The sequence below is a fragment of the Pithys albifrons genome, chromosome 1 (assembly GCF_047495875.1).
Source record: "Pithys albifrons albifrons isolate INPA30051 chromosome 1, PitAlb_v1, whole genome shotgun sequence".
Lineage (NCBI taxonomy): Eukaryota > Metazoa > Chordata > Aves > Passeriformes > Thamnophilidae > Pithys > Pithys albifrons.
In genome coordinates, this window is record NC_092458.1 from 58,205,883 (window position 1) to 58,494,240 (window position 288,358).

The 288,358-nt window shown below is 39.1% G+C and overlaps 3 protein-coding genes and 1 long non-coding RNA gene across 14 annotated transcripts; 2 read left to right on the forward strand and 2 right to left on the reverse strand.

Moving 5' to 3' along the window:
• The first annotated feature begins 3,206 nt into the window (after positions 1-3,206).
• On the forward strand, positions 3,207-24,662 carry LOC139679243 (uncharacterized). 2 transcript variants are annotated; one of them, XR_011699165.1, is made up of 4 exons: positions 3,249-3,293; positions 12,075-12,126; positions 13,406-13,483; positions 24,293-24,662. It is a non-coding gene; the product is annotated as an uncharacterized lncRNA (long non-coding RNA). The 2 variants fall into 2 exon arrangements; XR_011699164.1 differs by lacking the exon at positions 12,075-12,126 and having other exon boundaries at positions 3,207-3,293.
• A 34,395-nt stretch (positions 24,663-59,057) lies between these two features.
• On the forward strand, positions 59,058-178,180 carry LRCH1 (leucine rich repeats and calponin homology domain containing 1). Of its 5 annotated transcripts, XR_011697374.1 has the most exons (21): positions 59,058-59,424; positions 114,341-114,485; positions 117,761-117,887; positions 123,319-123,424; positions 123,918-124,054; positions 125,201-125,328; positions 127,260-127,344; positions 131,723-131,828; positions 132,981-133,093; positions 134,603-134,670; positions 135,647-135,733; positions 137,746-137,835; positions 137,947-137,983; positions 138,663-138,776; positions 140,846-140,893; positions 142,070-142,142; positions 152,202-152,311; positions 156,112-156,249; positions 158,110-158,187; positions 165,593-165,850; positions 175,548-175,634. XR_011697374.1 is itself a non-coding variant. In XM_071551068.1 (20 exons), exons 1-20 carry the CDS (start codon positions 59,187-59,189, stop codon positions 175,659-175,661), a joined length of 2,142 nt encoding a protein of 713 aa, XP_071407169.1. In that variant the 5' UTR covers positions 59,062-59,186; the 3' UTR covers positions 175,662-178,180. The 5 variants fall into 5 exon arrangements, 2 of the variants coding, with proteins under 2 accessions (XP_071407169.1, XP_071407182.1); XR_011697375.1 differs by lacking the exon at positions 137,746-137,835 and having other exon boundaries at positions 59,059-59,424; XM_071551068.1 differs by lacking the exon at positions 165,593-165,850 and having other exon boundaries at positions 59,062-59,424; positions 175,548-178,180.
• A 1,795-nt stretch (positions 178,181-179,975) lies between these two features.
• On the reverse strand, positions 179,976-191,624 carry ESD (esterase D). 6 transcript variants are annotated; one of them, XM_071551092.1, is made up of 10 exons: positions 191,521-191,606; positions 190,414-190,506; positions 189,952-190,027; positions 189,069-189,157; positions 187,098-187,196; positions 184,363-184,487; positions 183,261-183,380; positions 182,984-183,082; positions 181,263-181,430; positions 179,976-180,198 (listed from the first exon to the last, which is right to left on the reverse strand). In XM_071551092.1, exons 2-10 carry the CDS (start codon positions 190,418-190,420, stop codon positions 180,118-180,120), a joined length of 864 nt encoding a protein of 287 aa, XP_071407193.1. In that variant the 5' UTR covers positions 190,421-190,506; positions 191,521-191,606; the 3' UTR covers positions 179,976-180,117. The 6 variants fall into 6 exon arrangements, with proteins under 6 accessions (XP_071407193.1, XP_071407203.1, XP_071407209.1 ...); XM_071551102.1 differs by lacking the exon at positions 191,521-191,606 and adding an exon at positions 191,475-191,504; XM_071551108.1 differs by lacking the exon at positions 191,521-191,606 and adding an exon at positions 191,460-191,481.
• Positions 191,625-201,557: 9,933 nt separating this feature from the next.
• HTR2A (5-hydroxytryptamine receptor 2A) lies at positions 201,558-232,669 on the reverse strand. Its single transcript, XM_071551149.1, has 5 exons — positions 232,146-232,669; positions 231,008-231,681; positions 226,783-226,983; positions 205,810-206,594; positions 201,558-204,400 (listed from the first exon to the last, which is right to left on the reverse strand). The coding sequence occupies exons 2-5, from the start codon at positions 231,420-231,422 to the stop codon at positions 204,368-204,370; spliced, it is 1,434 nt and encodes a 477-aa protein (XP_071407250.1). The 5' UTR covers positions 231,423-231,681; positions 232,146-232,669; the 3' UTR covers positions 201,558-204,367.
• Positions 232,670-288,358: the final 55,689 nt, after the last annotated feature.

Below are 288,358 nucleotides of genomic sequence, written 5' to 3' on the forward strand. Positions count from 1 at the left end.
GCTGCTGAGAGAGGTCCATTTGTCAGACAGACCCTCAAAAGTTTTCGTATTGTACTGCTAAAGAGCATTCTGTAGTGTCTTCTTATGCCATTTCCTTAGCCTGCAGGGCTGTTGCTTCAAAGATGCTTTTCTAAGATAAGTCTTGGTCACGTCTGCTGTTTGTTGTGAAAATGAAATAAGATGTATGAAAGTATCATGGAAAAAAAATTATGGCTGAGTGATTGAGCAGTAGCAATAAGACAAGTGACATCAGATGACAAAATATTTTCAGTTACTTCAAGGTACTTGCTCTTGCCTCTTTCATCATGCTTTTTGAGGTCATTATCATGGAAAAGTACACAAAATGTGTACTAGTTCAACAAAAAAGTTCTTTTCTTCCCCAGAGCATTTTGTGTTCACAGATGAAAAAAGTACTTACAGATGGTACATTTCATCACTGTTAACACTGTAGATGGAAATGCAGATGCTTGTAGTTCAGCATCTTTGTAACAGATGACTAGTCATTCACTTACTTCTGCCTTCCATTTTTAAACACAGTTCTGCTATTGTCCTTTCAAATGTAACATGAACCAGTCCATGTCCCAAGTTTGTTTCATTAACTTCTGCTTTTCAGTGTTGGCAACACTAAAATGATTTAACTAAACAAATCTTGCCAAAGCAGTTCAACTTTCTATTCAGGACAGTCACGCATTTGTTTAATTAGATTGATTTACAAACCGATGTGGTGTTTGTATTGCAGACAGAGACAGAAGCCTCATTTTTGGAACAGTGTTCATGCTCAGAATTCCCTGGAAATCATGAGTGTATGGATGCACAGCTGTCCACCCAGGCAAACACAGTGGAAGTAATCCAGTTGAAGGCTCCTTCATGGAGTTTTCTTGCTGTAGTAGTCTTATTTATATAATGGACATTTTCTGCTCACGCACTATTCTGGTGATAGAATATAAAAATGTCAGGATGCTCTTTCAGGATGGGAAATATTGAACTGTCAAGTGCTTAAAATATAGGCAATGCCTACAGTGAGAGGTAATATCTTTTATTAGACCAGATGATGCAGTAGTGAAGAACAGGCTGGCTTTCATGAACACAAGAAGCCCTTCATCTTATTGAGGGTGGGAGCCCAGTTCATGGAGCCTGAATACCAGGATCAAAACCGCTGCAGTTACTTGACACAAAGTGGTGCAAACTCATAATCCCAGCTGAAGTGTAATAGATATTTTGCAGAGGTAATTCAGTCCAAGCATATTTTATGGTGGATCAAGATTTGATCATCAGGGGATCATCAGGGAACACAACACTGGCGTAAACACCATCTCCTATGCTTTTACATGACAGAAGTGGTATTATGTGCTGGCACTTCATATGGATGAAATTTATGCTCTTAGGTGATGCTGTAGCACAGATCTGGTATCAATGAGTGAAAAAAAACCAAACCAGTCTAAACCAAATGTGCTTGTTTTAAAATACCTGGTATTTATGAAAGTTTTCCCACTGTAAACACAAATGAAACATGCACACCCATACACTGAAATCCTGTGATACTTCTTAGTGAAGTGCTGGTTTGAAAAAAAAATCAGTAAAATGCTGAAACTTTGCAGTTCTAACTAGGTATGGAAAAACAGCCTTCTGACCATCATCAAATTTAGTAATGATGGAGAAAACTAGGTTTGGTGTGAGACAAAAAAGTACATTTAGTGAAGTTCACATCTCTGTATCATACTGATACTTTCCTACATGGGGAAATTCATCAGAACGTACAAACAGGCCTACCCATATTTCTACAAATGTGAAGGCTTGGTGTGCAGCAGAAAAGTGTTGTTATGGAGTTAAATTCTTCCCACACAGAAACTTTTATATGGTCTAGTGTAATGAATGTGTGCCTGTCTGCCTTAAATGACAAGGAAATGCTACTGCAGGAAGAGAAGGAAAAAAATCCAGAATTATCAAGGAATTTGGAATTCCAAAAGGGTTGTCTCAGGGAGGAACTATATGAATGCACCTGCATTAAAGATTTTCAGCCTTATCTCCACTCCAGTCTGCATTTTTGCCAGTGGGAGAAGGGTAGAATTTGCTAGTTCTCATAACACGGAAAAACTGCTCCACCCAAATGGTTATAATCACAGGGATTCATTAATAATTGGTCATTTGTTTATTAATGCAATATAATCACATATGGAATCAGTACCAGCATTACAACAGATAAACCAGAGTGATAACAAACCCCTACAAATGCATGAACAGCCTTTTATGAGTAATCCCCAAAATTTCAACTCCCTTGCAGGTGCACAAAGCTACAGACACCCATAACTCAAATGCTCCATGCTAATGGGGTGATGCCTTTCGTTCAGGTCAGGTTTCTCTTCCTTCATCATGAAGCTGAATGCTTTGTTTAGAGTTCTCCCCCTTTTTTTTTCTTCAGAAGTCTCTTGGTAATTTCCTGGTTACTGTTTAATCCAGCTGATGGCCATCTCTTAAGCAAACTTATTATTGTTATTTTCCTTTTTTGCATGACCTGCTTTGGGGTAAATGCCTTTGCAGGTGTTTTTGGGCAGCCTGTTCATTCACCCTTTTCCCACATGTATCATGTCATGTCAGCAGCTGTTTCCCACCCCACAGTACTGAGATGGGGGCCATGCACATGGATCCCATCTCAGAAGAGAAACCACATGTTTCACCCAACACCTCCATCCCACTTCTGAGCCAGTCAGCCTCAGCCAGGCTGGCACTCATGGACATTTAGGATGTGATTCAGTTCCTCCTAAGAGGAAACAGCCAGAAGAGATCAGAAGCCTGCACTATAGGCATCTAAATAAGGGTCTCAGCGCCAACCTTTAAAGAATGTATACTTTGTTTAAAACATTACTAATTACGAAACTAGAGATGAGTCTGACATGGCTTGTCCTGCACAGATGAAGCTAATTGCAAGACACATGTGAGGTAGAAATATCATGAGAACTTCCCTTCCTGGAATCACTTATATGGTGTTCTAACTTCACTGAGTTTAGTTACAGCTCTGATTTCCTCCCACTTTTCTTTGTGTGGCTCAAAGACTTCTGTAACAGCTAGCTAAAGGATTTGAGGTTTGGCCCTAAAGTGTCCTGCACATAAAACCATGCCAAGAGTTTGTAAGCCAGTGCTTGTTTGCATGCTTCCTTCCTTTCCTTGCAAAACATACAGTGTCACACCCTAGTTTCACACTTGGTAGTAGCGCTGTCTGAGCAGCTTTACTAGCTTGGTTCATAGCCCTCTTTTCCCACTGCCACCCCAAACCACCCTTGGAGCAGCTTGCACAGGTAGGTCGTGAACCAAGTGGTGGAACTGGGACAGTTTGGGATGAATCATAAAAAAATATATTGTTTTGCAGCCATATCAGTTTACCGTGCAGCTGCACACACACCTGATTTGGCATGGAAAAGGGATGACACAGGTGTGAGAATTCGCGAGCAGAATGGGAGCTCCATAAGGCACTATTCCTATTGAAAACAATGTCTGTGTAACTGTGTCCTCTGAAGACATAAATTAACTTAAAAGAATAAGAAAATCTTGCTAGGGATATCTCTCTAGAGCTGCGTACCTGTTATTGAAGCTCTAGCCATGCCTGCAGGATGACCTGCACAATATTTTTCAAGTCCCCAGCATTTGGAAGGGACACTGGAGACATCTGACCCTGCATATATCTTGAGCTTCTTAGTCTCACTGTTCTCAGGAGGAGCTGAGATTTTGCAGTTCTTCACAGGTGTGACTATCTTCTCGGAGCTCAGATACCAAAGTAAATCCTGGGAGTCCACTGCCATTAAGTAGCAAACCTGGCTCGTGTACTCTGGGAAAAAAAAGATGTAGTGGTATGTAGCAAACAGCTTTTGCAGCAGCCATACTTGCATTAGTATGCAAGTATACTTGCCTGCACCTTTATTGTTCAACTGGTTTTTCCAATACATAGTTTATAACTGTTGCCTCAGTATTTACTCCTGTTTAACCCCATTAATTCATTATTTAGCAGCAGGAGCCCTCGGCTTTCCTTCTCTAACTATGCATATAATCCACTCTGAAATATTGATATAATTTTTTTTCTAATTTGAGGTCAGAGGGATTTTTCATATGTATTATTTTCTCTCTAAAGAGTCCTCTGTTGAAACAAAAACATTTCCCTGAAACCATAGCACTTTTGCTAACAAATCAGTTGCTTTTTGTTAAAGGAAAAAAAATGATAAGGAATGACAAAATTTTAATTTAATAGTATTGAGAGAGCATGTTAGATACTACTGTACATAGTACCACATCACATTATTTTATTTTTCCTTTACTGCATAAATGAGAATGTCAGCTGTTTCTAATATCATTGCATGATGCTACATTTTTTCCAAGATATTAAAACCAGCTGGTTTTCAGGTCAGGTTTGTAGCTGAAAAATTTTGCTGAATTGTTACTGAAAAAATTTCCTACAGTGCGTGCAGCTTATACCAGCAAAACAAAATCCTAGCACACACCATCTATTTCAGACCCTAAAAATTACAGACCTGTTTAACTACTGATCTGGAAGAAACTCAAATTAAGAATTTAGGAAATAAGGTTTCAGACTAGCCCGCCCCGGGCTTGCAATATCTCCGACCGTTCTCCCTGACTTCTTCAAGGTACCTTTCTGGGCAGCTTTTCAAAATTACCAGCAGAAACCTGTGCTAGCAGGACTTCAGCTGGCAAAGTCCTTTAGTCCAGATAAAATCTAAAGTGGCTGTAACATGTAGGACAGCCAGTTATGAGAAAGGCAGTTTCGTTCATAAAACAGAAAAGAGAATCCAGGTGTCTACTTAGTTATTTGTGAATTAGACAGCAATTTGTAAATCCACAGTGGGCGGTGTGTGGCAAAAGTTGGAAGAATAAAATCCTGGGTGTGTCCAGGTTTCCAGATGAGATTGGGTTTGAAGTTGTTTTCAAGCACAGACTTGTCACATTGAGCTTTACTGTAGGCACAAAATTACAGAGTTTATCGTGGCTCTGGAATCTGCTGGAAACAGAATTTAAGTAGATCCAAACTCTCATTAATAATATCTATGCAAATGGCCAAAAGCCAAACCAAATCAGCTTTGCATTTCACAGCATCAACCAGCAGTCAGACTTGCATTGAGTTTCATCTCACGGGGGCTGGGGAAATAGTGCAAATAAAAATGGTTAAGAAGCAGCTGATACTTATTTAAAATATGTGTCTTACAGGCTGGCTATCTTCTTAGTTATACTAGTTTGACACATATACGGGTTCACTGAAAAAGGCAGACTTGCAGAGGGTGTAGTACTACAAAGCAACACCAGTATATAGGGAAGAAACCTTTGTGAAGGAGGGCTTCAAGTTGTGTTATTTTCAGAACATTTAACATGTAGAGCATGTGAATTGTGTTGGAGCTTTGGCTATTGGTAGCATTTCATAGTATCACAGAATGACAGCATGGTTGAGGTCAGAAGTGACCTTTAAAGACCATGTAGTCCAACCCCCTTGCCATGGGCAGGGACATTTTTCAACAGATCAGGTTGCTCAGAGCTCCATCCAACCTGGCCTTGAACATAGGATTGGGGCAACCTAGGCCAGTGCCTCACCACCCTCATATTAAAAAATTTCTTCCTAATATCTAGTCTAAACCTGTCATCTTTCAGTTTAAAGCCATTAGCCCTGTTCAGTCACTGCATGCCCCTGGTAAAAAGTCCCTCTCTAGCTCTCTTGTAGCCCCCTTTAGGTATTGGAAGGCTACTGTAAAGTCTCCCTAGAGCCTACTCTTCTGCAGGCTGAACAGCCTCAATTCTCTCAGCCTGTCTTCGTATGTTAGGTGCTCTGACCATTTTTGTGTTCCTCTTCTGGACACACTCGAACAGATCCACATCTTTCCTGTTTTGAGGACCCCAGAGCTGGATGCAGTACTCCAGGTGGGGTCTCATGATGAGAGCACAAGCAGAGGGGCAGAATCTCCTCCCTCACCCTGCTGGCCACGCTGATTTTGATGCAGCCCAGGATATAGTTGGCTTTCTCGGCTGTGAGTGTACATTGCCAATTTTTCATCCAGCAGCTGCTCCAACCCTTTCCCAAAGCTGCTCTCAATCTGTCCATCCCCCAGACTGTATTGGTACTAAGGATTGCCCCGACTGAGATGCAGGACCTTGCACTTGGCCTTGTTGAACCATATAAGTTTAATAAGGGACCACTCCTTGCCCCAGCCTTTATCTTCCACCTAGTTTACTGAAGTTTTTATGTATTTCTTGAAAATCATTTCATAATGAAGGCAAATTACTGCAGTAGATAATGGGAGCTATTTACTGGGGAGGGAGAGGACAGGGCAGCACCCCACTGTACAGGGTGTGGTTATTTCTGAAACTTAACCATGTGTGATAATAATAAAATTTAACTGTTACCATCTACTGAGAAACTCCAAATTTGAAAGAGGCAAGGGGGGGGGGGGGAGGGGGGCAGAGTTTCCTGGACCGTCAGGAGAATTGGCATTAGCTGGATGAAAACAGGCAACCTTTTCCATTTGCAGTCTTTTGTCAGTTATTAAAAACATACTGCCACACAACTTACTGAATACATTGCCCACAAGTGGTTTTGTGTTAGGACCTGAAACCTTTGAATAGATTGACAGTTAATTGACACCTCAGTACAAGTGTTTGAAAAACTGGTAGTTTCACTTGTCTGCCCATCTAGACAGATGAAAACCCAAGAGCAACAGTTGTATCCTTCTTGTCAAAAGCATAAATGTTAATAATTCAGTTTCGCTTAGTTTGTTGTGTTTTTTTTTTCTTCCCCTCCCTTCTGGAATTTGAAGAAATTTCAGTTTCAGAAAAGCAAAGAGCTAGGCTCTCTGAAAGAGGGTAAGGTTCTGACTGAAAAGGCTGCAAGGTTTTGTGGATGCAATGTGTTCCTCATTGTAAGCAGTCCCACACACTGTTAGTGTCTTCAACATTAGGATCTGGGTTGCTCTGACCTGCATGTGCTCAGTCTCCTCCTGAACAGAGATTTTATGTGAAACAAGAATTCACTGAAAACCACAAAACCCAACAAGCTGAGTGTGTAGCTTTGCTCTCAGGGCATTCACACAAGGGAGGGGATATTGGGAGGCAGCCCTAGCTTTGAACCATACATAGTGTAAAGTACTTTTGCCAAGAAATCCTCTGTCAGCGATGCGCTGGCCTCAGCTTTGTAAATGACTGAACAGAGAACAGACAAGAGATTTCCTCTATTACCTTAGGGGGTATTAATCTGACAATGAAGGATCTTATATTTAGCAATTAATCTGGTGAAATCCAGTGGTAGAACTTGTTTGGGTATATCCTACTACTCTCTTCTTTATAAAACTGACCTGTTCAGACAGATACCTTTCCTCATTACATCTTTCCCTCTCTGTCTTGTTCCAGTTTTGTTTTGTTTTCTTTCCCTGATTATGTCTGCAGTGCTTTTGTACTGTTTTGATGTGCTGGCATCCTACACTATTTTCAAAGGAGGAGTAAATTTCTATGGTGAATGGAAGCATGATGTCCATACCCTTTCTCTTCTTAATTACCTTTCAAGGTTAAAATAGTTTACAGACTCCTCAAAGAACATTAATTACCTACTTTGAAAGCAGAGATCTTAATATTCAGAAATAAGACTGAAGAGTTAGAGAAGTAAAGAGAGAAGTTACTGCATTTCATTATGACCATTGAAGTCCTTGCAGCTGGGTGAAACCCTGGCAGATGAGTAGTAGTGAATTTCCAGTATGAAAGGTGGGTTTGTTTTGGTTTGTTTTGGCTGGTTTTTTTTTTTGTTTTGGTGTTGGTTTTTTTTCACTCTCCCAGGCATCAAGCTGAGGTAGGATTCTGCTCTCACTGAAATCAGTGAAGCTTTTTTTTTCTCTATTTGAATACCAGAAGTAAATCTCATGCTTCAGGCATACAGTGTTTGTTACATACTCTTTTGCCTATTTTTTCTGTTGACTTTCTGTTTTCTATTTGAATGATTTATATTTGGATTTTTCCTTTTCTTGACATTTTGATTCCTTTTTATAAAAGTTAATGACACATGGAAGCATACAAAAGAGTTGCCCTGACTTCAAGGCATTTAAGCCCTGGGTTTCAAATCTTGCTGTGCTGAATGAAATTGTACTCTGTAGAGCACTACCAAGGCTGGCATTGTAAGGCAGTTTGGTGGTTCTGCTCTTGGCTAGGGTTTTCTGCTATTTTGGTACTTCTGCAGTGGTGATCCAGCCACAGCAGACCAATATTCAGGGAATGAAGCTGATGTATATTGAGATAACAGAAACCAACTTTGTGGTTGCCCTGCTTGTGCAAATGTCACGTCTTGCTCCTACCTCATCCCCAGTGGAAAAACCTTACTTTTGTGGCTTCATGGCAGGTACCTCAGGGCACATGGAGACCTGCTGGTGTCTCTGATCCCCTCTGCACCCGATCAGCTGATGGTCAGAGATGAAAAGGCTCATAGGCTCCATGGGAACCAAAGCCATCCTGCAATACTGAATGGTTCACATTGTCAGCTGAGATCCTAAACAAAGCAAAACAACAGGAATAATTAGTAACAGAGGTACTGGCAGCAATGTGGGCTTCTTGTGGAGGTAAATGAATGCAGGGTCCCCCTATCAATTCTCAGCATTGCTTAGCAGCAATGAGATACATGTTAATATCTGAGAAAGAATGTGCTAGATTTAAGGAGTTGATAATTAAGATGTTTTAGGCATTTATAGCAGAGAAAGGAGGAATTAATCTTTGAATATGAAATTGAACTAGATATCTATTTAAAATAGGAATTCCACTTACTGCTTTCCCAGAAAAAGGGTAAGGAGTTCTCCAAAAGGCTTTCTGTTCCATTTTTGACAAGACACACTTTGTACAGGTCAATTAACTCAATTAACTTAGGTGATCTAATGGATCTGTACAATAAAATGCACTGGGACCATGAGAGCAGAAAGTATGCCAGTGTTTCTGATCTTATTTATGGTAAGCACTAACTTAATCAGAAAACTCATAAAGGGGGCATTGTGCAAGGCTTTGCAATCTGTAGTTGCAGATAAGGTATTTCTAGCTGCAGAATGTCCAATGTTCATGGAATTAGTGTTAGATCATTAGACAGTCCACATAAAGCTACAGCATAAAAACAAATTGCACAAAAACATTATCAAAGTATCACAGAGATTCTTCGTAAAGTTTTTGTGTGGTCTTGAAGAGGGGATGGTGTTCAGTTTTGACAAGCTACTGGGTACCTCCCAGTGCGATCTAATTAGCAAGAAAACCAGTTTATAGCTCCTGGAAAACAAACAAACTAACGCACAACAGGTAATTAATGCTAAAAGTACAATGGCTGTGTGTCATACAGTGCTGCTGCTTTTGCTACAGTTCCCCGATTTAATAGGCTGGCTGAAATAACTTCAGTCTGTTTTTGGAAGGCAGGAGATGAGGAAGTAGTATAATATTCAGTATGCTCAAAAGCTGTTCCAGGGCCAACTCTAAATTGGACTGAAATCAGATTCCTTAGTCAGCTGGGGGACAGATGACAGTTTCTGGGAGAGGAGGGAAGGAAAGAGGGAGATGACCATGGTAGCCTCAGATGAGATAGATTTAAATCATCACAGAACAGTCACTTTTTATTTCACACTTTGTCCATTTTCTTTGGTGAGTGTGTGGTTGGGAGTGCATGGCTATGGGATTTGGTTCCATGTCATGTCTGTACACAGACTTCTCAAAATTGGAGTTTTGAGGTTAAGAAAGTGGAAACATCTATGGAGGAATCCTCATACAGACATTCTTGGTCATTAAACAGCAGCCAACACTTTCAGTTCCAGCAGCACACACATTCTGCAAATACTGCTTGTTCTATGGTACTTCACAGTGTTTTTTCAGTTGTACTACATTTCATGCCTTCCATTTTAGGAGGACAGCTTTTGTTTTGATAAAAAGTATTGGCCTCTGCTTTTACAAGAATGGATATTGGACAGTCATTTCCCCAGAGCAGCTAGGTTTATGCCACAGTTAGTCACAGAAGAATCAGAGGCTGTCCAGTGACCTGTGCCATTGAAAAAACCAGCTTGTAATTGCTCTCAGGTGCTTATGGCATTGGTGCATATGGCAGAAATGAGCAGATTTGGGGCAGTAATTGTCCCACTGTACTGGGTGGTGGTGATGCTGCACCTTGAATCCTGTTTTTAGTTCTGGGCCCCTCACCATAAGAAAGACATGGAGGTGCTGGGGTGTGTTCAGAGCAGGGCAATGATGCTGGGGAAGGGTCTGGATCATGTCCTGTGAGGAGCAACTGAGGGAGCTGGGGGTGTTCAGCCTGGAGAAGAGGAGCCTCGGTGGGCCCTATCACTCTCTGCGGCTGCCTGGAGTGAGGGCATAGTGAGGTGGGGATTGGCCTCTTCTCCCAATTAACAAGTAATAGGATGAGAAGAAACAGCTTCAAGTTGCACCAGGGAGGTTAGATCAGGTGTTAGGAAAAATTATTTTATAGAAAGAGTGGTCAGGCACTGAAACAGGCTGCCCAGGGAAGGTATCAAGTCCCCATGCCTGGTGTTTAACATAGTTGTGGATGTGGCTCTGAGGGACGCGGTTCAGTGGTGCACTTGGCAGCGCTGGACTCAGTGATTGTGGCGGTCTCTCCCAGCATATACGATTCCATGTTTCTGTGAGGTGTGCGCTGCATTTCCCACACTGGGTGGGTGAAGGAGGAACCTCAAAATGTGGGGCAAGCCCTTGCAGCGCTAACTGCTCAGGGTGCCACAGGCGGGCGGGCAGAGTTCGTCAGAGCCCGGCAAGGGGCGGCAGTGACCAGCAGGGGCGGCAGTGGCCGGCAGTGTCCGGCAGGGGGCGGCAGTGCCCAGCAGGAGGCGGTAGAGCCCAGCAGGGGACGGCAGAGCCCAGCGGTGGGGGCAGTGCCCGGCAGTGCCCGGCAGGGGGCGGCAGTGCCCAGCAGGAGCCGGCAGTGCCCGGCAGGAGCCGGCAGTGCCCGGCAGGGGGCGGCAGTGCCCGACAGGGGCGGCAGAGCCTGGCAGGGGGTGGCAGTGCCCGAAGGGAGGGGCAGAGCCCGGCAGGGGCTGCAGAGCCTGGCAGGAGCCGGCAGTGCCCGGCAGGGGGCGGCAGTGCCCGACAGGGGCGACAGAGCCTGGCAGGGGGTGGCAGTGCCCGAAGGGAGGGGCAGAGCCCGGCAGGGGCTGCAGAGCCTGGCAGGAGGCGGCAGAGCCTGGCAGGGGGAGGCAGAGCCTGGCGGGGGGAGGCAGAGCCTGGCAGAGCCCGGCAGGGGCGGCAATGCCAGCCCGCAGCGCCCTCAGCGCGGCCTCATCCTGCACGGTGCCCCGGCGCGCCTCCTGCCCGGTATTCTGCCTTCCCACGGCTCCGCCCCGCTCACACCTGCCTGAGGGAAGCCTGCCGGGGCGCCCGGGGTCGCTGACGCTCCGTCACAGTGTCCTGCACTCCAGCCTGGCCGCAAAGTGTAGGGCTGCAGCTCCCGCCGAGACCCGAAACCCTCCGGTCTGCTTAAACCATCATGGAGACGTTTCCTGAGCAGTGAGGAAGGGGCCCATGTTTGCCTAACCTCATGTTGCCATACTTAGATCACATTGTCTTATTCCAGTTTAGGTGATTTTATACACAAAGATCTGCACAGGGCAACTCTTTGAATCTCAGCGTTGCTGTCTACAAGTTAAGAAGAGGCAGATTCATAATGCCCATGCTTTTTAAAGGCCAACTAATAGCCTTTTTCCACTAGAAAAGAGGAGAAGGTACAAATAGAGATTCAGCACTAATGTGGTCGGATACTGGAAGGGTGGATATACAAAAGCCCATAAATAAGCAGAGGAATAATAACCCATTGTGCTGATACTCCTGGCAGGTGGGATAGAAATGAGGTCACCTGTTTCTTACTTCACCTGGCACAGCTTGTTGACCTGTTCTCAGTTAAAGCTGCTGTTCACATACAAAACAGGGATGTTTGAGGGAAATGTTATTACCTCCAATTTTTAGACTGTTTATCTGACCAAAATGTGTGGGAAATTTTGTTTCAGTCACAAGGGTGTTTAACTACCTCATGATGTCCTATCAATATTGATTTTCAGAGGAAAAAAAGTTCAAGCAGAATTCAGATGGAGAGAAGGGGAACATCCATAGGTAAATAGCATATAAATGCTTTTCTGAGCTGACAACAGTGTAATTAGAAAAGAAAACTTGTAAAATAAGGATAGTATGTCTTATGGGGAATTATAAGGACAAAAACAAGCAGCATTCAGATCTTCCAAATCTGTTGCCTGCAGTAAGGTCAAGGCTTAAAAATAATGTAGCTGGCCCCAGCAGGGAGAAGCAGAATTCCTTATTTACACTTACAGGCTTCCTTTCACTGTTAAAGCAGTTACCTCTGAAGCAGTATCTAGAATGCTTGTATGCAGAGAAGACCCAAGGAAAAGAAAGAACAGCTGGTAGGAAGTACTCATCACATCTTGTTTCTGCAATGTGATAATCTAAGCTCTCGGCATCCCTTTGAGGAAGCGTCCCAATTTAAAAAAAAAAAAAAAAGAGTCAGATAAACAGAGAGATGCAGGTGGTGGCTGAGGATGTTGTCTGACTAGTCAAAATGTAAACACCCATTTTAACAAGTTCCCTTCCTGTTTTAATGCAGCACCCAGGAATACCAGTTAATATTCATGCTGTCCCACTCAACTGGGTAAATCAACCAAGTTCAGGTCCCTCCTCTGAAAAAAAGGTGTAGAGAATTTGGCTTCAGGTCAGTAAAGATTTAAGTACTGCTTAGATAAAATATCTCAGCCCCTTGCTTGGGTTGGATGTCACTGTGGCTAATACAGCCCACTCTCTTTAAGGTAGCCACAGGTTCCAACAGAAATGCAGTTTAAGCATCTGCCCCATGGCAGTGTCATTTAACTTCCTCAGGGTAAGCCATATCTTGAGTCAAAATAGTTTAAATCAGTATAAAAACTGTGCGGAGCAGATTGTGCTGTAGATCCAGCTTGTAAATTTGCCTTTGCTCAGGCAGGCATTGCAAAGGCAGTGGCTACAGAGAAATTTTCAGGCCAATCAGAAAATGGCCATCCAGTGGTTAATCTCTGTTCCCTTAATCATATGAAGTGGCTAACAGAGTTCAATAAAGTATTTAATAAGCTCAGTTATGTTGTGGCTGTCAAAAAAAGGCACTTCTTAATGTATTCTGTGGGAAATAAATCCATTAATCATTCTCTGATTCATCAAAAGTAGACAAAGACCATTAAGTTTATCTCTGTGCTTGTCTCATCTATAAAAAATTACTCCCTATGCTGCAGTTTGATTGTTTAATCCAATCTTTCTAGAATGTAAGAAATGCAGGTTGTTTCTCATGCAAGATAGTGCATAATCCAGCACTTTTTTTGTTCTTATTTATTGTAAATTTTTCATTCTTTAGTTTCATTTTAGTGCCTTGACTTACACCTGTTTCCACCCCGGAGAAATCCAAACCCATCCTGTGCTTCCATGAAAAGAGGTATGTGTGCATATAGTACATTTATTTACAAGTTCATACATACTTGTAGTGACTAACTTTTGAATGATGCAGCTGATGTCTCTGGGAACACCAAGCTGTATGAGAAATCTAAACTGAAGTGTATTTGGCCTGTTTTTCACAGCTGAAATGTCTCTGATCCTATAGAAGCTGGGGAGAGCAGGACCGACAGGTCCATGCAACGCACTGGGACTTAGGAACATGCCTGAGCATGCTCTCAACAGTGTTGCACCAAGATGCCCAAGCTCACACAGTTAGCCTCAGTGCAACACAGTTTAACAGCTCAGCTCTACAGTAACACAGCTGTATGTCTGCCAGATTATAGAAGGACTACATTTACAGCTGGTGTTGTATATCTAAACTAGTAAAACTGACTGTACCTCAGCTGTCTTCATATGCAATCCAGTGCAGCTGCTCCTTGAATCAGATAAATCACCCAGGAGTGTACAACAGCTGAGTACTTCTACCATTAAGACTAATGGCTAAATGTGCACTTCTTTGGTTCAAGCTTTTGGTCATACACAAGTTTCTTGTCCATCAGTGCCTTGTGTACGATGTGCTTTCCAACCAATGCATTCAGTGGCCCCTGACCATTTCCTTCCTGTTGTGACCTAAATGAACTGTTCTTTCAATGATCAAGGAGGCCTTGCCTCTCTCTACTCTTTCCATCTGTGTCCCAACAACTGAGATCAGTGCTGGTTTAGTATTTCTGTGCCTTGTATTACATAGAGGAGGTCTGAGTGAGAGCCAGTCCTCGTTGTCGTTGTCGTTGTCGTTGTCATTCTCCTTCTCCTTCTCCTTCCTCAGATACAGCCAAAAGCCTTACTAGCACCTCTGGACTAGACACTCATTCACTTGAGCCAAAGACCAACATAATGCAGCATCGGGTCCTCCCCCCATATAGATGCAGCAAAATAGAAGTCACCAGTGCTGAGTAGCCATGGGTGTTCCAATAGGGTCTCCTTTAAAAATGCTAGAAATCTTTTTCAAAGTATGTGCTTTAGGTGCCTAATTCTACTTATTGAACTTAATTCCAGGTGGGTGGGAGCGTGGACAAGTTAATCTTGTCTTTGCAGTCTTTGCTTCCCATAAGGTCAGCATAGTATTTAAAGATGAAATAGTCCATGGTGCATTATCTCCTAAGTTCAGCAGATGTGCAGTGATGTGTCCATGTTTCACTGGGCATAAATTTATACTGCTGCCTGACCAAGCAATGTACAGCTCAGTATTAATGACCAAGGAGCTCCATACATGTTGGAACATTGAGGTCACACTATAGGAACCTGATGGTAGAACAGGACTGTACTACTATGAAACACTTTCCCAGCCACGATTTCACTTCCCAGCACTGTGTCTCTGCGCCCTCAGTTGAGCAACACATCAGCTTGTGTGGCTGGACTGCAGAGTGGATTATGGACATGATTTAAGCTAAATAATAATAATAAAAAGGTTTATTTTAAAATCGAGATAATTGAATCAATCCTGTTTGAAGAAGTCCCCAAAGAAGCTACCTCAGCACAGCTGAGGGGGCCTGAGCTGCAGAGTGTGAGTGGGAAGGAAGGAACTAAAATGGAGAGAGGAGCAATTTTTCTAACCACTTTCCCACTGGCAGAGATGGCTTTCCAGATCAAGACCATCAACTTCTAAGGTGTCAACTGTTTGCTCTGCAGGGGCACCTCTAAACTCTCCCCCACAACCTTGGTTATTGTGAATTTGAGGACACTGAATGGTGCAGCACTACCATAACAAGCCATGGCTTTCCTTTCTAGAAGAGAAGTGTTTTGAAGAAGGGGTGAGAGAGGTGACTTGAGCTGCTTCATTCCTTTTGTTATCAGCTGTTGCAGGGCCTTTGAGAGGGCTGCAGGAGGTGGGGATGCAGCAGCTCTCTGCAGGTTAACAGAAGTCATTGGAGAGCGGAGATTGTAGCTTGTGCACTGGGGACACTGGAGGCATCACAACGGAGGAGAAAAAGGCCAAAGCACTGTCTGTTCCTTGCCTTCTGTTCCGTACTTGATACAATCGATTTTTAAAATTGGACAGGCCCAGGAAGCCTTTTGTTCATACTCCTTAACTTCAGGAAAAGCAACTCTGCTGGGATTGCACCACATATTATTCCTCAGCCCAGCCTTTTCAGAGCACAAGATGGTCTCACAGTACAGAAGGGAAATGCCTGAATAGGGAATTACAAATAAAGACAATCAAGCTATGTGCATTAAATCCCGAATGCTGACACTAAACACATTTTTCCTTAAAGGGATCTCATTTGACTGCTGCCTGCAGGCACACACAGCTCTGAGGGTGAAATGAAGATGTTAGGCAAAGTTGGATGCAACAATAAACTTTTCATTCACGTTAGTGGGAATCATGTGGTTAAGCCACTCTCCAAAGTCACCCTCAGTAATTAAGGAACCTACTTAGCCCATAATGGAGAGTTAATGGATTAAAGTGATGCCTTATTGCACAGTGGCTTGACTCTATATGGCTGCTTTCATCCTAAAACATTTGAAAATCCCTGGGCTCAGGCTTGTTGTTATTGCAATCAGTACTGAAATTATGACTGCCTGTCCATCAGCCTTGCAGAGAGACCTAATGATGCCCAGCACCCTTGAGGGAACCTCCCTTCAGGGATCCTCACTCCCCGAGCTCCATCATTGCTCATGCCTGAATGAAGAGGGATACTTTCATGTCAGTCCTTGTTCCACAGGCAGCTTCCCTGTTTTGCATTCATCTGTATAAAACAGCCCCTGAAGAAGAGATTAAACCAGTTTTCTTCCCTCCTGGTTAAATCCCTTAATCCTTGCACTACAGCTACATTCTGTTGCTGTCCCCTTCCATTTTTTGCTACAAAGTAGGACAACTTCACAGGGCAAAGCAGAGTCTTGCCACCAGGTGGGAGAAGTGATATGGGTTTGAACCCTCTGGCTCTTACGAAAATCAGAGTGACTGAGGGCCATTGTTTTCCCGGTTATGGGGGCTTTGGCATCCTCATCTTCTGTCTTCTCTGACTGAATCCCCAAAGCACACAGTGGCACAGCAGTCCTTTTCATCCAATAAAGAATTAAGCTGATTTCTGCTTGAAGCTACAGTCTAAAACAAATCTGCATAATAACTGAGACTTTTTGCAAATTAAAAAAGAAAGACAAAGCACAAAGGAACTGGTATTTTTAGGCTAATAAATCTAGGTGTTCCAACCTCACCTGCAGCTGAGCAAGCCTATAAGATGAAGATCTCATGTGCCAGTGTCTTAGAACAGGCAAGCACTGTTGTTTCTATATTTGACATTCATCTATACATTAGTTTTATAAAGAACTTGGGTTAATAAGAAGTTTTAAATTCTGAAATAGTCACAGAAGCCCTGAACCCCCTCTGAAAATGAAAATAAATTAAACTTGATGGCTCACTTACACTCACTGTTATCTCTCCATTTTGAATTAGACTTAATGTAGAGACAATGGAACTATACATTAGGTGGTTACAGAGGATGCTCCATAAGCTTTCTTTCCTTTTCTAAGATAGGTCCCAGGCCCATGTGCCTCCATCCATGCTTCTGAAACAGACTAAAAGCGCTTGGAAACCCCAGCCTAGGAGTAGGGTCTGTATCTGTTGAGGAAGATTTATCAGTGATTAGAAAAAATTGTGTAATTTATTTATGCTCAAGCACAGGCTATACTTTCAAATGCAGTTTACTATCTAATCTGAAAGACTTATATGCAAGAATTTATCAACTTTAATTAAACTTAAAAAGCTCTGGTAGTAAGCAAGCCCCTGCACAGTGATACAGTGACCATAGTAATCACAAGAACTTATTAATAATGGAGTTTAGTGAAGCTGAAATGGAATAGCTAGGTCCCATTCTGATTAACTAGTTTTCCAGTAAAGTTTTTAATCAGTTCATTTATGCATTATCAGTTGAATCCTTTGAAGTCTCCCTAATCACAAATGTACGTACTCTATGTCCTCATCTACCAGTTTAAGGAAATGGCATTCCTAAATCCTTGTTTTAAAGTGTCTCATACTTCCCTTGTAGAAGAAATAGGATTCTCAGAAAGGATTTGCAAGCAGCTGTACAGATTTCTCCTTCACCTTATCTTTCACAATGAATTCAAGAAGTATCACACATCCAGGGAACAGAATAATTCTAATCTTGAACAGATTGCTGCTGCTGTCATTTATGAAAAATTATACTTGGGTGCATGGATAGTGCCACTGAATTCAATGGAGTTAATGATTGTGAGCAACAAGATACTCCAGGGGAGTGTGGCAAACTTTACTGAGGGATTGTTGACGCTTCAGGACAGAGACAATGTCTAACTAGATAGAATATACAGTCTCCATCTCAACAGGCAACTCTGGGCACTTCTGTAATACATATTAATAACAGTCTTGTTGAAAGGCCTTATTGTAATATTTTATTTGCTTTGGCCCAGCCACGTGAAAGGACATCCAACTAAGAACAAAGAGCACACACCATGGCCAGGGACAGTCAGCTAGTTAGGAGCATCTCGGGCCAAGAGCTGAGAGCCCCAGTAAACCAGTCTGGCATCTGATCTACATGGCTCATTTGAAGCAGACTGTTAAAAACTACAGATAGAAGGGCCAAAGAAATTTTAAGGAATTAAAAAAAATTTCTGAAATAAGGAAAACAGAAGACTTCTCTTTGTTTAGCATTAAAAGAAGAAAATTAAGACACCAGAGCTCTGACTGCTTAAATACCTTGATTGAGAGAAAATGAAAGACGCTTTAGGGGGACAAGGCTCAACAGAAACAAATGGCTGTATATTGACCAACAAGTTTAGAAATGAGGCAGGAATTTTTACCTGAGGATCTCTTGCTATTGCATAAGGCACATAAGGAAAAGATAGATGCCTCTTCAATGAGGTCTTGAAGTGAAGTCTAAAGAGTAGATAATTTTTATTTTATGACAACTAAAAGTTTTTTCCACTATGGTAAACTTATATTTGTGTACTAAATGCCACCTTGATGTATCACTGTTTTGGTTTAGCATTATATTCAAGAGTTTGACTTTTCTAACTTGCTTGATTTAAGATTGAACTTCCTGCTGATTTTCCAGAGTGCAGTTGTAGAACATCAGCTCAAGCCGTCTGCTCTTCTTCACGCAGAATTTGAATCAGGGAGAATATGCAGTATTTTGATTACCTTTCTAAAAGACAGTGTGGAAGGAGGGTGCTAAGAGGAAGAAGAGTGATGAATTTTACTGGAAGAGGTTTTGAGCAATGTCTGTAAGAGGAACGTTGTTTTTCAGTAGCTGCAATGACAAGGCTACACAAACTGTACTGTTGGGAGATGACTCAAATTGCAGTAATCCATCAGCTCGTTGTGGTTTCACAGATGGGCTATTTCCCACAGGACCCAACTAATCTGCCCTGCTCTATAGCTTGCCTTCAGAGATGTAAAAGGATTCCCACCAGCCTCTGACCTCTACAGTCATGCAGGAGCCAAGATCCAGCAATCACAGAGCAAGGAGTTTGTAACTAAATGCAACTGAACTGAAGAGTGATGATGTGAATAAAAGGCCTGGTGTATGTATGTAGTAGATATGCTTAGGGCAACATTATGTAGGAGTAGGCAGGTTGCTTTCCTGTGAACTGATTCTGATATGATCCTTACTGTGTATTTTGATCCAAGAAAGTCTGGAGCAGGTCAGCTCCAGATGCACAGTCATAGGTCTGGGGATATGAAACATGAACCAGTCCAGGAAACATCACATCATTCAAAAGACACAGTCACGGTGGTCTTAAATGTCATTACTGCTGGGTGTTGGCAACCTGTGTTGTCTGTGTGTGTGGCTGTACTGCTTCTTTCTACACATCTGTGGTGGCTTTTGGGTAGAGGTGGTGCTGCAAAAGGACCTTACTCTTTGCAGGCATCTTCCAAAGCCAGGGTCCTGCTCTCAGCACTGTAGTGGGGCCATCTAAGACAGCACATCAAAGAAAAGGCCAAAGCACATTGTCATGAACACAGTACTGTGAAGCATAAAAACAGGTTGCAAGTTATGAGGGCTATTAAAAAAATAAAATTAAATCATGCCAGTTCTACTTAATTCAAATAATTTTAGCAAGTGGAGAAACATGATGAGGATGATGTCAGAAATGTGTTATATTTGCCCTCCCTGGCTGAGGGGAGGCAAAATACATAAAATGTGTAATAGGTGTCTTGTCAAATATAAATCTTAGATAGTAATCATGTTTGAGTTCCTCAGTGCAGAGCAACCTTTCTGACTAACACATTGATAGACTTAATCTATAATCATGAGGATTTATCCCTAGGCAACCTCTTAACTGCTCTGTACATTTTCTCACTGTATTTCACAATAGCAGCTTCAATCTCTTCAGTGCACCCAATGCAGTATTTCTCTATTTATAGTTTTGTAATCACTGTCTATTCAAATAGCTTTCATTGAAGCTTCTCCAGCCCTTTCACTGGACTGAAATATAAAACTGAGTGGCATGGCTGATTGTAAAATTTTATCATCTAGAGGTGTTTATAATTTACAAAAGCTATTTATTTTTCAACTTGTGTATGTTTTGTGCCAGGGCTATACATATCGCTAATTATAGTAGCATTAGTGCACAGTCACAAATAAGCAAGATAGTAAGTGTTCTAGGTCACATCACTATCCACAACCACAGAAAAGGCTGTGAAAGGTGTCAACAGCATCTATTTTGATTTAAGATTCTCATAGAAACTGAATTTCCTGCTGACTTTAATTCTCCATTTTTCTCACGTATTTTACTGCTAGCTTGTGATACTAAAGCAGGCATGCCAGCATTGGAAGGACTTACATCTCTGATCTTCATAACATGCTGGTAATGTAGACATCATGTTGTATGAGCAATACTGAGAAAAATTACAAGGAAGTCCACATCCTGATGTAACAGAGTTATAGCAAGAAATACCATGATTATGAATGAAATGAGATGGGAGGTGGTGGGTATAGTACCAGTGAAATGTGGGTTTCTATTAGATGTGGACTCTGAGCATTTAACCTATCCAAGCCAAAGGGCAGTTATATAGGTATGCATTAGCCATGAGGTGGAGGGATGCTTTTCTTCTAAAGCACCAGCATAAACATCAGATTGACAGATCTATTTAACATCATGCCCAAAGGGGAAACTGGTTTCTTCTGCTTTGACTCACTTCAGATGGGCTGATTTGAGCCCTCAGTTTATATAGTCACAACTTTGGTGAAAGAAACGTGAATGCATAAATGTACCTTGAGGACAGACCATGGATCATCATAAAAATGACCTGGTGAGATCACCTGGTCTGCAGAGCCAGTCAGAACAGCTGAATGCACACACAGATTCCTCTTTACCCACAGCCTTTGAGACAGGACCATCACTCTAATGAGAGAGTCCTTGCAACAAGAAATTGCTTTCCATTCTTATTGCCACTTTCTTTTCCTTTCCTGTATAGCAGGTTTGTGGCTCCTCTGCTATGTTCTGGTTATGTGTAATCCAACATTTTTGTGCTATTGCTGCTTTGGCTCTGAGCACAACCAATCTAGCTCAAAGCCAGGGCTGGACCTGGCCCCTTCATGGGACTGATCTGTCAGCCATGGTCTTGGCAAGGCAGTGCAGTGCTTGGACAGCAAGCCTTGTATGCAAGTCTGTGTAACTGGTGAACCAAAAATGTCCCTGCTGATTTTTGGGGGCTGGGGAGATCCAAGTCATTGGCAGATAGCCAAGTCATGTTGCACCTCTGAGAACACTTTGCTCTAATTTGTCTGTCCCAGGCAGGTTCCTGAATTGCTTGCAGAATGGACCCAGTGCTCCTGTCCCTTTCAGTTGTAACACCTGTGATTGTGAAGGGTCTCACATCTCCACCCAGGGGCTCTGCCAAGACCCCTCTCCAGAGACAGCACACATCTGGCTGCAGGTGCACATCTGCGTGGAGCCCACGCATCTGACCAGTGGCATTTCTTTGTGGTTGTGCTTGTAGCCATCAGAACACAACCTGGCAGTTTTGAGGGTGGCTGAATAGCTGTGGAATCCCAGATGAGCATCCATCTTGCAGAAGACCACACTAGATTCTATTCACATGCTTCTCCCATGAGCACAGTGTGCAGGGTTGGGCTTTAAACCGTGGTGTCAAGATACTTTTTTTCTAACATGGCCTGGAGATGTCAAAGTTGGGGTCTCAGCAGGGGTCCTGGTAAATGATCATTCAGCTTCAGCAAGTAGAGAATTGAGTGCACTTTGCCAAGGGCTTTGTAATATTAAGGTGGTCAGTGGAAGAACAAAGCATTCCCTTCTGAGTTTAGGTCGGGACTTGGGTAAGGATTTTACAGGGGAACTGAGGTGGAAAAACCCTTCCAAAAAGCTGAAATGGGATGCCTGTAGTCCCTATTGTTTGCAGAAGAAAAAGCATGGCCTTAATAGGTAACCTCCTGGGAAAAATGAACAGGAACTGAGCATACTCTCTCCTCCAGGATGACTTCTAAGTGAATGGCCTTGAGTTATCTATGATGGAGGGCATTTTATCTCCCCCAAACTCTCTTTTAGTTCTGTGCTTTTCTACTCAAACTTATGTTCGTGTTTAAGCATTGCCTATAAAACCAAAGGGTCCTGTTACTTTCCAGTCTTCACATAAAAACAATTCTAAGCACTGTACAAATGTAAAAAGATCAGTGTAAATAGATTTTGAGCAATGACAGAATGAATCATAGAATCATTAAAGTTGGAATAAAACTCTAACATCATTGAATCCAGCTGAAGCTTTGCCTTACTTGAAAGAACAGCTAAGATTATTCTCTATACCCTGCCTTTTATTATCTAAAGATATTTTATCCTGTGCAGTTATTAGGGGATAAATAATGAGCTGTGTAAGGCATAGTAGATGGTATTGCTCCAATATGCATAGTGTATAGAGCAGATCAAATGGTTTTAACCAGAAGGAGGACTGAGAGCAAGGAGAGCTGATTATAAGTGGAATTATGAATGGACATAATTCTTGAATGACTGTTTTTTCTTGCTATCAGTGAGGTATCTGCCACTACTACAGCAGCATTAGCCGTAGTTAACCAAGCAGATCACTCTGTAATGACTGTAACTTAAATAGTATTGGTCCCAAGGTTAGCCAGGAGCTCATATGTTACATTTTGATGGGATGAAAGTTTTTTGTGTCGTCCTCAAGTTTGAGCTTCTTTTCCAATTGAGGAAATGTTTGAGTTATGGTTGAATACAACTTATTTTTTTAATCTATGCTTTCAGCTAAAAATGTCAAATAGTCTTCCATAGGAATTCATTATTGTACAGATATGAAGGGAGAGTAAACCATCATGGGTTTTTTAATTATTTTCAAAGTGATGTTAAAACTACATGAAGAATATATGGAAGTGTAAGAATTTAATTCAGTTCAAGTGGTTTGAACTTTCACAGTGTCATCAATAGCTTCCGATAATGCAGATGTTAACTTTGGAAGATGCCTCTTTAGCAGAAAAAAAAGATTATTTTTAACAGATCAAACCTCTCATATAGTGTTATATAGCAAAGTAATTTGATTTTAAAAGGAGTTTAACAACTTTTTCAGACATTTTCATAATTCCAAGGGTTTTAGAATTGCATGAGAGATTTCATTTTTGCTAACTTTAGACACATGGAAATATCAAGGTATATCTCCAGATGATGGTTATCACACAGAGTTGTGTTAAAAGGAAATAAAAATATCTTTTCTAGCTCTTTCAGCAAATAACAAAATTCTTTCTTTATCTCTGAATATTAGATAAGGATTTCCCAGTGGCCCTTTTGGATTCTTAAATGATCACTTAAATGCAGTTGACAGAAGGTTATTATCAAAAGTTTAACAATTCTTTCACAATGTGTCACAGGATTTTTTTAATATGATAACCTTAAAACTGAATGACCTGATGACTCATGTGCTGAAGTTAATTATCTCATGCATTCATTGAGAGTCACAAGGCAGAATTGCTAGTTCCTCAGTCATAGCTTTTACCTAAAACATTTCTTAGTGAAAGAAGAAGAAAAAAAAGGCTTTATCACATACCCAGATACTTCACATCTTAGTCTTACTCCTTGCTCTGACTAAGATGATTTCTCTGAAAAAAACAGTGACTTTCAGAATGCTGCAAGTTCTCCTGAGTGACTTCAATCTGATAGAAAGCTGGAGATATGGCATATTTGCTTAAGTCTTCTTATATACTGAGAGTCTCAGCACAGCTGCTTGAACAAGTTTCAGGAGTCTTATATTAAGAAATAGGTTAAATCCTACTCCTTTCGTGATCTTAAACCCCTCAAAACTCATGATGCCATTCCTACTTCAGATGCAGAGAAACACTTATTATTTTTCACAAGTGAACCTGCTAGAAACTGTATTAATGTAAGGCTTCAAACTAAAGTAATTTCAGTTTTTCTAGGAATAATTGCATTAACTGACTTCAAGACATGAAGGATACATTGAAATGTCTCTAAACATGTTGTTGCCAATAACAGCAAATTAAATGGTGCCCTGAGTCTTGGTAAATCGATTGGATACCGGAGGGTATTTGAAATGAATGCTTGAAAGACACATTCACAATTAAAAGGAAAATCTCATCTCCCCAAAGTATCCCTTATCAGTCATGGTTTACTCACAAGAGGTGACCACCTGTGCACTGGTCTCACAGTGAATCACCCTTACAGTGAATCCTGCCCCAAATGGGACCCCAAATGTCTTGCCCCACCTTGGCCCCATTCCTCTTACCTGACTCCCTCTAAGCCCATCTGATCCTGAAACCTCCTAATTCCTGCCCTCTGATCCCTTTCTCATCAGAAAACATTAAAGGAGTTTGCAGCAGCAGTTCGGTGAACCTCTCTGGCAGGATGCAGGTGACCTGAAGCCACCGGATGCTGATGTGGGACCTTCAAGTGTCTGGCAGGAGTTCCAGCTCGCTTCCTGTGCCATGCTACTCCCTGAGCTGCAGCGGTTCCAGCCTCGCTGCTGGAGCAGGCCCTAAAATAAAAAGAGAAATGAGCCTTTTTTAGTGTGCTTAAGGTGGCACTTGGTGTGCAGCTGGGTGCTCCACTGCATCCTGTCAGCTTCTTCCCTGGGTGAGCAGGTTTTCTCATAGGGGAAAAAAAAAGTTATTAGTAAAATGCTGTTTCTAAACAAAGCTTGGCTGGAGACACAGGATAAGGTACAGTGCCACACTTAATCTTTTTTCCAAAAGAACAGATTTGAAGTTAATGACCTCTGAAGCACATTTATTGGCTCCATAGTAAACAACTAAAACTTCCTTCTTTTTTTTTTTTTTTCTTTATTTGGGGACACGAAGGGAGGCTTTCAGCACTGATTGCAATTCTGTGTTTCATGGTAGAGTATTTACAAGATGTTCCTAACTTAGGAAATATACTTGGGGCTGCAAGGGCAAGAAGCAACTACTGCAATTATTGTAATAGAGTCTGTGGGTTGCTGGCATTGCCACAAGCACAGGTCTGTCTACAGGCAAGGGCTGTGCTGTTTTCAGTATGACTTTGTCTTGATGTTGACATGTGACCTGCCAGACCAAGGCAAAGCATGATAAGACTTGCAACGTGATTTAGCAGTGCAGGAAGAGGGAAAACAATGATTGTTTTTGAGAGTGTCAGGAAAAGAAATCCCATTCCACTCAACTTTTTTTTAAAATTGTTTTCCAGAGTAACTCAAGCTTTAAAAAAAAGAACTTGTTCTCAGTGTGAATTTTTCCTGTGGGTAATTATCTGGACATATATAGAACTGGGTCAGTGGTTCTGACCCTTTCCAAGCCATGTTTGCAATTGCTGGATTTCTGCCAAACTTTTCAATCTCCCTCATTGCTTTCAAGTGGAAGAACTGTGACAGATCAGACCTCTATAGCCCTGTCACTCCCAGCAGCAGTCAGGCTGCAAGCACAACTGTCGTGGCAACTACTCAGACAGTTTTTACTGATCTACAGTTGCTGAGACATGGCTGAAAGCTGGGCCTCCAGTCTTTGCATCTGTCAGGGTGATTTAAAAACATACAGTCAAAACTGTGAATGATGAATGATAGGTACCTACAGAACCCAGTGAATGGTCAGAACAAAACTTTTATGTCTCTGTATGCTGACCTTGGAGTGCACTGATTAAGCATTTTGAGGCTTCTGTACTAATACACTCCACTACAGGGAAATTTTGCTAGTATGTCTTCTCTACCCAACACTTTTTGTCAACATACACCCAACTTACTTGTCAGATGAGCTGTTAAAACTCTTTGGGGTCATGACACCCGAAGAGAGATGGGCAAGATTTGCAAGAAAAAGCACTTGCAAAGTCAGCTCAGCAACAGTGTTATTGCAATAACAAGTCATAAGGGGGTGTGTCTACGTGAATGTATATGTCTGTCTAATGTGAGATACCTGTAACTGCTAACATCATTGGAGGATAACAGCAGGTAAATCACAGCCTATACAGCTGAACTTTGTAAACATTTCCTCTGACAAAACCAGTATCATTTGAGGGCTAAAAGAAAGCAATTTGGAAAAAAGGTTATGTTCCATACCAGCACTTGGATCAGTACTTCCATCAGTGTTAAGTCATTCCTCCATGTGCCTTCTGTTCTGCTCATTCAATGAGATTACTCAAAAAGATGGTGCATGTATATTTTATCTTCTGAAATGTAAAACAGCCTTCTAAAGACAAAGAAAACCTGCCCTTTTACAACCTCCCCCATGGCCTTTTCCCAACTCTGGTTTGTCTCCACAAACTCCATTGCAGAGGACTGGTTCTTTATCTCGTGTGTGTCATTGACTTCATATACAGGGGAAAGCTGGGTTCCCATTGCTCTCCAACACAAAACATTGCTCTTGTTCCAGTACTGGGTTCATAGCTCTTCAAACAGACACAGAACTTCCTATAAACCATTGAAGTCATGATTTGAAACACAATGCTGGCAGCAAAAGCCAGGATGTGGGAAGCAGAACCAAGGGACACGGGCACCCTGCTCCCTCTTTAACCAACAGGTCACTTCCTATTAGCAGTAGTTACCTCCTGCAGGCAAAACCTGAAATCATGCTGCCCAGCAGCCACCAAGGTGAGAAAGCCACCTCTGAATACAGAAGTTGAGTCTCAGGTTATGCCACCTAATGCTCCATGAACTATTCATTATGTTGAATCTGTGGAATTTGTGGGGTTTTAGCCCAGCTCATAAAAATAATGTCCTGGATGATCAAAGCTCTACTTTGATCTGCAGACCTCTTCCTTTGTCTTGAGGCATCAGTTTCAAACACCTCAAGGACATCTGCTAATGAAACTGAAATGAGTCTGCTCTTCACTGTGCTGAGCAGAACTAGATGGATAAGAATATGCAACCCTCAAGCCAGTTTATGCAGTAACATGTTGGACAGTTTTCCATTTGTCTTTACCACAGTGAGGGCTCTCAGGTGTTGCAAGACATCTTGTCTCCACCTGGTCTATTTGAAAGAGAGCTATTTGTTCCAGGATTTCATAAGCTGTCTTCTGTTCAGTCCTGACTCAAAACTCCAGTCACTGTGATAGGAAATAGCTCTCTGTCCATCAAATCTTGGAAAACCATCTTCACTAGGGCCAGACTCACCTCAGACTATTCTCTTTCCCAAGGAAGATCTTAGCAGCACTTAGGCACAGATTTCTGCTAATTTCAGCTTGGCCTGATGGGGAAAGGTTGAACTTTCACAAAACATTAATATCAACCAAGGTGTACCCCTGCATGTATGGATGCTCTGGGAATGCTCTGTATTAGCTGCTCCTGGTGCTGTCTTGGTAGCCTGTAACATGGTGATGGGAATGACACCGTCTTTCTAGGAAGCATCCTGACATTGCCTGCCAGGGACAATTAGGATTTGTAGATACCTTGATCTGAGCCCTCCTTTGCATGTGAGTGCTTGCTTCTAAGCCTGATGCACACAGAGAGTGTGCATGGACTAGATGTGAGAAGGCACACCAGGTTTTACTGGCTTGGCCAGCTCGACTAGAGTTAAGGTTTGCCAAAAAACTACTGGCTTTGCTGCAACATGTCACAACCCCAATATCTCCCTCCCTGTGATGGCCTGAAGAGTACATGGTCCTTAGGAAGAGCTGAACTGGGGATTTGTTAAAGAGAGGGGAGTTGAAATGACTAAGTGAAGGAAAGAACCCAAACTGTGTCAGATTCTCACAGTATTTAAGCATAAATGCAAATATTAAAAAGAATGCTGGTGTAGCTGTGTAGGGTGCGAGCAGAGCGGTGGAGAGTTGCATGACCAGTAAGTTACCAAACTTGCAACATTAATGAGTTTGAGAACCTGAATTAGGAGGAAATAAGGCCAAAGCTTAGAAGTTAGAAAGAAGTAGAATTCATTGTCTATAATTTGGTTTGGGTTTGTTTTTTGTCTGAGGGTTTTTTGTTCTTGTGCTGTCTTTTTGCTGTTGTTGTTTTGTTTGTTTTTTTGTGGATTTGGTTTAGTTTTGGTTTTGGTTTTGTGGTTTTTTTGTGCACAGACTAAAAAAATAGTGTCATCTGGGATTTAAGAGGCAGAAGTATCCTGAACATTCATAGGAAATGAATGCATGGTATTATGGACTAGTGCGCATGCACAAGCATGTGGCCATCAGTGTGGCAGCAAATTAGTAGGGCATATATGTTACATAAAGAGGTGAATATCAGGGAAATTCCATGATATCTGGAGTTCCCAAACAGGCCACAGTGAAGACAGCAAATGGAAAAGAAAATATTGAGGTCAAAGTCTAGGTAAAAGGTCAAAATCAAACAGCACATCATTTTGATGCAGAGAGATACAGATACTGAAGTGCACAGTAGAGAAACAACTAGAGATTAGTACTAACCAACTGAGTTAGTACTCAGTCACCAAATCTAATGAGTTTCCAGTTCTTTGCTCCCTGTGTCTAAGGTTTGCTCAGGTCCAGTAAGTGGTGTTTTAGACACAAGGATGTGCAGTATTTAGACACAACTACCTGCATCATATTATCAGGTCTCTGTCACCCTGTTAGATCATTTTCTGACTTTGCCCCCAAATGTTAGGGGTGCCACAGAGGGGAGAGTTTTGCTGTGGAAGAAAACTTGGAGTTAAGCCCAGGCTAAACACATGACTTGGATATGCATAGTATTCATGTTAGGTTTACAAGCAATTTACTTGACTTTTTCATGTTTTAAGGATGATGGTTTTGGCCAGTCTGTGTGTCAATGCATTAATTTAATCCTATTCATTTTGGTATGAACATGTCTGTATTCAGGCATTTACACTGCACTGAGCAGTGACCTTGCTGTGGTTTAACCCCAGCAGCAACCAAGCCCCATGCAGCACTTGCTCACTCCCCCACTAGTGGGATCAGGGAGAGAATCAGAAGAGTAAAAGCTAGAAACCTGTGGGTTGAGATAAAGACAGTTTAATAGGGAAAAGAAAAGCTGCACACACAAGTAAAGCAAACCAAGGAACTAATTCTCTGCTTCCCATGGGTCTGCAGGTGTTCTGACATCTCCAGGAGAGCAGGGTCTCATCATGCATAATGGTTATTCAGGAAGACAAAGATCCCATCCTTCCTCCTTCTTTCTCCCATTTTATATATTGAGCATGATGTCATATGCTATGGATTATCCCTTTCGTCAGTTTGGGTCACCTGTCCTGGTTATGTCTCTTCCCAGCTTTGCACGCACCCTCAGCCTCCTTGCCAGTGTGGCAGTACGAAGAGCAGGAAAGGCCTTGGCTCTGTGCAAGCACTGCTCAGCAAGAACAAAAATGTCTCTATATTATCATTGCTGTGTTCAGCACAGATCTGAAATATAGTCCCATACCAGCCCCCATGAAGAAAATTAACTCTAGCCCAGCCAAAACTAGCCCAGATTTGAACTCCTGCTGGACCTGGGTTACTGGAGACACATTGGTCCCTATGCAGATGCCAACTCCAAGACTGGCTGCTGCAATTGAGCAATTTTGTGTTTGAGCAGCTAGGTGGTATTAGGAAAGAGGTAAAAAGCCCAATGGAAATAAGCAGGCTTCTTCTAATCACATATTTAATACTTAGAGGGGAAATTAGCATAAAATTGGAGATACCTGAATCTAATGAATAAAACAATATAGGAGCAATTTATACACATAGTGCATATATATACATATATACATAGGGGTCCTGTATTGTTCAGGGTACATATGTATATGTCTGTATGTGTGTATGTATATATATGTATGAGGGAGTGTCTATGTATTTGCTCTTCTGATGTTTTTAGGTGGTGAGCAAGTGCAGCTACAGCATTTTCCCACCCTGCAGGATTGAGAAGGGTTGACAGAGTGCTCCACTACAGAAGCTGGACCTCTCTGGCATGGTACTCTGACAGCACAATTTCTGACCTACCTTAGTGTGAAATGACTTAAGTCTCTAAAAGCATGTGGTACTCGACACTGAATAAACGGGAAGTAAGGTTGCCTAGCTCAAGCAGTGAGTACTTATATTTACTTTGGATTTGTCTATGGTTAATCAGATGACAAAAAAGTTTGTGGTGTTCCTTAAACAACCACTGCCTTTCTGCAGAGATGTCTTGAGGGAAAGCTGGAACAGAGTATTGTCATTTATGGGTGCACAACAGATAAAACCAGCCTGACCCTTTCATCTCTGCATGTGCACAATTTCATAATTTTAACCAGAAATGAAGTATTTTATGTTTCATTTTATTCTTCATTCATATACATAATCCACTGGTAGACAGGCTCTTCTAAATCCTCTTGTCAGTGAGGATTTTGTGGGATTTATGTTCCCCAAGGTGATATATCCTAGCAACATCAGAATTAACCTAGCTGCAGTTAAACAGGGAAACTGCAGGAATGTCCAATTAATAATTTAATTAATACATCTGCTTGCAGTGATGTTTCAAACAGCTCAGTGGCCCAAAGAGGCATCCTAGCAGTTGCATGATCAAACGAGGTATAGGCCAATTCTTACAGTCATGTTTTCAGAGCCTTAAAATCCTCTTTGATGCTATGCTAATTGGTAGAGACACTGTAACATGGTTACACAGGTAGCTTTCAAAGTTGGAGGAAGGGCATGCAAGTAGCTAACAGGGAGAGATGGCACCACTTCTATTTCTCTGAAAGTGAGGAGATTCTTCACTCTCCCATGCTGAGTGCTGGATGCCTCTTGGCATGTGAGCTCAAAGAGGAAGTTTTTATTTTAATAACAGGATCTACCTCCATTTTTTTGTTTTTCTTGATCTGTTTTTTATTGATGGAGAATTATCTAAAAAGGGAAAACCAAATGCAGTCCTGCTACAAGAGCCATATCTGATATGATGCAGCAGCTGGGGTACCACTCTGATCAAAAATACCCTGGATTAGATTCTGCATATGTTCCTGTGTGATACTGAAAGATGTCAGTGAAGAACAAAGTCCATAAAAATCTCCCTCTTTTTACACAAACAAACAAACACCAACAAGAAAACCCAGCAGAGAAATGTTCTTCCCACTGATGTTGAAGACTCTCTGTTGGGCTGCAGCTTGGATGGACCGTGCCTTTCACACTGTCTCTTAACATTAGACTATGTTTTGCCTTTATGTCCTAAACTTCTGTGAGAAAAAGCTTTCATCCTACCACAAAGTGATTTAAATCTTCTTTCCCTCTCCAGTCCAAGATTATTAATCTCATTCATTTTGCAAACAGACTATGTGATTCAGCTGCCTCCTTTAATGCCAGCCCAGTTTTAAAAAAGAGCAGGCAGAATGTCACACTGCATAGTGTGACATTCAGTCCTGTTCAGTGCTAACTCCCTGGCATCCCTCTAAAAACATGTGTCACATTCCCAGGCTCCTGATGTGTCCTTTCTTTTACGTGTTACTAGTCCTCCCTCAACTCCAGGCAAGTGTAGGGAGGGATTTCAGTGTGCTCTGGTTTGTCCTCCAGTTACGGCCATCCTTCTACCAGTGCAGGTGCCTCAACTGGCCTTTCCCCCACTGTCTTTACTTCCCTACTCCCTGGCATTATTTTTTCATTCACTTGCAGTCTGTAAAAATGATGCTGATATATCATAATCTGGGGCTAAGGCCAGAGCGAGATGAGGCAGAAGTATATTCCTGCTGGGAGACAATTGCTCCACTACCCATGAGCAGCTTTGAAGTTGAAAGTTTGGGTCAGTGGCTATCATGTGACACAGCATTAGTCCCCTACTCCTTTCTAGCTCTCTGATTCCTCCCTAAATCAATGAGCTGTGACCATGATTGCCTTTAAGACATCACATAATTCTGGAATAGGCTGACTTCTTCAGCATCCTCAAATGGCTGCATTTGGGCAGAGACTTGTCCTGCAGTTGAATACAGAGATTTCCTTTGCTTTGGAGAAAAAAGTTTCAGCTGAAAAACTAAAAAAAAAATCTCAAACCATTGAAGAATGGTTACTTGCTTATTAAATTATATTTCCCAGAGGTCTGCAAATCATGCAGGCTGAGTTCACACAACATTCCCTCCATAAGTGCTCCAATGCCTGCCCAATACCTTCTTATGGGGATTCTCAAGAACAAATAAATTAATTTACCAAAAAAGACCACATGAGAAGTTCACCAAATCAGTGTAACTGTACTTCAGCATATGATGAACTCCCAAATTTCAGAATGCTAGGGATCTATGCATACATTAATAGAGTAAGACCACACTTAGGGCACATATCCAGAACATACAATGGCATCCTGATCAACAGCATATAAAAATGGCTGATGTAATCACTCTGTTAATTACTTACTCTTTATGAGAAAATTCTTATTCAATTTATCTTGCTAATTTATCATTACCATCACAATATTTGGCATTTTGCCACTACTTTGTATGATTTGATTCTGAGAAATTCAGGACTTTTGTTTGAAAAGATAATTTTAAAAGGCTTGAACAGTTACATAAGATGACATGAAAATACAAATTAAATATGCCCTAAAGGATCAGAAACCAGAAGACAAATTGAAAAAATCTACCATTTATTAAAAATAATAATAATAATTAAAAAAAACCAAACAAAGAAAAAGCTTCCATGATTTTCAAGGCAATTTTTTCCTGCTCAAGGATCTGATTCATGGATTTGGGTTTGGGTTTGGTTTTTGTTTAAAATTCTCTTCCTGACAATGTTGCTAAACTCAAAAAATTTCTCAGAAGTACAAACCTTCCAATATACTCCTTCATTGAACCCCTGCTTGCTCCATGCTGGGAAACCTGTTTTTTTCAGAAGTGTCCCAACTCCCTGTGACATCATTATGATTTTTTCAATTCCTCTCCTCTTGCTCCCTTTTTGTTTCTGGTGGTGTGAGATGCTGAGCACTTGAACTGCTCTAAGTCCTTGCCATTTGCTTTGTACTTGTTCTTTTGTTTTTGCTGTGTGCTTGGACTTCTCCCTAGACTATAGCTGCAAAAAACCAGCCAGTTGCAGAATTATGCCAAGGCAGCCAAAAAGGGGAAGGTATGTCACCAGCCCAAAGATCCCAGGAAGCGATCCCCAATGCCTTTCCCAGCTTCTCTGCCTCTGCCACAGCAGATGACTACTCCACTTCTACAGCTCCTTGCACTATTACCTGTCCTGCTGGGCCTCAGGGACAAGGTGGGCAGCACCTTTCTGGCCCCATTAGGCTGCTGGAGGGGTTGCTGTGTCAGGCAGGAGGGTTAAGCTATTGAAGACCCCTTGGAGGCAGCACTAGGGCAGCTATCCTTCTCACATTGCCATTTCTGCATCCACATTTGTTACAGTGTGCATCATGTCTCCATCAGCATGGCCACAGTTGCTTTCCCATGACCACCCCCTTGCCCCTCCAGCAGGCAGTGCCATCTTCCTGGCTGCCAAGCTTTCATGTCATATTCATGTTTGATGAGGGTACTAAAAACAAATGCTTAGATGGGCAGAATGACATTTGAGGGCAACTACTGCAACATATTTGTAAATACTAGTCTTAATTTTCTAAGGATGTGGCTTTGGACATATCAAGGTCCCTTTCTATAACCAGTCAAACTGCACCAGCAAAGAAATGTTCAGAGAGATGGGAAGAGGTGCTGGCTCTGTGTGACAAGTTCTCTTATCCTCAGTACTGCTGGAATTAAAATTTGGTATTCTCTGTGAATCTAATTGCTATGGCACTAGCTTCTTAAAGTCTTTGTTGCAAGTTTTATAGCAGTGTTCCTGCCAGAATATGCTTATCACCAAAATGTTACTTTCCTCTGATTTTCTGCCTCTCAAAGGAGGTTAAGAATGTCCTGCTCTGAGTGGGAGCAGGCATGAAAAGCTTTAGATTATTTCCTGAAATGTGGTTTGAGGACAAAACCAGATACAACTATTCATTATGGTGGAGATTGCCACAACTAAGCATACAAAGTGTGCTTTGTAAGGCCAAGATGAAGGTAGTCTTTAGGCGATACTGCTTAAAAACACATCCCCACTGCTCCAGACCAAATCCAATTTAAATAAATTTCACGTCAGTCAGCAGTGAGGGAGGTTGGAAATGCATGTTCATCATTCTAGTCAAATAGAAGCCAGCTGCTGTTCCCATTTCGGCACTTGAAAAACATCTGAATTACTCTCTGGTATATTCAGTGTGGGACGCAGGACATCTGAAAAAAAGACATTTGATAATGTTGTTACCTATAATGGCAAAAAATGTTTGACCATCCCTACAAACCTCTACTTGAGATGGGCTGTTGTACTCTCCTCCTGTTCCCTTAGCTCATCCCCCCAGTTTCACTCTGCTGGGGCTGCCAGCTCCAAGCAACCTTGCCTGTTTGTTCTAGACATGGAAGACCTTCTATATTTCTATTCTAGTTCATATGTATTGTGCTAATTTTTTTTTTTGCCAAAAGGCAGTCTGCAATTTAGCCACTGATCTCCCCACCAGGAGGAGCCTCCCTTCAGTGGTAGGAAGTTTTCTGTCTGGGTATTGAGCTGGAGTTTAAGGCACCAACCAACAACAGTGTTATTTTCTAACTGAAATGCATGAAAGGAACTAAAATATCATCTCTCTCTGCACTGCAGATCTTTTTAATATTCCTCTCTTATCTGCAGCAGAATTTTACTGACATTAACTGGAGCTTTATATTCAAAATACAGTAAATAAGAGTCCTCAATGCAAGCAGAATAGGGAAACAAAGATATATCAAACACAAGAGGAAAAACTTGCCTGGTGGGCACCCAGCATCAGGGGTCACCACTGAAAACTTTGGATGGATCTTTTTATGCATTGTTTTCTTCCTGTGACTAGGGTTTGCAGTACCATATGGATAAATTCATTTAAATTAATTTGAATGCCTGGCTCATCCAGATATAATAGAGCATCACATAATGGCCTGTGAATACACACATGAGCTTATCCTAATAGAAGGCCCCCACAGATGAGAGTTTTGAATACATGCCTGACACTCAAAAGAGCAGCACATGTAATTTTGCTTGCGTTGACTCAAGGTCTAGTGAAGTATGCACATATATGGGGAAGAATGTCAGGTCAAGGCGGTGTGCATCATGCACCCCAGTGTACAACCAGGATGACTGTGATGGGTAAAAATAGCAGGAAAACATGAATCTGCTTGTGAGCAAGTGAATCAGGGGCTGTGGGGGGGGGCAGGGAAGCAGGATTGTCAGCATGTCATGTAGGGACTGCTTTGGAGGAGGACCCTCTGGAGGAGGGTCTTTGAGGCACTGCTGAGTTCCTGGAGGCTGTCCAACACCTCTGATATGTTGAAACAAACTCCTCTGCTGGAAATGCAGATGGGCTCTGTGTCAGTCTTAGCAAAAACCGATAAGAGGTGTTCTGGTAGATGCAATAGCAGGAACACCAATAACCCTCCCTTAAATGGCAATCCTGACCTCCTTGCTCACCCTGAGCTGGAAGGACCAAGGCTGTTATTCCTGAGCCCTTGGCAACATGTGTGCTGGGTAGGCTGAGGAAGACTTATGTTTATTCTGGTAACAGATTGCCACAGGGTCGTTTGCTCTTTCTGTTCATCACCAACTCTGACTTTACCCCTGAAATCTTGTTAGGCTACATCACGGTACCATGGTACAGATGCAACCTGGACATACCAGAATTATTTATTAGATGTCATGTCTTTCCCTGGGATAGAGAACTTGTGTAATACATCTACAGCCATTTGGAATGCATGTTTCACTCTGTTTGATTAAGGCAATTTTTACTTTCATGCCTTTGGTGGAGGACCTACACCATGACCCCTGTAGAATGACACCTGCAGAGCTGATTGTTTCTGACAAATGAGCAGTGCTGCAATCATGTTGGATCTGTCTCCAAGAAAATTGCCTGGAAACCTTCCAGTATCTCCTAATCTTGCCTTCCATCCCAGCAGCCAGAACAGCCCTAATCTGATCAAGGAAGCAGGTTCTGCGACTATGAGGCAGTGATGACATCCTTGGGATGCTCGTCCAGGAAACCCCATGATTGCTAACAAGTCCATCCTTCTTTATTTGGAGAAAAAAAAAAAAAGAGAGAGAGAGAGAGAGAGAGAAAGACAGCTTCTTATTTTTTTCCCATGTTAGTTTCATAAGATTGCTTCCATGTCCCCAGGAATGAAGGAAGAACCTTGTTTTCTGAGATAAGAAGGTATGCAAGAATGCTCTTTAGATGGACAGGAAGAGTCAGAATTTCCCTAACCAGACCAGTCTGGTTCAGCCTGGACTAGATAAATATTTGCTTTGAAATGGGTTGGAAAGCTATGGAAAAATCTGACTTCCTACAAGGAAAACTTTCATCAGGTTCAGACAGAGATTTGCTTAAATAATGTAGTCACCAGGATATGGTTGAAAGAAGATGAAAGCTGCATGCATAGCAGTCGTGAGACCCAGAGTGGCTTTCTCTACCCTGCAACAGTACAGTAGCTGCTCGGCATGATGGAAAGACCCACAGTTTGCTGACCTAGTGATAGATCATGCTAAAACACCTGCTGCGATTATTGTGCTTCTGAGGGGAATGTAACAAAACTGGAAGAGCCAGATCAAAATCTGCAAGCACCAGGGGCCTGTAAGCCTCTGGGAGCAAAGTGCACAGGGAGAAGCAACTCAGGAAGGAGTGTACAGTCAATGGAGGATAAGGGCAGGGGGAGCAGGCAAGAGCCATTGTTTCATTGAATACTCCAAGAGCAAACTTTGATGTGATGGTTGATGAGTGAGCTCTGAGCTGTGTGAGCTCAGGACAACTGCACAGAGGTATTCGCTATGACAGTGGACTGATGAGGTGCTCTAGGCCCTGGCATCATCCCACTGAGTCAGTGCCCTGCCATTATGGGATGGGGCACAGCTGGAAGGTTGGCTCTGAAATGTTAATGGGAAGGACCACATCCCCCACTCCTTGCCATGGGAAATCTCTGCTGAGTACAGACTTTTCCAGCCCCACACCATTGCCTCAGTGAGGACCACAGCTCTTCCCACCACTTCACAGTTATTGCTGTAAAATGCACCTTTTCTGTCTGCAGAAGTATGCAGTCCAAGTGCTCACCAGAGAAGAAGAGAAAATATTCAAATAACTCTGAGTGTCACATAGTGCCAAATAATTTTTTGGCCCTCTCAGAGGAAAGGCCCTTCCTACAGCTTTCCACTACCTTGCTCTCCTCCCTGGCTGGCTTCTCTCATCCTCTGGCAGAGTGAGTGCTGCTCCCCAAGCATTGCTTGAGGGAGGAGAACAGAGACCCACTGGAAGCCCAAAGCAGTCTTCCTCCCTTTCCTGTCATAGGTGGCCTTCACTACTCCCCTTCCCTTTCATCACTTCATTTGGTAAGAAGGAAAGGAGCTGAAAATACCTCTTAGATGTGTTCCCCAGCCTGGAAGGGGGAACAGTTGTCTGTGGTACTGTGGCTGCCCTCTTCTCCCCTCACCAGCCCTGGGGCTGAGAGTGCAGATCCCCAAGAGCTTGGGGATGCAGGCTTGATAGAATGTAGAGTTATTGTTGAGGTAAAAACTTAGTACAACTGCTGAGGGTGTGGGTGCCCCCACTGGGCTGGGGCTTGGGAGAGGGTTTGGAGAACAGAGCAGACATGTATTAGGTGATAGGAAAAGCAGGCTCTTTTGGGGCTCTGTGTCAGTTCCCCAATGGGCTCTTAAATTATTAGGTGGAAGAGTGAGCCAGCACAGGGACAACAGTATGGCAAACCCTTCATACATGTGCACATATACATTTTTCCAGACCATTGTAGAAACAGAAGGGACAGAATACAACAAGATAAAAAACTGCAAAGGGTGGAGGGGTGACTACAAGAATGAGGGGGTGGGATAGGTGGCACTGGAAGCTAGCAGTAAATACTTGGACCCTTCTAATGGGCAGCAGGTACAAGGAGGTTGTTTCAGGATGTATTTCATGTTCTTACCATTATTAATATTGGGCCCTATATGCAAGCAGGGAAACATTGAAGCTCTGGCTACCCTCCTAGGCAGAGCTAAAGGAATGAAGAGAAAACAGAGAGATAGAGAATTGGGATGAAGCAGATGGCAGCATATAAAATTACATAATCCATGTCTTAGAAATGTCTTATTTTCTCCTTCACTTAAAGCAATGCCACTTCAGATACAGACATCTCTTCGTAAAGATGTCAAATCAGATGACACTGATTTGTCCCCAGACTCTTGCACAGTCCTAGGAAGAGGGGTAGGTGTGGCCCTAGTCTTGCAACAACGACCCATCAGAAGCTTCTGTCTTGCTTTCGTTGTAGACAGGGACTTCTGTCTGCTTTTGCATCCATGCCATTTCACTGCCATCTCTAGACAGATGGTTTATTTGTTCATACATTTGTTCATACATTCACTCCCTCTTTCAGATGAAAGGTGTCATGCTTTAATAGAAAAGGCCTATTTATGATATTTTTAAAGTAACACAGCTAGTTTTGTCTGAATTATGTTAGGGAACAATCTCGTGGGCAGTTCTTCCATCTTGCATATGCACCAGGCAGAGGAAGTGGGGAACAAGTGGAATGAGGAGAGTGGTCACTCAGAATTCAGTTCAATAAAGGACCTGAAGTACCTGGCCAGGTTTTAAAGAAAGCAGCATCTCCATTACCTTCAGTGTGGAAGGCCACCCTGCAAGCTCATGCCAGCAACAGTGCAAGGAGGACTTTCCAACCCAGCTGCTCACAAGGCATGGAGGGGGTCCCTGCCCCAGGATGATGGGTGTTGTACAGCACATGTTGAGCATAGCCAAAATGCATTGCTGCTGCTCATGCACAGATGCAGCACTTCAGTCAGACAAGGAAGTTTTGACATTGCAGACAGCCTCTCTATAGGCTGGGATCCTCCCAGCATGAGTTGGAATTGACCAGTTGTTTCCAGCGTTGCCACTCTGGGTTTGGGTGACAAAGGTCAGTTTTAGACATCTGTGACTCTTCTGCATCTGTCACTTAGATACATAATGATGAGGGAGCCCAGTCTTTTTGTGCTACTCCTATTCTCCATCAATGGCTCAATTTTCACTTTCTGTGGGTTTGCTAAGAAGACAAGAATGTTTGTGCAGTAGCTTGCAAAATTTAGGGGTTTTCAACAAGCAAATCTTAATTTGTACTAAGCTAAGATTAGATAATATTAGATCTGTGTTGTTTTGCCACTTAGCAAATATAAACAAAGACCCAAATTCTTGAGCTTTAGCCCATATGTCGCTAACAGTAGGGAAAAAAAGAGAGCTCTTTAGGAGTGACTTTCAGGAGCATTTTATTACAAAATAAACCAATCTCTAAGTAAAATGGCCCAAAGCACTTGGATTTAAAAGAAAGAGTCGGACTTCATTAATCATTTGACATTTCTTTATATAATTTTTCACTGTATCTCATGGGCTGGAGTATGTTTTCAGCGGCCTCCAATCTTGCACACTTCAATGGTGGAACTTTTGAGGTTGAAGAAGTAATAATGAGCAATGCAGGCTGTCAGAAAGGCAGCTTTCAGTGGAAGACCTCGGGCATGACCTATTGTAGCTGATAGACCCTCTGTCTGCAATGATTATACATTGTATTACATCTGTGGTAATGTCAGTCCATGGAGATCAGTGGAGTTCAATTAGTGAAAGTGCAGGGAGAACTGAGTCCTCTAAGTATCCTACATGTAGATAGTCCATTTCATAGAGGAATAATAATATCAAAGTACATTCTCACTTTGTGTTTGTTGAGCAGATGATAATATGTTCCCATAGCAGCCTGCAAAATTTAGGTATGAACCCCCGATTCAGCCTCAGCTGTGACTGAAATTTTTCAACATGGGCATGTAATGATTTAATAAGCAGATCAATACATCTCAGCTTGGGTTTAGAGAGGCAGGGCAAAGGGCAAGGAACAGGCAATGTTCTGTCATACCACATCATTCTTCACTGAATCATGGCTTTGAACCAGTATCTAGATATTGGGTTTCAGTCCTGTTTTCAGTTCTGGTTCAAAAAAGACTTGATTTAAAAAAAAACAACAAACCATTTCAAAATGCGTCTTAAGGAAAAAAAATCAAGTTTGTTTTTTGAGTTTTTGGGGTTTTTTTTTGAATAATAGAATTGTTTGGGTTGTACAAGACTTCTAGGACCATTGAGTCCAACTGTTTTGATCAAGTTTCTCAGTTTTTATTGCTATGCAATATATAAATTATATAAACAAAATATTATAATATATAAATTTATATTTATGTATGGAAAACATAAAGTGCAAGATGTATCCTCTTTTGGGCAGTGCCAACACATTACACAGAGTCCCTTTGATTTCTCAGCTAATGCATTGCCTACAAGGGACAACTTGCTGCTGGAAGTGATCTCGGTGCTTGGAGCTGGAGCTTGGCAACAAATCTGGTGGGAGATGCCTGAGGCTGAAGTACAGCCCTGCTTCCATGCATCATTGCTCACCCCCTCCAGCCTCAGTGTGTGCTGTGGGAGCTGTTGCAGGGTTGCTCCTGCTGCAGGCCTGAGGCCCTGGGGAAAAGGTAGAGTTGCTGGCTGGCAGTAGCTCCCACGGGTAATTGTAATCCTCCTAGAGTACAGAAAGGTTTCAATAAAACAAAGCAACTGGTGCTCTTTTGTTACTTACTACATTAAAAAAAAAAAACAACAAAACAAAAAACCAAGAAAAAAACCCAACAACCCAAACACCAAAACCAAAAGGTGAAGAAGACTCAGAAAGCCTTTCACAGTCTGGGCATCCTTGTTGCAGAGAAGGCGATGCTTCCTCCTGTCTGCTAGGAAATGTTTGCAGGGCAGCACTCAGCCAGAGGCAGTCCTCAGCCAACGTTCAGGTGGCTGAAGCTATTCTAGGCTGGGTCGTTTCTGTTTGAAAATAAAAGTTGGAAATTGCTTGGAAAATTGAAGCCAAATGGAAAACTAAGGATACATTTGAGGTGATGGTTGAAAATACAAATAGCTTACAAAGGGTTAAATTAAACACAGAAGTAATTTCCTTATGGCACAAGTATACAGAGCAAACCAAGAAAGTCCAGAGTAAAGAATCAACTTACCAGAAAATGATATAAACAACACATGGTACCATATGGAAATTTACAGCAAAGGCACTTAATTAATCTCACCTCTATCCTCATAGTGGGAGTTGGCACTCCCTGTGCTCATGCATTATAAATGCAGCAATGTTTGCTACAGATCAATGCCTTTGGTCCAAGAAATTTTAAATTAGTTGTTAATCAAAACAGATTTTGTGTCCTGTATATATAAAGCTAAGCTAAGGCAGGTTTAAATACCCATTTAGAAATTTTAATGTACTACAAAAATATAGATTAAAAAAAAAATCTGAAACTCTTCTGACAATCTGAGTCTTACCAGGGAGTCTACATGGTATTTCAGCCTGCAGTGTTGGTCTCCCATGTGTCACTGATGCATATGGAAGTGTTAAGCCAGCAGCATCTGATGCAGCCTACTAGCTCTTTGTTCTTCCCTAAATTATTTTTTCTATCTTCTCCTACAGTGGAAACAACTAGACTAACTTCCACCACTCTAAACCAAAAAAGATTAAAAAAAATTACTGTAAACTTCAATTTATTTCCTTGTGTGGCTGACTGCATGGCTGCACAGATAACTCTGGGGGGAAGGCAAAATAAATAGGACTGAGTAAGTTGTTATTGACACTGGAAGGAGCTGCTCCTCAAGTCACCCTGTCACTGTAATGGCTCTTTTCAGCACTTCAACTGAAAGCAAGCATTACAGGCTTTTAAGGCTGGAAAGTTACCAGAATTCCCCTGTGCCTTGGTGATGCTTGCCGTGCCTTGTATTAAGTATAGGAGGAGGTCACATTGTGTGGCTGCAGCCCTGCTGTATGTCTGCCTGGGCGTTGAACTTTGCTGCTCTTCCTCCTCATAAGCTATCAAGTGAGCCTTGAGAAGCTGTAGATGAGGAATACCTGGGGGAATGATTTGAGAAAAAATAATAAGTAAACTCCAGTCACCCCTAGTATTGCTAGAGACCTACAATAGCTGCTGTAAAGCTGAAGGTAGACAGGACCCTTCCTTCCAAGAATATCTTATTTGCTCCTCAGTCCTGAGCACCTTAATCCCTAAAGGATAAGACATGCCCTTGTGGCTCAGGCTCAGCTCTGGAGAGGGCAATGTCCTTCTTCCCTTACAGCTGACCTGCATTATGGCACTCAAAAGATAATAAAACACCAATCTATTGCCACATATTGGAGATATGCAAGGTTGGCATAGGAACTAGTGTAAGAAAGGAAAAACTGGAAGAGCTGTATGCAACTGAGGGTGTAGGGAGGCAGAAGGACTTGAAGCTGCTCTGCTCCTTTCTGGCGGTCCTTCATTCATGTGGTGTGTGGCAAATTTTTCCATAGATGCATTATATTGTAGTGGAATCTCACCAAAATTTCTACTTCATGACTAAGCGCTTCAGTTCTCTTTAGATTTATAATTTCCTTCCTTAAAGCTCTTTGCTGCTTGTATCTGATACTAGTAGGGAGGTATTTTATGTGCCTTGAATATTTACTACACTTAAGATTTCAATGATCCGTGAACTACAGAGACTATTTCTTCTGTAATGCTTTAGCTGAAGTTTCAAGCTAATGTTTTGGTGCAATATGGAGATCATCAGAGAAACCAAGTTTATGGCTGTCTTGGACCTTGAAAAATGTTCAAGGCAATAATAAAAAAACCCCTTTTATGGCCTTTCCCCATGCTAGAGGCTGTTGTACAATAAATAAAGGAATTACATTCTTTATTAGTGAGAGTTTTTGAACCACAGTTGTCATTTTTATAGAAAGGAATATGGAAATGACATTCTAGGTCTCAGAGCTGGAAACAATACTGTTGACTCTGGCCAACAGCAGCACTGACATTATTTGCTCTATTTCTTGCTAATACTTACCCACATTTCCACTGGATGCGAACAAAAATTCCCTGCTTTTCTCAAAGCACCTGACACCAAGTACTTTAAGAACAATTTCATCAGTAGTAATGTGTAAATAAGAACCTGATCAGTCACATCTCATAATTTTGCAGTAACAGTGCTAATTAAACTACACAAATAAACAAGCATCCAAAGGATGATAGAAGACTACTTCTAAATTGTCAAATTTCTGCCATAATTTTCAAATTCATTCAGCTATAATGAAGCATGCACTTAATCCAGCTTTTGCAAAGTACTGAATGTTGGAATATCTTTTTCTGTTGCATCTTTTAAGCTGCCTCATTGGACACAAATGTGTTCTGAGTCCTTTTCATCGAGGAATTAAATGCCATGTTGCTGTGTCTGTTAAAAACTAACAAGAGATTGTCAACACCCAGGCTCAAATTTCTATTGTTCTGAATCTATCTGTATTGATAATCTTCATTACTGATAAAAGGCCCAGACAGTAGAATTAAATGTTATGGAAATAAAAATGGGAAACATTTTTTCCATGTGTTTTGGTGGTAATGACTCAGAGCTAAACTGGTGTCTCTAGATGTCTCCCTGCTTGTATGTTATAAACTGTGCCTGCAGTTCTGTTGTGCTAAAAGCCTGCTCTCTGGCCTCTCTCTTTTGCAGAAGGTGTTCAGCTCACAGATGTCCATGCTGTTGGGACAGGTGGGATGTCATCTGCCTTGGGAGTTCTGATGGTGGAAATGCAGTGAGAAAGGAGCTGCTGTTGCAGGGAGTGATGTTGTGAACTATCACATCTTTGTGTCGCTGGGATAGCTCAATAGTGGATGAGCAGCACTTGATACCAGAGTTTGTCTTGCAATCCTGGTAAGCAGCAGCTCTGCGCAAGGTCTGATCTGTAAAGACATGTTCAGCAAAAATAGGTATCACCACAGACTTGTCTCCAATTTTTTTTCCAAACTAAACACTTGACCTTTGCTAATAACTGTAGACTGAAGGGTTTCCAAAAGTTTTACCTAAAAATAATTACACTGGGACTAGGTGCAGCACAAATCTCTTTGAACCAGTATTGGGCTGTCTTTGCAATTACACTTAAATACCTCCTATTTGTACTTAAGGATCCTCATTTTAAGAGTCAAAGTGCACTGAGAGTCTTAGTGCAATGGATTAGATCCTAAGCATAATTGCTGTACAATTTAGCTTTCATCATCTTGCTATGACCCACTTTTGGAGCATATGCCTACGCTGCATTCAGAGCCATAAGTGCAAATGCAGATTGACCTTGCATAGAAGTGCTGAAGTGCTGAGAATAGCTTAGGTGCCTGCAATCACCCAGCTACAGCAGCAGCCAGCCCAAGCCAAATGACTTCGATCCTTGAGTGGGATTTGCAGACCCTACTGACGGGCCACAGTAGAGTTTGCCAAGGAAGAGCTTTCTCCATCCATGAAGCAGAGAATCCACTTTCTAACATACCTCCATCACTAAGATGCCCATCAACCAAAGGCATCTTCTCACCTGTGGTGTGGGAGAGAGGGCTCAGTCTCTTGCCTCTAACAGTAGAGTTCCAACTGTTGTTCCAAGCTGAGCTATTGAACCACTTTGGTGCAGCTGTCCTGAAGCAGTCTGAACTGCAGATTTTCTTGTCACACTCCTTTTTTTCTCTCACAAGGAAAAGATTTTGGTTTTGGCAAATCAGCACTGTCAAAAGAGGTTCTCCCCAAACATTCCTGAAGCTGAAAACTCTCCAACACTGTCATTCTGTATGGAAATGCAGTGTCAGGATGTCACCAACTATATAAGCTTTAAGGGAAGATGAACATCAGAGTAGGACATCCTGTACTTGGGTTCTGCCACTTATTCTGTATCTTTGGGCAAGTAATTTCAGGACAGAGGGAAAAAATACAGAAATGATTGCCTAATTCCTGCTTAAGCCCTCCTACTACAATATCTTGGTCTTGCACTTTCAGATTCTTGTCTATGAAATAAGACTTCCCAAACCTCAATGTATTGTTGTTATCAAGAACTCAAATATTATTATGTGAGGGAAATGGCAAAAGGTAAAAGGAATTCCTAAGGTAGATAAATATAGTAAGTAAAATCAGGACAAGAGTAACCTGCTAAGTCTGCCCAGGATGGGATGAGGACTGAACTTGGCCATGACTGGTGCAGTTCTCAGCTGGCTGAAGAATCCCAGCTTGGATAAACTTGAGCACTTAAAAGATCTGCATAGTGCCCATCTGCTGCATCTTAATGGTATTATTATTTAGTGATTACTGGAAAACAGACAGTGAACTTTCCATGCCTTCTCTTTTCACTGCTGCCTGCCTACCTATGTAATTACATTAATATAAACCTTAGGGTACAATGCTTTGTCTGAAGTTGATAGTTTCTACAAGTTTCTCTTATTTTCTATTCCATTTTTATGTCTTTGCTCATAACCTTATGGTATTTTCATTGTTATTAATTTTCTTATATGCATTAAAAATAACTTCTTGGCTATTATAGTGGGAAGGGATATACAAACTCAACTAAAAGGTATTGAGGCTTTACTTCCCTTAGTTTTCTGGTGCATTTTATCTTTTCTTCTTTTCCAGTATTTTTTAACCTGTAAGTCCCATTTGATAAGATACTATTTCTTATTATAAAGCTGCCTCCAATATTTCCTCAGTTTGTATGTATCTCAGCAGTTGGTTTGCACTTTATTAGTACTATTAACTCTCATTGATTCCCCAAAGCATTCAGTCCAATGTTCATGTAATTTCAGTGAAGAATATAAGTATACCAAATTCTTTGCACACTCAATGAAGATTTTATAGGAAATCCAAAAATAAAAATATTTGTATTAATAATAGCACTGTCTATTGTTGTTTGTCCAATGCTTTCCATGATGAGCTCCTCTTCTCTATGCTTATAACTTTGCCAAATGGCAACAATTGAGAATTAAAGTTTCCCTGCTGGGCATCTGCTCATTTAGCTAAAATTTAAGTGTATAAATAAAACAGTTCAGTCCCTTACAAGAATGTGGCCAGAAAATATCTATTGTTTTATGATGCCAATTTTTGTCTTTCCTTTGGAAACTCCAGTTGGGCCCCATGCTTCTAGGGGGGGCATGAAACTAACTGTAGATGAGTTTTGTATACTTTGTATCTCCAAAAAAATGAGCCTAAATATGGCCAAGTTGTAGACCTTTTAGGGGAAAAAATACAGTTAGCACATGTTTTGTAGATCTTTGCTGCAGCTGTGTGCTAAATACCTTGAAAAGTCTGTCTGAGCTGGACACTATTCCTTCTGGACTGTGTAATTGCAGCTCCGGGCTATCATGACCTTGGGTTCTGTTTTTCCTGGCCTCTTAATGTCCCTCTTTGTCTGGCTGGTGGTAGCGAGGAGGAAGAATTTTGGTTTAAATAAAGATAAAATCAGAGCTAAAGCTTGGACACATGAGAGCAATTTTGGACAAGGATCAAGGAAGGGGAGAATGGGATAATGAGGGGAGATTTGGGCTGGGTGAGAAAATGTAGGAGACTGGGACTGGGACTGAGAAGCCAAGAATGGGAAGAGATGAGGCTGGGAGGGCTGGGAGCAGAAGAGGTCAAATTTGAGAAGGGCCGAGGAGGCAAACATGTGGCTGCTTATGCATGATCCCTGCAAAGCCTAGAGAAAATCCATGAGGGGGCCACAGACTTTGATTAGTCTACAGACAGGCTGGACTCTTGTCTGTCTTCTCTAGGACAGGGCTACTCAGAGAAGGCAATCACCTGCCAAACACTCTGCAATGTCCTGCAGACCTTTGGCACTTAGTGAGCCAGCCAGCTCCTGCCCTGGTGCTGACCATTCTGCTGAAAGCAAAATAAGGGGGCAGGGAATCAGTATTTTAAGGGTTTTTAATAAAGGAAGAATAGGGGAACAATTTCTCTGCATTTCTACCTTTCCCCTGTTGCATTATTTTAGAAGAATATGGGAGTTTGTTGTAACAACCAGATATTCAAAAGGTAGGAACTCCTGGAGTTCACAGAATCTCTATGACTTTAATTTAATTGTTGGCTCAAGATTTATGTTACAGTCTCTGTTTATAAAAAAAGAATTAATGGCTACACTCTAAAGCTTCAGTTACCTCCGGGCCAATGGTCATGATCTGACTGTGTTCAGTATGGACAAACACTGCAGACCAGCCACCGGTAGTGTATGTATATTGGTTATCCTCTTGTCTAAAATCAACAAAAAACTTCCAAGGCAATATTAGTAGAGGTAAAGTAGAGAGCAAATCTTTAATGGAAGCTTTCAGGTGCACGAAGTATATAGGTGCACACACAGTATAGGGTTCTTACAAATTAATAACACTACTTAATTATCATATCTAGTGGATTCATTCAACCCAAGAAACTTTTGCCCCTGGTACCACCCTGGTATCACCCTAAGAACTGCATTGTTGGAGTGCCTCCAAGGGTTCTGGGCCTTCTGTCTTGTTTTGCCTTGTTATTCTGGTCCAGGTGCATGTGTTCCAAACACAGTGTTGCTGTTGTCTTGTCTGATGAAAAGACATTTAAACAAAATTCACGAATGTGGCACAAACCATAAGTAACTGTTAGAAACTGTTAGCTGCTACCACAAGTGTGAGAAACTACACAGATATATAAAAATCCTAAGGCATCAATTCTGAAAATTAAATTCCTGAAGCAGGGGTAAATTTAAAGAAAAGTGTATGAGAGGTAAAATAGAGGTAGAAAGATGAAAATAAGTATGGAAATTTATTTCAGAGAAGTTTATTCAGATGGAAGAGTGTCACATTTTCCCCTTTCTCAAGGAGGGACTAAACATTAGTCATGATTCAGTGGCAGAAGGAAATCAGTTGTTGAAAAGGCATAATTTCTATAGTGAAAATTAAAGCAATTCATATAAGTAAGAAATCACCAAGTGCTGAAAACAAGTAAGAAAATATTTCAGAAAAGAAAATCTACAAATAACAGCAAAGGATAATATGAAAACATTCAATGACTATAAACAATGATGATGGTTTAAGCCCATCACTTGAACAGCAGAAAAATTGTTATCAGTGATGCAGAACAGGAAGGAAAAATAAAAGTATTTTTTATTCAGAACACAGTAAGATTTATGATTGCATCCTAGCAGAGTCATACACAACTGTCAACACATCAGCAATTAAAGATGTTCAAAAAACACCTTGGAATCAGAAATAAATTCCAGATGACTGGGAAAATGCTGAATCTGTGCCAGAATTCAGAGGGTGTGATGAGCCACTAATCGTAGGCTTGTTAGCTTAACATTGGTTGTAGGCAAAATGACAGAAAAATGACATGGGTCTTCAAGGGAACCAACATATAAAAATATAATTAATGCCATCAATATAGCTTAATGAAACTGAGTTACTGTAAAGCAAACCTGGTTTCACGCTTGAGGAATTTATGTAGTTAGCTGATAAAAGCAGCGTAATATATTTAGATTTATTAAGGCTTTTGACTTAATACTGGGTGGTGTTCTGTAAAAACATGAGTGCTAGCCAATTTTAAGAGTTTTTATTGCAGATATGTTGCAAATATGAGGCACACCTGGTAATTAGACTTTAAATATATGTTTGTCTTGAAGTCAGTCTTCTTCACCTCTCTGGTTAAATTTCCATGGCCTGACAAATTTGGAGACACTGTCTGTGAATAAAAGATGGAGTCTTGCTATGAATAAGTGCCTAGAGCGTGTACCTCCAACACAGCTCAGGAAAGATATGTTTTCTGTGAATGTAGGTATCCTGAATCCCAGTTTTGACAAACTGCTGTGTCCAAAATCAGGCATGTTTGGCATAATTGTCCACACAAAGGCAGTCTGAGAAGGTCCTACAGGCATCTAGAAGTTTGCCCTGTACAAGTCAGACTCAGTCAGGGCCTGGACCAAAAGCTCATGTTCCAGCACTGGTGGGCAATGCTTGCTGAGAGAGATGTGACCCCAGGTGACCCGTCACATAAGAGATGCTGCTGCAGAAGGACTTGCTGGCCTGAAGGGCAAGTAAGTGGCTGTAGATGAAAGGCGTGAGGAGCTTGCTGCTGGTTTGTGTGCACTTGAGGTGTGTTGTATGTACAACAAGAAAGGTGATTTATAACCTCAGATGAAACTTCTGAAATGGTTTGTGAAACATGCCTCATTTTTGTGGACTGTAATTACAGAGAGTGGTATCGCATCAGAGCACAAGATAGTAAAGTAGCATTGCAAAAGCTTCTGAAATAGAGAAGCATTATAGTAGCAATCATCCTAACAATTTCCCAGCTTAATATCTTGGAAAAATCAATTGTTTCTTTGCAAGCATGAAGAATTCAGAATAGTTTTTGTGGAAAAACAAACAGACAAACAAAAAAATCTCCCAAACCCAACAAAAGAGTAAAGCACTGGTTTCAAACTCTAATTTTCTATTTCCATTTTTTCTGCAAAAATAATCTCTGTTGCTTTGTGTCATGGAAGCCTTGAACGCTTTCTCTGCTTCTTACCTTTCCTTTACTCTGACATTTCTTTCACTTCGTCTGCTGGCTGTTTCATCCTTTCTAAACAGCTTTCTGGGCCCCTATGAAACACATAAAGGATGTACCTTTGCCATCTATATGCCCAAACAAGTTCAGGAAAAGGTAGCAAGATGCCTGAAAAGTTTTTTTCAGGAACTGTTGCTGTTTCTCTTTCATTTATTAGAACCACTGAGGGCATGTAATCTGCAGTACTGCTTGGGTACTGTTTTACTAGTAACAGTGTTTTCAGTGCCATAGGGAACACATCAAAAAACACATCCCTACTCCAACTGCTACATGTAATGTAGGCTGTACAGGCTGCTCTGTGTTTTACATATTAACAGAGATGTATGGATCACACATGGGGGGATGGGTGGAGAATTGTTTTTCCTTCCCCTTCTCTCCACATACACTTCACTTATAGCTCTGCCATTTCAATGTTCAGCTCCTATTGTTAAAAATAGAGCATTAGACATGGATTCTAAGAAAGTACTTGGAGGCACAAGGTAAGGAAGATGGCTCAAACATAACCGGGAGAGAAAAGGACATTTAGATAGTTGTCCTTAAATGATGCACAAACAGACATTCTACATAAAGGGGAGCACTCTTCCCTCCCATCCGCAGCATGGGAGGATCTCCTGGCATCTCCCAGGAGCCAAACTGTTGTAAGAAATCAGCCATCCCTGGTCACCTTTCTGGCCTCCACTATATGTAGGATATGAAAGTCTGCACTTAACAGGATCACCTTTCTTTTGCCATGCCCAAAATCAAGCTGTAACTCTACCTGCCGGTGAGAAGGAAAGGTATTCTTCTGGGTGTACATTGTCCAGTGTGACAGTGTGTATCTGGGGAAAGAGGAGGTAAAGGGAAGAGTGTTGTCTGCCCAGCACTGCAAGAACCTACACTTATCCCATATGAACAATTTCTAAGCTGTCTTTTGCAGTCAGTCTTACTAAGAACACTGCATACTATTTCTTCCCAAGAGGAATCTATTATTTCCATCATGCTCCTTGATATTATGCCTCTTACTTCACCATATACACTCAGTCACAAACATGCAGTCCTGTGTGCATGAAACATGATTTAATACTTATAATGCAAGATATTCTGTTCATTATCTGTCTTCTTGTACAGTATAGAGCAATAAGGTCTTCTTTTATGGGAATCTCAAGCATTTCCTACTTTAATAAAAATAAGAGGAACTTGCTCTAAACAAAATTCAGTTACTTTGGTTCTTACAAGTGTCATCTTTGGCAAAGACTGAGGTGCTGTTGTACGATGGCATGATTTGAAAAGGGACAGGGAGAAGGGACAAGTTACACAATGGAGTTTGGAGGGAGGCTGCAATGAAGAGTGCTACCTCTCTAGCAGGGTAGCAGAGCACAGGTCCTGTCTCTGGCTCCCACCCAGCTCAAGTTGTGTCTGGTCACTTGTACCTAGAACACAAGATTTTGGAGTGGTGGAAAGTTCACATCCTCATACTGTGCAAGATTCAGTCTTCATTTGGAAGCAGCAAGAGTCTGCTTTGTGAGAATTCTGCTTACCTCCCAGATGCTGCAAGCTTGTTGTGTTGCCCTGCTGGGAAGCGCTTCCTGCTGCAGGGGTACTACTAGCAAAGCCACACCTAGAAGAGCAGTTCTCACCTTTTTTTTTCTCAGGGTGCCCCTTCAGCATATCAGCTGCATCCCAGCCCAGCCCATCCTGGGCTCCTGTGATACAGCTCACAAGCTGGCAGCTAATGTCAAGTGACTACAGAATGGAGGCTTTGTTATGAGCTGGACAAAGACTGCTCTAAACAAAGTGTTGTATTGTGTAACTGGGAGTAAAATGCCTCTTAAATGTTGCTTATAAAGTTACTTAGTATAGAGTTATTATAGTAATTGTAGATATGTTAGTGACTTATGATGAAACAAGCTGACTTGTTTTTCTCTGAAACAAACAAGCAAATGCTGTATTTCTTGGTAGTCATGTCAGAATTCTTGTTGTTAGGAAGTTTGATATGAATTGTTGAATGCCTTGATCTTTATGAAGGTATGAGGACATTAATTACAGTTAATTGGTAAACTTTGATCTTGATTCTTTACCACTGTTTCTCAAGAGCTGTCCTATAGTACTTGCAGCAGAGCAGACTAAGTGCAAATGTGGACTTAAGTTATTTGATCATCTCAGTATCTGCAAGACACTATCAGCTGCTCTAGCATCATACATGAAATATAAAAGAATCAAATGCTGCTCTAAGACATGCATTTTCTCTGTAGTCATACAGACCACAATTCTTGAAATATGAAGTACACTGAGTGTGCCTTCCCAGTCCAGCAATTTCCTTGGCCATATACCAGGACAACATTTCCATATGGGCCAAAGTCTGTCTACCTATAACACATAAAGCTTCACTTCCATGACAAGTGATTTAAACCAAGTGATTATACCTGTGAGTCCACATGACTTGCTCTTCATAAAATATTGCATATTGTCATCTCTGCTGATGTCTGGGGCATTTAAGGACATTCAAGGAGGAGCTTACTCTTTGCTAGCCTTATTCTGATAGTGCTGTTATTGCAAATAACTCTTGCTTCAGTGGCCCTGGACAAATATTTGTAAAACAAAGGTACCCCTTGGGGTGAAACACCTTTTGGGTTGAGAGGTGCTGGTGGTTTGCATGGATACATATTTGTGCACCCTCTCAAAGCATATCTGGCTACTAACATGTTCTTGGGTACTATCCCCTGTTAACGAACTGCATGCATGGGGTATTATTTTTTCCCAATGACAGGTATGCCAAGACCCTCTTCGCAATTTTACCTTCACATTTATTGCTGCCAGTCGACTGGTATCAGCACCACGGTTGATCTGAGTGAGGACAAGGCATAAACATAGCACTGGTCAATTAGAATTACTCACCTGACTCAAGTCAAGTGAGTGGTTTGTAACCACCAGGCTAGTGCTGGTTCACAGCTCTTACTGAGCTCCCCGTGGGTCTCAAGAACTTGTTTATACCAGAGAGGTGGTTTGTGTGGTTTATAGGGAAAATATTTGGGCTTGCATTTAGGTAGAGCTGTTCTATCATTTCCTCTGCTGCTTTTGGCCTGTAGGCCATCACTTTCTCCTTCTATATCACAACTGCTTACCAGATAGTAGTTCTTTTTCGTCCCAGTGTTTATGCTGTTTTCAACAGGGATAGGGTGCATTTTATTTGCTGTCTTTCCCATAATCATTAACAGGGGTCTTACAAAATCTTTGCCTTGTGTTCTCCACCTAGAAACCCAAATTCAACTGTTTGGCTGATGTCTTCTATCTCTTTGCATTTTCTGGATTTTGCAATAGACTGAGTACTCTATTTCTGTTTCCATTTCATGTGTCTGTGCTAATAGTCTGATGCAGGTAGGAAATCAGGTTTGCATAGTTTTTTTGCAACAAACATATAAACTGTAGTATTTCAACAGCATACTCTGGAGGCATTGTGAGGCTGCCAATATCCATAGATGGTTGACAATAACCAATTGTCTTTTCTATTTTTATTAGAAGACTGGTTATATATTAGTTTGATGGCTTCTTCCCCTACCAGATTCTGTTCCAAATTTTCACAAAGGGAAACTCCTGGAAGACATTCCTTTCCTACATTAGGTATGTCTTTGTTCTACTGACCATAGCTCAAACACCTAACTGCTCTTTCTGTTTCAAGAGCAAGGCTCCCACCACAGTCACAATCCCCTGAACCTCTGCTACAGCTGAGTCAAGGTAAGTGTGGCTGTAGCTACCAGTTTATCACATTTCATATTTCAAGATCGTCTCAGAAAATTTGAAGAAATTCTGCTAGTTTACAACTACTAATGTGAACTAAATTAATATTTCAGCTATGAGCATGTAACAGCATTGCCTTTAACCCTTTAGTCTGCTCAGGTGTTTCAGTGATCCTAAGTTTCATGTCAGTTTTAGTTTACCCTTGGGTCTATTTCCATGACCTGTTAGCTAAGAGCTGAGCTTGTGGTCATGATCTCTTGCAGCTTCTGTCTTATTGCGTGCATGTCTGTACAGCAGTATTGCTACCTACCCTGGCAGTGACAGTGAACCTTCCCAACATGTCTAGTTGTCCTAGTTCAGCAGGAGGGACCAGCTAACCCTGTGTGGGGGTGATCAAAGCTGTGTACTCTACCCCCTCTATTCATTCCCCAAGCTCAATGGGCCATTAGCAGCAGCTGCCCAGGGAGCCATTATCACCTTCACACCCAGCCTGAGGGGGGGCGGAGCTGCTAATGGGCCATCAACAGTTCAACACCCCCTGGCTCCCAGAGTGAATCACCCATTGTGTGAGTCCCCGCCCAGGGGGAGGGACTGGGTGCTCCCTGAGGGTAAGTGGTGGGTAAGAAGACCTCAGGAACTTCTCGTCGGATCCAGAGCAGCAGTAGGACCTTGACAGGAGGAGATCACCGCTCTCGCCCAGACCACAGCCCTCGCCTGCACCAACAGGTTTTTCTTTTCCTTTTGCTCTGGACTTGGGGGAACCACAGGGGTCTCAGCACAAGGGCAAACAAACCCCCTTGGGTTTGTGCCCCAGGACACTGGGTTATACTGCTGGGGTTTTGTGAGTTGAAAGCAATTTCCCTTGTGTGTCACTGTTGTTATTGTAATATTATTATTAAATTTTAGGTCTGACTTATAATCTCTCTCGTGGTGAGTTCATTTCCCCTGCTGGTTCACCTTTAAACCAGCACACTAGTGTATGTGGTGTCATTTGGGATCATCCTGCAGCAGTTGACCCCCACCAACTATCACTCAATATGTTTTGAGCCTGCCCACCTGCTACATCTCAGGCCACAGCAAGAGAGATGCTTTCCTGAGCTTCCAGTGCCTGTCACAATCAGTCGCCGAGACCAAGAAGTGCTTCTTTTTCTGTAGCAATTAAATAATTCTGTCCTCTATATAGTGAGCTTGCTTGAATATATGTAAGGATGAACCTTGCGTGTCTTCTGAGCAGTGACTGTGCTGCTTACCAACCTTCTGAGCTCCTGCTTCATTTATAAGCTTCCCCTGATCTGTTGTTTCCTATCAATTAATTGTTCTCTTCTTTGCCCCCTTTTTTTTTTTTTTCTTTCCTAAGTATTCTGTAAGGCAGGTGCTATATAGATGGATTTTTCAAAGCTATTTCCTGATATAGCTTCCCTTCCTTTCAAACTGCCTTCACCAGCTTTGCTGGAAAGAAGCTGCAGCGCGTTGTCTTTTCTGCGTGGGCCAGTGTGTCTGCTATGAACCACTTGCTCTAGGAATGCTGTGAGTAGGGTCAGGAGTCTGTGCTTTGATTGAAAGGAGCATCTTTTATTCTGTGCCCCCCGAGGCTTCAGTTTGCATACTTTTTCTCTTGAGATTCATCTAATAATTTTCCTTGTCCTGGTGATGTTATGGTCATGCTACCAAGAGTGCGTAATGTGGCCTGAGTTGTGTGGCACCAAGCAGAGGTAGCCTTGCAAGCTGAGTGAAATGCACTTTTTGTCTGACATTTGACTTGGTGTGTGTGTTATTTCTGTCTCCATACCAGACAGCTTGTTCCCCTGAGACATTCACATCAAGAAAGCCTTGGTGTACCCTGACTGTGTATGAGCTACTTCATGCTCTTTCTCCTTCAGCATTACCTTAGAGCACATGGAATATGAGGTGAACATCTGTATGTTGAAGTAAAGTGAGGTTCTCCTGCTCCCTGCTGTGAGAATCCCATGTCTAGTACAGGACAGGTACCCACGCTGAGGCCATGTGTTACCTCCTGAGGAATTAGCTCCCTGCACATAAACCCTCACCCAACTCAGATCTTCAGAAGCCACGTGGACCTTGTTATTTGCCTCTTTTCTGCCAGTTTAGAGTGACAGAAATTTACTCTGAGACTCTACAGCTCATGTTTCCCTCAGCTATGATGCTTTCTCTATATTTTTGTTAGAATTTTTCTTGTCAGAGATATTACATGTGACCCAATGCAGAACAGTCACCTCTGAAACTTTTCCTTCTGATACCATCCATAAGTCTTCCTTCCATGGTTTTCCTTCTAAAGTTAACTTTTAAGAGGTTCAAGGTCTCACTGAAGAGTTAGACAAATGCAAATACTGTCATGTAAGAACTGGGGAGATCATGTAGGTGGAGGCAAGGAATGGAAGGGCTGCTTGCAGCTACAGCTTGCCACTAGCTCAGCTTAGTGGTTGTGCCAGTATGTGCCCACTTAGTGATCCAAACAAGGTCAATATATGGAGCATGACCTTTTATATACATTTGCATAAATTGGAAACCAGCACTGGTGTGATTGATCTTTTCTTTTTCTTTAGTGCTTCCAGTTTCTAATCCTTTGTATCTATAGGAACGGAGCTGGATCTGGCACAGTGCTCAAGCAGAGAAGAGAGAAAGAGAAGGCAATATACAGTTTCAGTGTGTTACGCACCAGATCAGTCATTATTAGGTCAGAATCACCTTGTGGGAGGGGTGTGTGTGTGTATGGAGGAGGCAAGGATGGGTTGAACCTCACAGAGCTGGGATGGCATCGTATTCCTCATGGCAGGCCCTGGAGCCCACACGGGGAAGAGCTGGAGCAGCTGTCAGTCACAAACAGCCCAGGGAAACTATAACCCCACACAGCTCCTGGAGCCCCGACCTTGGATGGGCAGGGACAGTGAGAACATGGCCCCTCACCCTGGGCTGGGACCCCAGAGTGGTTGGGGGGTCAGAGGCCCCACCTGGGGGTTTTGGCTGTAGAGACTAGAGCAGGTAAAACCCAGAGGTTTTGGGGTGTTGAGTCATGGCTCTGCCATCTGGACATGGGAGAGCTGGCCTGCCACAATGTTTTGGTGATGGCTCTCTCTCCCTCTTTCTCCTTCTCTCTCATCTTGCTCTCTCTGCTTCTTTTTTTCTTACTCCGTTCTTGACGCTGGAGGGATTGGATTTGATTTACATATGGTGAATTGGTTAAGTATTGCCTTGGGTGTTGTTGATTAATATGTGCTAGGTTAGTATTGTGGTGGAACATTTTGTCTAGTTTTTGTAGTGCTCTTTTTCAACCTTTGTCAAGTTCCCTTATTTTTTCCCCTAAATTAATTCCTTGGGAACAAGTCCATAGCTTATTCTCTTGACATTTCCATGAGGTATTAAAGAACCATATAGATATACATATTAAATATTAATCCTATATCTATATAAAACATATAAAATATTATATATAAATATTAAATATATAACACTCCAGGGCTGGAGTGTAGCACAGTGCTATGTAGTTTGTTGTTTTTTTCTCTATACAATCTTGATAGCATTAACAGTCTTCATAATGTTACTTCCAGAAGTTTCAACACAGTATCTGATAAGCACAGGTCATGCCTGCATTGCACCTCAGCGGCTCAGATCAAAAAAGTAGTTTAAAATAGACTTCATCCCTGATAATTCTTGTGTGTCCTTGCATTCCTGTAAGGGGAACCTACATCTTTAACCCCTGCTAGACCACATGCCAGGGTAGCCCCAGCCTCTCTGTAATCCTGGCTGTCCTTATGTTGGGCAGCTTAAGAGGGAAGGCTCTGCTGACTTGTCTGCCTCTGCCAGTCATGGTCCCTTCATGTGAGCCCAACAGGGCAGCCAAGGTGGGCACCCTGTGGATAACCTGATGGCTCCTCTGTCCTTTGGGTACCTCCTGCAAGGCAGGACAAGCTGTCCTTCAAATGAGGCTAAGAAATGTATTGCTGCTGCATTATGCAAGATGCTGTGCATCAAATCCCAGGATTAGCATTATGGTGTGAAGACAATGAAAAGAAAAAACTGCACCTTTTTGGTTTTTTATCAAAATCAGCATCAGAAATAATTTTGTCTAACCAGAGCTGGGGAAGGAAGGGACATGATGCTGCACTGGCAAGAAAACTTCCCAAACGTCGCCAAAAGACAGTCCTGGTACCTGACTGGAAAGAGCTGATGCTGGAAGATGAATTTTAAATCTATTCTGCCTGAATGTTTAGTTCTGTATTAAAAGTTTCAAAATAAAGTTCCACAATGCTGGGTAATTTAATACACAGGAAATCCAACAAAGTCATTTACTGAGCTATATAACCGACAATATTTCAGACTTCTCTAAGTGTATAAGAATAGAGTACTCAGCTTATTAAACTTGCATTTAAGTAATTGCATTTATAAAACACAGGGAAAATATAGCCTAGCAGTTGTTCTTATTCACAGTTTATTCAATAAATAATGTTATTACTTATTGTTCATCAACATTTTTCTTTAAATTGCTGAGATGTAGCTATCTGTTTCTTTATGCTTTCCAGCATAAATTGCATGCAAGCTGGAATTAAGCATTTTAAAGAAAACAAAGCATGTTGTGACTGGTGGAAATTTGTGGGAAATACTGTCTTAATAAGACAGAAAGAGGCTTTGGGAAAAATAATGTGATATCTGGGCACAACTGTGGTTACTGTTGCTTTCCTCTTAGGCTAGGGGCTGTTTCAAGGAATGGTTTCAAGAATTGCTCTCTGGTGCATCCAGAATTTCCTTGAACAGGAATTAGTCATGCCAAACCCCAAGGTCTCTGCATAAAGCATAAAGAACTGGCAACTTTAGGTATGAGGGTAATTTGTGCTGGAGTTTAGGCTCAGGACTCATATTTTAGGTGTAGTAAAAATGTACTTACAGTAAAATAATCCCCTTCTACCCATCTGCCCTACAGTTCTTTCCTTAATGTAAGGCATCTCTTTAAAAACACTGCTATGCTGCCTGAAACACTTCTGCAGTGATGCAATGCATATAAAACTTAAATGAAAAATGCCGATACTGAGAGCATATCTAAATTATAAAGGACAAGATTTTAATGGATGTTATGATATTTTTATGTGAAAAGGTCCACCTCTAACATCCTTTCTCCCTTTTCCTTAACACCTTTTTCTTCCAGTGCTATTTCTGGTTGTGACTGTTGAACTCAATGTCTCATTCTTCAGAAACTTAGGCTTATTTCCTCAAGGCAATTCGATCTTCCTTGTCCCTGTAGCACTCAGCGCTTGAGCTTCCTGGAGCTGGGATGGCTTTGGTTTAATGTCATCCATTGATCACAACTCGGGGTAACTGAGTGAAATGTAGCGGTCTGTAAGACACAGGTCATGGGTGGTGACTTACAAGTGCTTTTTTAGCTTTGAACTCTGTGAACCCTGTGGGAACACGCGGCCTCGCTCCTCTCCCACTCCTGGGCTCAGCTTTGCCAAGCGGCAGAGAGAGAGTGGGAAATAAACCAAACCCAGCACCCTCAGAATGTTTATCCCATTGAAAACTGGACGGATTGCGGTTCCTGTTCCTGGTTTGCCACCACGGATCCCACCCTCTCGGGTCCCTCGCGGGCGGGGTGTCCCCAGGAGCCCCGCACAGGTGTGAACCAGTCCCGGCGGGAGGTGCAAGGCATTGAAACAAAGCCCTTCTTGAGGGCAGCTGCTCCCCAGGGTCTCGCTCGGTGGCCACAGCCCCCGTAGCTTGGAACTTCCCGAGCAGGAATGCCGCCTCCCAGCACGTGCCCGCGGTTTCACGCCGCCCAATAGCCGCTGAGGCCCGCTGCGGGACAGCAACGCTGGGTACCGGGACAAAGAGCTCGCGTAGGCGGTGGGCAAGCCTCCTGGGCTGGCTTTACAAGGGAACGTGGCTACAAACCCCCACAGGAGAGCCCCCATCCCGCCGCCCTTCCATCAGCACTTCCCAAGGCCCAGGCAGCGCGCCGCCGCTAGGGGGCGCCGCCCCGCCCCGCCCGCCGCTCCGGGAGGGGCGGAGCATGCGCAGTGGGCGCGCCTCTCCCGGGCCGCGCGCCCCAGCCCCTACCGCTCGCCGCCGCCACCGCGAGCGGGAGGCGGAGGAGGAGGAGGAGGAAGCAGAAAGGGAGACGGGGAGGGAGACAGGTCCGGCGGCCCTCTCGGGTACCCCCAGCGGCGAGGGGAAGATGGCGACGCTGGGAGGCGAGTCGCAGCCCTTCCCCACCGCTGCTTTGGCGGCGGCGGCCGGGGTGGGCGGCGGCGGCGGGGCGCTGGGTCTGCAGGCGCCGCTGAACCGCGGGCTGGAGCGGGCGCTGGAGGAGGCGGCGCACTCCGGGGGGCTCAACCTGAGCGGCAGGAAGCTGAAGGAGTTTCCGCGCAGCGCCGCCGGCCTCAGCCACGACCTCTCCGACACGGTGCGGGCAGGTGAGCCCGGGCAGGGGCCGGGGACAGGGAGGGGACAGGCGGGGACAAGGCGTCAGTCGGCGGGGATCCCTCTCCCCTCGGGCACTGGAGCCCCCCAGCCTCCCTGTGAGCCGAACGCCCACTCCCCACCCTTTCGTTCGCTCTCCCCCGCGCCCGTCCCCACGCGGAAACAGAGCCCACCCCCTCCCTCCGCGGACCCCGTGCTTTCTTTATTCCCCCCGCCTTGGTGTATGAGGTAGGTGTTTGCTCCCATATGGCTGGATCTCCTCTCCATCCCCCCAGCTCTGCATTTGGTGAGGCAGAGCTGGCTCTCTTGTGGCACACCGGAGGAATGTGCATGTATGTGTGTGCGGAGTTCATGCTCGCACCTGTCCTCTGCTCCCGCTGGAGAGGGCATCTCGGTGCCAGCGTTCCCTCACTGCTGAGGTTTGCGGTGGCGGCCAGCCCACCTTTGGTTCAGCTGCGGGAGGAACGAATACACGTGCCAGGGTGGATACCAGCTGCTTCTGCCCTGCTGCTCGTGGGTGGGCCCCCTCGGCACGGAGTGGGTGCAAGCCGGTGTGTAACCACATTGAGATACCCATGTACCTCATGTCATCTGCTTGCACGCCATGGGTGGAGGTGTGTCCGTAGGAGCATATTTGCTCTGCAGCTACCCCGGGGAGCATGCTGCCTTTCACAATGACACTTGTTCAGCACTGGGACTGACATCCACCCTTGTGTCCTTACTGTTATGTAGCCACAAGTACCAGCTCTGTGCAATGCCATCTTCCAAAGCAAATGTGAAATTTCTGTCTTCACAGGCACTGTACATATTCTTAGTGGGGGACACTATCATTACATAAATCTGCAGAGGGGACAGGCCTGACAACTCTGCAGGCAGGAGTAGTGAGGGGAGCTGTATCCAGTCTGTGTTTACCTTCCCTAATACCTTCCTTCGAACATGAAAGAAAGCATGCCTAGTTCTCACCTAAGGAGAGAGACCCCTCTCAAAGGGTCATACCTGTTTTCCTGCCTCTATTTACACCAGGAGTTGGAACCGAATCCATTCTTTACATGGTGTCAGGAGGCAGAACAGTACAAACCCGCATTGGAAGAATATATTAGTGTATTCTTAAGATCTTTGGTGCACCTCCTCCGCATGCCCTTTTGTGTCCCCATTTGCTTGCTGAAGATAATTGTGTTGTAACAGCAAAGGAGGAGACTTGTAGTCACTTGTTCCTGTCCCACAAAACAGCAGGTGCTATACCTGCGCGGAAACATGTGATAGCATGAAGCGAAATGCTCGACTGCTCCTGCACATGAGGGTATTTCTGCCTTCCTGTGTGTGGATACGTATGTGCTGACTGCATATGTGTATCTATCCCAGGTATAAGGAACAGAGTTCATGTCTCAGGTGTGTGGTAGATGTCATATGTAGTTGTTATTTAGCTTTGACACTTGATTGCTGATGCTGAGTGGATTTCACTTTGGTCTGTGTGAACATCTGTATCATCATACTAATAAAAGAGTATATGAAGGAGTCCTGATGAATGAAACTACCTTGAATTGGTAGCATGAGTTGCCGTGCTAACAGAGAGCTGACTCAGTAGCAGATGTAAAAGGGTTAGGCATGGTGGTGGCACTGTGTGTGGTTAGAAGAATGACTTTCAGTTGTTTCCTCAAGCAAGACGTTTTATCTCATTCCTTTCCTAAAGTTGTAGTCTAACAAAGACATCCCATGATATGAGAGAAATAGTTTGGAAATCCAGAAATTTAACTTGTTTGGTTTGACCTTACATTGATCCAAACAGTTGGAAAGCAAAATTATGAATGGGGGAAGAAAATGGTTTAATTGGCAGTGATTGCATGTTAGTATTTATGTATTGTGTAAGTATGTGCTGTACAAGCATGAGCTGTGTGTGGTATGCGTAGGTAGTACCTGCTTGTTACATGCTTGCTATTCTACTAATTTTTCTAGGAAAAAAGTAGTCTTTGCCTTCAAGCATTGATGTGCTTTTTTCAGCGTTTAGCTGGAAGACATTTAATATGAAATTAAATGTAAAATTGTGTGTTCATTCTTGTTTTGTTTGGTATAAACAGCAGTGTAGAGCAGCCCGTGTCTCAGTCTTGTGATAACAGTAGCCTTTTTTTTTTCATTGTCCCTCATGTGTTAATCTGTAGTTACTTTGTTTCTGTTTGTAACAGTATGTTAAAACTGTTTAATGGGAATTGCTTGCCTTGGGAATTAGTCGTGTGTTGGTATATTTCTAAAAAATCTATGGTTCTTTTCACATTTTACATTACATAACTAAAATATATAAACAGAACGGATGCTTGGCTTAAGCCCAGATTTCTGATGCTCTTGAGGCAAGCTCTTCATGGGAATTTTTTGTCTTGCTTCCTCTCCATAAATGTACTTTCTTGTACTATGTGGAATGTATCTGTGCAATGAGTGACTTACCGTTTTGGATCTGATGTGCTCACATGTCTCTGAAACCCAGAAACTTTGGGGTTTGGGGCAGGGCTAGCCTTTCTCTGTTAAAGCTTTTTTATTTTTTGGTGAAGAGGGTCAATCTCAGTGAAAAATGAAGACAATCCTTGATGGCTAGTCTGAGGATTGAGTTTGAAGTCTGAGGAGCAGGGAATTTCCAGAAAACTGAAACCATTTCTGCATCTTGACAGTGTTTTAGTATTAGAGACTGAAAATATTTTTTTGGATTCAGAAAGTGATAGTCTATAACTACTCTCAAATGAAATATTATCTTGTTTTCTAGAAAGGTTCTGGGTATTTTATGTAGCTCTGAGGAAGAAACAAGTGTTAAACTTTAAATTCTCTGTTTGTGCTTTTATTGTTTTTCCTGAAGTTAGCAGTCAGATTTTATATAGTGATTGAAGTAATTATGAAGGGAACATGGTTTGTTTGCCTTTTACAGCTGAGACTGGATAATTTGACTTTTCTAGCTCTTATGGCAGTTACATTCTCTAGTAACTACAGAGGCTTAACTGTACTTGTCACTTTCTATTTGTGCAGCTTCTTGTTAGGCTTTCCTCCTGTGGCTTTCCTTTGCATTAAATACATCTTGCTTATAGAGACATGATAGAACCTTTCTATCACAGTCTTTGAAAGTGCTGCTTAAGAGCTGAGTGACCCAGTCAGATGGAACTTTTGGGCAGGATCTCTGCACACAGAAGGGAGTTTTCATCTTGTTCAGTACTGTTAGAAGAAAATAAAACCTCTATGTAAAGTGTCTTGAGTTTAGTCAGACATTTTAAACTACGTCAGTATGAATGCATTGCAAAAACCATTTCAAAAATAATAAATGCTATTTTTATCACTTGTATTACAGGCTGGGTTATGCAGAAGGCAGTGACACAGTAATCACATAGTTCTTAAGTAATAGCATGCAATTATATTCCTCCAAACTGCTGGGAATGCTGGAAGCATCTTACTTTATAAAAGAGGAAGAAAAGGCCCAAAAAATGTTACTTAAATGTGTAACCATGGCTGCTTCTTTCACTTCAACCTCTTTCTGTAGGCTTTGGTTGTATTTCTGAAAGCAGATCCTGTGAGGCTTTTCTGGTGAATACCCTCTTCATCCATGTCTGTTGGGTGAGTTAGGCACACAGGGAAGGATTCCTTGCTGCTGCTGCTGCTGACATGGGAGAGAAGCAAATAAAATTTTGTATTACATGCTGGATTGTTAGAAAATAGTAACAAATTGAAGTATTTGTTTCCTAATTTGGACAGTATGAAATTTTGGAAGGAATATGTATTTATTTTTTGTGCTTTAGAGTGCTTACTCAACTAAAGAGCTCCCACCTGCTCTTTTTAAAAATGTTTCGAAGTGGATGTGCTTGCCAGACAATGCAGTGTTGAAGACACCTTAGCTTGGCAGCATCTTTGAAATAGTTTTTTACATTGTATAACTATGGATTTGTTTTCAAGATGGCTGAAAAATGACAGTATAACTATGGGGATTGATACTTGTTCAGGTGAAATATGGTCCTTTCATTCCTCTTCGATAATAATAATAACAATAAAAACAACAATCGTAATATTTCTTATTTCCTGTTTAAAAAAATTAAATAGCATGTGAATGAGGCTCTGAACAACCAGATCTGGTCAAAGATATCTCTGCTTCTTGGAGTGGGATTGAACTAGATGACATTTAAAGGTTTCCACCAAGACCGTTCTATAATTCTGTGTATATTAGAGTGCCATAATTTATTCTCACTTATTTTCTCCAGCTCCTTTATTAATGTAATTCTTCCTTCATTTCTGGCAATTCTCTGAATTGTAGCAGTAGATATACCATTGGTTCCACTTATTCTAAATGCAAGTTGTACTGGGAAGGATGTCAGACATACAGACTAATTTGTTTGTGCTATTGTGTGCTTTCATTTATCAAATATGACCACCAAATGGACTGTTGTTTAGAATTTGGTTGTTATTTGGTCACTAGGGAAAAAAAGAGATTTGATAAGCCTCTCTTCTTTTAAGAATTCTCTCTAGTAATTACTGCTTTGAATAATTCATCATCTTAAATTCATGTTTTGATTAAATTGTGGCGGTTTTCCGATGAGGCTTCTGGAGAACCTTTCATTTTGCTCGCTTTAGCTAAACTCGTATCAATAAAAATGTCTTTTAAAGCAAAACAAAAGAACTGTGTTTCTTCTTCATGTTCAAAAGCCAGTCTCTTCCTACAGCCTTCCTGTGTTTATTTGAAGATTTCTAACTTCACTTATTTTGTTTCTTACACAAATATTTTCACTGTATTAGAACAGGGAGAAAGAGTAAATATGCTTATTTATTATCACTAATGAATTGACTATTACCCTGCAGCCAAAACTTAGGAGATATAACTCTGAAGGCTTAAAAATTAAGATAAATCAAATTTGTGTTCATTATTATAAATGCAGCAGTATATGTAATATTATTATGTATTTAACAGTTTCCAACACCACCTGATCATGGGCTCGCTCTGGACATCTCTGTGTCAACATATTCTAGTTTCTGCTTTTCACTCAAGCAATGCTTTGTAAAAGAGCTTTATAAAACCAAAGTAGTCTTTTTAGGAGCATGGATGTGTATACAGGTTACAACTGCAGAATACCATTCAAACCATTGGTCCTTTCTTCCCCAAGCCTGAATGTATCCTTGCTTGTGGATCTCAAGGCTATCGACTCCTTTTGAAAGGAGTCTATTAGTTCTTTTGCTGTAAGGTCTAGTCAGTTGGGCTTTTGAGAGTTACCTCTTTTGTCTGGAGATTTATGCCCCCATAGCTGAAATGTAGACAGTGACTTCCCAGGTGCTGTTTGACTCCTCTCACCACAAAACACAGTGAATTAGCTGGAATTGCCTTTTGTTTCATGAAACAAATTAGCAGTGCTCAATTGCCTGGTTACTGTTTCAGAATGTGGCTTGAACAGTTTAAGGGCTTTCTACCACTGACTGCGAGTGTGTCTCTTTTCCTTGTATTTTTGTTTGTTTTCTCTTTTGTATAAAAGCTTCAAAACTTGTGCAAGGACTAAGAGGTAGGAGAGATGACAGTCTAAAAATCACATGATAGAGAAAGGGTAAAACCCTTCAATTGCAGCGGGAGTAGGCTGTGTATTTACCCTTACCTTTATACTTAAAGGTAACTTCCAGTTCAGGGTGGCTCTTTTTTAAACAGCTCTGCCTAGAATTGCCAAAGCAATGTTTAGACGTGCTGTGAATGTAAATGAATAAAACCTGATTGCTTTTGTAGAAATAGTGTCACTTTGGGCATCCTTGGCCACTCTGCTTGGAAAAGACTGATTGGAAGCTCCAGAAGTGCTGGTATGGTAGCTGAGGTACCACAGGTTCCTTTTCAAGTGATTCTAGACAAATGGTTTGGGAGATCCACTGGCATGTGATCACAGGCCTTGTGCGAGGTACAAGCCAAATTATTCCTGTATAGTTTGTGAGCCTCCTTTTATTCCTTCCCTGACCTGTTTCTGTTGTGTCATCACCACAAGACATCTTGATTTAGTCTCAATACTATACATAGAGTTTTGAAAACACTAAGAATTTTGCGAAGGAAAGAGCTGGGGCAGAATCAGCTATGACAAAATAGAATGAATTATTAGCCCAATTGAACTGTGGCTTGGAAGAGGAAGGGGATGAATGGTAATCTCCCAGGCACTCAGCAATAGGACAAGGGGCCACAGGCTCAAGCTCTGCCAGGGGAAATTTAACTTGGAGATCAGAAAAAAATTCTTTACAGAATGAGGCATTGGAATGGGCTGCCCAGAGAGGTGGTGGATTCCCCATCCCTGGAGGTTTTTAAACTGAGATTGGTCGTGGCACTGAGTGCCATGATCTGGTAAATGGACTGGAGTTGGACCAAGGGTTGGATTTGATGATCTCGGAGGTCTTTTCCAACCCAATCGATTCTATGGTTCTATGATTCTAATGTAATATTAGTTTGAACAAGAAAATTGGAATAAAGATACTATTAAAGAAGACACTAAAGGCAGAAGTGTTATACAGAGTGAAAATTTCTGAGCTACTAAGTGAAAACATATGAAGTAGTGGAATTCAAAGAAGGGAAAGGGTTGTAAGCAGGGAGATGAGCTGTATGTTCTTGGTTGAATGTAATAAAAGTCTTGGGATACTTTCTGATATCCGTAAAACTGAGGAGAAATGCCTGTTATGTTAATCACGATGACTAGAGTTTTGTGAATAGAGAATTAGATAAGTACAAATAAAATTGTTTGACTCTAGTCTACATGAGATTTATAGACTTTATGCTTTTGAATAGTTTCAAATTCATACTTTAAAATATTTACTGTTGAATTTGAGTTTGGAAAGCCTAGCATCCATTTGCCTGCAGAAGGAAAAGCCAGTGAAATTGTTGCTGCTTACAAGGTTACAAGAGCAACCAAGATGGAGCAATTGATGTTTTGCATATCAGAATGACCATTCTGGGAAGGATGAGTAATTTCTCCAGACCAGAGGCAGACTGTTCATCCTTCTGCCTGCTGGGTTCTTGGTGTTAGTAAGCATCTGCTAGATTTGTGAATATTCCTGAACTCGTTAGGTTGCTAATTCACAGTTAAAATCAATATGATTTAAATAATTTAAATGACACTTCTTGAGCCAGATGTGTCCTTAACTACTTCTATTGAGACCAGAATGATGAAAATAGTGTACCCATTTATTGTTCTCCTGAGTGTAAAACTGAAAGACCAGAAATGTTATCCCTGTATTCAGCATGCAGTTTGCTGTCCAAAGTGGAAATGGGTGTTACATCTCCTGATTTCTGCTGGCAATATTGTGCAAGGGATCATACAAACATCAGAGTAGTTCTTTGAGAAGGTACTGAGGAGTTGAGCTTCTGGAGGAATAATTACTTTCTGCTGAATTTGTGCATAGATGTGTCCTTATGGGAGGAGTTAATATATGAAATTCTAATGCTTTCTCTCCAGCGTCTTTTCACTAAGGGTGTCTTGCTGGCCAGTTTTTATCCCTTTTTTCCTTGTTTGGTGCAAAACACCATAATGTCTATAAACCTCCTAACTATTTAAAAGTAGAAATAACAATAACAGTCTTGTGTCCTTCATCCCTGTCTGTAGGAGATTTTATTCCTTGTGCCAAGTGCAGTAATTGTAATACTTTTATTTCCTTTCCAGACTGTGGTGCTTTAAAATGTAAGATTGGTAACAGATTTAATTCCTAAGTTTTTGACTAGTTAGGTGTTTTCTGCTATTGCAGCCTGATAAATACTTCTTTCTGCTAGAAGGAGACATTGCTGGAGCAGCTGGCATTAATATGTGTTAAGAGTATTTAAGACAAATAATTTTTTGAACTAAAGAAACATAATTCATCAAACTACATCTTGGAAGTGTATTTAACTATAGCATGTGACCTGATTTCTTTAAACTGTAACAAATACTAGAACACTACTAGAATATTAGTTTATATTATAAAGTAGTATGTTTCAAAAGTAGCAAAGTAACTGCAAATGACATTTTCACTTTGGTTTATTGTCTGTATACAGACAGGAGGGTTTTTTAATATCTAAAGTTTGCATCTTTGTGTTATTTAAAGTGACATCACTCCTTTCTAGCGTCACATTAGACAGATAAAAAAGAAAAATGGAAAATTAATTAGATGAGAAATAAAAACCCCTCCACATTTGAATGTGAAGGGAACAGCATGAATAACAAGTTGGGTTTGTTTTTTGCTGAACAGAAAGAAACAGGTTCATAAAATGTGTATGCAAAGATAAATCACTGAAACTGATGGAGAAGTTTTGTAAAATGGGCAAGAAGTGGGGTAGGAAGAGAAAACTGTATCAGAGGTTAATCCAAGGAAAGAAGTGGAGCAGAATACACCCTTGGTTTACAGAAGCAAGGCAAGATACCAAACATGCAAGTGCAATAGTTCAGTTACAATGAGAACCTTGTGTCACATTTTAAAGATAGTGAAATTGCTAAGTGGAATTTTTATTATTAAATGCCTTTTTTTTTAACTGTTTGATTTTCTTTTTAAAAGTTTAATGGTAGGAAAATTAGGGATTATTGAGCTATTGACAGGTTGTAGCAATGCTGCTGTTATGTTACTGTATTTGGAGAATAGTGAGGCCTAGCTGATTTCCGTCTTTTTAAGGGAGGGCAAGTGTACTAACAGCAAAATGGTCTGTCTATTTGGTGGGAAATGAGAAAGAACATAGTGTCATTCATATGTTATATAATTAAAAATGCAGACAGTTATGAAGATTTTTGGAATGGGTTGTCTGGTCAAAGCTGAAAGGAGCCTTCTCAGCAGTTGGGGCAGGGCGATGTTGCCCTGGTTATTAAACACAGCTGTCATTGATTAAGGGGAGAAACTTAAACCTGGGTTTCCCATGCTCATTCTGTGTTGTGTTGCTAAGGTTGTTTGTTCATTTTGTTGTTGTTGGTTGAGTTCATCCCAGTTCAAGAAAACTGTCCTTTTGCCTTCTACTTCATACAGTGTTGTTTCCCTACTCGGTAAGTTTTGCCTGTGATTCCCATTCCAAGATTTGAATTCCAGCCTGGCTGAGTGCCTACTCTTCCTTTGTGTTCCATTTGCCAGCCAGTTCAGATTGCTTTGTGTTAGTGACTTGTGTTTGCCCTCACTCACACACGTCCTGCCACTTGCAAAGTTTACTAGACATGGTGTTTTCGCCTGCTTGGGAAGATGTATCACCAAAATCCTTGAGCCATCCATCTGAAATGTTTTAAGCGGCCATGCTTTGTCTTATTTCGAGACCTATCAGCACAATTCCTCCTAGTTTGTATACAACATCAACATGTTTTCTCACTGCATGTAGTTCTTCATTAGTTTTTTCATCTCTTATGAGCAGATGATGTAGTTTCTTAGTCAAAATGTGCAGAAACTAAGACTGCTTTACAGATTGTTGCTGTGTTATAATCGATATTTCCATTCACTATCAGAACTTTCAAATTTGATGGAAAACTATTATGCTATTTTGGCAATGTGTAGTTTCATATGTTATTTTTCTGAGGTTTTATTTGGGAGGGATGAAAGAGGCTGCTGAGACTAAAATTGCTTGTTTTTCTTTAATAGAGTGGACAAATTTCTTCCCCATCTTTGGAACTGCTCTCTTTTTTCCCCATATGCTTACTGAAATTCAACATGAAAAGTGAATATAATGTGCCAGACTCTTCAAAGAAAATCTTTTGTGCAAGTGGTGTAGATCTTATGTTTTGAATAAAAGTACAAACTAATTCAAAATAACCAGTAACTTCAAATTTGCTAAAATTTTTGTAAATTTAGAGATAAGACAGGCACTATCATGGTATAGACCATGGGACACTCTTTTCTATCAGGGTATTGCAACGACTACTGGTATGTTGAAGTGTGCTCTGTGTAACCCTGGTGTTCAGCCAACCAGTCAGGAACTTCTAAGCATAGAGAAAGTAGTCTTTTGAATTTCTTGTGCTTGGAAAGCCTTTTATGTAATTATATTAATTGTTAATGTAATGACTTTAAGAGCTTAAGTCATTAATATAATGACTTTAAGATTTCTGCTTTTAGTTGTTGCTAACATAGACCTTGTTCTAGGTTTCTGTTAAAAATTACCTTGCAAACTTTGCTTAGTGAGTTATTTCATTGTTCTATAATGATGCAGGTTATCCCTGGTTGTACAGATTGGAAAAACTGAGAATCAAGAATTTTGAGTGGCTTAATCCAGATCTTGGAACAGATCAAAGACAAAACTGTGTAAGGAATCCAGACTTGGTTCTCTGGCTTTTTTTTCTTTTAAAGTCTCAATCAAGACAGTGTGGAATACCTTGAAGAATGGACGTTGAGGCATTTGAATTCAAGTTTTGCTCTGGAAGATGTGGGGATAGTAGAAAAGACTTAAACCCTGAAGCTTTCATTATGGTCTTAAGCTCTGGGAGTGGTTTTAAACTTATTAACACAATGCAGAAACCCACTTTATAGCAGCATGTGGCACAGACACAGATACAACTCAAATAGTCTCTAAAAGAAGATCAGTATGGATTGGCAAGCAATTAAGAATCAGGTAATATGGAAGAGTATTAACTTTCATGACAACAAGAAAAAAAAAGTCAGTTTTTTGGCAACAAGTGCTGTACTCCTTCTGCCAGTTTTCATATCTGCATACATTTGGCTTCCTAGAGAACTGAAAAGGTTATTTTTGGCCTAGTGCCGTAGGCTAAAAATGGCTTCTGGAATCTCATAGCTCAGTTTGGTGCTGAGCAGTTCTGTGCGGTAGTAACATAACTGCAGTAATTGGTAGTCTCACTGAGGCATTTCAGTTATGCACTTAAATGTTAAGCTGTGGCAATGTGGCTGTGTGATCCCCTCAACATCCCGTTTATCAGAAAAATGTAAGCCTTGTTTATCTATGACACAATGGTAGCCTGAAGGAAAAGAGGCTTTTCTGTAAGTACTTGTTCAAGGGAAGTAAGTCAGTGTAAGGCTTAGCCTCTACAGGGAAAGATTCTAAAATGAGGAAATAAATCATGGTATTGCTGTGGGAACAGTGAGGCACGAGCATAGCAGCTGAGACTGTACTTGTGGGCCACAGAATGAGTCTGTGAAGTTTCCTTGCGTTTCTATCCAGTGTGGTGTGTGTGTATGGCCAGGCTTCGCAAACGCAGATTTGGGCAGGGCTCTCCCCACGTGGGTGTGCCCTTCCAGCCTGCGCAGTGGATTTTTTAGGTGAGGCTCAGCGTGCGCAGAACTGGCCCCACCGTTTAAGTCCTGAGGTCCATCTGCCACGGCCGAGCGAGCTTGGACAGTGACAGTGAAGTCCTTGGGACTGTCACAGCACCCGGTACTAACCGGGACTGACCCTGCTGAGCATCCGAGATGTGACGGGATGGGATGGCAGGGAGGCATTGAACTGCCAGGGGATGGTCCCACTGAGACTCGAATGCAGATCCTTGGGATTCAGAGTCCGGAGTGCCCTCCTTTACACCACGAGACCACCCCCCACTCTAGTAAGGTTTACCTTTAAAAATGAGAAAAAACCCCACCCCAATCCTCACACTGCCCTTCCCCAAGAAAGAAGCACGTCAGTTACTAGATGTGAATGTGTGCTTGTAACAAATGTAGGTTTCTGAATGATTTCTGAATAGTTTGGGTGGAGTTTCAAATGAGGAGTTTGAAATAGTCACGAGGATAATGAATGTCTGTCTAAATCTAAAAAATCATAGACCAATGACAGGTCCAAAAACATGAAAAGGCTTGATGTTACTTTCTTTTATGTGCTTCACAAATCTGCTAGCATTTTCCCCATATTCTTATTGAAATAAACAGGAATAATATGTGGTGCTGCAGGAAAGTGAAGTTTTTCTGTCTAGATTTCATATAAAAACACAATTATATCCATTTTTTTTGTGGGTGAAGTCAGCATGGACTCAGTCTGCATGAGAATCTGTGTTACTCTAGACATAGGTCATAAATATCAATAGAACACTCATTTTAAAATCATCCCAGAAATCATTATTGTTTTTTTGTGTTCTGACTTTGCAGTGTGAGGCTTTGTTAACACAGTCTGAAAATATGGCTGAAATAAAATGAGTTCTGATCAAATTTGCAATCACACAAATTTGAGATGACCAGACTAGTGAATGGCTCTTCATAGACTGTTACCAGACTTCTTTATCAGTGCTAAGGCTCAGAAATGAAGAAATAAATCATGGTGTTGCTGTGGGAGAAGTGGAGCACAGGCATCGTGGAGAGCTGTCTACCTCAAAAAAATCACTGTTTCTGTAATGCAAATGCTGTTGTTCTGAACAATTTATGTAAAAGAATCATTCCAGATCAACTTCTGTGTAATACTTGTTCTCAGTCTTCAGAAAGTTTGAATTTTACTTACCTGGAATAAGCAGAAACCTTGGCAGTTGTCCTAAAAACAGCTGACCCTGTAAAATAGAGTCATTTGGTTTGTGTTTTGATGGCTAAGCAGTTTACATTTCTGGCTTGCAACCTGTAGCCAAATAGTTTTATAGAATGTGTGCTGTTTTAAAAATTATTTCTGATGAGGTACTTATTGAAGATAAATCACATTCTTGGTTAACAGTATTTGAAGGAATTAGTAGGTGTCTGAAAATTTTTCTTCCTTGTCTCTAACAAAACCATCTTATTTTTCCATGTTTTCATCATAGAAAAAATAAAAATATTTGCAGTTAGGAGGGATTCTTCTGCTTGTAATTGATTCAGGTTGGAAAAAAAGCAAGTATTGTTTGTGCCCTGTGTATTTACATTATGTCATTGTGTGTGTGTGTTAAATAGGGTGAGTGCATTATGTATATAAAATATACAAAAACGTATTTCACCTGCTCCACTTTATGCATGATACAGTTCTAAGTTTTCATATGTTTCTAAACCCTTCCTTGCAGCCTGGGGATAACCCAGTTACTATCTCTGAAAAGACAGGAGATAGGGAGAAATATTTATTGGCAATTATTGTGATTAAGTTATTAAATTAAGGTTATTTGAGCATAGCTACTTTTGTTATTCCTGTGAAACAGTATAACTAAATTCATGGAAAGCAGTATTATAAGAAAGAAAATGGTAGAGGGCAGTAAGCTGCTAAGGTTTTTTACTTTATTGACAGAAGCAGCTTTTTTTAAAGGAATTTGCGTAATAATTTAAGAATATTTACTCAGTTCTGTTGTTCTTTACCAGATATGTCTCACCTTATTTTGTGCACCTCTTTTCATTATGGTACTAGTGGATTATACTTGTTAAAGCATGTTGAAGCAATTGATTTGTCTTAATAATAGGAGTCTTTTATGTTGATAGTTTGTTCCTCTGCCTAATATTGACCATCAGTTTCCCTGACTGAGTCTGTGTATCTAGATTACAAATTTATGGCTCATATATACTGTCTCAATTTTAAAGTATGCCAGTGATAATAGTATGATTTATTATATATTTCATTTGCAAATAAAGAGATTACACACTCTATTTTTTTTCAGCTTCTGGTCATTTATTCTTTATTCCTCACTAGATCAGATAATCCACTGTAACAGACATTTACTCTTCTGCAGTTTTTATACATTATTTTTACCTCTATATTTAATAAGCTGGGGCGGTCCTGTGGTGTCAAGGAGAGCACTCCGGACTCTGAATCCCAAGGACCTGAGTTCGAGTCTCAGTGGGGACCGTCCCCTGGCAGTTCAATGCCTCCCTGCCATCCCATCCCGTCACATCTCGAATGCTCAGTAAGGTCAGTCCCAGTTAGTACCGGGTGCTGTGACAGTCCCAAGGACTTCACTGTCACTGTCCAAGCTCGCTCGGCCGTGGCAGATGGACCTCAGGACTTAAACGGTGGGGCCAGTTCTGCGCACGCTGTGCCTCACCTAAAAAATCCCCTGTGCAGGCTGGAAGGGCACACCCACGTGGGGAGAGCCCTGCCAAATCTGCATTGGTGAAGCCTGGCCATACACATACACATAATAAGCTAAGAGATTTGATTAATGAGAATTAGTTCCTATGACTGTAATTTAGGATGCCACTGCAGTTGTCTATCTAGCTTCCTGCTCAAAGCTTCCTGCCCGTGTAACTAGGGTGACAAGCCTGAATTGTGATGGTGGTAGATTTAAATTAATGGGACAGGCTTGGAATTGTGGTGTCAAGGAGCTGGCCTGTGATTTCACCTGCTGTGCCTGTTCCTGGGAAGCTGCCCACCAACAGAGCAGTGGGGGAAGAGTTGAGGCTGCACTCAATGTTTCAGGGACTTGAGAGTCAGTCCTAAACAGATGAACCCTTGGTACTCTGCTGTGAAATACGATTTCAGATCCCAAGTCTTGCAATTTTATGAAACCTTGTAGGTTTTTATGTGCTTTTTCCTTTTGATTGTCTTTTACTTAGTTATTAACAGCTAGACATAGCAATTTGTGAGGTGGTTTGCAAATACTTCAGTGAGGTAATGTGTTTTCAGCTTATTTATCAATAATTGCTGTTAATGCACCCAACTTTCATTATAGTAATTTGCACATTAGAAGAGTTGGTGAGAGCTCATGATTGTAGTCACTCCAGTCTTACACTATCACTTCTCAAGACTGTGATTCTATGATTGCATTTTTCCATGTTGTATTTTAAGTTTTCATATGACAGAGTTAAACATGACTTTAATTGTGTCTGACCTTCTATGTGCTCCAGGTGCCCATGTATCTGTAACTTGGCCTTGCTTGCTACTATAGCACCATTAGCATCAATCACTTGCAGAATTTATCAGCAATGGCTCTGTATTATAGGGGGGAAAGTCTTGCAAATCTTGACTGATGTTGAGTTGTAAAGAAATAAAACTAATTTCTCATACGAGACACTTAATGACTTCCTTGAGGGTTCAGTTTCTCTGAGTAAATGTCAGATTAACACTCTACAACCAAATCAAAATGACTGATGTTCTGGAGTAAGCAAAAAAGAAAGGCTTTTCTAGTAGACAGTGTATTCATATGAGATTGTAGAATATGATTTGTTTCTGTAGTGTACTTATAACCAACCACGTGTTTAAAAGTATTTTTTTCCTTGTGATAATTTTTCACTTTTGCCTTCTTTGGTGTTTTACTGTATGAATTAGGCATATAAAATTGGAGGTTTTGTAGAATGTTGAAGAAGGTTTTAAATCAAATACAGATAAAGTGGCTTTTTAATTAAGAATTCTTCCCTGAATATCTGTTCCAGGATGGATTGCCTGACAATTCCATTTATAGAAACAGGATGTTTTGGTTTTATGAAATGTGGATTTCTCAGGAACTCATTTTGAGAAAGTTTCTGCCTCCACCCTTAGTGGAATGCAGATGACATCAGATTTTTTTATGCACTGGTGCTACAGGCCATAGGTAAAGACCAGCTTTAGAGGTGCCAGTGACATAAAAGGGATTGCATTCTAAGCAGTCTTACTATTTAAGGTCAATTGGTGGTATTGATGTCCAGGTGATCATATCTGAGGCAATAAAATTAGAGTAGTAGGTAGTTTGGATTTTTACCAATACCATTTTAAATATTGTAAATAATTGCAGTGTAGGTTCCACTTTTGGTCATTTTGTGATCTAAAATATAACCCTTGAACTGCCTTTCTCAGATGGCAAAGCTGTGTTGTGTTGTTCACTTCTTTTGGATCTCATATGTGTTTCTCTCTCGTGATAATTTTGATTCAATTGGCATTTGAGTTTAGTGTTAATTTGCCTCTTTGGAAACTTTTGGTTAAGATCCAATTACAACTTCACAAAACCCGCTTTCTAAAGAGAATATTTCTTTGTAAATAAAAAGTTAAGTATGAGTTAAAATATGCAGTTAATTTAATAGAAGCTTTATTCTAACTTTATATCTAAATTTTATGGGATCATAGGATAACTATGAATGCACCTAGAATGAAGGGATCCCTCTCGGTCATCTAGTCCAACCACCTGTGCAAAGCTGGGTCAAGTCTAAACCTGTTCAATCTGTTCTTGTCAGCTGAAGCATTTTTCTTTTAGTTGAGTCATTCCCAAGTATCTTGAAGTCCGAGGTGTTACTTCAGTTAATGAATTCCCAACCTTTTTGTGGCGAAAGAATACCCAAGGTGATTAGCTTGGTTTATAACCTTGCTTTGCATCTATGCAATATGTACTGCTCAGACACCTTTTTGCTGTCGCACTTACCCATAGACCTACTTGTGGAGCTTTGCTCCAGTTGTGTATTGACATAAACTCTTGATGTATTTTGCATCTATTACCAAATACAGACTCTCATTGTTAATCTGTTTAGGAAATACCAAAGAAAGGACCCAGGTTAACACATTTTGGAAGTGCTTTTACTATGCTTTAAAAGAGAATATGGTATAGCCCTAGTTTTAAATCCTGTTCTGGATACCTTGGGGTTTCTCCATTAGAATGAGGTTCATGAGGAGCTTGTAGCACTCCAGACTGGATGCTCAGTGCGAATACTCAGAGACACAGATTTGAGATAGTTGAGATAGTATGAGGTGTTTTTTTTTCTTTAAGTTTTGTTTCTTTAAGTTCTGATGGCAATTGTGGAATGCCTGTGTTTAAAACTACTGAACTGTATGTCAGTAAATTTTACTTACTGATACTGCCCACCCCTGTAGGCAGCTAAGCCCCACACAGCTGCTCCTTGCAGTGGATTGGAGAAAAGAATCAGAAAGGTTATAAGTGTGAAAACATGTGGGTTGAGATAAAGTCAATTTAACAAGTAAAGAAAAAGCTGCACATGCAAGCAAAGCAAAGTAAGTTGTGGGTGGGTTTGTTTGTTTTGGCAATTTGATATGCAAATGCAAGTAGAGTGAAAGGTAGGCATAAGTGAAGTTAGTGGCAAAATCTTTCCTGACTGATGTCTGTGGGATTTTCCCTGTTCCAATTTTCTAAAACAAATAATGCCTAGGACTGGGTTAGAGCAGTGTAAGGTAGCTTGCCAGTCTTCTTTTAGCTACATAAACTCAGCACAGGTTTATTCAGCATAATTTCTTGCCAAGGTCTCCTGTCACACTGCTGTGCTTTGCTTGCTGTCAGCATCTGAGTTTAGTTAGTTCAGAAGGAGTTTTTGGTGTGTCTGTGTCGCTGTGACTGCAGTGGTGTATATGTCTGTAAATAATGTGACTATAGTGCTGTTACAGCTATTGAAAGAGAGTTATTCTTGCTTCCCGGGTAGTGTGTGGTACTATGTATGGTCTTGGGTGTTGTGCCTTGGTTTTAATTCTTACTTTCAGACTGTCTTGGGGAATATTTAGTGCCGTATCAGCAGTAATGTAAACAATAGAATATTAGGAGAGTTTCTTCTTATATTTCAGTATCTGAATGTTAGAATATTATCTCTGATATTTATATTAACTGCAATACATTTTTATTGTATACAGTGTCTCAACTATATGACTTCATTAAATATGGACTTAATATGTGAAAGATCTCCTCCCGCCCAGTTAGAGGAACAGTTTGATAGGTGATAAATACCTGTTTTCTCCAGGTCTCTCTCTTTGATTTCTTGTCTTTGGTTTCTTTAACAGATCACAAGAGACTGCAGCTGTTAAAAGGAAGGCAGTTAGAACCTGTTTTCTGAATTTAGTCAGATTAAAATCTGCAGGAGGACTAATCTGTGGCGAGATGATACCAGACTACTTTCATGATTCAGCCATATATTAGTGTAAAATGGCTTAGGTAGTGAAAAACATGGAGGGCTGGGCTATTCAATGTCACTGTTATGTGGGATTTTGGTTTTTTTTTTGGTACACTATTATTATCTTGAAGAGCAGTAACATAATAAATCAAATGCTGTTTTAGAATGTAATTCTCACAAAACTCTCCTTCATTAATTAAATTTTCTCTTTTGAAATGTGGTTACCAGTATGTTTTCTCCCTTGTAAAATATTAGTGCAGCATTGGACAGTACTTACTATTTTTTTGTTTATTTCCATAAGAACCATCTCAGGTTATAAACTTTCAGAACGGTAGATTTCAACTAGTGAGAATTTTCATGTTATAACTGGAGAAGTTGATGAGGAGCAGAGCAGGCAGCAGGTGTATTTGCAGCTGACAGATTTCTAAATAATGTTTAAATAATAATATCTCTCTGAATGCCGTGTGTGTGTGTGTGTGTACCTTCTGGTAGCCTTTATAGCTGAAGGTATAGAAACAAGGAGTAGTAACTGTGGTACAGGAGGGGCAGGCACTGGTCTCTTCCGTGTGGTGGGCAGTGACAGGACCCAAGGGAGTGGCCTGAAGTTGTGTTGGGAGGTTTGGGTTGGATATTAGAAACAGGTTCTTCACCAGAGGGTGGCTGAGCACTGGAACAGGCTCCCCAGGGCAGTGGTCACAGCACCCAGCCTGACAGAGCTCAAGATCCTGCCAGTCATATGGTGGGACTCCTGGGGATGGTCCTACACAGGGCTAAGGATTGGACTCAATGATCCTTGTGGGTCCCTTCCAAGTCAGCATGTTTTATTAGGCCATTGGCAAAATAGTAGCAAATGGTTATGATTTTACTATCTTAGGTGCATTGAATGGTTTTGAACTTGAATATGTTTAAATCTCATTTAACTGTCTCTTATATTGTCCTCATAAATGTAGTAAGCTGTAAATTTTAAGAAAAAAGGAAGTACAGTGAGTTAAGTAATTGAACTTTCTCCTACTATACTCCATTTATACTGTTTGGTAGCATGTAAGGATTTTCTTTGAGTGATTGCTTTGTGTTCCTCAATTTTAATTTAAAATGTTTGTCAGGCAGTGTACCTGGCAGCAAATTAACTAGAGGAAGTCCGTGTTCAAATATAATCTCATTTGCCTATTTAATCTATAATGTTTTTAGGGATTTTCCACTGCATCTTCACGGCAGTCAAAGGTAATTTTTTAGATGGGATTTTTTTTTTTTTACTTGTTGAAGGAGCTTTTAGTCTTGGTCTCATAAAACTACTATGTAAACACTGAACTACTGATACACCTTTAGCTGTTTTCCTGCAGTTTACTAATTTGGAACAAAATTGGTAAGTTATGTAGCCTGAATCTGTTGTTTTGCACAGGCTTTAGTAGCAACCTTGGAACAGCTGAACGCACAGAGCTGTACTGTGTATGAGTGTAAGGTGGTAATACTGAATCTTAGGATACCTCTTGGAAATTTTCTTTCTTCCCTCTTTTGCTTTGACCTTATTTTACAGTAATGAAAGTAATTAATTCACAAAAGAGTTAAATCTTGATGCAAATACTGACTGCCCTCCCTCCGACATGGATGAAAAATGAGAGGAACGGAAGATTGAGCCCACCTTCTCTTTCTGTAGAAAAAGTAAATTCTGAGATGTAACTGCTTGAAAAGGGCATCTTCTAAGAACTTTCTTTTTTGGCAGTGCAAGAAACTGGATCTGTAATTCAGTATTTTTTTTTAATAAAGGAAAGTTTATGAATATTTTTATCAGTTTTGTTTTCAGTGGCCAGTGTTACTTGGAAGGGAAGCTTGGAGAAAAAGCAGTTTTAAGTATCAGCTCCTAACAGAAGGACATTGCATTGCACACTTAAACTTCTTAATTGTGATTGAATCTATTAATTTATGACTCTATGGAAAAATATTTTGCTATTTTTATCTACCTTTTTTGTGTGCATAGTGATCTGTCATTTCCTAGCTGATATCTTGCTTCAAGTGAACGAGGTAAATATGAAAATCAAATATGAACTATTTCAAGTTAACAAGATAAATATAAATAGGCTTATGTGGGATACCACAGTCCCAATATCTCTGACCAATGATTTACAATATTACATATTTTTAGCACATGGAAAGGGTCATTGTGTAATCCTAATTACCAGAATACTGTTTTTAATTTCAGAATAAATTAATTGGCTGGTTTGTGCTTGTTGTTTTATTGTAGTGAAAACTTACTTTGCAAGGGCAAGTTGAGTCAGAATTTCTGAAGGTTACCAGATCACTATTTGTTGTCTTGGTGAGACTGTCTGACCAATGTGTGTGCTTTGTATTTGGTTGTAAGATTTTTAGGAGCATTTAATTTATAGACAACTGATACTTTTTATCCTTCTTTGATTTCTGTGGTTGTGAATATTTATCTTAAGGCTTAGAGAGGCCTACACTTGTTAGGGTAGGTAAGGTTCTTATTTACCAGATAAAGCCACAGTTAAGCCAGGAGAATGTATTAACAGACTATTCCCTAGGGTATCTATTCACATAAAAACATCTCTTTTTGGTTTCATAATTATATGCACGCAAAGTATTTTAAATCATACTGTCTACTGAAATTGCTGCTAACCAGAGTTTTGTGTAATGCAGTTTGCCAAACAAGGATGTATTTGAATAAAGAACTGCCTCAATCATTGTGTGTTGTATTCTCTCATTTGCAGGGATGTGCAAGCACATGTCCATAGACATGTGAGACATGATGTACATGGATATACACACTTCAGGCATATAGATTCAAAATTTGAATTTTCATTTTCTTTTATCTGGGAGAAAGAAAGGCACTTTTTTATGTCCATAATTTGAAAATAAGTGTCCTTGTGCAATTGTTTTTCTGACTACAGTTTAGCAAGAAGAAAAATATTTTGCCTTTCTCTTCATTCATTTTATGATTTCTGCAGATATGTCCATGTAAGGTTTAATCATTATTTCCAAGATTGCTTAGGGTCTGAGGGTAGTTACATGTCTTCAACATTTTTGCTGAGATATTTGACTGTCTTGTTACCTGTTTTCTGACTGCTTCTTGATATTGTCATTATGCTTTGCCTTTGTTAAGCAATGGAAAGGTCTTTGTATTTCAGATACTTGATTGCGTTCTGTTCCTCTGTGTGATGAGGAGTACTAAAAGGCTATTTTAAGTGCATTTAAATGGATGTGGTTGAGAATTTTTAATGCATATAAATATTAATAAAAAGATTTTGTGCCTTTTCTAGGCTGTTTTTATATCATAATTGCATTCTTTAAGAATTAGTCTCCAGCCACTGATGCTTCCTCTTATATATCACTAGATTAGTGCCACTATGTTACTTGAAGCAAGATGCATTAATCTCCTATTTAAGGTTTAAATCTATGAATCAGAAAGAAAATTTCAGGTCTAACAGAGACAGGTTTTTTTGTTGTGGATTGTCTTTTTTTAAGCATTAAAGCCTGAGGCAGGTGTAACTGCTTTTTAAGTATCATTTAACTTAACAGTGTGTGGCAAGAGTTACTGAAATTCAGAACAATATAATGCTCATGCGGGTGTGTCCTTAACTATGGTGTCAGTATATGCTTTTTATATACATATAAAACCACTGTAATAGCCAGGGTATTCCTGTGGCTTTGTAAAATCAACATATATATAGACTACACAACAAAGAGTAGATTAAGGTAGGCCAAGCATGTAACAATCCTATCAGATATGTAATTGAAGTGTGTGTAAAAGTTCACTCAGGTATTACTTATAAATTCTTTCTGAAACAAAGGTATGGAAAATCTCTCCCTCTGAACTTGTGTTGCTGAACATTCCATATTTTTGTAAGTGATTTGGGTCTGTTGGAGTGGGAGGCAGAAGACATCTTGCACTGATCTTTCACTTTTTTCTCTGGAACAGTAGTTTCCAAGGTGAAAACCATTAATAAAGGCTTAAAAGTGGTATTTCACTAAAACTGTTTACAGATCCTTGACATGAAACCCGAGGACTTCTGAAAGAATGTCCTCTTTCCATTATGACTTCTAAAAATAAAAGCAATAACCAGAAGCTGAACCAAACTCCGTATGTTAAGCAGTTTTCCAAAGGAGAGCTAGACAACATAATACAGAGACTCTATAAAGAAAATTCTACTGATGTAACAGCTTCATCTGTCTGGGTAATAGTTTTGCTCTTATATGAATATGCTGAACTCTCAGAAAAGATCCTTTATTGTAATACCCAGTTTATATTCAAGTTCATAATTACCCTGTGTTAATTCAGAAGTACAGTGAATTTTTACAACATATTTTGAAATATTTTGGATTAACTTTTTGTTTGAGAACTGGAAACATTTAAAATCCTTTTCTTGCTTGATTTTTTGCAAGGCTTTGAACAAAAGGAAGGCAGGAAAGAAGGTAAGTTCTTCAGGGTTTATGCTGAGGTTCCTGACACTGGCAGTGCTTGTGGGTTCCTTGTAGAATTGTGTAAAATGAATGTGAACCAAGTTGGGACTGTTGGGCAAAGGGAGAAAAGCAAATAAAGGCATACAATAAAAAATACAACAAAACCTACAAATAATTTAGCAAATTAGTAGCCTGTGGTTGGCCATCATGAATAGACTAACCACAGTACAGAAACAGTTTCTGGATGATGTTTATAGCCAAGGCTAACATATACCCATATGCTGACATGCACTTATTTTGTGATATCTAAATTCTCAGTAGAACTGAGCCTTTTTATTATTGCATATAGTTGCTATATAGGAGCACACCAGAAAAGCAGGGAATAAAGCATTTGGAGTAATGAAATGAATGCCCAGCCTTTCATTGTATATAAAGCATTGAAATATCTTTTTAATTCTGAAAGAATTGGCTAATAAAACCGAATTACCTTAAAACTTTTTAACCTTATTTAAAAATGGTGGGAAAATACTCTGTTGGAACTAATATTAAAATCGTAGTATCATTTAGGTTGGAAAAGTCCTGTAAAATCCTATGTCATTAGACATGGCAGAAATATCTGTATTGGCACTAGTTCATGGTATACACTCCTACTGTTGTTAATGCACTGGCACCAGTACAAATGAGGAGTCTGAACTTTGCCAATGTAGGCACATTTTCTGAATCTTAACATTTACATTTAGTAAATGCTGGGCAGTGGAACTCTTCAGTCTTCAGCAAAACCAAAAATAAACAGAAAGTGTCTTGGATTCTTCAGACAAAAGTTGGCTTCCTGTCCTGGTTTTTAGAACTGTGTTTGTGTGCGGTAAAGATGGAGAGTCTCTCTCTTTTTCCCTCCTTCCCTGCTGCTTTCAGCAGTATTCATGTGCAGTATTTTTCTCCTGAATCCTTTTATAGCCTCTGCTTGATTATTTCCCCACAGGAAAATAAGATGTCATCTTACAACATATATCTAGAGTAAGACAGAAAAATCTGGCTTTCCTCTATTAGTCAGGCTTTACTGGCTTGTGTTACTTATTAAATATGGATCATACAACTCCCACTGCACTTGAAGTAAATGATGTGTGGTGCCTTAAAAAACTTAATACATCCAATCCCTTGTAAAATAGATGTAGCAGTAATTTTTACCTACTCGACATATGATGAGAGCAAGTGTAATAAAGAGGGATAAACCAGTGTCTCAGTACTCATTAAAATGTGTCAGCAAGATAGAAGAGCAAGTGCTGGAAGGAAAAGGCAAAGATGCATGAACATTTGGAACTAGGAGCAGGAGAAAGATGGGTTGTATTGTAGTAGGAAAAGGTAGCCTTGCCCCTCACCACCAACTGTTTTAACAGTTTGGTGTAATTTACAATTACATTCAGCTGTCATTGTGTTTTTATTCTCATCTCTTATTTTTTAATGACTACAAAATAATCCCTAAAATGTAATTGTTCAATCGTGCTTATTTGTTTAATCATGTTTACATGCTTTTAAATAAAAATAGAGGTTTATAATACAATAAAATGTCTAAAATGTCAGTGAAATACTAAGTTGCGCTACAAATTTGTTGCTTTTTGAGATGATATGTAACAGTATCTGGTTCCTGGCTACTCAGATAGGCAGATAATGACCAGAGAAAGAGTGATAAGGTGGAGAACTTAGCCAATCTGTTCAGCTGCTCCTAAAACCAGCAAAGGTGACCAATGAAGCCATTATCCCTGTTGCAAAACCTGCTGAGGTGATTCACTGGAAGAAACTCTCTGGAATGCCAGGCAAACTGGGGAGAGGTAGCTGTTGAATATGAATAAGGGTGTGTAAGATGTTATAAGAGTACTGAAGGGTGGCATTGGGAACCGAACAAAAGAATTTTGAGGTTGTACAGATCTGTTACGACATATTTAAAGCAATGATCAGAGGTGGAATAGGATCACAGCAAAGTGGGGAGGAAGGAATATAGGAAAAGGAGAGAAGGAAGAGAGAAAAGGGGACAGTTGCATTTTAATGCAAGCTTGTGCATTTGCCTGGTGAGACCCAGTTCCCTGATCACCCTGGCTTATCCTGTCAAACTCTTTTTTGAATTCCTTTTCTCAACACCCATCCTCCCACCCCTCCCCACCCTTTGACTGTCTTTTATAGGTTGTGTGCTCAATCTTCTACCAGATTTCAGGCTGGACTAGCCAGTAAGCAGTATGAGTGAGAGACACAGTAGAGGAGCAGAGCCTATCAGAGACACTAGTGAAGGTATTTTTTATCTCTGAGCCCTGATCCTTAGGAACAAGATGGACATATCTGTGTTATCTGTGTTTGTGTGGGTGTTCAATACAGTACCACAGTGCCACCTTCCATTCATTTCTGTGTTTGTGGTGAGTGATATTATCTACAGTGTGTATCTGTCCTTTTGGAATTACTACTTCACCTTCCTGCTTGGAAAGGTGCTAAGGAGCAACAGCTCTTATTGACCAGGCCAGGAGAGGAGGGGTTCTGTGAGTCTCTCAGTATACCACATTTGCCTCCCCCTAAGAAATAAGCTTCTTGAGTCGGTAGTTAGTTTTCTGTGAGGGATCCTTTGCAGTGCTTGATGCTGCCCTCAAGGCAAGATTTCTGTGTCAGGATTGCACCCAACAGCACAGAAGAAAATTTTCTGTCTTAGAGGCCTGATATGCAGAAAATGGTTAACACCTTGAACTCTGCTGAAATTTGATATGCCCTTTGGATGATTATCACCTCTGAAACTTGGGTACTTTCACTTTTGAATTTTAATGCCTGCAGAGTTCTAACAACTTTCCTTCCATAACAGTGAATAAACCCTCTTATTAATTTAAGTGTACAGTGTGTCTTTTAGTATAGCAGCTAAGTATTCTGGTTTGGTGGGGTTTTGGGTTGTTTGGTTTGGTTTGGTGTTGGTTGGTTGTTTTTGTTTTGTATTTGTTTGTTTTGTTTGGTTTTGTTTTGGTTTTTTAGTAGTCCTTTGTTAATGCCATAAAATTACTTAATAGAAACAAATAGGAAGTAATAGTGAAGGAGGGAGAGAGACCGAGTGATTGTTTTAGGCCAAGAGCATATGAGAAACTGTGCAAAATTGTTTTGACACAAACACTAGTAAATGTGTAGAACTGAGCAGTTATGTGTGTTTTAGGATTATGCCCCTTCCTAACCCTTATTTTTCAACTGTTTCCTGAAGTGCTGTTAGTATAAATCTTGGTTTCTGATGAAAACTTCAGGAAATAAATTTCCTGTTGGGTATACATGTCTTCCTGGCAATCCCAGTTCAGTTTTCTCTTCACCACAAGGAAGCCAGGTGATTAACTCAGCTGTCCAAAGTGATTGACCTGCTATACAACTGATTTATGAAGCATCATGTATATCAGGGGAAAGAAAATCTGCAAGATGTATTTGAAGGTGAGTTTTGTTAATAGTTTTCATGATTTTTATAGTTGGATTTTTTTTTGGAGGCTACTGTGAAAATCAATTTGAAGAGTAACTAGCAGCAATCATTTCATTTTCTTACATTCATTTTGTTGTCCAACATTTCTGAAAACATGGCACATTCCTTGTGTGAGAAAAGCTTGCCTCTACACTACAGGATGTGGTTAGAAGTAGAGTAGTGTGAACTTCAGAAGACATTGTGGCTTATAATGTTCTGATTTTATTTTAACAAAAGTTACCTGGTAGATTTGTGCTCAAATTTGTTAATAAGCACAGTGGCTGAAGGAGAGTGTCTATAACATGGTTTTTATCTCAGAAGCCTGGACTGTTTTATGCCAACTTTGTGCAAACCAGTATTCTTAGAGAGCCAGTTCAGAATAATTAGTCATTTGCTCCTTCTCTAGATGAACATGTAAGGCTCTCATGCTCCATTTTACTGTTTACTTTCCCACTGTTGACTGAGTGTTGGGTTCTCAAGCCACAGTGATGAGATTAAGTCATTTGTCATCTCCAGATTCATTAAGTAACATTTTTGCTGTATCCTGTGACAGGATCATATGCGTGGCACTGGGTTGCTTCCTGTAGTTTTAGACACTCAGTAATAAACAGTGACACAACTTTGCCAGCTACTATTGCAGTGCTTATAATTTTTACCAGCTCTAGTTAAGACAGAAAATATTGTTATGGATTTGACAGAGAGTAATTGTGATCCATAAACATTGTAGAAGTATCTGACTGCCAAGATAAGTAACCTCTTCCTTGCACCTCACTAATTTAAGGCAACTTCTAGCACTGATGGCATATTTTACAATAATTTGCCACTTGCAGTTTGAAGCAAAGAAATTTAAGTGATGAGTGTTCCTGTAGTTCTGTATGGGGTGTAACTTCATTTTTTGGGGATATTTTGCCAGCAATAAGCACGATCATTTACCTGGCCTTGTACTGCATACTGTCCTCTGATTCATATGTGAAAAGGATATACTACCCAGTGCTAGTAATGACTTTGAAAGACTATGTGTGACTGCAGGTAAAAAACAAAAAAAAGCTTTGGGATTTGTGTAACCTATCGCTTCTGCAGTTAAAATATTTCTGTTGTGTGACGGCTGGGCCATTTGAAGTTATTAGGTGGAGAATTTCAATTAGTTTCTCCTAACTTGCTTTATAAAGAGTGTGAAAATTTAGTGGTAGTAAAAGATACAAAATTCTTATGAGGTAGAGACCAATGTATAAGCCACAGGATCAGCAATACTATTCCTAATTGGCAGGAAGCTCAACATGAGCCAACAGTGTGCCCAGGTGGCCAAGAAGGCCAATGAGATCCTGACCTGTATCAAAAATAGCGTGGCCAGCAGGACCAGGGCAGTGATCCTTCCCCTGTACTCTGCATTGGTGAGGCCACATCTTGAGTACTGTGTTCAGTTCTGGGCCCCTCAGTTCAGGAAGGATATTGAGGTGCTGGAGCGAGTCCAGAGAAGAGCAACAAGGCTGGTGAAGGGACTGGAGCATAAGTCCTATGGGGAGAGGCTAAGGGAGATGGGGTTGTTTAGCCTGGAGGTTCAGGGGTGACCTCATCACTGTCTATAACTACCTGAAGGGAAGTTCTAGCCAGGTGGGGGCTGGTCTCTTCTCCCAGGCACTCAGCAATAGGACAAGGGGGCGCGGACTCAAGCTCTGCCAGGGGAAATTTAACTTGGAGATCAGAAAAAAATTCTTTACAGAGAGAGTGATCAGGCATTGGAATGGTTTGCCCAGAGAGGTGGTGGATTCACCATCCCTGGAGGTTTTTAAACTGAGATTGGACGTGGCACTGAGTGCCATGATCTGGTAAATGGGCTGGAGTTGGACCAAGGGTTGGACTTGATGATCTCAGAGGTTTTTTCCAACCCAATCGATTCTGTGATTCTGTGATTCTATGATTCTCTAATGCAGTAGATGCAGCGATTGTTGTAGGCACCAAAGACATAATTCGTATTTTAGGAAATGGATGATGGAAGATGAACTGTGGTGTTACCCTGGAAGTGACTGCTATCCGGCCAGCTGGCTGCAAAAAAAGACAGCCTAAAAAGACAATGAGGAAATGAAAATTAAAGTCGAGCTGGTTGTTGCCATATTTAGGAAAAGACCTCTTTAGAAAATGAACTTGACTTTTGACCAGGTTCTCACACAGCTGTGTTAGTTGTTGCCACTGACAGCAATGGACAACCAGAGCACTTTTACCTGAGATTGCAAGTTATACTTCCTGTAGTTCATGCAATTACAATGTGCTTTGTGAGCTCTGCTTCATGAGTGTGTAGTTCATGAGTTTCAGCCTCTCCTTAAGTTTGGTTTTTCCTTCTGGAATGTCTCATCTTGTAGCAGGCATGTAAGCCCAAAGCGTGATCTCATTTCTGACTAGTACTGACAACCCTTTTTTTCCAGAACAATAGATATGTAAGACTAAGGTGTTATAACTGGTCATTGTTTTCCAGATATTCGATAGTCTTCTGGTAATGTGCTGTCAGTTATTTGCTTTTTTTTTTTGTTTTGGAAGTCCACAGCATTGCAATACTAACATTACCTTAAAGCCCTGTCAAGGTTTCAGTAACTGTGAAACACAAGTTTAAGGAAAGTGTAAAGTGTGATATTTTAGCAAATGGAAGAAAATTTAGGACTCCATGGAAAGTGAACATGGAGCACAAAATCTGTGTATCATCTGAGTTAAGTACATTGCCTGTATTATGACGTTACTGAATAGCATAATGCAGCTAAATCAGGAGGCAGTGAGTGTGAACTCGTGCAAAGTGTAACCAGGGGAGTGTGATTGATGGATTTCCTTATCAAATCTATCTTAGTGACTTAATATTATGATTGCAGAGATAGTTGCAAAATTCCAAGAATTGGGCAATTTTTTTCCCATTGTCATTTTCTGTAGGTATGTTCTATATATTGCATTTTATTGTATACATTATACTTTTAATCCCTTCAACATGGTTTTTTTATTGAATACTTAGTGAAGACAGTAATAGAACGAACAACTCCATTGGCTTCTTGGAAATAAATTATGTGGTTTGTACTCTGAAAATACTTAAAATTCTGATGAATGGGTGACTCCGGTTTTCCTGTCTCAGTGATCCTTTGTGTAACATTCCCCATGTTTTTGGAACAGTCATATTGTTGTCACAATATCTTTTTTTACTCAGCAAAACAGAAGTCTGTTGGGACTTCAGAACCAGAATTTACTGGCACAAAAATCCAAGTTTTATTTTGCCATACACTTTGTTCTACTTCTATATGCACTAGAATTTTAAAAGGATAATTGAATTTGAGAAAATGCCACATTTTTTTAGAAGGAAAGGAAGAAAAAAGCATCCACAGCCCTTAGGGCACCCTAGGAACTTAATGACTTGATAATTTTGGGCTATGTAAGCAGTACATATCTGTGGCATACCACAGATTCTTTGTGACTTGTCTCTCTAATGGGGCAATAAAACAGGGAATTTTTAAGGAATTGCAAAAAAATATTTTTTGAACAGCTATATGTAATTTCATTTTTTTAAGAAATTAATTTTAAAGAAGTTTGTTCCTAACACTAATGAAAGTCTCTGTTTTGCAATGTATGATGGTTAAGAGCCCCCCATACAGTGAATCTTATGGTTTTGTTTCTGCTTTTCAATGTTTTATTTTTTCCCTATGGAAACTCCAGGACACTGTGTCATTTACAACTGGCAAGAGCTGTTTGTCTCTAAGTTCCAGGGCTGAAAATGGAAATCACTACTGACTTTGATTCTTGTTTAATATTTAGCATGCTTCTATTTTTAACATAGTTTCTAAAATTCGGGGGAATCTTTATGGTGCTGTATTTACTTTAAAAAAATCATTTATTCAGTTTTGTTTATAATTCTCTCAACTGAAGTAATTCTGCTGTGGTACAAGAATTCCACAACTTAATTACATTCCTCGGGAAATAAGAATCTTATACTTGGAGTAATGTCAAATACAAAAGAACTAAATCATGACTTTCATCAACTTCTTTTACCTCACACAAATTCTAGAATTCTAAAGCCTTAAGTATTTTGTACTTTTATTGTACAACTGTATTTGAGCATGAAGGAATGGGTTTTGTTTGGCTGTTTTTCTTAACTGTCACTGGCATTGAGACTGTTTAGTTTAAGTTCATACAAAGTTTGCCAGGAGACAGTTGCACTAGTTGGAAAGAGCTGAAGGACAACAATTTGTAGGTGTGCAAGTCATATCTCTACTGTAAAACATAACATACTACACATATGTTTAATGGATTATGTGCCTACATTTTATGTACTTTTATGGATTTGCAAAGTGGTTACATGTTGCCAAATACTGCGCTTTTTGTGCAGTATAAATGACTTTCTGTGGGGTTTTTCCAATTGTTTACTCCAGTAATTATTTCAAAAGACAAATGTGTAAACTGTTAATACCTTATAGTGGCTGCTGACTTCGTTTTTGATTGTTTAGTTTAACCAACCTCATGTAAAACTTGAAAGTAGCTTCTGATGTCTGCCTTGAATGGTTTAGCCCCTTGACCCTTTGGTCTTAGTTAGAAATTCAGGTGCAGCCTTTTCTGGATGGATTTTGAAACAGCTGAGTTTGTAGGATTGCAATGTTAGAAGTACAAAGAGGGAATTCAAAAGGGAGTAGCTTTTTTTTTTCAAGACTCATCTGTTTAAATGTTTTTGCATCAGAGATGCTATTAGAGAGCTTCTTGTTAAAAATTGTGCGCATCAAAGAAACTGCCTTGGTGGAATATGAGGTGGGGTTGAACATTGTGCTTTAACCAGAGGATACAAAGCCACTTGTGTCTGGGCTTATTTACTCTTATTTATTCTTCTGCTGCTTTTCTTATGTTTGGAAGATGGACCACACAGTACAGATTGCTGAGAATATTGATGTGTTCTGTAGCCACATGGTCACCTACTGTCTCTTTCTTTAGATCAGGATTTGTTCCTGTGAGTGAGGATTTTTTTTGCATGTAGTTTTAGAGTCATTCTGTTCCTGCCAGACACTTCTGAGGTAGATGGCTGTGAGAAACAAAGCCTTGAGTGATGTGAGAGGTGTGGATTGTGCAACAGTCTGCCTTGCTTACATTGCCTAGTTTCCATTTATGAAGGCGGTATTAAATATCATAAGTCATTCTACAGAACAGAAATATTTTCATTCTTCATTCTCTTCTGATATTATGTGTATAATATAGTAGTTCTTCAGAGGAGAGAGGTTTTGACTCAGGAGACCTGAAGGCATCTGGCCAGACTGCGCCTTTGTTTTCACAATTATAAGAGAAAATAGTAGTGGGAGTGGCATGGGCTTGCTTTTTTTTTTTTAAACCGTGGTAACTGTGCGTGGGCAGTGCTGGCAAAACAGTGCGGACAAAGTATTTCTGTTTTGCTGTGGTAAACTTGCTGAGGCAAGACCTGGATCTCCGAGACTGACCTTGTGTTTAGCTCCCTAGAGGTAGAATTTTTTTGGCACTTAGAATTTTTTGGCACTTATTCAGCAGTGCCAAACAAACCTGAAAACTTGAGACTGTAAAACCAGTTTGGGATTGACTTGCAAGCATTGAACTGTGCTTGTTTGTTTGTTTCTGTATGAGCTGTTACTCTGCAGTGTGAAGCAAAGTTATATGGCTGGTGTCTAGTCATTTTCAAAATATTTTTCCCTTTCTTTTAGATCTGTTTTTAATTAACGTGCATATATGTGAGATTTCTGGTTACCCTGGATGTAATGTCATACTTTGAAAGCAGACTAGCTAGTGTAAGATTTTAAAGGATTTAACTAATGGAGAGGTCTACTTTGAATTTCATCAGAGTTAAAGGAATTTGGAGAGTTCATAAAGGTACTGAATGCCTCTTTAGGGTTGTATTCCTCAGTCTTAGTCTAGTTGAAAGAAGTGTATTTTAACTTAAATGGGTGCTGCTGAATAATGAATGATCTCCAAGGAAATGTTTGGGGGGGTTTTCCAACAAGAAAGCATGTTTGTTCTGCAGTGTCTACACACAGCTGCTAAGGAACATTAGAAATTAATGTAAAGGTTGATGTAGTCAAAGACCCATTGCTGACTGTTGTAGGGGAAAAGTGCTCAAAATCATGTAGTTTGACCACAAGAAGCCATTTATTGATTGATTTATTATTGTGATGTAAAGAACAATCAGGGAAACTGCATACTTGGGATTAACAACAGGACTAGAGCAGATAAACCAGAGTGTCAGACCATTAGAAAATTTAATAAACATCTACGAATATCTAAACACTTTGTAGCTATTCCTGAAAAGTTCTAATCCCCTCCTTCCCCCACATGGTTATTGGCTTACAAGCTCCAAGAGCAGTGTGGGTTCCAAGCAACGCTTGCTCTTCCAGGAATGTGAGTTCACCCAATTGCATGCCCCTCTGCCTGGTGGTACGGATGTTCCAGCTTTATACCAGGGCCCCTCTCTACAATGTGCTAACCTGCAAACCAGTGGTGAAGTGTGTTCCCCATCCCAAGTCATATAACCCACCCGAGCCATGGATCCCCCATTTCCTACACTCTGAACTGCTGCTGGGCCCAGTGGAGTCCTTTTCAGGGTTGTCTTGTTAATGTTACCAGTTTTTCCAGAGGAGAGTCTGTGAAACAGTATGGCGTGTTACAATCACACGCCTTTTTCACTTCTGTTCCTGGTTTTCCAGTTGTCATCCAGGCCATGTGGGTCCTCTCTTAATGGTACTAATCTAGCGTAATTTTGTCTGCATGGAACACTAAATTGTTACATTATCAACTTACCAGAGTATCAGTACTGTCTTTTCTTGTTTAGCTTTCTGTGCTTAATTGATGATTTTATTTTAAATATACTAAATTGTAAATTTGTGGTATATCCTTAATACTTTGTTGTGTATATTTTACCATTTGACTGTCTAAAGCATTGTATATGGGGGAGAAGGTTATTTTGTAATTTTACCTCTCTGAGGCCACTTATAACTGTGGCACTTGAACCATACTCGTGGTTTTCCAGCTGCAGTTTGGGGGAACATCTTCATTTGCAGTTCTGTCGTGAGACCTGATTTGTTAACATGCTAAGCTTGTTGGCTTCTAAGGCACTGTATTCCAAGTTGTTAGTGGCCAGTGTAGAGCTCTCATCCTGTGAGTATTTTATATCCCAAGTTTTTCAGTGATGTAAAATCTGGGGCATGGTTGTGGCTCTGTTAAAATGGTTTAGTCCCCTGTGCTCCTCTAGAAATACTTTTACAGCAAACTGATTAGAGAACGTCTTAATCAAGCACACTGCTTTTGTGTCCCTCTTTCAATGTTGTAGCTTGGTAATGAATTACTGAACTAATCTAACCGGGGTTTGTCTTCCTCTGTGTCTTAATACGCAATAAAATTCAGAAATGCTGAGCTAAATAAAGATTGCTCTGATTTGAAAGCCTTTGGGACTGTTATATGGGAATTGCTTATATGTGTAAGTTGACTTTTTTGAAGCACCATGTATCTTTTCTCAGTAATTTTAGACTTTGAAATCACTGAAGGTGGGACTTGGTCTCCTAAAGTACCGTAGGCCCATGTATTCAAATGTTTTGACATTTAATGAAGTCAGTCTTTAATGTGACAAACATTGTTTCTGCATCTCTTAGGCAACATCATGTGTTTTGTGACTAAAAAGACAGTTGACATCTATTGTGGACTTGGTTTTTTCCAGATTGATCAACTTGCAGTCCAGGTAGACTTACATTTACTCTGTTAAGCGTTTTCTTCTGTCAGTCTGGAATAGATTAATTTTGTATAAAAATGAACATTATAGATAGGCAACATCTTACATAAAAATTGACTTGACAGCAATGAAATTTAAATTATTTCATACCTTGTCAGTAGGTGACCTGGCTGAAAACTGTTCCTGATTTTAATAACTTAAATTTTTATGAATCCTGTTCTCTTGAAAAGTCTTGCAAAAATCTATCAGCCTCTGTGGGTCTGTTGTGAGGTTTACATTTTCTTAACCCATTGCTGAAAAAAATTGTTGCAGGGGATTGATTGGTTTTGACCAAAATTACCAAGCAAGTTAAGAAAGTATACAACAAACAATTGGTTTGTTCTGTCAAACTAATTTATTTTATTTAGGTTATGATTCCCGCAAACAGAAGAACATCATGTGACTAAATTGTCATCACGTTTGAGCCAAAGGACGAAGCAAATAAGAATAGTTGCCCTTGAGCTGTCTCATGTTTGCAGAATAGTGAATGAATGTATTAATGTGGTTGCAGTGAAATACAATCATTGAGAGTCAAGCCTTGAATGTAATGAAATCAGTGCATTTTCCTTCTTGACAGGAACTCAATTTCCCACATTAAACTCACTGTCAGCATTGTGCTTCTGAACCAGTGCCCCCTTAAGTGTTTGGTGCAGGTTCATCATCTTCACAGGTGTAATTGCTGGATTAATTGAAAGAGCCATGTTTTGCTTTATCATATATAAGTTAAGGAGAATTTTAGAGAAATCACCTCAACTGTTCAGCTAGAGATTTAACCAATGTAAATGATTTTTTTTTGTCTTGACTTCAGTCCTATTCTGGAATCCCACAAAGCTGGGAATTTCAGCATATGACTTCACATGTTGTCAGACTTGAAGTCCTATCAGAAAACTGTTTTATTTAGCACTTTTTGTTGCTTAACTTTCTCTTGTCTGCCTGTTTTGCGAAGAAAGGCAGGTGGGTTACATTTTCTTTCCTTGGTGTGGTTCTAGTTGTCTACTCATAAATCCAATATTATGTAATTTAGTTTCTGCATGGAGTACTGGATGATGAGAGTGATTATTTATTATTGGAAAGCATAGTTCATGTAGAACTTAGTAACGTTTACTGACAGCTGTGCCTCTGAACTTCTGCATGTTACACATCTTCTGTGGGCAGTTGTCTACCTCTAGATTTATTTTTTTTTCTTCAGAAAAGAGATGATTTTGTTCTTTTGGTAAAGAAGTTGCTAGAGCCATGTGCAGTCTTGAAAATAGATCCATAGCTCTATAGATTTACATGGGGACACTTATTTTCATTTAGTCTGTTCATGCATCGTTCCTTGCTTGCTTTTCTGAATGCTTCAGTTAGTTTTACAATTTCGAGCACTGTGGTGCTCTTTGATAAACCTATTGTAAGTCAAAGCCTCTATCCTCTAAGTAACATAAATGAAAGAAAGGTGGGAAAAGTGTCATCCAACTTTTCTTACTGAATGTCTCTTTTTAGGATATGCAGAAGTAGTAAGCATACCCCAAACAGTGTGTATGTTCTATCAATACTTTCCATTGTTTCGTCAACTTTATATTTCACTATTATATCCTGCATTCTTGGATGAAGTTTTTATATTCCTGTGCCTTAAGACCCATTATTTGGTATGTTAAATTAGATTTCCAGCCATCATATACATTATTTTTGTGCTTCTTTCATCTTCCTGTGTAACACTGGTTGCACAGTGTCAGTGTCGTTTGACCCTTGTCTTCACAGGCGCAAGAAGTGTAGTATTATCAGCTGGGGAGTTGTACTGCTTAACTAGGTCATGATCTAGCAGTTTGGCTAAGAGAATGCAAACAGCGTTATTGACTCTCCAAGAACACAGAGAGATGTATGTATGTACAGTTGAACAACTGCTCTCAAGTTCCTCCTTAGGTCAGTGTAGACTGACTTTACAGCTTACAAAATAAATGTTAAAAACTGAGCTCATTTAGAAAGATAAAAGCTTATAAAACCTCTTCAGTCATAGCTTCTTCATGTTCACCTAATTCCTTTTTTTGTCTTGAACTCCTAGAGGTAGAAAGCCAAAGGCCTGGTGGTCTGCTCTTTTACTGACTTGCATTCATGCACACACAAAATCCTCTAACCAATTTGTACGCCTTCAGATAAGGGGAGTGTTGAGGCAGTCCTGCCATTTATAAGTTCTGGAACTAAACTCATGGTAGCTGAACAAACTGTCTTTAATATAGTGGTAAAAGACATTGCTGGAATTGATGTCGCTGGGAACTTTTCAAGTGTAAGACCTGACTGAGCAGGAATGATGTGGAGTTTCTGCTCATAACATTTTAAAAGTTTGTTTTATTTCTTAATTTAAATTCTTAAACCTCTGCAGAGCAATTTGCATTAGATTTCTGTGATGTTAATGTAAATTTAAGTACTTTGAGTAAACTTCAGTTTTGCATAGACCGTACAGTAACTGAAACATCCTTTCTGGGGCTCCCAGTTAGAGCAGTTCAGATGATTGGGCACATTTAATGGCAGTGTTGTTTAAATTCGCTTGACTGGGCTCAGCTGTAGTAACTACCATGTCTAAACAATTTCACACCTTCCAGCAAGGGTAGAGATACTGAAGTTTGTTTTCTGTAGGAAATAAGTAGTACATTAGAGTTTTTATTTAAGAAAATTCTCATTCACTGTAGAGTAAAATGCAGTATATTTTGGATGTATACAGTGCACTTTACTAAATGAATTGTAGGACTGTGAAAACAACAGTATAAAAATAAAGCTGAACTTCTCTTGCATATTATTAAGTTCCACATGTGGGGTTTTTTTTTGTAACTACTGTATCTCTAGTGAATTTAAGCAGTGTGAGGAGCTTCTGCTTCTTTACTTGTCTTGAGTTGTGGATTTGCCATGAATGCTGTAGATTATATGCTTAAGCATTCAAAGCAACATCTGAGACTCCTCAGTTGTCTGTGTATAAATGCATTTACAGTATTGGTAATAATAGCACAGTTAACATTTTTCCCTCATAAACTCACCACGTTGAACAGAGTGGGACAATAACTTCAGAAGTTCGAGTTGAACACCATGTATCATAACAGTCTTTTCATTCTTGCAGATCAGCTGCTGATTGTGATCGACAGTGAAGGCGTTTAAACCCCTTCCGAACTTTGTACATTGTGTTCAAATGGACAGTCACTTTCATCTGCATGAGCTTTAGCTGTTCCTGGAGCCATAAAAATAGCCCATTTGTAAAGATTATCTTTTACTGGTAAAAGATGGAGGAAAGCGTTTGGGTGAAATTTTTTTTTTTACATTTTTTATTTTGTGTGACCTTTCTGGTCTTCAAACTTATATTAGTTTTCAGTGTTCTAGGAAAATATTAATGGACTATGTTGCTCTATTGAAAATATTTGAGTAATCGCTGGTGAGTTAGGAAACTGTCCTGAAAAGGAATCAGAGCAGTGCTGGTGTGAAATAGAAAATGGAGTGCTGTAATCTGCTGTCATACATATATCAAAATGCAGATTTTGCTTAGACCAAGAGCGCAGTGAAGTCCTGTGACCTCCTGCCCTGGCATGTGTGTCCTCCCTGAATGGTAGGAGCGTATCAGAGTTCCAGACCAAATGACAAAGTAAGTATGAAAAATAGAACCTCTGAGCCCTACACATTTGGTTTGAAGAGGATACATTAATCTTTACATTCCTTGGCCTCTCCAAACTACTTCAGTAATTTTGTGGTTTTTTAGATAGTGCACATGTCTAACTCTTGTTAAGAAAAGAAATAATAATTCTAATAATTTAATAAAGCAGAACTTTGAAACACTATTTTTCTTGCTGATAGGATGCGTAATTCTCTCTCAGTAGAAAATAGGCCAAAAGTTGTGTGAGAATTAAAATAGAATTAATTCATTTTATTAACAGTGATTTGGGTAACTGGTAGGAAAATCCTATGGAATGAAAATCTTTGGCTTGGTATATTTGGGAAGTTGCCTTGGCAGGGATAGTACCAGGGGTCACATAAGCTCGGTCAAGAGGGTTCAGCCAAGGAGTCCAGCCAAAGCAAACTGGAGAGGGTTTGTGTAGAAATTTGAATGAGCAATACTGTGAACAGTGTAACTGAATTTAAGACATTTTTTTAAATTCTAAAATACAATGCGAAGTCACAACACTTTCTGACTTGTGTTCTGGATTGCTGACTAGAATTTTTTTTACTTCATCCATTTCTCACAAGGAGAGTAACCACCAATTAATCCTTATCGTGCGAAAAGGATAATCATTTAGAGCAAAGTCCAAAATCAGGGTTATTTCCCCACTTGTTTCATGAGTTTTTTATTGAATTCCTAATCTGAGTCCTGTCAATCTGTGTGGTCCTTCTCATGTTTACAGTACCCAGGCAGTGATTTGGTTAACTTCTTAGTGCACTTTACAGTTCATTGACCATTACAGTGGAGTTAGGGAACTCATTTATAGTTCAGTGTACTCAGGACACTGAGAATTATGATTTATAATCAGTTTATAGGTTATTTGAACAGTATTTTCATAATTCAGTGCAAGATTAGTCATGTTTCAAAGTCAACACTGGAAACCCACGTGAAGGCAAAGAGTATAGTTTCTTGTTCAGCTGGATTTTCTTGAAAGTACTTAAGACAGAAAAGCTTCTAGGAACACCTGAAAAGTTTGTATTAAAGTCTGGAAATAAATTTTGAAGAAATCAGGTAAACTTTTCACCAGCTGCTTTTGTAGTGCTGAATCTTATGTTGAGAAGCTGGAGTTCATTTATTCGTTACAAGGTTTTGGTTATAATACTTTTAAAAATCAGTATGTAACTTGCTGAAAATAGTGAAGGACTCATGGAAGTCTGAAAAGGCACTTTACAGTACTGCTTAATTAGTTTTAAGCAAACTTCAAGGCTGAAAAGACAATTTTAGCCTGTCAAAATTGGGCAGTGAAAGCTGCTAAAGCACAGTGAATGAAAGCTACTGAGTTGTTTGCTTTGGCTGTCAACGAAAGGCTGCATTTCTTGGTTAATGACTGAGAGAGACGTTTTGTGTGTTTGGTTGTGGGTTTTGGAAAATACTGTTGCTCGGTGGCCAAGTTTCAGTAAGTTGTACTGAAAGTTGTCATGTGTTAGGGCAAAATAATAAGGACCAAAGAACAGCTGGAAAGGACATGAGTCTACCACATGCAAATAATTTGACAATCTGTATACAGAAAATGCAGAAACAATTTAAAAAATGCAGACTGCTCCTGCTGGCAATAAATTCCCTTGTCTACAACTAGAGCAGCTTGAGGCAACTCAGTGATACGCTTTTTATCAGTTGCTTTATGTTCATGTGCCAAAAGAAAAGAAATTAAATATATATTAAGAGGCTTTTAAGTAGTTACCTCTATGTGTAAGGAAATTTTTGCATGTGATCACTTACATACTTATAATATTATTACATGTGAAATAATACTTAGACTGTTATAGTCTAAAGAGTTAGTAGGTGCTTTTCAGAGGGTTTTTTACCATGTTTTTTTATAAATGTAGTAGATGCAAGGACAAAAATCCTGCCCCCACCCCATTTTCTTGTTGCAGTCATTGAAGAACTGTTCTAATAGTCATATAATATCTGAATTGAAATTTACTCTCTTTTCAAGAAAACCAAAGCCACTTGGCTGCATTTAGACTATGGTAATGTCTACTGTAGAGCAAGTATTATAATTAAAATGATTAAACAAACCTATCACCTTAGACCAACCTTTTTGTAAGCTATTTAAAATAATGCAGTCGTATTTGTAGAAGGAGTTTTGTTTTCTTGAAAACATATTTGTATGCTGTAATCTTAACTTGTTCAGGTTTCACCTAAACCAGATGCAGTTTACACTGTGATCCTAGACTATCCTATTACTAATTATCCTATTACTAATTAATTAATTATCCTATTACTAATCCATGAGAAAAAAATACTGCTTTCTGCTTTAAGACATTGTCTTCCAGCATTCAAAAACTGATAAATGAATGGTGGTGACTTTGTGGTTTTTTTTTCTCTTCACTATAAGTAGCACAAAATAATATAGGACGATAAACTCTTAAAAAAACTACTGAAATAGAAGAAAGTAGTCTGGATGCATCACCTCTCTGAAGTACAACTGAATTTAGTGGAGAAAATGCTCCTTCTCTGTTATTATCTCTGTTTTTTTCCATTTTTTTTCAAATGTAAAAATTAAACTATGTTTTTATGTCCTTGGAAAAATAAAGACAAGTGAGTTGTTGAGTGCAGTCTTTGTTGACCATTCAGAACCCTGGCTCTGCCTCCTCTTCTTTTCTGTCAAAGGCAATGATGTCCTGGATCTGACAGTAACTCTGGTTGAGTCATTCTTTGATCCATGGCCCTGAAATGTTTTTAAGTGTCATGTCCTACACGCTGCTGAAGATCACTTGTTCACTGAAGCAAGCAGCAGTTTTCCACCTTGAATGCCGTTATTCCTTCTTCCTACTTGGTCTCTGTGTATGCAAACGCACTACAGCAGGACTAGGATGGTCCCGAGGTGTAAAGGAGAGCACTCCGGACTCTGAATCCCAAGGACCTGAGTTCGAGTATCAGTGGGACCGTCCCCTGGCAGTTCAATGCCTCCCTGCTATCCCATCCCGTCATGTCTCGGATGCTCAGCAGGGTCAGCCCCGGTTAGTACCGGGTGCTGTGACAGTCCCGAGGACTTCCCTGTCACTGTCCAAGCTCACTCGGCCGTGGCAGATGGACCTCAGGACTTAAACGGTGTGGCCAGTTCTGCACACGCTGTGCCTCACCTAAAACATCCACTGTGCAGGCTGGAAGGGCACACCCACGTGAGGAGAGTCCTGCCCGAATCTTCATTCACGAAGTCTGGCCATACAGCAGGACTGCTACACTGTATTCTTAGTTACAGTGTTGTGTGATGAAGGGAATGCTGGTCCAGATCTGTGTCAACCTCTTTCTCCTCCTGCCAATGTCCTCTTCAATATAAGTCAGTATGTTCAGTGAATAGCTGCTGTGCACACATTGTCCAGTTTCTGTGACACAGTCTGTAAAGAGGCTACACTCATGATGCCTGAAGGAAAGGCTGACTTCCCTCCTTTGTGCATAGTATTTGTTTCCCTCTTTGAAAATATTTATGTGTAAGTCTAGTCTGTGTATAGTTAATCAATAGTGTTCTTGGAGTCTGGCTACAGTGTCCAGACGCATAACTTACCTTGCTTCCTTGCAGAAATTTTCTTGTTTCTCAGTAAAAAACAAATGGTGGGATAACAAATGAGTCTGCTCTGATGGAAGTTATTGAGGTTGCTTGTGTGGATTCCCTTGCACTGGAAAAGAAGCACCATGAAGTTGACAGGGAGTTGTTCTCAAATGTCTGATGTCATTTCACATGAGCAAACTGACCTGTGAGTGTAGAGCCAACATACTTTATCAAAGTAAGTTTAATCTGTTCATACTTGGTGTAAGAGTTTATGTTGTGAGAGTGATTTGTTTAAATCAACATCTTTTTAGAGCTTTATTAACTGGTAAAATAAACCTTAAAGTAAGCCTAAATAAACACCTCTTTTTTAGAGGTTTATTTAACCTCTAAAATGGGCTTTGCTAGTGGAAAATGTCAAGAACTGTTTTTTGTGTTCATGATTAAGATATGGCTCATTTATTAGTGGGAAGGAAGGGTGTGGGCAAGATTCTCTTCAGATGTTTGACCGAAGCAGACCTAGGAAAACTTTGTAACAAATGGCAATCATATATTTTTAAATAATCCACTGATAAAGGTGATTTGCTTATTGGCTTTATTTACTAAAGCATTGTAACTTTTATCTTTGGAATTACAGTTGAGAGTTATAACACAAGATATGCTTGCAGATACTTGCCTAACACTTTATTGTTATGAAGTTGTAGTAAAAATTGCTATTGTTTACATTTTTCTAGTGAGTGAACAAAGTTGGTGGTATTTTCCCCCCCTTTTTTTTGGATGGTGGTGGTTGTTTCTCTGCTTAATTTCAACTGCAGTAGGTGACTCAGTTCTGCAGCAGGAAACTTCATTTAGAAACAAAGTCTTTTCTAGTGTCAGGGTTTATTTTTCACCCAATGTTGTGTTTCTTAAGAACTTTTGCTTCTTTCTGATGAGAACATAGATTTATGACAACACTCCTTAGTGTTGGAAACATTCATTGCTCTATAAAAAATGGTCCAGAAGAAAGGCAGCTGAAAGTTTAAGGAGTCAATAAGTGAAGTGGCAACTGTAAGTTGCAAGTTCATCACTGGTAATTAGTAAAGGAGGAAAATGTAGATATGAGACTTTTAAAGATGGTCACAAACCACAAATCTTAGCCATTTGATTTTGTCCTGAGGCTTTGTCAGAAGATGTACTTCAATACAGACTAGAAGTTCTTAATAATGTTATGCATGGCAATGGTGTAATCCTCCTATGGCCAGTTGTGTCCCATTCACCTTCATAGCAGATGACTTGAGACTGGAACAGGTGCAGAAGAGGACTTGGATGGTCAGAAAAACAGCAACAAGAGAAATGAGAAGAATCCAGCTTGTTTATTAGTCTTGTAGATGAATGGGAAAAAATACTGTTCTCATGAATATCACAGGAAAAAATATGGGTGGAGGAATAATTCAGAGGACAACCTTCATCCTTAGTATTGCATATTCATGTGGACAAGTGATTTGCAGAATCAAGAAAAAAGCCTCTCACATGTAAAGCACTGAAAAGAGCTGTAGGAGAATTTGTTATTGATAAATGTTTCTGGCACAAGATTTCAGATAATATAGCAGATCTTGATAGAATGTATCTTAGGCTTCCAGGCATTCTGGTGCTTTAAAATCTCGAGATACTTGATTTTAAGTGCATAAACCAGCCTTTTAACAAAGTTTTACCAACCTTTTAAGCTTTTACACTTATTACAGATTTAACAGATATTTCTGTTCTCAGTCAATGACTACAAATAGCTCTCTGTGAAATCAAATACCGTTGTATGCAGAAAACAATGGCAATTTATAGCACAACAGTTGTCTGGTATCTTGCACAGAGTATATAACTTTGTAATAATAGTCTTTTGAATAACACCTTCAGTACATCTGCAGGTGTGCTGGCAGAGGGCTCAGCGTGAGCCACTTTAGAAGCTTTTTGTGTTACAGTTGATTTTCTGCTATCTGTGTCAATCTGGAATAAAACTTCAGAGATGAAACTTGCATTAAAGTAAGCATAAGGAAACACATGGGGTTTTGTGGTAATTCAGTCTCTTCAGAGAAAGAACTGCTGGTTGAAATCATTAATAATTTCTCTGTAATCAGAGCATTTTTTTTTCCTGAAGTGCATGTATAATTGTATATTTGCTAGTGCATATCTTTAGAGTTCCTCCAAAAAGAATGGATTTCCTAGCTAAATTTTTGAAGAGACAAAGGGATAGGAGATGAGAGCTGAGGACTATACCTATCAGTCACAAAGATTACCCAGTTTTTGAATAAGTCCAAATGAAAATTTTAGAGTTCCTTGTGAGCTTTTGAAATTTTTCTGTTTTCCCCTCCTGAATAAAAAGAAGCTGAATTTGGAGTGAGTTAGATAAGAATATGAGACTGTTGTTTTCCTAATGCGTGTATGAAATTGTAATTGAGAATGCAATTTTTCAATTAAAACCGCAGTTCTTATTATGTGTAACCTCTTCTTTATGGTCATGATGAAAATACCTAACACTGAAATCTTAAGTCATGAGAATGGATTTGGTAAGAGTCAAATTCCTGATAGGATTACTTAGTGTTGTCTGAAAGGTGACAGAATCATCTAAATCACCAGTAGATCACTTTACCTGTATGTTAATGAACTTGGTGGGGGTACAGTTAAAACGTATGTTATTGAATCAGAATGTTTGGTGGGTACAGTTAAAAATATCTATTATTAAATCAGGGAGTTTCGCAGTGTGTTAGTGACTTAAATTCAATTAACTCACAATTGCAGTCTTGGAGTTCATACAATCAGTGGAAGTTTAGCCACTGAGTAACAGCAGTGGTAGTATAAGGTTAGCAGGTTCAGCACCTCCACTGGTAGAAAACTTGCAAATTAATGGTTCAACTAATAGTGAAGACTTGAAAATGTGTATGCTAGATAAACAACCTAAGCTGAAAAGTTAAGTACTTCATAAAATCTTTTGCACTTTCTGCTGCCACAGTTGAAGGTGTACTCCTGAAATCTCCCAACTTCTTGTCCTGAAGCTTTTAGCTTGATTCCTTTTTTCACAAAACCTGACTTGGATTGCAGCAGGATGTGTATCAGACTGTTACTTGTCACTGATTTGAGCAGGTTCACAACTTGTACAGCAAAGACTTTTGTTTTCCTACAAGGCTAATTTAACTCCAGCTGTTTCATTAAAGCATTGTTATATTTTATCAGCAGGAAGAGAGCAGATTGAGTAAGAGGGGTTTATTTATTTTTATTTTTGTTTAATGTAACAACAGTATACACTGCAGTTACTGGACTTCTTAACTCTAAGGTCTAACAGATCTTGCTCACACTTTTCCTTCTACCCATCAAGCTGTGATAACTAAAGGGAAATGATGCGGTCCATCTGCTCTTCACAGGACTCCACATTATCTACCTGTAGGGGTCTCATTTAGGCATAAATAAACTAGCTGTTGTAGCCTCTTCAGGTTCAGACCTCAGAGTTTGTAGCTCATTACATTGTGCTGTAATTATTGATGGGGATGGCACTGATTGAACCCTTTCCTGTCCCCTTCCTGCTTTATGTACAACTTGTTCTCTGTGATAACTCATTGTTACCACACTGACAGCCCAGTAGCCATCAAGCAAAGGGGAGGATACAAGGTAAGATACAGATAAAAACTGAACAGAATTCCTTCAGAAAGAGAACTCAACCCCAAATCATTATTACAGAAAAGTACTATGGTAATACTTGGCCTGTAAGTTGGAAATCAGACCTCCTGAAAGGTAGTTTGAAAGGAAAATGAATAAGGGAGTGGAAATGAATCTGTACCAGACGCAGACTCAGTAGGCTGTATAGATGAGTGTTAGAAATTTGTGCATTTCAGAAGACTGACTGTGAAGTGTCCCCCCCAAAAATAACACAAAATGGACGAAATCAGACCAGAAGGAAATTTTCTTTTGTCCCTTTAAAACCCACATTGCCATGGAATTGTTTCATACAGGCTGCCCTACAAGTGCATTACCTGCTGGCTTATGGCAAGTGCTGAGTGCCTGCCCAGTCACAGGCACTGGGTATTTGTAAGTAGGGTGTGTGTGTGTGTGTTTTATTTCCCCCCTCAAGTCTTTTTGCAGTCTGTGTGTCTGGTGTCTCTCATCTTGTAAAGATGTTAGATTAAAATCCTGTTGTAAACTATGACTTGTTAAAACAAGTTAAAAAGAGAAGTTGCATGTGTTATCCATCCAACCCAGCCCCTCCCTGACCAACAAGCAGCACACTGGATATCTGCTTTGGTTTTGTTTTCCCCAGAGTAGGCAAGGTTCTTTGATTCTGAAGGAAAGAACAATTAGAAGGTTGAGAAACATTGTCCTAAACTTAAAAAAGAGCCATGGGAACAGTTCATAGGACGGAGATCTTGGTACAAAAATTACAGGTCTATAGTTTCAGTGGTTCCAGCTATGTGGTTTTTGGTTCGTTTGGTTCTTTTTAAGGATAGAGAAACTATGTACTGTGCTTTATTATTTTTCCTTCCTCCTCCTCTCCAGTATATCTAGGAATAATCATCCAGTTTTTGGTTATTTATTGCAATTTAATTTGTTTATTGCAGGATTTTTCTTTCTCGGTATCTCATTTTCTAATAATGATTTCATGGATTCTTGTTTTGTTTAGAAATCTGAAATATTGCTTAGCCATTCTTGTAAATGTTGAACCTCCTGTGTAGCAGCCATGTAATTAGTTCATCGTTTAAGGTTGTGCTCAGTGTAGTGTAAGTCAGCTTTTATGGTACAGAACAGATTTGTGTTGATGAACTATCACAGTTATGCTGTGCTGCCTTCAAGAATCTTTGTGGGAGAAGGACATGAATAATGTAGCTAAGGTAGATTAACCCTGGCAGCTGTGGGAGATGGGCAGACAGAAAGGGAAGTGATTAGATGAGTAATACTCTGCTTTCCTTGTCACTGTAAATTAACATCAGGTGGCTTTCTCGTGTCTTTGCCCACATGCCTTTGTTATACCCAATGATCAAATAATTGTTGTTCACTTCCCTGTTCATAGCAAATTTTCTTACAAAACACAAGGCAACTCATGTATAAAAATGACTTTAAAATAAGCAAATGTAGCATTTTATTCTGTCAGGTGTGAAAAGTAGTAATCTTCAATGTGCAGGCATGTGAGCTACTTCACAGCAATTGGTTTATGTGCTACTTCTACCAGATGGTAAATGTGAGGTAGCTCCTCTTTGAACAGGTCACTGAGGCAAATAATGCATAGCATAAACTGCGTCCTCTCTTCACAGCCTGAGGGGGGAAAAAAGACAAAAAGCTATTAAAATAGAGAATGGAGTGAAAACCAAACCCTGACACTGCATTCCATGTATTTCTTCTTATTGTGCTGTTTGTGGGCTGGAAAAGGTTCTAGACCATTAGATTACATCCTGCTGGTTTTAAGAGCATCCTGTGGAATTCCCCCAGGCAGGTGGAAGGTGTTGACTTCCCAAGCAGACAACTTTAAAAAAGAACATCTCTGTGACTGAAACAAAAGATTTGTAATAGCAGGCATTGGAAGAGTATGGCCTTGCAGGGATCCACCACCATCTCTGGGGCAGAATGTAATTCACATTTTTATTTCACATCTTTCTCATTTCCCCAACAGGTAGAAGTTTCTTGAATGAAATAAGATTATGTGCCTGTGTATTTATATACATACATATGCAATTTACACATTTTTTTAGATTTTCTTCTGGATTTGTTGTAAATAGTCATCACTGTTCTTCTTTCAGAAAAGAACTTCATAATCCAAGTCTTAGTTCTGTGAAATGTCTCCAGTATACCTGGAGGTCTCCTTATAGCCCACAGTTTACCCAATCTCACATCATTCCATGCTAATAATTAAAATGTATCTGTGGTGGCTGCAGCTAATCTTGAGGACTTTCTGGTATCAAGGTATACTTTTAGCTTTTGCTTCAACTGAGGAGACAGGGAAAGTCCTGCTGTCATATTGTGTGTGTGTTCACTATGCAATTTCCTTTCATGTGCCACTATGAACAATTCAGGCAGAGGACTGAAATATAGTTTGATACAGTAGTTATTCAGCTGGATAGTATATGATGTGAACACTTCATTTTTTTCTCCAGTGCTCTGAGTCAACCTACTATAAACGCTAAAATCGGTAAAGAACAGTTTTTAGAGTTGGATGAAGATTTCTCCTTAGTGCTAACGTGTCTGACCAAACACCTGAAGTATTTGTCCTGCTCAGGCTGACACGTACAGTGCTGACATGATGCAATCAAGTGGTCATTCTTAGGGTTGGTTGTTTATTAAGGAGTGACAATTAATGACTTCTATTATCCCTCTTGTGTGGAAAGCGTGGGAGAAGGAGGAATTCTTCATGGGCCATGAACTGGATTTCATACCACATCTTATTAGAGGTTATTTTGTTGATGAAAGATATTTGCTGTTTGATACTTTTTCCATCTCAGGGTTAAAGTGTTTGGGTGGCTGCATTGGGTTTACATGGTAAGATTTTGGTTGAGAGAGAGGTTGCAGGGCTGAGAAGACACCAGAAGCTGCCCCTGTATCAGACAGAGCCAGTACCAGCAGGCTCCAAGATGGACATGCCTCTGGCCAGAGCCGAGCCTGTCAGCGGTGCTGGTCATGCCTCTGTGATAACATAGTTAAGAAAAAAAAATGCTTTCTAACATGGCACCTGTGTGTGAAATAAGTGTGAAAAGTGTGAGGGAAATGGTCTTGCAGACACCAGGGTCAATGAAGGAGCAAAGGGAGGAGATCCTTCAGGTGTTGGAGCATAGATTCCTTTACCAGCCCATGGAGATGACCATGAGGCAGCCCCAAGCTGCAGCAGGTGGGTGTGCACTGAAGAAAGCTGCAGCCCACGGAGAACCCACACTACAGACCACATTCCTGGCAGGAACTGTGGCCCTTGGAGAGGAACCCACACCAAAGCAGTTTTCTTTTTCATTGTGTTTTCTCCCCATGTCCTGCTGATGGGGAGTGACAGAGCACCTTGGTGGGCACCTGGTGACCAGCCAGGGTCAACCCACCACAGTCCACGTCTGTTTGTGCCTACATGGAAATATACGGGAAGAATCCTGTTGTTTTACAGTATCTTTTGAATGAGTTTCATGTGCTTTCACACCAGGCTCAGCTCCAGTGTGCCAACAGTTTTTTCTGCCACCAAACTTTCTTTCTAAAAGTGAAATAGAAGATAAAGGAGAAATTGAAGTGCTTTCATCTCCTTGGAACTGGAGCTAATAATGAGGCTATGTCAGCCTTCTCTCACTCTTACTTCACACCGAGGAAACAAAAGACCCTGAAGTGATGTTTGCTCAAAATTTTGGGATGTCTGAGGGAGCCAGCTTATGCTGTTGGGTTGTTTCAGGCTAGTTCGTGCACTGCCTTAGAAGAAATGTCGGATGCATATTTCTTACATTTGACTGTGCATTATTGGGAGGTTACAGGGCATTGTGGTAAAGTAAAGCTATGTATTCCATAGTGGAGGGATGGATGGAATAGAGTAGATCACGGTTGTTAGGGTGGAATGCAAGGAGGGACTCTGTCAAATGTATCATCTAACTTTTAATTTTACTTTTGACCAAATGTTATTGCTGTACTACAGAGAGCTCAAGGATGCCCTCTATTCTTATATCCTCTGCATGAAGGTTGAGGAAAAGAACTTTCAGTGTGATTGTTTCAGAATAGACTTTTCTATTTCAGGGCTTGGGACATTAGAAATCAGTGTATATATTTGATTCCTGCAGTAATGATTGCAAGTAAGCAGACTCATTTATTGTATTTTGAAAACTGCGGTGGGCAATGGGTTCATGGAAGTGCCTGGGGATGTTTTTTAAGTGTACCTTCCTGATTCTGTCCTATTCATCCTCTGTGGATGGTCTCTGAAAGAAGGAAACGGTGAAACAACCCTTTCAGGGTGTTGGCCAAGTTCGTGAGATCGGGACACCCTCTAGTGGTGACAGGCTCCACGAGTTGCTGCTCTCAGCCTGTTCTTCAGTCCTGTTTCCTTTTCTCTAAACTCTATGATTAATTCCTCTCTGTGTTAGCTCTTTAACTTGCCTGTGTATTATACACAGTGGTAAAGGAGAAACATTTGATGTGTTAAATCATAGCGATTAAAAGAAAAGTGGATACAAAAGTACATGTACAATAACTTTGAAATTTCCTACATCTGTCATGTAAACTTACTTTAACTGTGACTTTGTGGTGGAGATTTTTAATTTTAATTCTGAAATTCATTCAATGGGAGACAGATGGAAAAGGAAAACATACTGACAATGCTCAGAAGTAGTGCTTACCAAGTGTATGAAGCAGCAGAATTGCTTCATAATCTGTTAAAAATATTTGTCTTGCAAAGTCTGTACTCTTTTATGTCTGTCTCCCTCAGACAAATGCACTTTCTGCAGGTTTTGAGTCAGCAGTCTTAGAGGTTGACTCAGGAGTGCTGATCAGTGTCTAGATATTACCGTTTTGTATTATTTAATTGGTAATTATTTTATCAGCTTTGGAGCTATGTTTTTTTTCAATGTGATACAAATTGTACTTTCAGAAGGAAAAACTTTGAGTCTGTGTATGACTTTGAGTCTATTTTTTCTTATATGGAAGTGTAATTATTTTTACTTTACTGGACGTTCTTTGTCTTCTGTTATTTATTATTCTGTCTGCTAAATAACTGAAATAGAAATGTCTCTTAGTGAAGAAATACCATGCATTCTTTGTGGCATAATTGTCATAAACAAAGCAGAATGCAGTTGATGTCAGTCAGTGAGTGTCTTTGCTGCCTGTTTTTCACTGGTGTAGCATCACTGTCAGTAGCAGTTGCTGACTGCAGTAAAAGCTGGACACTTCATTAACTCTGGCAGGTAGAGAGGACATGTAACTGAGACAAGGTGTGCAGCCATGCATATAGAGACAAGTTGTAGGGCATGTCTTAAAAGTATATAGCACTTCTTAGTTGCATTAGTGTTTCAGGACTCACAGATAGCATTTGTCTGAAGAATGGTGCATTCTCCTACCACTTATTAGGAAAAATTGGCTGAAGGCTAGAACAAAGTAATTGCTTCATTAGAGAGCATTGACTGTTTGATTGGTTCTGACAGGCACAATTACATTGATAACAGATGATTTGCCTTCTTTGCCAAGGTGGAGTACAATGTTACCAAGAATATGAAGTGCACTTAAGTAGGTATTCCAAGGGGACTCCAAGATGCCGTGCCATCAGTTTGTGGCTTCAGTTCTCACTGACGATACACCTCGCTAATAAGGAAATACAGGCTTCCTAAAAGCCTGATAAAACCATAGGTAACTTGCAGTGTAAAAGATAGAGCTCCAAATAGTTATGTCTTATATAGACTTCTTAAGGTATTTTCTAACATTCTTATTTGCATTATGAAATTGGGGTTTAACTTAGTATTTTCTTTAGGCTTTTACAGTGAATTGCTTGAATTCTTCGTCAAATTCACTTTGGACATCTCATTTGAATACTTTGAATGGTATCTTAGTGCAAATGCAAGTAGCTTCTTCAAAGTGATTCCCATCTTTTGTTCATTAGGTGCTGACTCCTACAAAAAAGAGAAACTTGGTCGGTTGGAGTTAAGGTTTTTTGGGTGACTTTTTTCCTTTGCAGTTTCTTGATTTCAGAGCTTCATAGCAAATATATATATATATAGATATATATATGTCTATAAAATTTCCTGCTCAGTGGTGGATAGATGCTTACTTTGCTTACTTGCATGTTTCCAACTTTTGTCTGCTGTAGGTTTGTGTGTTAGAAATATAAACTTACAGTGAATTTGTCTATAATCTGAAATTTGTAAATCACTGCTTTTTAATAAACTGCTTTCTTTCAAGTTCTTGGCTTAGATTTGTGGTGTAGTAGTGCATATGTATATTTACTTAATGAATTACTGTTATGATTTAAAACCTTAAATTGTTTAGCTTTCCAGTGAATAGTCTGCAATTTTAATTTAATAATGTACTAATAACTAATATTTAATAGGATCGTAATCACTAGAAAGTAGTAAAATGGGAGCACTTTGGTAGCTTTAGCAAAAGAAATGTAATCATCTGACTTGTATTATTCTGGTTATTTTGACAAAACCATTTTGGTTTCTGCACGAGCACCATTTTATGTCATGTATAAATGTATAGTGGCACTTGGTTATCTGGCTGTAAAGTGTGAAGTCAGAAAGGTCCCAGTCAGTGGTGGTACTTGGTTGTGGTGGACGTGCTCAGAGCTACAGGAATGGAAAGGTTTTGCCCCAGGGATGGAGGCCAGTTATTACTGGTGAGATGGCACTGTGGTCCCTGGCAGTGCAGTGTGCCAGTCACCGAAACTGGGCTTGCAGTTTTCCCTTAAATGATTATTCACCAGTCTGAACGTTTTGCTTTTTATTGTTCTCTCCCAGCTAAGGAAGTGCTTATTTTGTGTAGTTCCTGTCTAAGTTCCAGCATAGTAAAACACTTCTCATACAAAAGCCATGTCACTGTGCCAGAATTCTGACTGGCTTGCTTATTTTTTTGTGTTCTGTTACTTTATTTTGGAATTTTAACAAACTTGTTCTTGGCAGGAAAAGATGAAGTGAAGCCAGATGTAGTTTGAAAATGTCTTGGTGTCACAAATAATGAATGAAGCGTGTAATTTATTTAAAGAAAAAAGTTCACTCTAGTGCATGCCCCTACCCCTAGCCTGTTGTTTGATGCTTGTGTCACCAAATGGTGAAACAGGAAATGGGAAATAGTGGCCTAAGGTGAAACCTACCTGTACTGTCTTGGCAGCCACGAAATGTCCTTTTACTATCATAGATTCATTAATTCGTTAGCTCTCCTTTGTGTTAGATAGCGTAAGTGAATTATTCCAAATTCCTTTATGCATCAGCTAATTCCATCCCTCTGTTCGTTTTTGTTTCTGTAGCGACGGCTAGTTTGTATAGTAACTTCATTATTATTAATTAACATTGTTATTAATCAGATTAATGAAGTAAGGGAAATGTGCAGAGTTTGGGAAGTGTAGAGTTAAAAATTTACAGGAAGAAAGTAAAGGTTTGCCAACTAGTTGTTTCTGTATTTTAAAAATATTTTCAGAAGTTGCTTAAAAGTTTAGTTTCTACATTCTTCCTTTTTCCTAAATAATACAAGAATTACTTTGCAAAATAGTTTTCAGGAAGTTTATGAATGGTGACAAACCCAACATACATTCATACTGGTTTTCTCAGTATGTTCAAAAGTTTCTGCAGTTTCCTTAAGGCTTAATGCATGTATTTTATTCTAGAACTTTTATTTCAGGTTAACTCCAACTTTTATACAGACTAACTGTAAAATGAAGGAATTTGAGACAAAAGTACCTTTGTATTAAGCAGTATCAAAATAATTGTCAGCTTCAGAGATTTCTGTACCTGTTTATGTATGCTTTTAAGGTATAGCATGAAATGGTTATGCAAGCTGTTTTCCTTTTTGTTTCTGAAGATGGGTGCTTTCCTGTATGGGTTTTTCAGAAAGCTGCTAGACTTTCTTTGCAGCTGCATCCTGTTGAGAGGCTCACATTCATTCTAGGGTTGAATAAAAGCAATCTGTTTTCTTCTTTTACTTCCATATCATCAGGGAAGTCTGTTTTTTGGCAATAATTATACCACTAGTTAAACATGTGATAGGCATTCTGTATGTCAGATTCCATTCCAGTACTGGGTTTCACAAAGACATTCAGATTTTGTATTAATGATACCTTTTATCATTAAATTATAGTAGCAAACTTCTGCTTTTTCTATTAAGTTATCTTACTGTGGTGTTAACTGAAATGTGTAGTTTTTATTCCTCTGACTTACTCTGTGAATAGATTAGATTTTTTAAAATTATTATAATCATCATAATTTAGGAAGCAACAACAGAGACAAGTGTTGAAATTATCTTAGGGTTTGATAACTCGGCAGTAACAAACAGTTCACTTCCTTTGTTGTGTACGTAGTGTGTTCTATAACCCATGATCCTGAGGATGACACGAAGGAATTTGTCTGTTACTACCTGTATGTTTTTTATTTGTCTTTCTTCAGTCTAAGAGAGTCAAAACCTTGAGAAAAAGGGTTAGTAATAAAATATAAAAAGATTAAAAGGATTTAACTGTCATAGCACTGTCTGTTTTAGGAGTAGGATCAATCTAGTTGCTGTTTCACTTCTTTAAGGTACTGGAATTTTTCGAAGGTGAGTCAGATATTGTGGCAACTACTTCTTTGATGTGAAGACTCATGAGAACAGGCATGAAGATGGAGTTAGGGTGGCAGGCTGTGGTTTTAGTAGCTTGAGAAGAAGTAACATTTTTGTGTTCACAGGTTTTGATCTGTGTATCATTGGAGGAGGATCAACTGCAGGATGGGCTGTCACTGTCAGTCTGCCATTCAGTGCTGTGCAGGTTGTCTTCAGCCTAGATCTGAAGTTCAGTTCACCCTTCTGAATTTTGCTGCTCCCTTTGAAGGAGGAAGTGAGCATCATGTTCATGGCAATTGCACCTCAGAAAAGTGTGGTGTAACACAAGGAAGGTTTTCTTTGCAATTGAATTGTAAAATATGAAGGGCCCCTGAATGATTCAAAAAGTTATAGGGTGGCAGTGTCCTCTTCATATCTGGTACTAAACATAGCCAGAAAGGCAGGAGAGGGAACCAGTGGTGGTTTTTATTGGAATGCCATGCCAGTAAACAAGTGATCTCAGGATAAATAGAAACAGTGGAGGTTTAAAGCACTGAAACAGAGAAACATTGAAGAGCTTTCTCCTGCTTTGAAACAGCCAAATAGGGAATGGCTGTATTCACAGAATCACAGACTATTCTGAGTTGGAAGGGACCCACAAGGATTATCAAATCCAACTCTTAAGTCAATGGCCCACATAGGGGATTGAACCCATGACCTTGGCATTATTACAACCAAGTTTTAACCAACTGAGCTAATCTCTGCTTTAGTTTGATGTCAGAAATCAAGGGAAGGAGAAGCTGAGGTAATGCGGCGTGTAACCACCATCATAGCCTGGTAAGAGAAAGCAGAACAATTCAAGTGCTGCTGTTGTATACTAACTTAAAAGTGAATAATTTTGGCTGAGATGCTCATTTCAATCATGCTGTCATTTGGATCAGCAGGGCTGCTCTCAGTTACTCTCAGTTAAGGGCATCACTTGTTGTCTTTGTAAAGGATAGAATAATGAAAGCAGCTTCTTGCTGGAAGCAGAGTGGAAGCTGGCAAGAATAGAACGTGCTGAATTTCAGCTCGTGTTGCAGGAGATGAGAACAAAACTAATAAATCTTTTTTACTGATGGTAGTTTTGAATTCAATCCATGCTTCTGCGCAGCAAACTGACAAGTCTGGAACTGCAAGGGAAGTTAAAATGTTCCTCAGACTTCTACCTGTTTGCTTGCAAAAAGGAAAAAGTTGCTTTATGGTGCTAAAGTGAGGAGTCAGATCATCAGGGCTCTGGAAAACATCTGCTATACTTGGGCTGCTTTTCTCTTTATTTAGTTTAATTAAGTAAGCTTTGGAATAAACATTGAAAAATCAGAGAGGAGACTTATAATAGCACCAGTGAAGAAGTGAGAAGATAATTAAGTTCTGTTTTTTATTTCCCATCGACACTTCACTTTCTGCCTATGCACATTTCTGTTCCTTCCACTTAAGACAGATAACCCTTCTTCAGGTCAGGTTATCCATCTGGTGCCATGGGTAGGTGGCATTTGTGCAGTTTCTGGTGATAAGAGATGGTGTTGTGTAACACTATTTAAACAATTGTTTGAACCCAGTTGATTCAGTTGGATGCTGGCGGCATTATTATTTTATGACTTGAGGTCACATCATCCTTCATATGGTCGTAGTTAAGGAACAAAGCTCAGTAACATTTCTTCCTATTGATTTTTCTTTGTGTCTGTGTGCTTAGAATGGGAAATGAAGAAAGAATAACTGATTGAAAGTCAAAAGCTCTTGTTCTGTAGGTGCAAGCATTTATATGGGGGATTGGAATCTATCATGGTTGTCTTATATGTACTTAAATCAAATCCATCCCTGAAGGCCTCCATTATTTCTATAGGTAACATTCATTTATAAATGGTTTAGATCTAGGAAATATGGGTCAGTTTGAAAAGTTACCCAGAGAATGAACAAACTTAGTTATTTAAAGAAATTACAGATGTAATCCTTGTTTGTTTTCTCTCAATGCTATTATTATTTGCAGATGTCTAGTTGTGTAGTGGCTAAAACTTTGGATATATTATATGAGTTTTGGGATCTACAGTCGGTTCTGTCTGCAAGTATTTCCTTAGCATATTGAGTCCTGCAAATAATTACTTTTTATTAGACCAAATAAATCATAATTGAATGTTTGCTCTTTTATATGCAGTCTCTTCCATTTCAAGATTGTAAAGGTTTGCACTAGTTTTATTTTGCATAATAAAAATACTGATTTAATTTGCCATCTCTTTGTGGATTATGTTTGTTCACTTATTTTAATAAAGCATAGCTTTTCAAAGTACATCTTTATGATGGTTCAAAAAATGTACCCTCTCTTTTTCTCTTTTCAGATTTATCCAAGAACAGATTAACTGAGGTTCCTACAGAGTTGTGCCATTTTGTGTCACTGGAAACACTGAATCTCTACCACAACTGTATTAAAAATATACCAGATGCCATAGTAAACTTGCAAATGCTAACTTACTTAAATTTGAGGTAAGTTTAACTTTACCACTTTTTGTTTGTTTGTTTGTTTGCAAATGTGTAAAGCAGTTTTTGTCTGCACTGTGTATTTTTCTGGAAATCTGACTGCATTTTTCATTTTACTGGCAACAATAATGCAAAAGATAATTAGCTGTAGATACTGCTCTGTATGAAGGCATTTAAATGACCAGAATATAAAACTATTTATTATGAGGAGGACCAAGAAATACTAATCCATTTCTTTCCCATATTTTTCCAACCAACTCAGAATGTTAACCACATCAGCACAGTTGTATTCTTATACTTCTGATGGCAAATTTTGTAAAACTTGACATACATTATGTACTTAAAAACATGGAGAGATGGACACAGAGGATTTATGGTTTTTTCCCCCATGGATAATAAAATGGAAAAGCATGATGCTTTATCACTAAGACTTTGTCTTATGCCATAAATATAGTTACTACCTATTTAGGAGAAATGGCCAGAAATTAGACACCTTTGACTCCTTTCAGTGAAAAGTCTGTGTGAATACTAATCAGTACAGAGAATTGCTACTGGTTAAAATGTGAGTGAATGCAAATGTGCTTTTGATGGAGGGCATGCGAGCCCTTTTCCAGCTGGGGCAAGGCATGGAGTTTTCTTTGTGGTTAATAATGTGAAAACTGTAATAGTGAAAATATAATAATCTTATCTTTGTGACAATGAGGTTTGATCAGAGGGTGAAGTGGCACTTGGTCCTTTAAATTCAAAGTATGAAGATTTGATCATCAGTCTTATCAGCACTGAAGATCTTTTTCGATACTTCCTGTATTATTAATGTACTGCAGTTTTGGCCACTGTGGAACTCTATTTTGGCTCTAAAAATTGAAACTTAATAGTGTGTCCTGAATATCTGCACACATACAAGCAATAGGACTTGAAATTTTGAATTAGTGTTGGTTAGATATACATAAACAACTGAAGACTGGATAAAGTTGTTAAATTTACATAAAATATCTTGGTAAATTTAGAAATTAGAATTAACTTGGTTATAACTCAGTGTCATGAACCAGTGAATTAGAACTCAGTGTAGCCATGAAATTCGTGTGAACCATCAGAAAACAATAATAGTTAGATTTTATATCACATCTGACAGTAAATTGGACAAAATAAAAGAAAGTTTTCCAGGTTTTATTAAGTAAGGTCGCTTCCTTCAGTTTAAAATCCCCTCTTCTCTTGGATGTGCTCTTCCTCTATATTAGTTGCACATAGTAAACAGGTTAAAGAAGGAAATGTAGCCTTGACTTTCAGACTGTTTTGCTTCTTGGCAAGAAATACATCATAGATTTAGAATACATATTTTTTTGCCTGTTGCCAGCAGAGCTCCTATGTTAAAATAGCATTAGAAAGTGATGTCAAGAGATATATGGAGTCTTGGGCCTTGGTGGATACTGTTCATGATTTATTTAAAGAAATTCCTTTTAAACTAATGATGATTTAACTCACTTGCCCTGGTGGTGTCCTGTTCCTTATCTCTTAGTGGGTTTCTTCTGAATTCTGTTGAGCTTAAAAGCTATTTCTACATTTTTTTGTGTGTCTCATCTGCGGCATAGTGTGACCGTTTTAGAGTCTAGACTGCCTAAGTTTGAGTCCTTTGGAACTTAAAAAAATATTTCCACTTTTTTAGAGAAAGTTGTGTCTTGGTCTTCTGTAAAGACACTAGAATGATGAAACCTGGATCCACAATAAGCACTGATTCTTTTTTCAACTACTACTGCTTAATATTTGGATTTTTTTAATGTCCTTGGATTTGTTATTTGACATCTGTCTGTCTCCTGGCCTATGCAACAGAGATATGGTGGTAGTTTGCTTTGTAAAATATTTTGAGACTGTTGTGTGGAACACAAATGTACATCTTTATATGCAGCTTTGTAGCATACGGGGCGGTCCCGTGGTGTAAAGGAAAGCACTCTGGACTCTGAATCCCAAGGACCTGAGTTCGAGTCTCAGTGGGACCGTCCCCTGGCAGTTCAATGCCTCCCTGCCATCCCATCCCGTCACATCGCGGATGCTCAGCAGGGTCAGCCCCGGTTAGTACCGGGTGCTGTGACAGTCCCGAGGACTTCCCTGTCACTGTCCAAGCTCGCTCGGCCGTGGCAGATGGACCTCAGGACTTAAACGGTGGGGCCAGTTCTGCGCATGCTGTGCCTCACCTAAAAAATCCCCTGTGCAGGCTGGAAGGGCACACCCACGTGGGGAGAGCCCTGCCCAAATCTGCGTTTGCGAAGTTTGGCCATACATACATACAGATATAGCATACCAGTGCATTAGCAGTTAGAAAAATGCTTTGAAATTTGTGTAATTTTGATTTTTGTTTGCTTGTGTTTTACTTTGATGTTACAGCTGTTACTGAAATGACACAGGAAAATTTTTGCCATATGTTTTATAGAGTTCAGACGTGTATCTTTGTCCTCTGAAACCTTAAAAGTTAAGCAGAAGAGAATTAAAATGGTTTATACTGAGGTGCCCCTTTAAGTTACTGTTCATTTTTTTACTATGGCTTAATAATACCCATAAGAAAGAAGAAGTGATATTTTAAGAAAACCTTTAAATTCTAGGACAGAGTACTTAATATGTTATTCTGATGAGTATGGAGTTTCTTCTGGGAATTGAGCCACAGATTGCTATTTTTAATCATGTGGCCATCACAAAGGGTCATGGCATTTGTCTTCTTTAAGTTTTAGCTTATAAATCTTAGCAAAATGAACCATTGATAGTCCCAGAATTTTTTGCTATATTTAACTGAGTTAATATCATAGAACCATAGAATGAGAAGTACCAAGTCATCTTCAGCTGCCAATGTGCTTTAAAGGAATTGAGAAAATAACCATTTTGACTGTAATTTATATATTTGTTTTTCAGTTGGAACAAAAGACATCCATTTCAATGGCACATAAAACCACAGGAATGTTTAAATACTTACAAAATACTGTCTCAGTTGACTTTCCTGTATTCATTAGGAAGGGAAACAGCTGTTCTTGGTGAAAAACAGATATGTTACAATATTGTTAAAGTGATAATAATGCATTTTTTCCAGAGTGGTAAATTCCACAATGTTGTTTACTCAATAATACAAATATTTCTGATGGGCAAGTGTTTTCTTAATGATTGGCATTTAAAAATGTAAATTTTGCCTGTGAAATCTGACCAATGAAAATTAAGAAATTTTGCAACTCTCAGACTTTATGTGACTATGCAATAGAACATCACTGATGGTTTTAATGTTTTGTTTTGTTTTGTTGCAGTCGAAATCAGCTTTCTTCTTTGCCAGCTTGCCTGTGTGGTCTTCCTCTAAAAGTCTTAATTGCAAGTAACAATAAGCTAGGTTCCCTTCCAGAAGAGATAGGTCAGCTAAAACAGTTAATGGAATTGGTATGTTACTCATCTTTTTTTGTTGTTGGGTTTTTTTGTTTTTTTTTTTTTTTTTTTTACTTTTTATTTTGTCTTCTTTTGTATTTAAACAGAAATAGAAAAAATCGCTTTGCACATATATTTGAACAAATGCTTAATACTATAATGCAGGTTAAAAAACTAAGTTTTTGACTTCTCAAGTGTGTTGGACAGTAGCACAATAATAGTTTCCTTTATGTTGTTCAGGTCCCTTCTTCAATGCTCTTGGTTCATTCAAAACTCAGGTTCAAAGTTTGTTGTCTTTACTGGTTTTACTCACCCCTGCACTGGCTCCCTGTTTTCACCATGTCAAAAAGTGATTCAAAAGTTCTGGCTCTGCAAGGCTGTACCCCCTCCTCTGTAGCACCCTCCCCTCCTGCTTCTTTTCTGTCTGCTATTACTCCTTGCTTACCACATTGCATTCCACTCATGATACTGGTCTTATCAGTCTATTTTCATTTAATTCACTGTGTTTGTCATCCAGCCTTCCTTTCTTGGGACACTCATCTAAACAGATCTACCAAACTATATTCCTCTTGTTTTCAAAATTGTCTACATGGATACTGTTTCTGCAAGCAGTAGATCATCTGTAATGTGTCATCCACTCAATGACAATCTGAAAAAGTAGAAAAATTGCTTGATAGTATAGCTTAAAATGAATTTATTTGCACATTTTTTATTAAGTTTATGTGTGGAAAAAATATATACAAGAGAATGCTTCCTTTTCTCTCCCTTTATCTTCCTCTTCTATAGGAAAGCTGAGATTGAATTCTTTGCAGCATATGCTTTATGTGTTCTGGTTATTTCTGTTCATCTTGACTTTTTGAGTTATAAATTGACAAATAAGTTACATTTTGACAGTGCTAATTTATGCACAGTAAAACAATGACTTTTGAACTTTCTTCCAGCTGCTGCTATCTCTATTGACAGCATTTATCTTGCACTTCTTCTCTGTACTTGAAAGAGCCTTCTTATCATATTGTTTTTATAATAGTGGTTCCTCCACTATATTATGTTACAGAAATTGACCTAATCTTGCTTTTGGCCCCAGTCCTGCTGTTGATGTTTCATATGTGGAGTGAAGCGGCAGCTGTGGGGCTTTTTTTCTTCTGGTATTCTTGAACAGCATCCTGGCTGTCCGGCTTGTATTATGTGTTGCAATTGATCTGACTGTTGATGAGGATGGAGGGGGAGTTACCTCTTCCTTTCTGGGTAATGCATGAGCTAAAGAACTAGCAAGTTGCTTTTGTTTGGTGAGCATTATTTATTTATCTTATCCAATAGTTTATATTTTTTGTGTGTGTGTGAGATAGATTTAAGTAAGATTACACTAATGATTCTGATTTGATAAATCTTAAGAAAAACCATGTTAGGGTATAGCATTGTTTTTGTTGTGCTTAAAATAGTTACAATAAAAGATGATGATTCCAGTTTTTATAAATAATTAGAGTTAAATTTAGTAAAGAATCAGTTTAAATTTAGTAAAAGAATTTAGTAAAGAACTAAAAGCTTGAAGATCAATGTAGCTTATACTCAAAGCAGATGGGATTTGTTTAGTTCAAACATATGTTTAAATTCTGGCATACTGGATTTTTGTATTGCTTTCCACTAACAGTATCATTTCAGTGTTATTCTTTCTCAAGAAGAACATGACAATTCCTGCTCTAAAAGTATTTCAAATGGCAGTGTTTAGCAGCATTGTCACTTTGGTAACCTCAAAGACTTACGAAAACTGAAAATGGTCTGATGCTTGTTCTTTGTGGTTAGAAGGCAGTGCCGGGGGGGTAAGCTGAATAAAAAGTTTGTGTTAAATTGAGCATGATTCTGTTCAGATGACCTGATTAATTAGTTTGATAACACCATGTGTGTTTGGGACATTTCTAGCAAAATGAGTTGCACTATTTTGTGGGAAATGACATAACTGTGATGTTAGGGAGAAGCAAATAGGAGTAGGATTGAGAGTGGGGATCTGTACTGGCATGTGTAATACAATGCAGTTTAGATAATAAGGCAGTCGTTGTTCTAAAAGAAGTAAAAATAAACAAATAAACAAACAAAAAAGATTAAGTCATACTGCAGTTGTTGCACGAAAAATTCAGCTGTATGAGAGCAGTGCCAGCCTGAATAGCAGGGTATTCAAGCAGAACCATCACCCAGCCCTGTGACAGGGAATGCTGCTGTTTTGGTACATACACAGTGCTGGTGCTGAGCTGGGTCAGGGGATCAGTCCTGAGCTGCCACCTGGCTGCATGCAGTGCTTGTATTAGTAGGACTTTTCCAAGCACCCTCAAGTTCCCCAAATGTTTCAAAAGCTGCATGCAGTAAGAACTGTATGCACGTAGCAAATGGATTTTTTATCTTCTTTAGGCAAAATTTACCTCCGTAGTCACTGTGAAGTAGTGTGAACATAATTTGCTTCAAATTAGATCACATCTAAGGTATTCTTTTTGAATTTCAGGATTCTGATGGCTAGCTTACAAGCACCAAAGTAACATAAACTCTTCTCCCTGCAGAACAAGTTGTGATAAATTGCAAAATTTGGTTGAGAAGCTTACTTTTATTTGCAGTTCATTAGCTCACTCATACCTCTACTGTCATTCAGGAGGACAAGTGCAAAATTAGTGTAAAAGGAATTTAAAACTTTCTGTCAAGGAAAAGTAATTAGACAGAGATGGCTTAGCAATTGTACTCAGCACTATCAGATGTGCAGTGAAATTCTGTTCTAAATCCTATTGGGCAGTATTGCACTTCTGTCTTCTTTAGATAGTGGCCGTCTTCAACTCTGGGGTGCTCTTGTTTCATGTTGGAAGCCTTTAAATCTCTCAGCTATGATTTATGTCCCCTACTTCGTTCATCTCACCAGCTTGACCATGTGGGACCTGCTGTCTGCTGTTGCCTGAAAGGATCCCTGTGCTCATGTACTGTGGCGCTTCTTTTTGCTGTTCAGTACAGCTTGTGTGTTACAGCCTCTGACTGAATCCATGTGCTTTTCAGGAATAACAGCTCAGTCAGGAGTCCCAGCTTTAAAATTATTGTAAGGAGGAAGTTTGCCTTAATTTGAATGGTTTGGATAAACTTGACATACATGTGTATAAATATGTTAAAACAATACAGTACTCTGACTCCGTATTTTCTGTTCATATTGCCGAATGTACGTTCTGAATTTGATTGGTTTAAGGTAATTCAGAGTTTACCATAAACAAAGAAAAAATGGATGAATTTGATTTGCTTTCATGGCACTGAGCTTCATGTCACAGAAATTAATGTTAAATTTAAATATGCCATGTGTCTCAAATTTTGAGAAACTGTCATGTCATAGAAGGACATAGCCTAACTGGTAAGAACAAAATAGAATTAATGCAAGTCTGACCTTAGCAAATACTAGCCCCTTACAATGTGAGGCAAAGTCCCAAATTGCTGGTTGTGTAGTTCCCTAAAAAATTATTAGCTTGAAAATTATAGTCATTTGACTCTGATAGTATTCCTTCCATTACTGACAAAGTAAGTGGGAAAGGTAAACACTGTCTGTGTCACACATTCATGAAGTCTAATAATAGTAAGGAGCAAAGCTAGCAATAATGTTGTAGGTCTTTGTTTGAATAGCCATGGAAAACAAAGTAATAAAAAAAGCAAGTTGGGCTGCAGTGTTTGGTAGGATAAAGGATACTACTGTCTCTAGGGATCTTGGAATGCTGACATGCTGTCACAACAGATCAGTCTTATTGAGGATGTTTTGAAAGGCTGTAAGTGGAAGTGGACTTTGTTTTTGAGACTACATGTAGCCAGGATTTTTTTATTGTGTTTTTTTTCCCTTTTTTGTACTTCCTTTAGAATTCTGTCTCTTTCCCTGACTTTTTCTTATGTGTGTGCCTAAGTGCACTTGGTCTAAAGCTTCTTTGCCACAAGGTGACTTTAAATTCTGTGCTCTAAAAATCAACTGCCTAATTATGAAGTTATTTAAAGTGCGTAAATTAAAGATAGGACAGTAAAGCTTTAAAAATAAATCTGGGAGCAGTGTAATTAACCAAACTTTGTGGCAGAAAATGCACTCTTTAGCTGGGATTTTTATTTTCCTTGTCTAAAAGCTACAATAATTTCCTGTCTGTGTTTTGAGAAGGGAAGGAAGCATTAGCAGCAGTGAGATTCTGTTACAAGAAGAAACTTGTCTGATACAGAGAGCAGCATTGTCAGATCACATTTTGCTTTTACTATAATTTTTTAGACTGGAAGACACAGAATCAATGGAATGCTTTTGATTAATATTAAAGCAGGTATCTTTGAAGAGGTTACTTGGAAATCTGACTCACTTCTAGAACTGTTGTAGTCCAGGAGTTCCCAGAAACCGTATAAATCCATTTGAAACAGTTGAGAGAGTAGGAATATTCCATTAGCTATTCAGGAAAATTTGGCATTTTTCCTTCTTTCATACAGAAATTAAAGCAGAATTGGAACATTACTCAAATTTACAGGTTGCCTGGGATGTAAGCAGAGGTTTCGATGTCCATTTGGCAGCAAAAATGAGAGCCAGTATCTGGCAACTGTGAATTTTAGACTGCCTTAATCCAGGAAATTGATGTATACATAGATAGCAGTTTCTTGTTAGAAATAGTGTTCAAGTATTATAGAAATAGTGTTAAAGTGTCGTATTTGTTACAGTAATTCCACTGTATTATAAACTTGTTTTTTGAAATTATGCTCAGTATTGCCAGACACTGTACTTTCAACTCAACTTTACAAAAGTTGTTCCCTTAGGAATGCTGAAATGAGAATGGATACCAATTTTATTCAGATTATTAAACCACTTGTATTTAGTCATCAAAATCAGACCTACTTAGGACCTGTCTAGGCAGTTAAGAAGTACCTTTTACAATAATATGTTGAATATCTCAATGCTACTAAACAAGATCTGTCCTATTTTGTTACGTCCTAATGCATGCTGTGAGGATCAAATATATGCCTTTACAGAATGCTATTGCTGGTGATTGTTATGATTATTATTATTATTATATTTTGTTAAATATTCCCTCTAGAAGAAAACCTTTTAAAAATCTCAGATCCAGACACTAGCAGTTTTACATTTCATCCTAACATACTCTGTTATATAACCATGATTCTTCATGTGAAGAAAAGAACAAAAAAATAGAACATCTTAAGCAAATGGTTTTGAACATTTCTACAGAAATCAAATCAACTTTCAAAATTCACTTGCTCTTCAAGTAAGAATTTGCTCTGGTTTTAAGTAATATGTAAACATTTTCCCTTGTATAGTGTTTTACATTGTGACAACAGGATAGATTGTTCCATGTTTTAAGGTCAATTAAATGTTACAATGGTAATAGCATTTGGCTATATTTGTATTAAACATCTGGGAGCTGAATGGTCATTTTTATTTGTTATCACTGTTTTGCTGTAGGATGTCAGCTGTAATGAAATCACAGCTTTGCCACAGCAGATAGGCCAGCTGAAATCTTTAAAAGAACTGAATGTCAGAAGAAATTACCTCGAAGTTTTACCCCAAGGTAAAAACAAATGAACAAAAAATATCTTTGCAGTAGGTCTTATTAGCATTTTGAAAGTATTTTTTGCTCATACAAGTAAATATGATTAAAAACTAGAGATCACTTTGTGCTCAAATTTATTCAATTTGAGTTTGCAGAATATAACACTGCAATATTCACTGAAGAACAGTGTGTGAGTTGGTTTTTTTATGGATTATCTTAATGATTCTGGGCATCTTTTAACCTGCACAAGTATCTGAAGGCAGTGTGGGCGCTGTCAGCTGACTTTCAGGAAGAAAAGATACCTCAAAGTCTTTCTTTTAATATTTATTGTCACTTGCATAGCAGTAACACTCTTTTCATTTCCCCGTATAGAATGGAGTAAATTTTTATCTTATTCCTTCCTGAGTTTCTCTTTTTGATGAATGCCAAAGTTTTATTCAGAAATATTTTATTATTTTATGGCAAAAATAAACCCAGATATAACACCTTCTCTCCTTTTTGTTACTTTTAGAACTAGTACAGCTTCCCTTGGTAAAGTTTGACTTTTCCTGCAATAAAGTGCTTGTGATTCCAATTTGTTTTAGAAAGATGGTGCAGTTACAAGTATTACTGCTTGAAAATAATCCTTTGCAGTCTCCACCAGCACAAGTAAGTAACAGCTGTAATTTAAGTTGTGCCTCACTATTGGGTGTACAATAACAAACTATAAAATGTCACCTTTGTCAATTGCAGGCTTCTGAATTTCAATCACTACAGACATTAGTTGTTGATATCTAAAAATAAAAAGTATCTAAATAAGACAGAGAAATTATCCTATGGTCTATATATGAGTCTGTGCACTGTTTGAACACACACATCTACAAGAATTCCATTCTGTTAGCTGCTTGTTTGTTTTTGCCATTCCCATCTGCATATGAAACATAATGTTGAAATATGTATGTAATTTTGAAGAAACTTCCTGGATAATCTTTCCCTCTTTTATAAGAATCCAGTTCTAGAAGGTTCTACAGTGATCCGCTGTTAACTTAAAAAATAGGCAGATGGTCTAGAACAACATAATCCTTGTGAAATTTATTTTACTTTGTTGTGTAAGTTTATAGAATATTCTACAGAAAGAAATCAAACTCCTGTTATGAACTGTAGGCCATGCTGATTAATAGTGATAATAAATTAATGGATCCTGTGCTTGTTGCTTGAGGATAATTTTGTTGTTGACTTACTGGACAGTAGGTTCAGACTTTATCTCTAAAGCTGCAGTTGTTCTAAATCAACAGCTGTTGAAATACTTAAGAATTTTTATTACATTGGAGAAATGCTTTTCATAATCAGTAGTGATGCTGCTTTTAAAATAAAAAAAATAAAGAGGAAGTTGAAGTATGCACTTCAAGAATTCTAGAATGCAGGTGAAATGCATCATAGCTATGCTTGAACACTAGTAAAAACAATGTGAACCAAGAATATAAAGGAAACACTAATTAATTAAATGTGATTGATTTTGGAAATAATTATGCAATTGCAGTTAGTAATAGGCCATACCATATATTTTAATGTATTTTTTTTTAGTTAAAATCTCATTTGTATTTGCTTTATGTAGACTACATTATTTTCTTAGTCTCTGAGGGTATTTATACTGGTATACACAAAGAGGCAATTGAAATACCTCTTAGTAATTTAAAAAAAAATTCTTTTTGTGATATTCATTGTGATGATATTAGTTGGCTTATGTTAAGTGACATATGGAAGAAATTATTTTTTCATTCTAGTCATAAATCTAACTTTTTTCTTGTCTAACAGATTTGTACAAAGGGTAAGGTGCATATATTCAAATATCTGACTGTACAAGCCTGTCAGATTAAGACAGCAGACTCGCTGTATCTTAATGCCATAGAACCACAGCATTTGCCACAACCTGTGGAAGAGAGGTATTTATGAAAGTCTCATTTTGTTTTTTGATGTAGCACTTATAAACAAAGTGAAATAATATTTATCTTTAGATTCACCAGTTTTGTTTGTTTAGATGCTATTTAGAGTGCATTTTTTGAACAGAGATTTGTTTTGCTTTAATTTAATTCTAATTAATTTGCTTTTATTTTAGTGAAATCCCTGTAAGAGCTTAGGAAAAAATTATAAGTTCTGATTAAAGTTAGCAGCATCTTATTTAAGAGTTGAAAAGTGAACCTTAGTTTAAATCTAACCTCTTTCTAGTGGTCTCCTGGAAGATAATGAAAATAATTCAGATGGTAATAACATTAAGTTTTCAAACTTTATTGTAACTCTATGAATACAGTAAATAAATTTTAATTTCTTATTTTGTGATTTATATATTAGACATTTGCAGCATAGTTTTTAATTCATCAATCAAACTGAACTGCATGAATGTTGAGATGCTTTTGAAATGAAATGTGGTAGTTTGTTAGCAAAGTCAAAGACAAAACCTTTCATGTCTTGCACCAAACATCTGGGAAATGTTGTACTGTGGTTTAAGAACAGAAACCAGATACAAAGCAGCTCCTTTCTATGAGAATCTCCATACCTAGTTGGAAATTAACTTTGAACCAACCCTTGCTTTGCTAACATGGGCAGTATAATATGACCAGTCAGAGAAGGTGCAGTATTTTTGGAGAGAAGTGCTCAATGAGAACCAGGTGTTGATGTGAATAATAATAGGGATGTTGCTTCTAAAACCCTGAGGGATAAAATCAAGAGCTGTTACGGAATCTCCCTTTCAGTCATCTAGACAAGGTTTCAGACTAACTTTTTCTCCATGTACCTTTGGAAGACACATTTGTGAATTTCCAGCAGATAAATGTCAGAGATGAGAAGAATCCAAGCTGAAAAGCAGGTTTTCCATTTGGGGAACACTTACTGGTTTTCTGTTTTGTTCTTTTAGTGTATGAGAAAATTGACAAGAATGTCATGTGCTATATGATAATTTGGCCATAGTGGAGAATGCAAGTTAGGGTAAAGGGATAGGGCAGAGTAGACACCAGTTGGTAACTAACAGCCTAATGCTCTATCACATAATAATTAGCAAATTTTTATTTTAAAGTGTAACTTCATACTTTTAATGAAAAAACATAACCTGCTTAGGATTTCCATAAGCAGTTCCTGAAAAAAATCCTTAGTGTTTACTGATTAAGAAGTAATTTAGGATTGATTAAACAGATACCTTACTCATTTGAAGACTGATAAAGCTCCTTTTTAAATTGCTGTGGCAATCTGAATTCAGTATTACAGCTTTCAGGATAGCAAATGGGGAAATAATAAAATATATTTTATAAAAAGTTAGGCAATGAGAGTGTTGCATCTAATAGCGTACTTCAAAATGAGTACAGGTCGTATCAGGTAATGAAACCAGAGGAGAGAGCAGTTGTCCTTATTATAGCAATTTTCTTAAAAACCTAAATTCAAAGTCTATTTTAAAGCACCAAAAGGAGGTTTCTGTGTTAATAATTACTTCAAGCCGCAGGGAGATATTAGTGCGTTTTAGTGGATCACTGAGTACAATTAAATCAGTTGACTCCAGTCTGAGTTCAACTATTTTGGTTGCTTCTCCCATGGCTAAGTTGCTCCAGTTGGACTCCTGTGCTACTTAGCTAGTAACTAAGCATTTTTGCCTAATGTATAGACAAAACCAAGCTTATAGCAAATGATTTTTGTTGTTATCATTAATCCTTAAGCTAGCTAGCCATTCCATCTGATCTGTTTTAATATCATGCACCAGGCTATTGCACCCTCTACCATTAAAACTGGTTAGAAATTTGCTCTTAAGTGAAGCCAGGACAGAATTTAAACATAAATGCTATGGTAGCTTTTTACCAATTTTTAATTTATTTTTTGTATTCACATCTAGCATTGATGACATCTTCCCAAGTAAAAAGGACTCGGATTCGGGTGTCGGCAGTGATAATGGTGATAAACGTTTGTCAGCGACAGAGGTAAGTTATACCTGCGTTTTGCATCCACCTCCCCTTCCAGCACTCATATTTTGATAATATTTTAAGTTGGTTAAAAGTGTGAATATTTTTAACCATAAAAACTCTGCAGCCATATCCTTGACATGGATTTTTCACTAAGAATTGGCTAAAACAAAGATACAAGGAGACCGGGGTTTTTAAAATTTTTTTGTCTTTACACTGTCTGGAGAGGGCAGTGAGATACTTCCTTCCAAATGGTCAACAACCTACCAGTGGTGAGAATTCACTACATTTCTCAGGCAGTTTACATAATCAAGAGAATGAGAACCAGAAGAGGATTCACATCTGCCGTTTTCTGTGAAGTAAATATGCCAACAGGTTACACACTGATGACTTCTTACATGTTTTCTCTCTGACTGATAACTCATTCCTGTTGGGAATTAATAGTGCCCAGTCCCAGCATGTTCTGTGATGTGAGTATGGCAGAATGTTGTAGTACAGGAAATTTAGTAACTTTGCAAATCTTAATGTGTCTGCATGCTCTGGCAGTTAGGCAGTGCTGGAAAAAAAATCTTCAGACTGTTTCCGAACTATGTTGTCTAATTGAGCAGAGAAAAAGGACAGCTTTGTGGAGTTAGCATTGTCCTAAGCTCTTAGAACTGACTTTCCAAGACCTTTATTTCTGAGGCTATGCTCAGCTGAACAGGGCACTAAATCTAATTGAACTGAATAATTAATGATAAGTAAATAATTAGCAATATAATTCATTAATGATCTTTCTAAAATGTGCAGTAACAGGCTTTGTGCTCTGACTTAATGGGAAATACCTAGGTCACAACAAAAGAGTGACCTTCTCACTCATAAAAATAATTTTATACTGATTCTTTAGTGTTTTCTTCTCCTCTGAGGAAAAGGGATTTTGTTGCTTTTGAAACAAATGTATAGAGAATCAAACTTAGGTACTGAATTTGTAGTTACTAAAAAGCAAATTAAACATGAATCCACTTACACACTGATTGGTCTTATAAATACAATAACATTTAAAAAATGAAACATGGTCGTTTCCAAGTACTTGGGCAAGTTCCTTGCTAGATGGAAGCAAAGCAGAATTGTAGTGATTTCTAGCCAAACCTCTAATGGTTTCCCTCTAGCCGAGAAGAGCATGCAGTCCATTCATAGCCACTTACAAACAATTTTGCCATTCTTACACTTCCTGAAGCTCAGTTACCTTGTTAATGAAACTGTTACTCCAGAATTTTCTCTTTAGCTGTATATACCACCTTTAGCAAATAGATTGTCTTACCTGTAATCAAAATGTAGCAACTGAAATGCTGCAAAAATATTTTAAAGACAACAAACAGTGTACCTATGCATTTTTAATAGTACAAAGTTTTTTTAATATCAGAGCTGTTTATTCATTCCTTCCTGGCCTGATTACTGCTGTACTATTAAGGAGAAATGAATTCTGACATCAGTAATCACAAATGCATTTGATAGTAAATTTACCACTCACTTTCCTTTTGATGAGCTCTTTAATACCTGTGTAGCACTTGAGAATTGTGCAAGAAATATTGGCATGTTGCAAATACAAGTTCACGTGCGTTGCTAATTACAATCAGAAAGCTACATACCAGACATTAGATAAACATTAAATGATCAGTCATAAAATTACCATTAAAATACTATTCTGGGTTTTTTAAGAAATACAAACTACCATTTAGTCTGAAGGGTAGTGGCTGTTAAGGCAGTTAAATGCCTCCCTGACATCTGATCCCGTCAGATCTCGGAAGCTAAGCAGGGTCAGCCCCGGATTAGTACTTGGATGGGAGACCTCCTGGGAAATGCCGGGTGCTGTAGGTTCTAGTCCTGAGGAACTTCACTGTGGCACTGTCCAAGCTTGCTTGGCTGTGGCAGATGAACCTCAGGACTTAAACGGTGGGGCCAGTTCTGCGCATGCTGTGCCTCACCTAAAATCCACTGCGCAGGCTGGAAGGGCACACCCACGTGGGGACAGCCCTTCCCAAATCTTCGTTCGCGAAGCCGAGCCACACACAGTGGCTATTGAGTTTCAGCCCTTTTACAGAAAGTACTACAATGTCATTTTGCATGTGTGTCACTTACTAACTTAAATGAATCACTAGTTTGAATGCACATGTATTTTTTAGGAAGCTTGCTAATTGTCTCTGGGTGTATACACTTAGGAGGGAGTACTTGATGAAATAAACTATTAAATGTATCTCTGACTTGGCAGGGACATTACAGCATCCATTTTCAAAGCTATAGTCATCTTGAGCATTTCAAGTGAAAGGTATCTTGTAGTGTTGCTGTAAAGTTGTTCACAGCAACTTGAAGGCAAATTCTGCTTTAAGGTAGTATACTCATGTACCTCATCTTTTAGGAGAAGTGTAGCATTTTGATTTCTTTTCCACCTCCCTTTGACCTTATTTTTTCTGTTAATAAAATTCATTAGAATGAGAGGGTACTTGTTAAGGTCCAGATAGTGTCACTGCTTTATTATCCATATGAGTGACACATTAGTACCAGCAGGAATGTATTTGAGGATTATTTCAAAGTGCATCATCTGAATTCTGTGTTAGAATAATGTTAGGTACTTTTGATTCTTATATGTCTGTGGTCTTCTGTTGCTAACTGGATCAAAAAATAAAACTGTGGAAAAAGGAAGTGAGATACAATATCTCACCTCTGAAAGAGCAGTACTTTTGTATTATTGCAGGCTGCATTGGATAGATTCTGTTTTATAGCACAGTGGCAGGAAACATCTGGAAGACTAGTTGCAGAATTCTGGAGGTCCTGAAAGTGAGACATAACCTGTTAAAGGAATAATTTTTTGTTTCCAAATTGAATGACCTGTGGCTTTTTTTTATATCAACACTCCAAAATATTTTTCTTGAAGTGTGTGTTACTCTACTGAGGAAATAAATAGTACCTGTTTCAGTATCCAGAACTAGTAATAAAGTCTATAGGAACATTTTGCTATACTATTTTTAAATGATAGTTGAAAAATTAACGAAACATGAACTTTCATCTAGAATAACTAAATCTAGTGCTCCAATATCACATGAGATACAACCTGAAAGAAAGAGAAGGAACTTCACTGTAATGTTGGTTGCCCAAATGAATTTAAACTGTCTCTTTTTGTTTTGTTTTTAAGCTGTTGGATTGTCATTACTTCAAATCTAATAGAACAGTAACTTTTGTGCTTAGCATACTTACAGCATGATTTGTTTATTTTCTGTTTGAGATACTAATTTATTTCATTTTTAAATGGAACTAATTTTAAAATTTCAAATATATTTTGAAAAGGGCTAACAACTATGGAGTTAAATAACTGACTGTATCTAATGCTCTTCCATTCCATTGCAGATATTTTGTTAAAATGCTCAGAACTGATAAAATCAGAAATACTTCCTTGAAATATATATTCTTAAGGAATACAGAACAAACTGCTATATGTGTACTGTAACAGTTATAATTATGAAATACATGTATGGAATACACATGTGCAGAGTAGTGAGTTATAGAAACAAAGGGCCTTTAAAGAATGAGTAACACCCATGGGTTTGTTGAGAAGTACATATGCAAAGCTCTGAGACTGTTGTAGTAGTAAGTGCTCTCTCTCAGGAGAATTAAGAATAAAAACTTGTCCTCTTCACTCAAGCAGGTCACTGCCGGCCCTCAGAGCAGCAGAGCCTCAGTGGCCGGGGACAAAAGTGCAGCCCCGCGTGTCAGTGCTTCCTTGTGCAACCACTATCAGTGAAGTCATAGACAGGATAGGCTTGTAGGTAAAGGTAATGTGTTTCAGTGCAGCAGCTAACACTGCTGAGAAAAATGATGAGCTTTTAAGCCAAGAAAAGCTGGTGTACCTGAAAGGCTATGCTGTTTTGTTGGGGTTTTTTCCACCTCTAGAAGATAATATAATTAAAGATTATGCCTCAGTCTACAAAGTTCATCTTGGATGCTTTAGACATTCAATTAACAAGGTGCTGCATGTTAAAGCAGGGAAGAAGACTCTTGGAGGGAAAGAAAAAAGGGATTGTGCTATGAGACTCAGTGTTTCTACAATGGCTACATGGAGCCCCTATTTCTGTCTGGCCCAGGAAGGCACAGAGAGCAGCACAGTGCAGCAGGGTCACTGTAAGGAGAGGACTAGTGCAGTGAGAAAGAAGGAAAAAAGGACAGATGAATTGTTCTGCTTGGCAAACCTCCTGTGAGGATGTATTCAGTGTGACTACAATTTCCTACAACAGGATTTGGTCATGTGCTCTGACATCCTCTCCCTTGTTAGTTTGCAGCTCTTTAGTGAGCACTTTTCTCAGTATGTACATTTTTATCACTCTTGGTCTGAGCTGAAACTAGTGTTTCTGTTATTTTTTTCCAGCCGTCTGATGAAGATACTGTCAGCTTTAATGTTCCAATGTCAGACATCATGGAAGAAGATCACATTATAAAGCATGATTCAGGTCACCATTCTAACTCAAAAAAAGGTTGGAATGTAAAAACCATGGAGATTAAACACAGGGAAATTCTGTCATTGATTCTATGCCTGCCTACCTACCCAGAAGAGGCTGCATGTGCAGTCATCTAAAAAAGAAAAAGTGTGCTACTTACACATTTTTAATTATACTGATTGAGTCCTTATATAATAATTTTCCATAGCAATTCTTATGAACTTGTTACACCTTGTCTCAAGAGTTAATAAGATCTGGTTGTGACTGGGGGAGAAGGAAAAGTTGTTTAAAACTGTGCTTCTCCACCACATATAAATGTGCAACGATTTAGCAAATGTACAATAGCAGAGTCCATTTCTGTAGTTGGATTTAGTGCATGTGTAAAGCTTTATTAGTCAGTCAGCATTACCTCTGGTAACAAGTAAAGCTCTTTAGATTTTGAGAAGAAGTAATTTTATCCAATTTTTTTAAAGTAACTTTTATTTTTCTAAATTATGCTACATACCAAAGCCAATGTTTCTCCAAGTTCTGCACATACTAATGATAAATGGCAGGATGAAGTCAACGAGTTGCATATGAAAGCCATACAAACAGGAGGTCAGCCTTTCTACAGTGGTACATTCTAGGTTAAATGAAATTCAGTTGGGATACTCATTGGAATTTAGGAGAATGCAAAGAGAGATAGTAAAAGGATTATATCCTACAGTGTTTATTAGCAAACTGGAGCCAGTAAGTTGTAGGATCATATCCCTGGAAATAGTATATGCAGGCAAGAGATTGGCATGGGCTCTGAAAAATTTTGTTATGCCATGATAACTCTGAAATTGCCTTCAACTGCAAGTCCCTGGTGAGATATCTGAATGTCTTAAAATACTCAGCAGCTGTCCAGCTGTGTTCTTGTACCAGTACTGGCAGGACAGACTTGGTGTAGTTCTTCATCAACACCTGCTGTGGTGCTTCTGACAGACAACTCCATATGCCCAGGGTATTGATTTATTAGAGCTTTGACATTAATTGGCATCAATCTTTACAACAAAAAAAGGTCTTAATCTGTAAGTTTTTAATATGCTTTGATTTTAAGCTTTGGTTTTGAGCTCTATAATTTAATACAATTAAATTACGTGGAGTAACAAATGTTGAGCTGAACCAGAAATCATTCTTCTATCTTTTTTTTATTGTTGTTTCTAGTGGAATTCCATCAAGGATCTTCTCACTTGATTGTCAATGATAAATCAAGAGAAACAGGAAACCAGTTTGATGAATCGGATACTCTTACTGCTGAATTTATGAGTTACATTAAGGCAAGTTTGTGACAATTTTAAGTGGGGGGGAAATATCTTTGCTACTTTTCATAAGTACAGAGCAAACAGAAGTGATTAACAGCAGATATTTTAATGAATAAGAGGCTGTGATTGATATTGTCATGAAAAGATAAAGGAAAAATAAGCAGATAGGTTTAAAATTATTACAATTAATCTAGGAGAGCAATTTTACCCACAACTCTTTCTAGTATATATGAGAGTTATACTTCAACTGTATTTAAGGCTTTAAGGAAAAATGGCAGGTATGTTCTGTGTTGCTTTATATTTTCAATTTAGCAGTTTTTCATAGTTGTTGCCTTGCTAAAATGCAAGATGACTTCATGCTAGCTGTGGTGGCTAAAGTTTTGAAGTAATGTTACTGTATTAAAATACATTTTCCTAACTTTTTAAACATTATAATAGAAATTGAGAAATCCATCAAGACAAATTATATCAAATCACCTTCTAGAATAAGTACTGCACTTCTGTTATCTTATGATTTGTACCCTTCTTATAAGAAAAAATCATGCTCTTCATTCTTGCAAGGTGAAGAAAGATGAAAAAGAATGGCTTTATTCATTCTACTCAGGATTGGCACTGGGCAATGAGCCGGTTTGGAGAACTGGAGAATGTTAGAGAGGGTGGTACACTCCTCAGTGTCCCATATGGCAGAGTTGGATAGCATTTATTGGTACAGGGTGATGCAACCCATGTGCCAAACACATGACACAACAGAGGATAAGCCTGTGTTTTCTGCTGTGGGTTCTCTACAAGTACAAAAGCACATTCATTCAGAGAGCTTCTGTCTTTAGTGGCAGCTGAATTTACTTCAGTGTTCCTGCTTGTCTGAGATGAAAAGGCAGTTGCAAACACAAAGTGGAAGCATAAAAAGAGGGTCAAGTTTTCGAATAAGCAGAACTTCATATTATTGTGTGGGAGCTCTAATTTATGCCTACACTGAATCAAAAATAACTGGCTGACTGATAGAAATTCTTGCATGCAATTTTTGTTCTGATTTGTTCTTTAAAAAATATTTTTTTTGACTGTCAATTATGAATCCTGTTAATAATTATGGATGAAGTGCATAATTGCCACTGTTTACATGTTCGGAATTTCCTTACTATGTAAACAAATCTGGCTGTGGTAGGAGGGAAAGTAGGAGGAGAGCTAGGGTTGTGTTTAATTGAAGCATTGTTTTCACATGCCAGGAAGTCATCAGTGGCATCTGGGAAATAGAATAAAGAATTCTTATGCTTCTTGACTTTCTTTTTATTGTTCAATAAGGTTAAGGGTTGTTGACCTCAATAAAATCTGAAGGTTGAATAGAAGATCTTGTAATCAGTATCTTAAAATGGTGTAAAGTAAGGAGTGGAGCAGAAGCTTGAATTGCTTCAACTAACCAGCCTAAACTGTTACATAAATTAGGTCAGTGCAGAGTCTGAAAGCAAAATTTGTCTGCCTACTTAATTGCAAAGTTCAGTTCTCATTGTCGTTTTTGTCTGCTTCCAGAGCAGAGCAGCAGAGTGTGATGAATTACTGAGAATAGAAGAGGATGCACAATGGCAAGGAGACGAAATGTGAGTATTTTTTATCTATCTCTAATTAACTGTGTCATTTAATTACTTTGATTAGTACTGGTATTTCCTTGTCAATTAATAATTTTGTAGACTTTGAGGCATGACAAATGCATAGCCTTTCACTTCATGTGTGCTCAATGTTTAACATATTTATTGCTGAATAGAGTGGATATTATACTGCAACTAATATTTGTATACACCAATAATGCTGTAGTGTCTTTTTATCTGTGTAGAATGAAAGCTCATTTTTAGGTATTTTGAAATTTATTTTATTAAAGGATTTGTTAAAAAGTTTTATCAAATGTTGTAAGATCTAAATTTAATGTATATTTTAAAAATCAACTTAATTGGTAAACATCCCTTCTTTTTTTGCTTCTTTTGTCATAATTTTAACCTTGGAGCAATTACTGACTCATAGATACTAATTCAAGAATAGAGCAAGTGAACATCAGTTGCTGCAGTGAGTGCATAAGAAAAGGGAATTTCAGGCAACAGCGTGCTGTGAAGTAACTCATCAGAACAGTGTAGTCCTATATGATGTAAAAATGAAAACTGAAGGAAGGAAAGAGTAAATACTTTCTGAAAGAGGCTTACTGGAGACTAGCAGGAGGTTATGCTTCTGAACCCCAAAAAGAGTTGCAAATGTTGAAAAGCAAAAGGAAGCAATCTGGCTCTTAAAAAAATTCTTTGTATTTATGTTAATGCTGTTTGTATTAAAACAGTATATGTGATGAGTGCAGTTAAGAGTCAAATATTGGTAAATAAATTTTCAATTTTAAAAGACATTCTGTTTAATTGAATGCTAAAAGTTTTACTTCATCAAATTGAACACATACTGGATGTGCAGAGGGGCTGTTTTTCCCTCTCTATAGTGTTTTCATGCCAGTTGGAAGATGAAGCTCACAAACTGAAATTCAGACTACCCTTGATAATTGTTGTTGTACCTGTTCTTTCAATGCTTTTTTTTATGTTATAGACTAAATTTATCAGAAGAACAAACTATTGATATAGCAATGATAGAACAACTAAGAGAAGCAGTAGATTTATTACAAGATTCCACCAGGTATGCTTACAATAGCTGATGTGTTAATGTAATATATTTTAATATTTTTGTGAATTACTTTAGAGTATTCTTTTAACTGACAGTTGATTAAGTTCTCTGGAGTTACGAAGATCTATGTCAGCATATGGCTGTATGCAAGATAGTTAAGAAGGAAACTTACATCTTTCTGAGTATCTAGACAAAATTCCCAGTCAAGTAAGCAGGATTTCAGGTATAAAAGAAACCTAAAATTAGAGGCGAGGACACTCCCTAATCATTCATCTTGTGTATGCTACTGTGATATTCTGAAGTTTTGTCTAGGATTTTCACATTTTCTTTAGGGATTATAAATTTTCCTCTTACTCATGCTTGGTGTATTTTGTTGGAATGAGGTGATCTTCTGGCCCATCTTCATCCCAGTTCAGTGGAGCACATAAAGAAGGTGCCTGAATGAGTGGTGGAGTTTCTTTAGAGGAAGAGGCAAGAGAAATATATTTAGACTTCCCCTGACTACAGAAGGCAAGATTTTGTAATTTAGGGGCCTGTTTTAAGTGGCTAAAATCAGATGGAGTTACTCTGGATCTGTGGCTAAACAAAAGAATAAGTATTTAAAAGAAAAGAAATACTTACCTTACTAGAAGAGTTACAATAATGGTATAGGTAGTTCTGTCCAGATGCTTGCTGTTGCTTTTCTTTGTGTAATCACCTTCAGAAACTGATTAAGTAATTTTAATTCTTACTACCATGATGCAGCTGGTTTCACAGCTTCATTTCTCTGAAGGCCAGAAACCTTTGTCACTTCCAGCCTTAAGTATACTTGTCTCTCTTTCCTTCCTTGACCAATTCACCACAGCTGTTTGTTTTTGTGACTACACTGTTCTTTACTTTAAATGCGTAATTTGTTTCTGCTTTTTCACCTAGCAAACCTTTGTGCTTTTAGGACAGAAATTTGCTCCTGGTAGTATTTCTAGAGACACAGTTAGCTGGCTTTTTTTTGCATCATGTAAAGAATACTTTAATTATTGAATCATATACTAAATACTTGAATGGGAAATATTTTTGCTTAATAAAATGTTGTACAAATTAGGAAATCTCTTTAGTTCCTTTAGCTTCCTAGTACCATTGCTTCTGTATCTCACATAAGGCTTATTACTTTGTGAGAAGAGTGTTGTAGTTAAAAAAGGAAAAAAAATTGTTTTGGAAAAAAACAAGTGAAAAAATTTCAGTTGTTAGCCTTATGAACTTTGTCATTTTGTTTTTTGTTTGCAAATGTTGCCCCAATATTTCCTACATAGTTAGGGTTTTTAGATGAAATTTAAAAGGTCAATAAAGCACAGAAACCCTGTTTTCCATGCACACGCAGGTGTGCTTTCATTAGTAACACTACAGTGAATTTGAAATGTGACCTTTAAAAATGGCTGATCATGGAATATTTTTGCTAATGGGTATGATTATGAAGCTTGTGAAATGCTTGTCCAGTTGTGCTTTGAGTGTTCTGCAGAGCTTCAGACCTGCATCCCCGATGTGCACATAACCCGTATCTCAGTTCTGGGAAGGAGAGAGATTTCAGATTCAACGTTTCAGTATTTTCAGATGTTCACTTTATATTTCTGTGTTCCCTTTCCTGTGTTTACTGCTTTCTTGCATTTTCTCTTGCACTGCTTTATTTTCAGCCACTGCAAATTAAATGTGAATATCTAAGCACGTCTGTGGCTTCCACTGGGTGCTAGAGGTTAGGTACAGAAATCTACAGTCTTCTAGATAGTGGCATGGTTGTTGGTAGTAAACAGGTCCTTTTGTTTTGATGCAAGCCATTGCTCAGAGTGATGCTTTGCAGATGAAAGCATTAAAGTTGCTTTGACTGAACTGAAGCATCAGTGGCGTTTCCAAAACTTCGTAAGAGGTAACACTGAACAGGTTAAAGCCATGACAATAAAAGTATTTCATACATCCATTTGTTTGAAATTACATACTAAACAGAATGGTTACAAAAGCTATACCCCAGTGCAATGTTTCTATTTCAAACCTTGCAGATTAAGCATGGATAATTCAGAGAGCAGTGGTGCGAATCTGTATCCCATGGAACCAGCAACAGCTTTAGAATTTCAGGAGTCTACAGTAAAGTGTGTTTATATACCTTTTTTAGAAAAAAAATAATGCATTTGTTAGATGCATCATGTTCAAGTTGTTACACAATGAATTACATGTTTGCCTTTGTTTATCTTTATACATAGTGGTCAAATGCAGATGGAGCTATCTTCCCTTGGTCAGGTATGTTAATGAGTATATTATTAAAAAATATTTTTTTGGGGAAAAGGCAGGAAGTGAGCCAACAATTTCTTCAATTAATGATCTACCAAGCAGGGAAGGGAAAAAGCTAGTAGGGTGGAGGACAAAACTGATTTTTCTTTAATATAGTTATAGATTTGTTTGGGGGTTGTTTTTAATCTTTATATGTAAAATTTGTCTGGGTTTATCAGTTACTTTTTCACTGTAGTTTCCGTGCCGCTGTGTGTGACTGTCTGTATGCCAGTTCAGCTATGAATCCTCACCTATCACCTGCCCCCTCCTATCTCCTTCTTCTGGTGTAGAAAAGCAGTGCATTCATGAAGGGTAACCCCAGAATATTTTGTGAAATAACAGTTAGTGTTTTCCCAGAGCCCTGTCCCTATAGTTACAGAGAGTGTATAAAGTATGTTTTTTGAGTTTTACAGTGTGATAAGTGCAGCTTACTATTTGTTCTGTATCCTGACTGGTGAACTAGTGTTCGTTACAAAGTCATTTTACATTTATCTACCTGTTAGCACTGGAACTGCAATTATATAGTATTGCTTACTTCTTTGTTTGCTTGTCATCACAGTATTTGTAAGAAATATTTTAAGGTAATATTATGCAAAAAAAAAAATACACTTCCGTTGATGCACAGTCTGAAGAGTTACTTATCTTACAGAGACAAAATGCTGAAGAGGAACTAGAATTTCAGAGGAGGAGGGAGTTTATCATGGAGAAAACAAAGCCTGAAGTGAGAACTTGTGAACACGGTGAAAAATGGTCATTGAGTCAGGTATGGAAGTGTCTAGATGCAATAAATATGGAAACATTTGGATTGTCAATTTGTGTGTCGGGATAATGGGTTTAAGCCCATTGTGGGGATCGATTTTGTTGGTGTTTTTCCTCCTTAGCATGAATCTCAAGGTTCAGCTGTAAATAGAAAGTTGATTAAGACCTATCTCTTCGGAAGGAAATGGTATAATACATTTAATAAAAATATTTTTACCCAGTAAAAAGTATAGTAGTTGCAGTGGTTGCATTCCCTTGGAAAGAAATATCACCTCAAAGTTATATTTTCAAGAAAATTAAATTCCTGATTCCTCTTCTGCGCTCATGCCAAATATTCTTGTAGTTATATAAGCTTCTAAGTTCTTATAAACAACAGTATTTTTATTGTGTTTAATATTGCAAACAGACTATATAGGTTGAGATTATAGTTTTAAAGTTTTAAGAACATTTTCAGATTTGTGTGCATTGTAATGATCCAGAAATAAAGAACTGCAAAAAAAAATCTAATTTAAATATTTGGGGCATATGTTATTACTTCAGAACTTGCTATGTAGGGAATTTTGTGACGCTCTTGCAAGAAGACTGTGAGAACAAAATTGCAGAACATGCTGTCTATAATGGTAGTACCTTAATATGGTCTGTTGTGTGAAGATAAAGACTTTTTTGACCTATCGTTATACTTTTCAAATATTCTTAGGTATAATCATCATTATTATCAATATTCCAATGATAACCTTGTGACTTCATAAGTCTGATTTTTGTCTTTGCATTTTCTTTAAAATGTCAAAAAATCAAGTTGGTTAATCTCCCTTGTAATATTGTTGTACATTGGGTTTGCCACACTTTATTTGGAACAGTTCTTATTCATTGTTGAGATTAACAGATAAGGCTAATTTAGTGTCAAAGTATGTGTGGCCCTGTAGTTTGATGAACAGTTGGATGAACTGTTTGACAGATACAACACTGATTCACTTTTAAGAACCTTTCCAAAAGGAAAAGAATCTTTGTAAACACTTGTTGGTGCCTGATCCAGTCTGTGTTACACAGGTGAAAGTGCTAAACATGTTCTGTGAAATGAAAACCCTTCCTGCTAGAGCAAGTTTTTAATCATGCTGTGTTCTGTATAATACAGTAAGCACTGGTGTTGCTACTTGTGTTACTAAATTAATTCAATTTGGCATAAATTCAAAATTTTGACTAGCACGGAAGTGCTCGAGTGTGCAAAGTCCCCAGGTAGAGCTGGTGGGGATCAGATGAGTAAGATTTCCTTCTGTTTATTCTAGGTAATACAGTGGTTGAGATAATGTTATGAAAGATGTCTAAAGCTGAAGAATTTTTTTTAAGCTTGAAGTGTGGCCAAGAAAGGTCGTGAAGCAAAATGGGTGTGTAATCTTCCTTCCCATCTTGCTAGCTTTTGGAAAGCTCTGATTGTTGGGACCTAGTGTTCCAAGTACTCTCTTTTATCTTACCTACTTTTTTATCTATTAAAAACCCCTTGGTCCTAAGGAAATTGCTTTGAATTGAATTATAATTTCCTTTTACTTGTGGCAGCTGTGTTTCTGCTGTGCTATGATTGATGCTGAATTAATGATTTTATCTCATATTTATTAATATGAGGTATATGTTTCCAATGTGGTAACAGAAGTGGTAAAAAAGGTATGTTACATTGCAATTATAAAATTAATGGCTTATGGAATATTTCTCTCTTCAAATCTGTATTAAAAGTCTGTATTTGCGTATTAAATCTTGATGATAGTTTAATTAAAAAATAGTGAAAGAAAATTGAATGCTGTATTATAACCAACAAACATTAACATCTTATAAATGCAATTGTAATCACTTAGTATTGAAGCTGAAAATTTAATGGATCTGTGAATAATTTCCACATGTGTTTTTTGTTGGCTAGCAATAGAATTATTTATTATTCATGAAAATTATCGTTTCAGTGAAAAAAAGACTTAAGTATTACTGTGTGTCTGATTATTGTGAGTAAATTGTACTATTGTGGTGTTATCAATAATAGTTTCTGAAATGGTTTTTTACTTTATTTTTTTTTCCTTTCCAAACACGCAGAATGATCTAATTGTTTGGAATACAAGTGGGCAAACATCTCACAATGAGGTAAGATGCTAGTGCCATGTTTTTTTGTCATGTATTTTATAGAAATGGTTCATATACTAAATGTAACTGAGTATCACAAAATATCCGACTGAACTCATCAGAAGTGGATATGGGGCTTGTTTGGCCTGTAGTTTATTCTTGTAATCCTAAGAATTTACTAGGGTATAAAAATACACTTTCTGATCAACTTGTTTCTGAGTTACGCGGTTTAGTATAAAACATGTAATTTTTTTTCAATTTCTCCATTCTGACACATTGTTTCTTTCTAATTTTTCCTTGTTTGACAACACTTTGTGTTAATTTCAGTGCAGTTTCTTTTTGTGCAGTTGTGTCATGTCCTTGATTAGTTTTCAGACAGGAGTCTGATTTTGTTAATCCTGTTGCTTACACAGTGCCAATCTCATCAGAAAATATGAGAATCTTTTTTTCTCAATCTCATGAGAAAAGGGGTAGCTGTATGGAGCTACTTATGGAGTTTTTTTCCCTTCATACTTTCCGCAGAAATAGGGCTTCTCCCTCTACATTGCATCAGTACCCAGTCTTGGTGATGGGATCTTGTAGTTCCCAGTTGCCAGAGGAAGGGATTCCTATTACGGAGTTTGATCATACGACTCCTTCTGTGTTACCATTTGAGATATGATGATTATACCTCACCTTCTCCTGTATATTGCTACTTCATTCTTTCTGCTGTAACTCAGCCTAGTTCAGGGTCAAGGGTGATCCTGCTCTGAGGTGTATGCTTAATTTCCCCTTTTTCTGCTTTTTTACAGAAAAAATTCAGTGTTGAATGGAAAATACCATGCAGAATGGTATTCTGTGAAAGAAACAAATGTATATAATGAAAAACCATGTCTTTACTTTCACTTTCTAAATGTACCCTGCCACAAAATCCATGTTTGATGGAAACAAGTGATGACATGGGAGAAAACTGAGAAATAATTGAGTTTATTTATAACTCGGGGGAATATCTTGCTATCTTTCATTAGAAACTCATCTTTTCCAGTAGAGGAATAGAGCACAATAAAAAAGGGAGATTATCATAGGTTTGAGTCTGTGTTGGGATCAGATTGTGGTGGAATAGTTGTAGCCTGCAGTATTGTTAACTTTTGCATATTACATAGTCAGATATGCTGAGATATTCTGCATGTTACTCTGATTTGTTTTTGAATTACACAGAATAAGGATAGAAGTCCGACAGTGTCTCCTACTACAAACACCACAATCCCATTTGGCTTGAAACCACGATCAGGTAATATGAGAAAGAAAATTAACCCATTTGTGTGTACTAGTTTGAGTTTTGTTTCATCTGTGGTGTTATTAGATATCTCTGTTTTTTTCCCCTTGAGAAGGCAGCAAAGTAACATTTTCTGTACAAAAGTTGAAGAAGATTAGAACATTTTAAGGTTTTATAGGTTTGAATCAAAATTGAATTTATAAGAAGGATGTATTTGTCATGTGGATCAATTTTCATCCCTTAGTAATAAATTAGTTGTTTTATAAAATTATATGTATGTACATTTAAAAATGTGTTTGTATATAGTTGTACATATTTTATATATGTGTACATATTTATCATCTGTGCTGTCTGATTGAAACTATTTTTGCTTGATTGGGGTGTAGTGATACAGTTTCAATTTTGTTGAATAATGTATCTGAACAATTAGGCTTTTTGGAAGACACACGTTGCTCTGAAAATTGTTCACTGCGCTGAGTCTTTCAGGAGTTATGCTTGTGTTAAAGATCAAGCATTATAGGAAGATTAGATCTTTACTTCAGCCAGCAACTGAGTTTAATGAATTTGCAGTGCATTATATCTGCATAACCACTGATCTTTGTAACAAGCAGCAGTTTATTTAAACAAAACAAAAGCAAAAAGCAAACAACAAAAAAACCCCCAAACATATAGATGTATTTGAAGTCTTGGGTAACAGCTTCCTTTAAAAACAGGATTAACTCAATTCAATTTTTATCTTCTCTGTGCTGAGGTAGTCAATATTATTATGTGATCTCACATCTCCTCTAAGGAATAACTGTAGGTTTTTCAGTATGTTTCAGCATCCTAAGGTTAGTTCTGGTCTCTTGCATTCACCACAAATGCTTTTAATCAAATGCTGGTAAGCCACTACAAGCTTGTAGTTTCCATAACACAATACCTTGGCAACAATGGCAGCAATTTAACTTTTGAATGTTTATGAAATTGTACCCATAGATTTGGTGGGATTTGGGCTTTTCTTTTTTTTTTTTTTTTACTGTTAAAAAGCAAGGAAAATGGTATTGAACCAACCTTTTTCATGAAGGAAGATACCTTAAATTTCTCACGTAGTTTTGATATATAGTTTGACAGATCTGTTCAATTGCATTTCTTTGATTGTTGGAATGTTGAACTCTGGCTCAGTCTTGTTCCTGATGATTTAGAAATGTTGTTATTTATGCATATTTAAACATGAAATATAAAAATGATGAGCAAATGGGTCTTTTCACCATCTGTTGAAAATGAAACAGTGAGTAACATTGGATAGTCCAGAGGCAACATTGCAGTAACAGTGTTAGGAGAAGACTCTTGAAAGCAAATAGGTCTGTGCCATGCTGCTGCTTTCACAGCATGTAGCCTGTGTTCTGAGCTGCCAATGGAATGTGCCAGGGACTGGAAGCAGCTCTGTGGGAGAGAATAGAAGACCATGACCTCTTGTTCAAGTGTTAGTATAACGTGCACTTCCAAGTCTTGGTATGTCATTGTGCCAAGATTTCCTGTCCTTAATGACTCTGAGAGGTCAGGGCAAGATAGCCTAAAGACTGAGAGAATTTCTAGAAACACTGGGTTGCAATAGTTGCAGTCTTTTGCAACAAAACCTTCAAGTAGATGTGCACAACTCCTACAGTTCTTCCCAGTTATGCTGCAGCTGTGTATAGCCACCCTGAATACCAAAGTCAGTTGGTTAAAACCTGCTGATTATCTGCACTGTACTGATTCAAGTTTATGTATTTGAATAACTTGCAGTATGGCAATACCATAGTGTTTTTTGGTTACACTATGGGTTGCAGTAAACTTGATGTTATGGACTTACTTCTTTTCCATGTCAGATGCTACAGTCACCTGATCACATACAGTTTCGGTCATGTTACCTTAAATTTGTTTTATGGTAAAATAGCAGAACTTGGCAACAGTAAAACTATAGGTCCAAATCCAGATAAAAATACAGTATTATTAGCTGTATAGCATTATGTAACAAAATGAAATCTTGCAAAGGTATAGTAAAGCTGCATATTGTTTCCTCTTCTGCTCCCACTCTAGACTTCCTCTAAAAACAGTATTGAAATTTGTTTTGCTACCTCATAAAAAATTACAGATAGAAGTAGTACATGACAGAAAATACTGGCATGTCTGTGAAGCCTGCATAAAGCTAGCTAGTTCTCTAGTATTGTATTTCCTTTAAAACTGTGCAAGTTTTGTAAGTTTGAACCATCCTATCACTGTTGTAATTTGTACTTGTTAATTATATACTGCTTTATTGCCCTAGACCTGAGTTAGTGTAGTGGTCCAGCATTTCTGTGATCCAGGAACGTGTTTCAGCTTAGTTTGTAGTTTATTTTAATAGCTTTTTTCATTTGAGTTCTTCATGTCCTTAGAGGAAACGTTAAAACTCATTGAGTTTTAACTATTTAACTTCATTAGAGCTTACATTTGAATTAGTTGCTCTAGGAATCTTGAAAATCCAAGTACAAAATGAAAAGAACATGGAAGTGTTCTAACTAAAATGTGTGCATGATGCTCTGTGGAAAAATTAGTGGCAAATTTTCAAGGACAATATATTCAGCTGTATTTTTTTCTGAAATTTGAGAGTTTATTTTCACTGTGTTTATTTTCATCTCTTTTAAATGAATGTTGCTTTCTATTTGACTTTCCCTCCTCATCATCATTTCATAATGATTTATGTCTCTTGGAAAGGTGAATGTAAACCATTCTAGACTTCTGGTAGGGATTCCAATTTTTTGAAGTACACACAAAAATGGAAGTGCATCCAGAGGATAAACCACAGTGGGTTTTAAACTTGTGTTTTAGTGCATACTGATATATGTTCAGGACCAAAGGTTCTTTTATTATTTCATTTTAAAACTAGGCAAAACATTAGGAAAATTCATATCTAATGGCTGACAGAAAGAACCCAAAGTATTCAAAGAAAATGTTTTGAAAGGTAATGAATGTGGTTATATTTCTTGACAGACTCTTTTCAAGGGTCAGATGTTTACTCAGATGGTAGAAAAGAGGACTTTTTAAAATTTTTCAGATTATTTCCTCCAATGTTTTAAATACTTTCACAGAGTATGGACTTTTCAGATACACCTTAGTTTTGAAAACCTTAAAAATATACTGTTGAAAAGAAATAATAATTACAAGTCTTCTTAGAACCATAGTCTGCTCTTGGGAAGTGCTTTTGTACTCTGCAAAGGAACCACTCAAAATAGCTAATAAATTTAAATTCTCCCTCCTTCATTCATGAATTGATTAAAATGTCCAGAGTGGTGCTGATTGTTTAAATTGACAGTGGTGAAGGTCTTGCCACAGTATCTTTAATGTGCCAGGCCTTCAAGTCTGAACAGGTACTAACACATCTTGCAGTCAAGAATATTTTTTGCTTTTATTCTGTGCCATTTTTAAGTCACTGAGCTCCTTAGTTTCTGCTGGCCAAGGTGACAGCAACACAGACAAACAAACAAATTTGTACTGTCAGAGACTGAAACAAGCACTGACAAAACTCAAAAGTCACAAAACAGTTTGTATTCTGAAGTGAGAAGTTGTTCCCTTGCAACTTTCTATGTAGCATATGCTTACTTGTGAATGTAGTGTCTTCAGCTTTGGGAGCTTGTAGAGAATTTGTAGCACAATCTTAGTATGTATGGTGGGCAGGATTGTATTTCAAGTTGGTTGAAACACATAATGGTCATTAAAACTTGACAGGATTTTCCCCTCATTTGAGTACTAGTTACTGTTTTTTCTAATCTCTGGATATTTATTACTTCCATTTGTTTTCTTCTCTAACTGCATTATCTGTGTACTTTGGAAAACAGTGAGAATCCCAGTTTCCAGCATAGTTGAAGATTTCACCGTTTGCCATAAATCTGTATTCTATTACACACTGTTGACTTTACTCAGAGTTAAATTGTGGTGAATCTCAGGTTCAGCAGATATGGTGTCCCAATAGCCAGAAGCAGTGAGCCAGCTTTGGGAAAGCTGTCTAAAGAAGGACAGCTCTCGGACTTTGAAGGAGAGTTTAAGGTGAAGTTTTATACTGTCTGCATTATTACTGTGTTAATAGAAATTCTAGAATTGTGAGAAGGAGAAATCCTATGTGGTTAAGTTCCTTATATTAATTTGGAACGGTATAAAATAGGGACTTTCTGTGCTTACTGAAATTTTACTTTGGGCTTTCTTCTGATATTATGTGGTTTTAGATGCTTTTTGATCTACATAGTAATCTTAAACTGATTTTTGGTTATGTTTTAGCATTTAGAGCAGAAGTAGTTTGTATCTCTAGTTTGAGCAGCGCGAATGTTGCTTGTGTGCAGGATTCAATAGATAAACATGAAGATACATGTAGGAAATGAAGAAATGAGTGAGTTCACAGTTTTTGTTGCAGAAGTGGCAAGGAACATTGATTATATATAGGAGAAGGTCATTAAGGATCAGCATCATTGTAAGAGGCAGAGAAGACATGCTTTTACAGTCATCTGGTGAATTGTCTCCAGATTCTGTTGCAGGTTTTGTGGAAATGTACTATTTTGTGTGTTTTAGGGATCCCAGTCAGATAATTAAGAAGACTGCAGGGGAAGGTTTGCCCAGGCTTCTTGTGCAAACTCACGATTGCTTTTTAGGAGTATTGTATGCCTGCTCTTGTCCCTGGAAGGTCTGTAGAAGTTGCAGAGGACCAGTGCTTCCCTAGGTTTGTGAACCTATTGTACATTTGAGTTTATTGCTGGGGGAGCTAGCAAGAGGTAAAAGTAGTGGTTCATGTACTATGAAGTGAATTAAAATGAAAGAAAAACATCTGGAGGACATGTACTTACAGAACATCTTTCAACAGAATGATAATACAAAAGATAATGAAGTTGCTACTTCCAAAATAATCTAGGAAATTGTAATAATATTTTCATATGGATGTGTACATTTTCTATGCCCTTGTGAGAAATGTTCTTGTTACATAGTTACACAAAGATGTCAAATTCTTACTCTGTGAAAGTTTTGTTGTTGAAAGTTCACAACTGGTATATTTGCTTCTGATTCAGAGTCAAGGCTTTTGTCAGGCTATAATGTAAAATCTATGGGTACTTTTTCTTAAAACTTGATTGTAAACAAGTTTTGTGAAGTGCTGTGGTTACAATGATCTTGCTAAGCTTAACAGCCTTAACTGCGCATATAATGTATAATTTGCAAATACTAACATTTAACTTTTCATTCTTTTTATCCTGCACCATCTTTCATTCTTTTCTCAAAATTTATGCATTTTTTATTAATCACCTTTGAATTACATCTTTGTCATTACCATACAATCCTAATGCCATGTATGAAATGCTGCTGCCCACTTTTATCCCCCCTTCCGGTCCTTATATCCACCATGGTTGGACTGGTTATCACTCCCCTCCAGCAGACCCATCCCTCAGTTTTCCTCCTATCTCCTTCAACACACTTACACAGGCACAAACATGGGACAACTTTAGCTACAGTATCCCATCTGAAGGAGACAGTGACAATGGTAGGTGTTCCATGTATAATTTACTTAATATTGTGTTTTCAGAAACATGAATATACGGCAAATGCCCTATGTGGCTAAGGATGAAAGACAGTACTCTTCAGGGGATGTCTATGAGACTAAATACCTGAGAGGATGTGTGTTCATTTACTGTAGAATATGTAGTGTCAAAAGTAAATGAATGAAGTGTCACCATTTTCAAATCTGGCAAAGCAACTTTTCGTGTGGTATTAACTCCAAGAACTATTTTCAGTGTAGGTTTATTTACTTGCTTTACTTTCAAGATTTTATAAAAATTGTATTCAAACAGCAGTTAATTTTGCTGCTTTCTTTTCTGCATTTTTATTTACTATTTTTTATAGATACTGACTATTAAAAATATCCTGTTCCATCTGCATTTATTGATGCAGGTGTATAACTAACTTAACTAGAAGAGGAATATGTAAAGAAACAAAGCTGAAACAATTGGCTCAACAAAAGCAGTGATTTATGTCCAAAAGAAACTCCTAGTAAGCTGTCAAACTTCTCAGTTCATAGTGAAAGTCAGGCACTTAGTGGACTTTTGCTATTGCTGCTTTTGTTTTCTTTCTCTCCGAGGTTTTCCTGCCACAGTACATTGAGTCATGGCACTAACATGTGAAGTGGGCCATGTTTGGGCTGTCAGGGTCTTGTACTGCATTAATAGTTAAATGTCAGATGAGAGAAATAGAACATAGACAATTAAACTCTGTAAATATTTGATAGGCAGGTGTTTTGTTCTTGGGGGTTTTTGGTTGGTTTTGGTTTGTGGTTCTTTTTTTTTTAAATAGGACTTTTTTTTTCCAGTTGCTCTTAATTAGAAGAGTGTTTAGGTATTAGAAAGTAGTGAAACTCAAAAGCATCAGATTGAAACCAAGTCCATAAATGTTCAGTGATAAATGCCAACATTTAGTTTACTGGTAAAGAAACTTTCCTGTCTGACCATTGAGATGCCACTCTGGGAATCACACTCTTACCACCCAAGAGTTTAAGTGCTTTAAGGACTGAAGCCCCTTCCCAGTAGGCATTTCATTCTTAGTTCAGTTCATCAGTTGACAATACTTGGTATTTGCCACAATGTTCTTGATTATAAAACCATAAAAGACAGCATATGTAAGGAATCAGCTTTGTAAAACAAATGAGTGTGGACTATAAGGAATTTAGTATGATAGTGTGATGGTAACTTGACATTTTGCTGATGAATATTCTAACAGAGAAACCTAGAGGTGCTTCTATCAGTGCAGCATTTGATCTGCATTAATCTATATTTGTTACTGTTTTACTCTTCTGAATGAAAAGAGCAGCACAGACTGGCTTATGCATTTGGAACAGACAAATGCCTCCTGTCATTCAAATCTTAAGCCAGATGCAAATGTTAGTGTTTATTATCTTGGGAAGTTACAAATGAAAACTTCTTCTACAATTACATATTTTTTTTAATTGAGACTATTGTCATTCTGGTATTTTGATTTAGAGTGAATAAATCAATCAAAGAGAAATGTAACTATAAACTTTTGGCCTGACTTCATCTCTGCCGGTCATTAGTCCAACCTTCTCTTTGTCTGTTATTTTTAGTCAGGTTAAATCATTTTGTGGTTTACATGAAGGATAATGTCAGACTAAGTACTCAGAACACTAAACTACTTTATGTGCAATTAATAGTGCAGCTGTGTGCATTGGAACTGAGTACAGAAATGAAAATTCTTGCAAGGAAATTTGTCCTTGACTGTGGTGTGTTGAATATATATTGTGTTATTAACTATTACCCATCTAACTTGTTGAAACTTGTACAAGAATCTTCTAAAAAAATATTGGAATGAGCATTATAGAGTAACCTGGGTTGAGCTGAGCATGGATTCAAAAAGCAGAAACTTGCTCTTCGAAGAGTAAAAAATAGACATTCAGGTGTGTGTGTGTGAGGTGTTGGCTCCCCTTGCTGGAAAATATGTGTAGTGCTGAGAAGCAAGCAACACTCAGGACTGCCAAAACTTCCTGTATTAGAACATTTTTCTTTGAATTCAGTACATAACTGAAAGCTTTATAGCTAATGCTTTTGAATGTGGGGATTTTATAGTTTTATTTTCAGTCAATTAAGCTTATTTTATTCAGAAACTTGTAATTGTAGTTTCTTACTGCCTGAGATTAGCTTGCCTTTTTCCTTGTGGTGGAATGCATGATGTCCAATTCAAGAATGGAAATGACAAAAGCTGATAATTTTTGGTAACAGATGTTTGTAGTCTGAAGTCAGAAGGAAGTAGTTCTTGCAACATTTTTACTGATTTCACAAAGGCCTAAGCAAGGACAGCTGTGGCCAAACTGAATGAAGACCATAATAATATTCTGATTCTATGAAAATTGAACATAATGACTAATGCTTTTGTAGAGAATCGTTTGAAATGTTGCTACTGATAATAACGCTTCAGTGGCTTTTAAATACCATTTAAACATTCTATTACTCTTCGAGCATGTATTTCATCCATGAAAGGCAACAAAGCTCAGTTACTAGGAGTTGTACAATGAACTAGAAAATCTTAGAAGTTGCAACTACAGTTTTTAATAAATGTGATAGGAGATTTTTATTTCACCTCCTAAAAAATTTAGAAATAGTCTCCAATAAATTATTGCAGAGTTGCTAATGTAGAAACTTTTACAGTATGATTCTGAAGTTTAAGAGAAGTCCTTTATAAGAGTTTCTGCATTTTGAAAACTTGGGATTTGCTTTTTTTGTTGTTATTACAGCCATCCTAAACTATATAATGTATTAAATATCATTTTGTATATTTTTCACCGTATATAAGTGTTCTAACAGCCTTTGTGTGTGTGGGTATGTGCAGTCATAGTTCTATGTAGGCTCTCTACAAAATATTAGGAAGCATGGATCTGTTGATTCTCTGTACTTTGGATATAGAATTCAATTTCGACTGTGTAGTTTTCATTTCTACACAAGCAAAGGCTAAACATCCCTATGATTGTGGACCTCTGGCATCTGAAAGCATGACTCTGCTCCTCTCAGCTATGTGTGGGAGGTCAACATGTTTCTATTTATGATGTGTGCACCTGTGTGTAGATCCTTCTGAATGGTGGCACTGATGAAGATGTGTGGTCCACCTGGAGAAGGGAACTGAGCTGTGGTCACTATCTCAAGTTCTCACTCCTGCATATTATCTATAGGACAGACTTCCACTCTGCTAGTGGGATTTCTGGTGGCATCAAAAAGATTAGAGTTTACTAACACCAAACTGTAATATTTAGGTGTTTTATTTAAAAACAGTTTGGTTTACAAAGAGCCTTTAATTTGGCATTCCAGAAATTACTGATTTAACAGCAGTGAGGTGAATTTCAATTGCCTGAGAAAAGTTAAAACTTTGACTGTGATTGCACCTATGTGTACCTTTCCTACAGTTAAGAGTAATTAATCTTTTTTTTAATCCCTCTAGTAGGTGCTATTAGCAGTTCTTACACTTCCAGTTTTCTGATATGCCTTTTAGGCTCCTCTCTTCTATCCTGTTACTCACCGACCTAGAAATTATCCTAGAAATTTCAATAGTGGCATTAAATTAACAAAATTAAGAGTGAATAGTAGCTGTATAGAAAACCAGAGGTTTATAGACTTTGTGCTTTCCACACCATTAATTAGTACTTGCACTTAGGGTTTCATGTTGCATGCAGGGGGAGGCATAGAGAAAATAGTCATATAAATCACTTTTTTCTCTTGAGCAGTATAATTTTCCATAATAATCAAGCTGGCCTATAATTTTAATGACAAACATGGGACAGTTGCGTTTTCTGAAACAAAATGTCAAGCAAAGTGGGAAACAGGTGACAGTTCCATTCTGGTCATACATCTTGTCATTCTTCCGAACTGTTCAAAACAGTCATTGACCACAAAAAAGGAAGTGTAGAGATGCATATGTGTGGAAATGTCATGTAATTATTTCAAGCCACTGTATGTGGGCAAAGTGATGAAGTCGACAGGATAGGTGGGCAGCAGTGCTGCAAAGAGTTTGTGCAATGCTGCATTTGCAGTATGAGGTTTTAATGTAGGCAGGGTTACTGAATGGCTAAGTTTGCCTGCATTAGTCTCTGTTTGGTGGGTGGTTTGTTTTGGGTTTTTCAGCATAACCTTGTCTAGTAAGCATTGTGTTCTGTGTAGGAAGCTTGTCACAGCTTGTTACACAATTCAGCATCTCGTAGGAGAGAGTTCTACTTAAAAGAATAAGAGGTGTTTCCTGCCACGTTAAATAGAGAGTTTTGTCCACATCAGACTATCTAAGGGACAGTGCTGGTGCTTAATAATCTGATAAAACTTGCCTGTTGAGATTAGAATTTGGTTGGAAAATTAGCAGGACGGTGTCCAGAGCAATACCCAAAAAAACCCCATTCATTACTATAATCCACTGTCAGATTTTTCTGTCCTCCTGAGGACAGTGAAATTTTCTAACAGTTTTTGCTGGACGTAGTGCCTGAGGACTTTGCTTCATTTAGAAATAAATAAATCAAAGTGTTCGTTCTTAAACTAAAATATCTCTTTTTAAAAATCATAGTGTTCTTAAGACCACAAAGAAATTTGGAATCAATAGACCCACAATTTACAATTCGAAGGAAAATGGAGCAGATGAGAGAAGAGAGAGAGCTTGTGGAACAGCTACGTGAGGTATGTGAGTATTGGTAGAATTAATTTATGCTGATGTAATGTCTTTTGTAATTTTTCTTTTAGGAAAGTTGCCTAAGTAGGAGAGGTTAAATGAGGCAAATCACATTGATGAGACTATTCCTGAAGTGCTTTATCACAATCAGACACCTGTACTTCAAGGGAGGGTTTTGTGAAAATGTGAAAATAATAACGAGAATTACCTGAATAACGTACAATTAAACATCATGCCGTGCACTGGTGGAATTAACCATTTATTTAATTTAATCAGAAAGGATGAAGTGCTCACTTGAGAGAGAGAGGTCTAGAAACTATTTCTGAACAGCTGGAGAAATCTTCAGTTTTGCACATAAAAGACACAATGAATTCTATTACTTAAAGCTGAAAGCAGATAACTAATGCTTGAAACAGCTTTCTTATAAGTTAAATTAGTATTCATCAATTGAAGATCTGAATACAGAAGGTGGTTTCCTGATACATTGTTTTGAATAGAGAAGCTAGAGCCTGATGCACAAATTGCTGCATATGGTTGTGCAGGGTCTGTTACACAGCCAATGCCTTGGCAGCAGTGTTTGTGTGACACCAATTTATGCTTAAAAAGAGATGACAACATTTACTGCAAGAAATGTCATGACCCTGAACCTTGTGAAGGTTTGCAGTTGTGTCACATTAGCAAAAGAATAGATGGTATCATTGCACTCCTAAACGCTGTGCAAATCCTGCAAAATTTTGACATCACAACTGAATTACAAGATTATTTGTTCTTATCTCATTAGCTTCACGGAATGGCTAACTGCAAAAATACTAACTTATTTTAAATAGCATGCCTTCTATTACTTAATTTTAAAGCAAGAGGGTTCACTTTTTTCTCCTTACCAAATACTGTTTAAAAGGCTGGATGTTTAACGTAGAACTATGTGGACTTTCAGATTTTCATTGTCTAATCTCAGGCCCTCACCCTTTTTAAGTATGAATTAATCTTACTTTGTCTTGCTCATTTTTTTAACAGAGCAGATCTTGTTGAAGATTTACTGTAGTTGATGTAATGTGATATATTACCAATTCTAAACTTGAATTATGCCAGAAGGATCAGATGCAGGAATTAGATGAGACAGACTTAATGATAATGGAGAAGAAAATGGAAGTATCAGTAATAAACTGCAGTAGGATGTAGTTATTCTGAGCCTAGTCTATTCAGCAGCATCAGTGCAGCTTCTTAAATTTATTTTAAGTTACCTCAAGTATGTAGCAAGTCTCCAAGTAATTGTTCCTAAAAATGATCATAGATAATGTCCTTAATGTTCCTGCCTTGTGTATTAGTTCAGTTAATCCTCACAGTGAAAAGTAGAACAAGGTTATTCGCCATATCAGGCATGATTATGGAGATGTAATAAGAATCTCTATATGCAGTGCTAGTATTAGGTATTACCAGTAATACTGGTTTAATGTGCTGCTGGCCTTCAGCTCCATGCACTACCCTTCTTTGCCTTTACCTTGAAACGTTGTGTATGGAATGAATGTTCTTTCATTTCTTGTGAGAAGTTTGGTTACAAGTCAAGGAGAACTTATAAATCATTAAGTTTATACTTCAATAAATATATCTATTAGTATGTTTTGCTTTTGAATTGTTTCATGGTAATTTAACATTTAGTGAGATTCTACAGAACCTGCAACCTTAACCAAGTTGTGCACTAAACAAAAAAGAACAACTAGTACTTAGGCTCCTTATTTAGAAATATAAATGAACACTTACCTTTAGCTTAACCACTTCACCCAAGCCCCATATTGTGCGAACAGTGGTGTTTCTTCCATACATTTCTCCCCTTTCTTTTGATCAGATATGTTTTTGCAGAAGTTGTTCCATCTCATAAAACATTTTGCCACAGAGACATACTTAGTTTTCTTCCATTTGATTTTGTGATCCATGGTCACTTCAGGCAGTTGTCATCTCAAGAGTGATTTGCCACTTAGAGTTGAGCAGTACAGTCTAGCAAGAAATACTGGTTGATTTTTGTCACTTGAAAGGTAAACATTCAGTAGTTTTGACATGCTAAGTGGCGCAAATTGTCTGGTGGTGTAGTGCGAAAGATATTTGAAAAAGAGCAGTTGGTGACAGATTTGAAAGAAACTGCTTTAATTCTTCGTGGTTTAAGACTAGATTTAAATAAAATTGAACTCCAGCATGAAATGTCATTGAACTGGTACTGTAGGGGCACTGTGCTCATAAAAAAAGTGGACCCTCATCTGTGCTGAATAGTCTCACAACAGACAAATCAGTGTTTTAAGGAAGAAGTTTTTAGTTCATTTATTTATATAAATCTGTTTGTAAAAGGTTTTGAAAAACTATTTCATGTACTTACGTACTTACCTCATATATCAAATTTTTTTCTAATTTATGAACTAAACCAGGATGAAAAGAAAACATTACATTAGTGAACATGATGCACTCCTTCTTTTTGGCACTTAAAATGTACATGCAAGTACTTGAGTAGTGTGGGTAGAAAAACAGGGACAATATAATGAAACCCCAGAGTGCATTCAGTGAAGGCTATTTCATGGTAAGGCCACCCAAACAAAAGGTGTGCAAGGGAGAACCAGAGAGCTGGATTTCTTCAGCTTCGATTTCTTCCTTTAGATTGCTGAGAATATCATATGACTGTCCTCAGCTGCCTGAAGGGTAGTAAAAGAGAAGACAAAGCCTAGCTTTTCAAAGATGAACAGAGAAACAGTGAGAGGTGGTGGCACAAATTGCAGAAAACAAAATTTCAAGTAGCTATGGGAGAAAATTCTTTTCCATAAGGGCAGTGAAACACTGAACAAAGTTGCTTGGAGATGTTGGGGGCTCTCCATCCTTGCAGATATCCAAAACTTAACTAACCAAGGCTCCAGTGTCACTTCAAATTTGTTAGATTGGAGTACCTTCAGAAAGCCCTTCCAACCTACTTTCTCCTTTGATTCTAGAAAGAATTATCTATTCATAGATGTTCATATTCAACCAGTATAGGTTGAGGTAATGTATTAATAGAGAGTAATGGCATTAAGGAGGTTCAACTTGGAATAAGAAATACCTTTTTAAAGATAATGAAAATAATTATTTCTAAGAATAGAGTTGGAATGTTTTCAAGATTGGAACACAATTCAGGAATCTCATCATATATAGCAATCTTACTGTAGGTTGTTGGCCTTTTTTTTTTTAATTCTCAAATATTTTCAAAAGTATTTTATTTTGCAATGTTAAATTCTTTTCAATGAGATTTCCATTTTACTTAATAGGTATTCAAATATTCTCTTTTGCATCTGAACTCTTTGCTTTCCCCTGTTTTTTCTGATCACTCTTACACTTCCTAAGTAATTTTTAGACTACTAGGGAAAGATTGCCTTTTGCTCTCTGCCTGTACAGATTGCACAATGCAGTTCTGGTTCAATGGACTGGTGATAAATTTAAGATTGATAAATAGAAGACTTGGGGGAATGGTGAAAGGAAGGAGCCACATGTAGTACAGTAACATGGCTAATTGCATGCAAATGTCTTTTTATGTATGTATGAAAATAAATACTTATTATGACAGCAGAAGTTTTAAGTTCCTTTAAAGAAGTTCAGTGTAATTCAGTGACCAACACAAGGTAAAGGAGGTTATGTATTAGTTTCTAAAAAATTAGTTATATAAGGGAGTTGTGTTTCTTGGCAAATCAAAACTCCTAAAGTGGCTGCATGTCTACAGCATAGGAGATGAGGATATATATTCCCTTCTTCCCCTTCATCCATTTCTATATCAAAGTGTGCATGCCTTCTTCACTTGCAGAACATAGAAACAAGACTAAAGATCTGTTTGCCTGAAGACCTGGGGTCGGCTCTGATGGATGGTGTAGTTCTCTGCCATTTGGTAAATCACGTTCGCCCTCGGTCTGTAGGAAGTATCCATGTACCTTCACCAGCAGTAGTAAGTTGCATGTTTCTTGCTGCATTGAAATGTTTTATTGATTACTGTCTTGTTGCCAAATAGTATTTGATTACATAATCCAGGTTGCTGTTCAACGAATGTTCTTTGCTTTTGGGGGCAACATTTACATTATTGCCATTCAAATGTTCATTAATTTTTATGTATTACATATTTGTGTGTGTGTATATATATTCCATATTTATATATATATAATTGTCAGTTCTGCAGTGAGGTTGGTAGTGGGAGAGAGGGCTATGTTTATATATATATATACGCATATACAGATATGTGTGTATATATATGCACACACACACACAATAGATAGGTTGTATATATATTTATATATACAATGTGTGTGTGTGCATCTATAGTGAATGAAGTTATCTTCCCTTTCTCTGATCTAGCAACAAGATCAGTTATTTTCATAATAGCCTTTTTAGTCAGAACAGCATGAAATTCTGTGATTACAAGTTTTTATTCCAAAAAAGAAAATTATTTTAAAAGGCAAATTATCCCCTTGTTTGTTGATTGAAAAAATATGAGGTTAACTTTAGCAGTGCCTGGCTTAGCAGATGTCATGTTACTAAAGCACTTAAAGCAGTTATTAGCATATTCTTCCTCTTGAGTTAAATGTAGAGATGATTTCTTTCACCTGCAGACAGAACACAATAGAAATTTGCACTTTAGTGGTTTGATATTGGCTTGCCTAAAACTGAGGGCCTGAATATTTGACATAAAATCAGTGTAATCTCTGTGTGTGCACTTCTTGAAACTTAATTTCTATAGTGTTTTCTCTGTTTATGTCTTTTTCTTCAAGAGATCATTGTTCCAGATTTCTGATAACAGTTTTATTCTGAAAAGGTTTTGTGTGTTTTTAGACTATCTGCCTTTTTTCTTTTTAGTGTACATATTAGTAAAAATTGGCCTGATACTCAATTCTGAGAATACCATATGGATTTTAGAAGCAATTATAAGAACTTCTAAGAAGACAGATTTAAGGAAAAGATACTTTTTCACATGGTCTAGTGGAGTTTCTTTTGCTATTGCTTGATTTAAAGTAATTTTTATCTTTGGTAAAAATATGACATTGCCAAAATACGCAAACTTGAATTTCTGGGGCAAAGCCTTACATTTTCTTCCATTTTTTAAAAATAAATATCTTATGTTTTTTGTGGCAAAAAACACATTTTAAATTTGTTTTCATTTTGTTTCAACTTTATATTGATGTTCTCTTGCTTGAAACAGCCTTCAAATTACTTCAGAAATTACTAGAAAATTAGTTCTTTAAAGTCCTTAACTACTATAGTGAATTCTTGATTTAAGTGGATATTCAGGAATTACTGTTGTTTCACATCTTCCATGTAAAAAGTGAGGAGTTTGCATTTGATTTTTCTTTTTAGTCACATGATATTTCTCCAAGTATTTGGTGAATAGTCCTGAGTGAGACAATTTATGGAAGTATTGGAGATTCTACAGTATTGGGAAGTTTATTCTGATGTACATTAAAATCCTGCATCATTTTACTTGTTGTCCAGAAAATCAATGTTGCCTGTAACACGTCTTTTGTAACAGGCAGGTTTTAGAAGCTCACAAGCTGGATGTGAACAAGTGGAGATCTAAATGTGATGGTTACTTTAAGAGCTAAGTACAAACAAGTGGCATCCACAATTTATGTACTCAGTTTGTATTTGTAGGCATGATATTTTTAGAGTAGTAGAAAAAAAATTGAGTAGAATTTTATACATTACCAGAAGAAGCATGGAAATGGTGCATCAATACAAGAACAATGCAATAGGTGAATTGACCAAATGAATGTTTTTTACTTCTTTTGCCATACACGATTTTTTTTTTGTTTTACAGCCTAAACTTAGCATGGCCAAATGCAGGAGAAATGTGGAAAACTTTTTGGATGCATGTAGAAAACTGGGGATACCAGAGGTAATTTAATTGTCTGTCATGTCTAGATGTTCAAAAATGCAAAACACATTAGTTATTTTAAAGCTGAATTATAACTTTATGAACTACAGATTTTCAGCAATAAATATGTAGAACTTAAAAAATTGATCTAAATAATGTGATTGAATACTACTTTAGTGTGTTTAGGTGACTCATGTCATAGCATTTGAAAATTTCAAGTTCTGTCTTTAATTAGTAATTCAGTATTGTCTCTAATACGCCCTTATCTTTGCCATGGGAAAAAAAACTAAGAAATTGTGATAATTAGGTAATATGTTATTAACCAATTGCTAATTTTTTTAAATGCACATCATAACCACATTTTTACCTTGTGCTTTTTGAATATGGACTCCACTCCTTGTTTTATTTTCCTTTTCTCACAATATTTCCTTTTTTTATAATCTTAAGTACTCTATGCATTGTAAAAGTGACTAATAGCACACTCATCTGTTGGACTGAAACATTTCTACAGTGATTTGAAGAAAAGTGTTGTATGTTAAGTATGGAAAGTATGTATGTATAACGCTCTATAACACAGGTTCAGGAGTGCTTGATATTTTCTGCTTTTCATTTAAAAATGGCAGCACTCATCATGTAATTTATTCTTATTTTTATAACTGACATAATGTATGCTGAAGTTGCATTGGGAATATCTGAAAAGAGTCCTATGGTTTAGAAGAACCTATTAAGAAAAAGTTAGTTTCAAAAATGTGACCCTGAAAACAAGGTAAAAGTGTTACACAAGATCTTTTTAATCTGAACACAGGAAAATTGCATTATGTATTTTCACTGTTGCCTACATATGACAGGATAATGAAGGCAGTTCTTGTTAGTGTGTTTCAAGAATGCTGAAAAGAAAGGATATTTTGTGTGATCTCCCCCACCATCCCCTTGGGGAGCAGATGGTAATGCAAAGATTTCACATTTGGAAAGAATTCCAATTTGAGTTCTTTATGTTTTCTCTATATTTTAGAACTTAGTTTGGAGGACAGCAAAAGTAACAGATCACTTTTGCTATTTGTAGGAATTTTGAGCGGTAGGCCTTATCTTACAATTCCAGTGAATGGTTCATCATAAATTTCATTTGACTACTCAGTGTAATGGCTGGGACTCTTAAGTTGTAACGGTTCATTTAGTTCTTGTAATGACGTAATATGTTAGAATGATTTGATATTAAAGGCAAAATTTGACATTGAAGAAGATCCAAATCTCAGTGTTGTGGACTTGTAGATGTGGAGTGTTTGTTAAGCTGCTTCAAAATTCAGTATCTTCTGATGCATCGTAAGTTACCAGTGAATGAGAATTTTTCTGTCTGTAGCCTGTTGGGAAAGAAAAGGCCAAGACCTGTTTTCATTGCCGTCATGAGATCTTTCAGAAATACTTACAAAGTTCCTTACAGAGCCATATTACAGATGGGTAAGCTAAGCCTTTACTCCATTTTGGAATTCTCTAAGTAAGCGCTCTGGAGAAACACCTTTTTGGTTTTCTGTGAATAGACATTTTCATATACATATATATTATCCCCCCTTTTTATTTCTTCCACTGAAGTTAGTGTTGATTTTTTTAGGATTTTTTTAAGATTTAGGATTTGTTGAAGAATTGCACAGACACTTAAGGTCATATCTCACCAGTCTGATTTACAACTAACCATCCTTATCAATCTAAATAGTCATTAACTTCTCTTGAAGGGAGAAACTCATTCACTTAAACACTAAATGAATGGCTTGCAATTGTAAATTTAAAATAGGCTTTAAGTACTCTGAGGATGTTCGTTTTGATTAGCTGTTGGTAATTTGCAAATGTATTTGCTATAGATCTTGAAAATACGTTATGTTGTGGAACTAGCTGGGAGATGCTAGAAGTTTGCTGTGTGTTGGACATGTGTTAGGAATGCAGAGTTGTGTAATAGTGAGTATGACAGTCAGCTGTCAAAGTTTTCAAGAACTACAGATTGCATGCTTAATGCTTCTTTCAATTGACGAGTTGTCTGTTGCCTAATTGTCTCTAGAGAAACCAGTAAAAGCAGTGCAGTGAGTTATTACTTCTTTTTAAAACACACAAACTATATGGAAAAGTGATAGGTTCCACTTTCAGGTCCTAATACCCGTAGGTGTTGGGCTTTTCTGGGATACTTCTGTCCATGTTTACTTCCTGAGAACTAGCTTGAAATTCTGTTGCATGGGGTTTTAAGGATTTAAAATTGCCATGATTCATGTTGGTTTGGTTCCAGTTGTTTAAGAGATAGAGTACATGCTATTTTCTGATCTCCACAGGTTTGGAATGATACCCCGTTTAGTCATGTAAAATGAAAACCAGAAAATAGCCAAGTAATTACTATGTTGTGCTGATGTGCATGTTCTCTTACTTCTGTGGTTTTCAGCATTCAGTTCTTGGGTTAAAATTGCTTTGCCCAGAATGATCCTGGGAAACTTCATATAAGTGTAGAAAAATGCAACTGATATCTAAATGTGTCACACTGAGTATCAGAAGTTGGCATCCTGACCAGAGAATCACAAATGCAAAATTCAGGAACATGAGCATTTCTTTATAATGATGTGGTATGTAGATGATTCTGAAAGCCGTTACCTGCCAGATGAGAATTTCAGTACAGTGCGGGACATGTTGAAATTGCTTTCTGTAATGGCCATATGATGCTCCTGACTGCATGCAGAAGGGATATGCTGGATCCTATGGAAAAGGATGTTTTAAGTGTATGCTTCTGACCCTTAATAAGAAACTAAATAGCAAGGCTCTTGCTGTGCTGGTGGGCTATCAGAAGTGTGAGAACTGAAACAATTAAGTTGTGTCTAATTTTGCCACTAACCTTAACTGTAGCACTTTATCAGAGATCCTTGTAGATCATTTTTTGAGGCAAAGCAACATTTTGGTTGATGTGAGAAAGGGCTGGTGTCAGGTAAATGTCCGAAAGCCTGACAATTCAGAAAACATCTGCTGTGCTCTTCAGGAGCTATATGACAAATCTTTGTCTCTTGGAAAATTACAAAAGAATACTTCATTTTGCATTGTTAACTAAACCCATCAAATTACCTAATCTCTGTAATAGCAGTAGTGTGACAAGTACTCTGACTTTTTGGCTGGTATCAATTGAATAAGCAAGTAGATGTGTGGTAAGTAGGGCTGCTGATCTCACTACCTTTCTCAGTGACATACAGTACTCAGATGGTGCCATTCACTGGACTACATTGCTAATGTCACATGAACCCACAAATGACACCACCCACAGTGCTTATCCAGTACACCTGTATTGCACCCACCCCTCATACTTATGGGTTTAAAAAATAAAGCTATTTTTAATTTATTTCTCTGTTGCCTGTAAGCGTGGCTTTCAAAGCATCAAATGTAACACTTCTAGTGCAGTTTAAGTCTTCTTAGTGGCATCTCATCCCAGAGGTTTTAAAAATTATAGAAGAGTGAATCACTATCACATGAGTATGTATGTGAAATATTGGATTCAACTGCTTATTCACAAAACCAGTAACATACGTAAATAAAGGCGAAAATGTTCATATATATTTCTTCAACTCATCATTGCCACATATTCATACTAGTAGCAAAGAAGAAGACTGTGCTATTTTAACCTGAAAATTAATAACTTTAATGAATTTGAGCTGTTTTATTGATAATCCGTATCACAGAGTATTTTATTCTTACACACTTTTGGTAGTGTTAACAAATACTCTTGTCAAAAGGAAAAAATAATTGATAGTGGGCTGAATGATACTGCATTACAAGTAAGATTTAGACCAAAACAAAGCTGTAAACATATTATGTTGAGAGGCAGAAATTACAAGTTTTGGTCTTTATTTCTTCTAGTTCTCAGTTATGAACAATTAAGACATATCAGAAGTAGGATCTTCTAAGCATTTTTTCAAAAAAGAAAATGAACAAACTATTTGCAATGTCTGTGAAGTTAGCTTTTTACAAAGACACAAATGAACTTTTCTGATATGGTCCTTACACTAATGTAGTCTCTTGGCCCTTTTTGGGGCCTCTTCGGGTCAGAGAATTTAGTTGTTTTTTTTTTTAAAGGAAATAAAGACTTTCCCCACATACCTTTATGTAGCTTGAAAAAAAGATAAACTTAAGTTATCATGAGTAGTACTCGAATGATGATTTCTGTTGATAAAAGGTAGTGATAAAATGAAATCTGTCACAGCCAAGTGTTCCGGCAACTGTTTACTGAAGCTTCTGTGTTCCAGCACATCAGTAGTGATGCAACATGATTTAATGGGACAAATTATATCTTGGGTGGAAATAAGAGACTTCTGCCATGTCTCAAATTTTCAGTCAATTGCATGGTATAAACTTACTGAACAGAAAAGAGTGTGATGGTAAGAAATGGCTTTTTGGATCTCAAATCATCATATGAAGATGCAAATTACAAAAGGTTCAGCTGTACCCCTTCCTGTGACTTTTGAGTCGTGCAAATGGACCCAATTACCTTTGTTTCAACCTCCTCCTCTGAAAACCAGGTCCACTATGTTGCAATGTCAGCCAGAATTATTCTAAAAATCAATGTGATTTGTGTTAGTGTAGGAATTGCAAATTAAGTAAAACAATAAAATAAACCATTAGGCTTTCATATTCTGAAAGTAGCAGAACAAAGTAAAGGAAGCAACTAAGATTTGGGTGTAAAGTGTTTTATCTTCTATCTACCTGTTAGTTGATCTGCGGGTAATCATGTTTCTCAGTTTAATAGAAGATATATTATCATTGCCACTTATGCTTATTTTCTGATCACATAATCAGTTACCTCTTCATAGTTGCATCATGAGACATCCTTGAAGTTGCAGTAAGTTTTATGAGGTATGACTCTTTTCTCCACCCTTTCCGTCTGGACTCGGTAATGTACATTGTTTGGCCTACGGTGTGGAGTTAAGTGGTTCAGGACACTGCCAGTTAGTCCTGAAAGCAGAATTCTGGGGTTCCTTTCATTTCTGTTGTGAGTATGATGCATATACACTACAGATTTCATTCTTTAATGCACTTTTGCAAACGTACTCTTGACTTTTTTGTACCAGGTTCAGAATTTGAGGAGGTTGGTTCTGAAATGCTGTCTGTTTTCCCAGTCACAGCAGGCGCATGTAGAATGAGGGTGGTTTGTGCACACAGAGAGCTGGTTATGCTTTTGTTGTTCCACTTCTGTCTTACTGTGTTTATTCTGTGTGCATGATTTCGACAGCTGTATGATTTAATCATATAGCTTCATAGATATAAAAAGTCAGTCCATAAATGTGATGATTAAGGATATGTATCTTTTTGGTTCTCACTAGCAATAATTTCAATCCACTAAATGAGAAGAGCAGCGCTTGCAATAGATGGGTGGGCGGTTGGTTGTCTTTGAGACTTTGGGTGGGGGTCATGTACTTTTTCACTGTTTCATGATGTCATGTTTTAGTTTCATGTTTTTATTTCACAACATCAGTAAAATTCTGGTAACTTCAGTGGAAATACATTCGCCATTACTGAAAAGCTATTTATTTTTTTATCTACAGTTACATTACAGAAGTTTAAAATACATGAAATATAAACCTTTTACACAAAGGGTGAATTTAACACCAAATTATTCGTTGTCACAGAACACACAGAAATAATCAGACATTTCTAAGGCTTTCCCAGGTTTCACTGAATTTCACTAAAACACAGCATGGCAGTTTCTGTAGGAAGTTTCTTCTGCATGTCTTGGCTGTTTTTGTATGCTTTGGCCTCTCCTGTATGCTGCTTAGGATGTTAAGCTCTAGTTAGCAAGTTCATCAGTCTCTGTAAAAATTCAACCTGTTGTCAGCTCTCATTCTCTAATTCTGAAATTACTTCCTTCTCTATTTGACTGCTGTTTTAAAATTAATCCAGCATTTGCTGGGTTTAATGGTGTCTTTGATAAAAGTGAAATATATTACATAGTTGGTAGTCCTGAGGGGTTTGCCCTGAAATTTCTTTCTCTCGTAAGAATCTTGTGGATGTAGGTGTTCTTGAATACAATACTAATCCTACCCATTTTTTAAACAAGATCAGCATGTTTTATGCTTTTAGTGAGTTTTCATACTTTAAAAAATTACAGATACAGTTGCATTGAAGTTTATTATCATACCAGAGTTTTGAGTTAAAAAAATCTGAAAAATTGCTGCAAACAGTGTTGTTGCTATGCAAGTTGGTTTCCCCCTCTGTATCTGCTGGCCTATGTAACAAAATTTTGCAGGTTTGACTCCTGGTTAAGCTAGAACCAGTCATGGTAAGCAAAAGAAAAACAAAAGTACCACTTTTTTCTTTGTGTATGAATGACAATTCTGACTTCCAGTTTCACTAGTCCCTTTTCAAGATAGAAGGACAATCTGAATATTTTAATTTATTTCAAACTGTACTGTGAAACACTAAACAGACATTGAACTTCCATGTTTTGGTTTATTTGGTGTACTGTCAGTTCATTAAGGAAGTGAGAATGGCAAGTTACTACAGAAACAGTGTTCCTCTCAAACAGGGGAACTCTTATGCATGTAATTTTGTTCAGTAAGTATTCATTATCTTAGTAAGACCTTACTTGCGATGTAGAATGGTGTCTTAGATTGCATTTCAAGAGTACTAGTCTTGCTTCATTTGATTTTAATGTAACTATTGTGTGAGCATATTGATATTATTATTACATAGTGCACTTCATTTTGTGCAGCTAGTCTAGAGTAATTTGCCACATGAAGTCATTGATACTTTCCAAAAAAGGTGTGGGAATGTAACCTGCTAATAATTTCAAAATGCTGCCAAGGAATTTAGCGTCCAATTCTGCAGTCTAGAAACTTTATTGAAATTAAGTATAGTTAGTGCTACCTTGACTTTTTCTGTTTCTGTCATAAGTTATCATTTAAGATGATATTTGAATACCAAGTGTTAGATTGTTACATTAGAGAATGTAATACTTCTAATGATTTCTGTAGGTACTTTTTCTTGATGCTTCATATTGCTGCTGCTTGTGCTTTTAACAGCTTTCTAACCCACTGTTTTGCTATTACATAGGTTAGATTTTACAGCTGGTTCCATTTGAGCATTGGAATAAGGCCCAGATGGACAAAGGTGTGCATATCTCAGTAGAATTAGTGGATCATGTGCACCTCCTCACCCTTGTGAATCTGGGCATAGCTTTGGAAGGATTTGAAGGCCTGAGTTCTTCTGTCTTAACATTCTGATGTTATATATCTTCAGTATTTAGAGGAAATAAAAGAAAGTTGGGATGTCTAGTGAGTAAGGCAATATGGGAAGAAACTATTCCTAAATGTTTATGCTAGAATATTGTGATAATTTATTTATCAATATTATTCTATTTTTGTATTTTTAATTTTTTGCACTTTTTTTCTGTTCTAATGGCTGCCCTTCGGGATAGGCTGACCTCTGCTCTCCGTATGACATCCTGCAGTCGGATATTCGTCACATTCGAAAGACTGTTGACACTCTGCTCGCCCTCGGGGAGAAACCCCCACAATCAACTTCTACTTTTCGCTCCTGGGATCTATTAGGCTTTTGTCTTTTCCATATACTTTTTATAGTCTTGATGTATATAACTTATCACTGGAATTTGCTAACAGCATAACCTGTTCGCATGTGCACACAAACTTTCTGCTTTGTCTCTGACAAATTACAGGTACTTAATTTCCTTCCTTTGCCTTACAAACTTCTCCTTTTCCCTTACTTCCCTTCCTTTTAATATCTTTATTAATCTCTTGAAATAGGAGAGTGAAGAAGTAGCATCTTGAAGGCAAGCCCCATGTCTTCTGCCCCCTCCAATTCTAGTTTAAGAACTTATGTACCTCTATATAGTTTTTCCTTCATGTTGCCTAGACTACACACTAAATATGTTAAAGCAGTGAAGCTACTCTTCTTCCACTTTTGGGTGTAGGCTAGATGTGTATGAGAAGCTAAACAGAACTGAGCCTCTTTGTGAAAATGCAAGAATGCTGCAGATACTGAAGCAACTGAGGTGGCACTTCAACAGCTAAATAGTCTTTTCTGAGTTGGTGCCAATTATCTCTGCAGTGTTAGAAGCACTTTAGAGAACTATCTTTCAAATTACTATTATTTTTTAATTTTTTATATTAACAAGAGTACTGTAACTTTAGAGATTGTTGTTCATCCCTCCTGTTCTGATTAAATTCCATACTGGAGTAGTTATGTTTTCCTATGTATAGTTTGATTTTCTCCAGATTCCGTAGAGTATCTTCTGCTGCACAAAGTAGTGTTGAACTGCTTTCAAACACTCACTGCATTACACCCCAGAGATGATTGTAAACTAGCAGTTGGTATGAGGGAGCCTAGAATTTGAGGGACTATAAGAACATTTCAGGATGAAGATCCCGTGGTACAGCATGACACAGTAAGAGAGATTGAAAACAGGCTATTGGGCTCCTATATCTGATACAGATCTATTGAGAACAAGCTGTTAGACTTCTGTGTCTGCCATTCTTATGTGTGGTGTCAAGCAAGTAACATCACTATCTTCTCTGTTTCATCACCTGTGAAAATGCAGGTACTGTTTGTTCATTTGTGTAGCAACTGTAGCAAAGACAATGTAGCTCAGAAAAACAGCATCTGGGAAGACTCCAGCTTTTCTGTCCTAGGTGGGTTTAAAGGAAAGATTAGACATACGTTAGACAGAAGGTGTTTGAGTATGTTTGAATTCTGCCTGTGGTTAGACTGCCAGACTGATGACCTCCATTTCACTTCTAGTTCTGTGTTCTGTTAATCCACTGTAAAACTTAAAATAAGACTATTTTGTTTTCTTTTGCTCCTTATTGACATGAAATATACAGTGAAAAATTGATTGAAAAATATAAACCCTTGAATATACACCTATAGTGACATTGCAGTATTGGCCTAGATGCTGTTGGCCAAAATTGTAACTTGGTCACAAGCTAGCTAAGCAAAGGACATCAGTTTTGTGTCTTGGAAACACATGCATTCATTTCTTAGTATCTAGCATATAATAAAATTAGGTATAAACTTTTAGAGGACAACTAGCATAAGGACTTATATGTTACTGATTATTCTGGTCATATGATTATGCTTTAATGCTGCACTATAAATATCCCCATTCCATAGATACTTATAAAATTTTATAAAAAACTTATAAATGCAGTTCTATTCCTAGTTTCTGTGGCTCAGGTATATATATATATACATATGTTTATACATGCATATATGTACATATACATATATAATATGAAATGTATCATTAGATACATATTTAAGGATGGAAAAGTTAATTTCAGTCCATGGATTAATCAAATTTTTCAAAGGATTTAGTGTCTAGCAGCTTCCTCTGCATATGTGTAAAAACTCTATTGTAAAGGGTGTCGTCATCTGTGACCAGACAAGTGTTCAGTGAGTGCCTCTAAGCTTTTGATACTTGAGAAGAGGTACTAGTTATTTGGGTGTGTAGCTATGGATATGTGCCCTCATCCTGCACAGCCCTTTCTTTTAACTGTGTGCACTGGTTTCAGTGATTCCAACACCAGACACTTGTTTACTCGGAGTCAGTGCTTCCATTTTCAGCAGATCTTTGTCTTGATTTTGGTTGTCTTGTTTTAATGATGTTGCTTTTCTGCTGAAACTGAGAAAGTGACATAAGACTTGAATCAGTTCAGAATCTATTTAATTACATGTGTCTCTATAATCCAGTGTAGGTGATTGAGATGAAAGTTATGTCTTCTATGGGGCTGAGATTTTATTACTGCTGCCATAAGTTGTAAACAGGTCTCCTGTTTATGCTCTGTGTTGTCCCCTCCTTATATAGTGCTGAACTACATGTGTGAGTACATTTTTTGAAGTTAGAAAATCATATAGAGAAGTTCTTGCTACTATCCTGGGGTACACATCTGTCTCATTGTCTAATACCATGTCTGATTATCCACCATATCCAATAGACTTTTAGGGCAGGTAAAAGAAGGAGTAGATTAGTGTGTTTTGCATTTTCAATGTGCAGAAGTGGAAGTTCATGTCTTCACTGTTTTTAAATGTTTTATCAGACTAGACACTGGGTTAGAAACTGAACTGCTGTTGTGCAAGTGTAAACAACCGAATGTACCCCAGTCATAGTGATGCATAAGTCTAACACTTGTCTGAAGTTTTAACTTTGCATATGCTTACCATGTAAACACAGTTGTTTAGTTACTTAGAGTACATTTTCTGTGTATTCTCAGCTACGACAATATACAGTAATTAAAGTGTAATATTACAAGCCCTTTATAGTAGTTAGTGATGGTGCAGCTGCCTTGAACCAGACTGTGACAAACAGCAGACACACTTGCTTCATTGCAAGCACAGCTGTGCTACTATACATGAACCTTATCCAGTTATGTATTTTTTTCAGTTTGTTATTGGTTACACTTCCAACTATACATTAATCTTACTGGGAAAGAAATAGTGAAATACACCCTTATATTTTCTAAGTATCAGTGTAGTAAAGTTTTTCAAAATATATTTACCAAGTATAATGAAGACATGAAAATAATCTGTGTGTTCATCCCTGAAATCAATAATTCTTCCACTAAGTGAGGAAGTGGAAACTAAAACACAGATGTAGCTCATTAACCTACTCTAGTGGGTTCTTTGCTAAATTGAGAGTCCTGTTTCTGTGCTGCCGTTCCTGTGGCTGAAAAAAACAGTTCAACTGATTGGTGGTTCTTCACCTTTTGAGAGATCCAAAATGGGGACATTCTGTTATATACAGTTGGTACGTACTGCTCACAGCCAGTCACATAATTAAGTTGATCACCTTCAGTTTGAAAAAAGTGTGGACTGTAGTTCACCCCCATATTCATTAATAACATTAATTATATTTGCTCCTCTGTTTCTTTTTCCATTCAGTTTTTTCCATTGCAGTGATCATCAGAGATTTTCAAACTATGATTTCTTAATAAATTGGTTTCCAATTTGTGCTGTACCAATCATATTGATTGCTCCTTTATCCTGTAGATATACATGCAGGTAAAATGTGTTTACATGGGATTACAAGTGGCATTTTGATGTGAAGGTTTGGCTTTCTTTTTCCTTGAGCCAGAAAAAAGATAAATATTTTCAAGTGCAGTCTAATGCAATGTAGTAGCCCTTCAAATGCCTCTTTCTTGTATATTAGCAAGCTTTTACAGCTGAAATCTGTATATAGATCCCATTATGTTCCTAATAAGTTTTCTGAAAGTTACACTTAATGTGAATGGGGATTGAATTAGATCTGAGCAAGTGTTCAGTACAGTTTTCTACTCAATATGCATCAATAAGTTTCCAAAGTAACACCATATCATTGTTTTTCACAAAAATGTTACTCCTGTTTCAAAAAAAAACCCCTAAAACCCAAAAGAAGGGTCATATATGTAGGTTAAGATAAAAATGGTATACAGCTGGTTTTGTGAACCTTTGCCATTTCCTTCATTTCTAGCACATAAGCTGCATTATGCAGAAAGAGCAGTAGAAAAATACTTAATGATCCATTCTTTTTTGATGATACAAAACACTCATTTCATCACTTTGTCTCTCAGAATTTGATGTATAAGGTTTGGTCTAATTGGTATTGCCCCTTAAGTATTCATTTTCTCTTAGTGTTTCATGTGTGTCTGTCTTTATTAAAATTTTTATTCCTTGCAGTTTCAGGTCACTGTTTTCTAAGCATGTTACACTAAAACTGTGAGGCATTTTTGTAAAATATAGGGTCTACTTTTAAAATTTTATGGCTGCAGGCCAGAATTTATAAAGACTCCATAGCCCACCATCTGCAGTTACAATTCTGTAAATATTTGCAATTTATTGAATGATCAGAAGAAGCACATAGCTAGACATTTAACTGGCTGTGACTCCAAATACAGAATTGCAGTTGCAGTATTGAAGGTCTGAGGTTTAGTTTTGGGTTTTTTTCCTTTGTCAAATCTGGCCATAGTCAAATCTGGCCATAAGTGTACACTTTATAAAATATACTAATCTTTCCATTGTAAATTAAAAGAAAAAAAAATGAAATGTGCTTATAGCCTGAATGATTCTGGTTTTTTTATCTACTGCTCTTTTCTTTTGTACTTCAAATGGTACCTTCAGAGCATTTGGACACATACAGACATCAACAGTAATAATTGAAAAATATATAAAAGGACATACTTTATAAAATTTCCTTAGATATATGGAGAAGAAAATATTTGCCATAGCTTTTTTAACTCTTTAGAAAGAACACTGGCCTTGACCTAACAAAGTGTCAAGATTTTGTATATTGGCCTAAGTTTGCTGAAATGTAATGCCCTGAAGTTTCTTTTAGTGAATTCCCATTTCAGATTACTTCCAAACATGAAAAGGTTGGCATTACATGGACTTAGTTTTTTTTAATTTGCGCTTGGAGAAATTGCACATTCCAATACTGCATATTTTATGAATATTTTATTTTTCCCCCGTAGATCTGAAATCTCATATTCTACAGATAGAAGGAAGAAAGATCTTGCCAAACTGTAGAATGCCATTTCTCTTTATTTTTACTAACAAATGTAGTTGGGCCCTTCTGTTTTTATGATGTGGTCACTTGCCTGTCTGATATTATGGCAGCAATGTCTTTTTGGATAAATACTTACTCTGTCTGAATTTCCAAGCTGCTTGCTCTACCATAAACTAATTGAAACAGTTGTCTTGACTTTGAAGTCATGTGATGTCAAAGAAAATAGATGTGTCCATGGAGTGTGTCATGTATCCTTGTGAGATTAATGTCCTTGTGTATTCCTGGCTTTCTTGTATGCTGTCTAATTCAGACATTTTGTTCCAGGATTAGAAATTTGCTCTTGCAACCACATGCACAAATGTACATTAGTGGGTACACCTGTTGTACTGTCTCTTTGTGTTACTTTGTGATTCAGCCTCCTGACTCCTGCCTCTTTTTTGTACACTTTTTAATATTTTTGCCATTAGGAGGGCTTTGTTCTTTTTCTTTGTGCTGAGTTTGAAAACTTCTTTATCCATTCGGAGTCATTGTGTGTCTGTAGAAAGTGGTTTGTTTGCAACAAGAATCTAAGTTCCTTTATGTTCTTAAGGAGAATAAAAACATTAAAAATGTATTAGATCTTCCTTTTTGTAGTAGATAGAGAAGGGAGATATTTGTGCTGCTGTGAGTGGAGTGGCAGCCCTTCCCACCACAATTGTTTTAAAAGACTTCTAGGCTGGTCTTGGGAAGTAGTAGCCAGTTCTTCTGTCTGTCTTTCTGAAGTTTGTTCAGTGATTGTTTCAACAGAGGTGTTTTTACAGAGACAAGACATACTTCTATATTGAAATGTTATGGATTTAAATCTATTGTAAAATGGACAGAAATCTTATCAAAGGAGGGGAAAACTGGGTGAGGTTGAGTCTCCTCAGTGTCATGGACAAGTTCTCCTCTTGCTTGTTCAGGCATATTGCCTTAAAATGCCAGGATTTCAGACAAGTTTTGGAATCTTTTTGACTTACAGCTTCACAACTCTCCTATCAGTGGTTTCCAGGCAGCAGTTCTAGTGGGTTAGGGAGTGAGGCAGAGCATGGATAATGGACTGTGCTGCAGGGACAGCAGCTGAACCAGAGTATGGAGACCTGGGATCTTGGCCCAAAGTAACTGCTGTTAACACTAAGTTATTATCGGTGTGCTCTGGATTTCATCCTTGGCAGGATTTGATTTTTCTTAGTCTGAATATGACTCTCAAACTCTGATTTGGAAAATATGTCAGGCAGGGTTGATGAAAGCCGTTTAGAAAGTTTTGAAGACAGTGGTTAGGGCTTAGGTAAGAGAATTGATTTGTGGTATATTAAGATGAAGTTTGTCATTTTTAGGAGATGATGTCCATCTCATGTTCAGCATAGCCAGGTGTTTAGCTACAGAATTATAAAACATGAGCCAAATTCCACTTGCTTCACAAAAGAAGGCTGTCAATGATATATATTTCAAGCACTAATGAAGAATGATGTATAGTATAAAATGTTACATGTTGGGAAACTTCTCACGCCTGGAACACAGTTGTATGGTCCTATTTTTTTATAGACCTAGAACAGCTTGTATCTTGTAAATGCAGCAGCTGGAGAGAGGTTGCTTTATGCAAACTAAATTACTATACTGTATTTTAAAGAATTAGATAATGCATTGTCTTTTAGAAGAGAAAAATCATACTGGATGGGATTTTTCTATGAAATGGTGCATGTATTCCTTCATGCTTTTAGTGAAAATGTGCTTATAAGCAAACTGCAAAATTCCTAGCAAGAGAACATGACAGAACAGTTCTGTGAGTACTAAAAGGTAACACAAAAGTGATGAATTTAGAATTTAAGTTTTTCTGAAGCAAACATCTTTAACTGGTGGTTTAAGCAAATCTGTCTTCAATAGAAAAATGTAGAATGTTTTCAAACATAAATATGTAGCAAGGTAGGTTGGTTTGGGCCCAGGTTTTGAATTCAGTCCCTACCCTTCAGCCTTGCAATACTAATCCCTCAGTTTTCAGATCTTGGATTCAGCCGGCTTTATTATTTAATGCCTTTTGTCTAGGATGAAAAACTAATGAAATATTGGTATGCTAAGGGCCACCGAATCTGTGAAACAAGACCCTGCTGTGCAAAGACAAGGAAAAGAAGTAGCAAAGAGTGGGAAGAATAATACTTCTCTTCAGGTGTCTGATTTGAATTCTCAAATAAGATTTTTTTTAGTTATCCAAATCAGAGCACTGTAGATTTTTATATGAAGTTGCAAGACATTAGATTGGCAAAATGTCTTGTAGAAATCACACATTTGAAGTAAGCCCCCCCCCCCTTTTTATTTCGTATCACTACCTCTACCTTCTTTTATCACAGAATCACAGACTATTCTGAGTTGGAAAGGACCCACAAGGATCATTGAGTCCAACTCTTAAGTCAATGGCCCACAAAGGGGATTGAACCCATGACCTTGGCATCATTACAACCAAGTTTTAACCAACTGAGCTAATCTCAGGGTCTTGTGGGTTCTCTAGTGCTAACCAGATATCAGTTTAGGAGTTTGCATCCTAAAATATATTTATATAATTCCCTGATAAAGATACTTTTATTACAGAGCAATAAAAGCTGGGGAGAACCATCTCTGACAGCTTGCAGATCAGTATTTGAGTCAGAAGAACAAACAAGAATGAACTGCAGAACTCAGTGTCTTAGCTTAAACGAGCAGTTTAGGGCAGGTTTGGAATGGAAATGTGATCTCCTGGTGCTGACTGAGCAACCAGCTGCGGCAGAGAGAGGCAAGGTGACCGATGGGAGAGGAGACGTTTGCCACAATCCTGTGGTCACAGTGTCTCAGAGTCCACAAACTCAATGGAAGTGGACACCCAGCATTAGGAGATCCCCAGTGTTAGAGCAGCTTCCTTATGGGGAAATGTGTGTTGTCCATCTTCTGCAGACCTACTCAGCCAAGCTCCTTGAACATTATCTGTTTGAAGTTGTTTGTTTCTTGGGTCAGAAAATAATCTCTCCAATATAAAATAATACATATTCAAACAAGTGGTAAATGTAAAATGTAAACGAAATATAGGTATATTACAGTTACCAGTATCAGGGGCCAGGATTTTGAAGGAAGTTTGGCTCTCATTTTTCGGTTCTGTAGTTAATAGGTAAGTTTTGCATTTTTAGTCCCTTTGAGGCTGGAGTGGGATGTGAAGAATTTCACAAAAAATTGAGCAAGCTAAATGTTGGTTATGCATAAAGGAAATAATATTAATTGACGAAAGCAAGTCATAAACATCAGAAGCAGGGGAACAGCTGTTTAGTGCTGGTACTTTTCTGATGGCCCACTGGAGGAGATTTCCTGAGCAAGGACTGAACAGTGGAAGCAGATAAAAACAATTAAACCTAGGTGCATAACATAATAGAAACTGTATTAATTGTACTTGTGTGTACCAGTTCAGTAATTTTGAGTATTGTATTTAGGTTTAAGAGTCCATAGGAGTCAGAGAAGGGACTAGAGCTTGAAAAAAATGTCATGAGAAGAGAGGTTGAAGAGATTAATGATGTTTAAATTGAAGAAATAATCAGTGTGAGGAAGTGTGGGAAAAGGACACAAATTGTATGAAGATAAAATAAGAGGCTCTTATTTAACATTACAGAAGCAAGAATATTCAGTAGAAGACAGGCAATTAATTAAAATAGATTCTTAAATGCATAAGTAATTTTAAAAGCTAAAATTTTATTGAATAGGTTTAGATAGTCAATAGTGAGAATATCAAAACAACTCTCTTTCCAAAGAAGTGGTATCCCGGGTCTGTTGATGGTCATGTACAGATGCATAGGGAAGGAACAGAAGATCCTGTAGATAGTGCTTTTTCAAGCTTAAAGCAATCTGACATGCAGTTGAGCCAGACAGTTTCCACATGTTTGTGTTTAATAGCATTGTTTGGGTTTTTCTCTCTGTGTGTACTTTTGTCATTCCACTTATGCTTTTGGCTTCCATGTTGTGGCAATGGGTCTCATGGTTGCAATTATGGTTTATGTGATGTAGTCTAGCCTTTTCATTTATTTATTATAAACCTGCTGCCTGATTTCATAATTTCATTGATTTCATTACCAAGAATACCCAATTACATAAGAAAAACTTCTTTTTAAAGAGAGGGCCAGTCAGGACATAAGGCTGGCTCTCTAAGCAAGGTTTTTTCTTAATTGTTCACTGGTGAGTGTCTTGTTCCCTGTAGAAGATACAGGTTTTCCTGCTTGATTGTCATCTGGTGTAACAGCCTCTGTGGACAGCTAGTAGGTTTCATTCTGTCCAGAACTGCTGTGTCCTTATGGTGAATAAAGTTGATTCCTGGATATTTCAAATAAGGTGCTATTTCTTGGAAGGAAACACTTCGTCTATGGAATGCACAACATTGCACACACTTTCCTGTAAATGCTGGTGCATAGTTTTCAAGGTGCATCTCTTGAGACCAAGCCCTACCTGTCTAGACCCCAGTACCATAACATGTTTTGACAAAACGAGCCTGCTGTCCCCAGACTCACACATATGTAGTAACAAGGTAAATGCCATGTTGTCTTGCTTTGTAGGTGAAAATTCAGTGTGTGCTTGCTGGCCCTTGCTCTTAGTTACTGTGTTTACATGCTGTAATGACTGCAGAATGGGCTGGTTTCTAAGGCCCAGAATGTTAACAGATCTCTCACTAACTCATAGGTGTAATGAGAGCAAAATCAGAGACTTTCTGTCAAAATCACAGGAAGTTCTTTTAACTAAAAATAGGAAATTATTCCTGCTTGTTGGGCTTTGTCTTCCAAATGTGATCGTGTAAAGCAAGCTTTTGCAGTGAGTATTGAGTATCCTAATCTTTACTCCTTTGTTTTTTTTCTAGGAGAAGCTTTGCCTACCACATCACATCCTAGAAGAAAAGGGCTTGGTAAAAGTGAGCATAACAGTTCAAGCATTGCTAGATGTAACCACAGTGAAACAAGCTTTATTCACTTGAAACTACTCTCACTGCTGTTACCAGCTCCACTGTGCCATGAAAGAATCAAAAAACTGCCTGTCTTTTCAAACTGCATTGAGATAAACCCAATACTCCAAGAGTATTCTTACACTTTTGATGTTAGAACTGTTTCAAACTGTACATATGAGTCGAACTACAGCGCAGAAACTAAACACAAACATTTTCTAGAGGAAGTTGATGCTTCACTGCTTTTATAGCTCACTTTGTACAGTACTTACTAAAACAACCACCTCTCTGCCACTTAAAAATGTGTGGAGTACACAGCTGTCTTGCAGCAAGATACCTTCATATTATTAAACTAAGAATCACTGTAATCACTTGGGGGAGGGAGAAGGGAGAGTAGATCAGACTGCTACCGCGTTAGGTTTGTCTGCAGTTGCTTCAGGCTATTGCCTTTTAAAAATATCCAGACATAAAATATTTATATAAATATTATTTATTAGTGAGTTGTTATTCATCCTTTGGATGCAAAATGTAAATTAGGAAACTGTATTTTATTACTGCTTTTTTTGTGGTTAAACACTTTATTTTAATATAAATACTTAGTTATTTTTTATTCTACTTGGTGTGCAGTAGCTCTAGATCTTCGTAAATTGTATTTTCTAATATGTATGATAAAAAAAGCAAACAAAATAGGTGCTTTTATTAAAAGAACAGCTAGCTGGAATGGCATTCTTTATTTCTTGAATCTGTGGAACATTGGTAAAAAATTGTCTGCATTCCATTGAGTTTCCTACATTCCAGTAGCACTTCTCCCTTCACTTCACTGAATTGGCTGAAACTGAGAGCACACCCATTTTATTTGTATATAGATGTTTAAAAACAAACAAAAACAAAGGGAAATATGTAAACTTGAAAAATAAATGTGAACAAATATTTTTGATTGCTTATTCTACTATGCACAAGACATTTAACTTTTGCCACAACAAAATGAATGATGTGCATTAGGATCATGTGTCTTGAAATATATTTTTGCACTGTAACTTGATTTCTTTTAAAAACTACAGCACTACAGAACAAATAATAAAAAATAGCACAAGACAGTTCACAAGAATCACCTGGTAGCCAAAAAAATAATTTGCTTTCTTCAGTGATTCCTTTAAGAGGAGGTAAAATTACTAAAATTGCCAAAGGCAGTCTCAAAGAGGATAGCCCAGATCTAACCTGCTGGGTACAGAGCTTCTCCTTAAGTCTTCACAGAACTAAGCACAATGCTCTGTAGTGCATGTTTGCAGGATCAGACCTCTAATCCCACGTCAGCAATAGGAAATAAGGTTCTTCTCTTTTTCTCCACTTTATATTTTTTGAAGAAACTTTTAAAAGCATAATTTGTTACTAAGACATCGTGCATTTTAGATCAAGAAGTTCCAGCACAGCAATTCTCACAGTATCTGGAACATCCATTTTTCATTCTTAGGTGAAGCCAGTGATGGGACTTGGGCAAGCAGGATGGGGAAGATGCATGTTGTGAAAGGTGAGCTGGCTGGAAGAACACAAGCAGTAGTTTGAAATGCAGAGTGGCAAAAAAAAGGCAATGTGGTGGGAGGACTAAACATTTAAGCAGGAGCATGTGCAGAAAACTATTGGGTAAAGACTTATGGGAAGAATGATGCACACTCGTCACTACCACATATCTCAGCAGTTACATGCATGTTGACAGACACTGCATTCAAACCCAGCAGTGTTCCAATGGCAGATTTTTAATGGCTCACAAGGTATTCGAATGCAGACCACGCGTGCTTTGATACCACAAATTGCCATTGTGCTGATTGGTGTGTAGTGACAGCAACATGTTAGGAGGAAAGTGGACTCGCAGACAATGAGACATACAGTGTGCATGGAATATCCAGTTACTTCAACCAAAGCAAAAGCATTTATTTTATAGAGGGAACATTGACTTAAATTGTAATTTTGATTGGCAGCTAGCTTAGTTTCCTTTAAAATGTACTGTGCACTTTAACACTAAATGAAAATGTATTTTAATATTTTACAGAGCTGCACAAATATCTGTTTTGTCAAAAAGCAAGAGCAATGTAAAGAAAATTAAGTTTTCAAGTCAGAGTTTATCAAATTTTAAAAGCATTCAAGGATTGAGTATAAAAATAGGAATATTGATTTCTGCATCTTGAGGAATAAAATGCAGGTTTCCTGAGTATTTTTTTACAATGTATATATGGCAACATGAAGCTTTGTAATTATTATTTTGACAAATCTTGTTTTTTCATAATTAAAATTTTGTTTTTCTCCTGATAGTGTCTTTCAGTATTTGCTTGAAGTTGGCTGTAAATAAATAGCTCTAAATATTTTGTAATAACAGCTTTTTTTATGCAGGCTTAACATGTATGGCTAAAAGGAGAATCTTCATGAATCTTTGTACAATATTTATATGTGCAATAAAACATGCATGGCAAATCTATAATATCCTGCGCAGTGAACATAATGTATATAAAAAATCTTTACTGTAGTTACAATTAAACTATATTATTTGCAGAAAGCCTTTAATGACTTTAAACCTGTGATTGATGGTTTCCTGTAAGAGAGATGGTGGTTCGAGAGCTTAACACTTGGCATTAGGGGTTTGAGGATGAAAAGGTGATGATGTGATTCAAATAAAGGAATTTTGCAGCTAAAGTAGGAATAGGATCCAGCTGGTAACTGGTGGGTAACTGCAACTGCCCTTCCTGCACCTTTGCTGCTTCTGTTAAGGTCTCTTGCCAGTCCTTTCATGATAGTGAATTATGTGCTGTCTGCTTCCAGGGCTGGGTGATCGGCTGGGCTCACGGAGGGGGGAGGACTCCTCCTTCAGTTTGCTGCTGTTCACATTGATGTATAAGAGTTGTTCATTTTACTGCTTCCACTTCTCTGATAGGGCAGCTTTTTCTCCTCCTTGCCCTTCTCCTGAACTGCAGATTGTCCTGCAGACTTTTGCTTTAGGAAACAAAATTTGACAATTCCTTTATTGTACTGAAACCAAGCAATAATGCAGGAACACCCACCCCTGTCTGCAGAAACAAGTAGTAGGTACTACTGCTTGTAGGTAGGTCCCAGCATAGAGTCTTTCTGAAGTCTCCCAAGTACAGATTCTGCTAGATTCTTATTTCTCTAATGAGATGTTTTCACCTTAACTAGGTGACTTTACAGCTATATTGTTTCCATGGTTGGTAGTGGATTTGGGAAGGAGAGGATCTCTCTTCAATAATCCCCTTTTGGAGGACTCTTGCACGGCACACAGTTGCACATTGCCAGCCTTCAGTGTTCACCTCACAAATAAGTAGATGCAAGACTGATAAAAGTCATTACATAATTTAAGCATGTCACCAGCACAGAAATGTAAGTTCCCAGCATCAGCCTCCCTGTATAGCCTCGACTCTAGCAGGGACCAGACACACAGAGAGCATTCAGCACTGCTTAGACAAGGCAACTGATCCTACATCTACGCTACCATTTCTTCTGGCAAGAGTGAGTCAAAGTTTGAGCAGTGATTCAGGTCCAACTAAACCATGAGAAAGCAGAGTTTACAAGTGATTACTTGAACATACAATAAACAGTCCACTGGAACAATCTGTGTCCTTGTCCAAGATAGCTCGCAGAATTATAGCATTGGGAACTATTTCAGATCTACAACTGTCAGGCTTAATTCTGCCATCTTTTGTACAATAAGCTCACTCACTTTCAACAATGAGATATTAGGTCATCTAGACAGGAATTGCTTTTTTCACATCTATTCAGCAGTTTCCTCTCACTTGTTAAATCTTAAGAAACACAGCATAAGCCATTCCAAAGCAGTAATAGTCAGAGGAAAGGGGAGAAAATAACACTCCTTTACTACAGACTGCTTCCTTCACAAGGTTTTTAAGAGGTCTTTTCTTTTAAATATCATCCATGAAATACTATAGATCATTTGTTTGATCTACAGAAAGCTTCTCCCTCTATTCTCCATCAGACTTTGTCCGTGGAATGTATTTGGACAGGCCAAGGAAAATACACCTACCCCTTCAGATTAATTAAGTAGCTTGCTTAGTTGTGCCACTAATGACATCCTTCTCCATTAAGGGATGAGGGGAATCCTAGTAATTAATTAGCTGAAGGGATGCACTGTTGTTATTAATGGTCTGTGCATAGTTCCACTAGAAACTGTCTTGAGTTCCCACATCCATCCCCACACTCCTAGTCTGAAACTGGCTCATCTGCTGAATTACATTTTCACTCAGAATGCAGCAGACACCTTTATGGTGTTGAGAGAGTTTTACAAATATGGAAGAACATTCCAAATACTTAGTCAAAGCACACACATTGACTTAAGTGGGACTTTTATTTTTCTTAGCAGTGCAATCAAGAGTTCCATTTTACAAACATTACTTCAGCAAATGATTTTTGTTTAGTTCATCTCTATCCTTGATTCATTTTGGACAGGCAACACTCACATCCAAATGGTTCAGGCACTGAGGTATTTTGCATGGTGTTTGATGTGATCCTTAATAAATGTAGCAATGAAAAAATAGCTGTGATCATAACCCTAGGAAAGAACAACAACAGAGGAATCAGCAAACAACATAAGGCTTGTGATAAAGAAATCATGCTAGGCTCTCTTATAGGAAATTCACCTGGTTTGCTCTGTTTTAAGAAATACCTGGATTATATCAAAAAATGGTAAAGGATATCAAACAGGTTAAATATATATGAACACCAGGAAGCTAAACAAACAGCAAGTACCTTACCCTGCCCAAATGTGGACCTGTAAGCTAGAGAGGGGTAACAGCAAGTGTCAGCTCCAGAGCAAGACACAACCCAACAGAACAGGTCCCCTCACTGGCACTGTCCTACTGGTAAAACCTAGGGCATAAGGAGAACACAGCCCAGGTCTGAATTGCTGCTCCATCCCTACTGCTAACGTAGTATGTCAACCCCTGAACTAGTTCCCTTCATCAGCACTAATTCTAGGGGCAGGGTTTATGATAAATCAGAGAGGACAATCCTTCACTCTCCACAGCTGGGCCCCTCATTGTGTCTGGCTGGAAGTTGTCAGTGGCTTACAAAGACTCCGCTGCTCTCAGGACATTTGTTCTGGGTCACTGCACTATGGGAAAGAGCAATCCTTCCACCCAGGTCCTTAAGTGATTCTAAGTTTTCAATCAGTTCCACCCTTTCCTGATTTACACAAACACATGCAAACTAAACCATCACGAAGCTTTACTTTAAGCACAATGTCCCCAGCACAGACAAGGGATCCAGCAAAAGGCCATCTGTCACTTTGCTTGTACCGTGACTGTGGTATGTATTAAAAATGATTAATGCCATGGCTTCAGCCAAGCACTGGCAACTCGAGTCACCACAAAGGGATTGGCCTGTCCAAGCTGTAATTGTTATGGCACTTAGTGGTGAAGTGCAGCTCAATTGTGTGGATATTGCAGCCCTTAAGGGCCAATATGATGGAAAGTATCTCTTCTCACCCTCCTCCTCCTTGGCCAGGGACCAAAGGGAGAGCACACTCGTTAACGAGACACTCACTTCACTGCATGCTCCTGATCCAAAAATCACAAAGCAAGACCTCAACAATCAAGGGCTGCAGAAGCAACTTGCCTGCTGCAGTCTGAAGACTACTGGGATCTTCTGTTCTGTGCAGGCAGCAATGAAGTTATCAGGCAGTAGCTGTCCCGCAGATAGGAACTGGTCATCCTTGCCCTGATCAATCAAGATGTCGAGGCGAGGGCCTGCGTAGGCCTTCACAAGCTGAGTAGCATCATATGCCTGCAGAAATAAAGGAGAAGCTACATCCAGTTACACACATTTGACTGGGTCCGGTTTGCTGACTGCAAGAAAACAATGGCACAGATTGAGTGCTGGGCAGCACTGATCAGGACACCAAAATAAACTTTGGAAGAGCAAAAAAACCCACAGAAATTCCAGGCAATTGAAAATTAATATCCATGATTAAAAAGGGGAAATTGTATGATCTACTTAATTCCCAAGTTGGCAGTTTGACCAAACAGAACATCTACCAGCTCAGGAGAATTGAAAAACAGCAATATAATCAGCACCAATTCACACTCTTGTTCTTCCTGTTGAAGCAACTTGCTATCTCAATGTAAATATTTCATCACCTAAAAGTCAAAACATTGGTGTAACACAACTATGCTCAGGGGAAGGCATTTAAGCTGAAGGTTACCATGATAATTTCACCAAGAAAACTTGTTATAACTGAGAAACAAAAATGGCACACAGCATAAATTAAAGACTCTAATCATACATGTATTAAAATGTAATTGTGAATGGGGAGCATGTTTCCTTGTGGAGTTATGTTCATGCTCAAAATGAAAAATTCATTCAAAAAGACAGTGAAGTGTCTAAGGCTGTGTAAAAGATCAGTCACCAAGAGACAGCAAAATCCAAAGTCTTCCACCAAGGCATTGGAGCTATCCTTGCAGGATGCCACCAGATCCAGAAATGACACTACAATGGGCTCAGCCAAGCACTGTGGCCATGGTATAAAGTGATCCTGCACATACTTACATGGCAATTTTAAGCCAAAATACAGAGATCAGAGTTGTATATCTGTGCCAAAGGCAGATCTAAGCCTGTTCCTGATGACTGCTGTTGATCTACTGGACTGGGTTTGCAGATAAGCTCCAAAACAAGTTAAGGCAACAGAAAACAAATTTTGTTTTGGGGGTTGTTCTGTTTGTTTGGTTTTGTTTTTTTCACAACAAATTCATTACATGAAGTCTAAGCAAGTTTAACCAGTGATTTCTAAGTATACAAACTATTCTATTATTATGAAAGCAGCCAACACTCTCCTTTTCTGTAGTGTTTCAGTCAGACCTAGATGTCTTCCTAACAGATACTTTAATCCAATTTTCAAGGGATTTAACTGCAGCTGGTGCTTATTTACAAGGAAATCTGAGTACCTGGTCACCTCTTCCAGCTGCCCCTGAAGATGCCATGAGGCTCATCAGTCTCTGAACATTTTACAGCAGGCAAACTCTCTTTCCAGACCACTACAAAAATCACCTGATCATAAATCAACTGCTCATAATTCCTCTTAGCCCAGGTTTTAAAGTCTTCATAAAGAGGCATGTGGTTCCTTTGATGAGAGACCTCTATTTCAATAGATATTTATAAGCACCATCAGGCAACAGCCAGTCATACCCACCAGAAACATACAATGCTTTCTCATGCTTAGGGGTGTAGCAAAGCAACAGCACCAGCTCAGGAAGCCCAGAGTTTTGTTCCAGACTGCTGTTGCAATATATTTACAGATCACTTGTTCATGTGCTACTAAAGAACTGCATTGCAACACATACCTCCCACTTGCTTGCATCTGGTCCCAGATATCCACCAAGCGCTTTCTTCCCCCACTGACACTGAATTGGGTTGCAGATAGGAGCAAATGCTGATACAGACTGCTCAGAAAGAAAGCATGAAAGAAAAAGGCTATGTAACAATGAACTGTTTACTACAATGAAAGTATTTATACATTTAATGCTGTAACAGAACTCAGAATTATGTTTTCTTCTGTCACATCTAAAGAAATCTATATAAGCATTATTATAGCTTATATAAGCTATACTGTTATCTTACTTTGTACTTTCCAGGATTCTTCAGAGCAAGAATAAGAGCTCCATGACCTCCCATGGAATGACCAAAAATTGACATCCTTTCAGGGTCAGTTGCAAAATTGGCATTTATTAGTTTAGGTAGCTGTAAAAAAAATAAAAGTGCAATAAAAATCTTAAAGCAACCTGAGTACATTTAAGAAAAAAGTACACAACTAACAAACTAAGCAACCAACCAACCAATTAATGCGTTTTAATGCCACATCTCTGTTCTAGCCTGACATTTGTGATCATGGCCTGAACACAATCTGACTGGGACTATAAAATCAAAAGGAAACAATTCAACCAAATACAAGGAACTCAAATTATCTCTATAGAAATCTATCGTAACCTGTAACACAAGATGTGGGAATTTCCTCATAGACATAGTCTTACTTCTTAATAGAGATATAACTATGTATGTCCTCCTGTAAGTCACCAGAATGACAAATTGTTTTTGTGAGATTATTTGTTCCCTGAATTCCCATTAACTTTGGGTTTAATGCAGACCACACAAACCACTTAAGAGTAAACTGGACATTCATCTTTCTAATAACAACCAAGGACCTCCTTTTACACCCAGTTAAAACCACCTCCCCATCCCCACCAAGACAGGGAAAGCAGTGGAAACAGGCAATACAGATGAAGTACTGGTGCAGTGAAATGCAGTGGGTTGTTTCAGAAGCAGCACAGCAGGGATTTTACAAGAGCAGACAATGCACAGGTAAGAAATTAAGATCATAAGCACAGGCCAACCCTGTGGAATCTCCAGCAGGAAAGCAGGCTCAAGGATTTCCTGCTCAAGCCCTGCCAGATGTTATCATCTCTGTGCTGTGGTTCTCTCCCTCCTCAGTTCTACAACAGTATCTGTTTGGTGAGGATTGGATAACTCCAATCACTGAAACAATGAAGATTAAAAAAGAAATAATACATTCTTTTTATAACAGAGGAAAGCAAGAAAATGCCAAAGCACCCACAGGCTATCAAATCACCTTAAGCAAGCTTTGGTGCTAGGAACAAAGACTATGACTGAACCATATTCCTTTATCTCACCCAACATCAACAGGAGAATCCAGCAGCAAAGTTACCTCATCCTTTACGTAGGAATACATCCTATAGTTTGTTTTCCAAGGATCTTCAGTGGCATCCACATAAAATCCAGCACCAGTGCCAAAATCCCAGCTTTCTTCTTCTCCTTCAATATTGCAGCCACCTAGCATGAAAATTCTTTCTACAGTTACTGTCTTCCCATTACATGATGTTCAGAACTGGAGAACCTGCCATACAAGTCAGAGACTCGGGACACAAGATGCTTAATCATATCTTTACCCCTCCAAATGTAAAATAATTTAGATTTTCATCTATTAGTACAGTGTTTTCAAGTGTTATTCCAAGACTTTCGAAATGTCACTTACATAATACCTGCAGATATATCCAACTTCTAAATTGTTTCATTATCTCTTCATAAATAACATACAGATCTATCCTTAAATTCCTGCTGTAAAGCTTTGTCCAGTTTAACCAGGGACTTAAATCAAAAGTTGTAATTTGTTAATTGGTACTATCAGCTTATTTCAGTTATAAGACCTCATCCCATGAAGTACAAGAAACCCTGTGAGAAACAGAAAGTGAACAAAACTTCCTTTCCTGAAGAATGATGGAACCATGTATCACCAAATGGTGTCTCCATGCCAGTGCATGTGCTTTAAATAATGTCTACTAACCTCCCTTCCTAAGATTCTACAGAACAATAACACTTACTGTTCCTTAAGTCTATATCTTTTCTGCAATTCATTTCATTGCTCCCACCTATAACTCGCCATGAAACTTCAATTGTTTCTTTGAATAACTGCAGGGTTGTATCCTATTTCCAAGGCTACACTTTCAAACTAAATTTGCAGATGTGTCCTTAATACATCCCATCCAGTCCTCCCTTTGATTAGTTTGTGATTTACCAGCCTGGTTTGCAGAATAGAATGTAATATTTCAAGGTATATGTGATAGGAAATAACGGCCTCCCTTGCTCCAAAATGTTCCTAGTTTCTGCAATCCAAAATTACATGGGCTTTTACCACTGTCAGATTACACTGCAAACCTCTATGTAATTTGACAGTGCCTCATAATTTGTGCAGGGATACTGCCACCCTGTCACAGTGTGAAATCAGATTTGTACAAGGATCAAAGTTGACTTTGCTCTTGTGATATGCCCCTGAACACTGAGTGATTTTGTAACCTAACAGTCCAGCAGTCACAGGGACTGGGGGCGCTTACACAACATGTTGGATATAAAGTCTATCTTTGGTACCTCAGAGACAGACAAAAACTCAGAAAGTCCTGCCAGGCAATAAAAGCAACACTCATTATGCTAAAAAAAATTAAATAAAGCTTTGAAAAAAAGAAATTTGAAAAGGAATCTGCATAATATTGCTCAGCATACCTGTCTGGAAAAGCAAACCCTTTCAAAGAAGGAAAAGTAAAGTCTACCAAGGCCTGACAGAGGGTCTGTAATGACGGGTATTTCATGATTTCGTGCAGTCTTTTTCCCCATCCAGATACATTATCTCCTAGCTCCTGGAAGGTAATTCTCATATAGATTAATTAAAAAGCATCTGTGAGCATTTTCACTGCATGTGCTCAGATCTCTTAATTCATGATTACATTTGAATTGCTTTTCACTTGTTTCTCCAGACAGCTCAAGGAGACTTAAGAACACTTGGGGTCTCTGAGATAAAATTTAAATATGTAACACATTCTGAAATTTTTCTAAATATCAGACCAATCCTTATCAGTTATTTGACTAAAAGGCAAGAGAGAAGCTGCCAAGAGGGATTTAAAAGAAAAGGGACACAGAAATGAATATGCAAGTGCAGTTACACATGGACAGAGACAACTCATACAGATAACACCAAAAACAAGTTCCAGTGTAATCATCCAATGCCAATAATGCAAAGGTTACCAGCCCATCTCTAGCCTGCAGCAAATAGCAACAATGATGTGTAAAGTTCATTCATACACAAGTTTAGCTCTTTCACCTCCCTCTTCACAAGAAACATGTATTTATGTTCTTTGACCTGACACAACTTCAAAACCTAGATGCGAAAAATATTTTACTGGAAAAACATCAATTCATTTCCATATTGCCCCTATTCAAATCTGACCCATTAACCTTGGAAAACAGTGGAAGGCTGCCACCTTTGCATACAGCAGTCATGAGACTTTAGCAGAATCCAACAAATATGAAATATAAATCTGAATCCCCAAATGGCTGTATTTCCAATAACTACAGATCCACCATTTTCAGGTTTTCCATACTCAGCCTTATAAAAATAACAGCACAATGTTAAAAAAAAATTAATTCAGGGAAGGGAGGGTTTCTAGTTCGCTTTTCCAAGTACTGTAATCCTCTGAAGATATGTATTTAATTTGCTTTATAAGACAGAATACAATAAAGAGCAAGCATTGCAACTTTGTGTCACAACACAGTTCTGCAGGTTTTATAGACTCTCAACAAGCCAAAAAGTGTCAGCAAGAATTAATAACACATGATTCTTGTTTCACTCCTTCTCCTCATTCATGCTGAACTCAATGGCCCCTTTGTTCTACTGCCACAACTGTAGGAGAGTTTCAAATGTCGAACCCTCATAACCACATTATTAAGAACAAACACAGTATAATCCAGTGCATAGTGCAAGATACAGAGGTGAGGCCACATTCTGACTCAGGTGGGCAACACACTTCATAGCAAACTGCAGCCCTCCATTGTCTGAGGACAGAGACAGTGCACTTCAGTGTAATGACTGCTATGTTTCTTGCTAGAACTTACGTGGGCTTGTGTCTGGCGCGACCACAATAATGCCATGTTCAGCTGCAGCTTGCTGAAAACCAGCTTTTGTTATGAAATTCTGCTCTGTGCATGTTAATCCTAGAGAAATAAAAATATCATTGGTAATCCATCACTTACAGCATACTAGTTTCAAAACCTTTCAAAACCTTTCTTGACAGAAAAGGAAAACTCTATCCACTGGGTTCAACAATACTTAACACTCCACAGAAACAGACACGGTTGCATGTCACATCAAGTAACACAAACATGTGATCAAAACCAGATCTGTGTGTACTCTGTATCCCCTCAAGCCCCTACTCATGGAGCTTATAGTGCCCTCAAGTAGCATGTATTTAAATCCATTGGCCACAGACACTGTTGCCAAAGTTGACATGCTTTACTTCTGACACCTAAACCTGCAACTGTTTTTCTGTCTACCACCATTTCAGCTGTTTGCATTACGGAATTACACACTTGGTCTGACAAATTCCACATATTTAGACAGGATAAGGGCCCATAAGCACTCTGGATTAAATCAACAGCAATCCATGCCTTTTGTACTGCAGCAGGCCCAAATGAAGTCCAACTACAAATAAACAATATTTCAATTTTTCTTCATTGTGCAATTGGATAGGGATTAACGATTCTAGTTTTCTCTGAGGATAAGTTTACAAATAACCTAATTTGATGGATTTGATGGATATCTAGCCGAGACAGCATCACCCTGAGATTAGCTCAGTTGGTTAAAACTTGGTTGTAATAATGCCAAGGTCATGGGTTCAATCCCCTACCTGGGCCATTGATTTAACAGTTAGACTCGATGATCCTTGTGGGTCCCTTCCAACTCACAATAGTCTGTTTACACGCAAAAAAATAAATGTGCTGCATGGCTCAGAGCTCTTTAGACAATTTTGATGTTTCTAACTTCAAGGATAAACACATTTACCCAGTCTGCTGTCATTCTTCACATCAGATCTACTAGATATTTTGTGAAATGATTACATAACAAGAAGCATATCCCCCACACTAACAATCAAGTCTCCAGCTTTCTAAACATAAGCCCAAATAAAACAATTCCTAAAATTACAGAAAAGAGTTTCTGCTTTTCATCTTCAACAATAAGGGAAAAAAAATATTTAATTAATTCATCTTGGAGACATCATCAACATAAATCTGACCATTTTGAAAGCAAGGCCTTAACATTATTTATGCAGTTTTGGGCAGAGACCCAGCTCTGTGGGAGATGGCAGAAATATGATGGAGGAACAAAGCCAGGACAACTGGGAGCACATGTCTTTATAGTTTCATCCCAGCTTGCATTACATCCAGCAAGACAGTAGCTGGATAGGAAGCTGCAGGAGCTGGAAAGATGAAGAAACTATGCCGTGAATGAAACAACTTCACTCCTGTCACATAACTCTGTTCAGCCCCTGGCCCCTTCCGATCTCACAGGTTTACCTCACCTTAGATGTGCTTGCACTAAGGCAGTTAACAGCACCTCTCTTTTCAAGTTCACCAGCTGCTCCTTGCAAAATAGCACTCACAATAAGGTGGAGTCCACAGCAAAAATGTGCTGACTTCTACAGGCTTTATTTCACCTCCCTACCCTGTTAGCTGGAGCAGTCTGTCATAAACAAAGGGAAGCAGGAGGTCTCCCAATGGGAAGGCCTTTCAGGAGAACCTTTAAATGTCTATGTTTTAGAACAAAAAGTATGAACATTTTTAGAACAAAAGGGTAGAACATTTTGAACACTGAGCATTTTAGAACACAACCTGGTAGGCTACTCCCGAGGCTGGCTGCAACTTAATTTACCACAATATGTTCAAAGTAAATGCTTCTTCCAGAAAACAATCCTTTGTAGAATTCAAGAGCTGCCACTATAGTACCTCTACATTAGGCTTTCAGTAACTGTAGTTCGGTACCTTAAACATGTTTAACTTTTTTAAGTTACTAAAATTCATGTTACTTACCTGAGAGCCAATACAGCACAGGACACTTTCCAGTTTCTGCTTTTGGAGGCAAGTAGATTCCAAATTTCATTTTGCATTTTAGCTCTGCACTGTATTAATAAAAGACTCCTTTTTATCACCACCACTTAATTAATAAGGTCGCTAACATTCAAAAAGAAAGTTAAATCGATGGATTTCATTCAAAAAGAGATTTTTACAGTGAACTGTAACAATTAAGGTAAATGAACTGAAAAGCCAGTTATAAAGTCAGCCTCAGATTCTTGAATTGGCAACAGCTAACTTTCCTACCTCGTACAGAATATACTTAAAACAGAAACTTATAAATAAATAAATAACATCTTCACAGTGCTGCTAACTGGAAACAGTTTGAAATTGAATTCTGAACCCCAGCAATATTTAACTTGACCACTGGCTACTAAATTACAAAGTAATTTCTACTTAAGAACTATCTACTATGTCTTGCAATCTATCTACTAGTACTGTGCTTGCTCACAGCACTTTTCAGAGTGCACTGAAGTGAACTATCTAGCAGAGTGAATGGAACTTTGTGCACACAGTTTTGTTGCAAACAGGACAACCCAAAGTAATGGCACTTCATTTTCAAAGGTAAAAATGCTGGGTTTCAAAGGTGAAAACACTGGCTTTCAAAAGTAAAAATATTGGCTTCCCATCTCAGATCTGCAGCACTAAGTATACTAGATTATGTTAAACATTAACACAGAAATACAAGAACAGAGCCAAAGCAGCAGAAGACATTATTTCTTACTGAAATATAGATATGAGTGAAAACATGCTATTTTTTTGCAGACTGAAAACACTGACAGCAAGGACAGGCTATGTTTAGCCCCATCCTAAACATCTAGGTTGCTTTAGTGGTGTTTACCTGTCATGTTCAAACACCTTCTGGAAACCCTCAAAGCATTTGTTGCTGGAAACCTGTTTCAGTGCCATGGCTTTAACTGAAGAAAAAAAAAAAAAGAAGCTAAATTTGAAAATAGAACATTCCTTACAGTGAGAACAGAAGAGTTGAATATAATTTGAAGTATCCTTGCTTAGTGCTATAGTTTTTTCGGAATCTCCTACAAACACTTCCTGATCTTTCATCAACTTTTCATTTCCCCACAGAAAAGAGACAGGGGAGGCTGAACTCCCGTGAGCAGAATGGGCAAAGACTTCCTGCTTTCCTACAGACCCACACCTCCAATCATCTTTACTTCTGCAGTAACTGTGGCTTGTTCTTTGTCTACCAGTGCTGCTGCCCAACAAGCAATCCCACGTGCTGTGGTTAACCTGGAGTTAGGCTGCTACCTCCACAATGACTGTATAGGAGATAGACATATCCCACCTTGCATTTGCTATCTGTGGCAGTATCCAGCCTCTATCACAACACTGCGGACTGTTCTCCTCTGATGGAAATTAATTATCATGTTCTAACAGTCTGTGGGATGGCAGAAACAGAGAAGCAAAGGAGAAAGCTTACTTCCACGGCAAACAGTATGAACAATACAAAGAGTCATGGGAGTTTTAGCATAGCTGGTAGTGCAAAGGTCATAAATGTGCTAAGGAAATTCAGGAAAGCTGACACAAAAGTGGGCACTGTCAGCTGGCACAGGCAGTAAGGCCGACCAGGCAGCTGAAAGGGGGAACAGGCTCCAAGGGTCACAAAATCACAGAATATACTGAGTTGGAAAGGGTCTACTAGGATCATCAAGTCCAGCTCTTAGCAGGACATCCCCAACAATCCCATCATGTGTCTGAGAGCATTGTCCAAATGCTTCTTGAGCTCTGTCAGGCTTGGTGCAAGGCCTCGGGGGCTGATGGCTGTGTCCTACCGTCCCGGCGGGGCTGGAGTCGCAGGGCACCACCAGCAGCGCCGTCCCCTGTCCCATCCCATTGCAGCTCCTTATCCCCACCTCATCCCATGGCAGCACCTTATCTTATCCCATCCCATGGCAGCGCCTTACCCCCATCCCATCCCATGGCAGCGCCTTACCCCATCCCATGGCAGCACCTTACCCCCATCCCATCCCATCCCATCCCATCCCATCCCATCCCATCCCATCCCATCCCATCCCATGGCAGCGCCCTCCCCTATTCCATCCCATGGCAGCGCCTTACCCCCATCCCACCCCATGGCAGCACCGGGACAGGCGCGCTGAGGAAGCACCAAGGCCTCGGCCGCGGCCCGGCTCGCCTCCGGGCGCCCCTTTCCGCTTCCACACAGCCAGTCCTGCCCGCTGATCCTGTGCCTCCATGTCCGCCCTCCCGCCCTGGTAGCGGCGATCCCTCCCTCCCGCGGCCTCCCGTCGGCCCGCACGGCCCGGCCCTGTCGCCACCACCACCCGCGCTCCGCACAGCGCGGCCCCGGCCCAGCCGCCCCGCTCTCCCCACCCCGCAACTCCGCACCGCCCGACCCGGCCCGGCCGCGGCCGCTTCCCGCTCCTTTCCTTACCGCGGCGGGGCGAGCGGCGGGGCAAGGGGCGGCCCCTGCGCAGGCGGCTCCGAGTCCCCGACCCGGCCCAGCCCCGCCCGCCGGGGGAGGCTGCGGTGGCGGCGCGGCCTTTGGTGGGGGGGAGCGGGACTGAGCACCGCCGAGCTCCGAGGGCCAGACTGGGCCCGCCGCTGAGGGGGAGGTGTTGAGTGGTGGGAAATTAAGAATGGAACAAAGCGTTAATCCAAAGAATCGAATAAGAGTGAACTTTTCAAAGCGGCAAGTATTTCAGTGTCATTGACCCTCCGCCGCTTTAAGGGGGGAAAAAGGCCTGAGCTGGGACCGTGGCATCACTGCATTCTGAATGTGTTACCACGCTTCAGTATTTCACAGTTCTTCATAGCAGATCCTGCCTGACAGACTGCTGTTTTTATAATAAACCCAGGGTCTAGTTGTGTGTATTTTACAGCTCATCTGCAAGATAATAAAGAAGACACTTGGGAGTGCTTCCATCTTATTCATAACCCAAATTATCCTGCTGCCTGCTGTTAGAGGATCTAGTTTCTCTTTCTTTCTTTTTCTTTTTCTTTCTTTCTTTCTTTCTTTCTTTCTTTCTTTCTTTCTTTCTTTCTTTCTTTCTTTCTTTCTTTCTTTCTTTCTTTCTTTCTTTCTTTCTTTCTTTCTTTCTTTCTTTCTTTCTCTTTCTTTCTTTCTTTTCTTTGAGACAGAGTCTGCAGCTTTCACCTGTGTATTCCATTTGTTAGCATTCCACCTATCATTGCAGATTCTCTTAAAAAATACCAGATGTGAAATGGGTTTAGATTTCTCCATCATTAAATGGCTTCTCATATGCTATAGCCAAGCACCCAGTAGAAATGAGAAAGAATTAAAAGAATTCTATATACTCATTTTGGAAAATCTTTTGGCTAATGGACTCTTGCTCTACATATCACTTCATTGTTCTGTTCCAGTACAAGACATACTACTTCGACATACTGCTCAGTTGGTTAAAACTTGGTGCCAATAATTACAAGGTCACGGGTTTGATCCCCTGGATGGGCCTATCACTTAAGAACTGGACTCGAGAATCCTTGTGGGTCCCTTTCAACTCAGAATATTCTGTGATTCTGTAAATCTATGCTTTATACCATGCTACTGGTAATTTCCAAGCAACATATATGGATGGTAACAATATCAACCCTCAGTCTATTTCAAGGTGACTGTATTGACATGACCTGTTTTAAGTCTTTAGCTATTCAAAGGAGAAACTTTTCACAGGGAAGAGACTTTTCTGCTACTTCATTGTGATTGATTATTTTTCCCATTTCCCCTGCTTTACCACATCCATCTATCTTACCATTTGTCTCAGATGAAAGATAGATCTTCTGAAGTTTCTTTTCTTTCTTCCAATACCATCAGGATTTCACCTGGGGGCAACTTGTCATGTCATTAACTGCTGTCCCTTCAAGGCAGTTCTTCACTTTTCCTTCAACTTGGTTCTTGTTAGCCAACAAAACCCAAAGCAGAGCCTAGAAACTACACACCCTCACTTGCTTTATTTGCATACATTGAGGCCTTTTTCTTTTTTTGCTCCACTTCTTGATTTCATTATTTCCTTTTTGTTCATTAGATACTTGTCATTTAAATCCAAAGGTCCTTTTGGTAAACAGCATTGTTCTTTGGTCTTGCTTGCACTTCAATGCAAGTTACATAACTCTCCTAGCTTCTCTTTAAATTGGTCATATCTCGTACTGGTGTTCCTGCAGCACTGCACTGGTGATCTGGAACGGCCTCAATAGCTCTGAGCTGCTGTGAGGCTGAGCACATTCATGAATCCTCTTGGTAGAGGGACTGCGGGAAATACATATACACAGAAAATTTCTGGTTGCAGAAACAAGTAATTTGTGATAAGAAATTAGAAAAAGTTAATGTTTTTTGAAAAAAATCTTTGTCCCTTGAACAGTTAAAGCACCAGAAACTTTTCTGGGGGGAAAAAAGGAATGCTTCCTTTATGTCAGTAATGTGAGAAATATTAATATACTTGCTCATTATAACTAATACTAAATCCAGGGAGGAATATGTGTCTGATAATTCTGACAGAAAGTATTTTCCTCTTAATGCTTTACAATTGAAAATGAAGCAGTCTTGCTTTTTAATCAACTGCATGTATTTGTACTGTGTTTTGGTTTCTATTTCTTTCCACTACAGATTAATTTTGAACTTATGAAGAGTCTGCTGTTTTGAGAAATTTTTCCACATACATTTTTAATCTTCTCATGTTTTTACTGAGTCTTTGAAGCTGTTACTTTTAACTCAGATACGCAACTAAAATTTGAGGTGTCATTTCAGCTAAGTAAAGATAGTGCCTGGCAGGAATGTAATAGTTAATATCTGACTTAGCAAATGCCAATAAATAATTTGATAGCACATTAAGGTTTGTCTTACAAATGGGAGCCTCAAGGAGAGGTGAAGACATAAATGCCATTTGTTTAGGCTTGTGGTTGTCTTTCCCAGAAACAGGCTTTTCTTTATGTCTTATGAACTGCTCCAGCTGGCATTCCTAGGATTTCTTAATCCCTGCATGAGCCTTGAAGTAATACAAGTACAGTAGACCATCTTTCTTCGTCATGGGTACAGTTCAGGCTACAGACTTGAAGTCACTTGTCAAATTTAAAGTCAAAGTAGCAGAAAGAAGCATTATGCTGTGTATCATAAACTCCTTCTGTGAGGATTATGTAAATGTGTTATCTATAATGAGTTAAGACAGAGAGTCACACAAAATTACAAAAAAGATTATTTTAAGGCACTTAGCTTTTAGAAATGCTGATAGAAAGGCAGTAATTAATTGCTGTCAAAGATGAGTATGGTAACATGCTTAGATGGCTTTTGGAACAACTGGCATGATCCCCAGCAGGAAGACTATTTCCTTGAATAATACGTATTGTTCCTAGAGGAAGTATAGACAATGAAAGAGTCAGAAGATTCCAAGCATTTTTTTTAAGATGAAAAAGCAAAATTAGGTGCTTACATTACCCAAAGAGAATTAGCAAAAAACTTTGATTGATCTGAATTTTAAGTCTTCTGAATGTCCTCATTTAATTTGATTCAGGCCGAGTAACTGAAATTTCAGAAAAGAATAAGCCTTGGAGGAAACAAGTTTTCAGTCACTAATATGGAGGGGCAAAAAGAAATGGAGTCACAAACTTGAACTTCAGGAGAGCAAACCACGGTTATTGGTCAGGTCCAGGGGAATCTGCTCTGGCGGGCAAAGGAGAACCCAGGGGAGCTGGTTGATCTTCAAAGACAACCTCCTCCAAGCACAAGGTGAGTGCATTCCCTCAGCAGAAAATCGAGCACAGGCCAGCAGGGATAAGGAAAAGACTCCTGACTGTGTCAACTGCAAAAAGGAAGCCTACAGAAAGTGGAAGCAGGAATGGACTACCTGGGGACAATATAGAAACATCTCTAAAGTGTGCAAGGATGGAGTTAGAAAAGCTAAAGGTCATTTGGGAGTGAAACTAGAAGTGAAGTGAACAACAGCAAAAGTTTCTTCATGTACCTTGACAGCAAAAGGAAGGTTAAGAAGACTATGAGCCTTCTGCTCAGTGAAACAGGGGAGCTATTGTCAAGGAACATGGAAAAGAATGAAGCAGACAGTGGTGCTTTTTTTTGCCTCAGTTCTCACCAATAAAGTTGTTCTGTCAGGTGATTATTAGCCAGAACAGGAGAGGTAGGAAAACCAAGCAAACTAAGGGCAAGTCAGCCTTGCCACTGCCCCCAGGAATGCAATGGAACAGATCCTCCTGGAAGCCATTGCCAAGTATACAAAGACCAAGAAGGTGATTTGGAATAACCAACGTGTATTTATCAAGAGCACAGCACACCTGACCAGTCTAATTACCTTCTGATGAGAATTCCACCTCAATAGAAAAAGCAGGAGCAGATGAAATTGTACACTTTGGCAAGGGCTTTGAAAGAACTTCTAATAGTCTCCTCATCTCCTTTTAACAAGATTGGAGAAATATGGCCTTGGTTAGTGGATAATAAGGTGAGTGGAATATTGGCTGGATTGCTGGGCTCAGAGAGTGTTGATCAGCAGTACAGAGTCCAGCTGGCAGAGTGACACCCCTCAGTGATCAATAGGAGGGACAAGACTGTTTAGTGTCTTTATGAATGACCTGGATGATGAGATGGAGTGCAATCTGATATATGTAGTTAAGAAAAAAACTCACTTTATTGTACTCCCTGCAGTAACAGAGATAAAGAGAAAAGGATAATAGAACTTTGTGAAAAGAAAAGACTTCAGTTCAGAAACGTATTTTGGTGTTCAGGAAAAAAAATCCAAGTTGCAGTAAGAAAGGGAGAAGCTATTCTGCACTATTGATAATATAGGTCATTAAAAAACAAAAAGGAAAGAGCTGATTTCCATTGACAGTGACCAGATCCACAATGCAAAGCACTGTACAAAAACCTACCTGACTTGGAGGGTTCAGTGTCTACATGACAAAAGAGGGGAAAAAAGTGTTTTCTACACTTCACATATGGAGAACAGAGATGTAGATTTCCAGAGTGCAGCCATGATGAGTATAGCTCATGTGAAAACTTCATCTATTACTTTATCCATAGTTACATGCAGCATTTCCAAATACTTTGGTGGAGTAACTGTTGGACTAGTCTGCCTCTAAATCCTGAGATTTTCCCCCTTTGTTTGACCCTGAATAGTTCCATCTCTTTTACAAGCCAGTTTCTTAAGTAGATATCCTGCCTTTGATAAATTTTCACGCCCCTGTCTGCTGTTTCCCAAATGACTACCATTTTTTTCTCATATGAAGTATCAAAGAGGAATTTTGGAATAATCTGTCTTTTACGGGGGCTCATTCAGGGTCTCACAATGGGTGTAATTAATCTCAGAAAGTGCCTTTATAAACTGATTTTATTCCATGTATTTCCTGGTTCTTCAAACCTAAAAGAAGAAAACCTGACTAATTTCAAACATATAAATCTTAATTGCAATAATTGTGCATTGCTAGGAATTTCTTTTTTCATGTGTCAATAAGAATTCCAAGATGTCCCCTAAAAATCTCTTTTTCCCCAGCATTGGAAAGTAGAGGCTTACAGGAGGGTACCTTCATGCTTTTCTTTTAAGTTCTGAGTTCTGCTCCTAGCTCACTGAGTGGCTTCTTCTGCTGAATTTCTCCCTCTGTACCTCAGTTGCCCATCAGCAAATAAGTCCCAGCAATAGTTGCCTTTTCCTGAAAAGAATTGTAATAATAAATATGAATGAAGTCTCACAGTGACTGCAGTAGTCTGTTTAACATGCTTGTCTTTCCTCCTATTTTTCCTTAGATGTAGGTCTGTAAGGTGAACCCACACTTAAAATGTCACAGTGTGCTCCTCTTTCATCAGCTGCCAGCTTCTTGGGCTGATCAGAAGAATGCACAGTTCAATCTTTTCACCTGCTTCCAGTTGGTTGTTGTTCAAAAGCTCCATTCAGCAAAGAATCTGTGTTTTCCCTCAAGGACCCCAAACATTATTTTAACAGTCCTCTTAAAGTTGGAAATTTATTCCCTACACCATGTCTCCAGGGTTTGCCTTAGTCCCATCAGCACCCATCAGCACCAAGTAGTTAGTTTTGAAAAGCAATGTTATGTGGCTATATTATAGCTGTTGTTAGTTGTGAATGCAACTATTTTATACTCATGGGATTTGAAGACTGGGATTTTCTTCAACAGGCAATTCCTAAAGGTGATTCTTTACACTTGCCTGTAATACTAATTTTAGGCTGCCTCTCTATTGCCTTTAGGAGCTGGGTCAACTGGCTTAGGCCTGGACGCTTAACTAGGAGACCCTAGCAGTTCCAGTCTAAATGACTCCATGAAAAGGTAGGTTTTTTCAACTTGCACAGTTTTCACTTTTTCTGCAAATACACATGGATGGACCAAACATGTTTTTCATTTCAAATTATTCAGCACCAGAGCCTTTGCAAAACAAATCTGTTGTAAATTTGTTTGGAAACTCAGCAACCATCATTTTAGGTAGTTTTCTTTACTTCCATTTCCTGCGGCAGTTGTGCAGTTACAGGGACATAATTTTTATTACTGGGTTCCTGAGAGCAGTGAGGAAGTGTTTAAGAATTATTGAGATACACAACCTGTTCTACTGCTACAGAATACTTAACATGTAACAGGAAGAATAACAGTGAACTCACGAAATGCTAATATTTGTATTGTCAGTGAATTGTGGCCTAAGAATTTGCAAATAAACTCCTTGAGATTTTTTTTACGTCAATTGCAAGTCCACTTGCAGAAATATTTATGGAAGAGCAGGAACAGAAAAATGGGGAATTGCTTAATTAAATTCACTTTCTCATTTTAAATCTAACGGAAGAGTAGCTGTACTCAGGCAGAACAAAAGTCCATGCAACCTAACTACCCATTTTGAATATAAGCTGTAGCAAAAATTGCTAGAAGGAAGAGCACAATCATTTGTCAAGCAGCTCCAGAGAGCACCTGCTAACATCCAGCAGTCTGAGATCCCTTCAGTTGTCTGGCTAGAAATGTCAGTTACCTCTGTGTTAAAGAGCTCTCAACAGCTTCATGAATTTGTCCTGTATTTTAAGAGTCCTAATCTATTCAGATATTTACTTATATGAGAGCCATTATATAACTGATTGTCCTTGTTGCTCTTCTATGTACCCTTTACAGTCATCCTTTTTTAACTACTGCTGATAATTTTTTTTCATGGTACCATAACATAAAGATCATGTTTCCATGTAGTAGGTCAGTTCAGAGCATATTATTCTACATGAAAAGGTAGAGCTGATTTTTTAACCCCCAAACTGCACCACCTTACTTTTTCTACTTTGAATTTCATCTGTTGTCTTCAGAGCCACCACAGAGTATTATGTGCTCTTTGCAATCAGTTCTCCACTATGTACACTATCACTTTTGATTTTATTTTTTTTCTAGACGTCTCTGTAGGACTCACTGGTGTTCTGCCTCCATGGTGAAGACTGATTATACTCACAAGACACTGTCTTAACTTCTGGTTAGTTTCTTTACAGCCCTTGATGCAGGACTGTATTGGTGCACATGCATGCTGACTCTCTTCAGAGAATACATCCATAGGTTGATTTATGTCATTTACATAATCTCTGTGTGTTTTTCTCTTTTGTTTTCCTTTATTTTTTCCTGACAAGTTGACTGGAAGCAAGTCTTCTGACAGATGACCATAAGGAAGTCTGCTGATTGATCTAGGACCATTCCCAAGCACCCACAGTGAACACAGATTATTAAAAAAAATTATTTCTGCTTAGATATTAAGATCTTCTCAGGGAAGATCTGAGGTCTGACTTTCTGCACAATCTGTTCACACCCAGGATGGCAAAGTAGTAATATTTAAAATATAATAATCTTGCACATTGTAGATAAAATATAATCAAGTCCAACACTTGAAAATTTATAGTGCAGGGCCATGATGAACTCCAATTTTTCTCCACAACCACCTTAAATTGTTTGTTTGCATTAGTTTTTCATTTTCCTTTTTGATACAAGTTTGGTAGTTAAAATATGAACACAACTATAACCATCACCTCCTTTACATGGCTTTGTACTGGTTGCACAGTGACATAACCCAACCAATTTAGTTGCAGTTACTCCTAACTGCAGATATTAATATGAGTAACTTCACACATGTAAACTGATACACTGAATTTGAATAAAACTATTGAGTTTGTCATCTTTTCTTTAACCTAAAATGGAGACTTCAATCTGGATGAAAAATGTAAATCTTATGTGTAGTCAAATAACTTTAAACATAATTTATTATGGTTTGCAGAACCATTATTACAGCTGTTTTCACAGTCAGGTAATATGGTATGTCTGTGACTGTAATTTAATCAGACATAATCCGATTCCATCAAAGAGGTTTTTGAATTGCTGTGCCTATTTTCCAGGTTTCATGTGTAAAAGCTGCAGGTATATCAAAGAACTTCACTGTGTTATATAAAATTTCCAAAGATCCTTCTACCATACTTCAAGGAGTTCCCTCAGAAGACTGTACTATGAAGACTAACTACCTTCTTTTCCAAGTATCTTTGCTTTTATGTCTTGAAGTGCCAAATGGATAAGCTAAACGTATTCCCTTTCAATGGTCAGTGAAAATTATATAGAAACAGGTAAATCTGGCAAGGAGTTTTCCAAAGAACCTAGGAAATTATGGTTGGCTTGAGCCAACATATGGTAGTCTAGTGCTATGGGGGTAAAATTGAGTGCATTTTCAATTCAGGAATCTTATTTGGCACAGTTCACCCTGTGGTGCCTCACACATTTGCTGCTAAAACAATCTGTTTCTCTTTGAAAGTTTCTGAAAAATATGTTTTTGTATGCTTTATACATCATGAAGCTTGATGAAACTTTAGTACTTTGATATGTGTTGCAATGGTAAACAAGAGCGTGTATACTGTATTCCTCCTCAGCTGCAGGGATAAATTTAAGATTTAAGAGTTTTAAGATGGAGAAAATGAAAAGGTATCAAAATCCATTTGGGGCTTCTGATTTCAATGCTCTCCGTGAAAGGAAATACCATCAATAGATGGCACTGTGGTCCTGTGACCCGGGGCTCGCTGTCTGTGCAGTTTGCGCTGCTGTGTCGTGGGCTGGCTTTGCCCGGGCGCTCTGTCACTCCCCTCCTCAGATGGACAGGGAAGAGAGAGCACAAGGAAAGGTTCGTGGGTCGAAATAAGGGCAGAGAGAGATCACTCACCAGTTACTGTCATGGGAAAACCAGACTCGACTTGAGGAAATTAGTTTAATTTATCGCAAATCGAATTAGAGTAGGGTAATAAGAAATAAAAGCTAAATCTTAAAAAGCCTTCCTCCCCAAATCCTTCTCCCTTCTCCTGGGCTTAACTTCACTCCCCATTTCTCTATCTCCTTCCCCGCAGCGGTGCAATCGGACGGGGAATGGTGGCTGCCGTCAACTCATCACACATTGTCTCTGCCTATCCTTCTTCTTCAGGGGCGGGACTCCTTGCACTTCCCCTGCTCCATCGTGGGTCCATCTCACGAAGGATTTGTGACTGTCCTCCAGGATCTTCTCCAATGTGAGAGCTTCCCACGGGCTGCAGTTCTTGGGGAACTGCGTCAGCGTGGATAGTCCACAGCGTCACAAGTCCTGCCAGCAAATCTGCTCCAGAGTGGAGTGACTCCTCCACTGGTTCCCCACGTGTCCTGCCAGGAGCCTGGTCCAGCACGGGCTTCCCATGGGCTCACAGCCTTCTTTCAGGCATCCGCTCACTCTGGTATGGGCTCCTCTATGGGCTGCAGGTGGATCTCTGCTTCCCCGTGGACTCCCATGGGCTGCAGGGGAATCTCAGCTCTGGCTCCTGGAGCACCTCCCACCTCTCCTTCTCTACTGACCTTAGTGTTTGCAGGGCTGTTGCTCTCACATAATCTTGCCCTTCTCTCCAGCTGCAGGGGTGCAGTCTCGCCTCTCCCCATCACCCCATCTTGCATTATTATCCCAGAGGCACAATCACGGTTGCTGCTGGGCTTGGCCTTGGCCAGCGGCTGGTCTGTCCTGGATCCAGCTGTCATTGGCTGTGTTGGATATGGGGAAGACTTCTGGCAGCTTCTCACAGACGCCATCCCTCTAGCTTCCCCACTACTAAAACCTTACCATGCAAACCAGTGCATCTGCTTATTAATATTAAACTTATAGTCCTACTTTTTAGTGAAATTATTTTAATTGGCCTATTACTACTGCAAATTTGCTGCTCCTGAGACTGAAATGTTTTAAGCTATATGTACTTATCTAAAGAATATACCACTTCAGTGGAAGAAAGGCTGTCCTTGGAACAAGAAAATGATTACAATGGCTCATTTTGGACCAGTTTACTGAGATAGTTAAATTCTGCAACATGCTCTTTCCTTTTTGTCCAGCAAAATATTCAAAATTACTTTAGCTTTCAGCAGATGTTGTACTGAGTATTTATGGGAGAAATAAAACCAAACCAAATTAGCTACTTAAGACAAACCTCCAGTTTATAAAACAACTGATGGCATTTAAATATTTTAATCTGCTTTACTAGCAGTGGGATCTGACAAAACAATAAAGCATTGGAACACCATTTTACATTAGCATTACAAAATACAGCAAATGTTTTTCTCTATGTATTTACATAAGCAAACATATAGGTATTCAAAATAGAATGCATCTCACTGTCTGGCAATAATTATATAAGTACAGTGCATGGTTGACTGGATGGGATAGATACATAGGAATTTTTACCCTGAAGTGTATAAAGGATGCACACCAGCTTAGGAGATAATACATGGTGAGCTTCATGTCTTTGGACATTTTTCAGATGCAGTCTTAACAGTAATAAAATGTTGATCTACTTGAAAAATTGTTGGTAAAAACTTTTTTCAGATGAAGTGCAATTTTTGGATGCAGATATGACAGACTGACTCAGCATGCTTTTCCTGTGAGGTAGGGGCAGGCCCTAACATCCAAACTAGTCTATAGGAATGTGTTCTCTTTTTTTAAACCTGTAACATTACAAAAATTTCCATTTCAGTCTGATGCATAATGAAAACACATTTTTTTGTGAGATAGTAATGTTGTTCTGAAGCTAGTCATACTAAACTGTGGTGTTCATCCCAAGCGTGGGCCCAGTGCTGTAAATCCTCATTTAAAACGGCTGAACTTTGTCATCTGTCTACAGCATAATGAGTCCATTAATTGCTATCTGCTGATGAACAGCTTCCTGCAGATCTGGCATGGTGGCTAGAACAAATTCAGATCCTGACTGTCATCCTCACTAAGGCAAACTGCACAAAAATCTATTAACATTTTGGTACAAGGTGGCAGAATCAGGCCTCGCTAAACTGTCAAAAATGTCCATAAAGAGCTGCAGATATCGGTCTTTTTCTGCTGTACATTCTTGGCTTTTAGAGGCTTCTAGGCAAAAGCTGGTGATCACTCAATAAAACCACCTGAGTGCTCACAGAACCAAAATGTCAGGCATCAGTTATCTCCACTTCTAAGCAAAAAATACATGTTATCTCCAGCTGTCAATTTAAGAAATGCTGTCAAGTCTCTTAGGTCCAAAACAAAGGTTTTATTTTAATAAGTTGGAAAAAAATTATTGTTCAGAGTCATCTTGTAATGAAACATCAAGCCAGTAATTGAAATCCTCTCTGATTGTAGTGAACTATTCCCCTTCACTATTTGCAACCTGAGCAATGTGACATTGTGAAAGAGCAACAGAAGATGAAATGAAATGGAGGGCTGATCTGCTCTGCCACATGGGTGAAACACAGACAATAAGCAGAGAGTATAAGCAGTGAATGTTAAATGTTCAGTAACAGTTTATCACGTGCAAGCTGGTGAAGGAGACTGTGCAGACCAGCAAACAGAGCCCCAGGAGTCTGAGGAGGAATTGAGCCCTGGAGAAATGCAAGGTGCCATACACATCATGCAGTATGCAGGTAGACTGCTCTCTGGCACAAATGGGCTAAAGGACCCAAGCTGTCTGTCCCATCTACTTCTTTCTCTTGCAAGGCCAGAGAAACTTGCATCAAGACAGGCACAAAATGAGGCAATTCCCTCCATTGGTGGAAGCCTCTGTGTTTTCTTTCCCCTCATACACAGGTTGAAAGACCTCTGATTCCCTGATATGAAGGCAATCTGATTTGGTGGCAGCTCTTGAGTCTCAGACCTCTAATCACAAAAGACCTTTGGTTTTATCACTGCCTACTTAGTCCCTGAGGTGCCCGTTCCCAAGGGTAAATCCTCAAAACCCTGGTTGTGGACTGGAGACATCTGGACACCAGAAGTATGTGAATACCTTGTTTCATGGGATGACCTGGACCACTTGTATTCCAGTAGTGCTCCATCTCTTGCCTGGCTGGCCTGTGGGATACAAGCTGGGCATTGTCCTTAGTCCAAATGCCCAAATTTAGGGTCTATGTCAAACTTGTCAGAAAACAGTGGAAAGTCCCTGCTCCCACCTACTACTTTGGTAGTCCTCGTGCTCAGCTGCAGATTCCCCTTGAAATCCCTTTGTGTGTGTGGCACCCCTCACACAGTGCTGTGTGGGAGCGGGGTTTGTGCATGGAGAGATAGGAGCAGTGAGTCCATTTTTCCTTCTGCTGAAGGTGTTCACTTTGGTTGTGGTGATCAAGTGAACCCAGAGCACAGCATTTATACCACTTGATTTATCAGGTGGTCCTAAATTACCACTTTTGGGGATAAGGCATTAATGGCCACAAGCTGATAGATGACATGCATGGCATCATCACTGCAATGGGACTACAGCAGGACACTTTGACCTAGATGTGCAGGCTGAGATCTGTGGAGGGAGTCAGTGCCAACAAGTACATGCAGAGCTCCTGTGTGACCAGTGCATGGTGGCTCTGCCTATCCCACATCGGAGGAAAGGGCTCATAAAACTAGCAGATTTACTTATACAATATATATATATGACAACAAAATCAGTTTCTTGGAAATCAGTTAAATACCCAGCCAACTTTTAAGTCCTTGTCTGCCACAGATCAGTATCTTAAGCTAAAAGTCTTCTTTCAAAGACTCTCAGCTGGAAGGCTACAATCAGATTCAGTTTTGCTCTGTCTCTCTCTTTCTTTGACTTTGTGGAAATGTAATTGTTCTGTGAAAACTGTACATCTTCAAGAAAAGGACTGACGGAGGCATTAGAGTTTGGCTTCTGGATGGGCAGTGTTTTTTACAGAGAAACTGGAAAAAATCCTGGTTGTGGTGAGATTATGGATGCAATGACTTAAATGGAATGAATCAAATGCTTGGATTTAAGTTTTGCAGGTGAATGCAACATTTATATTTCTCCTCTTCAGCAAAGTCCCGCTGGCTTCAATGACATTGGCTGTGATGCTCAAAAGAAAAGAGTTTCATGGTTAGGCATGTTTGTCAAGCAATGTATTTTATGTTCTTTATGCAGTGTATTCTGCCCTTGGAGCTATGCAGGTGAAATACAGTGCCGCTTAAAAGTCCTGTTATTTTTCAAGTGAGCCCAATTTGCCCATACATATTTCATTAAGGCTGAGTCCTAATAGTGCAAGCTACTGACCATTCCTGAGCAATCTGCCTTAACAGCAATACAGCAAAACCAGGGAAAGCAATTTTTAGCAACTAATAGTTTTCTAATATTTCTGCCTCTACAAACACTAAAACGAAACCAGGATATTCTTCAAAATGGCCTTTTTTAACCAAAGAGAAACAATGAGAGAGGATCTGCTGCAACCCTTTACCGAAAGCTTTACTCATGCAAAACTTCCTCTGACTTTACTTAAATCAGCCTTTGTTGGAATTGAAGAGAGGCATGGATCTGGAATCGTTCCTGAAATTATTTAGCAATGTTGTGTCTGGTTTTCCACTCTGCTCTCTCTTCACTTCCCTGTCAACACCAGTGGGAAGGAGCAGGGAATCAATCTCAGTAATTACTTTTGAAAATATTACTTTCAAGTTTTAACCTCAACACATAAAATTTTTGAACAGAAATAAAGTACAGCACATTAAATAAAGATTACAAGTGGTGGTAGAAACAAAGGATTATTCAAGTATAATTTACCTTTGAAGGTTGCTAATTTGAAATACAGAACAAATTGAATAAATTTGTAATAAAAAAACAAAAAGAAAAGTCAGGTAACATTTCAGAATGGTTACTGAGAGGGAAAAAATAGCCATAAAAATCAGTTAACAAAATGTCCATATAATTAATCTATAGCAGTTTAAAATCTATAGCAGTTTAAGTAGATTTTTTTTAATACTTTAAAATTTATTGTAAGTATACATTAGCAAAGTAACCATCATATTTAAAATTTGATAAAGTGCTCATTCAGTTAATGGTAACAAAACTTGATTGTAGCAAGACAAACTAGCTGGAGCCTACTCTGCAAGAACATCAAAGGACAGCTTAGCTTTCATTTGCAAAGAGAAAAGAAATGTGTAGGTTTCTTCACAGCCCATATTATAGTACCAGAAATTGCATTTTTTTCTTTAAGAAATATATCCTTTAGAATATTAAAAAAATAAGTTTAATAAAGCCTGTGCTTAAAACAGCCAAAGTACTGTATGAAAAAAATTGCACATTTGATACCATTAAAACCCTGCTTTTCATCCACAGGATAATATGAGGAGTATATGATATTATTGGAAGGTCTCTTGAACAGGGCTGATTTTTCCAAGCTATCAGAGCTTCTCACGGCCAAGTGAAATTTTCAGCATACGCACAGTGGTTGTCATGGCAGCTGCAAACCATCACACACCACTAACCTTTTCATTCCCCGGGCTGATACTGCCCTTAGAGGTACCATCCAAATGATGTATTCCTATCTTGACCATTGAGTAATCCTTAGCCATCATTTTTGCCTCTTTTTTCAAACTCTTCATTTGTGCTAGCTGGAGCTGGCTGGAATCATATGCAAGTGCTGGGATAGTGTTCACTAAAATCAGCTGGAAAGGTTTCTTCTCCTCCTTGTATCGACACTGGATGTAACGAGAGAAAGCTGAGCGGTAAGTTTTATTGAACAACGTGTATACGAGTGGGTTGACAGCCGAAGAAAGGTAGCCAATCCAAACAAATATGTTAAGGAGTCCTCCAATGACTTTTTCATTGCATGACTCCTTGCAAATTACAGCCATCACATTGGTGATGAAAAATGGACACCACATCACAACAAACAGAAAGAAGACAATGCCAAGAACCTTGGAAGCCTTCTGCTCATTGCTGATGGTTTGCATGGTTCTTCTCCCAGAAGTCCCCATGTCTCTGTTCAAGGAGCGCTGAAAGAGTTTCTCTGAGGACAGAGAACTCTGAGGGAGGAAGCTAAATGAAGCAAACTTGGTCTTCGGGCCAATGTCATTCACACATAGCATAGCTTCCTTCTGCAGCGACTTGATAGTTAGAAAGTAAGTGACTACCATGATGGTTAGAGGGATGAAGAATGCCACAAAAGAGCCTACTAGAACAAAATTCTCATCTGCAAGTAAGCAGCTGCAGTTCTTAAACACTTTGGATTTGTCTTGTAGTCCAAAGACGGGAATAGGCATGGAGATACCTGAAGGTGAATCAGAGAAAGAAGAGGTTAAACACAATAATGAAAAAAACATTTCTAGTCTCCAAGAAAAAAATAAACAAACATCTACCTGTGTTCTATCTGTGGCTGAGATGATCTTAGCTACACATATGTTACCTCAGCTGCAGGTAGAATACATTTGCTTATATCCAACTGTCCCATGACACCTGGTAGTCAAAAAAGCATAAGTCCTTATATTCTTGAATCTTGTCCCCTTGTAATGATCTGCAGACTGGCTCCTTGCTTCCTGCCACCTTGGCAAAGGCCTTTATGAACTATGATCAAGATGATACTGTCTTTCTTTTCTAGAGTAGCTTGAGTGATCTTGGACTGTTTTTCAGTAGAGGATTAGAAGAGTTCTGAGTACTGGTTTCTTTGTAGGCTGGGAAATCCTGATGTTAGGAGGAAAGATAATTTTTTATCATAGGTCTAAGAGTAAACTTACATTGTGTCTTTCTCTTCCTGTAATGCCCATACAGTCAACTTAGTCTAAGTGCTAAAAAAACTTTACATGACAATGGCCAGATGAGCAGTGGGGAAATATTAAGCACTGAGAGACACCAATATGAGTCAGTCTGAGATGTGGTTTACCCTTCAGGACTGCAAAGGTTCTTTCACAGTGTTGCCAAATGCTAGAAACTGCCCTCTCAATGCACAGCCATGCAAACTTTGTCTTCCCCTGGAGCATGTGCTGCATCCTTGCCTTTTCATGAATGACAAGGAAAGGTGATGAAGTCCAATCTCCTTGGACTACTCTGACTGATTCAAGCCTAGTGTGCCATTTCCTCAGGGGCTTCTGCAAATGCTGCTAGTGTCTGGGTAAAATCAAACAGCTGGTATTTCTTTGGTTGTTGGTTTTGGTTTCTCTTCAGCATTTGTCTCTTCTCCTCCATGCTGTCTCTCCAAGAGGTAATGTTCAGACAGTGAAAAGGGATGATGTGCTGTGAACATGGCAAAAGTGGAGTTCTGAAGCAGGGGCTGAAAATGCAGCCCTGTTTGGATAACAGCAGCTTAGAGTCTAACTCCTGTGGAAATTTAGCATAATCTGGGAGCTTCAATCTCATTTTCATTTTTAATAGAAATCCTAGTCACTGTATTTGGCTTATGAGGAAGAAAAACATTAATTAGAGAAGAATTTCTTATGATGTGAGGAGGAGGATGTGCCCTACTTTGTTCACTGTAGGCCCAAGAATGTCATTATTGGTTCACACATGAGTCCTGAAACATAAGCATTTCAATGGTCTCTACCTCTCTTTCCCTTCTTCCCACTCTGGTGCTTAGACTGGGAGCCCCACTGAAAGCATAAGCTGTCTCTAGAGTTTCACACATTTCCAGTGCCCAGCAAAATAGTTCCAGTCCTAGAGGAAGATGCAGAGTACAGGCTCAATACCAAACAATAATAACAACAATAATAATATTAGACTATCATTCTCTTCAACTGTGTCATTCTTTTGGTGCTTCTGGAGCTTCTATGAACATCTTTATTTTTATAGAAATACTGCATCTTATTTTATCTTTGCAAGTTTGAACTGAGTCATGGCAACATCTCAGGCCAGTTTAGAAAGGGTTCCCCTTATCTTCCCAGGGCAGAAGTCACTGGAGAGCCTGTGGTATTACCCACTCTTCTTCTGCTGCACAGGCTCTAAATGCTTGAACTAGGGCTAGGAGAAGCCAGTGGGTGAGACCCAAACTTATACAGTGCATGGCACCTCCAGAGCTGAGCTGACAGAAACCCCCAGTAACTCCAGGAAACCTGCTGGCTAAAAAAGTCCGAATCAGTCTGACTGACAGCACAGAGGAAGAGGTCACCTGCAGAAGCCAGACTGCTCAGCTGTGGCTGAGTAATCTGTGGTGCTGCAAACCTCCAGGAAAATGAGGAATGATTTGCAGTTCCTTTTCTTTTTTTAGGATGAGTTGAGGGGATGCTGAAGGCGCCCAGTGCCTCCCAGCATTACACTTCAGATGCATGAAGACAGCATTAGTCAGAACAATACCATAAGTTTCCCATCTGCTTCTGCCCTGTCCTGATAACAGCAGAGCTGTTTTTATACTTCATTCAAAGGCCTAATGTGAGCTGCAGAGATAAAATAAACAATGGTATTGACGGAGTAAAAAGATGCCTTTCATTACTACCTTATGGTTCAGCTCCTCAGCATGAGGAGGCATGGGAGCAGAGGGAGCAGCACTAGAAAGATGAAAATTTTAGCATAATTGCATGCTTTTTCAAGGGTCCAAAGTCAGATACAAATCCTCACCTGAAACACAAGAACAGCAATTCCCCATCTACTGTGTTTTGTTGTTAGCAGCTTCTGGAGATCGGCATCTAAATTCAGATTTCTGGCTTTGAAAAATGAATATTAGCTTCAGCTTGTAGCTGAAGTTTCCACATTTCCTTGTGATTCTTTTAACAAGAACAAAAGTGCTGTAGCCAGCAGAGCTGCAGCAGGCACTGCTAGTCATGCAAAATTTTCTGAGTGACCATTCAAGACATCTTTCCCCTACAGCCACGGGAAAGTGTCCTGTATACAGTTTGAAAACAGCAGAGGTACCACACTTTAGTGGCAGAGAACATTGACAGCTGTATGTAACCTGCTTTTTGTGTACACCCTAGTTTAGCCAGTGCAGGGGAGCCCACAAATGATATTGTGGCATTCCTGCATGGAATAAATAAACTTCCAGCCAGTTTTCTCTTTTCATATATCTACAGGGACTAAAGTTACTGCTCCCCTCCTGAAAGGAAAAGAATCCTCTTCAAAAGGTAGTTTTTGGCTTCTGCAGCACCAGTATAGCAAATTCCGTGCGGACACGGGCCAAATTCAAAGGCAATCATGTTTAAACTGTAAATAAAGGCACTTCCATATGCAATCCACATCCAATACTTTGATAGAATTTTTAGGAAGCATCATATATGGCCAATAATATTACCCACACATCACTCAGGTTTGGTCAAGATTAAGTTTGGCCTGTAAATCCATAACACAAAGTCCTGGTCTAGGTAGCATTGACATTATTGCAGCTGACCTAATGAATTCTTTAAAAGCTGAAGCTGAGTGATCTATTTCATCTTGATGATTCAGAAGTATAATTCCTTGCTGGTTTGTGTCCTTGCTTTCCAGCTCCCTGCTCTTGGTGACTGTAGGTGTTTAAGAAGATGCAGATGGTTCCTGTGTATTCAAACATCATAACAAGAAAATCAGCTGCACAGGAAAGGGTCATGCAGAGCTATCAGGTAAGGACAAATTGGTATGTGGGAAATGGAGCATGTGCAAACAGTAGATCTGGATGAAATGTCATGATAAGGTTGTAACAGAACAGCTATTCCACACCCTGTCCATTCCATTCCTGGCTCCCACTAGCCCAAGGTCAGTCTGGAAAAATCCTGGTATCCCCTGAGGGCTTTTTTATGTTTTATCTTTCTTGGCTCCAAACCAAAGTAAACTGAGGCATGAGGAAACATTCAGCACAGAATGGGAACAACCATTCAAGCACTGAAGGTATATTAGCCACTCCATTTACAGCTGATATTCCCACTTGGAACATTTTCTCTTGGGGACAGACCATAAATATTATGTTCCTCTGCTACAAGGTGGTTTATTTATATAGCTTAATTTATACACGTGTGGCTGTTTCAAACTAAGGATTTTAATACACTGCACAACAGATCTCAAACAATACAGATGAGCAATAAATCCTGCATTAAACCTCAAGCATTTGGGCGCAATTTCAAAATGACAAAAGGCTCCTATAAACACCAAAGGTTAAGAGGTAAAGCAATGGCATCCTTCTTTTTGTTCTCTCAGAAAGCCTGGTAAAATTGACAAAGATTGATTTAGTGGCACACATTGCTGACTTCAGAGGTACACAGCAGCCATAAAGCCATTTTAACTGGACAGGCAAACTGAGTTTGCAGCTGCCTTGAGCCGCTGAGGCTATCAATAAATTAAAGCCAGAATTTACAATACGCCCTGCAGGGTGGCACACTTGTGTTCCTTAGGGTGAACTAATAAGGTCAAGGTTGCTTCTGTGAAATCTCCTTCAGGCAGAAACTCTCAGTCACATGCTTTCACCTTGCATATATCCGTTTCAATCAATTTTAATACAAATGATCATTCTTATGTGCCTTAATAAATGTCCAAGAGATAGGCACTACCTTTTCGAAATGTCATTACAGTTTCTGGACAAAATTTGGCACCTATGTTCACCTTTTCATCAAAAAGAAAAAAATCTCCCCATCTGAAGTTCTAGCAGTCACATTTATTCAGACATACCAGGTTACAGGCCAGCTCATGGGCCACTGCACAGAGATGTGCTGTGACATTGAATCTGAAAGGCTTGCTGCTTGGAAAAAGCCAGTCCCTTCTTCAAGCAGCTCAGTGGCTAACTTTCTTTAGAAAAGCCTCTGCCCTATATCTGGTACAGTTTTGTACTCAGAAAATTTCATCCTTTGGTGCATCTAGACAGTCAACCAAACAACAGTTGTCCATGTACTCACCTGCTACATCCCAAGGCATACAATGTATACTCTCAGTTTCATGTTGTATAAGAATTTCCTTGTTGCACACTGCCATCATAATATTTTGATTTTTTTTTACTTAAATAACCATACAAGATTGTATTTCTTCATTTAGGCTACCATGGGACATGTTTGTTTGCTCTAGGAACACAAGCCACAGTGAGCCACTTGAAGCAGAGGGACCATGGACTATGTCCTCCCCTGAGTATCAAGGAAGTAAGTATGCCTAATTTTATATCAGGAACTGGAGTTTAGCCACAGCTACTTTCACTTAGACATCTGCAGAAAAGTCACTCAGTCTGACTCTGTGTCTCTGCTTGGTCTTTGATACTCAGTGTTGTGGGAGTCATCATTTCCCCAGACCTGCAAACACTTCGCTGTTTTTCACATGCAGCTGAAAATGTTTTTTCCCACTTGACTCCTTTCCAGTCATGACAAACCTTTCACTGTTATAATTTCTTTTGCTGCCAAAATAGTGCCAGTCACATTTCTAATAGCAAAATTGTGCAGTTCACTAATGGGTGGCAGTGCAAAAGCAGAAATTTCCACCTGGGGAGAAGGGATGTTGAAAAGCCTTATGTGGAGTGAGAACACCATCTGAGGCTGCATCTAGTTAGCATGAATGTTAAAAAACTTCTGCCTTTCCTAGTCAGTGTGGCAGTGTCCCCAAAGTGCTGGGCTAGAATTTTCTCTCATGTGTGAGACAAGCATGGAATTTTTCCCTAGTGGTAGATACATGTGTTGGTGGGGACAGAGGCAGGTAAGAAGCTTTCTCTCACAAATCCCCACATAATATTTGATTTCAGATGGATTTCCTCGAGAGCTAAGTGAGTCATAATGCTGGGGGAACATTGTCTCCTTTCTGCATCCCAAGAGATTGTCTTGACAGGACTGGAATCAGAGTGGGTCCAGGCATTTTCCTTATTGCTGTCCATAAACTAAATTTAGTCCTTTATTCAAGGGTACCACAGAGGTGGTTTTCTGTATCTTTCCCTTGGAACACTTTATTTGGTCACATATGTTCTATTTAATACAACTGAAAGAAAAACTAATTAAATTTAACTTCACATGGGGGGTGTCAGGTAATACTTGGATTTCTATATTACTTTTGAAATGACTTTATTCTTGGCACCTCAGAAAATCTCCAAGGAAACATATTATTTAGCCTAGTAGGAAATATATTCAATTCATTTTATGTGTGAAAATTATTGTAATTGGTCATTTATGCCATAAATCATCTATTTCACTTTAGAAAAACAAACCCAGAAAAGTGTGTGCCTTGCTAATATGTTTCTCATTTACGTCCTCAGTCCTGAAGCCTATTTATTACAAGAGATCTGTCTTTCCAAATTGATTTATAGGAATGTGATAATAAATTAAATAGAAATCAGATTAAAGGAGCATAACTAGGAGGACAGTGCAAGAAATAAAGGACAGGAGTCCCTTTTTGACTCAAAGGGATTAGAAACCCAGAGCTCAGAGCAGACTCAGTTACAAAAGAGGAAACAACTGATGGAGTCGCTTGCTACTTTGGTGTAACCCTGTTCACTTAAAAAATGTGCAAACAGCCCTTTTTCCTAAAGGCTGCAAGAATCCAACAGCGGGAAGCACTTTTTTTTCTTTTGGCTTTAAGTGCTTTCTCTGCCTATACACACCTCAAATCCTCTTTGTTAGGTGTTCTGCAGGAAGTGTTTACAGTGGGATCCTTCTTATTTCCATTTTCCAGAACTGAGCATTTGAAGAAGGCACAACCTTTTGCATAGTAATTTCCAGTGGAGTCTCTTCACAAATACAGTCTTTGCTTTTCAGATAGTGAGATTATCTTTGGTTTGGGCTGAGGCTGCTGCCAAGGTGCTTATTGGCTTCTCACAGAGATCTCAAATGGAGAGAAGTTGTTATTCCTCTGTGTAATATGGTTATACAGTCACTAAAGGGAGCAGCAGAAGCATATGGAAGTTTACACTTAGCAAACAACTAGAAATAAAGAAATGTTTATAAATGTCCTGAAGAAATTTATTTTGAAACATTATTTAAGGATGTGGATTTCAGATGATGGCATTCATGTGTGCAGTGAGGAGCAATGGTAAACAAACCCCAACAGTTTCAACTCAGCGAGCTGAAAGTCTTGCTTTTGCAACCAAAGCCTCTTAATTTAGTACTAGGACAGGTAGGCACAGGCTACCTTCACTGTCTACTGACTGCAGTGGGCAGGGGCAAAGCTTTCAAGGGATAAGAAATTGCAGGACAAAGCTCTGCTGGCTAGTATGATCTTTCATAAGCAGGGAGGCAGTCACATGTCCCAAAGGTAGTTTCAGTATCTCATTTGAATATTTATTATTTTAGTTATTTTCTAACTTGCTCATAGTTATTCCCAGATAATGACCTCCTTGACCTGTGACTGCATGTTGCCTCATTTTAACTGAAGCTCTGCAGTGATTCTGTCTTTTATAAAGTAAAAGTTTTCCTGCTTGGAGTTAGCACACTGGTGACTGCATGTATGAGACACCTGCAGGTCAAACCTTCATGTCTAGGGCCTGAAATAGAAAGAATATGTGGACATCTCAGAAAATTGAAAGATTTTCTCAATTTATACAGAAATTTTCTATTAGATGACCCATACTTGCACTCAATATTCTTGTTTACTATAGCATTTATATCTACTGAGGCACACAATTTTTTTCCAAATAAGGAAATACCAAACTGCCCAGTAAACAGAATTTTGTACAATATGATTAAAGAAGAAAATAACGTGTAACACATTCCATATTCTTTGCCGGGTCTCCCATGGTTAGACCTCATGGTCTGATTACGAACATTTTAGTGATGTTAAACCTGGAGAAAGATGTCAAAAGACCCCAGCCCTAGACTCAGCAAGGTTTTCAACTTCATCTTTTGTGGATTATTGAGCAAATACAAGCCATTATAAATGCATCTATAGGAAAGAGGAGGAAGACAAGAAGGTATCTGGGCCTGCTTTTGCAGCAGAAGGCTGGACAGACCTGTTTAGCTGCAGGATGTCCATGAGGTTAAAAACTAATAGAGAGAGTGTAAAAATCCTTTTCCTCTTTACTGATCCAGAGAAACCCACTCAAGCTTGCCCCCAGCAGGAGGATTCTATCATGCCACAGGGAGCCAACTTGTTTACCTGAGAAAGCACGATGTATTCCCTATGTGAAACCTAACTCATCCTTAGAAATGGAACAAAGAAACATTTATAGGAGTGATTCAGCAGTGTTTTGGTACCACATTGGCATATCACATCTGAGATGAAGTTGCTCGTCTTGCAGTCTGGTCTTAGGCAAGATTGAGACTAATCACTGTCCCTGAGCCTGGAAAGAGTAGATAGTGAGGCAGTGTCTAGCTAAGCCTGGCCAGGAGGCCAAGGAAGCAGCTTGCCCAGAGGCTGAGCAGAGCCCAAGTCCAAGATAGACAGACAGCAGCTACAATCTTGCTGTCAGCTGGGAGTTGGAAGGAAGATGTGATTGATGTACTCCTCGAGGGGACATAGTCTGATGATGGCTGTGTAACCCTGTCATCCATGGTGATTAGATGTGATGAGAAGTGACTGACTTTACAACAAAGAGCTGAATATTTAGTCTGAAAAATTGCAAGAGGTTCTGCAGGTCTCTGTGCAGAGGGACGAGGTGTTTCTCATTCTATTTAAGGCTGTTACTTCTGTGGCTCAGCAAAATGCAGCAGAGCAGGTTAAATACCCCTTTTCTGTTCTGTGTATTCAATTAATGTTGTTTATATTGCACTGGTGTTTTTAAGTTCCCTGTAGCATTGGTTTAGCTTCTACTAAAAGGAGTTACAAATTTATAGTTGTAACTGGCTTAAGTAAATATGTTAATTTGAAAAGAGCCTCTATGTGGGATCAACACCAGCCACCTATGATATTCTTTCTTTTTAGCATAGGACCTCTCTGTATTTCATGTCAGATGGCTTTGCAATGTTCACTCTTTAGCCCCCTAGGAGATTAGATTTGGGGATAACTGTGCTTTGAGAAAGAAGGAAATACCACATTTTGTTACAGGACCTTCCTAGATCACATGATATCATTCAGTCTTTTTAGCTATGAAGCTCCTGAAGGGTCCTTTGGGCTAACTTGTTATGTGCCATACATGCTACACACACAGTAGAATACTTATAGGAGCAATAAACTACAAATTATAGAAAGATCTTAGATATTCCACTACCATAAGCAACTAATTTGATGCCTCCCAGAGCAGTCAAAGTGACAAGATCCTCTGCTATTCCAGCTTTCATACTTCTGGGCTTTTAATTATTAAATGGTGTGATTTGTTGAGTGCTGATAATTTACTGAACTCTGCTTAATCCTCCACTGAATGGAATAGATTTCTGTTGGTATTTCTGAGATTTCTTCAGCAGTGCTGCTTGGCCTTGTTGTGTAGTTTTAAAGGAGAATAAATGTAGCTATCAGATAAATTTTTAAATTATTATCTTCTTTTCCCCCACAACAAGTTCACACTCCATCTGAAGGGCATAGATAACAAAAACTGTACTTCTAGATTTTCTAGACCTCAGACCATGGCCCAGTTGTTTCTGCATGCCTTTTGTGGTTGCCTACAGAGGCTGCTGATTAACAAATGGTCAGCTTATTACTTGTTATACAAGGAGACAGCAGCAATGGCTGGACAGTTACTGGGTAGATGTCCTGATGTGATGGACAATTTAGAAGGAAAAACAGAATGAGAAGCAGCTTAGAGGCCTGGACTGGTCTGTAGGTCCTAATTCAAGATGCTGTGCTTTGTCTCACTGCCCACCCTGTGGCTAATACCCTTAATCTGGCTGAACTGCTCTTCAATGAGTCAGTCAATGCACTGGTCACATTTAGAAGATGGCAGCGTTGAAGAAGAGATGAAAAAGGGATAAATCAAGTCTGCCCCTATTTCCCATCGAAAGACATCTGTGTGGTGCTGGAGCATGATTCCTAGGATTGTCTTCCTGCTAAATCTCACAAAGCACCTTTAAAAGGAAAAATTTATACATGAATGGTCCTTGCAAGAAGTGCAGGAGGGACCTTCTCATGTCCTACACTGGGATGCAAGGCAGGGCTGGTATTAATGGGGGAACATTCAACCTAAAACTTCTGGGTACTTCTATGCTTGTAAGGAGAACTTTACGCAGCTCACTGAGTGCACCTGAGAACTAAAACCACACAGTATTTCTCTCAAGATATCACAGTTCAGCTCACTCTGTGATGGTAACAGTAGCGGTCAATTTGACATTTCAGAACTCAGATCAAATACAAAATGATAACAAGGGCAATGCTCTGTCAAAAAGAAACAAGTCGTCCCAGTGGATGTGTTTTACTTTCAACATAAAGGCAGGATTGAATACTTTGAAATACACAGATTCCAATTTTGATCAGCCAAAAAAGAGAGCCTTTATCACAATGCCACAGCCTGCTTTCAGGACATTTTAGGAGTTCAACAGGCTATCTTCCATCAGTGACTCTGGAGGACATCATAGGAAAATTCAGCTGACAGGTATTTCTAAATTTGTTGCAGGTAATTAGGAACATGTTGTCTCAGTTCTGACAAAACCTCTGACTTTTACTAGCTGGACTTCTGCTTAGAAAGAATGCCGATGGCACAGACCAGGAAATATCTAGGGAGGGCAAAAGAACTGTAGCCCCTAAGTTGGCAGGGTTGTTTAGGAGGGCTTTAAACTAGGTTTGAAGGGGGAAGGGATGGCAACTGGGCTCTCCAGAGATAAGCCTAAGGGCATAGAGCCCGAGTTGAGAATGAAATCAATGGCCCAGCTGAAGTGCATGTACACCAATGCACGCAGTATGGGAAACAAACAAGAGGAGCTGGAAGCCATAGTGCAGCAGGAAAACTATGACATAGTTGCTGTCACAGAAACGTGGTGGGATGACTCACATGACTGGAGTGCTGCTATGGGGGGCTACAAGCTCTTCAGAAAGGACAGGCCGGGAAGGAGAGGTGGAGGGGTGGCTTTATATGTTAGAGAGTCTCTTGACTCTGTTGAAGTTGAGGTCAGCAGAGACAAGGTTGAGTGCCTGTGGGCCAGAATCAGGGGCAAGGCCAACAAGGCTGACACCCTTGTGGGTGTCTGTTACAGACCACCCAACCAGGATGATGAAGGAGATGAATTGTTCTACAAGCAGCTGGCGGATGTCTCAAAATCTCCAGCCCTTGTTCTTGTGGGTGACTTTAACCTGCCAGATATCTGCTGGAAGCTACATACTGCAGAGAAGAGGCAGTCAAGGAGGTTCCTGGAGTGTATAGAGGACAATTTCCTTCATCAACTGGTAAATGAGCCTACCAGGGGTAAGGCCCTGCTAGACCTACTGTTTACAAACAGAGAGGGGCTGGTGGGGGATGTAGTGGTTGGAGGCCGCCTGGGCCATAGTGACCATGAAATAATAGAATTTTCAGTCCTCAGGGATGTAAGGAGAGCCACCATTAAAACCTCTACTTTGGACTTCCAGAGAGCAGATTTTAGCCTATTCAAAGAACTGATTCAGAGCATACCCTGGGAAACAACCCTTAAAGGTAAGGGGGTCCAGGAGGGATGGACATGTTTTAAGAAGGAAATTTTGAGTGCACAGCAACAGGCTATACCAGTGTGCCGAAAGGCCAGCCGGAGGGGAAGATGGCCAGCTTGGTTAAATAGGGAGATTCTGAAAGAAATCAGGGATAAAAAGAAAGTTTACAGACTATGGAAAAAAGGGCTAGTTACTTATGAAGAATTTACAGATAGAGCTAGGTCATGCAGGAAAAAAATTAGGGAAAGAAAAGTGGAATCTGAAGTAAATTTGGCTATTTCAGTTAGGGATAACAAAAAGTCCTTTTATAAATACATTAATAACAAAAGGAGGGGCAAGGAAAACCTCCATTCTCTGTTGGACTTGGAGGGAAATATAGTTAAGGAAGATGAGGAGAAGGCTGAGGTACTTAACACCTACTTTGCCTCAGTTTTCACCAGTAAGACAGGTGGCCCTCAAGACAACTGGCCTCTGGAGCTGGTAGACAGGGAGAGGGAGCTGAATAGCCCTCCTGTATTCCAGGAGGATATAGTTACTGACTTATTGAGCCAGCTGGATCCTAACAAGTCTATGGGACCAGATGGGATCCATCCCAGGGTGATGAGGGAGCTGGCAGAAGAGCTTGCCAAACTGCTCTCCATCATCTTCCAACAGTCCTGGCTCTCTGGGGAGGTCCCAGATGATTGGAGGTTGGCCAGTGTCACCCCAATCCACAAAAAGGGCTGCAAGCAGGACCCTGGCAACTACAGGCCTGTCAGCCTGACCTCCGTGCCTGGCAGGGTTATGGAGCAGTTCATCCTGAGTGCAATCACACAGCACCTTCAGGGTGGACAAGGGATTAGACCCAACCAGCGTGGGTTTAGGAGGGGCAGGTCCTGTCTGACCAACCTGATCTCTTTCTACGATCAGGTGACCCACCTGGTGGATGAGGGGAAGGCTGTGGTTGTGGTCTATCTGGACTTCAGCAAGGCCTTTGACACTGTCTCCCATAATATACTCCTGAAAAAGCTGGTAGCCCATGGCCTGGACAAGTGTACCCTCTCCTGGATTAAGAGCTGGCTGGAGGGTCGGGCCCAGAGAGTGCTGGTGAACGGAGCTGCATCCAGCTGGCGGCCAGTCACCAGTGGTGTTCCCCAGGGGTCTGTATTGGGTCCAGTCCTGTTTAACATCTTTATTGATGATTTAGATGAGGGGATTGATTCCATCATCAGCAAATTTGCTGATGACACCAAGCTGGGAGGAAGTGTCGACCTGCTGGAAGGCAGGAGGGCTCTGCAGAGGGATCTGGATAGACTTGAGAGATGGACTGAAGTTCAATAAGGCCAAGTGCCGGGTCCTGCACTTTGGCCACAACAACCCCCTGCAGTGCTACAGGCTGGGCACAGAGTGGCTGGAGAGCAGCCAGGCAGAAAGGGATCTTGGAGTACTAATTGACAGGAAGCTCAACATGAGCCAACAGTGTGCCCAGGTGGCCCAGAAGGCCAATGGGATCCTGTCCTGTATCAAAAATAGCGTGGCCAGCAGGACCAGGGCAGTGATCCTTCCCCTGTACTCTGCGTTGGTGAGGCCACACCTTGAGTACTGTGTTCAGTTCTGGGCCCCTCAGTTCAGAAAGGATATTGAGGTGCTGGAGCGAGTCCAGAGAAGAGCAACAAGGCTGGTGAAGGGACTGGAGCACAAGCCCTATGGGGAGAGGCTGAGGGAGCTGGGGTTGTTTAGCCTGGAGAAGAGGAGGCTCAGAGGTGACCTCATCACTGCCTAGAACTACCTGAAGGGAAGTTCTGGCCAGGTGGGTGCTGGTCTCTTCTCCCAGGCACTCAGCAATAGGACAAGGGGGCACAGGGTCAAGATCTGCCAGGGGAAATTTAAGTTGGATATCAGAAAAAAATTCTTTCCAGAGAGAGTAATCAGGCATTGGAATGGGCTGCCCAGAGAGGTGGTGGATTCACCATCCCTAGAGATTTTAAACGCAGACTGGACGTGGCGCTGAGTGCCATGATCTGGTAAAGGGACTGGAGTTGGACCAAGGGTTGGACTTGATGAACTTGGAGGTCTTTTCCAACTCAATCGATTCTATGATTCTATGATTCTATATACGGGGAAAGTTAACTGAAGCCTGAGTGTGAGATAGTTTGCAACATTCCTGCTAATTGGGATAGATGAAAGAACTTAATTTGAAGTAGAATTCTGTAATACATGTAACTTTCTTAACATCAAAAAGTGCAACATCTGGATTAAGTCAAATTTAAATTTTTAAAATAAATAAAAGAAGTTGTGAAATTGCTCTAGATAATTTTTAAATTAATGATATTTTCTCTATCCTTGACATTATCTTTTATGTAACACAGTGCTACTTTATCAACACCATTTTTAATTTAGAAGGTGATTAAATGCAATTACAGTGTGCAGATGACAGAGTTGATAAATCACAACATAATTACTTGTACACTTCTTTTCTGCTCAGTTGTATTGCATGTGGCTTCTGCTGTGCAGAAATCCCAGCTCCTTTCACTGGAGATGCTCGAGTAATTTCTTGGTCAACATGGAACCCCCTTTTGAGCATTTACTGTACTGGAAAAAGACTAAAGCAGCCTGTGGACATGTCCTTTCTGCATTTTGCAACACCTCACATTGCACTTTCTGTGGAAAAGGGTATCCTGCAACAGGACCCAAGCTCGTCTTTCCCCCTCTGCATGAGGAATCCGTTCTGGATACCTGTATGTATTGTACACTCTACTGGCAACATGACTAGCTCAAAAAATACAGCCTTTCAGAGAAGGAGGAGTAGCTTATAATAGACACTGAGCTGTTATTGTCTTTTTAAAAAAAACAACATTCCATTTCCTCTGATATATCCTACAAAGAGAGACTGGTTGAATATAGGTCATATTGCCACCCCCCAACAGTTACTTATTCACTTGAAGAAACCTGATAATAGGGACAGGCCTGGTCCAAGTGAACTTAATGCTCCTTTGCCAGTAGCTTCAAGAGGAAGAAGAACACGGTCCTTACAGCCATCAAAACAAAGACAATTAACAAATGCTTTCATCAGTACCTTGACTAATGAGGTTCTTTCCACATAGCTTCACTATTTAAAATACAGCTCTATTGTTTATAACTTCCCTTTAAAAATAAAACCTAAGCAGAAACACCACTTACTAGTGCTGTGTCTACTCCTCATTCTTTTTCTCACCCATAAGGCAGAATCTTTCTTGCTCACAAAATGAGTGTGTGCTTTTTTCACAGGAAAAACCTTGATATCATCCTGATGTAAATACTCAAGAAAATAGTAAACAGATACGTAATATTCTTCATTTGTATACATAATTATTCTTCATTTGATGATACCTATCTACTGGCATAATGTATTTTTCCCCATCCAGATGTATGCCAGGTTGTTCAATGTCTCTGGTTTGGAAACGTGATCGTATGGACATATGCCCCAGTGTTCTTGTCTAATTTCTGTGTTTCCAAATTTGGAGAATTTAGAACGCAGTTCAGCCATGAACATTCTTTTGAGCATTCTTTTAATAAAGAAAAGTGTAAGGTTAGTAACACCTCCGTGTCATATAATGAAAAAACATATACAAGGTCAAAATGCAAGCTTTTGAACCTTGATAATTATGAAAGCAAGATATGCATGGTAAACTATTGGCCTGGTGGATAATAAGTGTTCACTCTTCTGGGAAGAACAAATCAAGCAAAGGATTCTGTTACATGGGAAATATGGGAATAATTTACATCAGTGAGGAAAGTAAGCAGGATATTTTTCTCTCTTCCTCAGAAACATCTTAAGCAATGTCTCATAACCAGAATACATGTGCTAGTCAACTCAGAAATGTGCATCACAACACTGAATGCTAACTGCATAGAACTGAGTTTTACCTTCCCTCAGGCAAGCTATACATGAAGGGCTTGTTTACTCATTAGTTGTCACTACTGTTGCAGCCATTAGTATGGCAATAAACTTACTACTGACATAATTGCTACTGGCTACTGAGCCCTGCTCCCAATCCCTGCTCCTTCCTGTAGGGCAGCAAAAGTCACACAGAGAAATTGCAGGCTGCCTGTGAAGGAGGTGTAAACCTCTGTGTCAGCATAAAGTGTCACACTGCAAAATTATCAGGGACTCAGTTGCACTGGTCTTGTTTGGTATACCTGGAGGTAACTTCACCTGGAGGTAACTTCCTGAACTTTGGAGAATGTTGCTTTACATGAAACTGTATTTTTAACTTTTGAAGCCTCAAAAGCAATGACAAAATTTTAGAGTTATATGGCAGGAGGTATTTCATCAGCTTCATCCAGCTCCATGTTGGAATTTTTTTTGCATGAGAGGTATTGAATAAATAAAAGTTGTTAGTGACTGGGGAGTGCAGAGACTGCCTGAAGGCAGTGAACAGATGTGTAGGCTGAGTGAGAAATGATAAGAGAAAGCTTAGAGTGTTTCGGTTTCATCAGAGTTCACCACTAACAGAGGAATAGAGAGAAGTAAGAACTGAGAAATGTTATATATATAAGGACTTAACATTCATGACTGTAATTCCTTTATGTGACCCTCTCAAGGATTTTTAAAGGAGGGAATGATGCACTGTTAGACTCTTGCAGAGCAATGTGTTTGTTGGTTCCACTTAGGACTCAAAGGTATTTTACTTGTATTTTTCAACATAGGCTCTATTTAAAATTGTAGAATTCCATTCAAAATTCTAATTTTTCTAGTAAGGGGAAATGCTTTGGCTTTCTACATCTGTTCTTAGTAATGATCTCTGTGCTTTAAAACAAATGGAATAATTTTCAGGGTTTAATGGGCTTTTGCCTTCAACAGCAACAAATAATCTAATTACGTAGCCACTGTGGGTACTGGATGATTTAAGAATTAAAGACACGATTAGAATCAGTTACAGTAATTAGAATCTGTTTTAAACCAATTGCCTGTGGCATTAAATGGTCTAGTGAAAGAAAGGCTGCTGGCTAAATGCTGCTCTTCCACTAAATGCAAAAACAAATGTTAGCACAATTTCTTTTTAAACTGAGAAAGTCAAGATTTCAGAAATTGAGTAAATCAAATTATCTGTGCTTTTTTCTGCTGTTTTTTAAATGCCTAGTATGTTACTGAACCCAATGGAAGGAAAATCACTGATTGACTGGTCCTTGGATCAAATTCACTGAAAAAATTTGTGAATTTAGTGAATGGAAGGAAAATTACAAATTTAGGGAACAAAAGTGTAATTACTTAGGTAAATTAGAAATCATAATGAAAGAGGTATGGGTAGATTTGGAGGCACTATAAGAACTTCTGCAGACCCTACAAATCATGTGCAAGTATTTTCAGGAGTCAGTGAGCAGGTAGATAAGGGTAATCCAGATGATAAAATGTTCCTTGATTTCTAGAAAGTGCTGACAAGAGTGTTTTGCCAAGGGTTTTTAAAGAAATTAGTCTGTAATGGCAGAAGAAGAAAGATACTCTTGTAGAAAAAAGTTAGGTTGAATGACCGAAAGTTGAAGACAAATGGTGGGATTAAACCATTTGTTTTCATATTGAGGGTGGTAGAAGGGGGCATCCAATAAACCCTTGTGTTCCTCAGTGTTGTTCAGTGCAGCCATGACCCGTTTGGATGGACACTGGAACCGACTAAATGTGCTGGTGGCTGTTTCCCCCTCTTCCTCTGCTAAAATGAACTTCAGTACAGGGGGATATACCTTTCATTTCTTTCTCCTTCTTTTTACCCTTCATCTCATTTATCAGGAAAGTTCACAGGGCACAAGCTCAGCTGCAAGCTGCAAGAGCATGGGGAAGTCAAAGATATCCGTCTCAGGCAGGAGAGCAAAATCTTGCATCTTAATTGAGATGCCAGCCAACCCATGCACTACGGAGGGTGTTTGTGCCCAACATTGGCTCTGCCTGTTCCAGCTATCATAGAATGGGCTGTGTTGGAAAGGACCTTCAAGATCATATAGTTCCAACTCCTGTGCCATGGGCAGGACACCTTCCACTAGACCAGGTTGCTCAGAGCCACATCTAACCCGGCATTGTACACTTCTAGGGATGGCTCATCCACAACTTCTCTGGGCGACCTCAGAGGTTCCAGTGCCTCACCACGCTCACCTCAGCCTGGGAAGAGTTCTCAGCCATAGATACGTGAAAATGCAGAGTCAAATAATTTGTAGCACTGTAACTCTAAGTAGCACTGAGAGACTGGTAAATGATACACAGAGTACCTCTTTGTTCAGAAACCATGTCCTGTTAGTAAACCATATAGAAAGAATTTCCAAACACCCATTTCTTATGTATTCTGAGCTGAATGGTGGCAGATCAGGAGGACAGGGCTGATAACTAACTGGCGGACAGCAGGTTGCATGGATGATCTGAGATCTATCAAGGTTCTTTACGATAATGTAATTTTTCTTTTTTCTATTAATACAGTGATTTGCCATGGTGTAAACTCAGTCCAGCCTGGCAGTGAATAGCTCATCAGCTCCTTTATAGCTTGCAATGTGTTTGTTTCCCTGCCTGTTCTCTGCAGCATACATTCCATTTGCCAGAGCTTATCCACGACACAGTTGCAGGCTGGGAACTGACCTGTCTTCCTTCAGCTGATCTTCCCACGCCCCTTCCTTTCATGGACTAGAAACCAGCTCAGCACTGCTTCATTCCTGCCTAGCTCAATATTCTTGTCTGCATTCATTTGTATCTATTTAACCTTCTCACTCTTGATGACAGGCTATGTTTGAATGAGAGGGAGTTTACCCCATCAGCCCACCTATTTTCCTGACAAGCACTGTTCCCTTACATGTGTCCATTTCCAGCTGCAGTAAAGCAGGACTTTGTCCCCTTCACTTGTGCTGCATTTGAATAATTTCCAATAAAATAAAGAGCTGTATTTTTCAGAGTTACATAAATAGGAACCCTGTCATAGTAGTAACAAGTATCTGTGGCTCATCTTACTGCTGTTAGACGTTCTCTAGAGAGCTAAAAAGGTGTTTTTACAGTGGATAAGTTATCAGTTATTACTTCAAAGAAGTTGTAACTTTTGAAATTAAATATTAAACTATAAAAGAACTAAACCCTCCTGCTATAATACATAAACCATTTTCTAACTAATGTATATGTATGGTCAGACTTCACGAATACAGATTTGGGCAGGGCTCTCCCCACGTGCCCTTGCAGCCTGCACAGTGGATTTTTTAGGTGAGGCACAGCGTGCACAGAACTGGCCCCACCGTTTCAGTCCTGAGGTCCATCTGCCACGGCCGAGCGAGCTTGGACGGTGACAATGAAATCCTCGGGACTGTCACAGCACCCGGTACTAACCGGGGCTGACCCTGCTGAGCATCCGAGATGTGACGGGATGGGATGGCAGGGAGGCATTGAACTGCCAGGGGACGGTCCCACTGAGACTCGAACTCAGGTCCTTGGGATTCAGAGCCCAGAGTGCTCTCCTTTACACCATGGGACTGCCCCTTTTCTAACTAATAAGGCTTAAATATTAAATTTTTCTGGATTCATTTTAATAGGGAGTTAATTTAAATTTTCTGGCAGTGAGCCACTGTCTGGGAAAAGATACTAAATATGCTGGACCACTTGTTTGCCCCTGAAATAGTCATTCTGACCATTCTGTTAATTTGTGTTTTAAATTTGTTTTACACACACTAAGCACAAGGCACCACACGCAAATGCAGACAAACACAGTATATGTACAGTTTTAACGACTGCTTGACTTTTTTATGTTATTTAAATACTTGGAAATCTTGACAGAATAAGTAATATATTTTCTACTGGACTGACAAAATGTGACAGTAGAGAGACAATGTATGATTCATCTAATCTAAATGAAGATATCTACATCTGAGTTGCTATAGACTTCCTTTATAGTTGAGAGCTAGGTATTTTTAGGGTGGGGTTCACCTGGCCTTTTTTAGACATCTACATCTAATCAGCTGAGTGTACCCCAGAGGCACATGTGATGCAGTTGAACTTCATCGGATTTTGGAGGATGCAACATCCTCCTGTGGAGTGAGGGCTCACACTGTTTCTTGCTGTGCAGCTGAAGATACAGCTATTTAAAATCACAAAGATCCCAGACTGCTTTTTCTCACACTGTGGGCCAGCATCAAGAGGGAGGTCAGGAGATGATGTAGAGCAGCAGGCAGGCAGCAGTGTTAGGCATCGTCTCCTTTCCTTCCCCTCAAAAGAACAGTAAGTGATCACAGTTACCACTTGCAATAATTTGTATTAGCCAGGGAAGCAGCTAATTACCTTTGCTTCTTGACAGTACTCATCTCTTTCAGGGTAAAAGAGAATTTTCCTGCCTCTGACTAAGTGAGCTGCCAATGCTGTAGGGTCTACAAAACCAGAAAAGAAGAAAGGGAACCATGTTTTCAAAGCATTTGAGAACCTTCACCACAGGGGTGTGAGAAAACCCCTGATGGCATCAGACACCAAACTTCCAACTCCCATACTATGAGACTGCTTTGCACGTGTTGCCACCATGAGAGTGGAAGAGCAATCCTCCTATGCCTAGTTTTGAGGCTCTGGGTTTTGACAGTGCAGAAAGATTAATGTACTGGGTCATTCCGAACACGGATTTTAGACTGTAACTCTGAACTATCCTCTGAAGAAACTCCTTTCATTCACACTGTACACATTGTATCGAGTGTCTCCTAAATAGAGTGCATAAATGCCCCACCATAAGCACTGAGAAAGGCAGAGATCTGCCCATATGACACATCTCAAAGGAAATTACCCTAATAAGAAACTCTGAACAGCTGACTTACACAAAACAGGGAAATACTTTTTTCAGTTGATATATTTTTTTTCTTCTCCAATGTTAAGGCAATGATGGATAATCAAAATGAGAATTAAACACATCTTTAAAACAAACTTGAATGCAGTAATCCTGTCACTGATGTATATTCTTTTAGTGACAGTACTGCTGAATTCTCCTTCACTTCCCATTGTTGCCATTGATTTCCATTGCATAATTACTACATGACAGCGTTTCTTAGACTGTGGAAAGCAAAATATTGCAGGCAGAGAATAAAGTTTTAGACTACAGTATGGATATATCAAATCCTCTCAAAACCTAGAAATCTTCAATTACATGCTGAAATATTGCTGCACTTACCAACTGATATGGTCCAAACAGCAATTATTTTGGCAAAAGCCTTAGTTCTTGAGTTAAACCTGCTGTGATGGATGGGGTTTCGAATTGCAATATAGCGATCCAGTGAGATGGCACAGAGGTGCATGATGGAGGCAGTGGAGAAAAGCACATCCAAGTAGATCCAAATGGCACAGAGCTTTGTAGGTAGAGGCCATGTGTATCCTGCACAAGAGAAAGTCAACATCAGAGAAAGATGTGACATACATCTTTTGTTGTGACATGTATGTCTTAGTGGGTGTGTCTTTCTAGGAGGATGGTAATAAGTAGTAAGTAGCAGTTAGTGGTAGTTTCAATAAAAGCTGCCTAACATTGTTTTAAGAAAACGTATTCATTCTCTTGCAGCCTTCTAACTCTGTAGATTTGGGGTTAATTCTGCTTCTTTCCCAGGCTACAGGCAGCATACGTTTTTCTTTTTAATTCTATTTGCATAACACTAATACTTGATTCTATAATTAATGATTTCGTGTGGAAAATCTATGGAAAGAGAAGCAATTTTGTCATTGTAAACCTGCAAGTTCTCAATTTTGTTTTAGGGCTTTTTATCCACATAATTACTACATTATCAACACCTGCTGATATGCAAAGCTGCCTAAATTCTGAAACTGAAACTTTAGATTTAGTGGAAGCTGAAGAAAAACAAATTATTTTGTTGCATACCAGTGATTTTTATCTCATCTGTCTTTAAGCATCAACCGTATATTTAAATAAGAATATTCCCTCTATCAATGAATATTGAAAGGCTCCTCTAGGGAATGCAATGCAAAACAGATGCATTAGTGTTTGCCAATATCCAACCCTACAGCTTCTTTGCTGCAAATTAAACCTTCCCTTTTTCCTTGTTCTTTCCACAGCCCATGAAGATTAATTGATTGCTTTCCTTTCTGGAAGCTATTGGAAGATGGCTATCATGTCTTGCCTAGTTTTGTGTTTATTTTTTTTGTCTTCCAGACTAAGAAGAGCCAAGTACTTTATCTTTTTCCTACAGATCAAGCTTTAGAAACTTTTGTGCTTCTTCTTTCTCTGCTCTAGAATCTGTTTCATTAATCTGCATCTTGCCTACCATTCTGTGAATAAAACAGGACTCAGTACTCTTGCAAAGGCCTCCTGACTGCTAAGTGAAATACAAGATTGCTTCATGGGTCTTGGAAGAATGTCTTTACTAACACAGCCTGGAATGATGAGTGCCTTTTGTATGAAAATATCATGCTAGCAATGCATGTTTAGCTTCTGACACATTTTGACAGCCAGATCTTGTCCGTCATTCTTGAAGCCTGGAGCCTGGACAAATTTTCCCAGTAGAAGTTGGTTTGCATCTTTACCTTTACATGTATCCTCACTGAATGTTTGTTTGTTGACTTCAGACTTTCTCTTTAGGGGTCAAGATGCTTGTTGATGATTCTCATCTTGTCTTTGAGTGCTTGTAACCTCTCCCAGCTCGGTGCTTTTGGAAAGCCAGGTAAGCTCAAACTCCATACACTAAGTAGTTAAGAGCAGTAGTGAGCACACCCAGGTTAAGCAGAGCCCTGCAGGACCACCATTCAAAGGCCCTTCTATTCCTGTAGGGAACCACTAATAATTCTCCTTGGAACAAGTTTTGCAGTTATCCTTGTCCTTATCTTGTAATTATTTAATTTAGAGCATATAACCCAAGCTGCTTGTGACAGTGTGGCACAGGGCAATGCCAAAGCTCATATTGTAAGAATATGCTAGTATTTTGGGGACTGCATGTCTCCTTTAGAGATACAGCACACAATTTGCAACAGCAGGGATGGAGGGAGAGGCAGAGGAGCTAGATATATGCCTAATAAAATTTAGCCTCAATGGGCACTGAGGAGATCTATTTCTTGGTGCTCTTGGGTTTCTGTAATATGAGCTGACCCTGAGAAGCCATACAGCATATATGGATGCATTTTGTTGTGGTGTCTGGTCTTTCACTGGGGAGTCTGGTCTTTGCAGTGTGTTACATGATAGCTGGCCTTCAGGAGCATGACTTCTCAGTAGTATCTCTCTGTCAGACCAGGCCAATTTACACAGGGAAAAATGTTGAAATATTTTTACACGTGACAACATACATCTGTTCTCCTCCTTCAGTGACCTTTGGGAACACATTTGTCACACTCTTCTAGACCTCTTGTCTTTGCTAGAAAACTGGATGGGGCAGAAATGAAATAGCCAGATAAACCTTCTTGAAGACTACAGGTTCAAGAGAGGGGAAACTACAAGGGAGAAAATTCTGGATGCAGTAAGATTAGGAAGGGTGAGTTAATATCCTCCAGACAATTTTCTGCTCAGTAAGCGCATCCATCTTGGTAGGACTTGCTGGCTGTCTTCTTTTTCCAGCAGAGGCCAGTGCTACTGGGTGGATGGAGAAGCCTGCCTTGCCTGAAGCGTGCAAACTGGGAAACTGGGGCAGGCACATGGATGGTAGGGCTGGGCACCCAAACAAGAAGTGCCCACAGTAGCTGTAAAGGTCTCATGAAGAAAATGTGTCTCTCTGGAGCAAAACAGTCATCATACCCCTTCCAAGGGCTGTGAAAAGGGTGGTGGAGCATCCTTGTTCCACAACCTCTCATGTATCTTGGCAGAGCAGGTGTATGTGTCTGTGCACGTGCGTGTTTGGGCTCAAGACTGTCAACATAGGTGATGTGCCTGAAGTTGAGCAGCTGAGGCCAAGCAAATGCTCCTGTGTAAGGGGGGGTTTCCCTTCGTGCCATCACTGACCATCCTGGAAGTTGATGGTGCACCGTGGCAAGATGTCTCTCCTGGTACCTGTGTGTGCCACCAGATGATTTTTCATCCCAAGTTACACTGCAAAGGCCTTCTGGTCCTGGGCTTTCAAGGGAAGAAGCAGGGAGAGAGAGGAAGGAAAGCCAACACAGCCCCTCCCACTGCGTGTGCTGTTCCGAGGAGGGCTGTGCAGCCCATCCCCTGTCGCGGGCTCCGGCTTCACGGTCTGCAGGGAGATATCCAGCACCTCAAGCCCTGGATCCCTCACAAACCGAGGATTTCAGGCGCCTGTTCCCTCGGCAGCAGAGCCCGGCCAGCAGGAGTCCCTGTTGCTTGTCTCAGGGAATCACGCACGACTTAAATCTCACTCATTGGACTATTTCTGTTTTACGCCGTTTCTCCCACCAAAGGTAATCACACACTAATACAATAAATCACAGTGTTACACCATCGCTGATGCCAAATGCAGTTTGCACATGCTACTCAGGGAAATCGGTGTAAAAAACTGAAAATGGAAAATAAACTCTCAGTTTTCAGGATGAAATCTCCTATAAGTCACAGGCACATGCTCGGACCTGTAGTCACAAAACAGTGAAGCAATAGAAATCTTTGTAAACAATTTCGTTTTCCTCCTGATGTTGTCTAGCGTCTCCTCAAACTGTAGCAATTCAGTTGTGGCACTGGAAAACTAATTTCTGAATTTAGAGATAGTAACAGCCTGACAATATTGTGATTGAACACATAGTACATTGCTTTTTCCTAAGTGAGCTTGCTGCAAGTGATTTTGGTGAAAATGAGAAGAAAGAGCTGCAATTAATCACCTGCAAGGGCATGAACTGTGAGTCATTACTAACTTAATCCTTAAATTACTTTTCTTAAGAAACTGTAGCCTTGCATTTAAAAATGTTATTAAAAATTAGGCAGATTTAAGTTCCATCTGTTTTTTAACTCCCACAATATTTATTCCAGCATTCGCTGCTAAGTAGATGTCTAAGCAGGATATTTGGGTTAAGAAAATTATTTACATTTTTATTACTTCATTCAAAATAGTTGAAGGGTTGTCTACTTTGAATCTAAGGGTAGTCATTAGTGTTTCTGTGCATATTTGCAGAGCAAAGTAACTGGCAGGACCCTGCATTCTTACTAGGAACATGAAAATTATGAGTCAGGGTAAAAAAACCTGAAAACAGTAGAGAAAACAAGGGATCTTCATATGCACTGTGATACAATTGATTCAGTAATTGAGTAATGAACAAATGCATGCAATTAGAAATATAAAGTAGGAAAAGATTCAAGTACTTCACCTATTCTACCCATTAACCAGTTACATACATTTCAACTTACATGGAGTGATTACAATTTTCTGTGGTAAGAGGATGAAATAATAATAACCACAAGATGTGCATGCAATGTTTAAAGCTTCTCAGTACATGTAATAGGTTATACAGTTAATACTTACCATACAGTATGGTTAACATTGACACAGGCATGACAAGGAAACCCAGCAGCATATCAGCTATTGCAAGTGACATTAGAAAATAGTTAGTGGCATTCTGTAGTTTTTTCTCCAGTGAAACAGCCATGATGACAAGAATATTTCCAGCAATGGTTAAAACAATCACTATCACTGTCAGGAAAGCTGGCCAGTTTTTCTGTGAAAGCTGAATCAGGGAAGAGTAGCATGGAGGATTCATGTTACTTTCACATGAAAGATTGGTCAGATTTTCAGAGTCCACAGTCAAGTTAATGAGATCAGATATATTAGTCTCTCCAGCTCCATAAACATTTCTGTAGAGTTTTCTCTCATGATTTATTTGTATGAAGGAGTTTGCAGTTGGGTTCACAGAGCTCTCCTCATCACAAAGAATATCCATTGCTAAGTCCAAAGCCACAGAGATAAATAGTGAAAAACCAGGAAATTATCACCCTTTGTCACCATTGGGCACTATATTCCTCAGCTGTCCATGCCAGAAGTTGAAGGAGTACAATCTTTTGTCGACTGTATTCTTGCCACTAGCGTGATGTAGAAAACCATACCAGAACTACTCCGAAAACTGAAATGTTTTGTTTTCAATTCCATAAGAAGTCCAGTGTTGGCATACATTGAAAATCCAGCTGAAAGGGAAAACCAGGCTGTAGAATAGAGAACGTGGATTTGAGGCTTTGGAGAGCAAAGATGTTGGAGAAATAAAGGAAAAAAACTTTTGCAACCACTAGGACTCCCCTCTGGAGCTACATCTTATTGCTATTGGTAACTGTAATCACACAATTTTAAGCACAGCAGTATTAAAATAGCTTGCTGTATTAAATAGCAGAACTCTCACTTCCAAATTAAAAAAGTTTATTAAAGATTCCATCCAGCATCTTTCTCTTGAAATAATTAGATATGCCCTTATTTATAGTGCATCTTCCATAATATGGCTGATAGTCTGTCTTCTGTTGTATTTCAGTATCATTTTCAGCCTCACATCAGATTACTCGTTCTGCTCCATGCTGATTTTTGTGGCTAATTGTACCTTTTGGCCCAGCATGGCTTCAGAATGAAAATTAAACAACTAGATACTGTTATAAAAGAATACAATTTAAGGAAGACTTACGTTGCACTTCAGAGCCCGCTTTCAAACTGCAGTTAGATGCACTTTGTATGTAGTTTACCACATTCTTCACTATGATCAGCTAGCTTTGTGCCTTTTTTCTTCAGTTTCCTCCACAATGCTGTTATTTGAAACAGTTTTTTGACTTCTAAACTGCACATTTGAGTGAAGCCAGTTCCTGTGCTGCGCGTCTCGCTCTTTTCTTCTGAGAGATAGGCTGCTTGCCGGCTCTTTCCTTGTGCATTTCCCCGCCCCAGGGCAAGCTATATTTAAAGTAATAACAATATCAGAGCCCTTCTTGAGGTGACACAAAATAAAGCATGCACACACACTCACAAAAAAGCAGTCTCCTCGGAGGAATTACTGATTTCTGCAGGAATGGAATTTCTTGCTTGCTGCCTTGTTCAGGTTGTCAGACCTCCCACTATCTGGATGTCACAAACTGCAAGGTAGTGACAGCAGAGGAGAGCAGGGGAGGGCAGATGAGAGATCTCTTTGGTAAACCAGCTGTTTTTCGGTATGCATTTCAGAGGTTCTCTGCTTGGGGGCTTTTTCAATGCGTGCTTTCAATTTGCAGTGGATGGCTCACAAGCAGCTGCATGTAATTACAGGGATTTACAGGATGCAGGCTTGAGAGAGAGAAAAATCTGAGGCTTGGTAGATTAGATCTGATAGGAGCTACATTAGATATGGTAGATACTAATGAAAAATGTGAGAAGTTTTTTCTGTATAGAGAGGAAATTACACCAGCTTTAAAAGGAAGGTGTAATATTCAGTCCCCTTCAGTTTTAAACTTCAGGTCGATGCTGACACATCAATGAAATTGGCAGTAGATATTTACAAAAAATTGAAGTCACTCTGATGTCACACTCATTTGTCAGGAGGTGGATGTAACAGCTAATCCCAGCAGCCTGTCCCAGGCAGGTATCCCAAAGGAAGCAGTTCAATAAGGCAAACTGATATACAGCAGAAGAGAGAAACAGAACAGCCTGTCACCACTTCTGCTTTGTACCTCTTTTGCCAGGGTACAAATGAAGAAATAGCCAACTCTACAATTTGCCTCCTAACACAAAACCTAATCCCAGATTTTCTGAGATTTACAGTTGTCAAAATTTCAGCTGAGTGGGTTTGCTGCATCCTGAAATATATTGCAGATTTCCCTTATGTCAAGGGCAACAGCTTGGGCAGGCTCAGGGAGTTTACTGAGAGATCTCAGAGATGTGTGAGTGTCACTGGGTACTGGTGGGTCCAGACAGGCCCCTGGGAGCTACAGGCTGCTCCCATAGCTCAGCTCTGTGTGCAGCACCACTAACCCCAGTGCAGATCCCAGGGAGCTGCAAACACATGAAGGATTACTACAGCTCAACTGACACATGCTAATCTCTTAATGGAAAAAAACCATACCAAAGTGAGTCAGAGCACCCACCAAAGTCCAATCAGATCATTGGGGCACAGTTTCAGAGAGCCTGTCACAGTCAAGTTCCTTTGGAGTCAGTTTTACTCCCAGATGAGCCCAGCAAGCTGTGTCAGACAGTAAGTATCTATTATGGTTGCCCGTGTGGAACTTGGAAAGGTATCATCTCAGTACTAAAGTTTCCCAATCCCAGAGGCGAGGCCAGAACATTATCAGGCAACACAAACTGGTCAAAATAAGGTGATCATGCTGAGTCTAGAAACGTTTCAGCCCTGGCAGTCCTGTCCAGATCCAGAAGAGGCCCTTTCTTTCTCTCCTTTAATACAATAAACAAATGGGTTACTGTGTTTACTAGATGGGTTTGTCTTGCCTGAGTTGGGCAGCCATCCCTGTGAAGATGCCCTTGACTTGAGAGTGCAAATCTGAGAGAGGATGGACTCCACTTCTGTTGGATGCAGCTACTGTGAAAAATAGGGCACAAGACCCCTTGGCTAGGATAACATATTATCCTTTGTGAGAAACCCAACTGACTTGTTATTTTCTTAGATGGCTGCCTCTGGGCTCTGACGGCTCAAATGCAACAGTCACGGCTGTTTCATGGATTGACTTCCATCGTTAGAAAGAAGTAGCAATGTGTTTATTGATATAAACCAGTGATTTAACAAAGCTGATAGTAAATGTAACTGTGATTTGCTAAGATTCAATGGCAGGGTATGCTTGATTATTTACTGCATAGAGGACAAGGTCAGACAAAATTGCCAGGGAGATTCCCCTGTTGAGTCATGAGGTTCAGAAAGGACATCCTTGTGTTCAAAACACCTTCTCAGGAGAGAGTTTATATGTGGTTAAATCCAAACTTGGTCCTAGTCTTGGTCAGTGGTTTATGTCTGAAGAATTATATGTGCACAATCAATCCTTTATATCACTTAGCTAAGAATTCAAAGTTTAGTATGCCATTAATCAGTGAGAATCTATTGACTAAAGGAATCCCTTAACTTGTAGGAGTAACCTTGAGAGATGTCCCTGTTCAAGGGAAGTTCCTGGCAAGCAGCCCACTGCCCTACAGGAGAGGTCAAAGAACCCTAGGCTGTCCACTATTTTATGAAGTAATATAATCAACTTACGGTCACATTTGTGTGCCAACTATAGAAGTTACTTTCTTCCAAACTTGGCCTGAGTTGGACCTTTGCAAGCACTATGGTTGAGGGGAGTACAATGACTCATTTAAGACTGCAGCTCTGCTCTGGACATCAGGAACACAAAAGTGAAGTGCAAGCAAGCTAAATGTCTTATCTGAGATCTGTGCAAGTACAGTCATAAGCTCTTTGTATAAGGACTGCACTGTTTACTTTGGTCTAGCTGTAGACACACAGTCTCAAGGTCTGAGAGTCTTCTGAAAACTACTCTGTTCCCCCAGAAAACTATTTTACGTGTGTGAAACTGAGGCACAGGTATATTGAATGGTTTTCAAGCTTTTCACATGAAACATGGATGAATCAGGAACCACTTTTTCATAGGTCAGTATATCAGAGACATCCATGATCTTATGTCTTCTAGCAAAGTATGATCGCAAGCTTGTTTTATTTTTTATCTCAGGATTTTTTTTACTGCAAAAATCACTCCTCCCATCTCCTGCCAAGAACCTGAAAATTATTTCCCATCCATATTATATCATTATAGGGGTCAAGATACAGAAATGTGTTCAACCTTTATGTGCTGAACCCAGTGAAAGGAGGGCACCAGGGCTTACACAAGTGCTCTCATCCCTCAGCAAAACTAAGCAGGCATCCTACCTTGAGAGAGCATTGTGGTACAGCTCCTGGGTGATTACTCATATCTAAACCCAGCCTTGACCATTGCTTTTCCTAAAGGTGCAGAGCTCAGGAAAACTGTAGATCCCATGATCTTCCATTTTTTAAAAAACAGGCTTGCAAGTTGATAGCAGCAGTCTCACACACTGCGACCTGCAATCCCAGGCAGCGAGTCTGCTGAAAACAGACAGCTGCAGTCTGCCCCAGTCTATGTAAATTAAGTGAAATCTTAGCTTAAAATGGTGATAATGTGGTCTGCATTAGACAGAAAGCAGTCTCTAGAAACACAGCTGGCATGGGAACAGTTTACATATTGCTTTTTAATTTCTGGAAGGCATCAACGTATCAAATTCATGAGAGCCCCTCCTCTGTTCCCCAGCTCTGCTTGGAAATTTTTTGTAGAACATTAATCTGTTCTCTTGGGCAGGGTTTCTATGCTTGGCATGGTGCATATAAACACTTCCTGGAAATGCTGCTTTTCAACTATTTTATCTGAAGGACTGGAGTAAAAAACCTGGTTTATGCAACTCAAATTTTGTGCTCTCAGGATTATTTCAGGTGTAAAGATTCTGAGGTTGCCATTGCTATCTTTCATGTTTTGAGTAGATTGTGTAATCAGTAAATGTATAAACTGGAGAGATTAATTGTTCACTCTTATATCTAAAAGTGAGGCAAGTGGAATGTGAATAATTTATGTCGATGTTGAGACTACTACAATTTGGTATCTCTGTTTGCATTCACCAAGGGCTGTTGGACATGAATCAGAGGCTAGCTATTACAAACCAGAGCAAATAACTGAGCACCCCTGCTCTCTTTTTGACACAGTTTTGCTCATTCTAGGCCTCTGAACCCTTATGACCCGTGCCATTGCAGTGAGGTGAGAAAGCTTGACATGATCTTTCTGAAACCCATACAGGAGCAGCATCCTTCAGCCTTGCTATCCACAGGTGATGTTCCAGAGCAAGTTGAGTGTTGCAGCACCAGCATCCTGTGTCCTGATGACTGTAAACCTGAGGTGAGTAACTGGTGTGTTGTTGTAGGGATCTCTGCTGTGAAACTGGCTGGCTGTATTGATGTGGTCTGGGCTGCTTTAGAATGACAACCTAATATTAGAAACTGGGGCTGAAGAGAAAGCTGGAATAATTCAATTTAATTATCGTTTCTAAGTGCAATACATTTTAAGCAATCTGTAAGAAGTAAATTACATCATATGTATTTATCTATATCTCTCTCTCTCTATATATATATGTGTAAGTAACTGAAACACTCTAAACTTTCATGTCTATCTCATACACAAATGTGTCAGTCTTTGTTCAATCCCAGGAGAAGCTGATTTTATTTTGTTCTTTTAAAAGCCTGATTGTCTCATTCATCCATGAGTTTTGGAAAGCTGTATGGTATTCCTGGTGATTTGTAGTGTCCTCCTTTCTCACTACATGTTATTCTTTCAGGATCTGCAAGTTCCTCTGCATACCTACAGTCCTAAGGAGAAGCTAAATGTGAGAGAAAAACTGCAGCACCTTAAGACACAATTTTCTCTACCTAAACCTGTACACTGAGGTCAGATCAGTAACATCACACCTACAACCCCTTCTAGGTTGAGATGGTTCCAGTGTCATTTCAGAGGAGCTCAATAGAATTACTGTGGCATCAAAATGAAGTAATAATTAGTTTACTGAAAATTAAATTCAGAACTATTTTTTTCTTGTGCAATTTTTACTGTTTAAACATTTCTTTCCCCTTATGAATTTTTTTCATGGGAAAAGTTATGAAAAACCTCAGATTGGAAGTATGCAAACATTTTGCTTCAATTTTGCTGATATAAATGTAATATTGTAATATTGTTGAATTAATAATATTTTCTTTGAGCCAGCTAACCAGCTGAGATGCAAATTGTCTTAATTCCAGATTCTCCTGGGCAATTTGTATCCACCATAACAGCACACCCAGAGGCATTTTCAAGTTGAACTGAGTTGAAATAAAATATTCATTTTCAGTTGAAAAATAAACTGAAACATTTGGTTTGGGTCAAACTCATATGGTGAAGGAAATATTTTGTTTTGATTTACCCAGAGGAAACCTGAATGCTTTGGGCAAAACAGATTTTTTTTCTGAGATGGTTTTGTGGAAACTTAATAGCCACTAGAGGCAGAACTGCTGAGGAGTGTCCCTAAGCTTTTGTGCTGAAGCCATGAATGGCCTCTGATGTTTTAAGGAGGAACTCTGCAGCCTTAATCAAAGAACCCTCTCTAAAAATCTATTTTAGCTTTATTTTGGTGAAACCTGGAGGGACAACGTTTTCTCCATGTCTGGTTCTCAGGTGTAAATATTAACTACTTATGTACCTAAATATACCTTTTATATCATCTGAGGCATATGCATACATTTGATTTACTAAAACACATTTGGCTTTAAATATTTTCATTTCAGCTCTGCTAGGAATAAGCTGACAGGTTGGCTTGCTCTGAGACAATATTATGCTGTGTTTTGATCACCTGAGTTACAAATCAGCCAGCTTTTCTGTAGGTAAAATTTTGTTGCATCCAGACACACATCACTGAAAATCTCACAATATAAAGCTCTGTATTCCAGCATTAATACCTGAATCTCTTCTGCTGTTTTAAACTGCCAAGCAGAAGAGAGCATTTTCCACTTGATTTGCTTCAGTTTGCTGCTTAAAGATACACTTGCTGCCCACAATTAACACTGGTCATTGTCCAAAGCCTGTATCACGTCAGCTGTTACCCAGTGAATTAACATCTTTTTCATGGGGTGAACAAAACCATACACCACGCTGCAAAGGTGGCACTGTGGGAAATTTTGCAGGCATCATCTGTGGAGAGTCTTAAGTGTCTGTTAAAAGTTGTGTTAGCCTTTCATCAGCTGACAGACACTGCAGAAGAAGGGGGGTGGACTTCATCTTTCCTTCCTTCCCCTTCTCAAAAAACTTCCATCAGTTTGTAAAAGATGACAAAGTTTTTATTTTTTCCTGTATTCACCAGTGGTGCACAGTTATAATTTTAGATCTGTGCTATTCTAATTAGACATTTTTCCTTCTCAAGGTGAGTACAATATTACAAGAGGAAAACAAATGCTCTTTCATTTTTTAATTTTTTTTGTTCCAAGCATGTCTATATTTTTCTAGGCTATTTCTTTTACTCTAATTTCTCTAGTAGCGCATAAACAGAAAAGCAAGAGTAAAATGAATCCACAAGGACTTTGCTACATTTACACTTGGACATTGATGGATGGAGAAGCATTTAAGAGAAAAAAAAACAATATTGAATTCAAAGAGATGGGTCATCTCTTCTGGATTAGCGGTGACAGGGATAAACCCAAATATGTTTGTACTTCCCATCTCCCCAGAACTCATGAGTTCATCAGTGTGTGGCATACAGTACCAGAGATCTGTGAAATAGGTGGGAACCTGCCAGACCACAGGAGTTCTGATTACAAGTATTTTTCTCTACATGCCTTTCTAGTGCTGTAAATACAGCAGAACCAACCAGCTGCAGCCTTGAAGTTTTCTATATCTATATCTATCTATATGCAAATACATATATATATATATATATATATATATATATATATATATATATACACACACACAAATATATAAATATAAATATAGGTGCTACTGGCTACAGCTCTCTATTACAATTGGCAGGTGACTGCTGCTATGTTTTCTGTTTGTTACTCCTGGGATAGCCTATTTTTCCTAGTTAAGTTATAGTATGCAATTTATAACCATCAAAGTAGAAAACATTATGCAGTGCATGAATTTGCATCAGTATGAATGTCTGTTATTTAATATATGCTATATTTCTAGAAATATCCAGTTACTCCTCCTTGGCAAAGCTAACATTTTTGCTATCAGGTTTTGTTTAATTACATTTTCCTGATTAGTACAGCTTTAATGGATGCATACAGAAGTTCAGTAAAGGATACTCCCCAATAAGTCTAATTTAGTGTGAAATAAGCAAAGTTGTTGTCTTTATGCAAACATAGTTCAACATTAAACAAGGTTGTTTGGACAATATGGAATGACAAGAAGGGGCAAATGAATAACACAGAAACGCTGTCTGCTTGAGCCCTTAGATATTAGTCATGATATTCTGACTATGGCTTGTTGAGTGTTTTGGTTGGCATTATAGGCTGGGATCCAGTTTAAGATACATATCCACCTAAATTGCAGATGCATAGAGAAACAGTTACCTTAATGGAAAGGTAATTGCCTCCACTGATTCTGTGGCAGCAAATTCAGAGCCACTCATTCAGTGGGCTGCTGAGCTGGATCCCACCCTCCAGTCGTTTCATTGATGGTCATCCACATATCTAGCTATGCATTGTGTCTCCATAGCATCCAGTTTTTAAACTAGTGGAAGCCAAGACATATCTACAAAATACAGTCAATGAATTGCATTGCCTCCAAGTAGTGTGTAAATAGTCTTTTGCAACTATACACAGCACTGTTTGAACTCATTGACTTGGCTCAAATGAATGTGCTGAGATTTTGCTGTTACTTTCAATATATTAAATGTTTTATTTCTTGCAGAATGATTTTACTATAATTTAAGATGTTCTAGAGGAAATGTAGCACCTTTTGGCTTAGTGGTGGAGCTAACTCCCACCTTTTGTTTCAGACACAACATGTGAACAGGTACTCTCTACAGAGCCTGCAGAATTCTGCTGTGAAGGTCCTAAGGAGATCACAAAACCTACAACATGATTTGTAAAAGAAGCTGTTATTATTTACCTAGTTTAGTAGACACTGCTTTATTTGTACTCTTGTTCCTAAATATCACTGCAATTCAAATGTTTTTCTTTAGAACACTTATGACAATCAAAGCTATTTACTTAAAGCTCTGAATCACTTAAGGAAACAAGTGGAATACTACTAAAAGCTAAAATATTTTTACAGCAGAGTTTGATATCTCTGTAAATATTTTGGAATTCATTTTCTTCCTACTCATTTTCGAGTCCACCAAGGATCCAAATACTGAGTTTTCTGTCAGTTTCCACCAGGGATGCTAGTACTGTAAATTGGACTACAAGCGAAGAACTGATCACTTTATGTAATTTAATTTATATCCTCTTCCATTCTAACATATGGCTGAACACCACTGTATTGTGGAGTCCAACAAAAGATGGACTTACGTTAGAGTTTTTTAAGAATATCTACACTCAGCAAGCACCTTCTTATTTTACACACTGATGTCATGCAAACATGGGCTACAGCTGAGTGTTAGAGCCATGTGGGGCAGGCACAAAAATCCCTGAGGGCACCTCTGATCTCAATGTTAAATTAGCGTTATTGAAATATCTGTTTTAAATGAAATGAGCCTGATGTCTTTCTTGTACTGGAATATGCCTTCTTAATGATACTTTCTTGAAAGCTGTTGATGAGAGGCAGGAATGAAGGAACAGCCATTACCATTAGGAGTATTAGAGTGTTGAACGGTAGAAGTTATTGCCTTTCTTCTAGCCACAAGTTTTTATAGTGTCTATTGATACAATATAGGGCACTCCAGCATTCTGTAGTACATGCAGAGTCACTGAACCCTCTTTCACACCAATAAATCCCAGCTAGCTGCTGGTTTGCTCTGGTCATCTGTGAGAAAGTGTTGGGAGACTTGCAGGCATGACACACTGCAAGGAAGATGTATGTATATAGGCATAGGACTGGGCCTGGGGCAGATCAGAGTACTTCCCAGATCCGCATGAAGATGGCTGCTAGCATGTTATGTGTCCTTGGCAGCTATCCCATATGTGTCCTTGAGAGATACTGTCAAGGAAAGACTTTAGGAAGATTGGTAGTCCTATGATTGCAAGGGCAGGGAGGATGCATAAGCACTCTTGGGCTGACCACAGGATGGATGGGAGGCTGAAAGTGTTCCCTGGGTCATGCTGGCAGATACGAGGTGGTGACAGCCCCAGCACTCCAGTGACCAAATGGGACCTTCACCACAGCTCTCAAACTGAGAGCAGAGGCACTGGCAAAAAGGAAGCCACTTCAAATGCAGATGTGGTAGCAGATGTTCAGGTTGATAAGGTGAAGAGGTACCAGGAGCAGGGGCTGCTGCAAAGTGGCAAGACCTGCAGAAGAAAAATTGAAGGGTGCATCAGGAAATAGAGAAGGATTTGATGTTTGATGAGTGAAGGAAAGAAATCGGAGGGAAGGAAGATCTGTCAGTTATGGTGTGCACATTCATGAGTCAGGTATCAGGCATGCAGAGTCAGATGAGTGTTTGACATAAACTCCCTTATAAGTCCAGGAATAACCCTTTCCCACATCCATGGTTTGAAGTTTGTTACTTCAAATGCAAAAACTCTCAGAGAAAAAAAAATCTCCAGAAGAGTTTTCAGGGTCCTGTAGGGCTCTCTAAAAATTTTAATCTTTTCTTGGCTTTCATACACTGTCAAGTGCTAATTTTTACTCCCGTTTATTCTTCAGTATTTCTTAGTCTGCTTTATTCCCATGTGTTTGTCAGGCAGGCTGTAGAAGCAAAACTTCTCCAAGTAACTTCAACCCATGTCACTGTTTGTACTAAGAAAAGGAGACCTTGGCAAGGGAGCACAGTGTCTTTCAAACCACTGGTAAATCAATGTAAATGGAAAATCTTGTTTTCACTCTAATACTTTTCCAGGTGTGGGAGGGAAACAGCTTATCTGAGCCAGGTCCAGAATCTGGTCCTTAGTAATTTTCTTACTGCCATTTCCCAGGCAGTTAAATGTCACCCTGACACCCGGTCCTGTCAGATCTCGGAAGCTCAGCAGTCTCAGGCCCAGCTTGGATGGGAGACCTCCTAGGAATACCGGGGGCTGTAGGTTTTAGTCCTGAGGACTTCACTGTCACCGTCCAAGCTCACTTGGCCATGGCAGGTGAACCTGAGGAGTTAAAGGAACCAGTTCTGCACACACTGTGCCTCACCTAAAAAATTCTCTGCGCAGGCTTGAAGGGCACACCCATGTGGGGAGAGCCCTTCCCAGATCTTCATTTGCGAAGACTAGCCATACATACATACTGCCATTTCCCAAGGTACTGTGCCAGTATACTTTCCTGTCTGAGTACTTCTAGTATCTCTAACAACAGAAATCCAGTAACAGTCTGAGAGAAAACAGTGAAGAACCTGCCTTTGTAAAGGAAGGCTTGGAATGGACAGGTGAGATTTCAGTAGAAACTCCATGTAGGCAAGAAATCATAATTAGTTGCACTGATTATAATGAGGGGCAAATTTAGACTAGGGTTTCGTGATCCTTGGTTTGCAGAGGCAGGCTTCTAGTGCCACTGGAAGTCCCATCATGGACTGCTTGGCAGAGCTTAGAGACTGACTGTTTATGTGTGTCTGGTTTTATTTATAGGGAGTTTTGGGATTGCCCAATCCAAGGGAGAAAAGGCAGTGGGAAAAATGCATCTCCTTTCCTGGTTGCCTCATAGAAAGAATTACTATGAACACAACTCATCTCTCAGCAACATACTGTTTATTAAAGTCAGGTTGCGTGAAGAGCAGTTTGGAGGGGAAAAGGACAGAAGTGCCTGAAAACTTTAGATAGACTCTTCTGTTATAAGGAGGACATCTCCACCTATTGTACCTTTTGCCTTGTCCCGAAGAAGCACATCATGAGGGGAACACAAATCAAAATGTTCTGTGCTGCTGGAAAATTTCAAGACAATGAGACATAACTGGCACGTGGTAGGTGGAATCAATACATCACATGAGAGAGCTGAATTGCTTCCTTGATGCTCTTGGTGTCGTGTTTAATGTAATGCATGGCATTAAAATGAAAGATTCAAGCCAGAAGTTTGCTTCTGAAAGTAAACTGGGCATCCACCCAAATGCCTGACAGGAGATGAGCCTTGTATTCTAGCTTTGTATAATGGTCAAACCCCTGGGCTCTGTCAGCCTGGCAGAGTCCGAGTCCCAGATCAAGTGCTGTTCAGGGAATGCCATTTTCCTGTAAATTTGTACTTTAATATCAGGTCTTCGAACTGGTTCATCCAGCTTGATTTATCCTGTGCTGATGATAGGTGAACAAAATAAAATGGCATGATCCAAGACAAATAAAGGAAGGCTCTGTAAGAGCAAGAACTTCTTTTTCCTAAAAGTGAATTCTCTTGAGTCACACTCCAATTAATGTGAAGTTAATGTAGAGCTGAGGTCCCACAAAATATAAGCTGGAAAATGTGGGGCAGAAGTTCTTGCATCAAAATTCATTAACTATCTCAGCAAATCTAAAAAGATGTGATCCAGACCTATTTTATGGGCTGCACTCTGGAAAATCCTTCTTGGTATGGGGGCACAATATTTACAGGGACTTGCAGGTGGTTCTCAAAAAAAAAGAAAGAAAAGAAAAGAAAAGAAAAGAAAAGAAAAGAAAAGAAAAGAAAAGAAAAGAAAAGAAAAGAAAAGAAAAGAAAAGAAAAGAAAAGAAAAGAAAAGAAAAGAAAAGAAAAGAAAAGAAAAGAAAAGAAAAGAAAAGAAAAAGAAAATCACTGTCTAGACTATGGAAAATTAATTATTATAGAGAGTCACAGAAACTAGAAATTGGCATGGTGCTCTGGGCTCCAGAAAAATGGAAAAATGCAGGCATGAAGCTGAAGAATGTTGAGTCTCCTGCCTACAGCTGTCTGTGATAGGGCTCCCAATTTCCCTCTCTGCTGCTGCTCTTTAGATGTTTAGATATGTTGTTCCAAGTTCCCTTCATGCCCTTAGCATCCCTGTGTGCTGGCAAGGGAGAGCTGTAAGCTGTATAATGTCCAAACCATCTAGTAAATTACTGCCTGAAGTTTCCTTTCTGAACATCCCCCCACCCAGCTTTTGGGATGAGCTTTTGATCTGGGTTCATATACACTGTGTAGCTACTGACTTCTATGAAATAAGGGGCTCAGTGCTTGCATGCTGTGTTTCTGTCTCACACATGCTCCATGCTAAAAAAGAGGAACGAACTATTAGATTCAAAATTTGAGAATTGGAAATGCTTTGGTGTGCATCATCAGCTGGAGAAAAATCCCATCATTACACTGCTGCTACAGCATCCACCTTATTTGTGCCTCCAACTCAAATGCATTAAATTTAATTACACTGTAGTACAACTCCAAGACAGATTTAATATACTGGGATAAGAAAAGGTTTAAAAAACCAACTCCTTCATTAATAATTGAAGCAGTGCTTATGCTGGCAACAGAGGAAAGCAAAACGATGCCAGTCTGTGGGACACACACAGCAGAGAAGCAGTCATAGAACCCTAGAATGGTTTGGGTTGGAAGGGTCATTAAAGATCACATAATGACAATCCCCCAGCCCTGGTCAGGGACACCTTCCATCAAACTGGGTGGTGCAAAGCCCCATCCAACCTGGCCTTGAACACTGCCACGGATGGGGCATCCATAACTTCCCTGGGCAACCTGTTCCAGTGCTGCAGCATCCTCAAAGGAAAAAACGTCTTCCTAATATCTGATCTAAACCTACTCTCTTTCAGTTTAAAACCATTCACCTCTGTCTATTGCTACATGTCCTTGTAAAAAGTCCCTTTTCAGCTCTTGTTGTCCCCTTTAGGTACTGAAAGGCTGCAATAAGGTCTCCCTGGAGCCTTCTCTTCTCCAAGTGGAACAATCCCAACAATCTTACACTATTTTAATACATACAAGTATTGAGTTGGTGATCATTTTAGCCAGAACATGGAGTGAACAGGTGCGAAAATCCCATTAAGTCATCTGCTCTGTGTCCCTGGCAATGGAGGTCTGTGGCAAGCAGTGCCCTTCTGCTGAACCAGTCTAGTTCTCCACACTCAAAGAAATAGGATGCCTGCTTCCTAAAATATCTTCCTTTGTAAAGATGTTCTATTTTTTTTCCCCTTCACAATGGGCAGTTTAAATTCACCTGGTGATTTCATCCACTGTTCCTAATTGCATCCTTTCCCCTGGAGGTGTGCAGACCCTTCAAATACTGATAAGAAAATCGCTATGTCACTTTTCTTTTGCAGATGTGTTTAAGCCCAGCTATATTCATAGTTAACCTTTTAAATCTTTCTTCCTGCAGCCCCCACATACTTTTTGCTGCTCTACTTTTACAATTTCTCACTGGGCATATGTCTTAACATTTCAGCTTTGATGGTAATACAGCACCAAGACAGGTTTGCCAAACCCTTGCATACAAAATGAAAGATAATTAATACTATTGTTCTTCCATTTTACAGTTGGAGATAGACAAGTTGCTTTTGCTTGGACTGTCTTCCCACCACCTTCTGAGTTGGAATGGATTGTCCCCTCTAATGTAACTTCAGTCATGTTCAGTCCCTTAAATTCTGTTCAAATTTTTCTCCCTTAAAAAAAAGGAAAAGAAGAATGAATGAAGAGCTTTTGTCCTTCCCATTTCACAGGTATTTCTTTTCATCATTAACCCTATCAGTGCTAAAAAGGTTTGGGAAAAGTCAGGCATGGGAGGAGGTGGGTGACAGGTGAAGGGGATAAAGCAATGCAGATGCTTTGAAGGACTAGGAAGCATCAGTAGAAAACAGGCACTTCTGAGCAGGGTAGCTGCAGAGGGTATAGCACTGATTAGATTGGGAAGTTAAACTCTGGAGGTCAAGTAGGCAGGAGGTAGCAGAAGGAAGTGATAGTGGCTGCTAATGGGATAGTGAGAGAAAGAGAAGTGGTTCAGTATCACTGTCAACTGAGTTAATGCCCTGCTGCATATGTGGGGTGAGAAAAGCAATCCTTGTGGTGCAGCAGAGAACATGGGAAAGCTGGATTTGGACCTTGAGAGACAGTTAATGCTCTGGAAACATCTTCTGTACAGAAAATATGTCTTGATACAGGATGATGTGGCATGGTAAGATGGAGCAGAGTGAAGGGGCATTGAGATGGAAAATCTTCCACCATGTGCTTAACATAACTTGACATGGCACTGTAACAAGGGAGATTGGCAGAGGTATGAGGAGCTTTAATGAGCTTAATAAAACTCCCTTCAGGGGAGCAAGAAGACTCCAAACTCTAAGAGAAATCTCTATTCAGGAATTCCTCTCTTAGTTTGTAGTGCTAGAAGGGGGGTATTCTGCTTCAGAATAACACAGCTGTGCCTCTAGATAAAAAGTCCAGGGAGGTGCATCTGATGCAGTAGGACCTACAATATTTGGATAAAATTGTGCAAACAACTTCATCTTCATGGGTCCTGCCTCTTCCTCCAGGATGACAGGTATTCTGAAAAATGCTCATGGTTGAAATCTGTGATGCTTAGTGGTCACAGGAATGTCCCAGTGGGTGACAGCAAGAGAAGCATAAAGCAACCTACTGGACCAGATTAGCATCCAAAAATATTGAGTGGTTTGGTTTGTTCTGTTTCTGAGGAATTTTATGCATTTCTTCAGTTGCTCTATTATTCATGATTTCAGCCACCTTTCTGCTTTTTAGTTCTTTAAATGTATAATCCAGATTTTCCTACTGGAAATAGTCTTCAGCAAACAAGTATTTAAGCAACTTTGACCTTTCCCATTTTACGTCTTTGTCCCTGCCACGCCCAGATGTCTCCAGGTCAAAAAGTGAATAAAATTTTCCAAAGCATAATCATAGAATTTCCCAAACAGTCTGGACTATATTCTGGGGCACATGGTGTGACTCTCAGTGATGGTCCTGTACAAGGCCAGGAATTGGAGTCGATGATTTTTGTGGGTCCCTTCCAACTCAACATTCTGTGATTTGGGGTAGAAGGTTCCTTGATTACTTGGTAGGATTCATTAGTCATAGTGTTGCCACCATCTCTTGTTCCAGCTGCATGTGCTCAGGCAGGGTTTTGGGCAGCGCAAGCAATCATACTTTACATATAGCCCAGCTGGAGGTTCCATGGTTTATGGACAGGCATTTTCATAAGGATTAACTGCATGCTGCTTGATCACAGGAGCAAAGGGTTGGGCAGTTCCTTCATGTGAAGCAATTCAGCAGCCAAAGTGAGTGATTACTGTGAACCACCAAATATCCTCCTTCCTGATCTAGGCAGGAAAATATTTTTACATGCTAACCCTGTTCTGTACATAAAAATAAATGTAAGACAAAGTAGAACTGCCCCCAAGTGTAATTCTGACAGCTTGTTTCTGTCCCTGTAGCTCAAGAAATGTTGAATTGTTCTTGGCTTCTGGGAAGCAAAAATGAACCTATTCTTGGGCAGACTTACAGGGCAGTTTTTGCCCAAGGGCTACCTGCCCTGTGGTATGTTCTTATCTATATTTGTTACACCTGCTGATTTCAGCCCTATCAGTATGTTTTATAAGTCACTGAATGTGTTTTCCTTGAAGAAGACTGTACATTAAGTCACCCTAAGTTTGACTCCTTTGTTTATTCATTGTGCTGGTTTTCTGAGTGCACGTACTCCCTGCCGCTGAAGGGTCTTGAGAAACTGCTTTTGACAACTGATCAGCAATTTAAAGGAGTCCCATGTCTCTGCTTCCCAGATTTGTTTACAAAATGTTGTACTGGATCTGGTACTATATTTTACATGCCACACTGGAACAGCTTAGTACTTTAAGCTTTGTCTTAAATAAAATTAAAAAAATCCTTTTTTGGTTTGAAAAACAAGTCTTTTTTTTCTCATTTAAGATGAATAAATCTCTCTGCAGCAACTGGTCAAGGTACAGAGCTGTGATAATAACAGAAAACACTTTTCTACCTAAAGGGGAGGTTAAAATTCACGGTCTCTTCACTCTAGCTGGCCTGATCTGAAGGATGGCAAAACAGCAGAAAGAAACTAGACTAGGAAGAGGCAAGACCTTCAGCTGGGACCTTTTTTGGCTACAGCATTGTTGGAATGAGAGATACCCCCTCACTCTCTCCCCACAGTGGTTTTTGCCAAGTAGTGACCCACTTTCAAAGCCACCTATAGATGACAATGCTGCTGTTGAAGAACCATTGAAAAGGACCCAGAGGCATTGAGAAATAGTGGTGATAAAGCACCATATATGCCTGAGAGAGGACACAATGAGTTGAGTGGATGCAATCTGAAGAGGACTTACTGTGAATGAAGAGGTACTGACTAGCTTATCCTTACTGAATTGATGTAAATGCAGAGTGAGGCATTTTTTTTTGCTAAGCAAATCCAACATATAGTGGTTGGGAATGAAAGGCCTAGACAAAACTGCTTTAATTTTCATCTGTGGAAAAGGCTGATTCTCCAAAGCTACCTCTTACTGAAAATAAAAGCAGGTGGGAATCACATAGAGGTTTGAGGACTGGTAAGAGTTTTTTCACCCTGGTTTGTCTGAGGTGTCCTATTTGGTTTACATTCCTACCTGGCGAGGCTGTGTAGAGAGAAGGTGTGATATTCCTCTGCAGACATGCACTACTTTGGTGTTATTGTACAATGGAAACTGAACACACCAGGACTGAAAGAAACCCCAACAAGTAAGTGTAGAGGCTTAACTCAAAAGGAAAAATTCAATTTAGTTGATTGTTAGTGGAGGTATACAAGAAGGGTTGACAGAGACATGAAGCATTTGTAGAATTCTTCAAAGAATAAGAGGGCAGTCCCGTGGTGTAAAGGAGAGCACTCCAGACTCCAGATCCCAAAGACCTGAGTTCGAGTCTCAGTGGGACAGTCCCCTGGCATTTCAATGCCTCCCTGCCATCCCATCCCGTCACATCTCGGATGCTCAGCAGGGTCAGCCCCGGTTAGTACCGGGTGCTGTGACAGTACCAAGAACTTCCCTGTCACTGTCCAAGCTCGCTCGGCCGTGGCAAATGGACCTCAGGACTTAAATGGTGGGGCCAGTTCTGCACACGCTGTGCCTCACCTAAACAATCTACTACGCAGGCTGGAAGGGCATACCCACGTGGGGAGAGCCCTGCCCAAATCTGCGTTCGCGAAGTTTGGCCATACATTCACAAAGAATTAGTGGAAGTAGCAAAGTCTAAGCAAGGAAAAGGGTGGGCTAGAAACAGGTTGAAGCAAAGAAATAATTTTTCTTTCACTATCTTACCTCCTTCCCTTCCGAAAAAGCTATCGTGAGGAATGAGGATTTTACAAAATGCACAGATGGCAGCAAGTATTTTGCATTGAATTGCATTCAGTGTCTGGAGAGGTGCTTTTTCACATTTCTAACATCTGGCTCTGTGACAGTCTAGAAGATGACAACCAAACCTTAAATGCTGCTATACTTTCTACTTGGACAGTCAGAGTGAATCTTTTTCAGAACAGTATTGGTCTGAGGAAGCACAAAGAATACCAATTTCTGACGCTCAAAATAAATGTACTGATTGCAGTATTAAGGTAAGATTTGTAAAAACTACAGTACAGTCAGTGTAATGTCATACTGATTTGGTAATATATATGCTGGGTTTTGTGCAACTCTATATCCTTTTTTTCAGATTAAATTCTTCACAGTTTATGGCATTTCCAGCAGAAAAATCATCCCCTTGTTTAGAATATTAAACTCCTCTTCATCTCATGCCAACAGGTTGGCATCCTAACAATGCTGTTGCCAAATGATTTTGTGATGTTAGATGTTCATATTAAGCTAAATTAGCAGCAGGAGTCCTGCACTGAAGCTACAGTACATATCATCATTTGTTTGATTGAAGCAATTTCCTATCTAGCTGCAGTGGGCAGCTCTTAAGCTATTCAAGGCATTAGCACATGGGAAATATGCAAAGGAATTTAGGACTGAGAAAGAAATACCCTTCTGCCCATACTTGCATCATAAGTAGAACATGCAGCCCTGATCTGAATAAACAAGGAGATGTATAAGACTCAATATATTCATCCTTGCAGATTAAGTTGCTGTCATGGACAGAGAAAAGACAATGTGGTGCAGTGGTACAGACTTCACAGTATATTGGAAAAGTTGCTGCCTGACCATAACTTTTTGGGCTTCAGCAGAACTCACTTGCACTACACAAGATCATATATTGACATTAAACAATAATCAATTACAAAATTAGTCATCGGCTTAAGATTTGTATTAGAACTGTTTTGGGGGAAAACAGTTCTTTAAAAAATTGTGAAATTTTATTGGAAAAAGAGGAATATATACTTAAAAAATAGAAGGGCTTTTTCCTCAGAATCTGAAAGCATTTGAAAGAGCGTAAAGCTTTCTGCAGAAAGGTTTTATTTAATAAACACACTAATTTTCCCATTATTACAAAGTGTAAATGGATGACAGTTGAGTCCTGGTGTCTGGGAGCGGATGATCTTATCAGACTTCTGAAGGAGCAGAACCACAAGCTCCCTTCCCTCCAGGGTCTTTGTTCAGGAAAGTTCACAGCTGAGGATGTCAGATGCAACAATGCCTGCATATTTTGACCCCCAGAAAAGACAGCTTTAACATAAATATTATAAATGTGCTTTTGTGCATGTGGATTAAAACTGCACTTGTCTCTTTTTCCCATCTGTGAAGCCATTTCATTCATGCACGTTCACACCTATGCTGCTTTGTTTTAGAGGGAAGGGTTTATAATTGTAATTCACAGGGACTCAGGACCTCACAATAGGTATTAAAATATTTTCTTGACCTTTTTAATATTATAGCAAATGCTGCTAAGCAACTAAGGCAATAAATCTGTGTAAAATGAATGAATAATTCCTCTTAGGAATATATAAATATGAGAAGATTAAATGTCAACATCTACCTTGCTGTTTACAAGGATTTACAAGGATATAATGTGGATTCATTGCCTTACCTGAATTTCAGTTTTGTCTTTACTGCTGTTAGAGGGACTTAATGTTGCTGTAGGGTTAGTTTTCTTATGTTGTTTCTTTCTTATTGTTTTTTTTCCATTTTTTTAAAGAAGTTCAGATATGTAATCTCTTTCATAACACAGAATGTCCCACTTGTGAGGGACTTTCTCTGACACTGTTTACTGCTGATCCTGTAGTAACAGATGCAAAAAACATATTTCATGATTTTAAGAGAAGCACAGTTCCCAGCTCTGGCTGTGGGCACCCTGGGTGACATTATTTCACCTCTTTGCGTTCTGTTTCCTTTTACAGTATTTCTTGTCTCACTGGACTTAAAAATTTCTGGAGGCAAGAACTGTGTCCTAGTCTGCTTTTATACTATCCCTGGTCCATCAGGGGACCATGTGCTCAGTCCCAGACTCAGCTGAGACTTTTACATGGCACATAAACACAAACACTAATAACACACACTGCCCACTCCTGTCTGCCTGTGAACTGGGAGAGAAAGGGGAGAAAACAGGAGCATTTTTTACACTAAGGCACCATTCAGAAGCTCCTACTGTTTGGAACTGAGACTGTAATAGCTATGTGCTTCCTAATAACTCAATAATTCATTGCAACTAAAAAAAAGACAAAAATTCTTCCCTTGGCATATCTTTTAGATAGAGTGCTGATTCTATCTCAAGACATGGTGGATTTAGGTTAGAAGGTTGGTATTGAGAGTTTTAGATTTGTTTTAGTCCTAGTTTTGTAATGTATCATCAGCTAGCTAGTCCTGGCAGAATACAGGAGGAGCCTACTTTTATTTTTAGTGTAGACAAGTCTGGTTGTTCTTCATTGTTTTACTGAATTTGTTTTACTTAGTACAGCAAAGGGAACTGACAACACTTCTGGGGACATCACTTCTGTGTCATCTACCAACCTGAGATCCAGTAGATCAATTGCCACAGTTGCATGATGTAGCTGCAAGAATATTTCATCACCAAAATGTGAGTCTTTTGCTCTTTAATGAATTTTTTTCTTGACAATTAAAGGTATAGCCTGATGATAATTTGGTGTCAGTTTAGTTAGCATTTCTGTCATTTAAAAATGCATCAAGAAGTGGAAAGTTTGACTTTAACATTAAATTTTCTGGTATTTTTATATTAGTAAAATAATAAAAATGCAGTGTATGCCACTGTCTCAAACTGACATCCTTGGAGAGAAATAACCTTGCTTCTGGTGCTAGATGAAATATAAGTAAGAATAGCATCTGTGAAGTCAGGCTAATAACCCCCCTTTTTTGAGTTTCAGAAAAGTTGATTCACCCAAATCCAGTTAAAAGAATAACTCTGTGAATTAATTAAATTGCCCTTCCACTAAAGCTGAGGCTTAAATAGTTTGCTGCACTTGACAGAAAAGCAAAATAACTTCTATTGAATAAAGGGGGAACTGAAACAGAGTTTCTGCCCTTGAGGTGAGCTGGGAATTGAGTGCTCAACTCAGAATAAATGTTGAACTTGACTATTTCCATGGAGTTCCTTGATGGGTTCATCTGTGCTTGCAAGTACTTGCATGATCACCTTAGTCATCACCTACAGGGATTAATTGCTTCTGAGCAGGTGTACAGTGATAATCACCTTGCACAATTTTGAGAGGAGACAGTGTCTTTCCAGCAGACGTTCTGTTGGCTATGTGTCAAGTTCCCCAAGTCCAGCTCTGCAATGCTGTCCTTCTGCTGACCAGGACTGGGAGACAAAGTTGTGTAGAAAAAGCAATATAAAGACAGGGAAATTGCTTACCAATTACTGTCATGGGCAAAGCAGACCCAACTTTGGGAAAATAATTTATTGCCAAAGAGAAATGGGGTAGAATGATAAGAAACAAAGACCATTCTTTTCTACTAGAAATTAGGAAACATTTTATAAGCAGACTTTTGAAGCCTCTGTCAAGAGCTGGTATCTGAGGCTGAGGCACTCATGTGTACTGATATGTTGTTTCCTTTTCAAAGAACTATACTATAACTAGCTGCATTCGACATGATTTAGACCTTCAAGTGTTGGTGAAAACAAAAATAATTTTACCTTCTTTCTGCTGATTCATACTTTGCATAATGCTGAGCAATTGTAATGCTACCTAAAGTTTATAGCACACTTACTGTGTGTTTCGGTTTGAATACTTTGGCAAAATGCCAAGTATAAACCAAAGGACAAAGCTCCCTCCCCCCACCAAGAAAAGGGAGGAAAAAACCCTCTAAGACTTAAAACAGAATTATATATTTATCCAGAAGGGAGAAAATTAAAAGAAAACTACAATATAACACGCATCTACCCAAGTTAGATATATCAAATAATTCTTTCATCTCCCCATCGAACACAAATACCACTCTTCTAGCTAAAAGTCACCCAAGAAAACTCAGTCTCCTGAGGGACAGACTCAAGCAGAGAGAAAGACTAAGATACCATAGCAGCAAGTGGCAGTGAGGCCTAGTCTAAGGAAACAACACAATACAGCCTTCCCAGATGAGCAGCCATGAAGAAACTGAACTAAGCCCCTCCTACACTTGCTTTTATATTTGAGATGATGTCAGAATATGGTATGGAATACCACTGGCCAGTAGAGTCACCTGTCAACTGGCCTGACCCAGCTCAGCTCAAGTCAGCTGATAATCTAAGGCCTTCCCTGAAAACTAAAGCTTAAATTTAGGCCTAGCTAAACCCATAACACTGTGCAAACATCCAATCTTTCCATACTTTTTCCTACATTAACTTTTAAAAGTTGTTTACACACCAGTTGGGCTCCTATGGATAGTCTCTGAATCATACACAGAGTCAGAGCAAAAGTCATAATCAAGGTACTGATGTTTTATTAGCAAAATCAAAGAGTATAAGGGTGGTTGGGTTGATGTGGTTTGGGGTTTTTTTTGTTGTTTTTGGGGTTTGTGTGTGTGTGTGTGTGTGTGTTTGTTCTTTGTTTTGGTGTTTGAGGGCTTTTTTGGGGTTTTTTTGGGAGGGGGAGTTGGGGTTTTTTTTGGTTGTTGATTTTTTTGTTGTTTTTTGAGGTTTTTTCCCCCCAAAATGTCTCTGCTCGTTGAATAAGCTTTACAAGATAATCTGCACAAGTATGTAGAAAATGAATAAGAATAGTATCTGCAAGCAATCTGGTTTTGTAAAGTTGGGAAATTGCAGTGATAACAAATGAATCGCTTCTTTGTCTAATCACTATGTGCATTTTGATTAAAGAAAACGGGTAACTGAGATGGACCAAAAAGATTGGACTAAAATTTCATTAATAAGTAAGTAAAATCTCTTCAAACCTTGAATTTGATGAAGTATTTCAAACTTAATTTGACATTTCCTAGCTGCATGCCAAATTAGTACCCTACCTCTTACCACATCCTATGGATAGCACTATATATCTATCATATATAGCATGTGTGTGCATAGTGCAGATATATATATATATGCAAAATATTTCTCAGTGCCCAACTTTGGAATCAGTGGCTTGGGGGATTTTCTACCCTTTTTTTGTAAACAATTTCTTCCTTGGCCTGTGGAACTGAGATAGTCTTCTGCCCTAAAAACCTAAGATTGCAATAAAACCTAAGATCCCAGTTGGCATGCTATGAGAAACTTAAGTTAGGAATTCATGCATACAAAAGAAGGCTACCAAAGGTACAGTAGGCAGACACCAACCCATACCAGGACACTTCAGAAGGTGCTATGAAATCTCTATGTCAGTGACTGAAGTTTTTATTTTAGAGTTCAGCTGAAAGATGACTATACCAGCGTGTGTACCTGCTTCTGTTGGGCAGTTGATCAGTTCTTGCTCATAAAGAAAAGCTACCCACTCAATGGTCAGATCACAGGTCCAGGTGAGGCTCAAAGTTGTGCTAGAGGCAGTTTGTAAGAGCTGGCTGTTAATTGCAATAATTTCTATGACTGTCACCAGGTTCAAGAGGACCTCAGGCTTGGCTGATGCTGCTCCACTTTCAAGAAATGCTACACTAGGGTCTGGTTTAGTGGGTGACTGTTCCTGTCTGACCTGGTCAGCCTTAGGCCCCAGTCTGGTATTCTAGCATTTGGAACCAGATGTTATTTATTGAGTAGAGGATATTCCCCTTGGTAGTGGTCTAAGGTTGTTAGAAAAATATTTGAGACTAATAAACTTGAAAATAAATGTAAATAAAAAACTGACCCTGTAGACATGCTGTACCTCTAGTTGTTGGAAACCACAATCAACTTGACTGGAGCATAGAATCACTTCTTATTAATTCCTAGCAAGTGCCAACAGCAGCTCATGGGAGGTGTAGTTGTTTACTCTTGTCTTTCCCATCTAGCAAAGATTTCTGAATATAGGAAGGAATATATCACTAATGCCAGGAGATAGGTAGCTGAAATCCTGTTGTATCTAGGACAGCTAAAGTTCTTGGAATGTTGTTGTTTTCTGGGAGGAATTGCTGTTCTTTATAGCATGGCAAGCAGAAGCACATACTTTACATTTTCACTGTGACATTTTCAGTTTGAGAAGTTTTAAAATATTATTACAAAAAAGGAAAACCTCTCAGCTTCCAAAATATTTTTTGCAGTTCTGTTTTGTGACACAGCTAAAAACATAGCATTAATTTTCTAATTTTTTTCCCCCAGGTAAGAAGACAAATAGAAACTAAGATCTAATTCTTCAGAGAGGTTGAATGAATTCATGACATTTGATTTAGGACTGTAGTCATTTACTGTGATAAAGTCCTCTGTGTAAGAGAAATGTAGCCATCACCATGCAGCTTGCTGGCACTGTGTAACAGAACACATGCCCATGTTTTGGCAGGGAGATAGCAGACGTCACCCTGTAGAAAGTCCGGGAGAAAAGTACAGATGTGACCTGAAACTGTACCTTTGCCTTTAGCCTGGCAGTGCAAACCTCCCTCTGTCACCCCCACAACTGTGTGTTGTGCCTAACACCTGCATCCCCAATGCTGAAGATGCTGCAGTCAAAAGGGAACATAAATACAGTTTATTGCTCAGTGCTTTTGTGCTGCCAATCTTCATCTTACACTTGTCTGGTATTGTGAGTGTCTGGTGTAGATGCAGGTTCCATAGGGAAAAGGATGTCAGGAACTGTGTGAGGCCCCATTGACAGGTTATCCCCCATTTTGTGGTGTGTCTGCAAGCAGGTGGCTGTGTTAGCCACCCATCCTGAGAGCAGTGGGGTTAAATTTCTGCCCTGCTCTCCTGAAGAAGGACTCCATGTTGACCCTTGCACTTTCATGGCTTTGGAAGCTTTCGTAGTGTAACCACTGAATGCACAGCAAATCCAGTTCACACACAGATGTGAGCATTTTCTGGTTCAGCAGAGCAGATGCAGTTTCTATGCATAAAGGGAAGACAAGTACCCCTCTGAAACAGAGGCGAACTCCTTGGGGAGATGTGTCATGCTGCAAAAAGCTAAGGGCAAATTAAATTTGAGAAGAGAGACAGGCAGAGGGTAAGAGCTCCATGAATATATAAGGCAGGGTGATTTCCAGGGAAGGCATTACTGCAGATTCAGCTGTAATTAAACTGTCCAGAGCTGCCATTTCTCAGTCACCTTTGGAAGGGGAAGATCTTTAACATCATAGTCAAAGGAAAACTTTAGGTACAACCTAACATCTCAAGTTGCTGACTGTGACTTAAGAGAAAACTACTTTATCTTGTCACTTTACAGATATCCATGATCTGAGTTCAATAAAACTGCTTTAATTTGAAACAATTTTGGAGTAGGTTGCCTTGAAAATACAGAAAATCCCTTCATTTCTTATGTGCATCTTGGTGGTTTATTCCCCTTCCTAGTGGTAAGGGAAAGGGAAGATTAGAAAGCAAATGAAAAGTTTTAAAACTTCTTAACTTTCTTCCTTTCTCTTTTAAAAGTGTTCTTGTGAAAGGTAGAGGAAAGGAAGAAAATACAGAATGAGGCTCTTAAGAAGGAAAATTTGAGGACTTGCCCCATTCGCTCCACTTCTTCCTATTCACTCTTTTTCCAATTTCTTTCCGGCAGAAAGAAAGAGAGAGGGAGGGAAGGAAAACAAGCAAGTGAGGAAGGTGATGTCAGGGAATTCAAACATTATAGGTTTTGCTTTTAATAAAACGGCTATATTTGTTATTAAACTTTTGGTCAACACTTCTTATGGAAAGAATACTTTTAAAACCAGCTCTGCTTGTTAGCCACAGTTCTTTGTGTATATGGCACTCTACATGTCTGTGAGAACACAAAATCATTTTGGAGGTTTGCCTCAGTGTGGACAGATGTGGCAAGTAGTCCAGCTTTAAGTTACATTAGGGAAAATGGATATGATTCTTGTTGACACAGGATAGGTCTTTGAGGTGAGAAGGCAGAACACTGTAATTCTACAAAAACTATTTGGGAATATGCAGCCAATGAGTGAAGTGAAACTGAGTTTAACCTTGGGAAACTCGAATTGAATTCCCAAGGTAGCTCTCAAAAAGCCTATCTGAGGAAGAGAGTAAGTCTGCATATGTGGAAAAAGAAGAGTTTGCAGGCAGGAAGTACAAAACAAATTGATAGCCATGACATAAAGGCTGGGGTTATAAAGGACAAGCCTAGAACAGAAGAGAAGAAAGCAGAGTATGACAGGCCATTATCTTTAATGGCAAGAATTGTAAAATGTGAGAAGCAACTGGATTTTGTGTCTTTTAAGGCAGCATTAGATATAAACAAATTATAACTCTAGGAAAAGTGGGTTCCCCAGGTTGCAGCAACATTTCATACCAGCAATGCAGTAAGACCTTTAGCATTCTTCCATTTGCAAACCATTAAGTGAAGAGTTCAGATGCAAGCTCCCAAACTGCTCTCTGGTAAACTACATCAGTATAAAATACATTTGTGATACAACTATTTCTTAGAGTCAATCATAAGAACTACATTGCTAAATAGATGCTTCCCTTTAGTAAATGTTTTACTTTTATCTGTCCTATTATTTCTTAGGAACTTCCAAGAGGGACAACTGTAATTTCCTTAAAGATACCAGGTCTGAATATGGTGCTTGTAGGTTATTAATTTTATATCAAACTATCTTTCAAATGCTCTGCTTTGCTTCTTGAGGAATTCTGCAGCAAAGTGAGATACTATGATCTCCTTAATCAGAGACTCTAAGGCATCAGAGTTATAGCTAATTAGAATTTATGAGATTGAAGGGAATATATTTTGTATGCGAACACTATAGGTGATACGAGATTTAAGATGATTACTCTGGTTCTCAGCTGGGCTTGAGTACCACAGTTTTGCAGGATAAATCATCAGGAGTACATTGTGTATTATTTTTCCATTTTATCTTATTTTCAGTCAGAAGGATAAGATGAGGAAATACAGTGCATGTGACATAATTTTGTGGTCCACCTTTTGTTAAAATCTAGGCTGGGATGGAAGCAGCAATAAAGACCTCCTGTTTAAAATATGTTTCTTTTCAGTAAATTCTCAGTCACTGAAATAACACCTCCCCATTCAGATGTCCATCCTGTTTTCCTCATAACACCTGGATCATAACACATGATGAGTAGGTATGTGCTTGCTTAACATTCACTGCGGGCTCTGTCAGTGATTTTAGAGTAAGTGCTCTTGAGAGCTCTTTGAACCGTCCCACTAAATCCGAAGCAGCTGTTCCATTGTAAAAGTCAGCTTAACATATGGTTTATAGAGATAATATATATAAAATAAAACAAAAGGTGTTTGAATTCTATGAAGATAGCAAATTGCTATAAGCAGAAATGGGAGAGAACACTGATTATAAGCAATTTGTACTAGCCTGGCATGAAACATTACCAGCAAAAGGAGAGGAACGATGAGAGGGAGAACTTCGCTACTAGGACAGCTAATATCAACAGATATTTGATTAATTAAAGCTCTACAGGAGTTTCTAGTGATGACAGTAACATTTTCAATTGGCACACTGTTCCCCTGTTGGGGCAGCTTGGTGGGATACTGTGAAAGTTCAGTGTGTAGGATTTCTGTTGTGTATATGAGTATACTAATTAAATAAAAAATAATCCTGGAAGGATCTTGAAGAAGTCCTTTCAGCCATTTCCCTTCTGTGGGGAAAGTTAAATGTGTGTCCTTGGCACTGCTTTAGAAGTGGCAAATATTCCTAATATCTGTGTTTCAATGCATCGCTCCCTTTGGAAGGTGTTTTCCCTTATATCTGGAATATTTATCTTTTGTGGCAAAGAACTTTCCATTCCATGTCTGGTGCAAAATGAAGCTATTGATCTCAGTTCTTTATGGAAACTGCTTACTTTGGAAGTTGTGGAAAGCATTTGACCTCTGTTTCTCTTTAAGTCTCTCTATCCTAGATGGAAGAAACAAAATTTTTGATGATTGCTTCCCATCAGTCTGTTTTCTAAAGCTCTCAGAGAGAGTGTTACTCTCTTCTGGAATTTTCATGTTATTTTTACATTTCTGTACTCCAAACAGGTTCTCAGCAGTGCTGTGTGGAGTGGAAAAATTACACTCCTTGCCACTTACAAAACCTCTGTTTGTATATCACACCATTGGATTGAAGTTTCTTGAGGCAGCACATTCTTGACTTAGTTACTAATCTACTATAACCTCCAAATATTTTTTTTCTGCAGTGTCCTTCCTTTGTTAGCAAAGGCAGTGACAACTAGCAGAGATACACCCTAGAAGTCTGTTTACAAGCTGATCCCTAGTCTACATGGCTGTATATCCTGGTGCAATCTCCAGTCAGGGTCTTAAAAGGCAAAGTTCTGACAAAGTCCCTAGACTGGGAACAGGGATTCATGGCACAGGAAACTCTAAAAACTGCACAGTAGCAAACAGAGGGAAATAATTGTGGAGTAATTTTAAAAATATGAGGTTTACTAAGTCTCCTAATCATACTTCTCATAGAAGAAAACAAGTTAAGTTTATGACACATATGGTCAAAAGTGGTAACGATATTTTTGAAAGATGGATTTTGGAGCTGCTAACAACATTTCAAATCATCTATAAATTACTTGAGTCATCAGTTCAATAGTAGTAGGCACTGGCAGTGTTCTGCACTATTTTGGGAAAGGTGTGGAGAAGAGGGGATATCACACACAGAGCCAACGCTAATACCCCATGGAGTTCTATATATCCTTCCCTGATGATCTTGCATGAGCTTCAAATTAACTCCAGAAAATTACAACAGCAACTCATCAGTTTAACTTGGTTTCCTGCCATGACAAGGAACTGAACAGTCATAACCAAAGGAAGAAAATTATGAGTTATTTTGAGACAAGAAAATGACAATGTGGCTTTTTTAATGGGAAAGGCATCTTCTAGTGAAGGAAACAGACTTTAATGAGAGAGCTATGGTACTGTTGTTTCTTCTGCAAAGACTTTCAGACTGCATTTTTATTTAATTGGCATCAAGCTCACTTTCAAAGTTACGCTTTCCTCAGAGCTTTAATTTGCACTTAAAACTACACTCCACTGACTGAACACTGTTCTACAATTACTATTTTCTCACCTGCAATTTTTCCTTTTAGAAAGAAACTCTAACCTAAGCTGTTCCTGTCCTCGTCCCTCACATTTTTTAATCTGCTTCACTGCCACAGCTGGGGTTGAAAGGATAAACCCAGACAGCAAGTAATTAAACAGTTGTCAGTGAAGGTAAAGATTATATAAACCTATTGGGGGAACTTACTGATAATAAACAAAATTGCACAAAACTGAGCAGTGATAAGCAGTCCTTTTTAATATCACCTGACCACTTTGTTATCCAGGGAGCAGTGGGTACTTAGGATACGTGGAATGCCAAGGGGTATGTGGGTACCAGCCCACAGGCTGCATGTGCATTCACCTTTCTGGTCCAGGTGTCACAGGTTTGGTTTGTTTTTTTTTTATCATTTTATAATTTTTCCAATACCTTCTTTGGCTGGTAGTGCTTACCTCAGCAGCTCCTTTTCCTGTGCCAATTTTTATATTCCTTTTTTGTCTTCTTCTGTCTTGTTTAGGGAATGGTAAATCACGCTGTGACAGATATTCTTTGTTTTCCTTTTGAGAATAAGGTTAAGAATAGTTAAATTTCTGTTGTTGAATAATAACTGGGTTTCTCACACCAGCTACAAGTTGTTAACCTACACCATCCCTCTCCTGTTTGTCATCTTACCTCGTAACAGCTTTTCAGCTAAGCAGCATTTCCTAGGTTACTGTGGGATAAGTTAGGGGTACAACAAGCTACATAGAGTCTTTTTTAAAAGAAACAGCTATTTTAGTTCAAATTGGTCTCAGTAAGCATGAACAGAGAATGACATACGTCCCAAGATCTGGGAGGTACTGTTTTTTCAAACCATGTCTGCAAAGGAAAACATGTTAGACACAACTTGGCCTTAGCTTGAAGCAAAGTCACATATCTGCTACCTGCCTCTGTGAGAGTCTGAGTAAGTTCAAACTGTGGTTACTGTCAGACTTTGGGAATGTATTTCTCTTTTTTTTTTTCTGCATGGGTTGGGGGGAAAAAAGCATACAACTGCAAATAGAAACCCTCTCACTTCTTATATGGAGTAAGAGAGCTTTGAAATCTCAGTTCTTAATGTTTTCCCTATGCAGGTACTCAAGTTTTCCTGGGGGATCTTGCTCTGTCAGGGACTCAGAGGACAATGTTGCTCTCTGTCAGGTATCTCACAAAGTAAAGCCCAGGTTTACTCCCAGAAGGAGTAGTATCAGAGCTGTCTGCCAGGTAAAAGGCATGATACCTTTTGCCATGAGGCTGTCATCAAGTGAAGTCTCTCATAAAGGATGATTTCTTGCCACTTTTGCTACAATCCTGTGGCATCTGCAGAGAGCTAGGCAGAAAAGCCTTCAACACCATTTTGACTGTGCTCCTCAGGCCTGACAAACAGCACTGGGCTCTTTCCCTCCAGCCGGAGCTGGAGTATGGCTTTGACATGAATGGAGTTGGCTAATTCCTCTGGAGGAACTAAAATTTCAACTCCCAAGTTCAGATCCTTTAATTTATTTATTCTTACTCCTGAGAAAAACATATATGTGTCTTTACATATATGTGCCAGTAGCGTGTTAATGTGTATGAGAAGAAGGAACAGTAGGGGGAATAGAGAAAATAAAAATTATCCAATTTGATGTTCCTCTATCCTCTCCTTACTGTAGCTGTGTGGCCATTGCAATGTCTACAGTAACTATACAATAGTGTTAATGGCAAATGTGAAGCTCAAATGCTGTAAACAAGGATTGAAAGGTTGTTGCACGGAAACAGGTGACTTTTTCCACAGCTGTTTGAAATTACTGTACCTTTTCTCAAACCATGTGCTAGCAAAATAAACACACATGGTTGGGAGCCAATTTCATTTAGTTTGCTTTTATGCCTGCACATTTCACAGTCTGTTAGCTGTCAGTGCCCTGTATGGAATCTGTCAGCGCAAAAGTTTCTCTTTCTCCACATGCAATGAAAAGCTAACAGGGATATGGTAAAGAGAGAAGTAAATAGGGTTCCTTTAAAAAGTGTTGACTTCAGAGACAATATTTCTAATTCAGAAACTAGCATCTTAGTGAAAAATTTACTGATTGTAAAAATAAAGGACTCTTACTGAATTGTTCAGTACACAAAATTTTTTACATATGTACTTTTTATGATCTAACATTTTGTCAGGTTTCAGCCTTTCAGGAATCCTTATGATTTCCTTAAAAAGTAATTTTTTTAAGAAGAGAATAGATTAAGATATTGTTGATTCTCAATTCAAACAGAATCTTACATGAATTTTATGTCTCTAAATAATGTTTCACTTTCCCTTTTATCTGCTTGGTTATGTCATATTTTTAAATAAGAATGGCATTCTTGACTGACATACTTGGTGTTGTTTCTATTGTATTTTGCTTCTCAGTGAGGTCATAAACTTCAGCACACATGGAGTATTCTAATTTTGAAAGGGTTGTAACAATTACTTAGGTTTTGAGAGAAATAAAACCCACCAAACGTATGTCTGCTTCTTCCCCAAATGTGCCATTTTTGAAGAACTTAAAAGTTTCAAAGGGGAAATCTCAACCATTCTGTAGGAACTTTCTCATAACAGAAAACCATTTTAATATTCTTTCAATCACAAGACATGGAAAGAGCCATGGTGCAGGCTACCGTACCTGGCAGCTTCATACTGACAGAGTTTAGGATCTTCAGTGATTTTAAAACTTGGAACTACAGAAAAAAAAGATCAAAATCATTGCTATACAGTCAGCAAGTTTATCTGTTATCTTTTGACAGCCTTGCTGTATTGTATAGATAAAGGAAATTAGCAAGAAGTAATTATTTATTATCTTTCTCCATTTATCTGTGGGCAGAAAGGTATATCCCAAAGTCATCATTAGCAACATAGTCATTATGTTGTCACAGATGACGCATTACCAAATTCAAGCTGGTTGACTGCAGTACATACTTGACATTTGCAAGCATTTCTTACAGTTTTATTGGTGTCTTGGACATTATGGAATATTCCCATGTTGACCATGCAGTAATAAACAGTATATCATAAACATTTTTGTATATCCATGGTTTGCATCATCAGTGGCCACAGGAAAAATTTGTAATTTTCTACATTGGCTTTAAAGTCCTTCTCAATTGAAAGGCAAGTTAATATTTTGTGTATGACACTGGAAGTTGTGGTCTTAAGAAGACAAAACCTTTTAGCTGATGGGAAACTTGGAATAACATTATTCATTTTGTTGTCAAATTAGAGTGACCACATTAAAAAATTGTATGCAATATATGGTATAGAGCTGTGGTGGCTCTTGTTTTTTTCTTAGGATGAATGTTTCAAAAGTTTTTTGTCTCATGTTAGGAATTATTATGATCATTTACATGTTTAGAAGCGACTGAGAATATGTGTCTCTCTAAAGTGCAGTAAGTCTAATAGGAATAATTACTTTCTCTACTGAACCATGAAAAGTCACTTCTGTACTCATTCCAGGAATGCCTATTCCTTTGTTTCAGCTTAAGGACTGTGTCTTGATTAATTGATCAAGTGCTGTTATTATGAATCTCTACTTTATCATCAGCCACATGAGGAAGTAGTGTCATAATCTACTTCTAAATTAATAATGTGCAGATTCCTACTTGGGTATAATCAATCACTCCAGTCCTCTCAAGTTGGGGAAATAAACATTTTTTTCATACAGCCAGTAGTTAACTCTGCTTTTGATAAACATTTTGCATAAAGACCTCTTCAGATATGAAAAAGTTGTGTGTGTAATATAAATTCAGCTGCAACACTTTGCTTTTTATATTGCTGTGGCAGCTGGAATAATTTTTGTAAACAATTTATAAGGAAGTGCTACATCCTTTGGTTTTAAGTGCACTCTGTAGATGTAATCTGGCCCCTGAGATCCTGCCCAAAGGCCCTTCCCTCATACACCAGTGTGGCTTGGAGGAATGAGAGTTATCTTCAGGAATAAACAGTTTCACTCCAATTGTGCAAAGTCCCTGTGGAGTAATACTTCCCTCAGCTTTTCCTAACTTTTTAACAGTTTTCTTGATTTGCCAGCAAAATTCTGAGGCAATTTCCAACTTACTTCTTGTTCATGTCATCTTCCACCACACTTCTCTCTGAAACACATTTTTTTCCTTGAGCTGAATGTGAAGGGAGCCCATCCATCACTTCTCCTAGCTCCAGCTTCCTCATCAGCCAAGGACAGGCTGACACTCAGAATACAGAGCTCAATGGGGCTGGAGTCCTCTCCTCAGAAGCTGAAGAAAGTGGATACAAATAATCGGTGGTTTCTGGTAAGACATCTGCCAAGGGCATCTCACTTCTACAAGTAAAAGGGCTTATTCCCAGGTTCAAAGCTCTACCTTGTATACACTATACACTAAATCTTTGCAATAACCCTGAAATCTATGTAGAGGAGCTACTGCTCTTCATTCGTGTTTCTAGAAGTTTCTCACTTGTGTGAAGTCTACCTGAACTGTAAATGAAGGGGAGTTTTGTATATAAACACCTTACAATGTTCTAAATGTTCTCAAATATGAAATCTCATCTGTGATTTTTTAATGTCAAGTGTGCATTTCAGAGTGTATTACAACAACACAGCTTTTCTTTTTGGAGGGTCTATGCTTATATTCACAGAATGATGTTAGGGTATTGATTAAATGAGATGACAGTTTTTATGAAGAAATGAAGTTTGTAGACAAAATTAAATGAAAGAAAATAAGTCTGTGACACATTACAAACAGGAAGTTAGGAAAAAATGATTAGAAAATATAAAAGAGAATGTATCAAATGCTTATCAGTTCATCAATATTCCCTGTATTTTTAGAGCTGAAAATTACCTGATCAGCATTACAAGGCCACAAAAAAGAAGGAAAAATCCTATCATGGTTACATGTGCAATCACTGTTCTCTTCCTTCTGCAAGGAATATCATTACAGTGTGTGGGATGAATTGGATCTCAACAAGGGAAAAAATAGCACAGAGGAATAAAAGTAGACTATATCATGATGGATATGGAGATTATTCACGTGTTTATAAATTTAACTTTTTTCTTTTTAAGAAAAATCATGAAAGAAATCTTTGTCTCTGTAACCTTAATAATCTCCTCCTAAGAAGCAGGTTTGCACATGGGATTTAGCCTTACAGGTCAATTGCTCCAGTTGCTGTGTGAGCTGTTGGCCAAAGAAAACTGTCATCCCAGACAGGAGGCTGGTGTTAGATGTCTTATCTTTAGAGGCTGATTAAATATGTTGTTGGACTGAACAGGTTTTACTTCATGTGCCAGGAAATGAAGTGACTATGTATAGGTATAAGGAGAAGTATGGCCAGAGCAAACAGACCTGGCCCAGGTTCCCACTGCCTAATGTCTTCCAGAACCCACTGGTGCATCTTGGCAGTGCAATAAACCAATGCATAAACCCCCTTTATTAACTTGTTTTGCCACTTTGTCAAAAATAACTTTTCTTGAGGTTTTCAAGCTTTAATGGGGAGATTGTGGTTTTTAACAGTTTATAACCAAAATTAAATGGAATGTGATGGGACAAAGTATTTCTTTAGCCTAAGGGCTTTCTCTCTGCTGAATTTTGATGGCTTTCTGCAAACTGCAGAGATAAATTAGAGCAGCTTTAAAAAGCAAAAAAAGAGTCTAGCTAGAATGGAATGTGTCATCCTTTCTTATGGGGGCCTAGAAACAACCCTGCAAAAGGGTCTGTGGTCTATCAACATTACTGTATAACCTCAGGTATGGAATACCAAAGTAAAAATAACACTTGCTAGTGATAGGAAAGCCTGTGTTCCCATGCTCTGTATTTTCCTCCCAGAATTTGTGTCACACACCAGAAAACAGTATCAGCTGTATGGACCACAAAGAAAGCAAGATGTTCCAGAGCCTGCTGCTTGGGGAGATAGGTGAGGTCACCCTTTTGCCTCGTTTTAGAAAATCCTCTCATCTTTACTTCATAAAATGTTAATGCTATAACAGATTTGTCCCATCTACATTTTAGCTTCTGCTAGATGTGTAGGGTGAATCATCTTGCATGATTAGTATGTCTGAGCACTCTAGGTTCTGCTTCCAGTCAATGGAAAGAAATAGGCATTTTTAAGGCACAGTTCCTCTTACAATGAGCCTGCATACACTGCAGTGAGATGAGTCTCACCACAGGAATGATATTTTTCTCTTAAATTAGGAAGAGAAATATTTTTTTTGCAGAGGTCATCTACAAATTAAATGTCAACACTAGGTCAGAGAACTTCCCCTAGGGTGTGAACCACCTGTGAATTAAGGTGAGGAGATTGCTGGGGATGTCAAGATGGTTTATGATGCCCAGGGCCTGGAGACAGCAAAGCTGTCTGACCCCCATAGAGATGTAATCTGAGGGCTTCTAGTTGCCCCAGCCCCTTAGAAACATGAAAATCTGGGACCCATGTTCCCAATCGCTGATGAACTGCTTCAGAACTTTGTTAGACTGCCATCTGCTACCTGCAAGATGGGGACCTATAAAGTAATTTGAAAATATAGAAACACTGAAAAAACTGAAACATTTCAGTGTGTGTGTTTCTTGGGGATATTTAAAAATTACAGTTGTGTGGCTTCAGATATGAGTCTTCCAGGGTATTCTGCAGAACAGAAATCCTGGCTGTTGTCTGTCTGTTTTAAGTGTATTACTTTGATGGAGAAGAGAGGGCTTGATAACTATCTAGATTATTTGGCTCACTTCTCAGTAAAGTGATCCATTTTATTGTCATTCATTGCTCTCAGGCAAAGGATTGTCAAGCTTGTACAAGGATGAAGCTCAGGGGTTTTTCAATAAAGGGCAGGGAAGACATGCTGGACAGGTATCTCCTTATGTTGTAGTTGTGACTATGGAAGTCTGAAGTATCTGCCTCATCTGCCTCTCATCTCTTCCCTGTCCCACTGCTGCCTTATATGTGGCAGCAGAATTCCTGGCATGAATATGCCAAAGAGTCTGATGGGAAAATAACAAAATTATAAAAATTTTTGAAATCTGTTGCATGGGAGCAGCTTCAGATATGATGCAGCAGGAGGAAGGTTGTGAACAGCTGGAAGAAAGATCCTGAACACTCCTGCATACCACTGACACAGCTGTTTGCTGAATGCACATCTGTCTGTATTTCACTGACAAAGAAGTACAGGCAAAATAATACCACTATCACTCCAAAACTCAGAATGATTTGATTTCAGAGTATGCAGTTGGGGATTTGTATTAGTGTCTCAGTTCTACAGAACTTCTAAAATTCTTGTACAATGAATTAAGTATGCCACACATAGACAGGTGTTGGAAAATAGTTAAAACACATGTAGATATTTGTGCCCTGTGCCCTCTCTCTTTCCTTTATTGGGGAGGACAAAAGCAGCTTGTCCACTTAGGAAGCATCTGACCATCTCTGCTTTCTCATACATTTCATGTTATTAGTGACTGAAACATCTGCAATTTCATAATACTCTCTATTAAATAATTTTTCTTTATCCACTGTTTCTATTAGCTGTTTAAAAATTTATCTTGCATGGTATGTCTTCCACATAATTATAATATGTCTGACAGTGCTTTATTGAAGGTTTAATAATTTCTCATTTTATTTACTTAGGGTATATTAATGACACTGGGTTTCAAACAATGAAAAGGCTTGTCTTGGGGAGTCTTCATTTACCTTTGCATGTACTTTTTTGAACAAGTGGATGTAAAAGGATTTTCAGTATTTAAAAATGTGCTGTAATGTCTCCTGTCTCATAGAATTCCACAGTTATATTTAGTATCTTCTTTCTGAGATATTGCAGTTTCTTAAATCAGCACCATTATGCCCGTTCCACATAGTTGTTTGGTCTGGTTCCTCTTTTATTTTAGGACAAAAATGATTCACACGACCACCTGTAAGCTGAGCCTCCCTGCTACAGAACTTCCAGACACTGCTCAAGAATCTCTCAATGGAATTATCCGTCCTTACCTATCAACCTTTTGTTTGAAGCTCCACAATGACATGCAAGGTTGGCAGGATCTCTTTAACCTCTTGTTAGCAAGAAGTTAACTAGGAATCTGCCTGAGTCTTCCTCAGCTACACGAGCAGATGGCACTGCTTGAAGATGTGAGCTGCTTGCTCACACAGTGGCTCATGAAAACTCTGTTCAGTGCTAATGTGAAGGTCAGTATCTATTTTCCTGTGGTTGGCAGTGTAACAAAGCCCGCTTCTTTTATCAACCTAACAATCTGCACACTGTACTCTTCTGACCTGCTGAACACCAGTGAAATCTGATGTCTCTTCTCATCTTTTGATCAAGATTAAATTGCTAAGTACATCAATCTACTTCTGGCTACAATGAAACCCTCTTGACACTAGTTTACGAGCTTTCTGTTATTTATGGTGTCGCTTTCAGAATCATCATGGTCCTTTACTGTACAAAAACACTTACTAAAATTACTATGTTCCATAGTACAGAAAGATTATGAACTTCCATTGTTAATTCTTGCCCTGTGGTCTCAAAAATATTATATGTGCCAAAAGAGATATGATAACTAAGAATTTGGGAGCAACTATCTCTGTGTGCTAGATTTTGTAGAATACAGAAGACTGAATGTTTTTGGAGATACTCTTGTTAACAGGATGTAAATTGTCAGGCACCATCTGCTGTGATATTGATTGAGCATGATTCAGATAAATATAATTTACAGATTTAACAACATTTAGAAAATTGTGTAGGAGTTTTGCTTTCTTTATTTTCTACTTTCCTTTCCTAGTGGTCACCTTTTGTACTAAATTTTAAGTGAATTTATATTTTAATTTCCATTTATGCATAAAGGAAGGCAATGCAATATAGACCTTTCAGTTTTATTATAATAATAACATGGTATACAGTATAAGACTTCCTTTTGACATAACTTCTAAGTGTGTATTCCAAACATAATGTTGTAAAAATAGGTTTCACCATGTACAATTATAAATATGCAGTTCTGATATTTATTAAAATGTCTCTTATTGTGAACTGCGGAGATTATTTATGAACCTGGTTATTAAGACCATTCTGCTACTTACAGTGTATGTGATCCTCTCTACTCAGCACTGGTGAGGCACATCTGGAATGCTGGATGTGGTCCTCTGCTTCCCCGGGGGAGACAGGTTTGAACATACCAGAGTGAGTCCAATGCAGGGCCACAAGTTTGATTAGAGAAATCTTATCCTTGTGGATGAATACCTGATGGGAGGGAATGAAGTATACAGAACCAGGCTTTTCTCAGTGGTAACCATTGAACATAAGGCATTGCGCACAAATAGTAATACAGAAAAATTAAATTTAAACATGAGAAAAAACTTTTAATAATGGAAGCTGTTGAACACTGGCACAGGTTCTCCAGAGAGGCTATGAAGTTTTCATCCTTGGAGATATTCAAAGCACAACTGTGTTGCCTAAAATGGAGGAAATAAACTTTCCAAGTAATATTAGTATAGGTAAGTTTAGAGAGCAGTTCTTTAATGAAAGGTTCCAATACTGAACAGTAGTGATGCAAAGCATCCTTAGAAAAGATGCTACTGTGTAGATGGAAGTGCACATCCCAGCTGTGGGAGCTGCCTGAGCCATCTAGGAAAGGAAAACCAAGAATCACATTAAGGATTGGGTCTTCCCTCTACTATCCTCCCATTGTTTATTTTCTCTTATTATTCCACATTCAACCTTTGCCAGGGCTGAAAGGGAAAGTCCTTACATGGACAGAAGCTTCTGTTTCTTTTGTGCTCAGAAGGTCAGTTTAGATGCCCTCTCCTGACCAGCAGTCCTATTCTGAAAAATAAGGAAAGAGAGCCACTCTTCCTTCCTAGGACTAGAGTAGGATCAGGCCCAGAGACCTGATCCATGGGCTTACAGTGTTCATCAGCCATCCAGACTGGTCTCATATAGTTCATGCACTAAGGGCCAGAGTGTAGGCCATCTGTGACTCCCATGCCATCCTCTGGCAGATCTGTTGAACTTACCTCCCTAGGGTAGTATTTAGCACAAGGAGACTATCAGTAGCCCCTTTCCACCCCCTTTAAGTTCCTCTCCTGTCTGGAAGGAGGGAAAAGCCATCCTTGACAAAACTGTATTACAGCTCCACTTTGATAAGGAATATTGTGTAGATAGCTGTAATGTGGGTAAAAGGTTTGTTATGTACCTGAGAGCCCTTGTGGATAACTTAAAAGCTGACCCTAACAGCTAATGTAGATATATGTCTAAGGATCACTCTGTGAATTTTTGTTTCTTAAAAATCTAGAAGCAAGAAGATGCAGAAGCCAAATTTTAATGTCTGTGTTTCTGTCAGCAAGATTTATATCTGTGGAGATGTGAGCAAGCAGCTAAGTCCAATTTGAATGAAACTGGAATCAATAAGAATTATAAACATCATCTTTATTCCCTCTCACAATGGTATGACTGCCTCTAAAGACAAATACAAATGCGAATAATTTAAAGCAGGGCTTAGGTTTATGAGTGAAATCTCTGTTTAAACAAGAATGCAAACAGTTACATAATTTGTCCACAAAATCAAGTTACGCACTTGAGGTTTTTACAAATATATGTGCTGATAGCATTTCAATGTGGGATCCTTCAAACAATTTTCTTCTAGTGCCCCCCATGAGCTTCCCCTGCGCATAGAGAAATTGTAAGGTTTACCTCAGAACATTCGTGATTGCTTTTTAGAAACAACTATTTTGTGACTGCATTGATAACTACAGCTGTATTGACAATACCAAACACAGCTGCCTACTCCCAGATCTTAGCCAAAGGGACTTATTAAGCCATTTGTTTTCCTAAGACTGCAGAACTGGAAACTCTGACAGTGCAAGACTAGAGAGAAGTTGATGGTGTTATGTTGTTATGCTCAGACCTTTCAGTTTCTGTGTCTTGCTTTGGTGCCCCAACAACCATCTCTTACTGACTGGATAGAGAGACCTGGTTCTGGACTGAAAGATCACTGAAGCCCTTCTCTTGGATTAACATGCCAGAAGATGTGGTGACTATAAAGTCTTGTAGGGGGCAAATGAGGATGAGGGGATAGGACCTTAGAGACTTAGCAGAGTAGCCAGGAGTGCTATCCTATGACAGGCATGCACATTCACCCCTACCCCTCGCAAATACAGTGTGACAACACTGCAAAACAGATTTTCCCTCCAGAAACACTAATATTTAAACCAATTTCTGCTGATGATTTAGTACTGTTCAGGGATGAAGTGAAGTGAGATGAAGCCAGGGGAAATCAGATCAACTTTTCATTAGTTTTGGTGACATAAATTGAAGAAAAAGAAGCTGAAGGCTCTCAGTGAATGCAAGTCAGTGTATTTTTCCTTGTTATGAGCCCTCCCAGGCAAATGAATTTAAAGCATAGGGAAACATCATTCTGTCTGGACTAGCCTGGATTTTAGGAAGTGCTTAGGTTGTGCTTGAGATCAGTGGGTATTACAATGAGCACTTATCAATGAAAGGAGATTTGTCTGATTGAAAATTGTATCACTACTTTTTTGGTGGCAAGAAGAGTGGGCTTCTGCATGTCATGGAACATGAAGTTTTTGGTTCACCTTGGTGGTATGCTGGGACTAGCCACACTGCACTGAAAAAGAGGAAAACCTGGACATGTCCTGACTAACAGGGTTATAGTGCTGCTGAGACCAGAAAACATGAATGAGGAGAGTGGCGTACATCTAGCCTCCTTTCATCTACACAGAAGAACAGGTTAATCAAAGCCTGTTTTACCAACTGTCTTTATTTTTACAAGCCTTTTACAAGCTCTGCATTGTTGGTGAGACAGTGATTCTGAACAAACAGGCACAGACACTCAATTGAAATAATCTATTTGCCAAATTATATCAAAACCCACATGCAGTATAATGAGCTCCAGCATGTGCAGATATGTCACTACAGACAGTGAAGGAAGCCATAGTGGTCAGGAAGAAAAGCTGCTCTCTATTGGTTCAGTGCTAGTTTCAGTGTGTGCATAACAGTCATGAAATTAGCTATTTGGCTTCAGCTCTAGAGATGTACAACTTCTCTGTGTGTCATGTTCTGTAATGCTGGTGCAAATCTCCACTTCAGCTAGGAGGACAGATCTTTCCAGTAACTGAGCAGCATTTCTGTATTCAATGAAATGAGTCACTGGTCTATAGGCTCAGGCTTTTCCACTGTGTTCCCAGGCTAGAATGAGGATGGAACAAGGGGAAGACTGAAGGAGATAATTTTCCTGGTCTCCCTCCTAACAATGCTCCTCCTGCCTATGATCATATGATTACAACAGCCCACCTTACTTTTCGGTACGTTAATCTGAAGCTCCTTGTTCTCCCCGCTCATGAGTCTTTGAATGACTGGTACTTAATTTCTGCTTTCTCCTGTCTCTTATGCTTGTCTTAGTCTCCTCTCCTCTGCCACTGATGCCTGTTTTGAAGCTACAGTATTTGGTTGCTTTTTCCCAGAACTGCTTGTGTTTTCACAAAAATTTCCTCCATCCCTCAACTTACATTTCTTTTTTTCCCCCACCTTCTTCTTTATAATGACTACATAGCATCAAATGATCACATTCATCAGAAGAGTTGAAGTCACTGGTAGGTACAGTAACCAAACCATACTCTGTAATTTCATGATGCTTTACTTATTCCGCTGTTGTCATTTGTAGTTTTTTGATGCATGTTAGACAGTAAAGTAAGAAAAGTCAAAATTATAAGCCTGCTTGTATTGTTAGTAATTGCTGTAGACCTGCACTTAGGCAACATTCCTGACTTAAAATGTTGCTGTGACACTGGGTTTGCATGATTTCAAAATATCCAAGGACATGTAAGATTAATTTTCTAAATATCTTTATTACAGATTACTGCCAATTATTGTTATTAAAACAAGTGTATTTATTATTAATAAATAATAAATATATATATAAATAAATATATATATAAATATATATAATGTTATTCAAAGTTGAGTGTATATGTAAAGCAAGTAGGTGTATGTGTATATATATACCAGTAGTTAAAGTAATCAATACTTACAGCTAGTATATATTTAAATATTACAGGTTACAAGGAAATTATAGCTAGTAAAGCAGCAAACACAATCATGATTAATTAGTTATATTCATACCTAGTACCAGTACAGCACTCAACAGGAGTAGCACTTTCCAGGAATAGAACCTCAAAATAAATGACAGAGTCACACTTCAAAAATTATCCACATCACAAGGTTTGGAATCAGTCAGGTGTCCCCAGTGATGGTCCAGCTTATCCAGGAAATCTCATAGAAAAGTTCATGCAGGGAGAATATTCAGAGAAAAACACTCTGTTTTGTGTAGATATCAAGTCAGAGTTATATCACAGGGGTAGATGTAAGGGTGTGTAGCACTCCAAAACCTGGAGCAGGTAATAGATGATGCTAGTTTCTAGTTTTCATGTGGGACAGCCAATGGATAATGTGCTTTTTCACAGACCAGTTTGTGCTTTTGCAGGCAGTTTTCCTGTTATTTCAGGTAGGACAACCAACAGTAGTTGCCGATTCCTGCTTCCCCAGGATATTTTTGCTCTTTTCCAGACTCTTTTTCGCCTTTCTAGAAGATAAGTTGCTGTTACAGTTTCTTGGTCTTGAACTTAACAATAGTATCTCAATATATCTCTGATTTTTAGGTACTCATCTGTGCTTCAAAGGTACCAGCTGTGCTTCTTGACTGTGTTCACTCAGGCCTGGTTCCCAGGTTAGCAAGCATTTTCTCTGTATTTTCCTCCTTATAATAAGGTTGCTTTTATGACTGTTCCCATCAGCAACACACACTCTCTGATATAGAAAGGCAGCAGCAGTCAGTCTGGGACACCTTAATGCTCACCCTGAAGAAGTAGTGATGTCTTATAGTCTGTTTCCCTGCTTATGCCAGGCAAGATCAGCCATTACTACAAACAAAAGTAAGTGCAAAGTCACTGGTGCTTTTGGAATATCTGTAAACTAATGGATAATCCAGGAGAAGAGGCACGAGGGTACGAACCTGCCAGGGATTCAGTAAAGCTGTGATCCCTAAAACTTCCCTGGAGAAGGAGGAAATGCATTTGAGTTTGTATGTTTCTGCTGAGAGTATGGCTGGGAAACTTCAGCTTGCATTGAGATGAGGAATACTGGCTTCAAAGTGAGAAAAATGATCATATAAACATTGTACATAAGGGTTCTGAAATTGGATTGTTGCCTCTTGCTTCTTGATAATATGTCCAGTCATCTACAGCCCCAGAGAATGCCCCTTGTAACTACAGAATAGGTCAAGAAAAAAATTTTACATGGGTTCAGAATTACACAATACAGGAAGGCAGATACGTCACCAGTAGGCACTGGCAGGGTAGGGAATGCCAGCAGAACATTGCAGCCGGGGAAACTTGCCATCATTTTCTGAGTCATGTACTTTGCTCAGTTTTCCAACCCAGATTCCAATCTGCAGAAAGATTCCAATCTGCTTTTCTTCCTTATTGGGTGGAACAATTTTAAGACAATACTGAAAATAAAATATCGTCAAATCTCTGAGTTGTTGAAATATCACAATAATGAGGTCTGTGCAAGTATTTACATTACATCTTTTCTGTAAAAAGCTTTTCCCAGAGGTTTGTCTCTCTGTTACTTTCCAAATCATAACTCATTGCTGATGAACTAGAACAATGAGATGCACATTTATACAGACTCAGAGCTGATGGAAGCCACGTTCCCATGGCTACCCAGCAATAGCCGTATTCGATAGGGTGGAAACCTTTTGTCAGGAACACGCCCTTCTTCTGAGGCCACTTTAGGTTCTGGAAAAGAGTTCTGCAGGATGGATGCAGAGAGCACATGGCAAGTATGTGCTGCTTGTGTGGGGGAAAGGGAGGTAGACAGTCTGAATTAAGCAGTTCTCAGAAATACATACGTGTCCTGGGGCTGATGCAGGATGTTGGTAAAAGGTGTCAAATGAAGAAGGATTTCAATTGAACCAGTAGAATCAATCTGAGCAGGAATTTCTGGCAATATTTCTTTGGCCTCTAGTCCTCAGTTTTAATTGCTTCATTCACACTACTCTCACACAGTTATCCGCAAAACTGGCTAAGGGATTTCAGAGAGGATTAGCAAGATAACTCCTTAGAACATACTGCAGTTGTGTCTGACACATCATATTCTGGAAGAGTAGAGGAGGGATCTCAAAGATATCATGCAGTCTGTCCATCTGTGTTGGGGAGAAATGAGATCTTAAATCGTCTTCAGTAGCTGTTTGGTGAAGACATTGCAAATACTACAGTGAATCATCATGATCCCTTCAGCAATCTTTTGCATAATCAAAAATTCCTACAACAAACCCAATTCTTTCCTCCTAAATCACGTTTTCTATGTCTCTTATCCCTCTTGTAGGCTTCAATAATTTTATATTTCTTGAGTGTACAGGGATTACAACTGGACCCACTATTCCAGCTGTGGCTTCCTCCATACCAAATAGAGCAGAATAATTACTTGTGTCTTATGTGGCAATTCCTCTGTTAATAAGAAAGTAGAGTTGTCTTTTTTACCCTGCAGGTTCACATAGTTGACTCTTGTTTTCTTACTTATCCATTATACCCTGTATTACTGCTCACTGCTACATAGTTTCCCATTTTAGACTAAGTCATTTAATGTCTTCCTTAATGGACCACTTTGCTCTTCTCTTTGCACAATTCTACATTTCAGATTTCATACTATTTTTTCAGTTTATTAAGTTTACTTTTAATTTTGAACCTGTTGTTCAGAGTACTTATACACTTTTCTGCTTCATGTTATCTACAAATTGATATGTACTTTCAGTTTACTAACAGTCCACAAAAAATTCATCACCAGTGGGGTCACTGTAGATTTCTGCAGGGCTGCATCCTTTTGAGTGTGACAAAAAGACACTGGTAACTACTCTTTTAGCTCAGTTTAAATGCCTATGTTTACAGCTTGTTGTTGCAGCTGCCTTATTTTTACCATGCCACAGTCATTTTGTTTTCCATTCTCTTTACAGATTGCTCTGTTTGATATGCAGGTCTAAGAGACAGTGGGAAGAGGACTGAATTAACAGTGAAATTCAATGGAAGTTTCTGCTAAATAAGCAGACCTACAGGAAGAAAGGAGCTGTACATCCTCACTCAAGTAAAGTCATCACAGCACTGGACAAAGAAAAGTTCATCACTGAAATCTGAAGGACACAGCAGTGCAACAAGATCACTGTTCTCTGTGTGAAAAAATTAGACCAGAATTGTGAGGTTTGGATAGGCAATATGATCAGTTCTTGGAGTAGCTCCAATTCCATTACAAATTAGAGAGTGGAAAAAAGAAGAGCTGGCTACCTGCAGAAAACTTAAGGTACATTTCATGAAACCATAGAAACACTGGAAGTGATCTCAAGCGGTCATATAATCCTGTCTCCCACTCAAAAAAGGACCTACACCAATTCAGAATTAGCACTTCTGGCTTCATCCAGACAAATGCAAATAACCTTCAAGGGTAGAGTTTGTACAATTGCTTCAGGTATCTGTTCCAGGTTTATGGTATCCTCCTAGTAATAAAGTACTTTCTAATGTTGAGTCCTGTTTGCCTTGTCCCATGGTGTTCATGTCTCCCCTTCAGACAGACAGCACACGTAAATCATGATGGAGGCAGGTGGTGGACTCTCTGAACAAAATCAACATATTACAGATGGCTGCTGTTACAACAAACACAAGTTGCTTCATAGGAGACTCTGATAAGTAAGGTTTTGATTGAGCATTGTTCCATCCTATCTGTCATCTCTATAGCCCCTAGGCTGACTCATCTAGACCTGTTATCACACTGTTATCTTTTGACTGCAGGAAGCTCATGACACTATGAAGATGAAATCTGATAATTGTCTGATGAGTGGAAACATGTGGCAACATGTTGCCACAGTCACCACAGTGATTGCTGCGGTGGAGGTGGCTGTCAAGTTGTGATGAGGACAGTGACAACCCTGTTGCCCTGCTGATTTGAGAATATCTGGTTTTCATTCTCCCTAAAGATGAATGGGCTGAAAAAACCAAGATATGTTTGTATGTGTGTCCTCCTCCAGCAGTATTTGACATTTCTCTGTCACATCATACAGTGGCATCATTGAACTTCATGGTATTGACAGTACTGTTGAGGTCTTTACTCTAAAGGTATGATAATAATTGTGAAATATAAATATTGCATTTTAAAAGTTTCATAGAACTACCAAGCAATCCCTGGCTTTTTAGGCTTTATGTACATCATATATAGCAGAATAAAAAGTATAACTTAATCATAAAGAATAAAAACACTCATTTTAAAAGCATCCAATATAGATACAAGTGCAATGTAGGCACATCTTTTTTTTTTTTTTTTCTCCAAGAGAAGGAAAAAGTTATGAAGAGCCAAATATTCCAGGGTGCTGGCTTCTTCCTGAGTACTAATTGACAGGAAGCTCAACATGAGTCAACAGTGTGCCCAGGTGGCCAAGAAGGCCAATGGGATCCTGTCCTGTATCAAAAATAGCGTGACCAGCAGGACCAGGGAAGTGATCCTTCTCCTGTACTCTGCGTTGGTGAGGCCACACCTTGAGTACTGTGTTCAGTTCTGGGCCCCTCAGTTCAGAAAGGATATTGAGATGCTGGAGCGAGTCCAGAGAAGAGCAGCAAGGCTGGTGAAGGGACTGGAGCACAAGTCCTATGGGGAGAGGCTGAGGGAGCTGGGGTTGTTTAGCCTGGAGAAAAGGAGGCTCAGAGGTGACCTCATCACTGTCTATAACTACCTGAAGGGAAGTTCTGGCCAGGTGGGGGCTGGTCTCTTCTCCCAGGCACTCAGCAATAGGACAAGGGGGCACGGGCTTAAGCTCTGCCAGGGGAAATTTAAGTTGGATATCAGAAAAAAATTTTTTACAGAGAGAGTAATCAGGCATTGGAATGGGCTGCCCAGAGAGGTGGTGGATTCACCATCCCTAGAGATTTTTAAACACAGATTGGACGTGGCGCTGAGTGCCATGATCTGGTAAATGGACTAGAGTTGGACCAAGGGTTGGACTCGATGATCTTGGAGGTCTTTTCCAACCCAATCGATTCTATGATTCTATGATTCTATGATTCTATGATAAGTGCAATGCCCTTGAATATTACTTTTGCCAGTAGGTGCCTTATATAAAATTTGATGTTCACTTCTCAGGATTTTCCCAATATCTCACAGCTTGGAAATTATGTTATTTCTGATGAAGTCTGTAGAGCTTGGTTGAGGTTTGCTTTGACAGGGCAGAAAATGGGCATTCTTCAGCCCGAGGAAGAAGTTAAGGATAAAAGGTCTAGATTAACCAGAATCCAAAGGTTTATTTTTCCCATCAAAAATAACTTCCTAATAAAATTGGCAACATGTCATATCTGATGAATTCTCTCAAGTTTTGGTTTAAAGCAGAAAAAAGGATGGCTTTTCTGGCAAATAGACTAACACTAGCACTAAGCTGGCTTTTCCTCTTCCACTTACAGTGACAAGACTAGGGGCAGCTCTGTCAAAATCCAGAAAATGACAGTCATATCATTGTGCAGGAGGACAAGGGATTTATTCCTTTATTTGAATTTAAAAATGCTCATGCAGCACAGATCTGTCTTCTGGTTATTTCTTTCCAGGAAAAGAGCTAACATTAAGAGTAAAAATTCTGCCCTCACCTTGTTTTTCAGAATATTGTCATTGCAATTGGTGTAAGCAATGGGTATTCAGACTCTGTGAAGAAATGCACTAGTTCTTGTGTAAGTGGTTTAGTAACATTTAGAAAATAGGCAAGGTATTTTCAGTAAATGTCAAGAGAAAACATGCATTTGATTTTTCCCCTATAACACACGCCTTCCATCCTAGTATTTTGTTCTACAATTACACTTCAAATGAAAGCAGGGAACAGGTCACCATACTGAAAACACCTTCTCAAAAATCAATAAGTGTTTCCTATTCTGGATTGCATTACAGATAAGAATGCTGCAGTAATCCTTTTCACAAGGGAAAAATATAGAGACCTTTATATAGCACTATAAATGATGTCTCTCCAGAGTGAACAGCAGCATTTCTCAAATAGCTGCTAATAAGACTAAATATGGTAGAGCATTGCAGTGAATCACAGTGTTGTACTGGGTTATGCAACCCTGTAAGGTCACTTACGTAAAGAAGGGAACAACTGAAGTGCAAGCAAATTCCTCTATTAATTAATTTGTAAGGCACACAAGTGGCATTTAAAGAGAAAATGACTTAGGGCTGGCTCTTGTGATGGGATGCAAGAATCTTATACTAGTGTAAATGTTCTCTGTGTTTTCTGGATCCATCTAAACTGCTGGATCCATACATTGTTGGGAATAATTCTAGTTGAACCTGCCCAATCCTCTCTGGGATTCCTACCGGCCTTGGGCAGAGGTACGGTTGCTGACCTCATCACTGTCTATAACTACCTGAAGGGAAGTTCTAGCCAGGTGGGGGTTGGTCTCTTCTCCCAGGCACTCACAAGGGGGCATGGGCTCAAGCTCTGTCAGGGGAATTTTAAGGTGGAGATCAGAAAAAAATTCTTTCCAGAGAGAGTAATCAGGCATTGGAATGGGCTGCCCAGAGAGGTGGTGGATTCCCCATCCCTGGAGATTTTTAAACTGAGATTGGACGTGGCACTGAGTGCCATGATCTGGTAAACGGACTGAAGTTGCACCAAGGGTTGGACTTGATGATCTCGGAGGTCTTTTCCAACCCAATTGATTCTATGATTCTATGATGTGGCTCACATTATGTGACTAATTGTAATATTACCTGGTGGGGAGACAAGAAAGAGGAGGAAGTAAATCCTCCCAGAAACATCATACTGTGAAAAGTGGTATCAAGAGCCTCCCTGTAAGTTTAGAAGGTCTTGCGCCTTTCTGACCCTGAATAATGCTGCCTTCTAAAATTCATATTGCTACCCATATGTGCTGTTTAATAAGAGAAGAAAAATTCTGGCCTGTTCATGGCAACTGAATTCCCTTTCTGTGTTTCAAAGCCATTCAAAATTTTCCACTGGAAAAGGAAAAGAGGATCCACAACATTCAATGATAGGTATAACTTGAAAATGGAGCTACAGTAGAAACACATCAGAGCTTATGAAATGTGGAAATATTTGTGCATGCAAAATTTAATTTTTGTCTTTTAAGGAATTTATATACATGGACATTTGTGTAAAATGATTCAGAATCTGTGCAAGAAGAAAGTATAGAAAAAACCAGCTGATTATTTAACAAGCACAAGTTTCATCTTGCATCAATGAATTGCAGCTAAACCTATAACAAAATAGACACTGAACTTATTATTGGCATTGTGGATGGCAATGCAAATTGAATTTTTGCTTTACAAACCACACGATCAAAAGGGAAGAGAACTACTATAAAGAGGTTTTTCAGCATAGGCTCTGTACTCAGAATCTCTCCAGCCACCATTTTATTTCAGAGGCACAACAGATGACCAGAAGGACTGAGGGAATATATTTAATTCTATGGCAAAATTTAGTGGTTTCAGGCCTTCACTGTGGTCTGAGAAGTGTTGAAGATGATGCAGCTCATTGGAGAATTACTAGAAAAAATTTCAATTAAAAAATGTGAATCATTGAAGTGTTTTAAAAGTAGAGTTTCCATGCTGGAACAGGGAAAAGGATCTTTATAGTCTAGTCTTACTCTTCAGAGGGATATGGGCAGATGCTATAGTTCATCTGAGCCATGAGTGAAGGGATATCACAAAATGGGTCATGGGTCACTGTCTCATGGACATCATTAGGATAGCGGTGAAAGGCATGAAATGGCCTTCTCAAAGAATCTGGATACAATTGCTGTTCACACAGCCCATTCTGCTGCATTTTCCTTAGGTAGTTGTGCTATCTTTTGCTTGCAGAAAGTGAAAAGTGCGTAGCGCGTCTCTTCATCTGGCAGCTGGTTATATGGTGGAGCTTCTTCAGCACGACTCACTGACTCCTCCCCTTCTTCCTCTGCCAGACTGAAGTTCCCACCTTCAGGCCAATTAGTAATGATTTCTAAAATTCCAGGGCGATTCGAGCTCCCAATTCTAACACGTTGCGTAATCAAAGCAATCCATTTGCTCCACGTGGCATCGGTGGCATGGTGTGTAGGGGGCACTTTTCCCTTAAACATCCAGCTTAGCACCGGTAGTCGGGGTGCCAGGAAAAGCTGTGCTTCGGTACCGATGACTTCTGAGGCTGCTCGTATGCCTTCATACGCCGCTAAGATTTCCTTCTCCATAGGGGTGTAATTGGCCTCAGAGCCTCTGTAGCTTCGACTCCAGAAACCAAGTGGTCGCCCTCGCGTCTCACCAGGCACTTTTTGCCAGAGGCTCCAGGAGGGGCCTTTATCTCCAGCTGTGGAATAAAGTACATTCTGTACATCTGGCCCTGTCCTGACAGGTCCAAGAGCCACGGCATGTGCAATCTCCTGCTTGATCTGCCTGAATGCCTGTTGTTGTTCAGGACCCCATTGGAAATTGTTCTTTTTACGGGTCACAAAGTAGAGAGGGCTCACAATCTGGCTGTACTCAGGAATGTGCATTCGCCAGAAGCCTATGGCTCCCAGAAATGCTTGAGTCTCCTTCTTGCTAGTCGGGGGAGCCATTGCTACAATCTTATTGATGATGTCAGTTGGAATCTGGCGACGCCCGTCCTGCCATTTCACCCCTAGGAACTGGATCTCTCTGGCAGGTCCCTTGACTTTACTCTTCTTGATGGCAAAACCAGCCTCGAGGAGTATCTGGATGATCTTTTGTCCTTTTCTGTTAGCTAGCTCAGCCCAGCTTAAATCAGCTGACAATCTTAGGCTTAGCTGAACTTTAAAACCTAAGTTTAGGCCCACCTGGCTAAACCCATAACAGCTGGGGCAGAATTTTCAACTGTAATATTTAACTTAAGAGTATAAAGTATTTCATACATAGACTATAAATTCTTTCAGGTTAGAGCCTGGCACCATGTCCCTCACTATGATACAAGCCAGAACTGCATAAATTTTTTAAAAAGAAAGCATTTATAATAAAATACATCAGTAGCATAAGAAAGCCTAGGAATAGATTGAAATATTCCAACATAGCAATGGACTATAACAAAGACCTTATGTCTACCTCAGTTTATCACTGTACTATGATTAATCCAATATATCATCATGGGATAAGAGATGCTTTTTCAATATTTCCACATGCAAGGATTTGGAGACAGAAAGTCTTCTGTCTATGAGTCTCCGGGGAAGGGATTGCATAAGGAAATCATCTCAGTCAGGATGATAGAGGTGCTGCTGAAGGTACCTTTTTCCAAATGTCCCTTTTACTTCACTTTTTCTCTTTTACTGGAGTTTACTTAAAAGAGAGGATCTAACTAACTGCTCTCATATAAACATCCTGCTGACTTTTGGACAGGCCTTGAAATGGGGCTTGAAAAATTTATATTCTGGAAAGGCTGAAAAAGTCATTCCCATGAACTAGCCCAACAGTTTGGGTAATTTGTCTTACTAAGTTTTAAATATAAGTTATTATATATAGAAAGGAAAAATTCAAGACAGGGAGCTAAAGAGAGGAAAAAGAATCTACATGACCAATAAACAGATAAGAAAGAAATGTAATTAGTTCACTTAGTTCTTTTTCACTTGAAAAAGAGCTTTTGTTTTGATTTTCTCTTGTTTAAAAACTGCTGAAAGGTGTGAAACAGCATGAATCCATTTTTCACCATTTCATGTTGCCTGAGAAGCGTTACAGCAGCAGCTCTGGATGAAGGGTGGAAAAAGACAAGTAAGTGCAAAGAGCAAAAAATGAGCAGTGGGTGACTTAAAGAGAAACAACAGTCAACAGTTTTTTCGGCACAGAAGGAAAGGATAGGTGAAGAATGGGTAGAACACAGGGATGTGTCTCTTCCTTTTCCCAGGCATCATGTCTGGGGTGTAAGAAATCATGATTGTTACATTTGAATCATTCACTATTAACCTTTAATTTGTGAAAAAAACTTTTAATGAAACTCACTTGTAGGTATGTATCAGCATTAGCAATCAGAATTTCCTTCATTTTTTAATCCTCAAGGAATGTTATGACTCAAGTGAGAAAAAATGAGCATTATTCTAGATCTCAAAGAGAAATTAAGAGAACAAGTACGCTTTTTCCCCTGGAAAGTAAAGGGAAAACTCCAAGGTCAGATTTACCAGAGTCCTACAAATAATGAAGAAAGGTTAAAAACATTTGACAGAGAATTTTTGTTAATCAGTGTCTTCTCATGTTGTCATGTTTCCTCCAGGAAGCCTGTAAACTTTGATTTTGTGTAATTGGAAGGTTAAAAGTTCTAATTAGCATCCATTTCTATTGGGAATATAGAAGCTAGTTTGCAATCATAAAGGTGAGGATTTTTTTAAGTGCTGCTGTTTGCCATTTGAAGCAAAATTAAAGTGTGGACACAAATGAAGGCTCAGAATAACCTTTTTTTGTCAGTGTCACATGCAGGATTAAGTGGCTACATTATGACTATGGAGACAGTAAAATGGAAATTAACAACAAATGGTCAAATATATCTATTTAACAAATCATTTAATGATTATGATTAGTTAATTTTGTTTACCCTAAATACATTTTCTGACTTCTACTTGTACTCTGACTCTTTCCTAGGGACAGAGAAATAGAGACTTCTCCATGGGACTCCAAAAGAACAACCTACTGGATAAATACTGGGGTTAGTGAGATTCACTAGAAATAGCCCTCAACATAGATTTGCCATCTCTTATTTCATATATTGAGCACATCGTTAAAGAGCTCTGTCTTCTGAATATTATAATTTATCATAATGGATTTTTCCTTTTCATATATTTCTCCTGTCTGGAGTACAAATGTAAGTGAAGGTGTTATACTTGTAAATCAATGAGAGGCATTGTTATTTCACTTTTATAGATTATAAGAACTTCTCTGGAGTCATAGATTATAGAGAAGAGCAATTCATTGCAAAGCAACATATAGCAGTACTGTAATTTACCTAGAGAATGATTTGATGAATGTGGCATGGAATTAAAATATAATTTCAAGGCTGCACAACTCAATCTGAACACAAAATTCTGGACTAAACTCTGCCAATTACTCATCCTATTGATTGTGAAGGATGTAGGGTTAGATAATACGCAATAACCTTAGTTTTTCTTCAAGACCAAGATAGAAGTTAGATTGCCAAAGTGTACTTTCCAGAGGTAGAGAGTTTAGGAGAAGAAACTAGAAACTGGTGCCATCTTACAGTCACAAGGCCTTATGCTGAAATTTCTTTCATGTGCACACGGCAAATTCCATCTACATGACCAATCAATCTGCCTGTAAATGAAATGTTAATGTTACACCTTTTTTTATGAAAATACAGTAAGACAACAGGGTCTGCTTGTCATCTGAGTGGTGACAGCCTGACTTTTATATGTGACTGTAGTAGGTGTGATCCCAGTACTGCAACATATTTTGGTTGATCACAAAACCTTCAACCCTCAATAGCAACAATGATAGTAAATGCAAAACCAGATCTTGCTCACAACCTGGGCTATCACATTCCCAAAAGATTTATTCTCTGCCCCACTTTATTTTCAGCCTGGTATAAGAAACTGAAAAGATATTTTCAGTATCAAGAACATCAATTTGGCATAGACTTAACCCTTCTTCAGTTCATTATGTTGTTATGGGAGATAATTTGAAAACTATGATTTGACAATTGAAGAATTGTCAGTCTGTGTTGAAGAAAGCTTTATTAAATCAGGGGCCTTATGGATTGAAGACCAGACTTCTCTTTTAATGATAGATGTCTGTTTTGGAGCTACATCCGATGCCATGGTACAAAGACAGGAGTGAATTTTTAAAGAAAGAGACTTTGTCTCCATCTCTTTAGTGCTATGGCATGGCTGAGAGGAAATGGAGAAGGGTGAAATTAACACTGCTTTAATCTTGGTGGTAAAAGTAGCTAAAATGCTTCAAAGCACCTTGGGAATGAGGGGTTAAACAGAACGCCAAATGACATACCATCACTATGAGACTGAAAATTTTAAGGGCCTTACAGAGATCTCTATGCCTTAGAGGACTAGCCCATCTTGGCAATTTACTCAGTATGAGAGGGCAACTTTCTAAAATAAACATAAGAAAATATAAAGGTTCGGTTCCAGCTTGTCATGAAGGAATCAGAATGGTGGGATTCAGTTAAAAGTCAAGACACTTTGGTTTAGCTGTCCTTGTCCTTAATTCAGATGTCTATGCTTAAGTTGGTTGTCTAAGCTTCTATTATAGTCAGTAAAAAGCATTACAGTTGGTAAAGCCCAGAATGTGACTCCTCTGACCTGCTACTTGGGATGATTCCATTGTCTAAACTACTGCCATTTGAGATGCCCCAGGATATCCCAGATAACCCTATGGGGTGTGAAGATACTGCACAGAAACTATGGGAGACCTTTGGGGCTGGTAGATGGATACCAGGAGGGACACACAAGAGCATTTCAAAGGGCACTACACACTCCTGTTCAGACAGTGGAGTCTTTCCAGGAGAGATGTCCTACCTTGTGAGCTGGGTCTTGATGTCATCTCTGCTGACAATAATTAAACAGAATTTAGGTTGCCTTGTCAGAGACACATGGTGCCTTTTCGGATGGATGGAGGAAACTGGCAGCCTCTGGCTACTGGCGTGGAAGGGCTGAGTCTCCCTAAGTTCCTGTGTCATGTCTGTGGAGGTGTCTCAACTACTGCATGCGAAATGGCACTGGATGTTAATATGTGAGCAGTCCCCAGTGTACTGGGGATGCCTCACTCACATTCAGGCACTTCTATGTGGATGTGTGAATTGGAGTATCATTCTTGCCAACTGAAACCCTCCCTAGCTGTGGCTTGAGTCAGACCTTTGATCAAATTATTATAGTCTAATGAGTGTGCTAAAAATTCTGTGTGGCAACATGTTGCAGGTTAGCTAAAATCTCTGTCACAACATGGTTAACTAAGTAAAATGCCCAGCATTTGTAGTGGTTTCTTGAACAAAATAGACACAGGTATCAGATTTTAGGCTTGCCTGATATTTTTAGTATGTATTTGATGTGCTATCATTCATCCCCTTGTTCAAAGTGCAGATCCAGTCACGAGGTTCTGTGGGCTCCTGAAATTTGCTTTCATGCCTGCCACTGTTAAACTATGAAATATGTCACAAAAATAGGCAACCAGTAGAAAGTGGTAGGCATGGGGGAAAGTCTGTATCTTTGAGTTAGAGGACAGTACCAAGGAACTAATAGTTTTGGAACAAATGAACCCTGGCACTGGTATAGATTATGTACTAGATGGGAATTTTAATAGTGTTGCTGAACATGCAAAAATATTAAAAAAATTTATGGACTCTATTGAGGAAGAGCAGAGTGAGGTCTTAGAATTATGAAATATATGTTGCTGAAGTATGTTGCATTCCCTTATTTAATTGTTGTAGTTTAACCCCAGCCAGCAACTAAGTGCCATGCAGCTGCTCTTTCACTCTCCCTCCTTCCCTCTGGGATAGGGAGGAGAATGAGAAAAAGGTAAAAACTGTGGATTGAGATAAAAACAGTTTAATGATTGAAATAAGATAAAATATATTATTATGAATAATAACAATTATTAATAATACTAACAGCAACAATGGAAAGGAAAAAAGAGAGAAGAAGAAAACTCAAGAAAAACAAGTAATGTGCAATACAATTGCTCATCCCTCTCTGACCAATGCCCAGTCCATCCTGCAGCAGCAATCAGCCCTCATGGACCAGCTGCCCTCAGAGTGTATACTAGGCATGACGTTCTGTCCTGTGGAATATCCCTTTGGCCAATCTGGGTCAGCTGACCGTGTTTCCTCACAGCTTCATGTGACCTGCTGCCTGGCAGGGCCTGCAACACTGAAAAAATCCTGGACTTAGTGTAAGCACTACTTAGCAACAACTAAAACATCAGTGTGTTATCAACATTATTCCCATACTAAATCCAAAGCACAGCCCTGTACCAGCTACTGGGAAGCAAATAAACTCAATCCCAGCTGAAACGAGGACATTAATGGATCTAGATTACATATATTTCTAGAACTGCCAGTCCTACGCTACTTGCAATCAAGAGATGATAACTATATTTTGCATTTCTAAGCAGTGTAATTTCCCACTAGATCTTGCAGTATTAGTTGAAATGTGCAAGATCCTGAAAGTGCTTTTGCTGTACCAATATTCAAACATGCAGTGGGCTGATGTTAAAGGTGTATAGCCATCAAAGTACATCTGCTACAGTCAAAGTGACAGATCAGCTGACCTAGGAATAAACACAAAGAGAATGTAAGTAATTAATGATAGTCAATACATGTTAAGGATCTACCTTTTTTCAGACAACTCTGTTTTCATTTTTTGTTGAGATTATGAGCTCTGCTGGAAATGACAATTGCAAAGATCAGACCTCTAAAAAGTGCTCAGTTTAGGATCACACGATATAGTGAAGAACAAAGGAGCTCTCTAGGCCATCAATAAAGTACATATTGAGTAGCTTAATGCTATTCTATTTCAAAGTTGTCAAAAAAATTATCATCAGGGATTTTTATCAGACAAGGTTATTTCTAGGAGCTTCTGTAGAGTTTGGTGAGAAATTTCACGGTGTTTAATAATCTTACCTATTTAGGACTCTCATACCAAATCCCTAGTGATGCAATACTAAATACTGTCAAGAACAACAGGACTGCCAAAACCAGAAAGAAGTTTATCTCATGTATGGTAAGTTAAACCCTAGTGAAGCCAAATCATTCATTTCAAGGCAGGCATTGCAGACCATTCTTGCAGAAAGGTCTTCTGGACCCTGGAAAGCACTGACTGAAAATAGCATTGGCTTCTAAAGGGAGATGAAGTAGCAGAAGCTCCTCTAGGATAC

What these genes read in the sequence shown, in the direction of transcription:
- ESD (XM_071551092.1), bottom strand. An exon ending in AAGGTGTTTGAACATGACAG is followed by an intron (nt 189,158 to 189,951) that starts GTAAACACCACT and finishes TTATTAATACAG; the next exon opens with TGCAGAGCTAAAATGCAAAA. An exon ending in CGCGCCAGACACAAGCCCAC is followed by an intron (nt 184,488 to 187,097) that starts GTAAGTTCTAGC and finishes TTTTCATGCTAG; the next exon opens with GTGGCTGCAATATTGAAGGA.
- HTR2A (XM_071551149.1), bottom strand. Translation starts at nt 231,422, where the DNA reads ATGGATATTCTTTGTGATGAGGAGAGCTCTGTGAACCCAACTGCAAAC. An exon ending in AATGTTAACCATACTGTATG is followed by an intron (nt 226,984 to 231,007) that starts GTAAGTATTAAC and finishes TCTCTTGTGCAG; the next exon opens with GATACACATGGCCTCTACCT. An exon ending in TCAGCCCGGGGAATGAAAAG is followed by an intron (nt 204,401 to 205,809) that starts GTTAGTGGTGTG and finishes TGAGCATCACAG; the next exon opens with CCAATGTCATTGAAGCCAGC.
- LRCH1 (XM_071551068.1), top strand. Translation starts at nt 59,187, where the DNA reads ATGGCGACGCTGGGAGGCGAGTCGCAGCCCTTCCCCACCGCTGCTTTG. An exon ending in AACGTTTGTCAGCGACAGAG is followed by an intron (nt 127,345 to 131,722) that starts GTAAGTTATACC and finishes ATTTTTTTCCAG; the next exon opens with CCGTCTGATGAAGATACTGT. An exon ending in AATTTATGAGTTACATTAAG is followed by an intron (nt 133,094 to 134,602) that starts GCAAGTTTGTGA and finishes GTCTGCTTCCAG; the next exon opens with AGCAGAGCAGCAGAGTGTGA.